Source organism: Trachurus japonicus, chromosome 13 (assembly GCF_045865225.1).
Source record: "Trachurus japonicus isolate A0001 chromosome 13, Traja_1.0".
Classification (NCBI taxonomy): domain Eukaryota; kingdom Metazoa; phylum Chordata; class Actinopteri; order Carangiformes; family Carangidae; genus Trachurus; species Trachurus japonicus.
In genome coordinates, this window is record NC_140919.1 from 40960763 (window position 1) to 41227977 (window position 267215).

General features: G+C 43.6%; 7 protein-coding genes, 1 long non-coding RNA gene and 1 pseudogene across 9 annotated transcripts; 3 read left to right on the top strand and 6 right to left on the bottom strand.

The window, feature by feature from the left end:
• Positions 1-1604: 1604 nt before the first annotated feature.
• On the bottom strand, positions 1605-37835 carry LOC146976654 (interleukin-1 receptor accessory protein-like). 2 transcript variants are annotated; one of them, XM_085796568.1, is made up of 13 exons: positions 37475-37835; positions 35764-35834; positions 32980-33184; positions 30568-30651; positions 28849-29074; positions 13378-13528; positions 12596-12667; positions 10761-10890; positions 9354-9502; positions 8029-8172; positions 7057-7200; positions 4815-5357; positions 1605-4135 (listed from the first exon to the last, which is right to left on the bottom strand). In XM_085796568.1, coding segments are annotated over exons 1-12 (1815 nt in total). In that variant the 5' UTR covers positions 37477-37835; the 3' UTR covers positions 1605-4135; positions 4815-4920. The 2 variants fall into 2 exon arrangements, with proteins under 2 accessions (XP_085652694.1, XP_085652693.1); XM_085796567.1 differs by having other exon boundaries at positions 1605-4138.
• An 11495-nt stretch (positions 37836-49330) lies between these two features.
• On the top strand, positions 49331-53288 carry wdr74 (WD repeat domain 74). Its single transcript, XM_085796570.1, has 3 exons — positions 49331-49791; positions 50825-51016; positions 52596-53288. The coding sequence occupies exons 1-3, from the start codon at positions 49366-49368 to the stop codon at positions 53157-53159; spliced, it is 1182 nt and encodes a 393-aa protein (XP_085652696.1). The 5' UTR covers positions 49331-49365; the 3' UTR covers positions 53160-53288.
• Positions 53289-55708: 2420 nt separating this feature from the next.
• On the bottom strand, positions 55709-57596 carry LOC146976656 (uncharacterized). Its single transcript, XR_015037386.1, has 2 exons — positions 57060-57596; positions 55709-56384 (listed from the first exon to the last, which is right to left on the bottom strand). It is a non-coding gene; the product is annotated as an uncharacterized LOC146976656 (long non-coding RNA).
• Positions 57597-60947: 3351 nt separating this feature from the next.
• On the bottom strand, positions 60948-78544 carry LOC146976657 (arf-GAP with coiled-coil, ANK repeat and PH domain-containing protein 2). The gene is made up of 19 exons (XM_085796579.1): positions 78134-78544; positions 77969-78026; positions 75550-75669; positions 74473-74526; positions 73530-73588; positions 71554-71737; positions 71436-71480; positions 69961-70056; positions 69265-69339; positions 68267-68370; positions 68114-68165; positions 67213-67313; positions 66998-67109; positions 65842-66035; positions 64874-64943; positions 64400-64494; positions 64055-64131; positions 62676-62830; positions 60948-61061 (listed from the first exon to the last, which is right to left on the bottom strand). The coding sequence occupies exons 1-19, from the start codon at positions 78187-78189 to the stop codon at positions 60948-60950; spliced, it is 1821 nt and encodes a 606-aa protein (XP_085652705.1). The 5' UTR covers positions 78190-78544.
• A 9454-nt stretch (positions 78545-87998) lies between these two features.
• ilkap (integrin-linked kinase-associated serine/threonine phosphatase) lies at positions 87999-101329 on the bottom strand. The gene is made up of 10 exons (XM_085796576.1): positions 101068-101329; positions 98331-98525; positions 98026-98146; positions 95637-95743; positions 94750-94843; positions 92973-93060; positions 91373-91506; positions 90531-90650; positions 90350-90431; positions 87999-88269 (listed from the first exon to the last, which is right to left on the bottom strand). Exons 1-10 carry the CDS (start codon positions 101108-101110, stop codon positions 88135-88137), a joined length of 1119 nt encoding a protein of 372 aa, XP_085652702.1. The 5' UTR covers positions 101111-101329; the 3' UTR covers positions 87999-88134.
• Positions 101330-102583: 1254 nt separating this feature from the next.
• ltbp4 (latent transforming growth factor beta binding protein 4) lies at positions 102584-207064 on the top strand. The gene is made up of 40 exons (XM_085796719.1): positions 102584-102813; positions 108626-108696; positions 113161-114166; positions 119240-119469; positions 129004-129288; positions 145602-145868; positions 151735-151811; positions 153619-153822; positions 155464-155566; positions 160272-160331; positions 161313-161435; positions 167554-167730; positions 168675-168812; positions 169248-169634; positions 171834-171974; positions 172196-172327; positions 172418-172543; positions 172655-172768; positions 173753-173872; positions 175313-175426; positions 177909-178028; positions 178179-178298; positions 179040-179159; positions 179281-179406; positions 179569-179694; positions 183317-183439; positions 185331-185465; positions 186269-186394; positions 188096-188236; positions 189643-189939; positions 191463-191534; positions 193147-193275; positions 193981-194121; positions 195953-196105; positions 196846-196977; positions 197116-197299; positions 202828-203114; positions 204766-204918; positions 205019-205395; positions 205486-207064. The coding sequence occupies exons 1-39, from the start codon at positions 102584-102586 to the stop codon at positions 205159-205161; spliced, it is 6933 nt and encodes a 2310-aa protein (XP_085652845.1). The 3' UTR covers positions 205162-205395; positions 205486-207064.
• Positions 207065-212516: 5452 nt separating this feature from the next.
• LOC146976660 (uncharacterized) lies at positions 212517-213369 on the bottom strand (annotated as a pseudogene).
• An 11324-nt stretch (positions 213370-224693) lies between these two features.
• On the top strand, positions 224694-235858 carry esrrd (estrogen-related receptor delta). Its single transcript, XM_085796582.1, has 8 exons — positions 224694-225003; positions 227087-227426; positions 228674-228827; positions 229217-229333; positions 230027-230134; positions 230246-230407; positions 231200-231478; positions 235607-235858. Exons 1-8 carry the CDS (start codon positions 224948-224950, stop codon positions 235843-235845), a joined length of 1455 nt encoding a protein of 484 aa, XP_085652708.1. The 5' UTR covers positions 224694-224947; the 3' UTR covers positions 235846-235858.
• A 3208-nt stretch (positions 235859-239066) lies between these two features.
• On the bottom strand, positions 239067-256375 carry shkbp1 (SH3KBP1 binding protein 1). The gene is made up of 17 exons (XM_085796580.1): positions 256176-256375; positions 253944-253997; positions 253682-253727; positions 253305-253437; positions 252866-252946; positions 251765-251935; positions 251572-251662; positions 250089-250279; positions 248699-248814; positions 247770-247857; positions 247063-247179; positions 245953-246123; positions 245198-245353; positions 243117-243213; positions 242235-242419; positions 242001-242103; positions 239067-240269 (listed from the first exon to the last, which is right to left on the bottom strand). Exons 1-17 carry the CDS (start codon positions 256232-256234, stop codon positions 239450-239452), a joined length of 2679 nt encoding a protein of 892 aa, XP_085652706.1. The 5' UTR covers positions 256235-256375; the 3' UTR covers positions 239067-239449.
• Positions 256376-267215: the final 10840 nt, after the last annotated feature.

The window sequence follows — 267215 nt, forward strand, 5'->3', positions numbered from 1 at the left end:
TCCTCGCTTGTAACAGTGTTTCCGTGTTTAAATTAGTAAATATGATCGGCTTGAATGAGAAACAGCAGTGATCGTCAGTTTTTAAGCAGCTCCAACACTTTTGAAACAACATTTTTTGGTGCCGAAACCCGGGATTTCAAGACGAAAGACTGTGAACGTTGTCAAGTTGGAGCTACCGTTGAACCTGTCGTTAATAATTATTTTTTACTTTACTTTGAAAACCTCATCCCAGATACTGTTACATGTCTCTATAGATATTTCCTCCCCAACATCCAGACAGAAGTTCAGTCCTGATCACACCTGCAGCCATTCACCACAACAGGGCTGTGCTGTGAGGTCCTTTCACTATGGCCTGGCCAGCTTTTCCATGGTCATAGGTATAGGCATAGGTTATGCCAACCTTGTCCTCATGTAGGCTGATGTCTGCAGAAGTGGGTTGTTGGACAGCTAAAGGGTTTTTACATTTTTCATTTGTATGAGCAGATTGTGTTTTTGTCTTAAATATACAGACATCCTCACTGCAAAAATTCAAAAATCTTACCAAGAATATTTGTCTTATTTCTAGGCAAAATAATCTCTTTCTACTTAAAATAAGACTCATCACATTAAAAAGTAGCTTGTTTTTAGACACTTTTTACTTATTTCAAGCAGATTTTCACTCAAAATAATCTGATAGTGAAGGAAGTTTTTCTTTCTTATTACAAGCACAAAAAACTTGCTTTCACTGGCAGATTTTTCTACTTATTTCAAGTGAAAATTAGTTTGAAACAAGTTAAAATGGTCTGAAAACAAGTACATTTTTAGGTGATGAGTCTTATTTTAAGTGGAAAGAGTTTAGTTTTGACTAGAAATGAGACATTTTGACAAGAAACAAGACAAATATTCTTGGAGAGATCTTGAGTTTTTGCAGTGCTCTTAACTATATTTCAGGTTTTTAACCATGTTGGTGTAGAAAGCTCATGATTCTGCTTGTACTTGTAAAGTATAAAGTCTACAGTTCAATTTGATGTTAAATGTTTAGACACTGGACCTTTGTTGCGTGACAGAGTAGGTTAAATGGAACTAAGCTTGTTTAACTTCATGAGTTCTGTTAGTTTGAACGCAAATCAAAAAGCAAAATAGAAAATAATATTTACACTTCTCAGTTTGGCTGTGAAGGACTCATTGTTTGCTTTTATTGCACTGTATTCACATTATGTGGAATTTAAACAAAATGTATGTGACTTTGATGCCCATTCTGCACAGTAAAGTGAGGGAGGGGCTTCTACTTCTTGTGTGAGTTCACCTGAGTTGCAGTGCAATACAGGTTGTGTGGTTAAGCAGTGTATAGTTGCAGTGCCTCCAGTAGAGGGTGATATTGTGCTGTGTTTGTAGTGTAGTGTAGTGTGCCATAAGCTTGATTTGTAGTGGCCTTTTCCAGACCCCTGGCAGTGCAGAATCCCCCTTGATTGTTATTCGCCCCTCAGTTCTTTTTTATGATCTGTACTTTATGACTTTTGTATGTTGTAACCACCATTCTCTGGGTGATTATTGGATGGCTCTGACCTGTACTGGTGACTTTAAGCTCACCATTTTGGTTGAACCAACATTTATTACACATACAATTAGAAAAACTCATTTATTGACCAAAACAACAAAAGATGACATGTGTAAGTAAACTGCTACAACACATTGGAGCATGACAAAGTGCAGAATGCATTCTCCCAATACTGTTTTTAAGTTTTTAGCTGTGTACATAGTGCGAATTACAGGGGGGTTTGGGGGGGTTTGACCCCCCTAATTATGACTTCAACCCCCCTAAAAGAGGTACAAATAACAGATAGGGGGGGTTGAAACATGTATCTTTCTTATTAGTAATCATAAATACTACAATATACAGTATTTCCATAGTCATGCCAGGAAGATGCTTGTAGTAAAATTTCAGACACCCCTAGTGGACTAAACCATTTCATTGTCTTTGCTAGGGTGTGTGTGCATGGGTCTGAATTTCGGCAGATTAGATCTAGAATATTTTGTTGGTGACTACAAAAGTTGTCTGTGTGGTACATTATGTGCCGCATGAACTGTAAAATTGTGTAAAATTTGGTTTATCATCATCTACAGACTGTAGACATTTCATTGAACAAGCAAGATACTGTAAGACTTCTGTTAACTCAAGCACGCGTCTGCGCTGTACTGCGCGCTGTGTAAAATGTTGACCCCCCCAATTGTCATTGTATAATTCGCACTCTGGCTGTGTACACACCAAAAGCGACTGGTATTTATGGCGCAACAGAGTTACATACAAAGTCAATAGCATAACAGACATCTTGTTTCATGCTGCCACAGACCTGTAGCTAGATAAGAGTGGGCGCGACTTGTCTCTCCAGGAGGTGACGACTCGCTTGTTGCACAATTGTGAAATACTCAATTTAAGTGTCAAGCCTGTTCCGCAAAAAGCCGATCAGTGTTGAAGAAAAGCATTGTCAAATTGGGCACTACAAAACTTTTAAGATGAATACTATGTTGCATAACTTAAAATTCTATATCCATATAATATATGATTTATAATATCATATTATAACATTCAAAGTTGAAGGGACAACGAGGAGATTCTCCAGCGGCAGAACGAAAAATTCTGCGACAATAAAAAAGTCTCATATTAATGTGGATGAATCTACGTTACCACTTGTTAATGGTCCATTTTAGATAAATCTATGGTTTTGTCTCTATGGTTATTTTGTTATTATTAGTGGTGGTGGAAATGCTGGGCGAGCCGACCAGCGTTTCTTTACTTTCGGTTTCGTGGCGAGTCATGAGAATAACGCCGCCGAATCTCCGTCTATGGTGGGAACTACGACGGTATGTGATCGTCTTCCAACCTCTGACTTTAATTCTTGATGAATGAAAACATGAGTCTGTCTTGCACCGGTCAAAGAATTTCACGGTGCGCGGAGGCTCATAAATGTAGTGTGAAAACGCTTCGCTTTTCCAAAACTCCTCATTGTCCCTTTAATCTGTATTGGTTTGTGAATTTTCTATGTTATTGTAAATGTAATGCAGTGAAAGCCGTGCCCAAAAAAACAAATCAAAACAAAAAATAACAAAGAATCATATTTATGAGTAGTGATCAGGCAAGAGTTATTCTGTAATATATACTTCCTCTGATAAAACTTAGGTTTGAAAGTTGCAGTGCATGGAACCCTCCTACCCTCCTACCCCACTATGCAGAGGACACTCACATTCATGTCTGTGTTGGCTTAATTTCCAGCAGGTGTCCAAAATAATATTTTGGGCAAAAAAAAAAACTAGATAATAATGATAATTTGACAATATTCATGAATGAGTGGGTTAAAGTGCATTAAGATGCAGTTCCTGTAATGTCCTCTAATTATAAATACTTTTTTTTTTCATAAGGATGGCACGTAGGGTTTAGAGTCTTGCCCATACTTAGACATGCAGACTGAGGAGTCGGGAATCAAACCACAACCTCTGTTTAGTGAACAAAAGTGAAATAACACAAAACTCTGTCATCAGGACAGAAAATACATGTTAAATGAATAGTAGATGATTAATGAAAACGATAATGAGGTGAAAACTTACACAATGTTTGTCCCTTTGTCTCGATCGGTTTAGTGTTGTCCTCCAACTCATTCTATCATCAACATATGTAGTGGGGAATATGAACCCAATCTGCTGCTGGACTAGATCGGTCTAATCACATTCCAGACATTGACCACTAAGACAATGGATTATAATGATGATCCATTTAATAATGACCTTTCCTCCATCATCATCCTCAGACTAAACTTGGTACCTTATTTAAAAACCTTCACTGCTTGTAAGGTAGATGGAGATGAATTTGTACGGTGGAATATTTCAGTCATCATATTGTTTTGGTAATAATGAAGATTTCTCCTAAACCTTTCCTCAGCACCACCATGAGTTAAACTTTTTGCTTTTTATGGGAAGATAAAATATCAACAACTATCGGGGGGACGGCATGGTCATTTCCAACAGCCAAATACCTAAAAAGCAAATGACGTCCTCATCAGTTTTAAGTGCACTTATGTTACCAGTAAGTGAAGTAAATTAGAAAACATTAGGAAGCTTACTGGATAAAATATACTGCAGTAGATTGCCTTAAACATTATAGCTGCTTAAAGGACAATTCCGGGCAAATTCAACTCAGGGGTGTATTTTCCTATCATTTTAGGTCTAAAAGAATGAATCTGAAGATTTTCAGTTTAATCGCTCCTGTTTTGCGGTAGTTGTGTCTGTCCCCGCATCGCCACGGCAGCAATGAATGGGAGCGGATGTAAGTTCTGCTGTTTAGGCTGTTTCCATCCCTCAAAGCCACAGACAGCGTCAGATGGAGACTCAAACATGCACCGAGAAGTTTATTTACTTCAAGCAAGCCGACATGTTTGTAAAACTAGATCTAATTCAAAGTCTCCAGGAGTCTCGCGCGAGACCCAGTTGCCGTGCGTGGTGTGTTCAGGTGCAGTGGGAAAAGCTCCCGTTTGTGTCATAAACACAGGAATATCAACTCTTTACTTGCTCCAAGTAAAAATAACTTCTTGGTGCATGTTTGAGTCTCCATCTGACGCTGTCTGTGGTAAAAAATTGCGGCTTTGAGGGATGTAAACAGCCTAAGCAGCGGAACTTGCATCCGCTCCCATTCATTGCTGCCGTGGCGATGCGGGGACAGACGCAACTACCGCAAAACAGGAGCAATTAAACTGAAAATCTTCAGATTCATTCTTTTAGACCTAAAATGTTAGGAACATACACCCCCGAGTTGAATTTGCCCGGAATTGTCCTTTAACATCAACATGCTATTGTTACTGTTGGGATGACTTCAGCCTGCTGGGAAGAGGCAGCTCTCTGTAGATAACAACACTTTGGGCCACGTGCATCTGCTGATCTCCGTCACCACGGCTACGCTGCACTGTTGAAGACTTTCTGTGGGTCTTTGACGGTGGTGGTGATGAGTCCTGTCTGGGAGTTGGTGCTGTTGTGGCTGTGCAGCCTCATGAGAGCCACCTCCTTACTGTCCACTTCTCCGACCCTCCTCACAGGCAGCTCCACCCGCAGCCTCTTCCAGAAGCGCGACGTCAGCTCTGTGGACTTGTCGCCCTGCCACCGGACCAGCGCCAGGGCCACGCGGGTTCTCTTCAGCTCCCTGACCCAGCCCTGCCTCTGGACCGGCTTGTACTGGACCAGGATCACCCGCAGGTGGCCGTCCAGCGCCATGCCGTCGATGCCGGCCTTCAGCTCCAGCAGAGCCTGGGAGCCCTTTGAGGCGTAGCCCGGGCTAACGACCACCAGGAGGCGCCGGCTACGAGCCACGAAACTCAGAGTCTCATCGGTGATGGCTGCAGGGAGAGAGGACGGTTAATGGATGGACGGATGGAAACATCCACCCAGGCATGTGTGTTGTAGCATCAGATTGTGTACTGCTGAATCAGTCAGTATGTTTACATGCAGAGCTTAATCCAGCTAGGCTCAAAATTCAATTTTGGCTCAAGTCGGACTTCTGTCCTTGTCTCAATTTACATGCAACTGAGAAAATCGAACAACTGACGGGGTCCATTGCCCCCTCATGCGCCGTCACCTGTTGTTTCAGCGGGTTAATAGCTACGCCCCCCTGTCCTGTTGACTTTTCTGTCACCTCGTAAAAAACTGAATATAAACAACTTATAAGCTTAATAATAAATTCTCAACTGCAGTTCCCGACCAGATGCGCCAGTCTGGGCTGGATGCGCGCTGAGAATAGGATACGGGCTTCCTTTCTCTCTCTCTCTCTCTCTCTTTTTAAAAATAAAACACTCTTGCTGGTCACGCTGTGTGAAATGCATTGAATCGGCGCTGATGTTGGTTATTTTCTTTACTTTGCCGGGTTCGGGCGGCTTCTCTGCTCCACTTGGTGCCGTCTCTACGGTTGTGGAGCAGCGCACATGCATTGTCCAGTTATACTCCGACTAAGGTGTTTACATGACGGAGAAAATCTAATTCCAATCACATTATCTGGGTGTCTTAATCGGAGTTCTCAACTCCGATTTCAGTCGGACTAAGGTGTTTACATGCACTTCAGTTGTCCAGTTATAGTCGGATTAAGGCAATAATTTGGTTTTATCAAGTGTCATGTAAACGTACTGACTGTTCAAGGAGCGTGTAACAAATCACTATACTGCAGTCCCTCCAGGAATTCGCAATGTCGCAATCGCAACACTTAACGCAAATTCAACCAATCCCCGTGAATTTGTGCGATCTTGCAATTTTGTACAATCACCGCAAATTGGACCAATTGTCGGTGCTTTCCGCGAGTTACACAGCAGAGAGTAGCGAGTCTGGACGGAGCGGTGGTTGAAAGTGAGTCCATGGAGGAACGGCGAGGCTGGGCTGACGGCAAGAAACTTGATACAACGTGCACAAAGTGATAAGTAAAGGAACACAAGCTGAGTTGAACGTGTTGAGTGTGTGAGTTGTCCTGGTTGACCACCCGAGGCTGTGTCCCCCCCCCGCAGCACTCGCCGAGGGAGAATCCAGTGAGTGCGTCACTGCAGGGCCGGAGCGGAGCAGCCGGCGGACAGGTGCCCCTTCCCCCATCCTAAACCACCCTCCCCTTTTTATTCAAAGACTGGACTGTTTTAACGACATTTTAAAACAGTTGTTTTACCACGATTTTTAAACAGACATTTTAATTAAAAGTGAAACAACTTTAAACTCTATGTAATTTTCCTGTGCCTTTCTTAACAAGTGGAAAATTGCCGGTATAACAGGACCTCACATTATTTTGTGACATTTAAAAATTTTCAATTTTCCTTTGATTTTTAATTATTCAGAACAAAACTGCAACTTTTTTTTTGCAACTTTCGCCGTCTCCCGCAATTTAATCGCAACAAACGCACTTTAAACATCACAACATGCACCGCAATTTTTTCAAAATGTGGCCGCAAAATCAGCAACAATCACAAAAAAAGCCTGCGAAATCCTGGAGGGACTGATACTGGGTGTGTGCTGCACTGTCACTATGAATTGTACGGCCATAAGCAGTGTGTGCTGTGTACTCACTCCCTCCCGGCAGACTGTCTCTGTCAAAGATACACACTGAGTATCCCAGCTCGTTCTCCAGGACTCTGCGCAGCGTCATCAGAACAAACTGCTCCTCCTCGCTGCTCCTCTCATACGAGATGTACACGTCGTACTCTTTATCATCTAAACACAACACAGACCATCAACAGAGTGAATAAATCTGCCAACAGGGCTCAATAAATTACACTTTCTAAATCTAAATCTAAATCTGAATGCTGTGACTGCAGCCAGGCAGGATGTCTAAAACTGTTCAGTTTTTCCACAGGATGCTCCCCCTCTACAAAAATCTGATAAATAAATCAAATCCAATAAAACGTGCACCTGCTGCTTATAGTCTACTTGCCAGCCCATAGGGCCCCATTGTGAACCCGGAAATGTTGAGTACCCCAAAGTTTTATGTTAGAAATAGATAGTATGGGTCCCCAGTAACTAAATTCAAAATGGCTGTCTAAACCGGAAGTGACCAGATTTTAACCGCCAGTGGGCCGATTTTGATGGATTTCATCTGGTCACTTCCGGTTTAGACAGCCATTTTGAATTTTGAAAATGTCAGAAATGGATTCAGCATCATCAATAACCCCTAAAACCACTCCAATATTGCCCAGATCAGCCAAGTCAATTTTGTTGAAATATTGCCCATATAGGCAATTATGCTAATTTATGCTAATTATGTCAATTATGCTAATAAGTTAGCATCCGGCAGTTTCTGAATACTGGGGACCCATACTATATATTTCTAACATAAAACTTTGGGGTACTCAACATTTCCGGGTACTCATTGTTGGCAAGTAGACTATTAACCTGACTCTGACAGCAGGAAAAACCAATACAAATACACACAAAATGTAAATAAATATAAAGTGCAATGAAAAAACCTTGTATTATAAAAAAAAATATATATATATATATAGAATTTATTTATATTGTTTTTTTCCCATCCCTGCTGCTCACCTGTGTGTCTCTCGTCGGTGCCGAACCAGGAGCGGTAGAGCAGCAGCAGCTCCAGCCAGAAGACGTGATAAACCACGAAGACGATCAGCATGAGGACCAGAGCTGCACCCAGACCACAGCCCAGCGCCACCGACGGCAGCGACACTGGCACAGTCACACACACGTCAGCTTCAACAGATGTTTCATGATGAGGGGGAGCATATGTAGCTACACATTTCAGAACACGCCCTTCAACAGGTAGCAGCAGAGTCTGCTAGCTCTGAGTTTTTGCTTAAAGGGATAGTTCACAAAGTGGCTTGCTCCAGACCTGCTCTGTTTTCAATGAAAGAAGCTCTTCGTCTTAATAAACCCGTCTCCCCACAGAAGTATCCATCAGTAGTTGACAAAATACAACAGAAATACAGCAAATGTTAAAGGGATAGTTCACACAAAATTCAAATTTCACTCATCATCTACTCACCCTCATGTCGACTAAGAGCTGTGTCCTCCGTTCCTTCTCTGAGTTACGGGGGGGTTCGTGCAGCAGTATTTGTCCATAATGGTTGTCAATGGATACCACTTTTCTTCGTCCAAAAAGACACACCAAAAAACATCCAAATACCTCCATAGTGCTCGTCTGTAATGTCCCTCTTGTATTGAAAAATTAAATAAGTCTATATTTTAAGCTTGTTTGTAGCGGAAGCTCCCAGTGTCTCAGTTCACTGCTCTGCCTGTGTCAGTGCAAATCTCACGTGATTTGCACTGACCGGCAGAACAATTTCTCAAGACGGACATTACAGACGAGCAGTATGGAGGTATTTGGATGTTTTTTGGTGTGTACGCGGACCCCCCCTCTAACTCAGAGAAGGCACGGAGGACTCTGAAACTTCTCCCAGCTCTTAGTCAACATGAGTGTGAGTAGACCAAGAAAACAGCAGTGGTGGACGACTCCTCTCTCTTTGATTGCAGGACGGAGAGATATAGAAGATCCTTCATACCTTCAGCCATCAGGATTTTTAATGCAAATGGTATATGAGCTGCCAGACAAATGAATTTCCCTTTGGGGATTCATGAAGTCATTGTATCTTATCTTATCTTATCTTATCTTATCTTATCTTATCTTATCTCATCTACCATCAGCAGAAGGAGCAGTGGTCTCACTGGAAGTGAATCTGTCACGACGAACATGAGGATTTACCAAACTGTTTGATTATCATGTGGCACTGCAGCAGAGAGGGTGGAGACATATCTATTTACTACAGCTTCATCAGAGTCTGACGTGTGTGTGTGTGTGTGTGTGTGTGTGTGTGTGTGTGTGTGTGTGTGTGTGTGTGTGTGTGTCTCACCCTCCTCCTCCAGCCAAACTCTGTGTGTGTCGTTGCCTCGCTCGTTCCTCACAGAGCAGTTGTACTCTCTGTCCAGGTCCTCAGACTGGAAGTCCTGGATCACCAGCACGCTCTCCTCTGTCCGGTCTCCGAGATCGTCATCGATGGCTCTGCAAACACACACATCTCGTATATTTCAAAATAAAACACACAGGGTCAGAGTCACTCAGGACCTTCAGGAAGATTTATGCCCCAACTGACTTGACAGTCACATGCATGTACTTATATATACAGTATGATATTTTACCAATAGAAAGTAATTGTGACCCGTTCTATCAAAATGAGTCGGATAACGTGGAAAACCCATAGAACATTTTTTTTTTTTGCCTAATTTCAAAGAAATGACGTTCAAAAACAATCTCCCAAAGTTTCACAGTCCAGATAATTGAGAAAAGGCACGAAAATGATGATTAAAGTTGACTTGCAACTTAAACCCTCTGAAAATGAGCGTTGCATCGGTGCAAAACATGAAATATCTCCTGAACCGTTCATGATAGAGACGAGCTGTAACCTGCATCTGAATCGCAGGATTCTCCGCTTTCCGACGGTCATTGAATGGTGCCTTTATGACGGAAGGGACGGATACAGAAACAGATGCTAAACCGAACGTAGCAACGATGCTAAACCGAACGTAGCAACGACACAACGCTTGCACATGTTTTACAAAATGTCAACAAAACATGACAACTTCTGAACCGTTTATGATAGAGACGAGCTGTAAAAAGCATCTTAATTGTGAGATTCTCTGCTTTCCGAGGGTCATTGAATGGTGCATCTATCACAACAAGGGATCGTATAGGGAGCGTGTAATCACGTGGTACAGGAACAGATGCCAGAGTCACTGGCAAAAACTTTAACTGCAATTTTCTCAGGTTTTAGAACAGAATAGGAGAGTGAAAGATCGTAATTCAAATGGCCACATCTCGAAAACCATCAAGTGTATGACTTTGACTAGGGTATCATTTTAAAGCTTATTTTCTAATCTTTCCATTGATACCAAAATCTCAACTATGAAATTTGGGTCAATGTGACTCATTTTGATGGATCAGGTCACAATTGGTAGTGTTGGTAGTATGGTAGTGTAACTACAGTTTACTGATACTGCTTATGTACTTTTACAGAAGATATTTAATGCAGGACATTTATTGAGTCATGTCACAGCTAAAGGTAATCAAACCTGTCGAATTCTTTCAGTACTAGTGTTTAGAAGCGATGTATTAGTAAAGTCACATCAGAGTTCGTTCATCCATTGTTCCATCAGCTCAAAGAGAAGACAAACAGCAGTGAAGTGTAGTAACTACTCCTCCGTCTGCTCGTCCATCACAAGGTTTAAAATCTCAAAGTGCAGATACATTTTTTTCCTTCTACCTGTTGCTCGTGTTGAAGCGCTGGTTGGCGAGCTCATCCAGCGTCTTCCCATCAACCGTCCACCAGATCTTCCAGGGGGAGTCCCCCAGGTGGGGGAACACGGCTCTGCACATCAGGCGCACCTCTGTGTCTGAGGGGGGAGGGAGAAATAAACCCAGTTGGACCTGTGCACCATGTCCCTCAGTGTGATTCATTCAAACTACAGCGTTCTGGAAATTAAAAAAACAACAAAAACAAGCTATCTAGATGTTTTATGAATACTTCTTCAGCAGGAACCTTTGAGCTCGGAGATCAAATGCTGCGTTCATAACAACTCGGAGGTCGGAATTCCCAACTCGGAAATCTCCGACTTCCGACATCATTGTGTTCACGCTGCAGGAACTCGGAAGAAAAAAAAACATGGATACCTGAAGGAAGTTTGGCATGTTGTGGCTCATAGCTGAATACGAAAAATCAATGCAGCAGTAAATGATGTTTATTTTGGAGGAGAGGAGACGCTGCAGATGAGTGCACATATAATATCACAGCTTAAAGCAGAAGTAAGTGATATATTTGTGTTAATATAAGTCTTAAATAGTTATATCTTCCGACAGCAATCACTTCTATAGAGTGTTTGGTCTGAAACACGGGTCTGTCAGTCACTCTGCTCTGCTCTGAGCCCAGGAGAAAACATTTATCGTATCCTACAGTTTTTATCCAATGAGGAGAGAGAACGGCATGCAGGGCTGTGTGTGCAGCCAAGGGACGCCGTGAATGTGGCGACGTAGGGACGAGGACTGTTATGGTGCGTTCAAGGAAACTCGTATTTTTCCGACCGTGAAGTGGTACCAGTTCGATCTGGTACGACTTCACCGGTCAGAAGTTACGAGTGGCCGTTATAGTGACTTTCACCGGTAAAACAGGTCGGAAAAACACGAGTGGGTTGCCTGAAACGCTACAAAGTCGTAAGTTGTGACTTGAAGCTGTAATTTACGATTTCAAAAGCCTGCCTGGAACGCAGCATTAGCGAAAACGACCGGACCACTTACTTCTGCTTTAATATAAAGGTATTTCATATAGGCTTTACATGTTGGCATGTTGCGCCACCTAGCGCTCTCTCCCAGTCACGGCGGCGTCAGTGGCATTTCAGCCTCCGGTCTGGTCCACTGAGCTGCCGCTACGACTGGGAGGGAAAACCAGATCGCTGTGTTTTGAATTTGACTGCAGTAACCGTGTTTGGCCACATTCTTACATATGTTAGCCTCGTAAACCAGCCTCTCGCGGAAATGCATTTCATTTCATTCTGAGGGAGAGTCTGGCCTCATCCCCGTTAGCATTTGGACTGAAACCCTCAGAAGGCCGAGCCAATCAGCGTCGCCCGCTGTGATTGACACAGCACGTTGGCCAATCAGGGACCGACTGGTGCAAAGCCCCGTCACTACACCAACTTGCTGATTGGCTGAATGGGGTTGTCTGTCAACGCTACTACCAAAGATATTAAACCGTCTTTGCTACTACTCCCGCCCAGCTCCCGCCCACCACAAACGCTTAGAGGGGGGATGAGGCCAGACTCTCTGAGAAATGAAATGAAATGAAATGCATTTCCGCGAGAGGCTGGTTTACGAGGCTAACATATGGCACCTTTAAATGATATTGTTCGTGCTGAATAAATAAAAAAGGAACAGAAAAAAAAGTGGTGCACATGGCTGGATTGTACAGGACGTGGAGGGTTATTATTCTCCCATCCATTCAGTGATCAGTATCGAAATTGGCAGACTTATGATTCCTGTGATCAGTCAAAAAAGGCTGACTGGAGCATCGCTACTGGTAACGGAGCAGTTCTGTTGTTGACCTACCCAGTTTGACAGGGATGACCCGGTCTGCAGTCGGGTGGAGGATGGTGGGCTCTTTGGGCAGCGAGGACGAACCTGATGGAGAACAAAACAGCACAGTCACCAGTGTTGGGCAGTAGCGACGTTACAAGTAGCAGCGTTAGTAACTTCACTACATTTCTCAGTAGCGTGGTCGTAGCGTCGCTGTTTTCTACATCAAATAGCTTTTCAGTAGTTAAGCTATTTTATTGATCAGTAGCGCGGTAGCGTCCACAGAAGCTACATTTCCCCAGACATCTCTAGACCTTAAATGCACCGCTTCCATGTGACGTCATGTACGTATCTGCTGATGCCCGTCTGCTGCAGCGGGGTCGCCTGAAATTCAAATGAGGTGGCCTGAAATGTCTAGTAGCCTAATTAATGAATTAAAAAAAAATCTGACCAAGAAAGGTTAGGAACCACTGTTTTAAGAGACACTTGGGTTTTTTTGGGGAATGTACTTGCATAGATCTTTCAGCACTCACAATGGGCCGATATAAATGAAAAACTTTATCTAACTTGTTGTGCTTTTTTGATGAGCAACGGCAACTAGAATATTCAAAAACTGTCGGAATAGTCAATAAACATTTACTTTCTTTGAAAATTAAGTCTAAAAAAATATTTTATTTATCCAATAGGCCCTATTAAACTTTAAAACCACTTTCGGTATTCGGTATTATTCGGTTATTCGGCCAAGCGTTTTGATTTTATTCGGTATTCGGCTTTGGCGGTGGACGGTGTCGTGAGCAGCAGTGCGGCTGTCTTACTGACTGCGGTGACGTTGACGCCCCTGGTGAAGTTGAGTTGTCGGCCTCTCCTCCGGTAGCTGACTGCACACACATATAAACCCTGGTACACCTTCGTCATGATGTAGAACTGAAGACTGGTTCCTCTCTGCTGCCGGTCCGAGTTCCACTTCTGAGACAGGTGAGACAGGAGAGACAGGAGAGACAGGTGAGACAGGAGAGACAGGAGAGACAGGTAGAGACAGGAGAGACAGGTGAGACAGGAGAGACAGGAGAGACAGGTAGAGACAGGAGAGACAGGAGAGACAGGAGAGACAGGAGAGACAGGTGAGACAGGTGAGACAGGAGAGACAGGGGAGACAGGAGAGACAGGAGAGACAGGTGAGACAGGTGAGACAGGTGAGACAGGAGAGACAGGGGAGACAGGAGAGACAGGTGAGACAGGAGAGACAGGAGAGACAGGAGAGACAGGTCAGACAGGAGAGACAGGTGAGACAGGGGAGGACGGGGAGACAGGTGAGACAGGAGAGACAGGTCAGACAGGAGAGACAGGTGAGACAGGAGAGACAGGAGAGACAGGAGAGACAGGTCAGACAGGAGAGACAGGTGAGACAGGAGAGACAGGAGAGACAGGAGAGACAGGAGAGACAGGAGAGACAGGAGAGACAGGAGAGACAGGAGAGACAGGAGAGACAGGTGAGACAGGAGAGACAGGAGAGACAGGAGAGACAGGTCAGACAGGAGAGACAGGAGAGACAGGAGAGACAGGAGAGACAGGAGAGACAGGAGAGACAGGTGAGACAGGAGAGACAGGAGAGACAGGTCAGACAGGAGAGACAGGAGAGACAGGAGAGACAGGAGAGACAGGAGAGACAGGTCAGACAGGAGAGACAGGAGAGACAGGAGAGACAGGAGAGACAGGAGAGACAGGTCAGACAGGAGAGACAGGTCAGACAGGAGAGACAGGAGAGACAGGAGAGACAGGAGAGACAGGAGAGACAGGAGAGACAGGTGAGACAGGAGAGACAGGAGAGACAGGTCAGACAGGAGAGACAGGAGAGACAGGAGAGACAGGAGAGACAGGAGAGACAGGAGAGACAGGTGAGACAGGAGAGACAGGAGAGACAGGTCAGACAGGAGAGACAGGAGAGACAGGAGAGACAGGAGAGACAGGAGAGACAGGAGAGACAGGTGAGACAGGAGAGACAGGAGAGACAGGTCAGACAGGAGAGACAGGAGAGACAGGAGAGACAGGTGAGACAGGAGAGACAGGAGAGACAGGTGAGACAGGAGAGACAGGAGAGACAGGGGAGACAGGTCAGACAGGGGAGACAGGTCAGACAGGAGAGACAGGGGAGACAGGAGAGACAGGAGAGACAGGAGAGACAGGTGGGACAGGAGAGACAGGTCAGACAGGAGAGACAGGAGAGACAGGAGAGACAGGAGAGACAGGAGAGACAGGAGAGACAGGTGAGACAGGAGAGACAGGAGAGACAGGTCAGACAGGAGAGACAGGAGAGACAGGAGAGACAGGTGAGACAGGAGAGACAGGAGAGACAGGTCAGACAGGAGAGACAGGAGAGACAGGAGAGACAGGAGAGACAGGAGAGACAGGAGAGACAGGTGAGACAGGAGAGACAGGAGAGACAGGGGAGACAGGTCAGACAGGAGAGACAGGTGAGACAGGGGAGGACGGGGAGACAGGTGAGACAGGAGAGACAGGTCAGACAGGAGAGACAGGTGAGACAGGAGAGACAGGAGAGACAGGAGAGACAGGTCAGACAGGAGAGACAGGTGAGACAGGAGAGACAGGAGAGACAGGAGAGACAGGAGAGACAGGAGAGACAGGAGAGACAGGAGAGACAGGAGAGACAGGAGAGACAGGTGAGACAGGAGAGACAGGAGAGACAGGAGAGACAGGAGAGACAGGTCAGACAGGAGAGACAGGAGAGACAGGAGAGACAGGAGAGACAGGAGAGACAGGTGAGACAGGAGAGACAGGAGAGACAGGTCAGACAGGAGAGACAGGAGAGACAGGAGAGACAGGAGAGACAGGAGAGACAGGTCAGACAGGAGAGACAGGAGAGACAGGAGAGACAGGAGAGACAGGAGAGACAGGTCAGACAGGAGAGACAGGTCAGACAGGAGAGACAGGAGAGACAGGAGAGACAGGAGAGACAGGAGAGACAGGAGAGACAGGTGAGACAGGAGAGACAGGAGAGACAGGTCAGACAGGAGAGACAGGAGAGACAGGAGAGACAGGAGAGACAGGAGAGACAGGAGAGACAGGTGAGACAGGAGAGACAGGAGAGACAGGTCAGACAGGAGAGACAGGAGAGACAGGAGAGACAGGAGAGACAGGAGAGACAGGAGAGACAGGTGAGACAGGAGAGACAGGAGAGACAGGTCAGACAGGAGAGACAGGAGAGACAGGAGAGACAGGTGAGACAGGAGAGACAGGAGAGACAGGTGAGACAGGAGAGACAGGAGAGACAGGGGAGACAGGTCAGACAGGGGAGACAGGTCAGACAGGAGAGACAGGGGAGACAGGAGAGACAGGAGAGACAGGAGAGACAGGTGGGACAGGAGAGACAGGTCAGACAGGAGAGACAGGAGAGACAGGAGAGACAGGAGAGACAGGAGAGACAGGTCAGACAGGAGAGACAGGAGAGACAGGAGAGACAGGAGAGACAGGAGAGACAGGAGAGACAGGTGAGACAGGAGAGACAGGAGAGACAGGTCAGACAGGAGAGACAGGAGAGACAGGAGAGACAGGTGAGACAGGAGAGACAGGAGAGACAGGTCAGACAGGAGAGACAGGAGAGACAGGAGAGACAGGAGAGACAGGAGAGACAGGAGAGACAGGTGAGACAGGAGAGACAGGAGAGACAGGGGAGACAGGTCAGACAGGGGAGACAGGTCAGACAGGAGAGACAGGGGAGACAGGAGAGACAGGAGAGACAGGAGAGACAGGTGGGACAGGAGAGACAGGAGAGACAGGTCAGACAGGGGAGACAGGAGAGACAGGAGAGACAGGAGAGACAGGTCAGACAGGGGAGGACGGGGAGACAGGTGAGACAGGTGAGACAGGTGAGACAGGAGAGACAGGGGAGACAGGAGAGACAGGTGAGACAGGAGAGACAGGAGAGACAGGAGAGACAGGTCAGACAGGAGAGACAGGTGAGACAGGGGAGACAGGTGAGACAGGTGAGACAGGAGAGACAGGGGAGACAGGAGAGACAGGAGAGACAGGTGAGACAGGTGAGACAGGTGAGACAGGAGAGACAGGGGAGACAGGAGAGACAGGTGAGACAGGAGAGACAGGAGAGACAGGAGAGACAGGTCAGACAGGAGAGACAGGTGAGACAGGGGAGGACGGGGAGACAGGTGAGACAGGAGAGACAGGTCAGACAGGAGAGACAGGTGAGACAGGAGAGACAGGAGAGACAGGAGAGACAGGTCAGACAGGAGAGACAGGTGAGACAGGAGAGACAGGGGAGACAGGAGAGACAGGAGAGACAGGTGAGACAGGTGAGACAGGTGAGACAGGAGAGACAGGGGAGACAGGAGAGACAGGTGAGACAGGAGAGACAGGAGAGACAGGAGAGACAGGTCAGACAGGAGAGACAGGTGAGACAGGGGAGGACGGGGAGACAGGTGAGACAGGAGAGACAGGTCAGACAGGAGAGACAGGTGAGACAGGAGAGACAGGAGAGACAGGAGAGACAGGTCAGACAGGAGAGACAGGTGAGACAGGAGAGACAGGAGAGACAGGAGAGACAGGAGAGACAGGAGAGACAGGAGAGACAGGAGAGACAGGAGAGACAGGAGAGACAGGTGAGACAGGAGAGACAGGTGAGACAGGAGAGACAGGAGAGACAGGTCAGACAGGAGAGACAGGAGAGACAGGAGAGACAGGAGAGACAGGAGAGACAGGTGAGACAGGAGAGACAGGAGAGACAGGAGAGACAGGAGAGACAGGAGAGACAGGAGAGACAGGGGAGACAGGGGAGACAGGAGAGACAGGAGAGACAGGTCAGACAGGAGAGACAGGAGAGACAGGAGAGACAGGAGAGACAGGGGAGACAGGAGAGACAGGAGAGACAGGAGAGACAGGAGAGACAGGTCAGACAGGAGAGACAGGAGAGACAGGAGAGACAGGAGAGACAGGTCAGACAGGGGAGACAGGAGAGACAGGTCAGACAGGAGAGACAGGAGAGACAGGAGAGACAGGAGAGACAGGAGAGACAGGAGAGACAGGAGAGACAGGAGAGACAGGAGAGACAGGAGAGACAGGTCAGACAGGAGAGACAGGAGAGACAGGAGAGACAGGAGAGACAGGAGAGACAGGTGAGACAGGAGAGACAGGAGAGACAGGAGAGACAGGAGAGACAGGAGAGACAGGAGAGACAGGTCAGACAGGAGAGACAGGAGAGACAGGAGAGACAGGAGAGACAGGAGAGACAGGAGAGACAGGAGAGACAGGAGAGACAGGTCAGACAGGAGAGACAGGAGAGACAGGAGAGACAGGAGAGACAGGAGAGACAGGTGAGACAGGAGAGACAGGAGAGACAGGAGAGACAGGGGAGACAGGAGAGACAGGAGAGACAGGTCAGACAGGAGAGACAGGAGAGACAGGAGAGACAGGAGAGACAGGAGAGACAGGAGAGACAGGAGAGACAGGAGAGACAGGAGAGACAGGAGAGACAGGAGAGACAGGAGAGACAGGTCAGACAGGAGAGACAGGAGAGACAGGAGAGACAGGAGAGACAGGAGAGACAGGTGAGACAGGAGAGACAGGAGAGACAGGAGAGACAGGGGAGACAGGAGAGACAGGAGAGACAGGTCAGACAGGAGAGACAGGAGAGACAGGAGAGACAGGAGAGACAGGAGAGACAGGAGAGACAGGAGAGACAGGAGAGACAGGAGAGACAGGAGAGACAGGTCAGACAGGAGAGACAGGAGAGACAGGAGAGACAGGAGAGACAGGAGAGACAGGAGAGACAGGAGAGACAGGTCAGACAGGAGAGACAGGAGAGACAGGAGAGACAGGAGAGACAGGAGAGACAGGAGAGACAGGAGAGACAGGAGAGACAGGAGAGACAGGAGAGACAGGAGAGACAGGAGAGACAGGGGAGACAGGGGAGACAGGAGAGACAGGAGAGACAGGTCAGACAGGAGAGACAGGAGAGACAGGAGAGACAGGAGAGACAGGAGAGACAGGGGAGACAGGGGAGACAGGAGAGACAGGAGAGACAGGAGAGACAGGGGAGACAGGAGAGACAGGAGAGACAGGTGAGACAGGAGAGACAGGAGAGACAGGAGAGACAGGAGAGACAGGGGAGACAGGGGAGACAGGTCAGACAGGAGAGACAGGTGAGACAGGAGAGACAGGAGAGACAGGAGAGACAGGGGAGACAGGAGAGACAGGAGAGACAGGAGAGACAGGGGAGACAGGGGAGACAGGAGAGACAGGAGAGACAGGTCAGACAGGAGAGACAGGAGAGACAGGAGAGACAGGAGAGACAGGAGAGACAGGTGAGACAGGAGAGACAGGAGAGACAGGAGAGACAGGAGAGACAGGAGAGACAGGAGAGACAGGGGAGACAGGGGAGACAGGAGAGACAGGAGAGACAGGTCAGACAGGAGAGACAGGAGAGACAGGAGAGACAGGAGAGACAGGAGAGACAGGAGAGACAGGAGAGACAGGTCAGACAGGAGAGACAGGAGAGACAGGAGAGACAGGTCAGACAGGAGAGACAGGAGAGACAGGAGAGACAGGAGAGACAGGAGAGACAGGAGAGACAGGAGAGACAGGTGAGACAGGAGAGACAGGAGAGACAGGTCAGACAGGAGAGACAGGAGAGACAGGAGAGACAGGAGAGACAGGAGAGACAGGTGAGACAGGAGAGACAGGAGAGACAGGGGAGACAGGTCAGACAGGAGAGACAGGGGAGACAGGAGAGACAGGAGAGACAGGAGAGACAGGTGGGACAGGAGAGACAGGAGAGACAGGTCAGACAGGGGAGACAGGAGAGACAGGAGAGACAGGAGAGACAGGTCAGACAGGGGAGACAGGAGAGACAGGAGAGACAGGAGAGACAGGGGAGACAGGAGAGACAGGAGAGACAGGGGAGACAGGAGAGACAGGGGAGACAGGAGAGACAGGTCAGACAGGGGAGACAGGTCAGACAGGGGAGACAGGAGAGACAGGAGAGACAGGAGAGACAGGAGAGACAGGAGAGACAGGAGAGACAGGAGAGACAGGTCAGACAGGGGAGACAGGGGAGACAGGAGAGACAGGTCAGACAGGGGAGACAGGTCAGACAGGAGAGACAGGAGAGACAGGGGAGACAGGAGAGACAGGAGAGACAGGAGAGACAGGAGAGACAGGAGAGACAGGAGAGACAGGAGAGACAGGGGAGACAGGAGAGACAGGAGAGACAGGTCAGACAGGGGAGACAGGGGAGACAGGAGAGACAGGAGAGACAGGAGAGACAGGAGAGACAGGAGAGACAGGTCAGACAGGGGAGACAGGAGAGACAGGAGAGACAGGAGAGACAGGAGAGACAGGAGAGACAGGGGAGACAGGGGAGACAGGAGAGACAGGAGAGACAGGAGAGACAGGAGAGACAGGTCAGACAGGGGAGACAGGGGAGACAGGAGAGACAGGTCAGACAGGGGAGACAGGGGAGACAGGAGAGACAGGAGAGACAGGAGAGACAGGAGAGACAGGTGAGACAGGAGAGACAGGTCAGACAGGGGAGACAGGTCAGACAGGAGAGACAGGGGAGACAGGAGAGACAGGAGAGACAGGAGAGACAGGTGGGACAGGAGAGACAGGAGAGACAGGTCAGACAGGGGAGACAGGAGAGACAGGAGAGACAGGAGAGACAGGTCAGACAGGGGAGACAGGGGAGACAGGAGAGACAGGAGAGACAGGAGAGACAGGGGAGACAGGAGAGACAGGAGAGACAGGAGAGACAGGAGAGACAGGAGAGACAGGGGAGACAGGAGAGACAGGTCAGACAGGGGAGACAGGAGAGACAGGGGAGACAGGAGAGACAGGTCAGACAGGAGAGACAGGAGAGACAGGGGAGACAGGAGAGACAGGTCAGACAGGGGAGACAGGTCAGACAGGGGAGACAGGAGAGACAGGAGAGACAGGAGAGACAGGAGAGACAGGAGAGACAGGAGAGACAGGAGAGACAGGTCAGACAGGGGAGACAGGTCAGACAGGGGAGACAGGGGAGACAGGAGAGACAGGTCAGACAGGGGAGACAGGTCAGACAGGGGAGACAGGAGAGACAGGAGAGACAGGAGAGACAGGAGAGACAGGAGAGACAGGAGAGACAGGTCAGACAGGAGAGACAGGAGAGACAGGGGAGACAGGAGAGACAGGTCAGACAGGGGAGACAGGTCAGACAGGGGAGACAGGAGAGACAGGAGAGACAGGAGAGACAGGAGAGACAGGAGAGACAGGAGAGACAGGAGAGACAGGTCAGACAGGGGAGACAGGTCAGACAGGGGAGACAGGGGAGACAGGAGAGACAGGTCAGACAGGGGAGACAGGTCAGACAGGGGAGACAGGAGAGACAGGAGAGACAGGAGAGACAGGAGAGACAGGAGAGACAGGGGAGACAGGAGAGACAGGAGAGACAGGAGAGACAGGGGAGACAGGAGAGACAGGAGAGACAGGTCAGACAGGGGAGACAGGGGAGACAGGAGAGACAGGAGAGACAGGAGAGACAGGAGAGACAGGAGAGACAGGAGAGACAGGAGAGACAGGAGAGACAGGAGAGACAGGGGAGACAGGGGAGACAGGAGAGACAGGAGAGACAGGAGAGACAGGAGAGACAGGTCAGACAGGGGAGACAGGGGAGACAGGAGAGACAGGAGAGACAGGAGAGACAGGGGAGACAGGGGAGACAGGAGAGACAGGAGAGACAGGAGAGACAGGAGAGACAGGAGAGACAGGGGAGACAGGGGAGACAGGAGAGACAGGAGAGACAGGAGAGACAGGAGAGACAGGTCAGACAGGAGAGACAGGAGAGACAGGTCAGACAGGGGAGACAGGGGAGACAGGAGAGACAGGTCAGACAGGGGAGACAGGGGAGACAGGAGAGACAGGAGAGACAGGAGAGACAGGAGAGACAGGGGAGACAGGGGAGACAGGAGAGACAGGAGAGACAGGAGAGACAGGAGAGACAGGTCAGACAGGGGAGACAGGGGAGACAGGAGAGACAGGTCAGACAGGGGAGACAGGGGAGACAGGAGAGACAGGAGAGACAGGGGAGACAGGAGAGACAGGGGAGACAGGAGAGACAGGGGAGACAGGAGAGACAGGAGAGACAGGAGAGACAGGAGAGACAGGGGAGACAGGAGAGACAGGAGAGACAGGAGAGACAGGAGAGACAGGAGAGACAGGGGAGACAGGAGAGACAGGAGAGACAGGTCAGACAGGGGAGACAGGGGAGACAGGAGAGACAGGAGAGACAGGAGAGACAGGAGAGACAGGGGAGACAGGGGAGACAGGAGAGACAGGTCAGACAGGGGAGACAGGAGAGACAGGAGAGACAGGGGAGACAGGAGAGACAGGAGAGACAGGAGAGACAGGAGAGACAGGAGAGACAGGGGAGACAGGAGAGACAGGAGAGACAGGTCAGACAGGGGAGACAGGGGAGACAGGAGAGACAGGAGAGACAGGAGAGACAGGTGAGACAGGAGAGACAGGAGAGACAGGAGAGACAGGAGAGACAGGAGAGACAGGAGAGACAGGAGAGACAGGGGAGACAGGGGAGACAGGAGAGACAGGTCAGACAGGGGAGACAGGAGAGACAGGAGAGACAGGGGAGACAGGGGAGACAGGGGAGACAGGAGAGACAGGAGAGACAGGAGAGACAGGTCAGACAGGGGAGACAGGGGAGACAGGAGAGACAGGTCAGACAGGGGAGACAGGAGAGACAGGAGAGACAGGAGAGACAGGAGAGACAGGAGAGACAGGAGAGACAGGAGAGACAGGGGAGACAGGAGAGACAGGAGAGACAGGAGAGACAGGAGAGACAGGGGAGACAGGAGAGACAGGAGAGACAGGGGAGACAGGAGAGACAGGAGAGACAGGAGAGACAGGGGAGACAGGAGAGACAGGAGAGACAGGAGAGACAGGAGAGACAGGAGAGACAGGAGAGACAGGGGAGACAGGGGAGACAGGAGAGACAGGAGAGACAGGGGAGACAGGGGAGACAGGAGAGACAGGAGAGACAGGAGAGACAGGAGAGACAGGAGAGACAGGGGAGACAGGGGAGACAGGAGAGACAGGAGAGACAGGAGAGACAGGGGAGACAGGAGAGACAGGAGAGACAGGAGAGACAGGAGAGACAGGAGAGACAGGAGAGACAGGGGAGACAGGGGAGACAGGAGAGACAGGAGAGACAGGGGAGACAGGAGAGACAGGGGAGACAGGAGAGACAGGAGAGACAGGTGGGACAGGAGAGACAGGAGAGACAGGAGAGACAGGTCAGACAGGGGAGACAGGAGAGACAGGAGAGACAGGTCAGACAGGGGAGACAGGAGAGACAGGAGAGACAGGAGAGACAGGAGAGACAGGTCAGACAGGGGAGACAGGGGAGACAGGAGAGACAGGTCAGACAGGGGAGACAGGAGAGACAGGAGAGACAGGAGAGACAGGTCAGACAGGGGAGACAGGGGAGACAGGAGAGACAGGAGAGACAGGAGAGACAGGAGAGACAGGAGAGACAGGTCAGACAGGAGAGACAGGGGAGACAGGAGAGACAGGAGAGACAGGAGAGACAGGAGAGACAGGAGAGACAGGAGAGACAGGAGAGACAGGGGAGACAGGAGAGACAGGGGAGACAGGAGAGACAGGAGAGACAGGGGAGACAGGAGAGACAGGAGAGACAGGAGAGACAGGGGAGACAGGAGAGACAGGAGAGACAGGAGAGACAGGGGAGACAGGAGAGACAGGAGAGACAGGAGAGACAGGAGAGACAGGAGAGACAGGAGAGACAGGGGAGACAGGGGAGACAGGAGAGACAGGAGAGACAGGGGAGACAGGGGAGACAGGAGAGACAGGAGAGACAGGAGAGACAGGAGAGACAGGAGAGACAGGGGAGACAGGGGAGACAGGAGAGACAGGAGAGACAGGAGAGACAGGGGAGACAGGAGAGACAGGAGAGACAGGAGAGACAGGAGAGACAGGAGAGACAGGAGAGACAGGGGAGACAGGGGAGACAGGAGAGACAGGAGAGACAGGGGAGACAGGAGAGACAGGGGAGACAGGAGAGACAGGAGAGACAGGTGGGACAGGAGAGACAGGAGAGACAGGAGAGACAGGTCAGACAGGGGAGACAGGAGAGACAGGAGAGACAGGTCAGACAGGGGAGACAGGAGAGACAGGAGAGACAGGAGAGACAGGAGAGACAGGTCAGACAGGGGAGACAGGGGAGACAGGAGAGACAGGTCAGACAGGGGAGACAGGAGAGACAGGAGAGACAGGAGAGACAGGTCAGACAGGGGAGACAGGGGAGACAGGAGAGACAGGAGAGACAGGAGAGACAGGAGAGACAGGAGAGACAGGTCAGACAGGGGAGACAGGAGAGACAGGAGAGACAGGAGAGACAGGTCAGACAGGGGAGACAGGGGAGACAGGAGAGACAGGAGAGACAGGAGAGACAGGAGAGACAGGAGAGACAGGAGAGACAGGGGAGACAGGAGAGACAGGAGAGACAGGGGAGACAGGTCAGACAGGGGAGACAGGGGAGACAGGAGAGACAGGTCAGACAGGGGAGACAGGGGAGACAGGAGAGACAGGAGAGACAGGAGAGACAGGAGAGACAGGAGAGACAGGGGAGACAGGAGAGACAGGAGAGACAGGTCAGACAGGGGAGACAGGGGAGACAGGGGAGACAGGAGAGAGACAGGGGAGACAGGAGAGACAGGAGAGACAGGAGAGACAGGTCAGACAGGGGAGACAGGGGAGACAGGGGAGACAGGAGAGAGACAGGGGAGACAGGAGAGACAGGAGAGACAGGAGAGACAGGTCAGACAGGGGAGACAGGGGAGACAGGGGAGACAGGAGAGAGACAGGGGAGACAGGAGAGACAGGAGAGACAGGAGAGACAGGTCAGACAGGGGAGACAGGGGAGACAGGGGAGACAGGAGAGAGACAGGAGAGACAGGAGAGACAGGAGAGACAGGAGAGACAGGTCAGACAGGGGAGACAGGGGAGACAGGAGAGACAGGAGAGACAGGAGAGACAGGAGAGACAGGGGAGACAGGAGAGACAGGGGAGACAGGAGAGAGACAGGAGAGACAGGAGAGACAGGAGAGACAGGAGAGACAGGAGAGACAGGGGAGACAGGAGAGACAGGAGAGACAGGAGAGACAGGGGAGACAGGAGAGACAGGAGAGACAGGAGAGACAGGAGAGACAGGAGAGACAGGTCAGACAGGAGAGACAGGAGAGACAGGGGAGACAGGGGAGACAGGAGAGACAGGAGAGACAGGAGAGACAGGAGAGACAGGGGAGACAGGGGAGACAGGAGAGACAGGAGAGACAGGTCAGACAGGAGAGACAGGAGAGACAGGGGAGACAGGAGAGACAGGTCAGACAGGGGAGACAGGAGAGACAGGAGAGACAGGTCAGACAGGGGAGACAGGGGAGACAGGGGAGACAGGAGAGAGACAGGGGAGACAGGAGAGACAGGAGAGACAGGAGAGACAGGTCAGACAGGGGAGACAGGGGAGACAGGGGAGACAGGAGAGAGACAGGAGAGACAGGAGAGACAGGAGAGACAGGAGAGACAGGGGAGACAGGAGAGACAGGAGAGACAGGAGAGACAGGGGAGACAGGAGAGACAGGGGAGACAGGAGAGAGACAGGAGAGACAGGAGAGACAGGAGAGACAGGAGAGACAGGGGAGACAGGAGAGACAGGGGAGACAGGAGAGACAGGGGAGACAGGAGAGACAGGTCAGACAGGAGAGACAGGAGAGACAGGAGAGACAGGAGAGACAGGAGAGACAGGAGAGACAGGTCAGACAGGTCAGACAGGAGAGACAGGAGAGACAGGAGAGACAGGAGAGACAGGTCAGACAGGTCAGACAGGAGAGACAGGAGAGACAGGGGAGACAGGAGAGACAGGAGAGACAGGAGAGACAGGTCAGACAGGAGAGACAGGAGAGACAGGAGAGACAGGAGAGACAGGAGAGACAGGAGAGACAGGTCAGACAGGTCAGACAGGAGAGACAGGAGAGACAGGAGAGACAGGAGAGACAGGTCAGACAGGAGAGACAGGAGAGACAGGGGAGACAGGAGAGACAGGAGAGACAGGTCAGACAGGTCAGACAGGAGAGACAGGAGAGACAGGGGAGACAGGAGAGACAGGAGAGACAGGAGAGACAGGTGAGACAGGTCAGACAGGAGAGACAGGAGAGACAGGTCAGACAGGAGAGACAGGTCAGACAGGGGAGACAGGGGAGACAGGGGAGACAGGAGAGAGACAGGAGAGACAGGAGAGACAGGAGAGACAGGAGAGACAGGGGAGACAGGAGAGACAGGGGAGACAGGAGAGACAGGAGAGACAGGGGAGACAGGAGAGACAGGGGAGACAGGAGAGAGACAGGAGAGACAGGAGAGACAGGAGAGACAGGAGAGACAGGGGAGACAGGAGAGACAGGGGAGACAGGAGAGACAGGGGAGACAGGAGAGACAGGAGAGACAGGTCAGACAGGTCAGACAGGAGAGACAGGAGAGACAGGGGAGACAGGAGAGACAGGTCAGACAGGAGAGACAGGAGAGACAGGAGAGACAGGAGAGACAGGAGAGACAGGAGAGACAGGTCAGACAGGTCAGACAGGAGAGACAGGAGAGACAGGAGAGACAGGAGAGACAGGAGAGACAGGAGAGACAGGAGAGACAGGAGAGACAGGAGAGACAGGTCAGACAGGAGAGACAGGAGAGACAGGAGAGACAGGAGAGACAGGGGAGACAGGAGAGACAGGAGAGACAGGAGAGACAGGTGAGACAGGTCAGACAGGAGAGACAGGTGAGACAGGTCAGACAGGAGAGACAGGAGAGACAGGTCAGACAGGAGAGACAGGAGAGACAGGAGAGACAGGTCAGACAGGTCAGACAGGAGAGACAGGAGAGACAGGGGAGACAGGAGAGACAGGAGAGACAGGAGAGACAGGTGAGACAGGTCAGACAGGAGAGACAGGTGAGACAGGTCAGACAGGAGAGACAGGAGAGACAGGTCAGACAGGAGAGACAGGAGAGACAGGAGAGACAGGTCAGACAGGTCAGACAGGAGAGACAGGAGAGACAGGTCAGACAGGTCAGACAGGAGAGACAGGAGAGACAGGGGAGACAGGAGAGACAGGGGAGACAGGAGAGACAGGTCAGACAGGAGAGACAGGAGAGACAGGGGAGACAGGAGAGACAGGTCAGACAGGAGAGACAGGAGAGACAGGGGAGACAGGAGAGACAGGTCAGACAGGAGAGACAGGGGAGACAGGAGAGACAGGAGAGACAGGGGAGACAGGAGAGACAGGTCAGACAGGAGAGACAGGAGAGACAGGTCAGACAGGAGAGACAGGGGAGACAGGAGAGACAGGGGAGACAGGAGAGACAGGAGAGACAGGGGAGACAGGGGAGACAGGAGAGACAGGAGAGACAGGTCAGACAGGAGAGACAGGAGAGACAGGAGAGACAGGAGAGACAGGAGAGACAGGAGAGACAGGGGAGACAGGGGAGACAGGAGAGACAGGAGAGACAGGTCAGACAGGAGAGACAGGAGAGACAGGAGAGACAGGAGAGACAGGAGAGACAGGAGAGACAGGTCAGACAGGAGAGACAGGAGAGACAGGAGAGACAGGAGAGACAGGAGAGACAGGAGAGACAGGAGAGACAGGGGAGACAGGGGAGACAGGAGAGACAGGAGAGACAGGAGAGACAGGGGAGACAGGGGAGACAGGAGAGACAGGAGAGACAGGTCAGACAGGAGAGACAGGAGAGACAGGAGAGACAGGAGAGACAGGAGAGACAGGTCAGACAGGAGAGACAGGAGAGACAGGAGAGACAGGAGAGACAGGAGAGACAGGAGAGACAGGAGAGACAGGTCAGACAGGAGAGACAGGAGAGACAGGGGAGACAGGAGAGACAGGAGAGACAGGTCAGACAGGTCAGACAGGAGAGACAGGAGAGACAGGAGAGACAGGAGAGACAGGAGAGACAGGAGAGACAGGAGAGACAGGTCAGACAGGAGAGACAGGAGAGACAGGAGAGACAGGAGAGACAGGAGAGACAGGAGAGACAGGAGAGACAGGTCAGACAGGAGAGACAGGAGAGACAGGAGAGACAGGAGAGACAGGAGAGACAGGAGAGACAGGAGAGACAGGAGAGACAGGAGAGACAGGTCAGACAGGAGAGACAGGAGAGACAGGGGAGACAGGAGAGACAGGAGAGACAGGTCAGACAGGTCAGACAGGAGAGACAGGAGAGACAGGGGAGACAGGAGAGACAGGAGAGACAGGAGAGACAGGTGAGACAGGTCAGACAGGAGAGACAGGAGAGACAGGAGAGACAGGAGAGACAGGAGGGACAGGAGAGACAGGTGAGACAGGTCAGACAGGAGAGACAGGGGAGACAGGAGAGACAGGAGAGACAGGAGAGACAGGAGAGACAGGAGAGACAGGAGAGACAGGAGAGACAGGAGAGACAGGTGAGACAGGTCAGACAGGAGAGACAGGAGAGACAGGAGAGACAGGTCAGACAGGAGAGACAGGAGAGACAGGAGAGACAGGAGAGACAGGAGAGACAGGAGAGACAGGTCAGACAGGAGAGACAGGAGAGACAGGAGAGACAGGAGAGACAGGTCAGACAGGAGAGACAGGAGAGACAGGGGAGACAGGAGAGACAGGTCAGACAGGAGAGACAGGAGAGACAGGAGAGACAGGAGAGACAGGAGAGACAGGTCAGACAGGAGAGACAGGAGAGACAGGAGAGACAGGTCAGACAGGAGAGACAGGGGAGACAGGAGAGACAGGTCAGACAGGAGAGACAGGAGAGACAGGAGAGACAGGAGAGACAGGAGAGACAGGTCAGACAGGAGAGACAGGAGAGACAGGAGAGACAGGAGAGACAGGAGAGACAGGTCAGACAGGAGAGACAGGTCAGACAGGAGAGACAGGAGAGACAGGTCAGACAGGAGAGACAGGAGAGACAGGTCAGACAGGAGAGACAGGAGAGACAGGGGAGACAGGTCAGACAGGAGAGACAGGTCAGACAGGAGAGACAGGAGAGACAGGGGAGACAGGTCAGACAGGAGAGACAGGAGAGACAGGAGGGACAGGAGAGACAGGAGAGACAGGAGAGACAGGTGAGACAGGGGAGGACGGGTGAGACAGGAGAGACAGTCAGACAGACAAACAGACAGACAGATGGATGGACAGACACACACATACACACAGTATTACCGTGCGGTTTGTTCTCACATGGAACCATGTGACACTTGGCGGACTGTCGGCCATCTTTGTTGCATCTCGTATGTTGGGACATTCCAGGGTCTTCCCCTCCTGCAGTGGGATGGTCGTAGAAGTGGTCACCACGGCAACTGGAGCCTGCCACGTGGGCTCCCAGGCCACTTCGTCAAGCTTCATCACAGTCAGGTGCACGGTGGTCTGGATGCAGGACGACTTGTTGCTGTGAGACAGAGGGAGGAGACGTCTGATCAGACCAAACACAACTCAACCTCTGTCCTCTTCTGATTGGAAGATTCAAAAAGGCTCCATCTTCTTTCTTTTTTTTTGATTTTCCAAAGAATATTTTACTGTCAAATTTCCAGTTTCTGATGACTTGACAACAGCATGCTGCTCAACATGTTAAATATGAAATAATCACAGTCAGTTACCAGTTGCATTAGGAATGCTTGAGCAAAACTATAATTGAAGGTTATAACATTCAGTTTGTGTGAAGTCTTTTTAGAGGAGAGTGAATTGGACTCTATGATCATTAAATGTAATGCATTTTGTCCACCTCATTCATATCAGTGATATTTTAGATTTCCACATGAAAAAGGTTCAGGGTTTCCCCCAGTCTATTATAAGCCTGGCGGGCCGCCAGGTCTTACTTGCTCTCTGAGGAAAAAAATAAAAATCTCTGGAGACACCAGGCAGTTGTTTTTAGTAGTGCAGACAGTTGATAATATTTATCTAAATAGTATTTTTATTATCTATTTATTTTTGTGGTTAGTTGAACAGCATTCCAAGAGTGCAATCTGTAAGACCTGGTGTTACAGAAATGTATTATAATAACACATGATAATGATAATATTATTTTCACATTTCCAGTCAACTTTTAACATTGATCTTCGTTTCGTTTCGTTTCGTTTATTTTGGTCAATACATGTCATGAAAAGAGAAGTAACAAACCAGAGAGAAAAAAAAATAAAAATAACATCGATCAGAGTAAACAATAAGTAAATAGAAAAAGAAAATTTGGACCGAAAAGGCATAGGCTGAAGCATAGCTTATTACGCCTACCCTGTTACAACTCAGTTAATTTAAAAAAATTTAAATGTACAAAGCCTTATGGAATCACTTCTAAATTCTACTGCTCCATTAATGAATCTGTTACCTACAGGGCCCTGCCGTCAGTCAATGGTCAGGGTCAGGCCCCTGCTGGTGGGCCACCCTACCACTGGGCTTAACAAGCTTTCTGGGGGAAACACTGAAGTTCATGACTGTACATTATGCAACAGAAACATTTCTCACTCTGCATTTGCTCTGTACATGCAGGGACAACAATAGAAAATGCTCCAGAGATGACCAGCATCACTCCGACATGTCCTGGAGGATCAAATGATACAACATGGAGAAGAGAAATTGCTGGAAGACCAAGAAAAATCAGAGGTTCTGAGACACTCTAACTACATTTAAGTCTAGACTTAAGACCTTCCTTTATGACAGAGCTTTTAGTTAGTAATTTTATAGCTACGCTGCTATAGGTTTAGACTCTGTTCTCCTGAGGTGAACAGCAGCCGATCTTTAAGACGCTCTCAGAGCCACGTCAGCTGATCCAGAGTCAGGGGATTGAAACCGAGAGAGCAGCAGGTTTTATTCTGGAGGATAATGCATCACAGTCGCGCATAGGGAGCAGTGAATGAGTGAGTGATTTGAAGAAGAGCAGTTTCTCACCGTAGCATACAGATGTACTGTCCAGTGTCCTCGGCCGCAGCCGGCTGCAGCCACAGCCTCTCTCTGTCCTTACTGAGCCGCCAGCTGTAGGGGAGAGTCATCAGCATTCATTAGAGCCTGAACAATCAGATACAATTCAGTTACAACGACATTAGAACAAAATCCAATGCCCTCAGTGACGCAAATCACGGCTGCTCACCTCCAAAACACAAAGAATCCTCTCTGGAAGGGACATTGTATCCTTCAGGTACTCTCAAAGTGTCACACACACACTTTGTTTTCTCTTTTTTATGCACTTTCAGGTGTGCTTAGGTGACCAAAGTGTTTATTTTAATTCATAAGGGAAGCAAGTTATTGCAAATTCTGGACACTTTTTATTTATTTATTTTATGCAGTTTGATTTGTAGGATTTGTGCTCATGTTTAGATATAATCAAGATGTTTACACTTTATTTAAAAAATGGAGTAAAGTACCTCAGTGTCTGTTCAGTTAAAGCTCTTTTTTATTGTTTTTATGCACCTGTGTCAAATGTGACCTATTTTTAAAGGAGTCATCACCCGGAAATGATGATTAAACCTCACTTGTTTTCCGTTTAAAACCACAAACCACTGAAAATGTCTGGCCCTGATATATTTCTTAGTTTGAAAAATAGGCCCAACTGAATTTGTAATTGAATAGCCCTGATATAAGAGTTCAGACACAGCATCCTGATGCATTCATATACAATATACCCTCACCTCTCACCTGACTGGCTTCACTCAGTATGATGATTGTGCCACAAAGAAAAATAAGGCAATAAGGCAAATAATGAGGCAGGCTGCAACCACCACAGACTCGATGTGCTGCTGTAGACACAGGAAAATGAAAACAGCAACAACAGAACAGTTGGATGCACCACAGACTACAGTAGCTTCTCGGCTTCTTGACGACTCGGACAAGTCAGGTTCAATTGACCCTTCGCGTAAGCCCCGCCCCCTTGGTTACTGTTGCTACGGCGGGCAAGCTTTCACTCCCAGCCATGCTCCTGGCAGTATTTGGTATCGATTTCAAAGGAAATATCAGAAAATTTCTGGATAAAATGTTCTGAGATAATAGAGAGAAGAAGTCACAAAGATCGTTCTCAGTTTTCAGTGATGTGACTCGCGCAGGAGGATAAAACATCTGTTCAACGACACGACTGGACAATGTGCAGAGCAGCAGTAAGGGCTGCTCATTTTACCGTCTATCAACCCACCAAGACTTAGCTCATCTCACTGGTCATGAAATGTTGTCAAACTGCAAGTTTTTGGGCGATTGTGAACCACATACAGCTTTGGCTGCTGTTTTTTTTCTCCCACCGCTGTATCAGTCAGTGAAAGCAGTCCCTGCCTGGAGGATCCCTCGCCTAAAAGCCCAGGTAAAAGCCCTAAAAGCCCAGGTAAAAGCCCTAAAAGCCCAGGTAAAAGCCCTAAAAGCCCAGGTAAAAGCCCTAACAGCCCAGGTAAAAGCCCTAAAAGCCCAGGTAAAAGCCCTAACAGCCCAGGTAAAAGCCCTAGCAGCCCAGGTAAAAGCCCTAAAAGCCCAGGTCAAAGCCCTAACAGCCCAGGTAAAAGCCCTAAAAGCCCAGGTAAAAGCCCTAAAAGCCCAGGTAAAAGCCCTAAAAGCCCAGGTAAAAGCCCTAAAAGCCCTAAAAGCCCAGGTCAAAGCCCTAAAAGTACAGCTGTCATTTCGGAGGTGAACATATGGTAATCCCCATATTTACACTTGCTCAAGTCGAAAAAAAAGTCTGCTCGTATCTGAACATCTCTATATTGCTGCTGCCGCCGTAGCAGTAGCAGCGGCAACAACAACATCCTTCTCTACAAACAAATGTTTTTCGTCCTAGTCTCAAAATGTGTCCACAAAAGCAAACGTAATGACTCACTGCGGAAAGCTTGCCAGGCCTATAGTTACGGTTGCTAACGTAGGATTGGACAATAGCCGTTTGTGGGAGGAGTTGGCGAAGGGTCAGTTAGGTTCTTTGATTGGTTTTTCAAGCTCATTTAACATCATCCAACCACTGGTTCTTAAAAACAAGTTCAAGTGTACAGCAGCAGACCGTAAATACAACTCTGAGTCTCACCACATCCAGAGACACTGGTGTGTATCTGGAACAGACAGGAAGAGGAGGACAGGGAGCTGGTGGACATCCTCTACTTTCCTCTACTTTAATAACTTTTTAAACTGTTTTTTTTTTTTTTTTAACCTTCAAATAAGTTTGTTTCTTGAGTGTGTTAAAATGTTTGACCATTTTGCAAAGGTTCCACAGTTGCATCCTCCCCCATCATCACTGCCCTTACAGCCCTGTGATCAAGCTGCTGAGGGGACACAGCAAGTACCCACCCCTCACACAAAAGCTCCCAAGGCAGCAGGTCAGACTCTGTGCAGCTGTACCTGTACGTGATTGGCTGCAGCAGGTTGTGACCCTCGGGGAGGTGGAACCAGGAGAGGTTGTGTCCGGCGCTCTGAGCGGAGGTGTAGTTGTGGACAGAGGGATGAGAGAAAAGAGGACAGGAGAGCCAACCAGCCTGCCCCTCCAGGACTGAGACCGCTGAGACCGCCCCTCCACTGGACTCCCCCTGGTCATCACACACGGGCTCTAAGAGAGAAGACAGAGAGAGATAAGGAAAGGCAGAGTTGAGATGTCAGGATTTTTCGTGAAACAAATGATGCCATCACACTTCCATCCCATTAAAAGGAAGTAAGCAGAGAGAAGCTGTTCCAACTTCCATTCCCACACTGAGACTCACCAAACACGTCACAGATGACACTCACTGCAAAAACTCAAAATCTTTCCAAGAATATTTGTCATATTTCTTGTCAAAATGTCTCATTTCTAGTGAAAACTAAACTCTTTCCACTTAAAATAAGACTCATCACCTAAAAATGTACTTGTTTTTAGATCATTTAACTTGTTTCAAACTAATTTTCACTTGAAATAAGTAGAAAAATCTGCCAGCGAAAGCACATTTTTTGTGCTTGTAATAAGAATGAAAAACTTGCTCCACTATCAGATTTTTCTACTTATTTCAAGTAAAACATATGCTTAAAAGAGTGTCAAAAACAAGCTACTTTTTATGTGATTTTAGGTATAATGAGATTTGTTTTGACTAGAAATTAGACATTTTGACAAGAAATAAGACAAATATTCTTGGTAAGATTTTGAGTTTTTGCAGTGTTGTTTGTACTCCTGTAATTTGTTAAGTGTACCGCAGTACAAAAAGAGACACATTGGACAGCAGTGAGACAGATGTGAATCGAGAAGCTCTGAAACATCAGACTGAGCATTTCTCATGATGGTCTTTGCTGCATTAATCTAAGAAGATAAACATCAGACCTCCTGTTTTAAACGGCCTCTAAAATGTTGTAGGATTAATATCAGGAACAACGGCAACGAGACATAAAATACTGACAGGTTATTATGACAGTAACGAATAAATTAAAGTTAAGTTTGTTGGATTTCTGGAGCTAGAAACAACCTGACCCATCCAGTTTTTATTCTAGACATTTGTGTAACTTTGCAACTTTTCCCAGATACGACTTCCTGCCATCTGCACAACAGTGATATGATTTACCACAACGTCTCCAGTGATACTAGTATGGCTTCTAATATTTGTGGTTACATTGCACAATAAGTGTCCAGCAGAACAGGTTTAAGGAAACATTTCTAACTGTCCACCATATTAAAAAAAGGAAGCTGTGAGTCAAAAAAATGTTTTGCAAACTGCTCTGACTAATGATTTCAGCATTGACTCAAGTCCTCGTGCTTCACTCAATCAATCAGTCACTCACCGACACTCCTGCAGGTCCTCTGTCATTAATAGGTGAGTTAATTAAATGAGGGGGTCCATTAAAATAGTGATGACTAATGACTTCTTCACAGACAGCCTCTTCTATTGTTTCAGATGAGGTGACAGAACCTAAAAGGTTGATATATTTATTCAGGTGAGTCATGCTGCGTTCAAGACAACTCGGAAGTCGGAAAAAAACGAGCTCCCAATTGTAAAAAATGAATTAAACGGCGTCGAACTCGGAAATTACAGGTCGGAAACTCGGGTCACAACAACATCAAAACATGGCGGCCCTCGTCTTAAACGGTTAGAATTTAGACATTTTAAGTTATTTGTTGAGGTTTGAATGCATATTTTTGTGTATTATTGCAGTAGCCGATATAAAATACGTTTATATTAAGCTGTGATTGTTGTTTTGTGTGAAATTGTGTTCCTCGTATGTGACGGAAATAACATTTAACTGTTATCAAGGCTGTAACATTATAGTGTATGTGCACTCATCTGCAGCGTCTCCTCTCCTCCAAATAAACATCATTTACTGCTGCATTGATTTTTCGTATTCAGCGATGAGCAACAATACGCCAAACTTCCTTCAGGTATCCATGTTTTTTCTCTTCCGAGTTCCTGCAGCGTGAACGCAATGATGTCGGAAGTCGGAAATTTCCGAGTTGGGAATTCCAACCTCTGAGTTGTTATGAACGCACCATTACTCCTCTACAATAACCCTTAAACATTCTTTAGGCAGCAAGAGAAACATATTATTAGAAATCTAAAAAAAAAGTTTAAATGCCGATCTTTACACGCACATCTTTATGTATGTTATTGTCAAAAGTCCCAGCCCCTTTCCTTAGACTTAGGCAGAACTAGACATGAAGGCATCTGATTGGTTTTTTTTTCCTTTTTCTGAATACATTATGTATTGAATGACTACTCTCAGGGGGGTCATTCCTATGTTGCCACATCTCTGTGTTGTTTTTTCCACTGAAGATTAGGCCCTGTGTTCCCACCAAATTCCTAAATATGTTTACATGTTGTAACAATAAAAGACTTCTGACTTCATATTTCATTTACTTCGCATACCACACATATTACTCGGTGACCATAACAATATGTAGACCGTACTGGAAACTTAGGAGGTATAAGTTACATCGTGGATATTAGGGGTAGGAGAAAAAATCGATTCACATAAATATCGCGATATCTTCTTTGACGATTTTTAAATCGATTTTCTTTTTCAAAAGTTGATTTTTGTTTGGAATTATTATTATTAGGCTATTATTATTTTTTTTATATATTGTGCAATGTGCATTTGTTTGCCTTTTTACATACAGAGAGTACAGGTTTTGAAAAGGGTTTAAGTTCACTTTATAATGGAGCTTTCACCCACCTGTCTGGCTGAATATTGGTGTGATCCCGACTGCCACGATTGAGAGGAGGAGAGTGGAGGTGAAGACCGCCCTGCAAACAGATGGAGAGACTGTTTAGGTAAATAACATTGTAAAACATTTAAAACAAGTGAATTTTCATATTTTCCATAATTAAAACAGAAGTCAGCGATCCGGTTGTTTTGGCTAACTTCCTGTCAGCAGATGGAGTTAGCAGCCCCCGCCCTCGTCCCTACGTCACCACATTCAGGCGCATCCCTTGGCTGCACACACAGAGAGGACTGCCCCTTTATGCCGTTCTCTCTCCTCATTGGATAAAACTTGTAGGATACAAGGAAAGTTTTCTCCTGGGCTCAGAGCAGAGCAGAGTGACTGACAGACCCGTGTTTCAGACCAAACACTCTATAGAAGTGATTGCTGTCGGAGTGGACAATGACACCGGGGACAAACATAAAACCTTAATTCTTTCATTAAAAAAATATATTTTGATTAAAAAACAGCACATGCTTAAAGGGATAGTAGCATTTTTTTTTAAGTGGGGTTGTATGATCTACAAATAGCCCCTAAATACTTTAATTGCAGTAGAAGACTCTCTGCACTCCTCCCGTTAGCAACGCCAGCCCATAATAGCCCTGCCCAGAGATTTACAACATGCAGTGTTGTGAATGGACCCAAAGAAACGGCCTATTTTCACGGCCTAAAAGAGGTTTTACCTGAAAAAAAATACACAGCTCCATTATTCGCTATAATATAATTTTTTCCAGCCCTTCAAAGTGCAGGAAAAACACAGTTTGCCCAGGGTTAGCGCCCGCCGATCAGCAGTTGGTTTGGTCCAAATAAAAACTGTGTTTTTCCTGCACTTTGAAGGGCTGGAAAAAATTATATTATAGCAAACAATGGAACTGTGTATTTTTTTCAGGTAAAACCTCTTTTAGGCAGCGAGAATAGGCCGTTTCTTTGGGTCCGTTCACAACACTGTATGTTATAAATCTCCTATTTGTAGATCATACAACCCCACTTTAAAAAAATGCTACTATCCCTTTAAAGATAGTTTATCCAGGACAATAAAATAATTTAATTAACTATCTCTAGATTGAATTTTAATGAACCGCACTGGGGACATAGCATAATTCCGTAACATCCTTTTAACAAAAGTAAATTAAATTTTAAAAAAAAGAAAATGAATTTGGGAGTCTGTAGCCTACCCTAATAGAGGACAATTGACAATACACAAAAAAGCAAATTAAATGAGTATTTGTCCAACTTTAGTGAAAATACAAATAAATTTATATTGGGGACACAAATGGCACCCACAGCCTTATGTTCCCACATTTCTAACTTTTGTTGTCACTGAATATTAGGCCCTATGTTCCCACAGCCCTTTGGTCCCACCATTGGTTGGGTTTAGGCAATGAAGAAAGGAGTTGGTTAAGTTTAGTAAGAAGACCAGGTAGAGGCTAGACAGGCCAGATAGACAGAGTCCAGATAGGTAGAGAGAGTCCAGAGGGAACATAGGGCCTCATTTTGAGAAAAATCTTAGAACTGTGGGAACATAGGGCTGTGGGAACATAAGCATGGACCCCTCAACAGACAGAAAATAGACACAATAAACAATAATATAATGATAATGGTGATAATGCCTGTCTTCCTATCCTCAGTAGTGCAGCAACAACAACAACCAGACTTCGCAGAGCAGGCTGATGGTGGACTTACATTACATTCCCAGCAGCGACCTCGGCGTCTGTCCGGGGGGGGTCAACCGACCGGGAAGGGGCGGGACGGATCCAGGACTAGACCCCGGTAAGCACGGCGAACAGAGCCGAGCAGTGAGGCTCGATCTCGGCTGCCAATCAGCCAATCAGCGGCCTGTCCTGCCGCTGGTCCCAGATGTTCCGGGGGAACTTCCAGCTGCGGAGTCACAGCGACTTTAACTCATGATCCGGCTGGTGAAGAGGCTGAGAGTCTGTTGAAGTGTCAGATCAGCTGTTGACAGATAAAGGTCGAGTTTAGTTTACACAGTTAGAAAAGTTCGAGCAGCGGTGTGTGTGTGTGTGTGTGTGTGTGTGTGTGTGTGTGTGCGTATGGGAAGTAAAAGTTGAGCCCACGCTGTTCCGATCGACGCTCCTCCTCCTCCTCCTCCTCCTCCTCCTCCTCCCTCCTTCTTCTTTGGTGTGTTTTGGCAACTTTTGCAACCAACTTAAAGGAGCATTACCACCACCAACTGCACTGGAGTGTGGAATGTGGATCAGTTACAGACTATAATTTATAAATAATAAAATAAAATAAAAATAAATAAAAATAAACCCTTTCCATCAACTCTGTGTTACTGGGCTACTCAGGTTTCCTAGATTGAACCACTTTCCACTGCTGCCTTCAGTAGCCTGGGTTACTAATTAGAGTTATGGTTGGTGATCATGTTCAGAAACACTTTTTTGTTATACTGGGTGAAACTGTCCTCCTATCCTGAGAGTAATCAATACATTATGTAGGCTATTCAGAAAAAGGAACGAAAATAATCAGAGCTCTGTGGCAGCGGCAGACTGATAGCCTAAAGCATAGATATTTAGATGTCATGTCATAGATATTCACTACAACTTGATGTAACGCTATGGTTCATTGAAACAATCTGATAACACAACTCAAGTGTCATGTGCTTAAATTCTGAACTGACTTGAATATTTCAATATTGATTTGCATAAGAAGAAAATAAAGAAATGCATTTGTGTAGCTGCTGTAGAATTAGTTTGAGCTTTAAGGGGTTAACACTACTGAACACACTACGGTGTGTAGCTCTCTCCTTCACACTGACTGTCAACGCTTCTCCTCCTCTTCATTGCAGTTATTGCAACATGGCTCAGGAAAAAAAACAAAACAGTGAGTCATTTGAAAGACTTCAAAACCCTGTCACACCTAAGCAGAAAACTGCAATTAGGCCGATGCCATTACTAACTGATCCAATAGAGCACATAGTGATGAAGCTGAGTTTTTACTCAGTTTTGATACAGAAAATCACTCATAATCTTACGTCTTGATGCACAACTTGTCAAATATAACAGTAAAAACAGTTAAAATGGTATTTATTTAATTTTCATGTTTTGGTATGATTTTGTAGGTGTTATGATGGTTTGTTTATAGGCTACTAGTAGGCCTATTGCAATGAAGTCGTGGACCACAACATCCAACCTTGTTACCAAACCTATAGCAGAGTAGAGAAGATGAACTGTGAGAATAAGACACAGAAGAACGCCTCAAGCTGTTTGCTGATGGGTAGACCTAAGTCCTCTCCGCTATTTCTTCAGCCTTGATTGAGTTTGTCACTCAAACCAATGCAATGCTGTTACTCACCAGAATCTACATACATTTAAAGACATAACAAAGCATGTTGATTAGTCATCATGCCTCTGGGTAGATTGAGCTTTTTGGTAGGTACTTTCCAGTGATTGGTGGTGTTAAGTTCTGTGTTTTATGCGTTCTTGTTTTCATTGTGTTTCACTAGGGCCTAGGCTATATGTTTTGTTAGGCTGTGTTTTTAGTGTGGATGCAAATGGCTGTAATCATTTATGTCCATTGTAGGCTACTGCTGCTGTCTTGGCCACTTTTGGACAATACATCTTTCTCTCAATTAGTTTTTTTTCCCTGGTTAAATAAAGTTTTAAAAAGTTTTTTTTCTTTTTCTTACAATGAACTGGGGGGAGGGGGAGAGTCGTGTTGTGTCTAACCCTAACCCTCCAGAGCAGAAGGGGGCGGTGATGCTGCTAATGCTGGATGGAGGCCGACCGCCTAACAACAACAAGAAGAAGCTGCAGCAGCTGCAGCCAATCACACAGCTGGAGGCGCGGCGCGCGGCAGCGTTGTTTTGCTGCACTGCGTCCATACTATAATATAATACATCCATGGTCCATACAGTCTATTTATATGACTGCGTCGTTCATTTCCAGCGAGTCTCTCTAACAACAACAGGATGATGAGCACCACACCGGGTCGAGAGCGACGTGTGGCGGCTGAAGAAGCTCTGAAGCTGCTGCAGGGCGACGCCGACTGCGTCGAGTCCTCATCAGAGGACGAAGACCTGCTGTGTCCCGACAACACACTAGACAAAGACTACCGTCTGCCATCGTCGGAAAGGTAATGTTGTATTTATTTATCCTAACTAACTACCACTGTAAAGTCAGCCATTGTTTGATTTTCTTTGCGCCCGAACTAGAGAAACTTAACTACGGTAGGCACGGTCCTACCACCCCCATGATTAACTCTTTGACCTTACGTAAAATAAATTCCTTCAAACATGTGCTCCTCATTTCTTTTGCATATTGTTCCTGGGGTCTCACTCTACTTCTGGAATCATTTTGGTGGCATTTTACTGTAGCAATGTAGAGAAAAATCTGATTTAAACCACAACTCATGATTAACTCCATTTACAGTATGCTGAACTTTGACCTTACGTAAAGTAATTTCCTTCATACATGTGCTCCTCATTTCTTTTGCATATTGTTCCTTGGGTCTTACTCTACTTCTGGTATCATTTTGGTGAGTTTTTACTGTAGCAATGTGGAGAAAAACTATATAAAAAATCCACCCATAATGACTGAACTCCATTTACAGTATGCTGAATTTTGACCTTATGTAAAATAAATTCCTTCATACATGTGCTCCTCATTTCTTTTGCATATTGTTCCTGTGGTCTTACTCTACTTCTGGTTTCATTTTGGTGAGATTTTACTGTAGCAATGTAGAGAAAAATCTTTTTTTAAATGGTCAGCAAGCATACTGAAAATGGAATTAATGATGAGGGTGGTTTTAATCTGATTTTTCTCTACATTGCTACAGTAAAATGCCACCAAAATGATACCAGAAGTAGAGTAGGACCCCAGAAACAATGTGCAAAAGAAATGAGGATCACATGTATGAAGGAATTTATTTTACATAAGGTCAAAATTCAGCATACTGTAAATGGAGTTGAGTCATTATGGTTGGGATTTTTTAAATGATTTTTCTCCACATTGCTACAGTAAAATGCCACCAAAATGATTCCAGAAGTAGAGTAAGACCCCAGAAACAATATGCAAAAGAAATGAGGAGTTAATCATGAGGGTGGTTTTAATCTGATTTTTCTCTACATTACGGCAGTGAAATATAACCTATAATAATATAAAATATAACATCATCATCTTGGATGTGATTTTTCTCCACATTCCTCCAGTGAAAGTATGTATCTTTTAGGAGCTTCACTTTGCTCAAGGACCGTGCCTACCGTAGTTACTCTAGTTCAGGCGCAACCAAAATCAAACAACGGCTGACTTTACCACTCGCAAACAGCAGCTCACTTTAACGCGGTAACTAACTAACTAACCTTTTCACTTACTTTTTCGTTCGTTTTTCTTGTCTTCTTTTTATTTCTCTCTCTTGGTCTTCTTCTTCTCGCACATAAAAAACAACCGGTGCATCAGCAATAATAGTCCCCGGTAATTCTTTTTATTTGCAGCGTTTTTTTGTTTGCACTGGCGTTTCTTTTTATTTGCATGTTTGTTTTTGGTTTTGCATCATTCCTGTGTTTTCAGCGCATTTGCCCTTGTCAGCCACCGTAAATTTGACATATTTAATTTTAAATAACACAATGGTAACTTTTCCTGGTAATTAGTTACCTTTATAATGGCGCGTTTCCACTAGCACGGCTCGGCTCGGCTCGGCTCGGCTCGGTGCGCTATTTGCGTGTTTCCACTAGCACGCAGTACCTGCAACCAGGTACTTTTGGTATCACCTCAGCCCTGGTTCCAAGCGAGCCGAAGCGTTACTAGAACGTGACGTCAGCCGACTGCCTTCCACTGATTGGCCGATGAGTGTCGTCACTGGAAGCGACGATTGACAACAGAAATGTTCCTGCTGAAGCCTGTTATTACGTGACTTTATTAAGTTTTAATATTTTTTCATGTGAGAAAGTAACTGTTTAGATCCCCATGTGCGGTTAGTTTATCCAAACGACGGCTGTTTAGAAGTTTGCCCCGATGTTTTTGGGAGAAGTGAAGCTCCAGGTCCGAGCAGCGACCGCGACATCACAGAGGCAGCAGCCCGGCTCCTGACGTGCTCCGCCGGCCAGCCTACCACCGTCACCCCGAGGAGAAAACGACCGCTAATTAACTTCCCCGATGGCTTTTTAGAGGTTTACCACCGGCTGGTTAAACTCTTTTTAGGGGATAAATGTTGGTCTCATTGATGAAATCTAACAATTGTGGCTGTAGCAGAAGTTTGTTTGTGGTTAGACAGAAGAGCAGCACTGCCTTGGGGTCTGTACGCACAGAAAACACCACATTTACATCAATAAATAAATGTTTTACAATGAACCTGGGGCCTCATTTATCAAAGAGCGTGTAAAAGTCCTCTTAAATTTTCAGTACGACGGAAAGGCAAAATGTGCGTACGACCAAAAAATATACACTCTTTTCAGATCTATCAAACTCCGCGTACACACGGCTGCACGGTATTTCCCTTGATAGATCACACCGGACCTGAGAAAAGCGTGGATGAGAACACGCCTCATACCCAGCCCCCTAAACAGCCCCACGCAACCATATGTGGTCAATGCAAATCAGTTACGTGCATATTAAGTGGCCATGTGCTCTCTGGAAACGTGTGGAATGACGTCAGTGGAAGACGGTGAAGACAACAGACGGACGGAGAGCGGAGGAAGAAGCGGAATTTCTCTGAAAGCGAGATACACGGTAACACGGCAATATCAGTCAGAAACATCATCTTGCATTGAAAGGCTACAATAAAAACAAAAAACTCCCAAATCTAAATGAAACAGAACAGAAAGAAGAAGAATCATATTTATTCTGCCCCTTATTTTAGATTATGTCATAATAATTTAAAGCAGGGTTTCCACTGCCAGTCAGTACTACTTTGCACCCCTTTCCACTAACCCCCAACTTCCGTTCACTGGAAGACTTTGATTTTCATTTGTGCATAGCTATAGCCTATATTTAAAAAAAAAACAAAAAAACATTGAAGTCCACCAGTCTGTGACTTTTCCTAAAATGATGTTGGGCAGCACCCAATTTTGTTAAATACAATAAATATTATTCACACAAAAAATATGGATCATGTTTTCTCATTTGCTTTGATTTGCGCCGACATTATTGGGCTTGCTGCTTGCTTGTGTGTGTCCAGTCTGGCTACGTAACACACGCACGTCGCAGAAATTATTTTCCAGACTGGACAGACGGGTTGTGGAAGAGGTGTAGCCTACATGCAGGGGGAAATATCAATATGATATCAAAAGAAAACGAAATTCGTTTTATAAAGCCAGTATTTAGGAGCAAACTAGTGTAAATGCACAGGGGAAAAATCTGAGTCGCTGTGCTTTTCATGTAAAGTGCCGACGTCAACACGTGTGCGGTGGTGGTGGTGGTGGTGGGGGGCGGTCATCATCACCACCACTTACTTCAAACAGTGTCCGCGCTCCTCTCTCCCTCGCATACTGCAGTTCTCTGACTCTGCAGCGGCGTCGCCAATTCCTCTTGTTCTTCAAAAAGCGTGTAAATGCCGGTACGCCATGGTCGGACTGGTCGTAAATTTTTGCTCTTACTCCCGACAAGTTTTGGTTTGATAGATCCCAAATTAGGCGGAGAAAAGTGCGTACGCACAAAATGGGGGAAAGAGCGTGTAAAAAAGCGTGTATCCACAATGATAAATGAGGCCCCTGGCCGATCTCAGAGCTGGCCAGACTCTCCGGTAAGGCATATTGAACGGTTAAATGCCGTAGGTATTTCAGATTCAGCTTGCATCAGCTCTTACTGCTTTACAGGCAGCTGTGACCCCCCCCCCCCCTGCAACTGAAAGTGCAGCAGCTCACACACACAGAAGAGGGGGGGGGCAGACTCCAGCTGCTTCCTTGGCTTTCCATACCTTTTTGCCCCTCCTTTTCTTCATGTGTTCAATGTTGACGTGTTCAATACTTATTTTCCCCGCTGTACATATCTCATCGTATGTGTGTGTGTGTGTGTGTTGACTTCCCCAGCACAGTTATGTGTTTTATTTTTTACCATGTTTCTTTCACAGTGATGATGATGATGATGATGATGATGAGCCAGGACCTGCAGCATCAACACCTAAAAGAAAAAAAGCTGATAGACAGCCAGATCCAGTAGTTTTCCAAAACACAAACCGAAACCGTGCCGAGAACCGTGGCCACAAACCGAGGTACGTATCGTACCGTGGGTGGGCTCCCTGTACCGTTGCACCGTACCGTGCTCACTGGAACTTTCAGAAGTTTAGAAATGCGCCTGTGACCAATACCTCCAGTGTGTTTTGCAATATTAAGGTTGCGTAGGTCTTTAGACAGCTCTTTTCTTTTACCCATCATGCAATGCTTCTTGTCTGACACCTTGGTGGTGAGAAACCTTTTTAAAGGCATCAATCAGGACTAAACCAGCAGATATTACTCTGCACTGACAGGGGACAGGATTACTTTCTAAATACTGACAGACTCCAGCTGCTTCCTTGGCTTTCCATACCTTTTTGCCCCTCCTTTTCTTCATGTGTTCCATACTTCTTCCCTGTGTCATTTCACTTTATTACACATAACTTAATTTATGGACATTAAAGGAGAATTCCGGTCATTTTTGACCCCTAAGTCGTTGTCCTGATGGTCACCCGGTGTTGGGGGGAGCAAAAAACGCGACTAAAATTGATGCAGGCAAACCAGAGTTACACCATGGCTAGACGGCGCCAGGGATGGCAACAACGCTAAAGTATGAGGGCAATTCTTTCAACCACAACAAACACTCAAAAAACAATCAAATATCTATATGTATTTATTTTCTTTTTACCATGTTTCTTTCACAGTGATGATGATGATGATGATGATGATGATGAGCCAGGACCTGCAGCATCAACACCTAAAAAGAAACAAACTGATAGACAGCCAGATGCAGTAGTTTTCCAACCCCCCCAGTTGCCACGTCAACCATGCCCAGCGGCACCTCCCCTTACCCCTACCCAGAAGAAAATACGCTCCACTCAGGGAACGTCTTCCCCAGCGAGGAAAAAGCCTAGAAATGGGTTGATAACACCTACAGAGAGAGAGGGGGCGGACAGATGGCACGACAAAGAGAAGGAAGACATCCAACCCGACCCCCCCAGATTCAAACCCCTCAGGACCCCTGGACCCACATTTGATACCACCAGACCATGGTCTCCCACTGACCTCTTCCAGCTTTTCTTCTCCGCTTCCGTTGTCAAGAGAATAATAGAGAACACCAATGCCAACGCTGCCAGAAGAAAGCTGGCTGGGATGGCTTTCAAGTGGGATGCGCTCACAGATCGGGAGTTTAACACATTTTTAGCCATTATCATTTTCACCGGCCTCGTGTCAGTCCACCACAGGTCCGATTACTGGAGGACGAGCTGGCCGTACAACTTCCATTTCCCCAGGGAGAAGATGTCACGGACCCGCTTTGAGTCGATTTTGTGGTCCCTTCATATGAGCGATCCGAAAGAAGATGAAGAAAACGAGAAGAAAAGGAACACTCCTGAGTTCGACAGACTTTTCAAGATAAAGCCCCTCTACACGGAGATGGTGAACACCTGCAAGGCCTTGTTCCAGCCGCACCAGAATCTGTCCATCGATGAGCGGATGGTCGCCAGCAGAGCTCGCATCAGTTTCAGACAGTATATCAAGAACAAGCCCAAAAAGTGGGGATACAAACTCTTTGTGCTGGCTGATTCGTCCACAGGCTACACGTGGAATTTTTCCGTGTACTCGGGCAAAAAGTATTTCGCCACAGCGGACTCGGAGAGCCTGAGCTACTCGGCTGTGATGGACCTTCTGACGGTTCCTCTCATCGGCAGCGGCTACAAGTTGTTCACAGACAACTGGTACACGAGCCCCACTCTCTTCAACGATTTGGTCCAAAAGAACATCGGCTGCTGCGGGACCATGAGGAGAAATCACTCCGGCCTCCCACAGACCGAGATCAACGCGCTGCCCAGAAGGCCCGAGAGGGGGGACCTCCGTTGGATCAGAAGCGGCGACCTCCTCTTCGTGAAGTGGATGGACACCAAAGAGGTTCCGATGTGCTCGTCGCTGCACCGGGCCTACAGCGGACAGACGGTGGACAGGAGGGTAAAGGAGGGCGGCGTGTGGATCAACAAGCCCATTCCCGTTCCCGACTGCATCCTGGACTACAATAAGAACATGGGGGGGGTGGATTTGTCCAACGCACTGATTGAAAATTACACCGTCCGACACAAGACGACCAAGTGGTACAAGACTTTCTTTTACCACTTTTTGGACATCGCCGTGGTCAACAGTTACCTCTTACACAAGGAGCTGTTCAAGATCAGGCAGGACCCCGGCCAGACGAGGCCCCTCACCCACAAGACCTTCAGAGAGCAGCTGGCCAAGGAGCTGCTGGAGCTTGCTGAAGACGGCTCGGACGCCACACCGGCCGCGCCCCCGTCCACCTGCATGCCCGCATTCTTTCAAGGCGAGGACTCGAGGACCAGGAAGCACTGCAGGAGGTGCATCGAAACGGGAAAGCCCAGGGTGAAGACAGCAGCGTTCTGCAGCAAGTGTAACGTTCCTCTCTGCCTCTCCGCTAAAAAGAACTGCTTCCAGCTGTGGCATGACGGACTGTAGCTGGGTTTCCATCCAAGTCGTATTGAATTTAAAAGCGGATTTTGTGAAAATGCGCAAAAAGCAAAGCGAATTTATGCTCGTTTCCATTCATTAGTGTTTTGCGATTAGGAGGAGTGGTGCGCCGTGAGATTACGTCATAAGAGAGCGTGAATGTATTCAACAGTTGACACTCAGCTGACACTCAACATCATGGACAATTTACCTACTTTCCGGACTATAGACGCACCTGTATAATCCGCACCAGCTACATTTTAAAAGAAAATACATATATAGGCCGCACTTGAATATAAGCTGCAGGTTTTCATGTTGTAACATGAGATATTTACACAGAAAGACCGTAGGGAACTGTGACAGTCCGCTCGCTTTTCCGCTGTTTTGGTTATGCTCCTCTCCTCCATGTGCATCTGTTTACATACGAAGCCGGCGAAAAATCAATAAGTTACATAACGATGTTACGGCGTGTGTTTGTGTCGTCTTAACCGTCATAAACAAAAGATTACAGGTTACGGAGCGCGTTTGTGTCGCGGGGTGCAGAGACGAGAGCTGGGACACCGGGGCGTCGCTGGGTGAAGTCCAGCAGCTTCACCCACAAACTCTGGCTCAATTCGCATAATCTGTTTCCATCACAAAAACTCGCATTTCCTTTATTCGATACGCTGACAAATCCCACCCCCTCCAAGCGTATAAACTTTTATGCGCATTTACTGCCTTTATTCGAATTTCTGGCGTTTCCATTCAAGTATTTATGCGCATTTTCACAAAATGCGCATAAGAAAAGGTGGATGGAAACCCAACTAGAGACTTCCCGATGTGTGAATGAATACACAACAGTGTAAATAGTTGCTTTAGTTTTTTGTGCCTTTGTTTTGGTTCGTTGTAATAGAAATATACTCCGTTAACACTAGTAGAAACTTTTTTATTGTATTGTTCCAGTATGATATAAGTAAATCTTTTCATTTGGATTTAACTTCCAGTTGCGTTGTGTGGTCATTTTTGGAATGAGAAAGATAAAGCGGTCTGGTTGAATTTTCAAAAAGAATGCCAAAAACCGTTAGTACAAATGATTTGTACTATGATTTGATAGAGGTTTAGAGCTTATGTTGCATAAAGGTTACTAGTCATCCTGAGTATGTTTCTTTTTTTTCCTTTTTTTTTAAGGAAAACCTAAAATGTATTTCATTTGTGCTTTGTGCCATCTTCATTTATTCTTCATCAATAACACATACACTGATATTTTATTTACACATCTTAACAAATCTCACCAGAGTACCCTTTTCTATGACACCAAAACTGTTCAAATAGACCTTGTGGTTGCAGAGATATTCTCATTTCATTATGGGTGTGCAATTTTCGAGCTGAGGACTGTAAAATAGGTTGAGATGTTCCTACACCTGACCAGACCTTCTGCAGAGCCAGAGGTAGTTGGCTGCTACTGCCTGAGATAGTTAGTAACCACAGTACTTTAGGTATATTGTAACAGCACTTGACAGGTCGCTAGTCTATCGCAGGACTGACATACAGACTGACAACCATTCACACCTATGGACAATTTAGAGTCGCCAGTTAACCCAACCTGCAAGTCCTTGGTCTGTGGGAGGAAGCCAGAGTGCCCAGAGAGAATCCAGGGGAGAACATGCAAACTCCAAAATTGTTAAGCATTCAGATGAAAAATGTGACTGAATCAGTTCAGCATGTGCTTTTGGAGTGTAGATGAGAAGGAAAGGAGGATAGTGTACTGAAGGCAGCAGTGGAAAGAGCAAAAATAGGATAGGAAAGTAATAACACAGGGTTGATAGAAAAGATTTCATTTTCTTATATATATGTGTGTGTGTGTGTGTGTATAATATGTATAATATATATATGTGTGTGTGTGTGTGTGTGTGTGTGTGTGTATGTATATACACTATATAAACAAAAATATCAAGTCTTTTCAGACCTTGAATAATAATAATAATAATAATAATAATACAAAGAAAACATGTTCGTATTTTTTTTCTAAACAACACAGCAAGAATATTTTAACTCAGGAAGAGTTTATAAATCAGTTTTTGTCAGGTCCAGCAGTGGTTTTTATAATGTTCCTCTAAAACCAGATGTGGTTCAGGTGATGAGCTCATCAGTGTCTCATTAAGGAGAATGAGTTGTGTTTGTGTTGGTATTTAAAAAAGAAAAGAAAAGAATGACTGTCATACATGTATGTGTATATATATATATAGTACAGACCAAAAGTTTGGACACACTCAATGCATTTCCTTTATTTTCATGACTATTTACATTGTAGATTCTCACTGAAATTCCACTAATGAACCCTGACAAGGCACACTGACACCTGTGAAGTGAAAACCATCTTCAGGTCAGGTTCACCTCTTGAAGCTCATCAAGAGAATGCCAAGAGTGTGCAAAGCAGTAATCAGAGCAAAGGGGGGCTACTCTGAAGAAACTAGAACTGGTGGGGGCAGAGATAGAGGAGGAGGAGGAAGAAGGAGAGGAGGAAGAAAAGAAGAAAGAGAAGACAAAGAAGAAAAGACGTGTTTTCAGTTATTTCACACTTTGTTGTTAATTCCACATGTGTTCATTCATAGTTTTGGTGCCTTCAGTGAGAATAAAGGAAACACATTGAATGAGAAGGTGTGTCCAAACGTTTGGCCTGTACTGTGTGTGTATAGGCTATATATTATATGCAGTCAATGATATATACACAAACAACATATTTTGTTTATAAACCACATAACTTCCCATCTCCAATCTCTCATCCATCCTCCAGCTCGGCAGGGGGCGGTACTGCTCCTGTAGTGTGTTGCCAACTGCAAAAAAAAAAAAAAAAAAAACCACAGCAGAAGATGTGACGTCTGTTATGCGCGACACCGTGTCCACAGGAACCACGCGTGTCAGGGTTTGAAGTGGAACCACGCTGTGTCCAGGCTGTAAGGAGAGAGTACAGTAGAAGACAGTAGCAGCAGCAGCAGCGATGGGGGAGCGCAGCCGGCTGTGCTCCGTGTGGCTGGGCTCGGAGACCGGCATCCTGAAGGGGGTCAGCGTGGCCCGGAAACAGGCCTTCAACTTCTGCAACACGAGCCACCTGAGCCGCGACCAGGAGGTCCGGGCCCTGTGCTGGGCCGACCCGGCGGAGAGCGAGCTGCTGCTGGGCTCCGTGGACGGCACCGTGAAGACCTTCAGCACCGAGAAGGGGGTCTTCACCGAGGCGCGGCGCTGCGGGGGCCCGGAGGAGGGCTGCTTCACCGGCCTGGCCCCGCTACGAGGCTCCGCGCTGCTCACCTGCACCCAGACCGGGGCGGTGCGGGTCTGGAGGGAGGACAGCAGCGGAGAGGAGCCCGGAGCAGAGCTGCTGAACGCCGGGAAGGACGTCTGCAGGATGCGGCAGAGCCCCGTACAGGCAAGGGGGTAGTTAGATCGGACTAGAAGCAGGCGTAGAGTTGAACGGGCAACTGTCTCTGACTCTGGCTGCAGTTACAGTGCAGTAGATAGGTGATCCAGTTATCTTCACTAAAAAAACCGATTCATAACAATGTGAAAAATAAATCAGCATGTAGCCTAGCTATTATTTCAAAGGTTATAGCTACAACTTTTTCATCAAAAGGATTAATTTTTCAAAAATAACGCATCCACAGAATGTCTAGAGGGGTGCAGAATAAAAGTATTAATTTTACTGAATTTAAAAAAATATATATATAAATAATTGTTTAATAAATTTTGGCGGGTCCGAAATATGTAAATATTTACATCTGGTTACGTTGGCAACGTTGGCATGGAATGATCTCTATGGCAACAGCATTAGAACTTTAGCTACTGCTGTAACTGGCGACCAGTACAACGGAAGGTTGGAGCGAGAGCTACTGGCCAGGAGGAATTAAACTTGTAGCTATCACCTTTAACTATTTGCATAACGTCACTGTAATGTTACTTTTACAAAAAAAAAGTACATGATTAAAATGATCCGTGATTTTAAAGGGATAGTAGCATTTTTTTTAAAGTGGGGTTGTATGATCTACAAATTGCCCCTAAGTACTTTGAAGGGCTGGAAAAAATTATATTATAGCGAACAATGGAACTGTGTATTTTTTTTCAGGTAAAACTTCTTTTAGGCCGTGAAAATAGGCCGTTTCTTTGGGTCTGTTCACAACAATGTATGTTGTAAATCTCTGGGCAGGGCTATTATGGGCTGGCGTTGCTAACGGGAGGAGTGCAGAGAGTCTTCTACTGCAATTAAAGTACTTAGGGGCTATTTGTAGATCATACAACCCCACTTTAAAAAAAATGCTACTATCCCTTTAAGTATGCTGCATCATAACTGCATAGACGTTCATAAAAAATCAAACCGTTTTGAAATCGGACACAAACTGAGCAAGTTATGGTCATTATAGCAGCGGCGGGTGATTATCTAGTCTTATGTATATCTATGCGTACAGGAGCAGAGGGTGGCCACCGGGGGGAAGGAGAACGGGCTGAAGATCTGGGACCTGGAGAGACCCGAGCAGCCCGTGTTCACCGCCAAGAACCTGCGGGACGACTGGCTGGACCTGCGGCGGCCGCACTGGGTCCGGGACATGGCCTTCATCCCGGACTCAGACAAGGTGGTCACCTGTACGGGCTACCACCAGGTGAGTCAAAAATGAGTCTAGAAAGCTGTTTTATTCATTTATTTTTATTGTTGTCAAATCAAACTTTATTTACGTGGCACTTTTCACACTCAAAGTGACTCACAGAGGCTAAAAACAACAGTACACCCCCCCACATACATACACACATACACAGAAAGTTTTTTGTGTTAACTGAGGTCTTTTTAAAACATGAATATGTTGGGCATTGAACTCCATGAATGAGTCTGAGGGACACTTTTTGTTTGTGATGAGATTAGGGACCATATTTTTCCAGATCAGGGAAATAAGTTACACTACTCACAAAAAGTTAGGGATGTTTGGCTTTTGTATTAAATTTCAGAATGCACCTAAAATGCACTATTACTAGGGCTGTCAGAGTTAACGCGTTAATCGCGATGAGATTAATTAAAAAAATTAACGCGATTAAATTTTTTAATCGCGGTTAATCGCGGCCCATTTTGTCCTCTGTCTGCTGGACTGGAGGACTGGAGTGTGGGACCTCCAGTCCAGTAGGTGGCGGTAAGCCACCTTCAAGTTGGTTGCTACACAAATATACACAGTCTAACATATATCCACAGCTCCATCCATTCATTTTTTGACGCTTCGTTGTAAACAAATGCACATGGCCATGTATTGATTTTTTTGACGGCATCGGTTGTAAACAAATGCACATGGCCAGGCAGAGACGTAGCAAAGTAAAGGGCAATTTCCACTGGATGCAATTTGTTTCAATTCTGTGTGAGTTTCATGCATCATGTGTTATGATTAGGTACTAGGCCTACTAGGTCTGGTCTAAAAGTTGTTTGTCTAGAGATTATAACACTTTGGAGTGTTGAAAGTCCAAAGCGCCATATATAATATTTTTAATAGAGATTAATCGCGAGTTAACTATGGAAAAAATGCGATTAATCGCGATTAGAAAAATTAATCGTTTGACAGCCCTAACTATAACCTTTACAGGTGAACTGGTCCAACTATCTGGTGTGGAGACTCACAATGATTAGTGAGTCTCCACACCAGATAGTTGGACCAGTACCAGCCTGGTCAGATGCTACATGAACTGATGAAGCCTCTTGGATGAGAGGTGAAACGTCTTCCTAGACCAGGGGTGTCAAACATGCGGCCCGTGGGCCAGAACCGGCCCTGCAGAGGGTCCAATCTGGCCCTCAGGATGAATTTGTCAAGTGTGAAAATTTGAAATTGCACATATTTTTATCAAGAAATTTCAAGTGGTTCATAATATGTTTTGTAAAAGGATAGTTCAGTAACTGTAAACATCTTATTAATGTACTAAAACAGAGGAAAATTTCAATTTTTAAAATATATTTAAAGGTTATTATGCTATTATTTTACTGGTCCGGCCCACTTGAGATTAAATTGTGCTGTTTGTGGCCCCTGAACTAAATTGAGTTTGACATCCCTGTCCTAGACAAATAACTAAGTCCAGTTGCTTTCGATTTAACCTCCTTTGAAATACTATGACCTGGACAAATGAAAGTCTTATTGTACAGTGTAGAGTTGTGTGGACACCCTGAGTCCCTCACCACTCTGTCTGTTGTGTGTCCGTGTCTCCCCTCAGGTCCACGTGTTCGACCCGTCCTCCCCCCAGCGGCGCCCCGTCCTGGAGGCGGAGTACGGCGAGTACCCGCTCACCGCTCTGTCGCTGCCGGCCGCCGGCGACGCGGTGGTGGTGGGGAACACCCACGGCCAGATGGCCACGCTGGACCTGAGGAAGGGGCTGCTGGTGCGGGGCTGTCTGAAGGGGCTGGCCGGGGGGGTGCGCTGGCTGCAGTGTCACCCCACCCAGCCGCTGGTGGCGTCCTGCGGCCTCGACCGCTTCCTCCGCATCCACAGCCTGGACGACCGCACGCTGCTGCACAAGGTCTACCTCAAGTCCAGACTCAACTGCCTGCTGCTGGCCAGCCGCGACCTGGAGGCCGCGGGGGCCGGCGGGGAGGGGGCCGGGCGGCAGGGGGTGAAGGAGGAGGAGGACGACGAGGTGTGGGACGCAATGGAGCGAGTCGGGGAAGAGAAGCCCAAGAGGAAAACAACGACAGAGGAGGAGGAAGAGGAGGAGGAGGAGGAGGAAGAGGAAGAGCCACAGAAGAAAAGCAAAAAGAAGAGAAAGAAAGGACGAGACTGAGGAGAGATGAGAGGAGGTAGTGGTGGGACATTTGACAGATCTACATGGTTGTGTTGGTTTGATCTGACTGACACTACTGCTGATCTGTAGTTATTAGTAATATTTTGTCTGTCAGCTTTATTAAAGGGATAGTTCACCCAAAATTCAAATTTCCCACTCACTATCTACTCTCCCTCATGTCGACTAAAGGGCTGGGAGAAGTTTCAGAGTCCTCCGTGGCTTCTCTGAGTTACAGCGGGGCTCCGTGCAGCAGTGCATGTCCATATGACGGTTGTGAACGGAGCTCACTTTTCTTGGTCCAAAAAGACACATCAAAAAACATCCAAATACCTCCATGCTGCTCGTATGTAATGTCCGTCTTGTATTGAAGCCACGACATGAGAAATTGTTCCGAAAAAAATTAAATAAGTCTATATTTCAAGCTTGTTTGTCAGTAATCGCACTGACGCCGGCGCAAATCGCGCAACATTTGGACGGACCAGGAAGAGGAGCTTCCGCTACAAACAAGCTTGAAACATAGACTCATTTAATTTTTTTCAGAGCAATTTCTCATGTTGGGGCTTCAATACAAGAGGGACATTACATACGAGCAGTATGGAGGTATTTGGATGTTTTTTGTGTGTCTTTTTGGACGAATAGAAAGTGGTGTCCGTTCTCAACCGTCATATGGACATGCAGTGCTGCACGGAGCCCCGCTGTAACTCAGAGAAGGAACGGACGACTCTGAAACTTCTCCCAGCCCTTAGTCCACATGAGGGGGAGTAGATATAATGAGTGAAATTGGAATTTTAGGTGAACTATCCCTTTAAAACAGAGACGTGCCTCCTGTTATATGAGTGATGATCATTTAAACAGTTTTAAACATCAGTCATAAAATGTTTGAACACAACATTTTCTCATCCAACCAGATAATCAGAGACTGAGGCTGAACTCAGATCTGCTGGAAACTAAAGTTAATGTTGTCCACAGGTTCTGTTCAGTTAGTCACCACAAAGTCGACTGGACTTTTAGGTGTTATGACTTCAGTCTGATAAACTTGTACTTTTGTATATTTTCTACATGTGAAAATACAACTATTGAACTCTGTGAAGTTTGTCAGTCATTTAGCATGAAGTTTACACCAGATGGTTGTGATCACCACCGCTCCGTTACCACAGGTCAAACTAGTCATCACGGTTGACAGCTGTCTACTCTTCAGGAATAAACAACTGGATGGTTTTCACAACAATCTGGTGTGAAGTAAAGAGATCTGTCACTCGTGCTGTTTTCCAATTAATGATTCAGCTTCATTTGAATTAATTTAGCAGTTTTCCAGTGTGAGCCAGTGTTCATTCATTAAGCAGAGTATTTTATGACTTTGCTTTAATATAATGAAATGAACAGGTTGTGTGTCCAGACAAAGAGGTAGTGTGATATATTAATGGGGACATATTATGGAAATATCACGTGAGAACTGAAAAAAAAAAATCGAGGTTTAAATCCACGTGGTTTTACGAGCTGTTCCTTCAGTTATCTTTTAATTATTAATTATCAAATTTGCACAATACTACCCCTACCTGTTAGAGGGGGCGGGGCAGGATGAGCAGTGGCTCATTTGCATTTAAAGGGACAGACACTGAAACCAGCTGGTCTGACCAGCTGTTTAGAGAGGCTGAAAAGAGCTGTGATGTTTGATCCTTGGGGGATTTTGACTGAAGCATGTCACAGACATGTCTTTAAAGGGATAGTTCACTCAAAATTGAAATTTCACTCATTATCTACTCCCCCTCATGTGGACTAAGGGCTCGGAGAAGTTTCAGAGTCCTCCGTGGCTTCTCTGAGTTACAGGGGGTCTCGGCGTAGCAGTGCATGTCCATATAACGGTTGCAAATGGATACCAACTGTCTTTGTGACAAAAAGACACACCAAAAAACATCCAAATACCTCCATGCTGCTCGTATGTAATGTCCGCCTTGTATTGAAGCCCCGAAATGCAAAATTGTTCCGGAAAAAATTAAGTAAGTCTATATTTCGCGAGATTTGCTCTGACGCCGGTGCAAATCGCGCGGGATTTGGACGGACCAGGAAGAGAAGCTTCTGCTGCAAACAAGCTTGAAATATAGATTTATTTAATTTTTTTCGGAACAATTTCGCATTTCGGGGCTACAATACAAGACGGACATTACATACGAGCAGCAAGGAGGTATCTGGATGTTTTTTGGTGTGTCTTTTTGTTACGAAGACAGTTGGTATCCATTTGCAACCGTTATATGGACATGCACTGCTACGCCGAGACCCCCTGTAACTCAGAGAAGCCACGGAGGACTCTGAAACTTCTCCCAGCCCTTAGTCCACATGAGGGGGAGGAGATAATGAGTCAAATTTGAATTTTGGGTGAACTATTCTTTTAAGACACCTGGGGGGAACTATTGTAATTTGTGGGAAAAGGATCATAATATGTCTCCTTTAATAAAGTATCAAAGCCTCAGTCCACGGAGAAATACACAGCTGTATTCAGAAACTGGGCCTTCAAACCAGTAGTCAGGATTCAACACACACACACAGACTCATCAGCATGTACTGAGACATTTTATTAAGCAGTAGCATCACATTAGTAACAGTGTGGAATGAAATGTTTTCCTGAAGAGACCGCGGTGTGATGTAACAGCAGTGTAACTCTACAGTCTCTACAGTCGGCTGGTCCACTTCAGTCCTAACTCAGACAACGTTTAGATTCAGTCTCGGACGTCTGGGAGCGTTAAAACAAAACCCTGGAGCGACATCAACACTTCAGACGTGTAACAGCAGCTACATTTAAAATCCCTTTGTGAACCACAGGTTAGAGAACACACATCAAACCAAACTAAGACCTTCTGCTGCATCAGTGGGAGGATGTGGTGAAGCTTTGAAGGCACTTCACTCATCACAGGTGATGGTCCATATTTGTTTTTTTTCTCCCACCGACATCCATTTAGTCTATTTACACTATAATCTCCTGTAAAACTAATTTAAACATTGACCTGATGATGGTGTCACAGTTGTTAGAGGTCATGAGGGGAAACATGTCATTAGAGTCCAGCCAGAGATCGCACTAAGAACCACATGTGAACCTGATAAAGGAGCAGTCAGTGGGATTTATCAGTCTGCTTCCATGGGGCGGACCTCGAAGAGTCGCTGGAAACTGAGCTGGGAAAAAAGACGCTGCCACTAAAACGACACAGAAGGTTCGAATATCTTCTAATACGACTCAACGTTAAAGGCATAGTTCAACATTTTGGCAAATTGGCCTATTGCCATAATCGCTATAGTCGTAGCAGTAGGTTCATTACCTTTAATTGTCGGTGCAAGCTATTTTTAGAACGGCGGAGCAGAGCCGTCAGCTGCTCAGAGCTACGCTACGGAGGCTCATTATGGGATTTCTTGGTTTCCCTCATCATCAAACTCATCAAATACACAATCCAACAACTCCACAACGCTCTGGTGGACAAGTTGTGAGCTGCACATTCACCACGCTATGAGATAATAACACAACGTTACCACACAGAGTTGTTTTAGAGGGAAATTCATGCAAAACCAGCTGATGCACGTTGCCTTCAGGGACAGTTTTTCATCAAGCAGTCTCTGTATTTCCCTCTAAAACAACTCTGTGTGGTAACGTTGTGTTATTATCTCATAGCGTGGTGAATGTGCAGCTCACAACTTGTCCACCAGAGCGTTGTGGAGTTGTTGGATTGTGTATTTGATGAGTTTGATGAGGGAAACCAAGAAATCCCATAATGAGCCTCCGTAGCGTAGCTCTGAGCAGCTCGCAGCTCTGCTCCGCCGTTCTAAAAATAGCTTGCACCGACAATTAAAGGTAACGAACCTACTGCTATGACTATAGGGATTATGGCAATGGGCCAATTTGCCAAAATGTTGAACTGTCCCTTTAAGCTTCTGGACAAAAATAAGCATTTTAAAGGTCCACACAGGTAGATGTCCATGAGTAGTGTGACTGTAAAGCAGGTCTACGCTCTATGTTAACACTGTGACAGTATCAAAGCCTCAGTCCACAGAGAAATGCACACAGCCTGGATTCAGAAGCTGAGCCTTCAAACCAGCCGTCAGGACTTCCTGTGACTTTGTGATGTCACAGTAACAAAACGGTCGCTGCTCTCAAGCCCCGCCCACTTGGACACCACCTTCCAACCTTGCAGGATTCGGTTTCTTTCAGTGTTTTTACCTGAAATCTACTTGATTTTTATTGGACAAACAGTCGGCCAATCAGCGGAGAGGCTCAGAGCCTCCTCTCTTCTTATAAAACACTGGAGAAGAGCTTAAAGGGATAGTTCACCCAAAATTAAAATTTCACTCATTATCTACTCCCCCTCATGTGGACTAAGGGCTGGGAGAAGTTTCAGAGTTATCCGTGGCTTCTCTGAGTTACAGGGGGTCTCGGCGTAGCAGTGCATGTCCATATGACGGTTGCAAATGGATACCAACTGTCTTCGTAACAAAAAGACACACCAAAAAACATCCAAATACCTCCATGCTGCTCGTATGTAATGTCCCTCTTGTATTGAAGCCCCGACATGAGAAACTGTCCCGAAAAAAATTAAATAAATATACAGTATGTTTTAAGCTTGTTTGTCAGTAATCGCACTGACGCCGGCGCAAATCTCATGAGATTTTAAAGATTTTTAGATTAAATAAGTCTTTTTTTCAAGCTTGTTTGTAGCAGAAGCTTCTTGAAGCTCCTCTTCCCAGTTCGTCCAAATTTGACGAACCAGGAAGAGGAGCTTCAAGAAGCTTCCGCTACAAAACAAGCTTGAAATATAGACTTATTTAATTTTTTTCGGGACAATTTCTCATTTCGGGGCTTCAATACAAGAGGGACATTACATACGAGCAGCATGGAGGTATTTGGATGTTTTTTGGTGTGTCTTTTTGTTACGAAGACAGTTGGTATCCATTTGCAACCGTCATATGGACATGCACTGCTACGCCGAGACCCCCTGTAACTCAGAGAAGCCACGGAGGACTCTGAAACTTCTCCCAGCCCTCAATAGTCCACATGAGGGGGAGGAGGAGATAATGAGATAGTGAAATTTCAATTTTGGGTGAACTATCCCTTTAAACTGAAACTGTGGTTAATTTCCTGAAGTTTTAAGGAATAAAACAATTCACTTTGTAAATAATGTGCACATGAATATTACATGAATATTAGCTGCAGTCGTAGCTCCTCCCCCTCCTCTCCCTGAACACTGGTAACACCCCCCCCCCCTCCCCACAGTAACTGTACATGAAGTAAACTATGTGTACTTACAGTGTCTGTATAAAGAGTATACTACATTATATTATATCTTATTATGGGTTGAGCACAGTGAGAGACTCCAGCTGTCAGTCAGAAGGAGAAGGACTGCACAGTGGGTCTGAGGTCCCACGGCCCGGTGTCATTCTGGCATCTTTTCAACACTGTTCTGGCTGTTCTCCGCCCCTCCTCCTCCTCCTCCCCCCCCTCCTCCTCCTCCTCCTCCTCCTCCTCTTCTCCCCCTCCTCCCCTCGTCGTCCTCGGCCTCCTCTCCCCCTCGGCCGAACTGCCTCCTGCTGAGTTTCTCCGGGTCGTGTGAGGCCATGTCGCTGAAGTCGCGGAAGATGTCTTGAAACGTCTCGTCGTCTCCTGAGGGATTATATTACACAGGGTTTGTGATCAGCGTGCGGCTGTTTGCAGGCGACAGGTCAGCAGCCGTAGATGAGAGCAGCAAGTGAGGCCACGCCCCCATTCAGGTGAAAACAAACGGCTGGTTTTGACTGGCGGTAAATACAAATCCCGCCGTAGTCCGTCTTGATTTCGCCTATCTAACATTAAAGGATAATTTCCGTTTTTCACAACCTGGACCTTATTTCTAGCATTGAATAAGATCATTTTACTCACCCAGACAACTTTGGTGTCATTTGGAGTTGTTTTGACGAAATTAGCCCCAGTGGAGCGGCGCGTATATCCGTATAATGCGAGAGCACGGGGCAGCAGAATGCAGCCTCTAAATAACACATTATCCGCCGCAAAACTTGTTCATTTCGCCAATATTTAGTTATGATACACTAGTGCTATTCCCCTCCGAGCCCGTGGTGGCATGTTAACAACATCCGGGGTCTGTAGGTTGACCTACTGACCTCTGATCTGGATGATGTCATCTCCGACCGCTGCCCGGCGCGGCTAACTTGCTACCGCTAATGCTACGGTTCGTTTCTGCGTGTTTCTGACTTGTCAGAACAAAATGAGCAGCTGGATGAAGTTCAGCTTCCACAGGCTTCCTCTCCTCAACCTGGACTCACTAAAGCTCCGGCTAGTTGAGATAAAAATGGACCCGAATGCCGAAGCAGAATGATTATTATCAGAATGAGCCGGGCGGCGGTCGGAGATGACATCATCCAGGTCAGAGGTCAGTAGGTCAACCTACAGACCCCGGATGTTGTTAACATGCCACCACAGACTCAGAGGGGAATAACACTAGTGTATCATAACAAAATATTGGCGAAATGAACGAGTTTTGCGGCGGATAATGTGTTATTTAGAGGCTGCATTGCGTGCCATGTGTTCTCGCATTATACGGATATACGCGCCGCTCCACTGGGGCTAATTTCGTCAAAACAACAACAAATGACACCAAAGTTGTCTGGGTGAGTAAAATGATCTTATTCAATGCTAGAAATAAGGTTGTAAAAAACGGAAATTATCCTTTAAGGGGAGTAGGGGAAATCTTATGTTAGGTTTTTTTTAAGTTGCACACAGCAACTCTATGGCATTGTGGTTTGTTGTATTAGCGCCTATGGAACACTCTTCTTTGTTTTCACCGGCGAGGGGGCGTGGCCTTTTACGTGATGTAGGGTTACTGTCTTCTATATAGAAGTTCTGTATGTGGTGTGAGTCCACTTACCCACTGCTCCGAAGACTCCCTCTGAATCTCTCATCTCTTCATTCATCCTGGCCATCCGCAGTCTGAAACAACCACCAACAAGTTCACCCGTCAGTTCACCATTGTCACTACATTTAGGCTGGATTGCACCAACAAGGTTGAATTTTAAAGCCAGATTAAATTATGGTTTAAATTTAAATTATGTTGCACTAAACTTTAAACCTAGTTCAAAATTAAGACAGATTAAATTTAAACCTCAGTTTAATTTTTACTCTAAACTAAGTTACAATTTAATTCTGTTGCACCAGAACTTTAAATTCCAGTTTAAACTGCGATCTAGGGTTAATTTAAACTGACAGTTGAGAAGGTTTAATTTTTTCAATGGCTGCATTTTTGAGGTGGAGTGAGCAAACTGAGTTTTACTAAACTGAGATTAATTTTAAATGGTGCAACAGAGCTCTGTTTAATTTCAAATCTGGATTAATTGATTTTAAACTGTGTTTTACTAAATCTCTGATTAGAGTTAATCTTAGATTAACCTGACTAACCTGACCTTGTTGGTGCAATCCAGCCTCAGCCAGTGCAGATCTAAACGGCAGCCACTTTCTACCAATGGGACAGAAACTCTACTTTGTCCAGGTGTGTCATTAACAAGCTGTGATGTCAGTGGGCAACTCACAGTGTGACGATGTCAGCGTGGGCTGTTTCCACGGCGATGGCCAGCGGGTCCTGTCCTCTCTCGTCCACGGCGTACTGATTGGCTCCTCTCTTCAGCAACAGGCACACCTGTCTGCAGCGTCCAGAGGAAATCAGCTGTTCAGTCCGGTCCAAGCAGGACTCTGTGTGTGTGTGGTTGTGTAGTTGTGTGTGTGTGTGCGTGTGTGTGTGTGTGTGTGTGTGTGTGTGTGAGTGATTACCCGGTGTGTCCGGCGGTGGCAGCAGCGTGCAGCGCTCCCTGGCCCCTCAGGTCTCGGTAGTTGACGTTGGCCCCGTTCAGCAGCAGGAACTCACAGGCCGACAGCGAGCCCTGCAGCAGGAGGACAGGACGGTGAGGACGACGGTGGACTGGCTGCAGCATCTAGGACAGGACTGGTTACAGCCAGCCTCACATACGTGCCACTTTATAGAATTCACGCTGACATTACTGCACTTTATGGCCCAATCCCACTTCCCCCCTTGGCCCTACCACTTCCCCCTACCCCTCCGTTTTGCGCGTTCACGTGTAGGGGTAGGGGTGTCCCAATCCCCGTTAGGACAGAGGGGTAGGGGGAAGTGGTAGGGCTACATACCCCTCCAAACGGAGATTTTTCAGAGGCACACTCCAAACGGAGGGGTATGAAAAGTTTCCCAGAATGCATCTTGCGGCAGTCGGCAGCTGTAAAACGAAAAGCTGTTTAATTTCTTGCTGTAGCGCTATTGTTACGTCACTTTATTAAGGTTTAATATTTTTTCATGCGAGAAAGTAACTGTTTAGGTCCCAAATGTGCGGTTAGTTTACCCAAATGACGGCTGGTTAGAAGTTTGCTCCGACGATTTTTCGGAGAAGTGAAGCTCCAGGAGGAGCAGCTCCTCACAGAGACAGCCACCTGGTCTGCAGCGCTGCTCCGCCGGCCAAATTACGTCCTCGTCCCGGGAGAGAAAACCATCGCTAATTAACTTACCCGCAGGTTTTTAGAGGTTTACCACCGGCTGGTTAAATTATTTCTAGGAAATAAATGTTGGTCTCATTGATGAAATCTAACAATTGTGGCACAGTAGCATTGTTTGTTTGAATGAAAAGTGAAGCTTCATGTGTGTTCTTGGATAGAAGAGCAGCGCTGCCTCTGGGATCTGTAACCTACGTACAATAATCACCACATTTACAAAAATAAATAAATGTTTTACAATGAATCAGTCTGCATTAAGTTTTATTTTATTTTATTAAGTTATATGGTACACGGCTATTTGATTTCTGGCAAAAGCTCGCCGCATCAGTTTACGTAAAAGCCAGTGAGACTACGTGATGACGTATGTGACTGTTGAAGGGGTGTCCCAATTCGTAGGGGTTGACTTTCTACCCCTACCCCTTGTAGCTCCGTTTCAAGGGGCGAGGGGCAAGGGGTAGGGGAAGGGGTAGGGGTAAAAAAGAGAAATGGGATTGGGCCTATGTCTACGTATGAATGTGTATTTGATGTGAATTACTGTTTAACTCTTTATGTATTTTTTTTTCCTTTTCTTTTTAATTCTAACTCTTATTCTTCTGTCTGTCTATTACCTGCCAAGGGACTGCGGATGTAAATTAGCGGCTTGCCAACTCCGACACATTTACATTGGTATTTACATACTGATGTCCATTAATTGTGTATTTGATGAGTTTGATGAGGGAAACCAAGAACTTCCTTTAGCCTCCGTAGCGTAGCTCTGAGCAGCCTGCGGCTCTGCTCCGCCGTTCTAAAAATAGCTTGCACCGACAATTAAAGGTAACAAACCTACTGCTATGACTATAGGGATTATGGCAATGGACCAATTTGCCAAAATGTTGAACTATCCCTTTAAGTGTTGCCATTTAGACCATTAGAGGCCGATGTCAGACTGGTGGGATGTCAGAATGGCGGTTGCCCCCCCCCCCCCAATTCTCAGCCTGTGTGTTGTGCCTCCTCACCCCGACAGCAGCTCCGATCAGCGCCGTGCGTCCCTCCTCCTTGGCCACGCTGCTGTTGACCCCCGCCCCCGCGGCCAGCGCTGCCGCCATGGAAACCAGGTCTCCGGCCACCGCTGCCTGATAGAGACGCAGCCCCGCCTCCTCCTTACGATGTCCTGAAACACAACGAAACGCTTCACACATCTGAGGCCACGACAGCGTCTTTGTGTTCTTCACCCGGTCAGAAAAACAGATATAAACCTTCAGTCCCACAGAAGTTATATTCTACACATCCTGCTTTTGATTTGTCAGACCAACAGAACAACAAGTTTACACAGAGGAGCAACAACTAGTGAAGGTTTGACTCGGAAAATGAAAATGATCCGTTTTCAAAGTAATTAATAATCATTCTTTTCTAATAATCAATCAACAATCATAGTTTCAGCTCCAGATAAACAGATCCAGGATCCAGGAGGGTGTGTTAACATGGCGGACCAGGGCTTAAAGGGATAGTAGCATTTTTTTTAAAGTGGGGTTGTATGATCTCCAAATAGCCCCTAAGTACTTTAATTGCAGTAGAAGACTCTCTGCACTCCTCCCGTTAGCAACGCCAGCCCATAATAGCCCTGCCCAGAGATTTACAACATACAGTGTTGTGAACAGACCCAAAGAAACGGCCTATTTTCACGGCCTAAAAGAGGTTTTACCTGAAAAAAAATACACAGTTCCATTGTTCGCTATAATATAATTTTTTCCAGCCCTTCAAAGTGCAGGAAAAACACAGTTTTTATTTGGACCGAACCAACTCACGTATCCCTCCGCCCAGGGTTAGCGCCCGCTGATCAGCAGTTGGTTAGGTCCAAATAAAAACTGTGTTTTTCCTGCACTTTGAAGGGCTGGAAAAAATTATATTATAGCGAACAATGGAACTGTGTATTTTTTTTCAGGTAAAACCTCTTTTAGGCCGTGAAAATAGGCCGTTTCTTTGGGTCTGTTCACAACACTGTATGTTGTAAATCTCTGGGCAGGGCTATTATGGGCTGGCGTTGCTAACGGGAGGAGTGCAGAGAGTCTTCTACTGCAATTAAAGTACTTAGGGGCTATTTGTAGATCATACAACCCCACTTTACTATCCCTTTAATGATATTAATGCATTAAATTAGCCCGTGTTTTTTTCCTGTGTGTGTGGAGCGTTAGAACATGGACTCTCTCTGTCATCAGTGTTGGCTCTGCTCTGAAGGTGACTCAGAGAAAAACTCTGGGGTAAAGATCTCAGCGTCCTGCTGCAGAAACCAGGTTCACTGAGACGTTTAAGTTTGGACACGAGAAGCTGAACGACTTTCCTCCTCCTCCTCCTCCTCCTCTTCACACCGGAGGCTCCAGGTGTGTGTTTGACTTACGAGCTTCATCTGAGCCGCTGCTCTGCACGAATCTCTTCTCCACGTATTTCTCTTTGATCCACATCTCCTTCTCCGCTCTGAGGAGGAGACACAGCTACATCAGTTAAACAGCACACGTCTGTGTCATCAGGACTCATCTTCAATATCAATGTCTAAATGTTTTACTGAGCCCAGAGTCTTCATTTCATGACTCCATCAGACCCCGACCATTCATATAAATCAGTTATAAAACAGACTATTTTATTCATTAGGTCTTATCTGATGAGAGATTAACTTAATTAATGCCTCAGGAAAGCCACAGATAGAGGTGGTGTGATGGAGAAGAGATTGGTGATGAGGTTTTACCGTGGGCTGCCGGCCGTGGGTTTAACTCGTCCCTCCTGCGAACACCGAGCCTCGTAAATCTGGTTCACTACATCATTCCCCAAAACACAAAGAAGCTAAAAAAGAAGAAGAAGAATAAACTGAAGTTGGTGCCACAAATTCTTTTTCCTGAGCCTGAATCAGCTCTAAGGTCACTGGCTCCTCCACTTTTCAAGTCTCAGTCATTTCCTAAAACAACAAGTTTTTTTTATTTCATTTTATACCTATTAACTGATTAATCCACATTTAATTCTCCAGTACAGACGTTGGAAGAGAAGTGTCTGTTACACACTTGTGTTTATTTGTTTGTTTTACTTCTTTAAGTGTGTAATTTGAGAAGCTTATATCTTAAAACATCCCATAGTGTGTGTGTGTGTGTGTGTGTGTGTGTGTGTGTGTGTGTGTGTGTGTGTGTGTGTGTGTGTGTGTGTGTGTGTGTGTGTGTGTGTGTGTTACCTTCAGCTGTTCGGCCTCCCATGAGTCCAGAGTGAGAGATCTCACCTTTGACAGGTGAACACCCAGGCTCCTACAAACGTAACGACATCATAAAACACAAATATTGAAGCATATCAACAAATACAGATAAATATTGAACACACACACACACACACGCACACTCTCTTTAAAGGGATAGTTCAACATTTTGGCAAGTTGGCCCATTGCCATAATCCCTATAGTCATAGCAGTAGGTTCGTTACCTTTAATTGTCGGTGCAAGCTGTTTTTAGAACGGCGGAGCAGAGCCGTGAGCTGCTCAGAGCTACGCTACGGAGGCTCATTATGGGATTTCTTGGTTTCCCTCATCAAACCCATCAAATACACAATCCAACAACTCCACAACGCTCTGGTGGACAAGTTGTGAGCTGCACATTCACCACGCTATGAGATAATAACACAACGTTACCACACAGAGTTGTTTTAGAGGGAAATTCATGTAAAACCTCTGATGCACGTTCCTGTCGAGGGCAGTTTTTCATCAACAGTCTCTGTATTTCCCTCTAAAACAACTCCGTCTCGTAACGTTGTGTTATTATCTCATAGCGTGGTGAATGTGCAGCTCACAACTTGTCCACCAGAGCGTTGTGGAGTTGTTGGATTGTGTATTTGATGAGTTTGATGAGGGAAACCAAGAAATCCCATAATGAGCCTCTGTAGCGTAGCTCTGAGCAGCTCACGGCTCTGCTCCGCCGTTCTAAAAATAGCTTGCACCGACAATTAAAGGTAACGAACCTACTGCTATGACTATAGGGATTATGGCAATGGGCCAATTTGCCAAAATGTTGAACTATCCCTTTAAGAGATGATGATGACCAGATCAAGAGCTGTGTGAGCTCAGAGATGCTCCAGGTGACGTTAGGCCCCGCCCCCTGTGACGTTAGGCCCCGCCCCCCTGTGGCGTTAGGCCCCGCCCGCTGCCGTGGTTACCTGTGTATGCCGGAGCACTCGATGCACATGGTGACCCCCAGGTTGATGGAGGCCCAGCGCGGCTCCTCCTCCCCACAGTCACAGCACTGCTGGTTCCCCGGGCCGGTCAGGGCCACGCCCAGGGCCGCCTGCTTCTGGGCGGGGGGGCCCGGCGGGGTCTCCCCCACACACAGCGGGGAGGGGGGCTCTTTAGGCTGCACACAGGAGAAGGAGCACAGATTCAGAAGCTGCAGAGTGTGCGTTTATCTTGGAGGTAATATTCGTGCCATGATTACATCGTAACCGTGGTGATTAGGGCTGGGACAATACGCTTCTCTCCCGATTTGATTCTTCTTTTTTTTGTTTTTTTAATTTAACCTTTATTTAACCAGGGAGAATCAATTAAAGCTGTACAGAAATGGCCGTTTGTCCTGTTTGTCGCGCCGAGTTGTCACGAGCTGCAACACGAGTTTACCCGAGTAAGGAAAACTAATTTGATTGGTCGTTATCGAGCGGGCGGGATATTCAAAGCTTGGGGCGAGACCGAGCTCCGTGTGTGTGTGTTGTCTCAGACGTTTGAATGACGGATGACAGATCCAATATCAGTGGCTGGTGAATCGTGTACAGGCTGACGTATAATCCGTGCGCCTGCATTATCCAGTGCGGGAAAAAAAATACACACTTTCGTCCCGGATTTACGCAAAAATAGAATTTTGCACAAAGTTTGGCCTACATCGTCTGATAGATGAGTTATTACATTCATTTTATGACCCAGAGTGGGCTTAAATTCAATTTTCTTTTCTGTACACCTTTAAGAACAAGTTCTTATTTACAATGATGGCCTGACAAGAGGCATAAGCTTCTACGATTTTTTGGATGGCGATTCAATTTAAATTGCGATTCTACGATATTGCAGATTCTCTCGATTTTTAGTCTTTAGCATTTTTAACATTGATCTGCACACAAATACTGTAGGAGCCTATAAATTAACATACTCCATTATAAAGTGAACTTAAACCCTTTTCAAAACCTGGACTCTCTGTATGTAAAAAAGGCGAACAAATGCACATTAAAAAAGAAAAATCGATTTAAAAATCGTCAAAAAAGATATTGCAATATTTATGTGAATCGATTTTTTCTCCCAGCCCTAATAACCGTGGTGATTGGTGGAACGTGCCTGTGTGAGCGGCGTTCCCGATCGCTCCCGGTAGGCCAGGTCGATGCTGCCCTGCACGGCGCTGAGCCAGGCCTGCTTCAGCTGCTCCGAGTCGGCCTGCAGGGCGCAGCACCTGGCACAGACATCCAACCACAGGTTAGTCAGCGCTCACAGATGCTGTTACTGTTACTGTTACTGTTACTGTAATGTACTGTGTTTAAATGTGAGAGCCTCACTTCTGGACGGAGAGCAGCTCGAAGCAGAAGCGGCGGTCGATGTGCTCCAGGGCTTTGACAGCGCACAGTCTGAGGTCCTCGAACAAAACCATGGAGTCCTCCTGCAACACAGCAGGCAAGGCAAGGCAATGTTATATTGTTTTTACAAACAGTTTGTCTCAAAGGGCTTTACATGGCATCACAACAACATCCTCTGTCCTTAGACCCTCACATCGACTGAGGAAAAACTCCACAGAAAACCCTTTTAACAGGGAAAACCAGGAGAAAGCTCAGGGTGAGCAACAGAGGAGGGATCCCTCACCCAGGGAGCAGGGACAGCAGCTCTTCACTTGCTACTGCTGCTATAGTGACAACACACCGGCTGCTGATGCTTTGAGTGCCATTGAGGGCGCTACTTTTTTCAGTAATGACTCAGAGTAATCAAAAAAGTTACTGTTTCCCCCTCTTATAACAACGTTACAGTTACTGACAATAAAATGCGCCGTTTCTTGACTCAAGAAGTCCCGTCACAAAATAATGCACTCGTTAAAGTCTACGTTATACATATACTTTTTTTTCAGTCCATCAACTAGTTGGAAAAAGCTGTTTATCTGGAACTAACCAACTCACTCAGTATTCCTCCGCACAGGCAGGCCCGGTCACAGAGCCTGTCTGTGCGGAGGGATACTGAGTGAGTTGGTTAGTTCCAGATAAACGGGGGGTTAGGGGGGTGAGTCCAAGTAATTCGACATATTTTATAAAAAAGTAAAGCAATAGTTCCTTTTCCTGGTAATTAGTTACTTTTATAATGTATTTTTTCCTTTTACAGAACTCATTTATCTCATCTCTTCAGTTAGGAAACATTCATGAACTTTGTTATTATTCATCTGTACAAAATTTCGTAAAAGATGGAAACACTCACCTTGTGCGACTTCCTGTAAATGAGCTGGTTGTCTCTGATGGAAAACCAGCACCTGAAAGCATTCATCATCAAATCATCATATTACACAGTTTGGATGATATTATAGATTGTAAAGGACACACACACACACAGCTACATCAGTACAACATTTACCTCTTCCAGGTCTTGGATTTTCTCCTGGACCGCTTAAACAGGTAACCCTGGATGATGTCATTGCTCCCGGGACACGGGCTGACCATGGGCTCACCTGAAGCATCCTGAACACACACACACACAAAGGGTTACAACATCAGTCATTAGAAGGTATCTAGTGGTTTCTATTGTCAAGTTAAACTTTCCGTGACTTTACAAAGCTCTGGTGTTGCATCATCGTGCTGTGTCATTTCCTGTTGGTACAGATGTTCTTTTTGTCTGTGCATGACGTCAGGAAGGAAATGTGAGGGGGTCACTAAGTAAGATCTATCCTCTGACAACCATGAACGTCTGAACCTCATCTTTTACCAGTTTAGTCCAGACTATATTGAGTTTTAATCGATTTGCAAACAGAAAAAATTACAGTTGCTGCGCCGCAATGGTCGGGGCCGGGCAAATGTTTTTTATAGACAAAATTGGGCAATTTGAAAGTGAAAGTTGCAAAGCCGTAGCACATATGGTTGATCTGTTATGAATGGCCGAGAGCCAAGAATCACATCAGTTCTACACTGTCATGAATGAAAGCTGTTTGAATGCTCGCTGGAAGTCTTGTGAACATTTTTTTGTGTGGATCGTTTATGGAGGACGGTCTGAAGATGCTCTCTAGCGAGTTTGGTGTCAATTGAGCAAAAATTGTGGGAGGAGATTTATAAGTTTTACAGTTTTTGAAAATAACAGAGTGATGGACTTCATAATTTGTGATGAGTTTAAGTGGACAAAAGTTTCAGCAGTATTGGGGCGACATTTTGGTGAAGTTTCAAAACTGTAGCATGTAACGTTGCTTTGGAAGAAATTTTCAATGTTTTTAAATTTAAACGCAGATGATACTACTACCCGGCCCCTAACTATTTGAATCATCTGCTTTAGCTTCTCCTCATGTGAGCTCTTCTACAGAAGGACACGTCTGCAGCGCTCGGGGCCCTGACAGGTGGTGACGGGAACAAACAGCTGATCCTTACTCTCTGCTGCACCAGCAGGTGTTTGTTCTCCAGGTCTTTTCTCTTGGCTGCGCAGTCTGTGGACAGCTGGGACAGCTGAGGAGACACAGAGCAGCTCGTTAGACACGGAGCAGCTCGTTAGACACGGAGCAGCTCGTTAGACACGGAGCAGCTCGTTAGCCACGGAGCAGCTCGTTAGACACGGAGCAGCTCGTTAGCCACGGAGCAGCTCCTTAGACACGGAGCAGCTCCTTAGACACGGAGCAGCTCCTTAGACACAGAGCAGCTCCTTAGCCACAGAGCAGCTCGTTAGCCACAGAGCAGCTCGTTAGCCACGGAGCAGCCCGTTAGACACGGAGCAGCTCGTTAGCCACGGAGCAGCCCGTTAGCCACGGAGCAGCTCGTTAGCCACGGAGCAGCCCGTTAGCCACGGAGCAGCTCGTTAGCCACAGAGCAGCTCGTTAGCCACAGAGCAGCTCGTTAGCTCGTTAGCCACAGAGCAGCTCGTTAGCCACAGAGCAGCTCGTTAGCCACAGAGCAGCTCGTTAGCCACAGAGCAGCCCGTTAGCCACAGAGCAGCTCGTTAGCCACAGAGCAGCTCGTTAGCCACAGAGCAGCTAGCAGCTCGTTAGCCACAGAGCAGCTCGTTAGCCACAGAGCAGCCCGTTAGCCGTGACGTGGTGAGTGGGGGCAGAGTGGGGTCAGAGGTCAGTGTACCTGTGCTGCCATGGTCTTCATGGTGGGCTCCAGGTCTCTGAGCAGGTCGAAGCCTTGGTGGAAGAAGGTGAACTGAGCGTGAACGAAGGAGAAAACCTGACGGACACACACACACACACACACACACTTATCATGTGGGCTGGGCATATGATGTATGCATGACACAACAATAACATTTCATTCAATTATTCATTCATTTCAAACACACTAGTCACTAGTTGCTTTGGTCAAGTTTACACTCACATTACACTGGAAGCTGCACATCTAATCTGTTTTTTTATTACTCTCAGCTACGTCAATTGTTAAAGCATCTACAAAGAACTTTCATTTTGTGTCGACTTTGGTGACCCCCTGTGGACAAAAGTGGTAATGTTTTGCCAGAATGAAGACTGCATTTCCCATGAGCTCTAGCGTGTATTGTCATAAAGCCGTTCTAGTGCATTTTCCCGGGTAACAGGTCGGAAAAACACGAGTTCCGGGTTGCCTGGAACGCTACGAAGTCGTAAGTCGTGACTTGAAGCCGTGACTTACGGGTTCCTGGAACATGGTATTTACACTATTTAGAAACAGCTGATCTTCCCACCGATGGCCTCATTTGCTGTTGTAGGTCAAACAGCGACATCAGCAGAAACAAGAGACTTTTGCATATCCAAATAAAAGTTCTTTGTAGTTGCTCTTAAGTTTTGGTGGTATCTATTTTTCAGGTGTTATCAGGTCTCGTTTGTTTTCAGCTAACTAAACATCACACAAGGTCAGGAAATGTGTGTTTGGTGGATTATTTCTTTGTTGCAGAGAGAGATTTGGCAGATTTTCCCTGGGTACAACCCACATACTCAGCTCTGCTGCTCGTCCCACAAATGCATGTTCCTTACAATGTGGCACCATTTAAACCAACACTAAGTGACTTTTCAACCTTCATAAAATATTTTCATAACTTTTGTGATGATACATCGACTTAAAACAAGTTGAATGACACCTCTGTCATGGCCTGAGGGGGTCTGTATCATTATGGTCTGTATCTCTTTCACTGGCACTAAGCAGCTTTGAGGAGCATGGTAGGAACCCTGCTCTCACTTTACTTTCACTTTCACTTTTGCGAGTCACAACAAGGAGGGAACAGGCAAAACGGCACTTTGGCAATGGATTATGTTTGTGTTTTCACTTTGAAATGATCCACTGGAAACAGAAACTTAGTTTTGATGTCTTCTGTTAATTTTAATGCAGGATATTTACACGGCTTCACGCTAGTGTTCATGGGAAATGGAGTCTTCCTTCAGGCAAAACACTACCGCTTTGGTCCACAGGCGCCGCCAAACTCAACCAAAACTGAAAGTTCTTTAGTACTGCTTTAAAGGGAAATAAACAGGCTTTCCAACAGTATGTGATTCATTGCAAAGAAGTATTGTTACAACAAAAGAAAAAATCCACCAAACATGTCGATTCAGTTTGTATAAAAATGAAATCGTTCAACTCACTGAGTTTAAGATGTCCACCTTCTGTTGAGTCTTGAAGGTGTTGAGCTGAAAAGGGAAACGTGTGTCAGTGTCTGATCTGAACTCAAACGCCGCTGAGCGGTAGATCTCTGTGTGGTACCTGCAGACAGTAGTCCAGGGCAAAGTGCTGGTAGCATTTGCGTGTGGCGAGCAGCAGGTGACTCGCCCTCTCGGCGTCGCCGGCTTTGTGGCGAGACACCTGAGCGTTTTTTACAGCCGCCGTGTCCAGGTCCTCTCCGATTCGAACAAACTCCTTCCTGGTCTCTGCCAGCTGGGGGAGGAACCTCACACACACACACACACACACACACACACACACACAAAAAAAACACACATATCGTTAAAGCATCTTAAAGCTACAGTTGGTAAGCTGACGGAAGTGAAAGTAAAGTCTGCAACTTTGTTGGAAATTTCAAGTCGATACACTGTCAAGTCCCTCTATGAACCTCTTCCAAGCGCCACCACCACCACACACACACACAGTTGGATTTGGTCCTAAATTTAATGTCCTACTGTCAGAATATAGTGACAGTTCCAGAAATATGACTGAATAATTGTTACCAACTGAAGCTTTAAAAGAATAGTTCACCCAAAATTGAAATTTCACTCATTATCTCCTCCCCCTCATGTGGACTAAGGGCTGGGAGAAGTTTCAGAGTCCTCCGTGGCTTCTCTGAGTTACAGGGGGTCTCGGCGTAGCAGTGCATGTCCATATAACGGTTGCAAATGGATACCAACTGTCTTCGTAACAAAAAGACACACCAAAAAACATCCAAATACCTCCATGCTGCTCGTATGTAATGTCTGTCTTGTGTTGAAGCCCCGAAATGTTTGTAGCAGAAGCTCCTCTTCCTGGTCCGTCCAAATCCAGGAAGAGGAGCTTCGAGAAGCTTCCGCTACAAACAAGCTTGAAATATAGACTTATTTAATTTTTTTTGGGACAATATCGCATTTCAGGATTTTCGAAGACAGTTGGTATCCATTTGCAACCGTCATATGGACATGCACTGCTACGCCGAGACCCCCTGTAACTCAGAGAAGCCACGGAGGACTCTGAAACTTCTTCCAGCCCTTAGTCCACATGAGGGGGAGGAGATAATGAGTGAAATTTCAATTTTGAGTGAACTATCCCTTTAAGGCTCCTAAGTTACATCTGGTTCAGGAGAAACACACAGGCTGTGTTCAACGCTGCCGCACAGTTGTAGAGTGTCCAGGATCTACGCACCCAACCTATGGATGTTACTGGAGAGTCCTGAGACAGCTGGTTGAAAGGATCCTGGTCTATATATATAATGTAAACAGTCAGGTTTGAGCAAATAAAAGTCGGTCTCAGTTAGAAGCTGGGTCTATCTCTATATTCTGTAAGTTCTTGTGAATGTACAAAACCTCTCAAAGCCCATGGTCGCCTGTTTGAGCAGTTTCTAAGCTGCTTACTTTGTGCCAAGAGTTCTCATGTTCTCATGTTCTCGACCCGAACTCGGTGCGTCCGGTCCTGTCGATCGGCCCGGCCCATTGAGAACTTATACAGCCTTTATACAGTCCATGGCTCGTACACACATTCATTTACAAGCACGATGTGCTCCGGATCCATCTGTCTCCTCCTGTCTCCAATGATTTATTATATTTTCCATCTTTGCTGAACATAACATTTGCACAAAATCCAATAAAAGCCTGTCCTATATAGACGTCTGTCTCTAGTATGAGCCGAGTCAGTTTGGCAGTTGAAGCAAATAAAAGCCTGGGCTTCTATTGGAGAATTTAAGGTCAGTTAGTTTTTGATTTTATATTTCTTTCACTGAACTGAATGTGAGTCTTTACAGTAACATTAAATCCTTTTCATTAAAAGGCGACACAGATCCATGTTGGAGGATGCTCTGCTCTTAACATCACATTTACATTTGTTTATTATTTCTGTGGGATGTTGCACACGTGTTTACACTGGCGACACAGACCAGTCTGTTGTTAAGCAGTCGCTGACGTTGGCCATGTCAACAGAGTCTGACTCTTAGCTCGGGAGTTTCCACCTGCTTTCTGTAACAGCAGCGTTGTGAAGAGGATGCAGGGGAAAAGACTTACTGTGAACAGAGGTTGGTCAGCTGCTGGCTGATGGCTCTCTGAGTCTGATCAAATAACATCTGAGGACAAGAGACAGAGTTTAAACCATCACAGTTACCACTGTGACTGCTACTACTGTTAATGCTACTACCACTAACTACTCCAACCAGCTCTGCTGCTGTGAGGGAATCTGAAATATAAACAATAAACTCACAAAACATGAATTAAATCAGAAGCTTAGGAAACACTAGCAAGGACACAACTAAAAATAAATATATGTATAGAGACTATATTGTCTCAACTAACTGTTACTAATATATTATAAGGTCTAAAAAATAAAATGCAAGAGGTCATGACTGATGATTTATATTTATAACTGCACAAAATATTCAACAGTTTGGCTTATTTTTCCAAATTAAAGGGATAGTAGCATTTTTTAAAGTGTGGTTGTATGATCTCCAAATAGCCCCTAAGTACTTTAATTGCAGTAGAAGACTCTCTGCACTCCTCCCGTTAGCAACGCCAGCCCATAATAGCCCTGCCCAGAGATTTACAACATACAGTGTTGTGAATGGACCCAAAGAAACGGCCTATTTTCACGGCCTAAAAGAGGTTTTACCTGAAAAAAAATACACAGTTCCATTGTTCGCTATAATATAATTTTTTCCAGCCCTTCAAAGTTCAGGAAAAACACAGTTTTTATTTGGACCTAACCCACTCACGTATCCCTCCGCCCAGGGTTAGCACCCGCCGATCAGCAGTTGGTTAGGTCCAAATAAAAACTGTGTTTTTCCTGAACTTTGAGGTAGTAGCGAAATGCTACTATCCCTTTAAAAACAGCAGGAGGTTATGTTTTTATTTTTTAAGCCAGTGCAGAGGGCACAACATGAAGAAGTTGGTGTGTGTGTGTGTGTGTGTGTGTGTGTGTGTGTGTGTGTGTGTGTGTGTGTGTGTGTGTACTCACAGTGTGGAAGTTAACCATCTCCTGCAGTCCCTGGCTAAACTGGTTCAGACACGTCTGAGGGGAAGGAAGCAGGAAGTCAGTGAGAACTATGAAAACAAAAAGCTCCAACACCAACTACAGCCAGTGAGTGCAGGGCCTCGACAATCTGGGTACGAGGTCCTTCTGAACCTAAACCTGGACTCTGCTCGGGGGGGGGGGGGGACCATCACAGCAACAAAACAGGAGATGTGCTAATATGGTCATTCTGATTGTTACAGCTTGGTTAAAGGAATAGTTCACCCAAAATTGAAATTTCACTCATTATCTCCTCCCCCTCATGTGGACTAGGGGCTGGGAGAAGTTTCAGAGTCCTCCGTGGCTTCTCTGAGTTACAGGGGGTCTCGGCGTAGCAGTGCATGTCCATATGACGGTTGCAAATGGATACCAACTGTCTTCGTAACAAAAAGACACACCAAAAAACATCCAAATACCTCCATGCTGCTCGTATGTAATGTCCGTCTTGTATTGAAGCCCCGAAATGCAAAATTGTCCCGAAAAAAATGAAATAAGTCTATATTTCAAGCTTGTTTTGTAGCGGAAGCTTCTCGAAGCTCCTCTTCCCGGTTCGTCCAAATGGTATCCATTTGCAACCGTCATATGGACATGCACTGCTACGCCGAGACCCCCTGTAACTCAGAGAAGCCACGGAGGACTCTGAAACTTCTCCCAGCCCTTAGTCCACATGAGGGGGAGGAGATAATGAGTGAAATTTCAATTTTGGGTGAACTATCCCTTTAAGTGCAGAGGAAAAAATAATGTATTATTGATAAGGAATCGGATCACCAATTGAGAGATGTCATAACCACGAGGTCAACATTTATTTACTTTTTTTTTTTTTTTGGCTTTTTCATGCCTTTATTTGATAGGATAGTTGAGAGTGTGACAGGAAATGGGAGGCAGAGATGGGGGGAATGACACGCAGGATAGGGCCGTCCGACGCGGGACTCGAACTGGGGCCGCCTGCAGCGAGGACTACAGCCTCAACACATGGGGCGGGTGCTCTACCAACTGAGCTAAACCCAACATTTATTTACTTACAGTGATGACACTGTCCTTCTTCTGGTACATGGAGAGCTCAGCCAGGCCGCTCAGGAACAGCTGATTGGCCGAACTGTACGCTTGTCCCGCCTCCACCATCTTATTACACAACTTCATCACCTGGTTGGTGAAAGAAGACAGATTTAGCTAAAAACTAATACAATACCAATACCAATAGTAATACTAATGCTGCGTTCAACACAACCCGGAACTGGGATTTTTCTGACCTACTTGAAAAAGTGCAATTGAACGCCACCTCATGACGGAGCTCTAAAACGCATTTTTAACAACTATACAGTATTTACTTTTTGTTACAGATTATTACCTACTGATGTTGTGCAACACAGTAAATTCATGTTAATATTTCCTTTCGTTTTTAAATGATCCAATTCTTTTTTTTTATTGTTGTTTTTGTGCCCTTTGTAATGTTTTAAAGCCTCAGCTACATGAAGCACTTTCAATGCAAACAAAGTTTATCCTGGTCCGCCATGTTTTTGGTTATTCTGGCTGGCGTGGCGCGTCTCGAACGCTTTGAAGTCGGAAATCTGAGCTTTCAACTAGGAGATTCAAAGTTCTGTCTTGTGTTGAACTGTTCTGTACCACCATTACCAGGAACAGAGGAAGTTGCAGTGATAATGGCAGCAATAGAAACAGCCGTGTGTGTAAAATTTAAATCATTATTAACAATAGAAATGTTAGCTGTTACAGTTCCAGTTGTATCAAAATGAGTGGCAGCATTATTACAGGTATCACAATCAGTAATATTACTGGCAGTGTTGGTGGTAGCAGCAGTAGTAATCCTAGTGTTGTAAATATTATATAGGCTAGTAGTATGAGTAGTAGTACATCACCAGCAGTGATTTACTTTTAAAAACTAATTAGTTATAGTTACTTATAACTTTCCCCAAAAAGTAACCGAGTTACTACATAATAAAAGTAACTATTTATTTTTTTCTGACATGCAGAACTGAAAGATTTAAGAGGTCATTTTGTTCCTGCTGCAATCGTGTTATATAACACTTCTTAAAATGTTTTTTTTTTGTGTTCATCTTTCTTTCTTTTTTGTGGCATTGTTGTGTGAGCTACTGGACTAATTTGAATTTCCCTGCTAGGGATGAATAAAGTATTCTCTACTCTATTCTATTCTCTAACTAATCTCCAGAAAAGTAACTATTGCGGGGGGTTTTTTTTAAAATAAAAAGGCACAAAATAGATGAAATTGCTTGGACTCGCCCACCTAACCCCCAGACCATCACCCTAACCTCTCATTTATCTGGAACTAACCAACTCGGAGGACGCGGAGGAATACTGAGTGAGTTGGTTAGTTCCAGAGAAACAGGAGGTTATGGGGCGAGTTCAAGTAAATTGACATATTTGAGCATTTTATTTAAAAAAGTAACGCAACAGATACTTTTTGTGGTAATTAGTTACATTTATAACCAGTTACTTTTTGGGGGAACGTAACTAGTAACGTGCCCAACACTGTGTGTGGACAGACTGTGTGCTGCTGTCTATGTTTCTTTGTTTATCTGTCTATTAATTGTTGGACTTGGAGTCTGTAAAATAAAGCTATATTTGACAGTATAAAGCTTTTTGGGGAACGTAACTAGTAGGCTAACTATAACTTCTTACTAGTAACGTGCCCAACACTGTACAACACTGTAGGCAGTCTGATAATACACACGGTAACTAGCCCCTCTGTTTAAGAATCTTCAGATAATGTCAGTCTACGATATTAATATACTTCAATCATGTGTATTTATTTATAAATATATCCATCTTTCCCACTTGCTGCCCAAATCTTTTCATGAATTCTTTACAGTTAACTCTCAGCTCCATTCTTATAACACAAGACACACTGATAAACTTCATCCCCCTTTTTGCCGCACTACTCATACTCAGTTTTCTTTTGCTTACAGAGGCTCCATACTTTGGAATTCCCATCTTCATGTTGTTAAATTATCTTCATCCCTCAATACTTTCAAGTTAAGACTGAAAGCTTAAACCTGTTAAATCAAAGTTCCTAATAGTTTCTTTTCCAGTATATTTGTCATTGGATCATTATCTCTTTACATGCTCATACACTCAGTTAAACACAATTATTTTACATTTATACATACCCATGTTTTTATTTCTGACTTCTTTGAGTGTGTGCTATAAAATGGCACTTGTATTGCTTCCTTTTTTGTTGTTATTTGTTGTTGCTTTCTCATATTGCTGTTGTTGATTTATCCTCTGAATGTGTATATTTCTTGGGGAGGTGCTTCTTATAAGCCCATGTAGGGTTTTTTAACCTCTCCTGCACTTACTATTCTTCTTTCATTTCTGTTTTTTGTAATTGTCGTTTTTTATGGTGCAAATAAATAAATACAAATACAAATACAAATACAAACTAGTGGTAATAGTAACGTTAAGTTACCTTGTTCAGGTGCGACTCCAGCAGGGAAACCTCGGACTCAGACTGATCCAGGTTCAGTCTGAACAAAACAATTAAAAACACCATGAGTAACTGTAACTGTAACTGTAACGGTGTCATCCTGCTGCACATGCGCAGAGCGGAGAGTGTGTGTGTGTGTGTGTTTACCTGAACTCAGGTGAGTCTTTGACGCAGTCCTCGAAGTCCAGCAGCGGGTCCATCATGTCGGCGGCTGCTGCGGTCCCGGTGTCCGTGTTGAGAGCTCAGAGCAGCGGGCTCATGGTGGCCGTCAGCCCGCTGCTTAGCACCGCGGCAGCAGCAGAGGAGCAGGAGGAGCAGGAGGAGGAGGAGGAGGAGGAGGAGGAGCTGCTCTCCCTCCCTGATGATTCATCTCTATCCTCCTCTCTAAACTGGTCTCGTGCACCGACGGACCGGGACAACGACCGGGCGCCGTGCACGCGCTCCCGTGCGCCGTGCAGGTCGGTGCAGCTCGGATGAACGTCTCTGTTCGCCGCGGTGAGGGAGTTTCAGGCTGACAGCTGCTGTCCGAGCATCCTGTTGCTAACCGACCGCTAAGTTCCGCCACACATCCGGCTGCACTGGAACAGAGCCAGCAGCTCCGGGGCCGACAGCGCCGCCGGGCGGGGCGGGGCGGTAGGGGAGACCGGGGCGGTACCACAACAACCTGCAGCATCACCACTCCAACCACTAGAGCTCTGTAACAGAGAGTAACTAAGGACAGCATTGGTCCAATGGCAGCGCCTCCTGGTGGAGGAATATGGGTTTTGCAAAAGCGCCCAAGAACTGACATCTCTGCTTTGTTGGTGAAGGAGCAAGTGTGGTGTTTTCAATAATTTAAGGACATTTATAGATCACCCACGTTAATAGCATCATTGAGGATCCTTTACAGATAAATATTAACACATAGGATAGTAAAAACAACAACAACAACAAAAAAACTGTTGTCTACATTAAAGCAGAAGTAAGTGATCTGGTCGTTTTGGCTAATGCTGCGTTCCAGGCAGGCTTTTGAAACCGTAAATTACAGCTTCAAGTCACGACTTACGACTTTGTAGCGTTCCAGGCAACCCACTCGTGTTTCTCCGACCTGTTTTACCTGTGAAAGTCACTATAACGGCCACTCGTAACTTCTGACCCATGAACTCGTACCAGATCGAACTGGTACGACTTCACAGGTCGGAAAAACACGAGTTACGAGTTGCCTTGAACACACCATAACTTCTTGTCAGCAGATGGAGTTAGCAGCCCCCGCCCTCGTCATAGATCTATTGGTCGTCGTCCCTACGTCACCACATTCAGGCGCATCCCTTGGCTGCACACACAGAGAGGACTGCCCCTTTATGCCGTTCTCTCTCCTCATTGGATAAAGGTTGTAGGATACAAGGAAAGTTTTCTCCTGGGCTCAGAGCAGAGCAGAGTGACTGACAGACCCGTGTTTCAGACCAAACACTCTATAGAAGTGATTGCTGTCGGAAGATACAACTATTTAAGACTTATATTAACACAAACATATCGCTTACTTCTGCTTTAATGTTTCAATCTACATTTTGTAATAAACAAATTATAAATATAATTTAATATGACCAAGACACCTAAAAACAAAAACACGGCCGTTTTCATCAATGGGCTCTATGCACAGCTCCACTTACTTCCTGAACTTAAGGATGTTCCTTTATTTCCTGTCTTACATTATTGGACAAACTGATTAATCCAGGTGTGTTTGAGTAGTCACAATGGCCAGACACAAGTGGAGCTGTGCATAGAGCCCATTTACAAGCAAGTGGGCAACACACATACATTGGAGTGAATGAGTTTTCTGGGCGCTTTTGCAATACCCATATCCTGCCACTAGAGGCGCAAAACCCTTAAACCCTTAAACCCTTAAACCCTTAAACCCTTAAACCCTTAAACCCTTATTACCACGGGAGTCAATGGTGGTGTCCTTACTCTCTTTTCCAGTGCTCTAAGTACCACAACCTGCAGCATCATCATCATCACCATCTTTCATCTGCAGTTTGCTGGTGATCAGAGTCAGTGTGTGATGACAGCTGCAGAAGCACTGGACTCTTTAGGCTGACGTGCAGTTGTTGTGATGAACTAAAGTTATAGTTGGTAATCCTGTTCAGAGACACGTTTTGTTATAGCCTAGCTAGATGAAGTGGTCCTTCTATCCTGAGAGTCATTATGTATTCAGAGGAAAGGAACGAAAATAATCAAACCTCTGTGGCAGCTGCAGGACTGACAAAACTCTGACCAGTCCATGCCTTTTGCTCCAAAAAGGAAAAACCAATCTGATATTTTCATGTATAATCCAGTGAAACAGTTGCTACAGTCACATTATGATATATCACAGTGAACTGATTACATCTTTTTTTTTTAACCAACTGGCTTATACAGTCACTTGTGATGTCACAGTGGACTCACTACTACATCATCTACTTTTTTCATTCATCGCTATTATTACTAGTTTTGCCCTCTGCCATGTGGCCTGTACTGTCCAGACCTGACTGCACTAAATTTGTGATTTTAACAAGACAGTTATTGCCACACTTATGAAACCCTGGTTGCTGAAAAGCCTAGACTTTGAGCTTTCATTTGATGTCAATTTTGAGCAACAAAAAAAAAGTAGTTTTCGGAGAAAGGAGGCCGAGAAATCTGGATTCAGTCTGGGATCACATGCCACTGAACATGGCTGGAAAAAGTACAAATTTGGCCTCTTGCTGTTAACTCCAGTATCATCTGACCATAATGGTTTTGGCCTGTTTGGAATCCGTAGAATCTGAGCTTTATTCAGATGCGTTAAAATTTAAAATCTGATGTTCCTCTCCTGAGAAAATGCCCTTATTCAGGGTTCTTACGGATCCTTAAAAAGTCTTAAAAGGCATTGAATTCATTAATCTAAAAACAAGGCCTTAATTGGCATTAAAATGTCTTAAATCAATTTTTCAAAAGTCTTAAAAATGTTAACACATGGTAAGTGGGATTTTATGGTTGTAATTAGTCTCAAATCTCAAAATAATTGGTAACATTTCGACATAGAGAAGTTAGTGGCGGCCGTCAACGCTAAATCTCTCACCGCCACCAGCTCCCAAGTCAGTGTTTTTTTTTATCTTTTCTGACTTTTTATGCATTTATTTTGAAAGACAGCTGCGGAAAACTCGTGCGAGTTTGTAGTTTTCACCAAAGTCCGTACTTTTAATGGAAACACACAGAACTCAAATTTCTTTTAATGCGCATCATTTCCCAGTTATTTTAATCACTTTGAATGGAAACATACGAACGAGCAAACGTGTCCGTTTTAGTTTATCATCTCCTCTCCACAACTATACAGCTGTTAAATGATGTCACTCACTCACTCATAGCCCCCCCCCCTCCCCCATTATTCATGTAGCAGTCACTTTACCTTGGACCACATAGGAAAGTGGGTAAAACTGTCCCTAACCCTATGTATGTGGTGATGTTTTTTCTTTTTTTTTTTGCATTTGTGTTTATTGTGAAGTCGGTCTTAAATTTCATTTCAAGTGGCTTTAAAAATGTCTTAAAAAGTCTTAAATTTAACTTGGCTTGAGCTGTAGGAACCCTGTTATTACACAGACTAATTTTTGCGATCAATTCACTCATTTGGTTAAAAAGCAACACATGTGGTGAAATTTCCCAAACGAATAAACGCTCTACTTCATTATTACTCTCACTTTTATGAGTAATTCAGACAAGGAGACACTTGTTGCAATACTTGCTGAAAAAGTAAGAACTAAAGGTTTGATTTGATGTAGTTTGCCTAATTTTCAGAGAACAGAGGAAACTGCCTGCAAGCCAGGTGCCAGGTTGCTGAAACTCGGTTGAAAATAGCAGAAACTCTACGAGCTGCTGTTAGCTACCACAATGTCTGATCTGAACATTTTTGGCCTCTTTGGAATCATTAAAACTGAGCCTGATTTGGATGTATTAAGGGTGTAAATCTGAGGTTCCTAAATGTTGTCATTTCTTTTCATGATGTCACAGAAGCTACACACACACAGATGGGCATAAATACATTAAAATTGATTTTGTAAGACAGTGAGACCCCCACCCTGAAATGTTGTCTCTGAAACAATAGGAGGTTTTCTCCAGACTGAAAGTCACCAATATTCTGCCTTTTGATTATCTGTAAATGAATCAACCATCTGGGGTGTGTAACACCTTCTGTCTACCTGACTTTCCCTTGAAATGTTGTAGGTCTGATGGTCTCAGTGTGAGAAGTGAAAAGGTCTAAATGGCTCATTGTCATGGTAAAAGACCCATTGATGGTCAAAAGGTCCCCTGACGGGAATAGCATTCTCTTGTAAATTTTGATCAAGTGTGTTGCATTATCTGTTTTTTAAGTATTGTTACTATTGGCTATACAGTAGTTTGTTCATTTTGTACATCACAATGAACTGTAATGTTAACCCTTCATTTCTAATATTGCCTTGTTGAGACTTCTGTTCTAAATAGTGAAAAATCTGTTATGGGATATTTATTTGGTCTTTAGTTATATGGTAAGTTTCATTTGGTATCGTTCATACCCTTAACCTCTGAGTTGGACAGAGAAGATTGAGTATCATGTTCTCTAACCTCTGAATACTTCAACCCAGGCATCAGGGCTATTCTTCTAAGGTCACTGAGTGGTTTTAATAATATATACCGTCCCTGAACTGAGACTGATTCCAGATTTCTTAACAATAGAATTAATTCTTAAAGCATTTACATTTTAATTGGTTGATTAACGTTTAATTCCATCAATACTTAAGAGTAAAGTTATTTTTAAATGGAGTCAGATTAAATGAGTATTTAGGCTACTTTACTTTATTTTGAAATCCTCATTTTAACACCAGAAAGACAAGATGTATTGGGGAGATCTCTAGATATTTCCTCCCCTAGACCAAGTATTTTGTGAGCAGGTCAGGGTTAGGTGAGGGTTCACCTAAGAAGTAACTTGATTTTATACAATTTGATGTTGTTTCACTTCAATTAAATCTAAAAAAGATAAATCTTTCTGTACGTTTTCTGCAACCACCTTGTCTCCCCCCATCACATGCAATGATGCAAATACAAATGCTTATTGCTGTGGGTGGGTGTGGCTGTTGGTGCAAACACATGGTAATGACTGTGGGTCATCAACAGCCCTTAGCCAATGGCTGTTGATGACTCACCCACAGTCATTACCATGTGTTTACCTGCTGATGAGGATATAAGGTGAGCAGAAGCTCACAATCACTACTCTGTTTTCTTCAGACAGACTTCCAGATCTTCTGCTGTTGGTAAGTTTCTTTTTGCTTGTTTTTCCTTAAATTTCCACCGGGGACCTGTTGCATTTTTCTTGCCTTCTTCTCTCCTGTTTTTCTCTTTGTCCAGATCTCTTTTTCTCATTCTCATCTTTTTACTCATTCATTTGTCATAGTTTTCTCTGCTTTATTTCCACTTTGTGCCATTAAAGTTCCACTCTCTTCCACTCTTTTCCAGGAAAAAGAAGTTTCTCCTTTTCTTCAGTGATAGCATCACGTTGAGACCTTCTGCAGTTGTTTCTCCTGACCTGATTCTGCTGCTTCCAGACAACCAAAAGGCAATTTTCATTGCCAAATAAGTATTCCTTCTTTTGCCATTCCTCAAAGTTAAAGTTCCTTAGAATTCCACTGGGCATAGTGGACTTTCTTTCCCGAGCTACTAAAAATCTGGATACATTTGGCTGTTTGGATAACCTTAAAAAGAAAAGTAAATATGGCAGACACACTGGCAGCCACTAAAACACTAGCAAAAGACAAATCCTTGTTTAAAAGACACGAGCATTTCAATGACAAATTTAACAATTGGAACTTAAGCATTCACAGACCGATCTTGCTTATTGGTGACTCTAATCTTTCACGGTTACCAAAATGGAATGACAACAGAGTGCAGGTCGACTCGTTTCCAGGAGGAAAGTTGTGCCATCTCCTTCACATACTGGAGAAAACTAACAAAGCAGACCAAGTCCAGAAAGTCATACTCTCATTTGGAATCAATGACAAAAACAGTCGCAATAGAGAGCGAGTCAAACAGCAGTTGGACACCATCTTCAAAGTAGCCAGAGAAAAATTTCCACAAGCTTTGATCGTTATGCCACTGATCAACTTCTCCAAATATTTACCAACCACAGACAAAAACACACTCTCTGATATAAACACAACACTAAGAAACTACCCACACCTTCCAAAATTACCAGAAGCAAATTTTCAGACCGTACGTGACAATGTACACTGGACTCCAAGAACGGCAGAAAAAATGCTACTTTTCTGGAGAATTACTTTTTTTGATGAAACAACGAGAGAGTGCAGCTAGATACCCAGTAGCTAAATGATGCTCAATTATGAAGTCAAGAGGAATAGATCACATCATTGTATCATATGCAATCACTAGTGATGTAAATGCTAATTGCTGTGGGTCATCAAGTGAGTGGGATTGATGGTATGGGAGGTTTTCATGAGACTGAATTAAAAGCCAAAGAGAATAGATGAGTTTCTAGCTGAGTTTTAAAGATGTCTATGGACTGAAAGGGCTCTGTCACCTCTTGTTTTGAGTTTTGTGGATCTTAGTGGATCTGAGGTGACCAGTGAAGTGTGGCCAATACAGGTTATTAGTAGTAGAGTAGAGAGAACTACAGTGGTCGACTCGGGAGGAAATGAAAGCGTGAACCAAAGTTTCTAAATCTTTTGGCTGGAACACTGTGGAGAGCATTTTGTGATTTTTGATTTTTCTATCAATTAAATAGCTGTTCTGTTTGCACTTTTCATGTATACAACAATGTTGAAATAATTTTGAAATAAACTTGTTTAAACTGATTTAAACTTTGTTGATGTCTTTGTGGTTAATGGTGTCTTTGTCTTTTTCATTGTGCTTATATGGGGACATTCATTTTCATACTATTATTTTATTACTACCACTGTATTTCCATTACCTTTACTAGTTTTGCCCTCTGTCATGTGGCCTGTGCTGTCCAGAACGACAGCTGTTGCCACACCTATGAAACCCTAGTTCCTGAAAAGCTGAGACTTTGAGCTTTCATTTGATGTCAATCTGAGCAATGTTAAGTAGTTTTCAGAGAAAGGATGCCGACAAATCTGAATTCAGTCTGGGAAATAGCACAAAGCTGACCTCTTGCTGTATTAGGGTGTATTATCTGACCATAATGGTTTTGGCCTGTTTGGAATCCTTAGAATCTGAGCTTTATTCTTGATTCCAGTTGCAGCCAATCACTCATTTGGTTAAAAAGCAACGCATTTGATGACATTTCCCAAATGAGTAAAAGCTCTAATTCATTGTTACTCTCACTTTTATGAGTAATTCAGACAAGGAGACACTTGTTGCAATACTTGCTGAAAAAGTAGGACTGTAACATTCTGTGTCATAAACTGTAAACTGTTTTCTTGTCTGTAGCAACATCTCTGTCCCGTCTGTCCGTCCTGAGTGAGGGATCCCTCCTCTGTTGCTCACCCTGAGGTTTCTCCTGGTTTTCCCTGTTAAAGGGTTTTCCATGGAGTTTTTCCTCAGTGGATGTGAGGGTCTAAGGACAGAGGATGTTGTTATGATGCCATGTGAAGCCCTTTGAGACAAACAGTTTGTAAAAACAGGCTATACAAATAAAATTGCCTTGCCTTGCCTTGCCTAAGGTTTGATTCGATGTAATTCGCCTAATTTTCAGAGAACAGAGGAAACTGCCTGCAGGCCAGGTGCCAGGTTGCTGAAACTCGGTTGAAAATAGCAGAAACTCGGTGGGTGTGGCTGTTGGTGCAAATGTTAATGACAGTCATTAGCATTTGTTTACCTGCTTACTTGGTTATGAGCATATAAAGTGAGCAGAAGCTTCAGTAGCTACTCTGTTTTCCTTATTTCCTTTTTTTCATGATCTCATGGACGTTCAGCCTGGAGAGGAACTTCTCTTCAGTTATGGAATGAAGAAAATCCACTGTGACAGAATCAAAACTAAAAGAAAAACACTGTCTTATAGCTGAGAACTATGTTATCATGTTATCTTTACAGGGAAACTTCCATTGTCATGGATATTGCAGACAACTCAGAGGTTGGAGACTTGTTAGATGGTGAGGAGAATGATCTTACTGTCATCCCACATGATTTTGACCGTGTGACTGTAGAACAGCAACCTGATGATTCACCACCTGATTCAACAGTGTGTTGAGAATGGTCTCATGACTTTACTATGTAGCACTGAAATTGGTTTCAAAATGTTTAGTGCATTACAAATAAAATGTCTTGTGTTTTTATTATTAGAAATGAGCGAGGATGAGCAAGGAGCTGTGGTTAGTTTGGATGTCACCATGGACTGACCACATCATTTATGTTTAGTTTTATGTTTATATTCAGGTATTACTTATGATGTCATAGTGGACTCATTACATCCCTGGCCATATTCACTAGTGATGTCACCATGGACCGACTACATCATTTATTTACAGTCACTTATGATGTAACAGTGGACTGACTATATTGCTGCGTTCAAGACAACTCAGAAGTCGGAAAAAAACGAGCTCCGAGTTGTAAAAAAATGAATTGAACGGCGTCGAACTCGGACATTACAGGTCAGAAACTCGAGTATCATATCAGAGCTCCGACTTTCTGACTTGACGTCACGACAACATCAAAACATGGCAGCCCTCGTCTTAAACGGTTAGAATTTAGACATTTTAAGTTGTTTGTTGAGGTTTGAGTGTATATTTTTGTGTAGGCTATTATTGCAGTAGCCGATATGAAATACGTTTATATTAAGCTGTGATTGTTGTACGGTGTGAAATTGCTCGTTTCCTCGTATGTGACGGAAATAATGTTTAACTGTTATCAAGGCTGTAACATTATATGTGCACTCATCTGCAGCGTCTCCTCTCCTCCAACATAAACATCATTTACTGCTGCATTGATTTTTCATATTCAGCTATGAGCCACAATACGCCAAACTTCCTTCAGGTATCCATGTTTTTTCTCTTCCGAGTTCCTGCAGCGTGAACACAATGATGTCGGAAGTCGGAAATTTCCGAGTTGGGAATTCCGACCTCCGAGTTGTTATGAACGCAGCATATATGATCTACTTTTTTTTCCCCGAGGGGCTAACTGAAATCACTTGTGATGTCACAATAGACTGACTAGTACGTCTTTTTTTTTTTTTTTTTTTAACCAAAGGGCTGACTACAGTCACTTGTGATGTCACAATGACATTTACTTATGATGTCAGAGTGGACTGACTACATTATTTTTTTTATGAATTGGCTGACTACAGTCATTTGTGACATCACAGAAGAATGAGATTATTCACTTCGGTCACAGTGGACAGACAGACTACATCATTCGTTTTTATCAAAGGGCTGACAACAGTCACAGTGGATTTATAATTCAATGATGATGTCACAGTGGACTGACATGGGCCGTCATCATGTCATTTAGAGCAGCATGAAGGCTGACAGTTTTTTTGTAACAAATGCTGCGTTCATAACAACTCGGAGGTCGGAATTCCCAACTCGGAGACTTTTGACATCATTGCGTTCACGCTGCAGGAACTCGGAAGAGTTATAGCCTTGATAACAGTTAAACCTTATTTCCGTCACATACAATGGCCGCAATTTCACACCGTACAACAATCACAGCTTAATATAAACGTATTTCATACAGGCTACTGCAATAATACACAAAAATATGCATTCAAACCTCAACAAACAACTTTAAATGTCTAAATTCTAACCGTTTAAGACGAGGGCCGCCATGTTTTGATGTTGTTGTGACGTCAAGTCAGAAAGTCGGAGCTCTGATATGATACCCGAGTTTCCGACCTGTAATTTCCGAGTTCAACGCCGTTCAATTCATTTTTCCGAGTTGTCTTGAACGCAGCAAAAGTCTATACTGTCATGGCAGTGTTCCTGGTGTTATTTGAAGCTGAACTACACTAAAGAGCTGTGTGATGCTTAGAAGGAAGACAAACAGAGACTCGGGTCATTAAACCATTTACACAGGGAACTGTAAATAAAAAGCTTTTTATTGGAACATAGACAAAACAAAGAGGAGACGTTCAGCTGCATCTTGGAGTAAAACCAAAGCTGTGTGCATATGTTATGATGATGATGATGATGATGGTGACAGTGATGTGCACGTTTTCAGGAGCCAATAGAAACCAGGATCACAGTGACGTTGTCGGCACAGCCTCGTCTCACCGCCTCACTGGCCAGTTGCTGGCAGGCCGCTTCAAACCGCTCCTCCTCCTCCGCCAGCCGCTGCTCCACACTCCCCTCCTGCATGGGGGGGGAGGGGGGGGGGTTGTACATATAAGTACACAATGACAATAATAACACAAACATACAATCACAACTCCACCTTCAGTCATTTATCTAATCTAATCTAATGTTTCTTTTACTTCTATGTAAGGCATAATCATTCTCTACATTCATGGAACTTCAATTCCCTTAAAGGGATAGTTCACCCAAAATTGAAATTTCACTCATTATCTAAATGGTAAATGGACTTGCACTTATATAGCGCTTTTCTAGTCTCTTGGACCACTCAAAGCGCTTTACACTGTTGGTCACATTCACCCTTTCACACACATTCATACAGCGCAGAAATCAAACCATTCACACACATTCGTACACCCAATGGACACATCGGGGGGCAAGTGTGGGTTCAGTGTCTTGCCCAAGGAATCGAACCACCGACCTTCCGGTTAGTGGACAACCCGCTCTACCTCCTGAGCCACAGCCGCTACTCCCCCTCATGTGGACTAAGGGCTGGGAGAAGTTTCAGAGTCCTCCGTGGCTTCTCTGAGTTACAGGGGGTCTCGGCGTAGCAGTGCATGTCCATATAACGGTTGCAAATGGATACCAACTGTCTTTGTAACAAAAAGACACACCAAAAAACATCCAGATACCTCCATGCTGCTCGTATGTAATGTCCGTCTTGTATTGAAGCCCGAATTATCCCGAAAAAATTTTTAAAAGTCTATTTTTCAAGCTTGTTTGTAGCCAAAGCTCCTCTTCCCGGTTCGTAAAATTTGACGAACCAGGAAGAGGAGCTTCGAGAAGCTTCCGCTACAAAACAAGCTTGAAATATAGACTTATTTAATTTTTTTCGGGACAATTTCGAATTCCGGGGCTTCAATACAAGAGGGACATTACATACGAGCACTATGGAGGTATTTGGATGTTTTTTGGTGTGTCTTTTTGTTACGAAGACAGTTGGTATCCATTTGCAACCTTCATATGGACATGCACTGCTACGCCGAGACCCCCTGTAACTAACAAACACTAATGAGTGTGTATGGTAGGCCTGCACCATATCAGCAAAATGTGCGATCACACTGTGCAATATCGCGATGACGATTCGACTTACGATAAATAAGCAAATATTCAGGTGTGACTCGACCCAATGTAATCTCAATGTGAGCTTTCCCTGATACTGTCGCGTGTCACTGCGCAGCAGCGCTTTGAAAGAAAACACCCAACATCCAGCTTAGAGCTACATCACCACCTACCAGACGGCATCTAGATTGACACATCATGATCCAATCATCTTGAAGGTGGCGTTCAAGATGATTGGATGGTGGTTTTACAGGTTAATTACCTGGTTGTTTCAAGCAATTTAGTAAAAAAATGCTCCAGAATAAGACCTTCAACCCTACCTTTACATTAAAGGGATAGTTCAACATTTTGGCAAATTGGCTTATTGCCATAATTGCTATAGTCATAGCAGTAGGTTTGTTACCTTTAATTGTCGGTGCAAGCTATTTTTAGAACGGCGGAGCAGAGCCGTGAGCTGCTCAGAGCTACGCTACGGAGGCTAATGGGATTTCTTGGTTTCCCTCATCAAACTCATCAAATACACAATCCAACAACTCCAAAACGCTTTCGTGGACAAGTTGTGAGCTGCACATTCACCACGCTATGAGATTATATGGATTTTGTATTTGATGAGTTTGATGAGGGAAACCAAGAAATCCCATGAGCCTCCGTAACGTAGCTCTGAGCAGCTCACGGCTCTGCTCCACCGTTCTAAAAATAGCTTGGACCAACAATTAAAGGTAACGAACCTACTGCTATGACCATAGGGATTACGGCAATGGACCAATTCGCCAAAATGTTGAACTATCCCTTTAACTGACCACATTTTTTTGACTTAATCTAATATATGTTTTCTTCTAATGCTACACTCAGGTATGGTGACAAAACAATCAGTCCGTTGATAGGGATAAGACAGCTCCCGTCATCTAAAAGTGGACCTGACAGCACAATGCTACAGTAACACAGCTGAATCAAGATTCAAGCGGGCGGCTGTGATAAAGCCAAATCTAAGGTGGTAGAAAGCGAGAGAGAGACACACCTGCAGGATGTTTAGGACGAATTTAACAGCTTCGTCTGCAGAAAACACTTTGAACAGACCGTCACAGGCCAGAATGATGAACCTGTGCAGAGAAAGAAAGAGAGAGCACACGTCAGCTGGAAGTCACCACGCGGTTTCACTGGGTCTCATCGAGCCACGCCGCCCGTGGTCCTGTTCTTGCCTGTCATTGGCTGTGAGCTGACACCTCCTCAGGTCCGGGGTGGAGATCACTCCACAGCGCTTGTACTGACCGTCTCCAAAAGACCGGGACACCTCCAGGACACCCAGAACCCTGCCGTCCCTGCAGCACACAGATGATCCAGGATAAGTCAAGTTTTAAGAGATAAGATAAGAGATACTTTATTATTCAAAATGGTGCAAATAGTCCAAAAGGAATTGATAATATGTACACTGAACAGGAATAATATTTACTAGGGATGTCACGATTATACATTTTCTTGGTACGATTATTGTCAGAGAAATAATCACGGTGTTTAGGTTATCACGATTATTATGCACAAATTAATTTCACAACACTATGAATGTGTAAAATCAATAGTCAAAATATAATTACATTACTCATTGTTTACACAAAATATTTCAAGTATCTATTAATGTATGACCAATTATTAATCCCCAGGGGAAACATTTGAAATATTCAGGTCATAAATTCTTATCTATACCAAATGTTTGCGTTTATTTTAATCCTTTTTTGTTTTGCTCTTTTTTTTGAACTACAAATGACACGCTAACATTTAAATTCCTACTAATTCAATGTTACGTTAGATAAATGGACCAGTATCTGAGCATTTACCTTTATTTTTGCGCCACATCTGCAAATAAGGTTCCAACATCAAATTTTTGTGAAAGTAACGGTATTTAGGAATCTTTACGAACAATTAATTGTGGCGTTTAATACCACGATTAATTGTGAAAACAAGTAATCGTGACATCCCTAATATTTACAGCTGCTACATCTGGGTTGCTGCAGTGTTGTGTGGGTGTGTGTGGTGGTGTACCAACCTGACCGTCCCTCCTGCTCTCTGGACCCTCATCCTCTCCTCGTACATGGTGGGGTTGTGTTCTTTGCTCAGAGCGAGAGTCACCGACCTCCTCTGTCCGTCTGCCGCCGCCGCCTCCATCCGGCACAGCACCGCCTGGAGAGGAGCACAGAGACACGTGACCACCGCAGCCTGATGTGGTTCAGACCGTCACCACATCCTCTGTCTCCACTGCCATCTGATGGTCAGGGCCGGCCCTAGCATTTTGGTGGCCCCCTTAACAAGATTTTTGTTTGTGGACCAAATCACTGGTTAAAACTGAATACAGACGTGTTTATCCCTCTGAGGTTTGAGGCCATTTTCTCGACTTTTACATATTTTCTTAAATTGATCTTTTTAAGATACTTGCAGATGTAACAATACTCAAGTGTTTTATGTCTAAATATTAGAACCTCCGCTGTAAGCACACTGAGGCCAGTTTGTCCTAGAACACTGTAGAAAGAAATAATTTAGGACAAATGCTGGAAATCTGAGGTCTGCTTTTTAAAAAATGTCAAATCCCTTGTGAAAACACTCCTTCAGTCATGAGAATGAACTGTTTTGGTGCTTGAAATAGGATATGAATACAGTAATAGATAAGTGTAGAAAACAAGTCTAAAATGACATTTTGTCAGATTGCTTTTTGAGCACAAATGTTGTCATTCTGCCGTTCTATTTTCACCAAATGTCTGAAATGTGAGATAAAAGAAGCTGAATATTGACTTCACATTACATATAAAGCTCATAGCTGCACGTGCAGACCTCAGGATGTTTAAATGACTTGATGAACCCCGGTACCTTTCTGATCATGTGGCCCCCCCCCCCACCTAACGGCTGTGGCCCTAAACAACCACATAGAGGGTTTATGCCAGCGACCGGCCCTGCTTATGGTACAACACCTCAGCCAATGGAGGAGGCTCATGATGGATGCACTGAATTACTACTATTATTACTACTACTTAGGGCTGGGACGATACGCTTTTCTCCTGATTCGATTCTTCTACGATTTTTTGGATGGCGATTCGATTTAAATTGCGATTCTACGATATTGCAGATTCTCTCGATTTTTAGTCTTTAGCATTTTTAACATTTATCTGCACACAAATACTGTAGGAGCCTATAAATTAACATAATCCATTATTAAGTGAACTTAAACCCTTTTCAAAACCTGTACTCTCTGTATGTAAAAAAGGCTAACAAATGCACATTGCACAATATTTAAAAAAAAAAAATTAAAAAAAAAAAAAAAATCGATTCTTGAAAAAAAAAATCTATTTAAAAATCGTTTCTACTACTACTACTACTACTACTACTAATGAGCTGCTGGTCATATGATCTCCTGTCTGTCTATCTCAGAGGTTCCCAACCTTTTCTGGCTCGTGACCCCATTTGAATTCCAGGCGACCCCACATGGGCTCCCGACCCCAAGGTTGAAAAACACTGGTCTATCTTGTCAATACTGCAGACTGAAAGGCCGTCTCATATAAAATATTTGTGCCAAATCCTCTACAAAGACCACTGAGGAAGCTCCAAATCCAACGCATCATTCAACCCCATCAGTCAGACAAAGTAGCCCAGCTCACCCTGCTGTCTCCCAGATTGGCCACGTACACCGTGTCGTCCACCACCAGCAGACAGGTTGCCGTGGAGCCGTCCTTCCACGCCGGTTTCCTGTTCACAACAGATGAAGCTGACTTCACTGCACACACACACACACACACAACAGGTCCAATAGAGCCCACTGCCTTAATCCTGTCGTCCTTCTGGGTCAAATTGACCCAATCTGTTGCCTTCCTCCATCCTTCCTTCTTTCCACAATCCTTTTTCCTTCCCTTCTTTCCTTCCCTTTGTCCTCATTTTTTCTTCCTTCCTCCTTTGATCCAATTGACCTGATCTGTTTCCTCCTTCCATCTTTCTTTCCATCCTCTTCCCCTTCCCTTCTTTCCCTTCGTCCTTACTTCTTCCTTCCTTTTTGACCCAGTCTGTTCCCTCCCTCCTTCTATCTTTCCTTCCTTTCCCCCTTCCTCTTTCCTCCCATCTTTCCCTTCGTCCTCCCTTCCTCTTTCCTCCCATCTTTCCCTTTGTCCTTCTTTCTTTCCTTCCCTTCCTTCGTCCTTCCTTCCTTCTTTCTTTTCTTACTTCCTTCCCTCTTTCTTTTCTTACTTCTTTCCCTTCGTCCTTCTTTCCTTCTTCCTTCCCTTCCTCTTTTCTTCCATCTTTCCCTTTGTCCTTCCTTCCTTCTTTCCCTTCATCCTTCCTTCCTTCTTTCTTTGCTTCCTTCCTACCCTCTCTCTTTCCTTCCTTCCTTCTTTCCCATCGTCCTTTCTTCCTTCTTTCTTTTCTTCCTTCCTTCCTTCCTTGACCCAGGAGGACAACAGGAGGGTTAAAGGTGTTCAAAAATGGCCGTTTGTCCTGTTTGTCCCGCCAAGGAAAACTAACTCTACTGGGCGTTATCGAGTGGGCGGGATATTCAATGTTTGGTACACAACAGTGTTTTGAAAAATCTGATTGGATGTTGTCCAGCTTGGTGTGTGTGTGTGTGTGTGTGTTCAAGTGTGTTTAGCTAACGTAGCTAACTGTTAGCTAGTAGGCTAGCTACGTTAAAGCTTGCTAACTTAGCTAGCGGGGGCTAAGTGATGGACCACAGGGATCTGTCAAAGCTTCCTGGTTTTTCTCAGACGTTTGATCCTGATATCAGTGGCTGATGAATCGTGAGCAACGTGACGCATAATTTGCGCGCCTGCATTATCCAATGTGAAAAAAAACAATCCCACTTTCATCCCGGGTTTACTGGAAAATAGAATGATACACAAAGTTTGGGCTACATCGTCTGATAGATGAGTGATTACACTAAGACTCATAGTGGGATCAAATTCTATTTTCTTTTCTGAACACCTTTCAGATTATAACATCTGTTTCCAGGAACATGCTGCTGAATGTAAAGAGGAATGTGCAATAATGTTGCTGTAGCAAGGGGTCAGATGGCCATCATGGTATTATTATTATCATTGTCTTTTTATTTTTATATGTATAGGTGATTTCAGGACATTGTGGGGGGACGCGCAAGGAGCTGGGGGATATGATGATGTGTTTGTTTTGTGTATGTGTTCATGGCGCCTTGAGTCTCTGGTCTGTCCACGATCAATTTCTCCCAAGGGAGACAATAAAGACAAACTAACTAACTAACTAACTAACTAACTAACAAGGCAGTGTATATGGAGGCATTCTCAACATAACGATAGTCAGACATGATGATATAAAACTCATACTTCTCCCAAAGAAAGAGACTTACAGATACAAGTCCATATCAGTGTGGCTCTCTCAGCCTGGTATTCCAACTATACAGTTTTGATTTCTTACTGGCTGGAGGCTTTCTTCAGGAAGTCCTCGTCCGTCTGTTTGAACGTGTCTAGGAGACATTTCCTAATCAGTTTGTCCACATTCTCAGAATCTCCTTAAAGAAACCAGACATTTTACACATTACTGATTTAAGATACAACATATAAGTTCCAAAAGAGTGTGAAGGAGAAGAAGAAGAAGCATTCACCAGATTACATATTCTAGGACATTTGTGAGCCACAAAAATGTTTTACACATAATAATAAAAAACAATTTCACAAAGCACCAATGACAATGCACTTCAGGAACCCAATAATTACTCATTGTGAGAAACATTCACTCACACGTATTAAAGCCCTATCTATAGTTCAGCACAGACATTAACTAAGAGCATACTGGTGACATAGTTTGGAGTTAAGGTTCATGTATAAGATAGTTGAATATTGGTATGACTATTGAGTAGTCCCAATTTATATACAGTAGGTAGTCCATTATGGAAAATGTTGGTTGGTTAGAAGGAGTGACTTCAGTGCTCTCTATCGAACAAATGTATAGGCAATCAATTCCACATTCTGGAGCCTCTGTAGAATACACCAACCTGAGACTGAGAAGTACGGGAATGAGGGGGTATAATAAGGGGGAATAAAAGTGTGAAATAAGTATAAAATTGATAGTTGTATGCAAATATGTTTTTTTAAAAAGGTGGGAGGATGTTTTCTTTTTGAGAGCTATACACAAATAAACCAATCTGGAGATGGAGTTTCCCTCTGTCTTCAAGACAACAGCGTCAAACAGGAAACCGATCCCCCTCCTCCCAACCCAAAGAAGAACCGGCTGAATAAAAGTAATATCTGCAAACAACCTCAACCACCGACCGTCTCTGTAAAGCTGTGAACCTGTGAACTCACCGCTGGGGAATTTCTTGGCCAGATTGTGATGGAGGTGCTCGGCGGCGTAGCGAGAGGCTCGGGCTCCACCGTGACCGTCGAACACGGCGAAGTACGAAACACGAGACCTGCAGGAGGGAGGCAGAGGGACGAATCAGACATCAACTCAGGCAGCTGGTCGGTCCCACTAACACAGCCTTGTTCATATTATATTGTTTTGACCAGTGCATTTCCACACAACCAATCACAGTGTGTGTCTTTGGAGCTCCTGGCAGCACTGCAGCTCCAACATTAAAGGGATAGTAGCATTTTTTTTTAAAAAGTGGGGTTGTATAATCTAAAAATAGCCCCTAAGTACTTTAATTGCAGTAGAAGACTCTCTGCACTCCTCCCGTTAGCAACGCCAGCCCATAATAGCCCTGCCCAGAGATTTACAACATAAAGTGTTGTGAACAGACCCAAAGAAACGGCCTATTTTCACGGCCTAAAAGAGGTTTTACCTGAAAAAAAAAAAACACAGTTCCATTGTTCGCTATAATATCATTTTTTCCAGCCCCTCAAAGTGCAGGAAAAACACAGTTTTTATTTGGAGCTAACCAACTGCTGATCGGCGGGCGCTAACCCTGGGCGGAGGGATACGTGACAATTTCGCATTTCGGGGCTTCAATACAAGACGGACATTTCATACGAGCAGCATGGAGGTATCTGGATGTTTTTTGGTGTGTCTTTTTGTTACGAAGACAGTTGGTATCCATTTGCAACCGTCATATGGACATGCACTGCTACGCCGAGACCCCCTGTAACTCAGAGAAGCCACGGAGGACTCTGAAACTTCTCCCAGCCCTTAGTCCACATGAGGGGGAGGAGATAATGAGTGAAATTTCGATTTTGGGTGAACTATCCCTTTAAACTTTAGGCCCGAATTTATTTTTCCCTCCATTGAAGGGAAACAACATCAAGTGTGAGAGAGAGAGAGACCCACTGTGATGTTTGTATTAAAATAAGCCAGCCTATATTAGAAGATATTCAGAATGGTATGATCTTTTTTTCAGAACCACATTTTGCGACGATTCAACGACAAGGTTGATAGTTGGACCAGACCAGGGCCGGCCCCTGGCATAAACACTCTATGTGGTTGTTTAGGGCCACAGCCGTTAGGTGGGGGGCCACATGATCAGAAAGGTACCGGGGTTCATCAAGTCATTTAAACATCCTGAGGTCTGCACGTGCAGCTATGAGCTTTATATGTAATGTGAAGTCAATATTCAGCTTCTTTTATCTCACATTTGAGACATTTGGTGAAAATAGAACGGCAGAATGACAACATTTGTGCTCAAAAAGCAATCTGACAAAATGTCATTTTAGACTTGTTTTCTACACTTCTCTATTACTGTATTCATATCCTATTTCAAGCACCAAAACAGTTCAGTCTCATGACTGTGTTTTCACAAGGGACTGGAAATTTTTCAAAAAGCAGACCTCAAATTTCCAGCATTTGGCCTAAATTATTTCTTTATACAGTCAGGGTATCCGCGGGGTCTTGAAAAGTATTAAAAGGTGATAAATCAATTTGGGGAAAATTAAGACCCTTAAAAAGTATTAAAAAGTCTTTCCATGACTTTATAAAGTCTTACATTTTGACGGTATTTTTTCTGAATTAGCTGTCCAAGAGTTTGAGTCCTAAAAAACATTGTAAAAGTGTGTGAATTTATTCATTTTTAAAAAAACAAAGATGAACCGGTACATGAAAAAGAAAAGAAAATTGTTGTTTTTGTTTTTTGAGAGTGGAGCAATGTTTTTTTTTTTTTTTGATAAACTTTGCCTTTGATTTATTATCTCAGCCTATTGTGAATTCTGTAGCATCATAGTGGTCTAATGTCTTTATCACAAACTAAAACTGTTAAGTTAAAAGTGTCACTGATGTAAAAGTTACAGCTTGAAGTGGCGGTGAGGTGTTGAAAAATATTGAGAAGGTCTTGAAAAAGTCTTAAAAAGGTATTAAAATTAACTTCAAGATTCCTGTATAAACCCTGACAGTGTTCTAGGACAAACTGGCCTCAGTGTGCTTACAGCGGAGGTTCTAATATTTAGACAGAAAACACTTGAGTATTGTTACATCTGCAAGTATCTTAAAAAGATACATTTAAGAAAATATGTAAAAGTCGAGAAAATGGCCTCAAACCTCAGAGGGATAAACACGTCTGTATTCAGTTTTAACCAGTGATTTGGGCCACAAACAAAAATCTTGTTTAGGGGGCCACCAAAATGCTAGGATGCCTGGATCAGACCTCCCCGAATCGAACCATCGGGTCGCCCCCTAATTTCAGGAAAACGTATTGATCCCATGATGACACAGGGAACTGGGTTGGACTAGATGATGCGCTGCAGTGTGAAGGTGTGCAGGTCTTACACTTGTCCCGGTAGAGCCGACGACAGACAGCTGCTCATGTCCGCTAGCAGAACGTGAGCGTCCTGCATCTCCTCCCGCTCACCGCGCCTCGCCGCCACGAAGCCTTTCAACACAGGCAGGCCTGAAGCAACACAACAACACAACACAACAACACACACACACACACACACACAAAGTAAGTTCTGCTGTAACTCTTTACACCAACACTCATCATCTCTACTTGTCATATTTCGCTCCACTCGGGGTCTGAGGCTGTAATTAGAGGAAGAGAAGCAAACAAACATTGTGCTGGAACAGCTGAAAACCTTCTTTACAAACTTTCTTGATCTCCCTCCGCTCCTCCTCCTCCTGCTCCTCCTCCTCCTCCTCCTCCTCCTCCTCCTCTCTTTTCTCAGGGCAAGACTCGACATCTTCTCGTTTTCGCTTTACACTTTTCTCCTCCTTCTCTTCTTCTTTGGCGCTCTGTGGCTGAGCTGTGACCGGCGGAGATAAGACCGGACCTGAGGGAAACCAAACCGACACAAAGTTCAGGCGTAGTTCTTGTTTTTAAGTAGTTTTAAGTGCATTGTTTTGTTTTGTTTTGTTCAATTTGTGTACAAGACAACTATTCTATTCTATTCTATGTACAAAATGGGCTAATTTCTCCTCTTAAAGGGACAGTTCAACATTTTGGCAAACTGGCCCATTGCCATAATCCCTATAGTCATAGCAGTTAGGTTCGTTACCTTTAATTGTCGGTGCAAGCTATATTTAGAACGGCGGAGCAGAGCTGTGAGCTGCTCAGAGCTACGCTACGGAGGCTCATTATGGGATTTCTTGGTTTCCCTCATCAAACTCATCAAATACACAATCCAACAACTCCACAACGCTCTGGTGGACAAGTTGTGACCTGCACATTCACCACGCTATGAGATAATAACACAACGTTACCACACAGAGTTGTTTTAGATGGAAATTCATGCAAAACAGCTGTTATGCGTTTCTGTCGGGGGCAGTTTTCCGGCAAGCAGTCTCTGAATTTTCCTTGAAAACAACTCCCGTTATTATCTCATAGCGTGGTGACCGACAATTAAAGGTAATTAGCGTATATACTGCTATGACTATAGGGATTATGCCAATGGGCCAATTTGCCAAAATGTTGAACTATCCCTTTAAAGCTCTTGGTGTAGTAACATGTAGGTGAAGCTAGTCTACAATGACATGGATCTAGACACCCAGTCCCCGACCCAACCTGCCATCATCATCATCATCATCATCATCATCATCATCATCATCACCTCCTCTGTGATGGCAGATGATGGGCGTGAAGGTCACTACACACTCAGCAGTAGGGATGTCACAATTACTTGTTTTCACAATTAATCGCGGTATTAAACGCCACAATTAATTGATCGTAAAGATTTCTAAATACCGTCACTTTCTGAAAAAGATTATGTTGAAACTTTATCGGTAGTTGTGCGCCAAAGTAAAGGTAAATGCACAGATACTGGTCCATTTATCTAAAGTAACGCTGAATTGGTAGGAATTTAAATGTTTGCGTGTCATTTGTATTGTAAAAAAATGATTAAAATAAACTTTTGGTATAGATGAAAATTAATGACTTAAATATTTCAAACACTTCCCCTGCTGGATTAATAACTGGTCCTATATTCAGAGATTAGATGTAATTATATTTTGACTGTATTTGATTTTACACATTCATGGTGTTTTGAAATGTATTGATGCATAATAATCGTGATAACCGTAATACCGTGATAAATTCTCTGACAATAATCGTACCAAGAAAATCTGTAATCGTGACATCCCTACTCAGCAGTGAGTTTCCCTGCCAGTCAGGCCCCAGCAGAGGCCCCCCAGCTCCTCTGGTCTGGCCATGATGATATTGGAAATGTAAAATCCTACACATAATGCAGCAGACTAGCAGGCTGCAGGCCCCGCTTCCTCAGGACAGGGGGCTCGTGTCGTGTGGGTGTCTGACTTACTGCAGTGAAATACTGATGCTGCTGCTGAAATGTCATGAAGCTATTGAGAGTGAGGAGTCACGTGCCGATTTGGTCTAATCTGGGCGGGGTTTGAGCTTTTTACAGTCCGGTCGGCCATGATGGAAGGAGACGCTATCGGTTGCCAGGGGCAACGTCATCAGAACAGCACAGAGACGGACTAAATTCTAGCTCTTTTTTGCGCCAACAGATCAACAAATTACAAGAAAGAATAAGGAGAAAGTAAATCACTGGAGCAGTTTTTAACACAGCAGTGATTTCCAGGCATTGTAAAACAGTAAATTACGGAGTAGACGATTTTGTTTTGCCCATAGACTAGTAAGGCTTTTGCCACCGGAATCCTTCCATCATGGCGGAGAAGGGGGGCGGGGCTCTGAGCTGTGACGACAACTCCTCACGATTACACCTGACAGCTACAGCATCAAAATAAAAACAAAAACTTTTGACTTCAAACTTAGACTTTAGACTTAGAGTTTTGATTATTTTTCACAGCCCCATTCCTCAAAAAACAAAAACAAAAAACCCTATTAAATCACAACTTTAACAGCAGTCACATGTTTTAATGTTGCATGGAGAAACAGACAGAGCAGATGTCACAGACACAGGTTCATCATCAGACCTAGACCACTAAACCTTCAGTGGTGATAACTCTCATAATTACACGGCTAAAGGGTTTTCCATGGAGTTTTTCCTCAGTGGATGTGAGGGTCTAAGGACAGAGGATGTTATTACGATGCCATGTAAAGCCCTTTGAGACAAACTGTTTGTAAAAACGGGATATACAAATAAAATTGCCTTGCCTTGCCTATTACATATTCACTGAGAGAAGTCATGCAACCGCTGCTGTCCTTTTTATATCCAATTAAATAATAAATAACTGAATCATTAAGCTTAACGTTATATCCCCATGCATATCTTCATAGTGTTAATGGGAGTCTGTGTGTTAGCCCATTCAAACACCTCTGTCTTCCTTAGCATCGCAGCAGGTGATTCACCAGCTGTTTGATTCTGCTGCTGCTCTGTCATCATTACAACAACTCACCGCAGGTGTGTGTGGGCTCCGGCAGGTCGTCAAACAGATCCATCCCGTCCGTTCAGGTTGGAGTTCAGTTAGTTAGTTGGTTAGTTAGTTAGTTAGTTAGTGAGTTAGCCCAGAAGCTAACAAGCTAACAACAACAACCAGCAGCACGAGCCGCAGCAGCCTGTCGGTCTGTCTGCGCTCGTGCACTTCAATGTCGGTGTGTGAGCTCAGAGACTCAGACCAGACCAGACCAGACCAGACCAGACCAGACCAGACCAGACCAGCTCCTTTACCCGGGTCAGGGCCCGGGAACCGTCTTAACCCGGGTCAGACTGTCCCAGTAGTATCTGTGTGAACACGTTAGGTCACGCTCACAGTAGCTTCACAGTGGAGGTTTTAGACGCTGTCAACGGCCACTTCCGGTAACCCCCTTCAAAACAAAAGCCTCTGCAGCCAGAGGTCTCTCTCTCTTTCAATTTCAATTCAATTTCACAAGCTTTATTGGCATGACTGTCATTACAATATTACCAAAGCGTTACAAAAATGGTAAAATAACACATACAACATAAATAAATAAACAGATAATATAGCCTAATAATAAAGATGATACTAATGAACAAACAGAGTAGATGAGTAGACATCATTAAGCAGGAGCAGCTCTTCTCTCTTTTTGTGACAGGCACAAACATATTTTGCTGCTTCTAAAGCAGTGGCTCTTTGTTCTCCTAACAAATGACAGAATTTCTCTCTCTCTCTCGTTATATATTATCTTTAAACATTTTTTCATTATTGAAAAAAGAAGAAATAGCCCTACAAATAAGGCTATAACGAACAGCATACAGAAAGAACGATGAGCCAGGGGTAAATAAAAAGGTTGGGCTTTATGCACAGCTCCACTACTTCCTGAAATATTTATTTATTTCCTGTCTTACATTATTGGACAAACTGTGTGTCTGACCATCGTTGTGAGGTCAGACACACCTGGATTAATCAGTTTGTAATAACAGGAAATAAAGGAAATAAAGTTCAGGAAGTAGGCCTAGCCTATAGGAGCTGTGCATGAAGCCCATTATTGTTTTAAATAGCCCTTTGATTTGTTGAATTTGCCTAGTAGGCCTAAATATATATATTTTAAAAAAGCTCCATTTCTTTTCTGAAAACAACAAAACAAGGGGTTTTCTTATCTACTTTTATGAATAAAGAATTTTACCAAAAATCAAAATCAAAAAGTAACATTTTCCTTCTCTCTTTAGAATAATAAATGTAAACCAAAGACCACAGCTTTACTCCTATTGGCTGCGGAGCTGCTCTGCTCCTATTGGCCGACGGCGGTATAAATCCAGAGGCCGGGCGACCTGGGGGGTCAGATTGGCTGGGAAGTTTCCAACAGGCGAAAGTCCGTCACCTCAGGTCTCTCCGGGGCGCACCATGCATTTTACGGTGTTTTAACTGCACCACACACACACACATACACACAAACAACTTGCAGACTTTCTTTCTTTTTTCTTTCTTTCTTTTTTTGAAGCTGGGCTCAGACATGCGGCTGTGTGTGCTGTGCCTGTGGACGGGCTGGATGTTAACGCTTCATCCTCTCCGGGGGGACAGCCCGGGCGAGCCGCCCCAGCACCGGGAGGCTGAGGAGAAGAGGCAGGGCACCGGCACCGGCAGACCGACCCCCCCGAGGCTGGAGCACAGCCAGCCGGCGGCAGCGAGGGGTCCCGGCGGGGGGCATGAGGCCGGGGGCCGCAGGAGAGCCGTGCTGACCGGGTGAGCAGGATCATTATTTGTCTCCACAGCTGTTGCAGTGTTTTGAGGTGACACCGGGTTCATACCTCAGTCACTCCTCCTCTGGCTCAAGACAAACAAACACTGTTAACATGTTGGTTCATCTAAAGAAGTGGGAACAACTCAAAAGCTCAACCATGTTTTAATAAAATGCTCCAGCTCCTCTCAACACACTGCTCTTAGCCTAGCCTACTGCTGATCATACATCAGTTTGCTCTCAAACCCAAACTCTGTGCTCCTATAACAGTAGACGCAGCACATCCATTCTGAAATTATATATTAGCCTATGTTAAAATCATTAATTATAGTGCAAACAAATAATCAACAAATAATCATACACTGAAACTGAATGAATGAATGGATGATTAAATGTCAGGTTGTAAAGAGCAAGTGGTCTTTATAAATCATTTAGGTAGGCTACTATTCTATGATGGCTTGTTTTGTTTGACCAAGAGTCTGCACACACACACACTGAAAATGAAATGGGGGGTGTTCCACATGAAAGCTTAATTTGTAATCCAAACACATTACCATGGTTACTGGATTTATCAAAGGGAGAAAAAAAAAGTATTTCAGGAGCAAATTGAACTGAAGGAGTTCACTGTTGTGTGAATCTGGAGCTGTGTGACTGGCTGAAGTGCACCCTGGGACTTTATATCAGAGAAGCAGATGTTGCTTGACAGCTGTTTGTCTGTTCTGATGGATGGATGATGGATGGATGTATGATGGATGGATGATGGATGGATGGTCTCACTGTAGAGCTGAGGCCGATGGGTAGCCTGTGTTATCAGTTAGTAGCCCAACACAAATACAGAGCATTAGCTTTTGAAGAAGGACACATTTATATTTACCTTCTTTCCTTGTCCTTTCCTTGATTTAAAAATTGTAGAGAGTAATAGAGAGTAACTTCAACTCCCAGTGTTAAATTTACTCAGATTAGCTATATTAACAGTTTATGACTGAATCTAGAGTGTGTAAGTTTAAAATCCTCCAAAAATCTCTCAATGCAATGAGGCACATTTTATAGATGAGAAAATAAGTCAATCAATCAGCTCATCATTTTCCAGAACGCATGATTGTTGTGTTGTGTCGTCAAAAAATAAATAAATGAATAAATAAAAAGGGATCGGTTTAATTTTAAAAAAGAGAGCAGCATCTCTCTCTTCACAGCTGTACAGATGTTTCAGATAAAACTGAGTTCAGCTGAAGATGATTTGGCGTGTGGGACATTTCACCTGATGTAGGCGATGAAGACCGAGTGTGTGTGACCATAAAACATCCGAACAATCATCTCCTCCAGGTGTGTTGGGCTGCAGACGCTCCAGGAATGTGTGAAATTCTGTGTGTGTATGTGTGTGTGTATGTGTGTGTCTGTGTGTGTGTGTTGACTTTGTATCCATCACTTGACCGTCAGTCAGACTTGCACTTGAGGCCAGTTCTACAGCACCCCCCCCCCAAACAAACACACACACAGTTTATAAGGCCAGTCAGTTCACAGGCTTTAGGATTAGATCTGGGTATGGTGTGTGTGTGTGTGTGTGTGTGTGTGTGTGTGTGTGTTTTAAAGAGGTTACAAACAGGCATGTTTGTATAAGTGTGTGAAAAGGGCAAGGAGTTCCTCTTGACTTCAGAACGTCTGTCAGACTGTTAACACACACACACACACACACACACACCGACACACAAAAGAAAAAACAACCCCCGATGCTGACTTACTGAGTGTGATGGTCTTTTAACCCTCTATACGTATTTGAACCCTCTGAGTCGAATGTGTGAGTAAAAAGGCTGTTTCTATTTTAAATGTCTATTCTGTTGCAGACAGTTAGGATTATAGGTTAAAGCAGAAGTAAGCGATCCGGTGGTTTTGGCTAATGCTGCGTTCCAGGCAGGCTTTTGAAACCGTAAGTTACAGCTTCAAGTCACAACTTACGACTTTGTAGCGTTCCAGGCAACCCACTCGTGTTTTTCCGACCTGTTTTACCTGTGAAAGTCACTATAACGGCCACTCGTAACTTCTGACCCGTGAACTCGTACCAGATCGAACTGGTACGAGTTCACAGGTCGGAAAAACACAAGTTACGGGTTGCCCTGAACGCACCATAACGTCTTGTCAGCCGACGGAGTTAGCAGCCCCCGCCCTCGTCATGGATCTATTGGTCCTCGTCCCTACGTCACCACATTCAGGCGCATCCCTTGGCTGCACACACAGAGAGGACTGCCCCTTTATGCCATTCTCTCTCCTCATTGGATAAAGGTTGTAGGATACAAGGAAAGTTTTCTCCTGGGCTCAGAGCAGAGCAGAGTGACTGACAGACCCGTGTTTCAGACCAAACACTCTATAGAAGTGATTGCTGTCGGAAGATACAACTATTTAAGACTTAGATTAACACAAATATATCACTTACTTCTGCTTTAATGAAAAAGTTAAAGGTACATTGTGTAGGAATTCCTCCCATCTAGCGTTGTGGTTGTATATCGCAAGCAGCTCAATCGTATTTTTCATGCTGCATTCACGTGAAATTGGGCAGACGGCAGACGGACATAAACAAGCCTCTATGTAAACAAGTGGTCCGTCAGCACGAGGCAAAACAATACACGTGACAATATGTTGTCATGGCGATGTGGTATTGTTTTACCGTCTTTCTTTGGACTTCTGTGACTAAAATGACATCTGGTTTGTTAGCGACTACACAATGTCCCTTTAAAAATAAGCATCAAACATTTCATTTATCTGCGTTTTTCTTATCATGGATGCCTTACGATACAGTATAGATACATAAAACATGAAATAATCAAGTACAAGATATAAAATGCAGAACAGTTGTGAATGTAATAACATAAAAATCTGAACCAGCTGACGTTTATGGAGGAGTTTGGTGAGGAAGGTCACAGAGGACAGAGATGTTCCACCTCCCAATCTGTTATTAATGGCTCAAGAATGATCTATAAATCATTTTAGTTGGGCCTACTGTTAAAAAACCATTGATATTTATGAGAAAGTGTCGCTGTGTGGTCGTCGACTAAACAGGAAGGTTGCATTGGACTTGCTTGTGTTCTAAAAGCTGTGAGAAGATGAAGTGTTTTCCACTGCTCAGATGTTCACTAGTGAGATCGAGCTCCTCACTTTGATCAAACAGTGGAAGCTCTTCACCGTCTTCTTCACAGAGTGGCGGGGGTCAAGTCCCCCCCCCCTCAGTGTGGAGACAGAGTGGGACAGAAAACAGCAGATGAAAAGAGGAAAGAGGGAGCTAACAGACGGCTCAGTGTCCTCTCAGGGAGATAAAGGGAGAATATTTGCAGCGGTTGAGGGTGTAGGAGCTGTGGTGGGCGAACACAGCTTGTATGCTTGTATTTCTTCCTAACATTGACAAGAGGGTGAACTTAGTAAAACCTGATATGAAGTGACTGTGCTCCATAGAGATGTCACGATTATAGATTTTCTTGGTACGATTATTGTCAGAGAAATAATCACGGTATTACGATTATCACGATATTTATGCATTACCGGTAATTAATTTCACAACACTATGTATGTGTAAAATCAAATATGGTCTAACTAATTACAATGCTAATTAATTATTAAGTATCTATTAATAAAGGACCAATTATGTTCCTCAGGGGAATTAATTGTCATCTATACCAAATGTTAAGGTTTATTTTAATCGTTTTTTTTCTTTGTTGTTGTTGTTTTATTACAAATGACATGCAAACTTTTAAATTCGTACCGATTAAATGCTACGTTAGGTAAATGGACCAGTATCTGTGCATTTACCTTTACTTTGGTGCACATCTGTCGAGATGGTACAGACATAATCTTTTCTGGAAAGTGGCGGTATTTAGGAATCTTTGCGATCAATTAATTGTGTCGTTTCATACCGCGATTCATTGTGAAAGCAAGTAATCGTGACATCCCTAGTACTCCATTTAAAGAAGTACACACCACATGTTTCTGCTTTATATCTTCCACCGCCTTCACTCTCTCAGTCCGTCCCCATGAAAATCAGCCTGCAAACTATAGAAACGTGATGCAGATGTTTGCTGATGCTGATGTTTGACATCACTTTGAGTTCAAGATGTGAATCTTCTGGCCATAAACCTGGGTCCTCTGCCCAAGTCTGACCCATCTGGAAGCTGCAGTAGTTTCTGTGTGTGCCAGAACTGGTCCAGATGTGGAAGCAGCATCAAACACTAGATCCAGGCGGTGGACCTGGGTGTACTGTGTACTGGACCAGGGTAAAATGTAAATTTTTGGGGTCAAGGAATCCAATAAAATAGGTTCCAAGACTAAAAAAAACAATGATGTTCTCCTTACCATGACAATTTGAGCTATTTTTTAGTTTATTTCGGATACAAAGTGTGATTACACTTGTGTCTTAGGATAGATTTATTTGTACGACTACGACCCTAAGGTACTTCCATGCCAAAGAGGACCTTTGCATCATGACTTGAAGTCAAAAGTGGCTTAACCTCCCTACTATAATAAAACTATACAGTAACAAGTGCGGGGGGGTGACGTCGGACACAGTCTGTGAGATCTGCCCAGACTGTCTGTGTGTGTACAGGTTCAGTGCTGAGTGTGTGTTTGTAGATGAGTGTGTCTAAACAGAGCTTCACCACTAACTCACACACCAGCACCCTGTGTGTGTGTGTGTGGGAGAGAGCGTTATAGGGGGGCCTCCTCCTGCGGCCACAATACAGCCAGTACACTGTGAGTAATGATTAAATCCTCTGCTGAGAGGCCGTGTCCACACTGAGCCGGCAACATTTAAAGGACATGTCTTTCTCTCCACCATCCTGTTTCCATAGCCGCTTATCAAACACGAATCCAGCCCCCAGTCTGTTTAATGAGTCCTTTCAAATTTGTTGTGTTAATGTTGTTATTTTATTAAAAACCAAAGCGCATGAAAAAGCGATTGAAATCTGAGCGCTGAAACCGCTGAGGGTGGGTTACCTCAGCGTTAAACCTGGATTAATCCTCGGCTTTGTTACGTGTTTACAGTGTGTACTCCTGTCTTCACCCGCATGATGTTCACTGCTGAGGCAAAGTAACCAGGAAGAAGCCCCCACTGTGTGTACTCTCTTCCTTCTTAAATAAAGTCCAGTGATTAGCTCCCACACACACACACACACACACACAAACTTCCTGTTACACATGGCTGTGAAGTTGCGTTGGCCTGTCACTTTGATGAGGGTGAGGGTGAGGGTGAGGGTTGGGGGTTGGGGGTGGGGCGACCCTGTGTTGGTCTGTTAATTGACTCCTTTTCCCAGAAGGCCAATGGGCTATTTTTTTTTTTTTTTAACAATATTTTTTAAATTGAAATTTCAAATGCATTTCAAATTCAACATTGAATGTACAAACATTTTCACCCATATCCCCTCGAACAGACAAAAAAAAAAAAAAGCGAATGAATAGTGACATCAGACTAATGGAGTAAAATAAATAAATACATAAATAAATAAGAATAAAATGAGACAAAAATAAATAAATAAAATACAATTAAATTAAATTAAATTAAATTAAAGGCAGGATCATTTCATAACCTGTTATTCAGACAGTGTTATCTGTTTCATTGGTCAGGAATGACATAAATGATTCCCAAATACAAGCAAACTCCTCCTGTTTACCTTTAACAATGTATGTCAATCTCTCCAGTCCAAGACAAGTTATCAACTCCTTCTTCCATATTGCCAGTGATGGTGGTTGCCAATGGGCTATTTAATGCTCCGATGTCAGAGCTATATTACCGTTGACTGAGTTATAAAATGAAAAATGTCCCTCTCTCTGTCTGTGCAGCCCTCATGTCTGTGGAGGTCAGTGCTGCGTCGGATGGACTCTGTCGCCCCGAACCAAGAGATGCACCAAGCGTGAGTACAGGCTGCTGTCGCCATTTCTTCTCCCTTTGAATCAAACCACACTCTCAGTGTTAGGAATGGCTGATCGGTTGATGTTAAAGAATAAACCTAATGATATTCAGCTTTCTTATTCTCCGTAAAACCCCATGTGCAGAGCAAACACAAAACTACTACAGTACGATGTCACAAAATATTACAAAAACGATGAAAGCCAGAAATGATGAAGATCAAATTCCCACTAAATTCATCAATGAGTTGGATATAGTAACACACCTTTGTACCTTTTGAACTGTGTTTGAATTTCAGCACATCTGTGTTTTGATAATTTATTGTCATGTCATGGTAAATGTTAAAGGAGAAGACCGCTGTAGCTCCTCACTAAAAGTCATCTGGACCACAGGAACATCTGGTTCCTGCAGCCAGAACCACAGAGCCTCAATCTACCTTATAATGTCTGTGTCCTGATAGGATTTTACTTTTTAAATCTGAATCTAAAAAGATGCACAAAAGACAGGACCAGCAATGTGCTTCAGTACTAATTAGTTGTAATGTACTATGCATATATGCTTCCTATCAACCTCAAAAGTGTAAAGTGTAGAGAGTGTTTTTGAAGCTTAGGCTAATGCTGTCACCACCTCACAATGCCTCCCAGCTAATTTAAAGGTATATTGTGTAAGAATTACTCCCATCTAGCGGTGTGGTTGTAGATCGCAAGCAACTCAGTCGTATTTTTCATGCTGCATTCTCGTGAAATTGGGCAGATGGCAGACGGACGACGGACGACAGCTGCTGCAGGTAATGGCTTAAACAAGCCTCTATGTAAACAAGTGGTCAAATCTCAAAATAATTGGTAACATTCTGACACAGAGAAGTTAGTGGCGGCCGTCACCTCTAAATCTCTCACCGCCACCAGCTCCCGAGTCAGTTTTTATTTATTTTTTTCGGACTTTTTATGCATTTATTTTGAAAGGACAGCTACGGAAAACTCGTGCAAGTTTGTAGTTTTCACCAAAGTCCGTAATTTTAATGGAAACAGACAGAACTCAAATTTCTTTTAATGCGCATTTCCCAGTTATTTGAATCACTTTGGATGGAAACATACGAACGAGCAAACGTGTCCGTTTTAGTTTATCATCTCCTCTCCACAACTACACAGCTGTTAAATGATGTCACTCCCCCCCAATTATTCATGTAGCAGTCACTTTACCTTGGACCACATAGGAAAGTGGGTAAAACTGTCCCTAACCCTATGTATGTGGTGATGTTTTTTTTTTTTTTGCATTTGTGTTTAATGTGAAGTCTGTCTTAAATTTAATTTCAAGTGGCTTTAAAAACGTCTTAAAAAGTCTTAAATTTAACTTGGCTTAAGCTGTAGGAACCCTGACTTACACAATGTACCTTTAAAGATGGGTAAAGAAGTGGGAATGTGTTTGTGGAGCCAAGACTTTGGTGTTTGTGGCAACCATATGATCACCTACCTGTCACTCAAAGTGGCCACCCCCCCCCATCCTACATGACTTTGAGCCTTGATCAAATGTAAACATCATCATGAAGGAGGACCAAAACTGTAAACACGTTTATTTCTGATGTAAAGTTGGACATTTTGAAAAGGATCAGCTGTGATGGTTTTAAAGTGGTGCAGGAAAGAACCCTTTGGTTGGTTATCCTGCTGAAAGGTGACATGTCATCCACTGAGTTTTGCATCTTGCATCAGTGCCATGTAGACCTCTAGTTCTGTCAGCAGTTTGTCTCTACTAGGGGTGTCCCCGACTAAGATTTTCATAGTCGAATCTGATTCGTCACATTTTTGCCGAGTATCTCATTTGCGTCTTTTTCAGAGAGCTAAAACACCCAAATAAACACATTTAATTCTTCAGTTGACATAAGACAACAATAACAGGACACTTTCCCACAGTTTTGAAGGTTTTTTTTTACTGTACATTATTAGCCAATAAGTTGCTAAAGAGCCAATAGAAATCACAGTAGATGTTGCTCCAATTGTCCTGTAGCAGCTCGTAGTGCATGAACCAACATTGAAAGGACACAGCTGCTGAAGAAACAGTTTAGTTAGTAACAGTGAGTGCGTCCAATAATGGTTTATGGTCCACCACACACCACAGTGGGACCTGTGTTGATGTTAAGATTCTCAAATTAAAGCTGAGGTTCTGGCACTTCATTGGGATGTGTTTTTTTATTTCAGTGTCAATGTGCTGCAGGTATGTAAACCTCCAAATGTGGACTACACAGCTTAGCCTTTTCATATATAACGGCAGACTGATTCTGAGTCACCACTCAAGTGCTTTATGACTTAGATCAAAGTTGTGAATTCACCAGGATCCATGTGTGAAGCTGGATTCATGAGAGGTTCAGTGTCGCCTTGGGATTTACAGTGATTCAGGACTGTATGGTTACCACATCTACAGTGGTTATTATTCAATCCACATGCTTTTGAATGATGCACTGGCCACAAGTGGGAGTAGCCTAAGTCCTTTATTTTTTATGTTGGAGATGATAATGTACATTTTTAGGGAAGAACTCCCTTCACATTGTACCAGGAACATCCCATACAGGCTGAGCGAGCTGTTGCTGCGGTGATGAAGGTGCTGCTGGTTGTTTTAACATGACAACTGAATATATTGCACTTGATACCAGCAAACATGATTTGGATAAATGTCTGTGGTTTGTTTTATATGAGAGTGGAAAAAAACACACAACATTACCTCCACTACACACACTGGCCGTTCGTCTGTTAGATCAGTTGTATGTAAATGTCTTTGAGGCTGCACACACACACACACAGACAAGGCCAATGGTTTCTTTCAGGACGGGATTATGCGGCTGTGAATGTCCTGCAGAAACTCGTGAATGAATGGAAACAGATTTACCCTTTCTGTGTGTAGGCTTAACACACACACACACACAGACACACACACACATGCACACACGCCTTGCAAGTCCCAGGGGCTCAGAGCCGGCAGAGTAAAGCCGTTCTGTTTGGTCACATTGTCCTGAAAGAACGGAAACTCACAAACACACATAAAACACACAAACAACAGACAGAGAGACGTGGTGGATGGACAGATAGATGCAGAGACAGAGAGACTGACATGTCTTGTCCAAATATTACAAGTCTGAAAGTTGTGTACACACAGAAAAAGCAGGTCAGTTTGTTTTTCCATTGGCTCACGTCTTTTTCCTCTTTAATGTTCATGAAGAATTTCAATTTCAAAGTGAGAGCATCTGTGTAAGAGAGCTGTGTCTGACTGACATATCTGTTATTCAACTATGATATGAATCCCAGGGTGCATTTAGACCATAATTATCCATCCATAAAAAGTTGGATTTTATTTATTTATTTAAAAGGATCCCCAATAGCTGATGCCAATGGCACAAGCTATAGTCTTCCTGGGGTCCGAAGTACCATACATCGAAAAGAGATGTAAAAAACATATCACATACCACATTTTCAATATCATATCAGTCAAATAGACATCTTAATACATCGTGTTTGCAGTAATACTTACAACAGCACATTGGTGCTGTGAAATCTTACATTTTACGCCTTACATTTGATTGCATTTAAACAAGTTGGTAGTCGTCTTAATATCAGTCATTTAACAAGAACAAAACAGACGGGACGAAACAGGGATAAGATATTAAACTTGCCAGACTGGATTATTGCTCAGCTGTTAAACAGTGCATTCTTAGATGGTGTTTAAATGAGGACTTGCTGTTAGATTGTCGTATATGGAGGGGGCAGTTATTCCACAGCTTGATGGCACGAAAGATAACTGTCCTTACTGTCCGGTACTTTCCAACAAGGCTTTCAGTTTCACAATTTCAAAATCAGTGGTAAACAGTACCACAACTATCCTTATGATTGACTGATTGATTGATTGATTGATTGTCTTACTAGACAATATAAATACATACATTCAAAGATGGCTTACAAGTCTACTCATAGATATATGCCCATAGACTTATGCAACAAAAACTTCTGCGTTAACAGACGGTTTCTCAAAATAACCAAAACAATAATAGTCTTATGTAGGATGTAATGTTTTCTGTCTCAGAGTCTATGCTTTTTCAATAAACCTGGCTAGGACATAGATCTCCTTGAAAAACCAGCTCAACATATCACACTCTGACATCCAGATAAGTCGGGGTTCTTCACCTGAACCTTTGCAAAAGTGGATGAGTTTCCTTGGTTCATTAATACAGAGGGCATTGAAACAAAAAGTGAAATTCATCGTCCACAATATCAAGGTCACACAAAGCCCTTGCTGCTCTTCAGGGAAGCCCCTTATACCTGCCTGCAGAGGCAAGGTGCACACAGCTTTGTGATGAAATGTTATTGCTACTTTTTTGTCTTCTGTCTCTCCTCATTTGCTTTCCTTGTCTCCTCTCCTTGTCTCCTCTCCTTGTCTCCTCTCCTTGTCTCCTCTCCTTGTCTCCTCTCCTTGTGTCCTCCCACAGCCAGATGTTTTCCCCGTTGCCGTAACGGAGGGCTGTGCCGGCAGTCCAACCGCTGCGTTTGCCGGCAAGGATTCCACGGCACTCGCTGCGAGTTTTCCACCGTAACGTTTCCTCTGCCGGGGGAACAGCCTGACCTGACCTCAGTCCACCCCACCATCGTCATCGTCCCCCACCGGCCTCTCGTCCAGTTCAGCCCCACCCACCACCCTCCAGGACCAACCGCTGCCCCCAGGAGAAGCACCAAACCTGCTCAACGCCACCACGGCACTGAAGCACGTCTGGGCCCCGCTGCCTTTCTGTCTCCAATCGTCTCCACCAGAATCGCCACCATAAGTGAAAGAGTGAAGGTGAAGACCACAGCTGAGGGACTGTTGTTAACTGAACCTGGATCTAAACCGGGACCCTGGACCCTGGACCCAAACTGGACCAAAGACGCTGCAGCCAAAGAGGACGGAGCACAGACGATGGAAAAAAGCCCAAACCTCAAGTCTGATCCGGGGTCTGAAGACGAGGAGGCCTTACTCTCAGAATCCAAGACCCAACCCGACCGAGCCACTGAGATTCAGAACAGAGTAGGCCTACATCCAGAGTCTGAGCCTGTAGCCCAGAACCTAGAGGCCGGGACCGGGTCTGAGACTGTAGAAAGCTCAGTGACAGAAGATGAGAAGGTCCTCCATGAGAACTCAACAGAACCATCTGCATCCCCCACAGGCCCAAACCCAGGGTCCAAGGGGAAAGGAGGAGCAGCTCTGGAGTCACAGTCTGGGGTTAAAGTTGGAGACAGACCGAAAGTAAAACCTAGTCCAAGGTCTAAGTCAGAGGAAAGTGAAGGCGGGGTCCTGAAAATCTCACACGTGGAGTTTTATTCATCTGAGAACCAGAGAGCGGCCAGGTCTAAGGTCCCAGACCACACCCCCGACCCGGGTCCGAGGGGGGGCGGAGCCGAGACGAAGACGAAGGAGGTGAAGAGAGCGAAGGCCGGAGGAGCAAAGAAGCAGCTGCTGAGGTGAGAGAACTGCTGAGTGCTGGTTGTTACTGTTCAGCTGCCCCAGACCTCAGGTCAGCAAACACCACAGGTTTACTCCGTCTCTACGAGGGATGTCACGATTAGCCTACTTGTTTTCACAATTAATCGTGGTATTAAAACGCCACAATTATTTAATCGTAAAGATTCCTAAATACCGTCACTTTCACAAAAATTTGATGTTGGAACCTTATTTGCAGATATGCGCAAAAATAAAGGTAAATGCTCAGATACAGGTCCATTTAACTAACGTAACATTGAATTGGTAGGAATTTAAATGTTAGCGTGTCATTTAGAATAAAAACATAAAGCAAAACAAAACAAAAAACGATTAAAATAAACGCAAACATTTGGTATAGATGACAATTTATGACCTGAATATTTCAAATGTTTCCCCTGGGGGTTAAGAATTGGTCATATATTAATAGATACTTGAAATATTTTGTGTAAACAGTGAGTAATGTAATTATATTTTGACTATATTTGATTTTACACATTCATAGTGTTGTGAAATTAATTAGTGCATAATAATCGTGATAATCGTAGTACCGTGATTATTTCTCTGACAATAATCGTACCAAGAAAATGTATAATCGTGACATCCCTAGTCTGTACCAATGAAGCTGCATCTTTACACTCCTCTCTCCTTCAACTTCAACTTGAAACTTTATTGTCCCAAAAGGGAAACACAGAACATACAGTATAGAGCACATCCACACAAACTCTACACAACATTGAACAACATTGGATGGCAGTACCCCAGAGGGCAAACTGGGAGCTGTTCCATACAATCGAGGTAAAAAATAAATAAAAAAATAAGAGTGTATCATAATTGTTTAGTATTTGAATTAAGTTGGATAATGGTTTGTGTTATGAAAGAGTTTTTCAGTCTATTTGATTCGGCTTTTGGCAATCTAAGTCTAAGGCAGTTCGAGACGGCCAAACCAAGAGATGATGGCAAAGGTCAGGACCAATTCGACCACAAAATGATAAAAAATTGTCATCAATTTACTGCACTTCTGCTTTTATCCTTCCTCCTTCTCCTCCTCCTCCTCCTCCTCTCCCACCCTTTGTTTTTGCTGCAGAGTTGATGCAGTTCTCTGTCCAGACAGCAGGTGGAGCTCTTCACCTGGTATTTCTCACTAAACACTGGACCACGTGTGTTTCTGCCAATTCATACAACAGTGTTTATGATAACCTTTTTTATTAAACACATCACCCCTGAATCCTGTCAGCGGTGGGACAGGAAGTGTTTGACGGTCTCGTAGGTAGTTAACTCAGTACAACAACAGTATTGTTAATTTTTTCTGCCAATTTTAGAATAAAAGCAAATTAAAACAAATGTAAGCAATACAATTAAAGGAAAGTAAAAGCTGATTATTAATAAAAGAAACTGGTTCTGTAGCCTCAGGTCTTCAAGTACCATTTCCTGAGGATCTGAGGCTTCACTGAGAGCTTAAAGGGATAGTTCACCCAAAATTCAGGGGGGTCCACGCAGCAGTATTTGTCCATATAATGGTTGTCAATGGATACCAACTTTCTTCGTCCAAAAAGACACACCGAAAAACATCCAAATACCTCCATACTGCTCATCTGCAATGTCCCTCTTGTATTGAAGCCCCGACATGAGAAATTGTTCTGCCGGTCAGTGCAAAGACACAGGAAGAGCAGTGAACTGAGACACCAGGAGCTTCCGCTACAAACAAGCTTAAAATATATACTTATTTAGTTTTTTTCAGAACAATTTCTCATGTCGGGGCTTCAATACAAGAGGGACATTGCAGACGAGCAGCATGGAGGTATTTGGATGTTTTTTGGTGTGTCTTTTTGGACGAAGAAAGTTGGTATCCATTGACAACCATTATATGGACAAGTACTGCTACGCCGAGACCCCCTGTAACTCAGAGAAGCCACGGAGGACTCTGAAACTTCTCCCAGCCCTTAGTCCACATGAGGGGGAGGAGATAATGAGTGAAATTTCAATTTTGGGTGAACTATCCCTTTAACCATAAGGAGCTTTGACTGTGGTCAGTTCAACCTTCATCAGGAAGCATCACGGTTCAGTCTCCCTGTGTTGGTTAAAAGGCGAGCAGCTGAAGGCCGGGGTCAGAGGAGGTGAAAGCAGCTCTGACCTGCAGCCTGACAGAGGTCAACACATCGAGACGCAGTGTGAGAAACCCTCAGTGTTGACGATCAACACACACCCCTGAGTCACAGGCCAGAGGTCAAGGAGGTCATGGAAGTCATGGAGGTCAAGGGTCAAAGCCAGGGTCAGGACCAGACAGACTAGGCTGAACATCCAATCACAGGCCGACGATGCTTTAACACCACCTGCTGACACCTCCAACCATCTGTAGTGCTGCACCACCAATCACCAGGGCCGTTGTACAGGGGAGAAAGGTGATGATAACTCTAGGGGCCCAGCGCCCAGTAGGGCCCATAAAAACCCCAGTAGTCTAATCTTTGTATGACTGATTTATTCTGCGTAAGACCCTGACTAATACTCATAATAATGCTGCATTAGCATCAAAACAAAGTAGGCTAAATAAGTAATTAGTAATAAGAAATGATAATACATACGTAGTCAGCAGAGACCAGGAATGCCGCTAACTTTCTCTTTTTTTCGACCGCGGAAAAATACGCTCAGTCGGCTCGGCTCGTGGTAGTAATTAGATCGATACATCACAACTAATCAAGCTAAGTTGATGACACTCACACATTTTACAGTTGATTAGTTGTGCTAAGTCATGACATAAGTATTGTTTGTGGAGATCTTAGTGAAATGAGTGAAAATACACCATGAAAAATGCAGTGACCATATTTGATCATACGCCCGTTTATGGTAAACACTGAAGTGTCTGTTTTTGGACATTATGCCCTATTCAGGTAACAAACCATATAAGTGCATTTCCCTCACAAATAAGGCAATAAAACTTAGGAAATTGTGTTTTAATGTTGCCTAATGTTTTTATATAACTTAACAGTGATTTAGAGAGAATTTTAGACATTTTGAAGCTATAAATAGTGAATATGAGTGATTTTTCTCAGTTTATGACTTATAAACAGTTGTGTAAAATTCTTTAGATTAATTAATGTTGTCTAAGGTTTTTATATAACCATTCAGTAATTCAGAGAGAATTTTAACTAATTTCAAGACATTTTGAAGCTACAAATAGTGAATATGAGTGACTTTATAATCGTATAAAATACGATATACATATTATTTATACAAATGCTTATATACATATATATTATTATTATTACAATAATTCCAATTTAAAAGCCATACATGTTCTAAAACTTAATAATTTTTGCACTTTATGTGTTTTTCTTATATTTTCTATACATACACTTCTTGGAATTTTTCTTTACCACAAACGGACAAGGAACCAAAAATGGTCACTTCGTTGACCTTCAATTTCTACATGAAAATGAAAAATTTTGAAAAATGTCAAAATTGTAATTAAGTTTTGTTATATCCTAGAATAACAATCTAAGGTTGGAATTTTGAATTTCAAAGTATTTCAATGAGTGCCCTATAAAGGGTTAACATGTCTTCCAAGTTGTGACTCTAGTTGTCTTTCTAAGTCAAATTAAGTTAAGATGGTTGATGGACACATCTTCAGTCGTGTTGCCAGGGATACAAAGACACTAAAATGAACAGAAGGACAATGGAGCCACTGACAGAGAACGAGTTGTTTAAAAGGTGCAATCTGGATTAAAAATTATCCAGATTTTGAAATCCATTGTTTTGCCATCAGGTTCACGTAATCCATTTGTTTATTTGAATTTAATTTAAAACTGCTGGGATCAGAACAATCCAGATATTTTGGATCAAAGTTTTCCCCGATCCTACTGAAACGTTTTGAACAACACAAACTGAAGGTGTTGATCCAGATTAAAACCAAGATTATTTTACAGTAGGTGGTCTAATCCGATCTCAGAATCCATTTTTAGTTTTGAACAACCCATTTTCAAGATTTGATTCAACCCATTATCCAAAATCCGATCAGATGACCTTCGAACAACTGGGCCCAGTGGTTGAAGAAACGATCTTAATGGAGAAAACTGATGCACATCTTGACTATTATAAGAAGAAGAAGAAGAATGGAAGAAAAATGGGGGGACACGCTCTGCTGTAAATGTGATGGAAAGATGTGAGGAGATTTGCCAAACTATGATTATTGAACACTCAACATTTTCCTCTTCTCCTGTGTTTTGAGAAGATATATCAGTGGTTTTAAGAGCCATAAAGCAGCTCAGTGCTTCAGACCCCGGCCTGTAGTTAGAGCCGCAGCTGCAGCTCATCTCATCTCATCTCATCTCAGCCTCGGCCTTTTTTTAAAAGCCGAGCTGTAAATTCGTCGTGTCATTTCTCCTTCCTGTTTTATCTGCAGAGTGTTGTCCTGGCCTGACAGTGTGCTACAGCTCGACCGAACCAACAAACTGTGTTTCCAGCTAATTCAGTTTGAAACAACACAACACACTGTTAAAGGAGGCTTCACTGTTTCCTAAAGATCCCTCACATCACGTCACAATGTGTGTTTTTTTTTTTTAATGTTTATTTTGCAGGGACGATACATACAACATTGCCACAAAGAATGAAAAATGCGATGCATACAAGACGTCTAGCTTCAGCTAATTTGCAGTCTTTGTCCCTGGTCAGGCTAAAGAAGGATAAAAGATACTAAATACCGTTACAATAAATGCAATAATACAAATACAGTGAATAATACAGTGAATAGTTATCATGAATAAATAAACACAGCTACAAAATTTAGATTAAGGGTTAGATTTAGACAAATTAAATACATTAAACATTAGTAAAATGCTGTATTGACAGTGACTTGAGAGAAGTTAATGTTCACATTTCTGCTGCTGCTTAAGCCGATGTTTAGCTTTAGCACTAAACATCTTTAATTCTGTTTGGGATTTGATTTCTGGTGGTAAAGAATTCCATAGGTGTTAGTGTATCTACCCAGCACTGAAAGGGAGGATTGACCGAATGTTGTCCTGCATCTTCGTTCACATCACGTATCTCTGTGTGTGCCACAGTCTGCGAGAGGCCCAGGCCCTGCTGATGAGGAAGACTCTGTCGCGGGGAGGAAGAGGGGACAAGATGGCCGCCCTGCTGATGAAGCACATTGAGAAGGAGAGGAGGAAACTTCGCGCCGTGATCTCTTCTTCTTCCTCTTCCTCTTCCAACTCATCCTCCTCCTCCTCCAGTGTGAGGAGTTTCCACACTCAGAGGGGCCAGTACACCGTCCACGTCACTGCTCCTACAGGTTAGTAGCTCCAACTTCACATGTCTACTAGACCAGTGGTTCTCAACTGGTGGGTTGGGACTCAAAAGTGGGTCTAGACCCGTTCTGGATGGGTCGCGGACAGCTGGTCCAAAAAGTAAATAATATTTAATGTACATCTGATGTTGGACATGTCTTTTATTTTGAAAAATAACTTATATTGAAAGGCACGAGACACGTGAACACATGCAGTTGTAATGCTCCTCCTCACTTTCTTATTAATGTGGCCTGAATGCAGTGAATCTTGTTTTGTTTTGTGGGTCTTTATTTTGTGCAATTTGATATTTATTCACTTTAGTGAACATGCTCTGAATGCAGAGATGCATTAGAAGTCAAATATATCGTTTTGTTGGTCTCCATTTTGATATGTTTTTATTCACTTCCGTACATGCAGTTGTCATGGTAACTCCTCAGTTTCATTCATGTGCTCTGAAATGCACTTTGCTCAATAAAGAGCTAAATGAGTTTTTAAAGGCTTTAAAAAAAAATTCTTGGTTTGAATTCTATAAAAGTGGGTCGTGACTTAATGACCATGGGAACATGTGGAGCCCAGAGTGAGACTAGTGGAGAACCCCTGGTCTAGACAATATCAGGGTGCTTTCAGACAGACACGGTTCTGGTTCTGGTTCTGGTTCTGGTTCTGGAGTCTCAGATCCTCGGTGCTTTCACGTTCACATCAGTTTAAGTGGAACCAAAGTGGGCGTATGTTTCTCTGCATCACTCAGGAGGAAGTAAACACAACAGTGGCAATATTTTTGTGTTTTTGCTGTCTCTGTAATCATGCTTCAGTTTTTTTTTTAAAGTTTATAAATGATTAGGTGTGGCGTCGTAGTGAACCCAGCCTTGGTCCATCTCTTCCAAGAGTTCAAAGAGAAGAATTACTTTTTCATACAACTTCTTTTCTTGTCCAAGTCGCCACCAAACATTTTGTTTCTTGAGCAGACCACAGCAAAAGTCGCTGCCCTCTCCTCCTCGTCCTCCTCCTTCCTGCTCATCTTCACAACCTAGAATACGACACGCCCACTGGTGATGTCGCGGTTCGCAGGAAAGAACCAACTATTTCTTGGTTTCCTTGAGAAACAACTTTTCAGGTTCCAAACATGTTATTTTTTTCAGCCTGAACGAGGCCGACTGGTTCTGAACTGGGTTTGGGAACCAGAACCAGCATGGAGCCCTGCCAGTGTGAAACCCCTATCAGTGGCTTTATTATTGATTATAGTTATAAGCTATTAATATGAGCACCACTGATTTAGTCTGCAATGAATTCACTTTAAAGGGGTAGTAGCATTTTTTTAAAGTGGGGTTGTATGATCTACAAATATCCCCTAAGTACTTTAATTGCAGTAGAAGACTCTCTGCACTCCTCCCGTTAGCAACGCCAGCCCATAATAGCCCTGCCCAGAGATTTACAACATACAGTGTTGTGAATGGACCCAAAGAAACGACCTATTTTCACGGCCTAAAAGAGGTTAGATCATACAACCCCACTTTTAAAAAATGCTACTATCCCACTGTGTGACATTTTGCAGTATGAGAATAAAATGGCTAGTAAAACACATAAAGTTGAAATGGTGATATAGTAGGTTGACTGATGGATGTTTATCATCATGAGTAATTCGATTTTTGTTTGAATTTTTCTTTCTTTAATCTTAATTTGAATTCCTCCATGACCAGATGTGTATTTTCAGCCTCCAGGTCGTAATGTGTTTATCTGGCAGCGGACGGCTGAAGATATGAGAGCAAACATTATAATCAAGCCGTGTTGTTTAGACATGTTAACACAAGCTGACAGACGGTGTATTTAACACACATACCACAACACACGGGTCATTATTGTGTGTAGTAACACCGTGTGCAGGCGGCACGGTGGTGCTGAGAGATAAACTGAACACACAGGTCACGTAGGTCAGACATACAGTACATTGTTAGAATCTGGGTTTTTTTTCCATCTTGGTTTAAAAACAAACCCACTCTGATTTAATGGAACAGGAATGCCTTGTTTTAGTGTGTGTGCATGCATGTGTGTGTGTGTGTGTGTGTGTATGATAAGGCGGGTGTTAATACAGTCTCCATAGTTCAGCCCTGATCACTGTGATTACACCAATAAACAGTTCCTGTTATTGTGCTGCTATGCAGAGAAGTGCCTGGAGAACTTCAGTGTCAAACTGATGGAAGAATGAATGGATGAAGTTTCAGACGGAGCGATTCATAAATCATTCATGAGATGACCCGGCCGAAGCTGTGAAATGTGTAGTTTAGGTTCAGCTCTCACAGAAAGCTGGAGCTGGAGCCTCATTTTGGGAAAAGTGAGTAGAACTGAGCTGCTTAGTTTAGGTCTGACTGACATCCCAGTGAATCACACTGACCAGTGGCGTGCACAGACTTTTTGAAGGGCAGGGGCGAAAAGGAAAAAAAAGGGCACATAATAGCGCGTCCTCACCACTGAAGAGGGCACTTTAGCACACGTTTTGGCTTCCCTGAGGGCACTTTAACACGTGTTTTAGCTCCCAAGAGGCCACTTTAGCACATGTTTTGGCTCCTAGATGTGGCTCCTAGAGGGCACTTTCAGAAAATGACAAGAGTGAGACTGTAGCAACATGGTGCGTTTGGCGCGAAAAAAATTTGGCCTTTTTTAACGTTGATTTGGCCTGTTTTATAATATGAATACCTTAAGACTAAAAAACGTCGATGTGGCCTGTTTTAACACGTGTTTTGGCTCCCAAGAGGGCACTTAAGCACGCGTTTTGGCTCCCAAGAGGGCACTTTAGCACGCATTTCAGCTCCTAGAGGGCACTTTAGCACACGTTGTGGCTCCTAGAGGGCACTTTAGCACACTTTAGCAAAAAATTTGGCCTTTTTTAACGTTGATTTGGCCTGTTTTATAATATGAATACCTTAAGACTAAAAAACGTTGATGTGGCCTGTTTTAACACGTGTTTTGGCTCCCAAGAGGGCACTTTAACATGTGTTTTGGCTTCCAAGGGCACTTTAACATGTGTTTTGGCTCCTAGAGGGCACTTTAGCACACATTTTGGCTCCTAGAGGGCACTTAAGCATGCGTTTTGGCTCCCAAGAGGGCACTTTAGCACGCGTTTCAGCTCCTAGAGGGCACTTTAGCACATGTTTTGGCTCCCAAGAGGGCACTTTAGCACACGTTTTAGCTCCTAGAGGGCACTTTAGCACACGTTTTGGCCCCCATGAGGACACTTTAGCACGTGTTTTGGCTTCCAAGAGGGCACTTTAACGCGCGTTTTGGCTCCCAGGGGGCACTTTAGCATGCGTTTTTCAACAATTGGGCCACGAACTGCCCCCGACCCTGTGCACGCCACTGACACTGACGTTTTAAACATGTCTGATGAACCCAGAGGAGAGAAACTGATCTGAATGTAAGCAGTAAGCCTGGATGATGCCATGCCAGTCAAAGGAATGGACTCACTTAAAGATTATTAATTATGATGTATTAATTTCAATAACTTTTATTATAATTAAGTGCAACTCAGTGAGTGAGTTTTCCCTCGGGGATGAAGGGAGTATTTACATCCACCGTACAGAGCTGTAAAAGTGTCACTGCTGTTTTGACTGGGAGCTGTGGTCATAAATCCGTCTGACCGCTGCTGAGTGCACGAACACCTGGAGCTTCTGGAAGCTTCTGTTGTTCAGGATTTCATCTGAGCCCAGTGGAGGTGATGCTGAAGGATCCAGTGGTAAAACAATGTGAAAGCTGGCAGTGAAGCCGTGTGGTGGAGGGGTGGATATGAAATAGTGGTGTGCATCTTCACCGGCCTCACGATTCGATTCGATTACGATTCACCAGCCTACGATTCGGTTCAAGCTGATCATACGATACATTCCTCAACTTGCTATGCTGCCACACAGGACATGTCTGTATGAGTCAGCAGTGTAAAACTCAAGGATGTGCGACATTGAAACATCCTGAATGAGTGACAGGCAAACAGCCAACCATTTAACAGCTTGTAGTTTGGTTATTTCCAGGTGTGGTAGAGGAGATGTTAACTAAAAAGGACACGTTAGCTCGCCGGTGAACTCCACGGACGTCCGCCAGACACGTCCCACTCCGTACTGTACGCCCGACTCTCTCTCCAGCTGTCCTTTCAAAATAAATGCGTAAAAATCCCGGAAAAAAACGTTTTCGTGGCGGCGAGAAATTTAGCGGTGGTGGTCGCCACCAAATTCTCTATGCACAAATTATTTGTTTGCATTTAAAAATCGATTATGTGACATAACTGCATCGATTCTGAATCGTCCAATTAAGAATCTCGATGCATCTTTGAATCGATTATTTCCGGCACCCCTAATATACAACTAGGTAACATACATGACACTGTGAGAAACATATAATAGGTCCTGGGATAGGCTGGGCCGTGATGGATCCACCTGCTGGATCGTTCATAGACCCTTTGCAATGGGCCGGCCAGGCTGTGCCACGGTGACACACTGGCAGAGAGAGCTCACTTCACCTGACTGCTGTGTTGTGCTGTCTCCCTTGTTTAACCTGAACACAGAAACTCAGGACTCACTCACTCCGTTTACACCTGGCATTAACATGCGTCTCGTATTCAGATTGTATCTGGATACAATTTGACTGGATAGCATTAATATGTCTCCAGTAGGGATGTCACGATTATAAATTTTCTTTGTACGATTATTGTCAGAGAAATAATCACGGTGTTACGATTATCACGATTATTATGCATTAATTAATTTCACAACACTATGAATGTGTAAAATCAAATATAGTCAAAATATAACTACATTACTCATTGTTTACACAAAATATTTCAAGTATCTATTAATATATGACCAATTATTAATCCCCAGGGGAAGTGTTTGAAATATTCAGGTCATAAATTGTCATCTATACCAAATGTTTACGTTTATTTTAATCGTTTTTTGTTTTGTTTTGCTTTTTTTTTTTTATTAAAAATGACATGCTAACATTTAAATTCCTACCAATTCAATGTTACGTTAGATAAATGGACCAGTATCTGAGCATTTACCTTTATTTTGGCTGCACATCTGCCGATATGGTTCCAACATCATCTTTTTTGGGAAGTGACGGTATTTAGGAATCTTTACGATTAAATAATTGTGGCGTTTAATACCGCGATTAATTGTGAAAACAAGTAATTGTGACATCCCTAGTCTCCAGTGTCCACATTGAGATCTGACTGAGATCTGATCACATATCAGTGGCTCAGGTGGTAGAGCGGGTCGTCCAATGATCAGAGGGTTGGCGGTTCGAATCCCGCTCTGTCCCGGTTGCTGCCGTAGTGTCCTTGGGCAAGACACCTTACCCACCTTGCTCCTGATGGGTCGTGGTTAGCACCTTGCATGGCAGCTTCCGCCATCAGTGTGTGAATGTGTGTGTGAATGGGTGAATGTGATGTATGATATACTGTAAAGCGCTTTGGGTATCGTTTCCGATGGAAAAGCGCTATATAAAATACAGACCATTTACCATTTACCATTTACCATATTTGCGTGGGTAAATAAAAAATAAAAAATAAAAAAAATAGCAGAAGAAGGAGAGAAGCTGATAGCCCTCCATGAAGTTTTGTACGCACTTTTTTTGGAGCTTTTCGAAGTGGTGGAAGAAGCCGTCTTCAATATCTTGTACACTGACCGCTGCTATCCATCTGGCTTGTTTGTTCTGGAAACCATAGCGCGCTGCGATGTATTTCCTCCCGCGTAGTTGTATGCAGATACAGGACACATTATGTGTTCAATCTGGTCACAACACGTCCCTGCCCACCTTCGGAGGTGGTTTGGCCGATCGGATCACAATCCGTCCTCTATGTGTCTCGGGTGCGTTTACACCCGTACCTTCATGTGGTCAAGCTCTATCTGATTGCAATCTGATCACTGAAAACACATGTTAAAGCAGAAGTAAGCGGAATGTTATATAAGTCTTAAATAGTTGTATCTTCCGACAGCAATCACTTCTATAGAGTGTTTGGTCTGAAACACGGGTCTGTCAGTCACTCTGCTCTGCTCTGAGCCCAGGAGAAAACTTTCCTTGTATCCTACAACCTTTATCCAATGAGGAGAGAGAACGGCATAAAGGGGCGGTCCTCTCTGTGTGTGCAGCCAAGGGATGCGTGTGAATATGGTGACGTAGGGACGAGGGCGGGGACTGCTAACTCCATCTGCTGACAGGAAGTTAGCCAAAACCACCGGATCGCTGACTTCTGCTTTAATGGTGTAAACAGACAACCAGAGTACCCATGAGCCTCGGCTGCTGCTGCTACTGCTGCTATAATGAGGTGTGAATCAGAGCAGAATTTGAAATCATAATTAATATAATGTGCTCAGAGTGTTTCTACTGTGTTCCACTGCTCATGTTTATTGTTGTTCTACTTCACTGGCTCACTATACTGGTATGTGTGTGTGTGTGTGTGTGTGCGTCCGTGTGTCCGGACATGAGCTCATAGACAAACAGCAGCAGAAACAACCGGCCTCTGTGCACCGCTGAGGCCCCTGAGGAGGGTCTGGGGTCCCACAGGGAAACCAAACGGTCCCACTGTTAGAGTTCAGTTTCTCTCGTTCAGCCCCAGTTTGTGTCTCCGGCGTGTTATTATCGTTATCACTGAGCTCAACATTACTCACCTGAACAATAAATATAACTGGCATCCTCAGATAAACCCAAACGGCTGTTTAACTTGATGCATTGCTGTTTTGCATTCGCTCGGCTTTTCTGTTCATCTGGATCAAAAATATTCCACTTTAAGAAAAAAAAAACAGGCACTCAATCTCTGAGGCGGAGGAGTGGGAGAGCTGAAGGAGGAAGATTTAACACACTTCAACCAAGACTGCTGCAAAAACAGAGATGAAACACACACTTTTAGAAAAAAAAGAGACTTCCCAAAGACTTCTTGTCTTTGAAGTTCAACCTTTAACAAACATCCTCCTGTTTTTTCTGTTTTTTTTTAGGTTTCTCCACAGTCAGTGATCCCGTGAGATCAGTCTGTATATCCATGACAGAGCTGATCATAGATGATTCAGCATTCTTCAGTTTACTAAAATATAAACAAACAAACATGGGCTAAAAATGCGGCACTAATTGTTGAGCAAAGCCTAACTTTAATGACAACATGAAGCTTCCTCTTTCTCGTAAAGTTCATATTTCTACATAATTAAAAACACTTATGTGACATTTTCCAAATGTAGCTGAAAAAGAAAATCAGTTCATTCCACTAGAACTGGCCTTCATCATGTTTTCCTCTGCAGAAATGGACCCAATGATCTTAAATTGAAGTCAGGACTTTGTGCTAGAATCAGACGAGGATAACAGTTTGATTGAAGGTTTGGACTGTTTGTGATTTTCCATTGCGTTTATTCTTTATAATTAATCAGTTGGTCTATAATAATCACTACACAAGCCAGAGTGGCATCTTATAACAACTTATTATCATTCAGTTTTTTGCATCAACAGCCCAAATCCCCAAGATTGTGAGAGAGTGTAACTCAAATACAGACACAGATTGTCACATTGGAGAAACTCCAGTGATCGTAACGATGACTAGATCCTCAGAACAGCAGATTGATGATAATTCCAAGAATAATGTACAAAGGTTACTGTTCTTCAACTCTCACATTTTAGTATTTAATGTGTTGTTCTGACTGTGCTGAAGCGTGCGTCTTATCTTCCATCTGCAGCTCCATATTTTCCCTCTGACCCTCTGTTCACAGCAGAATCCCACAGAGAACGGTCCCTGTCGTCCAGTTTGAATAAATTATACTAGACTCAGAAAGTGATCATAGGCTTATTGAGCCGTACTGTTGCAAGCTCTGGCTGATTATTATATGAATTTATGAATTTATATTTATTACAAGACACATTTCATATTTAGACACCAAACTAAATCATCAGAGCACAGACAAAACCAAACAGAAAACAGAAACCACATGGAATTCACATAAATAATTCACTTTTTCTTTTTGACCAGGCACTTTTTATGAAAGTAGCTATAATAAAGACTTCTTTTCTGAAGAACCGTTCCAACTTTACCTCATCATCATCATCAGCCCAAAACAACTCAGGTTTCACATTTAGCATTTTCTGAAACAAAAACTGCCTGTTCTGGCTTCGTCATATAACGGACAATGAAAAGTGCAGTTCATCCTCGATTACATTTAGATTACATAATGTGCATAGTCTTTCATCCTCAGGTACTGAGTTAAACCGACCTACTTCTATTGCCAGAGGGAGAATCCAGCCCTCAACTGGGCACATAAAGATCTCTTGGATCTATCCAATGGCAAAGTCACATCGGGTTCTGAACAATATACATTTTTCAATTGGCAACAGGTTCTGAGTTTTGGTTTAAACCAGATATCATTAGCCCATTTTTCTTTATACTCAAGAAATAACTTATGCTTCACAAAATTAACATTACAACGCAAACCATAAGTGAAAATATGCTGTTGATCACTGATCAGCCTCGCTAAAAATAGCTTTCATGTCACGATGCCAAGGATAGTTATGTGTTTTATCCCAGTTAAAGACTTTTTTTGGCTATTCTATCCTCGAAGATAAGCGATTCCAAAGCCTAAGCATTTCCCCTTTCTGTTAAATCAAACAGGTTTCCCAGCCCATGTCACCTTGGAGAGCCAGAGCAGGAGTTTTATTTATGCACACCTAGAAAACAACGAATAGCTCCACTTTGAATTGAATAGCTTTATATGTGGTGGTGGTGTTGACACATCATACTTATCCATGAAGGAGAAATAGCCCTGTTGTCTGCTCAGCTCTCGGCTCTCTGCGACTCACTCTAACTTGAACATATTTTCGTATAGAGTCGGACCCTCTGAAACCAAAAACCAGGGTTGCATCATCGGCCTGACATCCTCTAATGTCCTGAAGTGTGTTCTGAGACTGTGAGCTGCACACGGAGAGATCGTCTCTGCTGCTCGCACCAGAAAAACAGGAGTGAAGGAGTGAGAGAGAGACTCATACACACTCTCATACGCTCCCTCTCTCTCTCTCTCTCTCTCTCTCCGTGTGGACTGATGGACCAGGTCCCTGCTAAACATTTAGTTTGGAGCCGAGCCCAGTCCTGCACACTGCTTTCAATTATCTCTCCCTCTCTCTCTCTTTCTCTCTCTCTTTCCCCCTCTCTCTGTTGTTCTCTCGCTCACACTCCGGACTGTTTAGTGCAGAGAGAAGGAAGCGTCTGGTCGTTTTCTTCCTTCCTTCCTTCCTTCCTTTCCTCCTTTTTTCCCCCTTCGACACTCATTTTCACTCCACCTCGGAGTAAAAGAGAGAGAGAGAGAGATACAGGAGGAGGGTGGTGGGTGGGGGGGGCAGGGGGGGTGGGGGGGGGGTGACGTAGAGGCGGAGTGGAGTGGAGTGGAGTGAGAGAGGGGAGAGGTTTGGGGAGTTTTTTTGGACAATGCAACACGCTCAGAAACTCTTCTGGAGCACAACACTCGACATGCTGCTGCGGCCTCAACTCTGCTGCGTTCTGTCCGTCCTCTCCCTCGTCTCTCTGCCAGCTGACGGACAGACGGCCGTGGGGGGAGGAGGAGGTGGAGGAGGAGGAGGTGGAGGAGGAGGTGGAGGTGGTGGGGGTCTGGAGAGGATCCAGGTGATGTTCACGCCGACCATCTGCAAGGTGCGCTGCAGCCAGGACCGATGTGTCAACTACTGCGAGAGGGGCAACATGACCACGCTGTACAGCAGCAACGGGGAGGGAGGAGGAGGAGGAGGAGGAGGAGGAGGAGGAGGAGGAGGAGGAGGAGGACGTAGAGACGGAGCTCACGGACCGGGCTTCAGAGTCTGTAAGTGCATCTTTTTTTTCTCTCTCTCTCTCTGCCGTGTCCCACAGGTGTCCGCCTGTACATCTCTGTATCCACAAACACTGTCTGATCCTGGGTCAGAGCACTGAACGTGAACAGGTTTATATTCCCGAGCAGCTTCACGTGTTAGTCCTGCTCTCGTGCTGCTCAACAGGCAAAACATAGAGTATTGAAAATCAGATTAAAGGAGACATATTATGTCCTCTTTCCACAAATTAAAATAGTTCCCAGGTGTGTTAAAGACATGTCTGTGTCATGCTTTGGTCAAAATCCCCCAAGGATCAAACATCACAGCTCTTTTCATCCTCTCACAACAGCCCTGTTCAGAACAGCTGGTTTCAGTGTCTGTCCCTTTAAATGCAAATGAACCACTGCTTGCCCCACCCCTTCTACTGGTACCAGGTAGGGGTGAGGTTATGCAAATTCGAAACCTAGTTACATCGCTGGAAGACAACTGATGGAACAGCTCGTAAAACCATGTGGATTTCAACCTAGGGAGCCTGCACATTAGAGATTTTTTTTTGTCAATTCTAACATTTTGGGGGTCGGAGGGAAAGACAAACACCCAAATATATGTTAAAGAGCCTTCAAAAAGTGATATTTCCATAATATGTCCCCTTTAAAGGTATTGTTTTATTGCAGACAAACATTCCACGTTAAATGCACTGAGCATGATTCGTAGAAACATGCACACGCACAGTTTTGGGCACGTTACTTTAAAAAAAAGTAATTAGTTATAGTTACTAGCTACTTTCTCCAAAAAGTGACTGAGTTAGTAACTGAATGGGCTTTATGCACAGCTCCACTACTTCCTGAAATAAGCCAGCTCCTTTATTTCCTGTCTAACATTATTGGACCAATTGATTAATCCAAGTGTGTCTGACCTCACAACAATGGTCAGGCACACCTGGATTAATCAGTTGGTCCAATAATGTAAGACAGGAAATAAAGGAGCTGGCTTATTTCAGGAAGTAGTGGAGCTGTGCATATTAGCCTACTACATTATAAAAGTAATTAATTACTAGTAAAAGTAATTATTGCGTTACTTTTTAATAAAATGCTCAAATATGTCAAATTACTTGGTACTTGCCCCCCCTAACCATCCCTAACCTCCCGTTTATCTGGAACTAACCAACTCACTCAGTATTCCTCCGCTAGGTAAGCTAGCAGCTAGCAGCTAGCAGCTAGCTTACCTGTGATAAACGGCTTTTTTCTGACTGGTTGATGGACTGAAAAATATGTGTAAGGAGGGATTATCAGTCTACGTCACTCTAGCCCCAACGACGTTCTACTGCGCATGTATGTCAGCTGCAGAAAAAGAGCAACAAGAGCCGCGATCATCATGTCTTGTTGTGCTGTTGGTTGCACTGTGTATAAAACACATATGTAAATCAGTAGATGATGAACTGTTGTTGTACGCTGACAACATCGCTAGCTAACACCGCTTTGAGTAGCTACACCAGATCCGTGGGGTAAACTTCGAGGTAACCATGACAACCGGTTCTTTCTGCAGTCAGGTTGCGCACGCATATTTTGTGACGGGACTTCTTGAGTCAAGTAACGGCAAATTTTATTGACGGTAACGGTGTTACAACGGGGTAAACAGTAGCCTAACTTTTTTGATTACTGTTACTGAAAAAAGTAGTGCCGTTAGTTAGTAAGGTGGTTTGTTATAACGCTGTTATTCCCATCACTGCACATACACAAGCAACAGAAATCTCCTTTCATTTTAGATTATATTGATAGTTAAACTGAGTGCAGCAGGGAACCTCGTACACAAAACAGCACAACAGGGGGCGGTGCGTGGCGCAGTGGTTAAAGCACTTTGTCCACTACACAGTTACTGTACTGATATGTCCACCACACATATAGTGTATGACAATCAACATCTTGCTGCTATGGGCACCTTGCACTTTGCCTACTATTTCTTTTTTGGTGTTCTGTGTTCCTCTATTCCGAATGAGGAGATGTACGTCTGTGTTTTCAATGTTGTCCCTCTGTTGTCCATGTGGCTACTTGTGCGGCGGTGTGTGTGTTGCCTCTGTGCCGTCCAAGAGTTCACCTGTGTCGTTCTATGTCTTGGGTTTCTACTGTAATCTGTATTTTTCTGCAAACTGTATTTTATTGTGATTGTATTGTGAGTTTTATGTTGGGACTACAGATGGAAATTAGCCCTAGTGGCTAAATCTGGTACAACCATCTCTTCTTTGTTCTTGATTAATGGTATTGCACACTGTCCCGTAATAATAAACTAAACTAAACTAAGTGGCCGCCCCATGTAGAGGCTACAGTCCTCAATGCAGACGTCCCGCGTCGGGCAGACCTTCCCTGCATGTCACTCCCCCTCTCTCTGCTTCCCCCTTTCCTGTCTATCTATACTGTGCTATCAAATAAAATAAAAAAAGGCGAAAAAGCCAAAAATATATAGCACAACAGGCCAGATGTTCCCTCAGGCTCGAACACACCTGGATTTGAAACAAAATCGTTTAATCACAATTGGACGTGTGCGGTCAGAGGATGATTGATGATAAACCGAATCGTCAGGATGGAAGACGAAGTTCCACGCCGCAGGTGTCGTGTAACACTTCACACTCAGTTTCCAACAAATGGCAAAAGCCGTCTGCGCCTCCCTCCCACCTGTTCACAGAGCACAGGGAGAATCTGAGGAGGAGAAAAAACTACCAAAGCCGAGCTCACCCGCCGCAGTGAATATCTGATCTCAACATATGAGGTTACATGTGTGAAGCGGCTCCAGCTGCGTCACGTGACCCGCAGCCCTTTGATGGTTGGCACAGTGCGGAGTTTTGAAACGCAGCCAGCCAGGGGAATAGCTGTGCAGTCTGAACTGATTCCAGGTCAGTGTTTGTTAAATCATTCCCGCTGGCAGTGGGTCTGAGCTGTCACAGGTTTCTGAACCGCACTTTTAGACTTCACACAGAACACAAACGCTCATGTGGAGTCGTTTTGGTTGCAAAACTGAAAAGCTCTTTCATTTCCTGCTGACAGTTTGTCAAATCATCCCTCTCATTTCTTTTTTTCCCAGCAGCCTTTGTTTGGTTTCAGGTATTTCTATGCAAATTAACCTGGGTCAGGTCGTGATCCATCCCTGCCAGCACTTTATTTGCTCTGCTGGAGAATAGCTGGGAACCATCAGAAAAGTCAAATGATCAATGCAAAAAGAAAGACAAAAAAAAAACAAACCTTTGGATATTGTCTGTGTTCTACTTTTTTTTTTTTTTTCCAGTTCTTGCGCCACACAGTGATTACATCAGTAAATCAGTTTGTCACATTCATGTTGCTCAAACACAGAAACACTCTGAACCTCACCGCTGCTATTTGCACCAAAAAAAAACACATTCTTTACTCTCAGTCAAACTCTGTCACAATTGGAAGTTTCCCAAAGAATCGTTAGCTTAATCTCTGCCATAAAAACTAAACTACAATGACCATGAATCAACTCAGAGATGAGAGAGAAAAGTGTCTGCAGAGCTTCACTGAGCTACACTCCTGCTGCTCCGCTTGGCCTGCGACAGTGGCTGAACATGGTGAGTCAGTGCAGACGGGAGCTGCTCACACTTTGACTACATGTAACAACAAGCACAAGGAACAGATTGTGGCAGTGCACGATGACTCACTGAGTCAATGGCAACACTACTGATTACTTTATATTACACTCCCCCAAGCATCATGGGAATTGTAGTGTTTTATCTGGTTTTTATGCCTTTATTTTGACAGGACAGGTGGAGAGAGATATGAAATGGGGATAGAGGAGGAGGGAGGGGGCAATTTCTTTCCTGCCCAGGGCTTCTGGCTTCTCCACCCAGTGGCCCTATTCGACGCCCCATGGAAAGTGCAGGTCTAAACCTCAGAATGCCATTTTTCAGAAAAAAAAGGATAACAAATAATGGAAAGAGCAACAAAAACATGAACACCAACTTGTGCCAAAAAGATGCAGTTAGTTTACTACATAATATACTACACCTCACCCCAAAAAAGTAATTATGAATGAAAAAAGCCATAAGAAGAATGAGTCGTCCTCTTGAGCTCTCATCTTATTTAATGGTCCATGGACCAGGCTCATTGTATTTACATGACAGTGGATGGAAGTGATCATTAATGCAGATTTTCTGGATATTTGGGAAATAAATTGAATGGAAAGTTTAGTAGAGAGAGAGAGAGAGAGGAACAAGAGGGGGCCAGAGGGGGGAGGAATACCAATGACATATGGCTTTCATTTATCATTAACTTAACCTACACACACACACACACACAAACACACTCTATACACTCATACCCATTCACTCACACACACATTGCAGAGGAGGAGGGAGGAGTTGATGACATCATGGGGTCAAAAGGTCAATCCCCTTGCCCAAACAGCTGGTCCTCCATCGCTTCTTTTTTCTTCTCACTGACTTAACTTTATCAGCACAATTTTTACAACACAACCCAACCTACTTTAACCTGCTTCATCTGTGTGTGTGTGTGTGTGTGTGTGTTTCAACTACTCCAGATGTTTGTATCTGGACCTGTTGCAGTCAGGATGGATGAACATGGACACGGCCTGTCCTCTGCTTGACTGGAAATTCCTATAATTTCTGTTGTGTTTCCACCATGAAATGAGTCAGTGACGACCACAGTTTAACGGGACATCTGAACCTCTTCCTCTCACCATCTCTCGCTCTCTTTTTCTTTCTCCCGCTCTGCGCTCCTCATTCTTTCCATCATGACCTCCGCCTCACCCGTTGCTTTCTATCCGTTACATTGTCATTTTTCATCCTCCCTCACTTTTCCAACAGAACATTGCAGCATTGTGTGATGAGTGATCGTTGTGCATATGGATGCAAAACCAGGTCCTGGGCTCGGTCCAGTGACCAGTCTGGTCTGGTTCAGTCTTGGGGCTGAAACAATCAGTCAATTTATCCAAAATTGCTCAATCGACAGAACAAACTCCCAAATATTGTAAGATCCAACAAGAGCAATTAATGCATGGTCAGAAGCAGTGGTGGAGGCTTTTATGCTTTACAGACCAAGTCTGTGACAGTTGGACAGTATCAGAAGCAGGCTGTGAAAACACTTCGCTTTCCAAAACTCCTCGTAGTCCCTTTAAACATACAAATGGAACAACATCTAATTAAATATGCACTAATTTGCATACATTTCCTGAACAGAAATCTGAACATTGATTGAAACCACTTTCAAATGTCTTGTTTTATTTTACTGATATATTAAACAGATATCCAAAAACCCCACTCCATAAATGAGAAAATACTATCACCAGCATTAAAAAAACATCTTTTTTTGCCATGTTTTTAGGAATACTAATACAAATTTGCACATAACATTTTTTTTTCTATGTATTTATTATTGAAAACAGACCACACCTGTGACCTGTATGCTTGGGCAAAGGGCACTGTGCAATTTAACTAGCACTTTTGAAAACGAGAAATGTGCAATTACAAACAGCATATGCAATAGGGGCGGTTGAAATTCACTAAGCACTTGAAACCGTGCAACAATATCAAGCACTGAATGCTTCAACTAGCACTAGTAGCACTTTAGCACCTTACACTTTAACATTTTACAAACTCAACAACATGGAAGATGTCTGGCCTGTATTCAATAATTTTATTACCTTTGTTGTGTTTTTTTATCTTCTTCTTTATTAAGATTTATCTTATTGTTACTTTTTCTCTATTCACACCAACCTGCCAATGGGACTGGAGACGGAAATTAGCCTCGGCTATAAACGCATGCATATTTACATAAATGTTTATCAACATGTATCTCCCATTTTAAAAAAAAAGAAAGAAAAAAAATCTGAAATATCAACACATCTCTGTGTGAAAACCTTCCGAATATAGAAGAGAGAGCAGTTATGTCATTTATGTGTAATGTAGAGAGCAGCTGACCAATGATAGAGCCCTGTATCTGTTTATACTGATGTCATTGTTTGGGATCTGAGGGGAAAGACATTGAGTCAGAGGTCTGCAGAGGTTTCAGGGGCAGGTATCAGCGCCTGTGTTGCTTGTGTGGTACAAACATGCATATGTTTACACAGGCTGCATGTCTGGTGTGTTGACGGTGCAACCTCCAGCTTTCTCTCTACATAAAAGTTTGCAGTTTACGTGAGTGTTTGATTTCTATTAGTCTGATTTATTACAAATAATGTCACTGAAACACCGGTGTTTCCACAGGCAGCTGCTAAAATAGAGTTAGAAAAAAGTATATTTTCTTATGTCTGTATGTAGTTACTACAATAGTGGAGGGTATCATTTCTCATTCATACTGTTGCTATGATGTCACGACAACCACATTTGATTTGATTGCTGTTGTCTGCACTTCCAGGAGAGACTGAAATTGTTAACAGAGGAGACGTTTTGAACAGTGCATGCTGATGAGAACCAGAGGTAGTGGCCACAGCAGGGGATGGGATGTGGACATGTCTCCCAGTACCTTCCAGATACAAGTGCAAAAATGTTATCTTTAATGAGTCAAAGGCATCTGGAGCTGGAGGAGAGATGAGTGGCCCAACACACGAAGATAAAAAATCTTTGATTGAACAGTTTTGATCGTGTTGTGTGTGTGTGGTGTAGCTCCGATATTCCAAATACAGCACACCACACACATAAATGATGACACACTAGAATCTCGTCCCCCACGCCAGAAATCAAACGTGATCTGACCAAGGGGGCAGTTGTCGGTCTGAGAAGTGAAGCTCACTTCCGCGTTCAAAAAACTGCAATCCCCTCTTCTTCCTCTGGGGGCTGGTGTCAGAAAGCAGCATTCTCCATAGACCCCCATGTTAAAATCGCCGATTTTACATCCTCAGTAAACATGTTAAAAGCCTGGTGTCAGCACGTTTTTTTGTCTCAATCGATAGTTTCTACCCCCGCACACACTCTGAGGGGGGTGAATTTTTTTTTAACTCTACAGTTTTACTGTTATTAGGTTAAAATTCTGACCAATTAGGGCGCGGAAACGTTGAGTGACAGGTCCGAGCAGCTCCGTGGACAGCTGCTTCGAGGCCAGTGGGCGGGTTCTCGGCCGGCCAATCCAACATGGCGCTGTTCAGGCCGCCATATTTGAGTCACAAAAACGACTCCCCAAAACCAATGGGTGATGTCACGGGTCCATTCTTTTTACAGTCTATGGATCTGACGTACTTTGTTGATGGTAGCCATGGAGACGTTAGCCACACCGGTTTGTTATGCTACATGTGCTGCTGTCAGCTCGCTTCTTTATTGGCGTCGGTGAGTCGGTGACTCAGGATTGTTGACTTCCGCCACACGCAAGAGTAACAAGTAACAAGTAAATTTGAACATGTTAAGAAAATCTTAAAAGCCTAAGATAATCAGGCAATTTTTGTCTTTGGTCGGAAGGGGGAAAAACAGGGGCAAAATCAGCCAGATTATCTTTATGTGTGTGGCAGGCTTTAGTAAACTAAAACGGGAGTGTGCCTATGTTCCCATAGCCCTATGTTCCCTCAGCCCTATGTTCCCTCAGCCCTATGTTCCCTCAGCCCTATGTTCCCTCAGCCCTATGTTCCCTCAGCCCTATGTTCCCTCAGCCCTATGTTCCCACAGCCCTATGTTCCCTCAGCCCTATATTTCCTCATTTCTAAGATTTTTTCTGTTCTTTCCAAAATTAGGCCCTATGTTCCCACATTTCCTTTATGATCAATTTGCATCAGATTTTATCCCCATTTCTCCCAATTTGGTAGTCAATTACACCCAACCTATTATCCAGTAGCAGTTGACTACAGATGTAATGTCGCTTTTAGCTAAATCTGGGAACACAGGGCTGACCCCTTCCAACACTGCTACTCCAACATAGGGTTGAATGATGAACCCTTATACCGAAATTAAACCCACCTCCAACATAAACCTGAGGGAACATAAACCTGAGGGAACATAGGACTGTGGGAACATAGGACTGTGGGAATATAGGGCTGTGGGAACATAGGGCTGAGGGAACATAGGGCTGTGGGAACATAGGACTGTGGGAATATAGGGCTGAGGGAACATAGGGCTGTGGGAACATAGGGCTGAGGGAACATAGGGCTGTGGGAACATAGGACTGAGGGAACATAGGACTGTGGGAACATAGGGCTGTGGGAATATAGGGCTGTGGGAACATAGGGCTGAGGGAACATAGGGCTGTGGGAACATAAGGCTGAGGGAACAAAGGGCCTAATTTTCAAAATTTTCAGTGAAAAAAAATTTCTTAGAAATGAGGGAACATAGGGCTGACCCCACTAAAACTGTAGCCGTAGCTGGATGTGTTGGTATTGACTCAGTTGGCTGGTGGAGAGTCATATCTAAGTTTTGCCATTGCTACAAAGCCAATGGCATCAAATCCAGCTGATGTTTTGTTTTTATCACTGTCATATCTTTTTTCTACTTAAAGCAGAAGTAAGCGGAATATTTGTATATTTATATCACAAACAACTCAATCGTATTTTTCATGCTGCATTCATGTGAAATTGGGCAGACGGCAGACGGACGACAGCCGCTGCACGTAACGGAATAAACAAGCCTCTATGTAAACAAGTGGTCCGTCAGCACGAGGCAAAGCAACACACAAGGCAATATGTTGTCATGGCGATGTGGTATTGTTTACCTGACCCACGTTTTACCGTCTTTCTCTGGACTTCTGTGACTAAAATGACATCTGGTTTGTTAGCGACGGCCGTCTGCCCGACTGCAGGTGAATGCAGCATCAGTGTAGCGCTCCATTCCTCCTCACTGCGTTACCGCGGTGACTGAGTTTCCGTGGTTTCCTACCGTCACGCTGCCACTGAACGGCAAATTCAGAGCTTACCGGAGCACTTCAGTTTGTTGATGGGGGGATTAAAAACAGACTTTTGAACGAAATAATCGATTTTCGTGAATAGATAACAGGAGAAGTTACGCAATGTCCCTTTAATCAGCTGTCAGAGCTGAATTAGTTGTTATCACTTTTTATCGACTCATTCCTGAGAGTTTGGTGTTTTGGTTCTGTTAATCCTCTGTCACATCATCTGTGTTTATATCATTTCATCTCTTTAATCTCTCCTTGTTTATGCCTACATGTACTCTCCTTTTTTTAACTAGCTCTCTGCTTTCTCTCTTTTTGACCCAGTTACCTCCTGAAACCTCCTCCTCTTCCAATCTGATGCAGTCCATCTGTGGGCGGCATCCAGGAGGATAATAATTAGGTCACTATGTTTACACTGACACACACACGCACATGTGCAACATCTGTTTGTGTGTGTGTGTGTTTTACCAGAGTTACTTGTAGAAGAGACAAACTTTCACATACAAAGTTTGCACACAAACAGTGTCGGGCACATTAGTAATAAGTACAGTAATTAGTTATAGTCACTAGTTACTTTCCCCTAAAAGTAACTTATTACCAGGAAAGAAACTATTGCATTACTTTTTTTATAAAATGCTCAAATACTTGGACTCGACCCCCCAACTCCCCTAACCATTACCCTAATCTCTCCTTTATTTGGAACTAACCAACTCACTCACTTGATGGACTGAAAAAAAAGTGCATATAACTCACACTTAAACCGATGTATTATTTTGTGACGGGACTTCTTGAGTCAAGTAACGGTACATTTTATTGTCAGTAACTGTAACGGTGTTATAAACTTTTTTGATTACTCGTTACTGAGAAAAGTAGTAGTACTGTTATTTCGGTAACACTTTACTTGAATAGGTATTCATAAGATTGACATAACAGCTGTCATAAACATCAATGAATACTTATGACAGCTGTCGTTAAGTGTCATTCGGTAAGTTATGTCACTTTTGATGCAAAGTTGACATTGTTTGAGATGTTTTTGTTCTGACAACTTGACATAAAGACAATTTAAACTGTCATAGCAGACCTAATGGACAAACTTTAAAAATTATGTCAAGTTGTCAGAACAAAAACATCTCAAACAATGTCAACTTTGCATCAAAAGTGACATAACTTACCGAATGACACTTAACGACAGCTGTCATAAGTATTCATTGATGTTTATGACAGCTGTTATGTCATGGTTATGACGGTTTTATGTCAATCTTATGAATACCTATTCAAGTAAAGTGTTACCGTTATTTCATAACACGGTTATTCCCATCGCTGCACACAGATATAGGTATTCAGATCATTTAGTTGGAGAAGGGTATGTAGAGATACAGTACCTGGGCCAGCCATGTCTCACTAGTGCAACTACACTGATAACTGCTGCATGTGGAACCTGTGGAGCAGCAGCAGCCTCAGTGCAGAGCAGGCTGAACAACACTCAATACATGATGCATCCCGTCGGGCCAGTGTGGTCATGTGTTCTCCAGACAGACGAACAGTCATGGCCCAAGAATCAAAATGCAATCCCAAGTACAACCCCCCCCCACCGGACTAGGGTCCAGACCACTGACAGCTAAGCTTCGGTGCATGATCTGCTGGATCAGCAGCTCCATGGGTCCTTGTTCCCTGCTGTCAGGAGGTGAAGATCAGCCAGAGGAACACATGCCTGTCTGCCCAGTCTCCTCTGCTGTGTGTGTGTGTGTGTGGGGGCGATGACTCGAGCAGGAAAGGCTAATGCTGCATTCGATTGCACTTGGAACTCGGAAAGATCCGACCTCCGAATCGGAAAAATGCAACAGAATGGCCCTTGAAGTCGGGAACTCGGTGGGATCGAAGCAGCCCGAGTCGGTCAGAATTACGTCACAGCAATACGGCGTCGCACACCGCGAGAGGTATTTATTTATTTAGGCTATTTATTTTCCAACCTAGACAATTAAGCAAGGGAGAGGTTATGAAAAAGGGAATATCGCCTAGTTCCAAGAGTTGACTTCTGCACGGCTCGCTACGACACATGCAGGATTCCCCTCGCTGCTGCGTTCAAGACTGTGTGTTGCAGAAGTGGCGTTTCTCTTTCTCTCTCTCCCCCATGCAGCTAATGTTCTTCCCCAGCAGTAGCTACTTTTTGATGCTCGAAAGACATCAGCTTACTGTGGCCGGCCATGTTTTCCGAGGTTGCGCAATGAAACGCATTTACCTCGGAAGTCGGAATTTCCGACCCGGATCTTTCCGAGTTCCGAGCGCAATCGAACGCAGCATAAGAAGCTGCCGGAGGAGGTTGAGGTGACTCTGCTGGACCGTGCTGCTCTGCCCCTCCACATCACTGTTCTCCATCAGCACTGCCGTGAAGCTGTAGCGATTCCAAAGTATCTCGGTGGAGATATAAATCTCTTTATTTCTCATTCAAATCTCTCGTTTTTTGTTCTTCTCTGTTTGTATGGATGACATCTGCTGTCACTGGTAAACACAGAGGAAGCCAGGCAGAATGATGGTTGTCACTTATAAGTACAGTACTGACGGCATCAACAGTCTTGCATGGTGAGCTGCACAGAGGCCATGGAGGTTGCGTCCATCACTCATTGTTTATCTGCTGATTCCAGGTCAGTCTAAAGCTCCCTGTCGGTGCTCCTTGGCTCTTGGAAACGTTTTCTTTTTTCTAAGAAATCTTGCAGCAGCACCTGCTCGTGGCTTTATGGTCAACTTATGTTCTGTCTTTTCACTTCAGGCCCCAGCGAGCGGTGCATTCAGGGGTTTAGAAACACGTCTGTAACCCACATGCTTCTTGTCTGACACCTTGGTGATGACAAACCTTTTCATAAGCATCACTCAGGACTAAAGCAGCTGATATTAATGAGACAGGAGGACAGATTCCTGCTGCTTTCTTCTCTTTTATTCCTTTCTGCTCCTCCTCCTTTTCTTCAATACTTATTCCCTGTGTCATTTCACTTTATTCATTTATGGACATACGTACATGTTTTGATTTCTTTCTATGTGTGGATTACTTGGGAACAGTGAAGTCAAAAAGACCATCACCTTGTGAGGAGGAGCTTCTCTCTGTCTTTCTCTGTGTAGACTCTGATTTAACCGCTGTGTACTGGTGTGAAAAGTGTAGAAACCCTCATTATTACTGCACAAAATCACTGATCCACAGAAGCAGAACACACTTTAGCTGAGAGGACTGTGTGAGTGTCCCTGCTGTCTGTCTCCAATGTTCAGTGACACCTTCATGTCAACACCTTTATAAACACTTCATTCCTCTCTCATGGTGATTTCATTAACTGGCTTTAATATGACTGCAGGGTAACTGGTGTTTTGTTGCACTGGAAAATGATCAAATGTTATCCTTTTGTCTGAATGTCCAAACCAATTTATACTCTTCACTTAAATTATTAATCATTATTGTATCCTTAGATTTAATAATAATATATTTAAAACCCCAGGAACACAATTTCCACCTGTGTCCTGTTGTGGAAATTCTTTTGCGGTTTGCTGTTGGTGAATTGAATTCCTTTATTGTCATTCATACCAAGGTATAAATGAAATTTAAATGCAAACCTCCATGTGGTTAAAAACATCAATAAAGATTAAAAAAAAGACATACACACAATCAACAACAATGGGACAATAAAATTCAATATTGCACAGTTTCTAAAGTGCAGCAGTCAATTTTTAAAGTGCAGTCATGGCCTTTCATGAAATAATGAAATAGAGACTTCTGCCGGCCAACAAGTTTTTATTTCCTTGCAAGGAAAAGTCAGTCCTCACCCGAGCGGTGGTGGTAAAGGAAAGACCCAGAGCACCAAGTAACATCTACATTTTCCTTAGGTAGGCTACCACCTCTCAGGGGTCTTTAAAGGGCCTTTTGGTCTAGTAGGGGCCCTGGATTTCACACCTTACAGGAACTGATATCCCCCTAGTTCTATTGTTTTCCTATTTGAGGTGTCCTGAAGGAGCTGACCACCCGGTGGGTTCCCATAGGAAAACAACAGTGGGCTGGTTAACTCAAACATAGAGAGGGTGAAACTTATATTACAACTCACAAATGGTTAATACTAGGGCTGTCAGAGTTAACGCGTTAATCGCGATGAGATTAATTTTAAAAATTAACGCGATTAAATTTTTTAATCGCGGTTAATTGCGGCCCATTTTGTCCTCTGTCTGCTGGACTGGAGGACTGGAGTGTGGGACCTCCAGTCCAGTAGGTGGCGGTAAGGCACCTTCAAGTTGGTTGCTACACAAATATACACAGTCTAACATACATCCACAGCTCCATCCATTCATTTTTTGACGGCTTCTGTTGTCAACAAATGCACATGGCCAGGCAGAGGCGTAGCAAAGTAACGGGCAATTTCCACTGGATGCAATTCGTTTCAATTCTGTGTGAGTTTCATGCATCATGTGTTATGATTAGGTACTAGGCCTGCTAGGTCTGGTCTAAAAGTTGTTTGTCTAGAGATTATAACACTTTGGAGTGTTGAAAGTCCAAAGCGCCATATATAATATTTTTAATAGAGATTAATCGCGAGTTAACTATGGAAAAAATGCGATTAATCGCGATTAGAAAAATTAATCGTTTGACAGCCCTAGTTAATACACAAGAAGGCCTGATATCTTGGAGGAAAAGGCAGGGTGTGGGGACATCTCAAGTGGTTGAAACACAACAGGATTGAAATTGCCATTCCAGTCCCCACTGCTACACCGGTTGCAAACAGCCTGTGTGTTAGTGGCTGAGTGAAGCAGGAATATAACACTATGCCGACACTAGGCCTACTATTGTTTATTATTTATTACTGGTTATATCCCCACATTTTATTTTCTTATTCTGTTAGATTGATTCTTTTCACTCCCATGACTGAATCCCAGCTAAAAACCAGTATTTTAGCACAGCCCTTCTTTGAAAGCTGCAGGTTTCCTTCCTGCCGCTGAGACCTCGGCGTGTTATCGACTCATTAGCTGAAATCTAGTTAACAATGCACCAACATCCTGTTGAACGGGCTCAGACAGGAAGTAGGAAGTGGCTGGCGGGCTGTGTTGGCGTCTGGTCCACTTTCACCTCTCGTCCCGTCAGAGCAGCGGCTTTGTTTCACAGCCACACATCACCTGACCTCACACAGGACCCAGTGTTGTTGCACAGCTTCCACCGGGTTTCCACAGCGACTGTAAACATGATGGATGTGTGTTGGTGTTGGCGACCGTGTGTGTGTGTGTGTGTGTGTGTGTGTGAGAGATGGAGCCTGTTTGGTCTGAGTGTGAACTGATGCATGACGTGCACTCTTACTTTTATTTGATCGCTCTGAGCACAACACAAATTCATGTTAAATGTGAAAAGGTCAAACTGTTATTTTAATGTCACTTTCAGATGGAACACATGTGAAGAAGAAAATAAAAACTCTTAAGTCAGTGTTGAGGATTTATAGCGTTTAATCACGATCTGAATCCAGCATCCAGAACACATGAATGCTTTCCAGAACCGTAGAGTTCTTCACTCGTCAGTGACTGAATCACTGGTTGAGTTTCTGCTGGACATGGAACAAACTCTCTTGTTTTGTTCACATTCTCCTAACTAAAGGAGACAGTTTCATACGATCTACAGGAAGATGTTGATGATAAATTGTCTATAGGTTCTATATCCCTCGTCTTGTGTCAGCTTTTTACTGCCATCTATGGTGTTTCGGGTCAGTTTTGACCCGTATTTTAAATCAGCTGTAAAATACACTAAATACATTTGTTTTTCATCCAATTTATTTTTCTTCTCTTGATTACATTGTTAGGCTTCCTTATCCATGAAAATATTAGTTTTAGTATTTTTTGGTGTGGGCCCCTGGGTCTTTTTTGTCAGTATGACCCTTGGCTTCAATTGAACCTTCCTCTTGTCAGCTTTCTGCTCCATCTATGGTGTTAGAGTCAGTTTTGACCTGAGTCTTAAATCAGCTGTAAAACACACTAAAACAATTATTTATCATCCCATTTGTTTCTCATCTCTTGGTTATGTTGTTAGGCTTCCTTATCCATGAAAATATTGGTTTTAGTATTTTTTGGTGTGGGCCCCTGGGTCTTTTTTGTCAGTATGACCCTTGACTTCAATTGACCCTTCCTCTTGTCAGCTTTCTGCTGCCATCTATGGTGTTAGGGTCGGTTTTGACCCGAGTCTCAAATCAGCTGTAAAACACACTAAAAACAATTATTTATCATCCCATTTGTTTCTCATCTCTTGGTTACGTTGTTAGGCTCCTTATCCACGAAAAGGTTTGTGTTGCACTTATGATTTCAGTTTTAACTGTAATTATTGTTCTTATCGTTATAACCGGGTCAAAATTGACCCGGACACCACAAATGTAACAATTTTCACCAGAGCATTTTAGAACTTTGTGAATTTGTTTTTGTTTTATTTTGTTTAAATAGAGGTTCCTGACAAAGTCAAAAAGTCTTGATTCTATAAACAAATTTATGTGATACTTCTATGCATTTAAAACTTGAAAACGGGTCACAGGTGACCCGAACACCAGAGGAAGGATATGAACACCAACACTATGTAGTTTTTCTAAGTACGAGCTGAAGCCCAGTCTCCCTGCCCAGCGCTGGGCTGCACGGCCGACCAGCACAGAGCCCCAGAGCTCCGGGGCGGGGACACACAAAACCCTCTTTGCTTGGCAACGGCACCGGCACATTTAACAGCACAGGTATCGGCAACGGCAACGTCAATGGCACCAACTTGTCAAAAAAAAATCCACGTAGGCTACTGTGCTTCTCCAGGGATAAAGGGTACAGTTCTATTTACGACACAGGTAGCAGACAGTTGCACTTTTCAACCAGAGTACTAAATCTTACATCTTACATCACATCCTGTGACTTTGTGATGTCCATAGTGCTTTAAGTAACCATGGTGACATGTTTTGTACAAGCCTGCAACTACCGAATCAGCAGTTTGAACTCTCTGCCAGCAGCTGAGGATTGTGGGTATTTAGTTGTGTCATACTAGAGGGTAGCCAGATGATAGACAGACACAGACCTATATGATGATTATGTTATGTTCAACAACACTGGAGCAAATATGTGAATAGAGAATGAGGAGCAACCACCACACATGGTTTATTCAGCCATCAGTAATGATTTACTGAATGATGATAGTAATGTAAACAATTAGAAATGGCAGGTAAAGGGCAGCAGTTGATTTGAGATCCTCTGTGTATCTGGGCCTCTGACATTGTTTTGGCCGTACCCCCTCGGGCCGGGCCGTACCCCCTCGGGCCGGGCCGTACCCCCTCAGGCCGGGCAAGTGGCACATGATGTTTTCCTTGTGTTTTATCTTTGCTGTTCTTATGTAACAGTCTTTTCTATTTTCTTATTGGTATTTATTATTATTCCACTGTTTCCCTCACTAATAACAAGCCTGGTTATTGTTTTATTTAAATGATCCTGTAGTAACGATGCTGTGTGTGCTCCGTGTCTTGCAGTCCTCTGCCCGCTGCTCTGTAAGAACGGGGGCGTCTGTCTGCAGAAGGACCGCTGCCTCTGTCCGCCCACCTTCACTGGGAAGTTTTGCCAGATCCCCGTCGCCCCCACCTCCGCCGCGGCCGCCGCCCTCGCCGCGGCCTCTCCATCTTCCACCAACGAGATCGTCAAACCCCCGCTCTTCCCCGACATGGCGACCAATCAGGAGCTGACCCAGTCGGAGTTCCTGCTGCCGCTGGGCCACAGCCAGGACGCCACGAGGGCCGGAGGTGAGACTCTGATCAGATAAACATTTCCAGTTTGGTCCTGGTGATGATCTGCTGCTGTTTAGTTTCATTCAGAATTGACCTCTGGCTAAGCCACGCCCCCAAATGCGATGAGCCAATCACAGTGTGCATAGCTAGCCCATACACTCGGACATTCTCTGCTTCCTCGTCCATTGAAATGCATTGCAGTTAGTCAGTTTTCATTCGTTTTTATATGTTTTTTCTTGACATTTTAAGTTTAAAATGGTCAAACGGTGTTCATGGGGTACATGCAACTCCCACACTAGGTATCCTGAGAGGCCACGGGGGGGATTTTTTTTTTTACCTTTTCCCAGCCACATCTCAACCCAGAGAAGTGTCTGCTCTGGATAAAGTTATGCAGTAAGTTAGACCACAACACCAACTAAACGTGGATAAACTTAACAAGGATGTCTACATCTGTTCTAAGTTAAGTCAACAACGTATTTGAGGAAACATATTGTCAGAGATGTTTAGATGTTAGCCAGCATCACAACTAAGCATAAAGCCTGCTAGCTTAATGCTAACGTATAATGTAAAACTCCATAGACAGGCTAACAGAAATGAGCCCGTCGCTATCGCTGTTTCGCGGCAACCGACAGCCTTAGCAGTAAAGTTAAGTGAAGTTTTGGTGACTTCCAGATGATATTTAATCTTTCTGTCTCCAAAAATCATCACTTGCCTCCTGTGAAATGTCTCTACTGTGACAGCTGTTGCCATAGCAACTGTCACCGAATGTTGACTGTTTGTCCGAGTGAGTGGAGGGGGCGGGGCTTAGCCAGAGGTCAATTGCAGCCACTGGAGGTCTTCATGCCTTATCTGCAGCACCAACAAAGTTCAACCATGTCTTCTGTTCCAACATCTGCCACAACACACCACATCCAAGACTATAACAGGAGTTTCATGTTCACTGAGGCAACGAGGACTCCCAGGATTCAGTCATTGAAGTTATTTTGACGATATAAACAAGTAGAGACAGAACAAACATAAACCATAGAACCATAGAAAACAAAAACCTCCACAGTGCTGTAAACAGAACCTGTGTTTATAAAGCAGACCCTCTCTGAGACGCTTTACCTTCAAAGTGTGAGAAGATGATGTCAGATTTGAGTAACTTTGTCTTGAAAGACTGATCCTCGGATTTTTGGAGTATGGAATAAATTTATGATTTGAACAAATTGAAACTCATTCATCTGTTACTGTATAACAATACTCATCCGAGGGAGGAGAAATGTAATCTGTGGTCATCTCCACAGCATTCACCTGGATCAGCAGCTCTTAATTCTTTTTTTAATTCTATAATCTCATTGTACAGATTATCCGAGGGCACTGCACAGGGTGAAGTCGAGGCTTAACTCTCTTACAGAGAGAGTCCAGCAGTAGCAGTATAACGGGAGACACAGAATTGACTTGACTTGAATTGAATTGAAATTAAATTAAATCTTTATTGTCCTCAAGGGGCATTGGGTTTACAGCAGCCACTCTCACAATCAATCAAACACATAAAAACACTAAAGAACAGTAAAAATAGTATGAATACAAAAATACAATTAACACATAAATGTCATCAACAATTTAACATAAAATACAACTACAGCTAATTAAGATGTTTAACAGCTGATGGAATGAATGATCTCAGAAATCTTGCCTTCCCGGAGAAGGCCAAAACTAAAACTGTTTCTATAGAGGATGTTGAGGGTTGGCCTTAGCCCTCCAAATAGATAGATAGATAGATAGATAGATAGATAGATAGATAGATAGATAGATAGATAGATAGATAGATAGATAGATAGATAGATAGATAGATAGATAGAAAACTTTATTGATCCCCAAGGGGAAACTACTTTGCCACCAGTAAAAACACATACATCCACTTAACAAACAATACAAACATACCATTGCACAAAAACAGCTGTATCGACATGATTAGGACAGAGTACTCAAAAACAATGAAAGATAAATAAGTAAGTATAAGTATACACCTTCAGAAGGTAAAAAAAAACAGCAAACAACCACTAAATACAACTAAATACACCTGATGCTTAGATCATTTAGAGCTACAGCACATTGATTATCTAACTAACTTCCAACCTGTTTTTATTAACAAGGCTAAGATTTCCAAACCAACAGGTCATAGAGAATGTAAATAGACTCAACAAATGATGAGTAAAACATTGATATTGAGCCCTCAGTATGAAAAGTCCTCAGCTTCCTTAAATAGAACAATCTTTAGTTGAACTTTTTTGTTGTCCAGAATAGTTCCCAGGTACTTATACTGACTGTCTCCATGGTGACCCCGTTATGATAGATGGTTACATGGTACAGTAGGTGGATTCCTATGAAAGTCAAACCGCATGTCTTTGGTTTTAGCAACATTAAATTGTAGGAATGACACCTCGCACCATTTAAAGGGATAGTCCACCCAAAATTGAAATTTCACTCATTATCTAGGAACTCCCCCTCATGTGGACTAAGGGCTGGGAGAAGTTTCAGAGTCCTCCGTGGCTTCTCTGAGTTACGGGGGGCTCCGTGCAGCACTGCATGTCCATATAATGGTTGTGAATGGTGCTCACTTTTCCTCGTCCAAAAAGACACACTAAAAAACATCCAAATACCTCCATAGTGCTCGTATGTAATGTCCGTCTTGTATTGAAGCCCCGAAATGTGAAATTGTCCCGAAAAAAATTAAATAAGTCTGTTTTTCAAGCTTGTTTTGTAGCGGAAGCTTCTCGAAGCTCCTCTTCCCGGTTCGTCAAATTTGGACGTTGGACCAAGAAGAGGAGCTTCCGCTACAAACAAGCTTGAAATATAGACTTTTATAGAATTTTTTTCGGGACAATTTCGCATTTCGGGGCTTCAATACAGCCCTTAGTCCACATGAGGGGGAGGAGATAATGAGGGAAATTTGAATTTTGGGTGAACTATCCCTTGAATGAAATTGTCCAAGACAGGACCATGATGCCCTACTTCATGGTGCTGCAAGAAAGAAGCACAATCAAATCAAATCAAATCAAATCAACTTTATTTGTCCCACAAGTAGCGCTCTAGTTATGAACATTAGCAAAGAGAACCGTTCTAATCCTGGTTGTTACTGTAGAGACGGCGTCTGCCTCCTGAACCCAGACTGGAGCTGGTTCCACAGGAGAAGAACCTGAGAACTCGAGGCTCTGATCCTGGAAACGGCAGGAACCACAAGCAGAGCTGCGTTTAGAGAGCAGAGTGGAGGGCTGAGTTTCCCTCGCTCACTTGCCCTCAGCCCTTGCCATTACGTCACATCCTGATTAAAATGCCTAATTAAACTACATCAACTCAGGCACAGCGACTATGTGAATATGAAACGTCAGATTAAGGCTCTTTAGACACGGTTTTTTTTTGTGACTAATAAGTTTGCCTATTATATATCTCTACTAGCCGACCACTTGTAAATAGTTTGTTCTGACATGTCACTGCTGAACTAGTTTATTGAATTGAATATTTACTGACCCCTTTCATTTATTTTCTTCTTTGGTGGTAAACACACAACTGGTGCTTGAGGTTCATTATCGCCACCGCATGGACGTATTTTTCGTGCACCACTGCAATGCATTGTGGGTGATATACAGCTCTGGAGTGACCATCGATGTTGACTTGATCACTCAGCCCTCAAGGGTCGATCTCACCAAGTTCACTTCAGCTGTTTGGAGAAATGGAACAGCCCTTATGATGGCGGCAGGGATTCCCCTGAGGGCAAGTGAGCGAGGGCAAGTGAGCGAGGGCAAGTGAGCGAGGGCGACTCAACCTGCTTTTGGAACGCAGCCCTGGAGTCTGGCCTTTGTATAGGTGAGAAAGAGGATTTAGATTCTACTTTACACAGAGGAGATGTGTGTGATCTCTGTCCTTGCTGTCGCTGCAGCGCTGGGAATCAGCTGGAGGCTTTTCACTGTGTTTTTGAAACATCCCAGAGTAATCCAGTCTAGAGGTAACAAACACATGGACTATAGTTTTTCAGCTTCTTCTTGAGACAGGATGTTTATGATTCCCTAATATTGAGCAGGTGGAAGAAGGCTGTCCTAGAGACTTGTTTTATTTGTCAGGTCCAGGTCACGTCCTGGTGCAGTACATCATCAGAAAAATGTGTTGTCTGGGGCCAAGTGTGTTCTTAATACTTACAGTTTCATTTGTATAAAGCTCACTAAACAGCTCAATAGAGAGATGACTACTCACTACTTATGGCGTCAGGGTTTTCAGTAACTGGATGCAATGCAAACAGGTACAATAGAACAAAAAGATTTTATTAAACTTACAGAAGAAACCACAGAGACACCCAGGGAATAACACAGGAACACGTCATGGACTCACAACATCTAGCAGATGGACCAACAAAAGAGAATGGGAAAACACTATGCAGGATTTTTTACCTTAGCTATGCTACATTTTTACCTTCATTAAACAGCTTCAGAGTAATTGTGATGGTGAAATAAATGACCTGTAACTTGTTCCAGGGAGAATGGAGGCTCTCTGCCTTCCACCTAGCGTCTCTTGGCTGAAAACCAACCATGTAAGATCTGCTGCACCGCAACACAACCGCGCCCCGTAACCTGTAATCTAAACAAATATACACATTTATGATATATAAAGTTATCCACTGCTCTACTGATTGATTTCTCACCGGCCTCCTTAAAAACAAGCGCACATGACCGGGAGGAGGGTTAGCAACACAGAGGAAAAGAGACCAGACTTGCATAGTTCCCCTTTAAATACACAAGGAAACGAGACACAGGTGCAATCAAACACAATCAAATTCAATCAAGTTTTATTTGTATAGCACTTTACAATAGCCAGACGGTACCCAAAATGCTTTACATCAAAGAAGTAAAATAATACATAAAAACAATACATAAAAACACAAGAGAGTGCCACAGTGCTGCAGGAAGACACAAGAAAGTGCTACTAGTGCTGCAGGGTGTTAAAGGCCCTCTAAAAGTGCATACAGTAGAATAAAAACAGGCAAAATAAGTACATTTAAGAGCAGGACTTCCCTAGTCAGAGTTAAATGCTAAACGCTAATCTAAAAAACACAAGTGAGACGCATGAGGTAATCACAGGAGGGAGAGCACAGGAAGACAGGACACTGAACTTCAAAATAAAACATGAACCAAACAGAGGAAGGAGAGACAGAACCGTGACATATGGGCCAAGAAAGCCCGAACTCCCGTCATATTGTGCTGTGGTCGGGATGCGCTCTGACATCTCAGCAATTCATGTTCGAGTTCGTGGCAATAATGCGAGCTGACGTAGCCAAAACTCGGGAGGATATGGCGAAGCTAAGCGCGGCGAAAGCTGCAGAGGAGACGGATGAAGATGAATTAAAGAAAAAGGCATCAAATGGCTCTCACACCATCACAACACATAATCAGTACACTGGACTTTACTCTCTGTTGATTGGACCATTCTATGACTCTGTGACTCTGTGACATGTCAGGCTACAAGATGAGACTGTTGTTCACTCAGGACGGACAAATATGGACACTTGTGCAAACACACACGTAATCTGTATGTACTGTCTAGAGCTAAACTTCAGCTCTGTGTACTACCTACTGCTGTAACATGTTATGTCAAAATGTCATAAGTAAAAGAATGTTATATCAAAATGTAAAAAGCAAAAGAAAAGAAAAGATTATGATAAAGATTTTATTCTGTGGGTAACGGGGGCGGGACTAGATCAGCTTTTGCTTCTCCCGCTTTCCCTTTCGGCCATGTGTGTTGTATTATTTGATGAAGTGTGATGATGATGATGATTTAATGGACATGCCCGAAATAAACAAATTGATTGATTGTTGGTTGATTGTCATCATATACTCTGTGTGTGCAGCTCCTGGTCCGTCCATGGTGAAGGTCCGAGTGCAGCACCCCCCCGAGGCCAGCATCAAGATCCACCAGGTGGTGAAGGTGAGAACGTCGACGTGCTCCGATGCCGTGCTGTGATTGGACAGCCGCAGTCCCACCGGTTTTCAAACAGCCAGTGTCATGTCACGTTGTGTTGAAATCGCTGGCCACTAGGGGTGTGACGAGATATCGTGCCACGAGATCTCGCGAGATTAAACTCTACGATATTTCTCGTCACGTTAAAAATCTGTCTCGCGAGATTTTTTTAATTTTGTAATTTTTTTTTGTTAAAACAGGGTTTCTACTACTGTTACCATTAGGCTACTTTGCACCCCTTTCCACTACACAGTTATAACTCTACTCGACTCGGTTTAGGTGCTTTTCGGTCACAGCTGGGGGGTCGCTGCCACTACTTGAGACAATCCTAGAGGAAACACTGCACATAATATTGTTTGCACTTGAAAAAAAGAAAGGAATATTTAATTTTATTTATTTTATTTTAACTTTTATAAATTTTAGTTTTAGTTTCAATTTGTGGAAGAAGAAGTTAAAAGCTCATGCTTACATCATGCATGTAAAGAGTTAGAATAAAACATTTCAAAATGCAACTCGGTGTAACTCGGTTAAATAAAAGTCTGTTGGTCCAGTCATATTTTGTCATTATAGTTTTCTTAAAATCTCGTCTCGTCTCGTTCTCGTGAGATGAGTGTATCGTCACACCCCTACTGGTCACGTTGCGTCGGTCGCTCTGCGTCTTTGTCTTTGTCCAAACGAGCGAGTCAAAGGTTTGTAGAGGTGCAGCTGCAGCCGAGGCAGTGACACACACTCACAGGTCTTCAGTCTGGATTTGGCCGAGGCCGCTGCAGCAGTAACTGCCTCCACATACACCAGCCGAGTGCACCGCAGTCAGACACAGCTGAGCTTTTACCGGGGACACAACATGTTAAGTACATTAGAGAGGCCGAGCCGTAGGCCGCAGCTGACATCACCACATAGCTCTAAAAGCTGTAGCATGTTAAGCCACGAGATAAATGCAACGAATGTCAGAGAGGTACAGTTCCTCCTCCTTGCTCCAGAACAAACCGGCACAAACAGACAAAGGCAGGAGCGTCTGCAGATGATTAAGCAACATATCACTCCAGGCCGTGGTATATGCTCATTCTACCACGGCTAAGGGGCGTTGTTCCCCCTTAGAGTGGTATAATGAGCATATACCACGGACTGGAGTGATATATTGCTTTTATAAAACGGTTACCAATAAAGACAATATGAAAGAGGGATACGCAATCAATTTCATGTAGTTTTATTCAACCAGAAATACATATTATCCAATAAAATAGCCTCACTGCGAAAAAAAAATAGTCCCACCTCTCCAGACGATAGCTCCAAGTAGCTCTGCATCTGGTCTTTTCCTCTGTCACTGCTCAATCCCCTCTACCATTGTTAACCCTCTGGAGGTCAAAGTTCACCTTCAACATGTCAATTCAAATACTTTAGTCCATTTTTTTAACATCGTAAAAACACCGACTGTCTTTTGCTACGGACTGCAACAGTCCGTTGTCATGGATACATGACAACAACTTCCATTCATACCAGTCATACGTGCCTGAGACGGAGTGATAGCCTACGCTGTGATAAGGGCCGGCTTTAGAATAGTAGCCGTGGTATATGCTCATTATACCACGGTTAACAACCAATCAGATCGCCGGATTTCACCTTTCCGTTTTATAATGTAGAATAACACATGATGTCACTAACATGGCCTCTGTGCTCCAGCGTCAGGACTCATCAGTTATCAGTTATCATGACTCAGTGATTTTGGACGTAACGTGTCACAGACGGACTGTGTTCTGTGTCTGTCTCCTCACAGGTGTCTGGATACAGTCCCACCCTGCGGACCATCTCCTCCCCTTCCTCCCCCTCCTCCTCCTCCTCTTCCTCCTCCTCCTCGGGGTCAGCGGGTGCCCCGGCTCCAGCGGGGAGGCCGGTTCAGGCTCAGACGGTGAGGGGGGACGGTACATACACCCAGTACTCTGGGTTCAAGTACTGCTTCAGAGAGGTCAAAGATGGACAGGTGAGACACAGACATGCAGGGAAATCTGTATAAATACATTTGAGCAGTTACGTCCATGTTTTCTGTCTGTATTAGGGATGTCACGGTTACTTCAATGTTAATTGAATCGGTAGAAATTTAAATGTTAGCGTGTCATTTGTAAAAAAAAAATAAAAAAAAATAAAATACAAACTTAAACATTTGGTATAGATGACAAATAATCACTGAAACAATTCAAACATTTCCCTTGGGGGATTAATAATTGGTATTGGTAACAGAGGTACGCAGGTATAGCCACAGTCTCGAGGTAACAGTAAGGAGAAGTGACGGCGTGTGGCGGTTAGCAGTACTGAAGTTAAACTCACCCACCCATAAAAGACGTGCTAAGCCACTTGCCAAGTGGTCATTGACCTCTTGGTGAAATGTTTTTTTTTATTTATTTTTTTTTTTATTTATTTAGCACAAACAATATCATATAAAAAACAACATGAACAATCATAATTACTGGGATGTGCAAAGGGGAGGTTTGAAACCCAGAAGGGCTTATATGAAAACCTCACCCAACATATTCAAAGATCACCATTGGTGAAATGGTTTGCATCGTCGCCCGGGTTTGAAACCCGCTCAGGGCAGGCCAGACAACATCAGTCACATTTGTGTATATAATTAGTAGACCTAATGTAATTTAATTGATTTTTACACATGCAGAGTGTTGGGAAATGAATTCTTGCATAATAGATAATCGTAATATCGTGATTATTTCTCTGACAATAATCGTACCAAGAAAATCCATAATGGTGACATCCCTATGAGCACCTGACACAACACACTTCACATAAACTCCTGGTAACTCCATGACTGTGCTGCTGGGTGACAGCACTGTGGGCCTCACTCATATTAAAGATGTTATCTATCAGCTGCTCTGTCCTCCACTGTGGTAAATTCGACAGGTTAGAGTCTAACCTGTCTAACCGTTAGACAGTCGGCCATGTAAACAGTCCAGTCAGCTGATGAGCAGTGAATCAGTTAACTGAACCAACAGAGTGAGATCAGAGCACACAGGTGCTGCTTCATCAGACAACACACCTCGGATCAAACCCAACATGCTGAACACATCTAACAACTAAAACAGTTGAACAGTACAATACAAATGACCACACACTGGTTTGATGTAAGATAATTCCCATACTTCATCTGCATGATGAGGTCAGTGCAGCAGCTGGAAACACCACACACACACTGCTGCTCCATCAGCCAGGACTTTAACTCTGAGCTGCAGGGAGTCACCTGATGCTGATTATTAGATTTGTTCCGACTCTCTTGTCCTCATCTCCTGCTGATACACCTTCCATTGATTAGAATTGATGAATTAACAATATTCATGTCACAAAATAATGATCTAGATTCTTTCTACAGCTGCCGACTCCCGGCCCCAAATAACTATTTCAGTTCTTCAGTTTTTCAGCGTGTCTCCCTCCTAGGTGTGTGGGAGAAAGCTCATCCTCTATTTGTCCTGTGTGTTGGCAGAAAGGACCGTCAGTGGAATCTGTTCTAAATGCAGCTGTGTTATAAACCCCCCATTACTCCTGTATGTTGAGTGTATTAACAAGAAACATCTGTGTGTATGCATGTGTGTGTGTGTGTGTGTGTGTGTGTGTGTAGTGCAGCTCTCCTCTGCCTGGACTGAGGAGCAGGGAGACGTGCTGCAGAGGAATCGGGAAAGGCTGGGGGATCTCCGACTGTGTCCTCTGTCCTGATAGTATAGGTACAGTATATATACACACACACACACACTACAAAAGGTATAGTACTGTACAGTATTATGTAGCGCCTTTGCAGAGTAGGAGGCATTTATTAATAACAACAACAATAACAATAATAAGAAGAATACAAATTAAAACAGTTTTATTTAAAGAGCACTTTCCATCAAAGTGCTGTACAATTTAAAAACATGCACAGTAATGATAACACACATCTCTGTTCAGTGACTCAGCGTTTTATTCTCTTTGGTCTCATGATGCTGCCTCTTCATTCAGCACTGATTCAACATTCTTCAATTCATTGTTGGTATCATCTCTGATTAAAGACACATAGACTCTGTTTACAGCAGTAACATGAGTCATCTGGATACAGTTTGGCCAGATAGCATTTACACCTGGCATCAATATACGTCTCCAGTGTCCACATTGAGATCCGATTGAGATCCAATCACATATTTGCGCGGGTAAAAGAAAATAAATAGTTGAAGAAGAAGAGAAGATGGTAGCCATCCATGAAGTTGGGCTGTTGTACGCACTCTTTTTGGCTTCTCAAAGCGGTGGAAGAAGCCGTCATCCACGAGTATCCACAACGTTCTCCATAGCTTCTGGTGCTGACTGCTGCTGTCCACCAGGCTAGTTTAATAATAATAATAATAATAATAATAATTTTATTTATAGAGAACTTTCCATCAAAGTGCTGTACAGTTACAGAACATTTAAAAACATGTGAAAACAGACACAACAATAAAACAACAATTCAAACAAGAATGAAAGAAAAGGCAAAAACACCCACTCATACGTGACAGTATACAAGTGGGTCTTAAGCTTGGCTTTAAACACCTCAACTGAACATGACTGCCTGATGTCCAAGGGAAGGCTGTTCCACAAAGTAGGTGAGCGGAAGGAAAAAGCCCGCTCACCTGCTGTTTTTTTATTCACCTTTGGGACACTCAGATAATCGCTCGCCTGGGAGCGCAAAGGTCGTACAGGTACATACGTGTTAACAAGGTCTGACATATAGATCGGAGCAAGACCACCACACCTCCTCTGGGTTGTCACAATACAAAAATTTTCAACTCGATACCGACACTCAGGAAAATATTCGATACTCGATACCATATTCGATACCACAGGGATTAAAAAAAAAAGAGAGAGAGAAATCCCTCTCGGGCAAAAGAGGACGTTTGGTCTCCCTGCCTGATAACGTTAATGGCTAATAAAGATGGCCAACATTAATGCGTAGGCTACTGTAGCGACAATATTGTTATGCACTAGTCTACAACTGCTGCCTGCTGTGTGCGTGTGTGAAGGGGAAAGTGAGCGGCGGTGGTGGGGGGGGTTCTTATCACATGACATGCGGTGCGCTTGCTGCCTCCCAAAAATTTGAGATCTTTCCTCTGTGTGCCGCCCGCTACAGCGTCGCTTTGGTTGTGAGCACACATGAGGCACATACACGTTACATCTCTATGGCCCTATGCGTGCACACGCTTCAACCAAGGCGGCGCCATAGGCAGGGAAAATCCTGGATATAGGTGCAGGTTTGCCGAGTGACTAATCAAGTTTTCAAATGTTGCTGTTAATCCTCGCGAGCTACTGGGAAAGGCGCCGCGAGCTACGGGTAGCTTGCGAGCGACGTGTTGGAGAAGCCTGGACTAGACTAAAACTAAATTTAAAACAGGCCGCCAAAAACAACACTATCTTACACTTGTACTTTCATGTGGTCAACCACTGTCCGATTGCAACCCGATCACTGAAAACAGATGTAGACGGGATCATACAGTAACAGTAGTCATGTCAGTCGTATCATAGGCAGAGTCACAGTGGACAGAGAACCTCCCATCACTGGACTTTGTGTTACTGAGCCAGAGCCTGACAGCGACCAGCGGTTGGTCATGACTCATTAGTTTCTGTGTGTGTATTGAAGTGATTAAAACAGAGCAGACACATGGCGGTGGTGAGATCCCATCAGCTTTGAGCGGCTGGACTGTAGCAGATGCTGCTTGTGTCACATCCATCAGCCGCTCACACCGAACTCTTTAGTTTGTTCAAAGAGTTACAGGTTTGTTTTCCTGGACAGAGTCGAAAAAAGTCCAAAAATACCTCTGATACTGATGTCCTGCCAGAGAAAGAGCTCTCTCCCTCTCTCCCTGTGAAAGGCTGATACTTTATGACTGAAATATTTTGGTAATATTCCACCAGAAGCTGCTTATATAACTATCTGACATTATCGCACACACACACACACAGTAATGATGCTTCCACCATGTTTGTGTAGAGAACTGACTAACAGTAAAGGAATGTAGCTCTTGGGAGCGTGGCCCTTTAATACACACACACACACACACACACACAAATGCACACACACACACACGCGCACACTCACACACTGAACATCTGCACGTGTGCGCACAGACACACGGGGAGTTGTGTTAGCACACTTGCTGGCGTCCAGCTTCACATCAGTCTCTCAAATCAGAGAGAATGATGCAATCCTGCCTTTAAAGCCACACACACACACACACACACACACACACACACACACACACACACACACACACACACACACACACACAGCTGGATTATGTCTTCATGAACAGAGGGAGAACCAGGTTTTATTGAGCCGTTGTTGTTGTTTTTTGTCCTTTTTAAAGGTGAATCATAAAGTTTTAAAGATTCTTCTGATCAATAAATCTAAACTGGTCCAAAACCAGTCTGAATGTCTGGCACTGTTGGTGTGTGTGTGTGTGTGTGTGTGTGTGTGTGTGTGTGTGTGTGTGCTCCGTCGGGCTCCTCTGAGCCACAGAGCTGCACCGTTTCTAAAAAGCTGTGACATGTTCCTTCATCATTACCAAGGCAAGACAAGGCAATTTTATTTGTATAGCCGGTTTTTACAAACAGTTTGTCTCAAAGGGCTTCACATCCCATCATAACAACGTCCTCTGTCCTTAGACCCTCACATCCACTGAGCAAAAACTCCATAGAAAACCCCGGTAACACTTTACTTGAATAGGTATTCATCAGATTGACATAACACTGTCATAAACATCAATGAATACTTCTGACAGCTGTGGTTAAATGTCATTCGGTAAGTTATGACACTTTTAATGCAAAGTTGACATTGTTTGAGATGTTTTTGTTCTGACAACTTGACATAAAGACAATTTAAACTGTCATAGCAGACTTAATGGACAAACTTTAAAAATTATGTCAAGTTCTCAAAACAAGGAACATCTCAAATAATAATGTCAACTTTGCATCATAATTTGCAACATAATTTTTAAAGTTTGGCAATTAGGTCTGCTATGACATGTGTGGCTCCTACCAACCACTGTCCCACCTTACACTAGTAAGTTGTGTATCCTGTTTTGGGATGTCAGGCGCCCACTGAATGTGCCCTTTTTTTTTTATTCTGGGCGAGAGTCAAATGCAGTAGGTGATGGGAGTGGTCCACAGTTCTCTGTTCCAACGCAGTGTTTTATTTTATTTAGCCTCTGCAAATCCCTGAACTGAAGTTTTACTGGCAAATTTATGAATGTTAATGTTAATCACCATGAACCACAATGAAGTTAAAGGGATAGTAGCATTTTTTTTAAAGTGGGGTTGTATGATCTACAAATAGCCCCTAAGTACTTTACTTTACTTTACTTTACTCCTCCCGTTAGCAACGCCAGCTCACGTATCCCTCCGCCCAGGGTTAGCGCCCGTCCATCAGCAGTTGGTTAGGTCCAAATAAAAACTGTGTTTTTCCTGCACTTTGAGGGGCTGGAAAAAATTATATTATAGCGAACAATGGAACTGTGTATTTTTTTCAGGTAAAACCTCTTTTAAGCCGTGAAAATAGGCCGTTTCTTTGGGTCTGTTCACAACACTGTATGTTGTAAATCTCTGGGCAGGGCTATTATGGGCTGGCGTTGCTAACGGGAGGAGTGCAGAGAGTCTTCTACTGCAATTAAAGTACTTAGGGGCTATTTGTAGATCATACAACCCCACTTTAAAAAAAATACTACTATCCCTTTAATGTCTCCATACACTGCTGTGTTGTTCCAACTAAGTACTGAGAACAGTGGTTCTCAACCAGGTGTACCTATGGGTACATGGAAACATCTATTAAATGTATTTTCAAGATGATAAGTAAATATTCCCGGTCATTTCTTAAACCCGTTACTAAGATTGTACGTCGTGCTACAGCTACTTCCTCCTGGGAGACAGAAACCTGTGGCACCGCTCTGTGAAGACACGTGCTGCCAGGAACGACCACACACTGAAAACACTGACAAACTGCTCGAATGTCCAGTTACTGTTGCTGCTACAGAACCAAATGTGAGTTCATCTCTGCCACTAAAAATAATTCACACCAAACGCACTGTTTCCTCCTGTTCGTCATAACGTTAGATGTTAATGAGGTCAGAGGTCAAAGGTCGTCAAGAGACACACAACCTTTCACTGCAGTGGTTCTTATGGGATGAGATGTGAAGATAGAGAATAAGAAGGTTCTTTATTATTATTGTTGGTAAATTATTTTTGAATGTTTGCATATTTTTGGGGAAGTGTTTATGAGCCCAAAAAGGGTTTTTAACCTGTCCTGCACTTACTATTCTTGTTTCATTTCTGTTTTTGTAATTGTCCTCATTTCTTATGGTGCAATTAAATAAACTAAACTAAACTAAATGATGTAAAGTTAATAATCTCTTCTCTCTGTGTCTCCTGCAGCCGAGAACAACAGTAGCTGTCCTGTTGGTTTTGAGCGAGCCAATGGAACGCAGTGTGTTGGTGAGTGTATCACGCGCACGCATGCACACAAACACTCAAACACACAAACACAAAACTCTGATGTTGTTGAGAAATGATTTCTGTGTTAACCTTCTCTTTAGGTCAGATTGTTTTTGTCATCGCCATCATTATGTGTTGTTTTACTGACTGAATAGTATTTAATATGTATGAATATGTACAGTATATATTTAATGTGGTGACCAGCACAGAACTGGGAATCTCCAAAAACCTGAAATCTATTTGATCACACAGCTGCAGCACACGTCTGTAGCTAATGTTGTGTGTGTGTGTGTCACATTGTTCACACATACATCTGTGAGCAGATTTGTTTGCCCACGTCGATGTGTCTGTGTGTATGTTGTGACTGAATGAATGGGTTTTTATTTTATGACGTGCCTTTTAAAGTGAGGGGTTGCATGACACACGATAATATGAGTTGTTTCAGTGTTTATACTCTGACCTGATCATGTGTTGTTTTTTTATTGCACGACCTCCTTGTTGTGCCAAAATACAAAAGGACACACAACAAAGTCTATTTCTTCTTCACTTAGATCACAGCTCACTGTTGAAACTGAGTATTTCCTCAGATCTAATCTGGACACACATATCATTTCTCGTTGGGCAAATGAAATCATTCTCAGAAACTGCGCTGACTTTGCTTTATTCCAAATATTAATAAGCTATTTTAAGCCTGTGAATATTCTCATTTGTCCAGGTCATAGTTATCTCTTGTTAGTTCATGTTCGCATGCAAACATGAACTAACAACTTGTCTTCCAAGACAAATAACCAAGTCCAGTTGCGTTTGATTTAAATTTCCTTGGGATAATAAGCTATTTTACATGTAAACTAAATGCTGGATCAAACCAATCTCACCTCTTTCCTCTCTCACACACACGTTTTAGAATAAAGTGTGATTTTTCTTACACAGTTGGCTGTTGTTTGTGTGTTTGTGTGTATGTGTGTGTAACTGTGTGTGTAGATGTGAATGAGTGCCTCCAGCCGGGGCTGTGTGAGAACGGCATCTGTGTGAACACCAGGGGGAGCTATAGCTGTGTGTGTAGGGCGGGGTTCATCCTCGACGCCTCACATGGAATCTGCATCTGTAAGTAACACACACACACGTACACGCAGCCGCCGGCTTGGGAATGAAATGGGGAATAATGCAGACTCCAGACCAGGACTTCCTCAATCCATCTGAGCTGCAGTGTCTCAAATGTGCAGTAAAAAACAAAACAAAAACACCAACTTTATGTTTTTGCATCAATCTGCTGCAGTGCAGTAATATCAGTGACATTTTCACCCCAGTATAACAACAACTGGTACGTTTCCAGAACATTTCCCCTTTGCTCCGCCTCCTTATACGAGCCACACCAGTTCCCCCTCAAAGGCTCCCCTGTGGTGGCAGGCGGACCAGACCTTCATTGTCATGGTTACAATAATAAACACACAGACTGTAGTAACGGTAGCATACCTACCTCTGTCACCATGGTTACTATAATAACAGCCACAATGTTGGGACTGTAATGTTCAGGAAAAGACGGTGATTTAGCTTGTTTCCTAAACTGCATGCTGTAGTGCAGATCCACATCAGAGTGCAGAGTGTCTATACCAGTGGTTCCCAACCTGGGGGGCGCCAAAGATCCAGGGGGGGTCACGAAGCCCTCTTGATTTGAAGGGGTTTAATCATTTTAATGTAATTAAAATGTTAAATAAATGAGTAGGCTAAGCATTTAATTCATATATGTGACAAAATCAACTAAATTCAAGGGCCACTAAACATTTATTCGTGTATTTAAATAGATAAACAAATAAATTATAGGCCTATATCAATAGATGATTGAATATCAACAGTTTTAAAACATTAAATACATAATATACAGCAGAGCAATATCAGTCACAACAAATACTACTGATAATATGATTTTTGGTTACAGAAGTTAATACATTTATAATTGATCAAAAAGCTAAGCTAGCAGCAAAAAAAAAGAATAAAACTGCTGATCTTCCTATAAAGTTATGCAGGGAAGGTCATCATCTGTAGCGAGTATGAGCTGAGTGATTGAATTAATAAAAAATCCAAACACAATATTTCAGTTTAGCATTGGCTGATACATCAACTTGTTTAATTAATTTGGTGGGGGTCACCAAAGTTTTCAATGGTAACAATATGGGTCCCTTAAGAAAAAGGTTGAGAACCACTGGAGTCTATATTCATGGTTCACGCTGATGTAAAATGTTGATAAATATTGATACAGCGCTTCAAACAATCGATAGAATCATTTCATAAAATATTTCAGTACTGTATTTTATTGTATAAATGTTTTCTTACTCCTGATATGAACTTTGTCTCTTCGTACTGCGTCACTGCCTTTGTCCCTTTGCTCCTGTTATAACTACCAGGACCACTAGATGGCACCTAGCAACAAAATGTAACTGTGGGTCATAATAAGCTGCTGTACAAAAACGACCTATGGTCTGTCACTGTGGCTGCTTCACAAAAAAACAAAAACAAAAAACCTGTGCTAATAGAATACTTTTAATGTGAAGGAGCAGCAGCAGGAAGTTTGTGGTTGCATTCAGTGCTAAATGTGAGAACAGTGATGTGACCACTGTAAACAGATACAAAATAACTTAAAGCTGAACCCAACACAGCGATAACCGTCCATATTTCGCCAACACAACATGCGTAAAATAGTTGGCCGGGCCGTTGTAAGGTGATGATAATTCTAGAGGCCCAGCGACCGGTATAGTCTACTTGCCAACAATGAGTACCCGGAAATGTTGAGTACCCCAAAGTTTTATGTTAGAAATAGATAGTATGGGTCCCCAGTATTCAGAAACTGCTGGATGCTAACTTATATATATTGGGCAATTAGCACAATTGACACAATTAGCATATAAATTAGCATAATTGCCTATATGGGCAATATTTCAACAAAATTGACTCTGGGCAATATTGGAGTGGTTTTAGGGGTTATTGATGATGCTGAATCCATTTCTGACATTTTCAAAATTCAAAATGGCTGTCTAAACCGGAAGTGACCAGATTTTAACCGCCAGTGGGCCGATTTTGATTTTTAATATTGCCCAGATCAGCCAAGTCAATTTTGTTGAAATATTGCCCATATAGGCAATTATGCTAATTTATGCTAATTATGTCTGTTATGCTAATTGCCCAATATATATAAGTTAGCATCCGGCAGTTTCTGAATACTGGGGACCCATACTATATATTTCTAACATAAAACTTTGGGGTACTCAACATTTCCGGGTTCACAATGGGGCCCTATGGGCTGGCAAGTAGACTATAGGCCCACAAAAACCCCAGTAGTCTAATCTTTATGACTGAATTGTTCTGCATAAGACCTTGACTAATACTCATAGTAATGCTGCAAAACTAAATAAAAGGCTGAATAAAAAATGATAATACGTACGTAGTCTAAGAAAAAAAGTGGAAAAGTCAGGGGGCAGGGGCCCACTTTAGTATTCTTTCAGGGGGCCCAGAATTCCTAGCAACGGCCCTGATAGTTGGACTGCCCCTTTAATACTTATCAAAGTAAAGGTCAGTAGAAGACGTCTGTGCATCTCAAACATCAGTGGGCGTCTTTGTTAGTCTGGAAGTCAGCAGACGCTCCAGCGACGGACGGACGGTCAGTGGGCTCTTTGTTCTGTCAGAGTCAGTAGCTACAACTCAGTGGACGTTGGTGCTCAGATGGTTTTTCTGAAGCCTGACTGGTGATCTGCTTATTCTGACTGGCATTCACTGAGGAGGTGTGGGTCTGCTGCAGGATGCTGGTCTGCCTGGTAACCAATGACAACGCTCTAATTAATCAAAGCTCAAGTCTGACTCATGTCTCGTCTGTGCCACTTCCAAACTGTCTGGAGCTGCTGTGGAGTGGAGGGGTTGTGTCATGTGTGTGCGTGTGTGTTGGGTCTCTGGCTGTCAGGTATGTGTTTGTGTAAGTTTGCTGTTCTCCTAGACTATACATTTATATACCACCTGCTTGAATTATGCTTGGTTGGGCTTTTTTTTTCTTTTCTTTTTTTTCCAGGGAGTGAAGTGCAACAGTTTTGTGCTGCACAGAAGTGTAAAGAAAAACAAACATTGTGTATAAATGTCAGTTGACAGCCTTACACACAGGGTAATGTGCCTTCTGTTTCCAGACTGGGGGCCATGCAGTCAACAGCCAAAGACATGCTCCTTGGTCCAACCGCCAGTAAAACTGTCACAAATTTACATTATGGTTTTAAACAAACAAGATGTAAGGTACCAGTTAATAAGCTCTGATGACTTCTTCCATTCGCTCATTGCTCGGCCAATGACGTGAGTTTACAGGTCAAAGCTTCAGCCGGCATGGGATATTTCCACGGATTGACTTTGCTCCTGAAGTGAAGCTAACGAAACATGCTGTTAGATGGATTCATATAAGTGTTCCTCCCCCATGCAGCACAGGGTTTCCAATGTAAAAGCTTTTATGAGGCTCACATGTAAGTGTGTGTAAAATGTCATGGTAGGCCTACTGTACTGTAACGCAGTGGTTCCCAACCATTTTTGGCTTGTCGCCCCATTTTGACATCACAAATTTATTTCTGGCGACCCCTGCAACTGCAGTCACGTGATCGCAGCCGTCAATCAAGATGCACCACCTCAGATATTTGTATATGCTGCATTTAAACTCGATAGAATACAGTTGATTAAAGGGATAGTAGCATTTTTTTTAAAAAGTAGGGTTGTATGATCTACAAATAGCCCCTAAGTACTTTAATTGCAGTAGAAGACTCTCTGCACTCCTCCCGTTAGCAACGCCAGCCCATAATAGCCCTGCCCAGAGATTTACAATATACAGTGTTGTGAACAGACCCAAAGAAATGGCCTATTTTCACGGCCTAAAAGAGGTTTTACCTGAAAAAAATACACAGTTCCATTGTTAGGTCCAAATAAAAACTGTGTTTTTCCTGCACTTTGAAGGGCTGGAAAAAATTATATTATAGTGAACAATGGAACTGTGTATTTTTTTTCAGGTAAAACCTCTTTTAGGCCGTGAAAATAGGCCGTTTCTTTGGGTCTGTTCACAACACTGTATGTTGTAAATCTCTGGGCAGGGCTATTATGGGCTGGCGTTGCTAACGGGAGGAGTGCAGAGAGTCTTCTACTGCAATTAAAGTACTTAGGGGCTATTTGTAGATCATACAACCCCACTTTTAAAAAAAATGCTACTATCCCTTTAAGATTGTGTGTGGTATTTTAAATCATAATTTTAAAAAGAATAATAATTAGTTTAAAAAAGTATAAGTAATTTTTTTTTTTATCAATTAGACATTTCAGGCGACCCCACTGAAACAGTGCTGTAATGATCATAATGGAAACAGAGCAAATCAAAGTGGTATATAAATGTAATTTCTAGGGGACAGCTGCTCCACTCCTCCTGATGGGACCTGACGCTGTGTTGGCTGTCTGGCTGCGTTTGTCCTCAGTCGTGATGTTTGACAATCTCTCCGTGTCTGTCTTTGTTCTGTCGACGACATACTGTACCTTATTAACAGACTTCCTTACCTTCATGTCTGGCTGATGTGATGCAGATGTGTCGGTGCACTATGACCTCACAGCTGGCCAGGTGTGTGTGGTTACAGGTGATCTTTAAGATGCCGCTCTGTGTTATTTTAGCCTCTGGCACATTGTCAGTGTTGACCACAGATTGTCTGTGTGAGTCAAAATACCCAGCAACACACTGCAGTGTTTGTTGAATCAATAGAAATGAGGGAAAGATGCTGGAATGTTAAGCAATAAAACAGATTTCCTCAGTGTTGTTTAGTTTTTTTAATAAAATCTTTCTAGAAACTGTTGTGTAACTGACCCGGGTGTTGAACTGTTGTGCTCTCGTCCCAGTGCTACCATGGACAGATTAGAACACAGTCTCGAGGCCCCGCCCCTGCTGCTCAATCTGTTTCTTCAGATGTGTGTATCTGCATGTTTCTTTGTGGATGCTTTGTGCCTCCTTGTGGTCAGTGTGTGTCTTCTGTAGGTGTGTTGTCTCTTTGAGGTTGTGTTGTCTTGAATGTCTCTGTAGTGGGTTTGTAGCTCCTGTGGTCATGTTGTGTACAAAGCTTCTTTGTATCACTTTGTGGTTGATTTGAGACGTTTGGTTGTTTTTTTCCCTCTGTGGTAATTTTGAGTCTCTTTGTGATTGTTTTTTGTCTCTTTGTGGTTGTTTTTTGTCTCTTTGTGGTTGTTTGTTTGTCTTGTTACAATTGTTTTTTGTCTCTTTGTGGTTGTTTCTTTTCTCTTTGTGGTTGTTTTTGTCTCTTTGTAGTTGTTTTTTGTCTCTTTGTAGTTGTTTTTTGTCTCTTTGTGGTTGTTTTTTGTCTCTTTGTGGTTGTTTTTGTCTCTTTGTAGTGGTTTTTTGTCTCTTTGTGGTTGTTTTTTGTCTCTTTGTGGTTGTTTTTGCCCCGTGTAGTGGTTTTCTGTCTCTTTGTAGTTGTTTTTTGTCTCTTTGTGATTGTTTTTTGTCTCTTTGTGATTGTTTTTTGTCTCTTTGTAGTTGTTTTTTGTCTCTTTGTGGTTGTCTTTTTGTCTCTTTGTAGTTGTTTTTTGTCTTGTTGCGATTGTTTTTGTCTCTTTGTGGTTGTTTTTGTCTCTTTGTGGTTGTTTTTTTTGTCTCATTGCAATTGTCTTTGTCCCTTTCATTGTCTTTTTGTCTCTTTGTGATTGTTTTTTGTCTCTTTGTAGTTGTTTTTTGTCTCTTTGTAGTTGTTTTTTGTCTCTTTGTGGTTTCCTCACATCTGTTTTTGTCTAGAGTTAGTTCCAGAGGGTCTGTGCTGTCAGGGAACACACAGTCAGAGAGAAAATCACATTGAAATCTGAATGAACACCAGTCAGATAGTTACACTCTGTCCACTACTGTCCTCTGATAGAAATACAACATGCCGTAAACATCAGCTTCACTTGTGTTTTGATGAGGTGTAGCTACTTCTGTTCCTGTTAACTACAAATGTCTGAGCTTGCTTGATCTGTGTGGAGTCTCCGTCCAGGCTGCTCTGTCTGAATGTCTCGGTCCATCTCAGCCTGAATGGACCTGAGAACAGCATGCGTCGATCCTGCATGTCGCTCTCTGCCGACGCCTTTAGCTCCAAGTCTGTCCGGCCCCCCAGATGAGCTCCGCCGGGGGGTTTCCTCCCAGTAACACGTCCCCTGTCTTCCTCCGTGTGTGTGTCCTCCTCAGCCCAGAGTGTGATATCGGACAAGAAGGGTCAGTGTCACCGGGTCCTGGGCTCCGGTCAGGGTCCGTCCTCCTGCTCGCTGCCCATCCTCAGGAACATCACCAAGCAGATCTGCTGCTGCAGTCGAGTCGGCAAAGCCTGGGGTCCTGACTGCCAGAGGTGTCCTTACTTCGGTTCAGGTTGGTGAAGCGGACAGCTAACCCACTAACCTACTGTACTGTACCGGCCAGCTGATGGTGTAATGCTGGCAAGAGACTGTGCACACACAAAAAGCACAAAGCAGGGCCATGGACCTCTCCAGACCAGTCCTGGAGCAGCGAACAGACTAACTAGTTTTTAATGAACAACTCAAAACTGACACCCTCACGGGGTCAAACTGGAACAATGGTTTAAAAGTCACTTTACAGTACACCTCCTGCTGAAAATCAGATGAGTGAGTTCCTAATTATCCACCACTTCGCCATGACACTCCATTCCACCGTTACTGTATTGTTGATAGCATAGACTGGTTGATAGACATCGGCCGTGATGACTTTATTTATAATCATCACGTAATTTTAATGAGAACAACACGGACGAGGTTTTAGCTTTATGTCACATTTTCACGTCACTATATCACCGTTGCGACTACTCTGATGTTTATGAAGTCTATAAAACGAATTGTTGAACAAACATTTTAGATTAGCTGGGCTAACCGGGAGCGCGCCTATGTTCCCTCAGCCCTATGTTCCCTCAGCCCTATGTTCCCTCAGCCCTATGTTCCCTCAGCCCTAGGTTCCCTCTGGACTCTCTCTATCTGGCCTGTCTAGCCTCTACCTGGTCTTTTTTTACTAAACTTAACCAACTCCTTTCTTCATTGCCTAAACCCAACCAATGGTGGGACCAAAGGGCTGAGGGAACATAGGGCCTCATTTTCAGTGACAACAAAAGTTAGAAATGTGGGAACATAGGAATGACCCGGGTATTTCAGTACACTGCATTTTGACATACTAGTGTGACACGCTTACATACTCCAAATAGTTAGTGTAAGTATGGAAGTATTCAGATTTGTATTTTGTACAACAGTATTTGTTTCAGGTGATTACTGATACCCTCTCACTTCTCCATCTGTTTCCTCCTGCAGTGGCCTTTAAGGAGATTTGTCCGGCCGGTCCTGGTTATCACTACTCGGCTTCAGCCCTGCAGTTCAACCAGAGGGTCACCCAGCAGCTGGGGGGCGCAGGAGCCCCGCTGGTGCCCCAGGACAACCAGGAGAACCAGGGTAGTTAGAGCAGATCAGCCCGGAGCGTATACTGTGTGTTTGTTTTAAGAAAATGTTTAAAAAAGAAAAGATAAGCATCTACTACAAAGAAGAAGGAGAAAGAGAAAAAGAAGGGAACAAAAAGAAAAGATAGATAGATGAGTGGTGTCTACTGTTATTTTGTTTGTTTTCTTGTCATTACTATGTTTCATCATTCTTAATATTTTGAAACAGAGAATAATATTGGTGTTGAAGTAAGCCAATGTAATTGTAACAACAGAGAGGGGCAGGTACTATAAGTTTTCTTCACCCTGCTCCTTTTCATTCATGGTGAAAATGTGTACATTATATAAATATGTGCAACCATGTGAGAATGTACACCATGAATGAAATAAATCGAAATGAAATGAAAATTACACGTCCAAACCTTCATCCCCCTCCCTCCTCCACCCTCAGGTCTTGACTCTGGATCCAGAAGCAGCGGAGTCTCCAGGTCTCAGCACAAACCCTCGTCCTCCTCCGACGCGACGGCCGGCGGAGCGAGCGCTGGATCAGCAGGTTCAGGCGCTGGATCAGCTGGTGCCAGCGGTGTCCAGACCAGGCCCGGTCCGCCTCGGCCCCAACCCCAACCGCGGCCGCCGTCTCAGCCCCAGCCACCGTCTCAGCCCCAGACCCATCCAGCCGCCAGCTCTCCCGCCAGGCCGGTTCACCCCGGGGCCACCGGCACCACCGGCACCCAGGACAAACCACAGACCCCCGGCAGACCTGCCACCCCGGCTGAGTCTGCCCCGTCACTCACAACACAACCAAGACCACAGTCTCCAGTGTCCACCGGGAGTCAAGGTAACAGAGGCTCTGAGAGCAGCTCATTTCAACAGTGGAACTGATCAGATATCAATCATCTGGAGCTGGTTTCCCAAAGCCTTCGTAACACTACGTCGCTCTCAACATTTTTGTTTTTATTTTATTTATAGTGCAATGCAGGTGATAAACAATACAAGTGTAAAAGTGTGTAAGACAGGGGTGAAAAACAAACATATATAGCAACACAGGACAAGACAATACAGTACGCAGTGATAACTATTATAACCAATCAAATGAAATAACAAAAAAAACAATAAATGAAAATAAAAAGTAAAATAAAATAACACAATTGAAATAACAAAGACAATGTTTTTGTTTAGGATCCGAGAGCAGCTCTTTTCAACAGTGGAACTGATCAGATATCAATCATCTGATTGGATATCAATCATCTGGGACTGGTTTCCCAAAGCCTTCGTAACACTACGTCGCTCTCAACCTGGACTTTTTCTAAAAGAGATATTTCAACATTTTGGGAAATTCGCCTATCGCCATAATCCCTATAGTCCTAGGAGTAGGTTCATTAACTTTAATTGCCAGTGCAAGCTGTTTTTAGACAGGGTTCCTACAGGTTCCTTCAGGTTAAATTCAAGTCTTTTTAAGACCTTTTTAAGACCATTTATATAAAAATGTAATACCTATTTCACTGCCCTACCGGCAAAGAAAAGTGAAATCCTCAAATTTCAGAGCGTTTACTGTAAACTAACTGTATCATCCCACTATTTTTCTGCTCTTTGTGCTCTGCTAGGGATGTAACAATATCAAAATCTCACAATATTACAACACCTCAATAACAAGCACATTATATTTATTGCAGTATCATAAGGCATCATAATATCAAAATCTCACTGTATGATAATACCATATAAACTCCACAGTACAAGATTTATTCCACTATCCATAAGTCAACAAGAAGAACATTGATCCAAAATAATCGTGGTTGACAAATGAAACTTTTGACGAAAAATGCAATATGGAGAAGTTAAATACAGCACAACTTTTAAGACCCAGAAATCAAAATTCAAGACTTTTTCAAGTCTTTTTAAGGTATTATTTCCAAATTCATAAATTCAATGCTTTTAAGTCTTTTTAAGACCCCGCGGGAACCCTGTTAGATCAGCAGGGCAGAGACGTGAGCTGCTCATAGTGTTTCCACGTTTCCCTCATCAAACTAAATACACAATCCAACAACTCCAAAACGCTCTGGTGGACAAGTTATGACCTGCACATTCACCACGCTATGAGATAATATTGTATCAATATGTAACATTACGTCACATGAAGCAAATATTCAGAACTACTGTAACTTTTGAAGTCACTCTGCCGAGCAGCCGTGTCTGAAATGTAGTTTCGGCTACACATTTCCCTTGAAAACAACTCTGTCTCATAACTTTCCGTCATTATCTCATAGCGTGGTGAATGTGCAGGTCACAACTTGTCCACTAGAGCGTTTTGGAGTTGTTGGATTGTGTATTTGATGAGTTTGATGAGGGAAAGCCAGAAATACAGCGCACCGTGCAGAGCTCACACTCTGCCCCGCCGATCTAAAAACAGCTTGCACCGACAATTAAAGGTAACGAACCTACTCGAACCTACATTTGGTTAGTTATTCTAATAAGATTAGTGATAGTCATCTATAATATGGCCAACAATTAGGGTCTAATTAGGTTGGCTATATATGTGCCATCACGGTGGCAACTTGTGAGGCCAAACAATACAAAACTGCCTGCTGGACACCATGTCTGAAAATGCGATTTAAAAAAAAGTTTCACCTCCCCAGAGCAACAAATCATGGAGCTCCTCTATCTGCTGGAAGCCACACTTGTCAGGCCAAAAGTTTGGAAACCACTCATCATCTCCAGTTGAACAACTGTAGAAGAGTTGTGGTTGATATGTAAGCATCCGATTGATGTTTTATTTTCAAAGAACGCACACGCTGTTATCATGCACCTCTCCGCCTGAAGTGCAGCGCACCTTACGTCATTCACAGCAAAGTCATTCTCGAGGAAGCTCCTGAACAGTTTGGGAACCAGGTGTAGAAAGGTCAACACCTTTGGTCAGAAATACCTTTCTAGTCTTCTTCTTAGTGCGCTAAGAAAGAACGTTATTGGGGAAACCGGCCACAGATCAGTCATCTGACTTCATTCGTCATTATTTTAATTGTGTGTTCTCTGCTCTCAGCGGGCGGCCGTCCCTCCACCGTGTCCAGACCACAGCCACCGGCCAGAGGGGACGCGCTCCCCGTCCCGGCCCAGCCACACAGCCCCGAGCGTGGGTCCAGACCGGCTGTGGAGCCCACCAGCAGACCCACCAGGGTCCAGAGTGAGTAGCAGCAGACCCAGACACAGCTGGAGCAGAGAGGACAGATGTTCCATCCAGTCCGCTTCTCATTTCTAAACCTGTTTCAACACCAAAACCACGTCTGCATCTGTGTTTAACACTCACACACACCTGCTGTCCATTCATACCAAGGATTTACACCTGAGCTGAGAAATGACTGATGTGTTTTGCACGTGTGTGTGTGTGTGTGTGTGTGTACACAGCAGTGCGAGGTGTGTGTGAGACCAGACCAGGTGTGTGTGGGCGTGGCCGCTGTGTGGATGAGCCAGGAGGAAAACACAGCTGTGTGTGTGATCAGGGATACCAGCTCAACTCTCAGCGCACACACTGCCAAGGTGAGATACACACACACACACACACATTTTCATAAACACAGAGAGAAAATAAAAAAGTACTAACTGGTGTCTGTCAATGCCTGTGTGTAGATGTGAATGAGTGTGTGCAGTCTCCAGGTGTGTGTCCAGTGGGGGAGTGTGTGAACGCCATGGGAAGCTACAGATGTGTGTGTCCGTCCGGATACAGGGGCAACAGCCAGCAGACCGGTTGTCAAGGTGACGTGGGCTTGTTGTTAGTTTGTCATGTGTTGAGACTGTGTGTGTGCTGCTTCACACAATAACAGCAGCAGCTCTCTCTCTCTCTCTCTCTCTCTCTCTCTCTCTCAGACATTGATGAGTGTCAGCTGACCTCCTGCAGAAACGGCCGCTGCGTTAACGTGCCCGGCAGCTACCGGTGTGTCTGTCACCTTGGTTACAGGCTCACCGGCAACACCTGCACAGGTAAGGATGCACCGACTGCACAAAACCAGGTCCAGACTGAGACTGGATCATCTGATGAACAGACTCAAGGCAGCACAGAGTCGAGTGTATATCATAAATATATTTACTGTCACAATAATCGATAAACTACAATATCCATTAGGTGTGTGATACAAGTGAATGTTGACATAATTACTACTTTACTACTTAAGCTGAGTATTTTGCCATTTAATGTTAATTGATACTTGTAACTCACAACTTTTTAGAGACAAGTATTTTTTTTTTGCAGCTGAAATATTCAAATTTCCTCTTTAGAAATATAATTAACTTTTAAAAGTTTACTGGTATTATTATATATATATCATATTATATAATATTGTATCGTATCGCATCGCATCACATCGCATCGTATCGTATATTGCATCGTATTGTATCGTATTGCATCGTATCGTGTCATATCGTATTGTATCGCACCATATTATATTAATTGTTGATGGGGTACCTGCCCCATGTTTTTAAATACTGTACTTATACTTGTGTTTTCTTTAACCTGCTTGTTTCTATTTCAGTATTGATTCAGAATTCAGATTCAGAATTGAGTACATTTACATTTTATCTTTAAAATGTTTATCAATCTACATTGTCCCTCTTTATCAAATAAAAAGAATTGAATTGATGCATTACTGTGTTCAACTCTTTACTGTTGCTGGTAAAGTGTTGGGCAGATTCAGTATTCCCCACAGATCCTCCAAAGTTTTATCTTAACTTAGAATACAGCATTGTACCTTATTTGTTGATGATTTTTAGTTTTATTAATGTGAATCTTCAAATTTATTAAAGTGGCCAAAAAAATGATGAGCAGTAAATACTTGGTGATTCTTCCACTCCTGTACTACACTAGAGTGCAGTTTCTTACTGTGTATAACAGTGTGTGTTGTGTTGAACAGTTTTACACGGTGATCGTGGTGGCAGTGGCTAAAACATCTGTGTGTGTGTGTGTTTCAGACGTGGATGAGTGTGAGGACCCTCTGCTGTGTCCTGGTCAGGAGTGTGTGAACAGCCAGGGCTCGTACCGCTGCACCTCCTGTCAGCCGGGCTTTGGACTGCTCAACAGGCTCTGTACAGGTAACACACATGCACACACACATTTTCATCATCTATTAAAGCAGAAGTAAGTGATATATTTGTGTTAATCTAAGTCTTAAATAGTTCTATCTTCCGACAGCAATCACTTCTATAGAGTGTTTGGTCTGAAACACGGGTCTGTCAGTCACTCTGCTCTGCTCTGAGCCGAGGAGAAAACTTTTCTTGTATCCTACAAGTTTTATCCGATGAGGAGAGAGAACGGCATGAAGGGCTGTGTGTGCAGCCAAGGGATGCGCCTGAATGTGGTGACGTAGGGACGAGGACTGTTATGGTGCGTTCAAGGCAACCCGTAACTCGTGTTTTTCCGACCTGTGAAGTCATACCAGTTCGATCTGGTACGAGTTCACGGGTCAGAAGTTACGAGTGGCCGTTATAGTGACTTTCACAGGTAAAACAGGTCGGAGAAACACGAGTGGGTTGCCTGGAACGCTACAAAGTCGTAAGCCGTGACTTGAAGCTGGAATTTACGGTTTCAAAAGCCTGCCTGGAACGCAGCATTAGCCAAAACGACCGGATCGCTTACTTCTGCTTTAATGTACCTATCATCTACTCAATTAATCCATCAGTCATTGAATTTGATAAAACATCAGAAATCAGGGATTAAAGGAGAATTCCAGTCATTTTTTACCCCTAAATCGTTGTCCTGATGGTCACCTAGGGTTGGTTGGAGCAAAAAACACAACTAAAATTGATGCAGGCAAACCGGAGTTACACCATGGCTAGACGGCGCTAGGGTTAGCGACAACGCTAAAGTATGGGGGCAATTTTTTCAACCACAACAAACACTCAAAAAACAATCAAATATCTCTGGTACATGACTGGAATCCTTAGAGACACCACTGAACTCATATAGTGTAGAGTAGAAACAGTATAAACTTTGTGTTTTTGCATGTAGCCACTCACCTCAGATAGCCGAACTCTGAAACATCCTGGAAAGACATTACTAAGCGATCGCAGAGCGCCTGCTCTCCCCGCCGCAGAAACACACACTTTTTCCTTGTTGTGATGATTTCTTTACTAAAATAAACGGTCAGAGATATTTTGGACATTACCACTGCTCTGCTCCACCGTTTATTTTAGTAAAGAAATCATCACAACGAGGAAAAAGTGTTTGTTTCTGTTGCGGGGAGAGCAGGCGCTCTGCGATGAGATAGTAATGTCTTTCCAGGACGTTTCAGAGTTCGGCTACATGCAAAAACACAAAGTTTATACTGTTTATACTCAGTATAACCGTACAGTTTATGAGTTCAGTGGTGTGTCATAAGGATTCCAGTCATGTACCATAGATATTTGATTTAAATTCCTTGCTGCTGCTGCTGCTGCTGCTGCTCATGTGTCTTATAATTATCACCGTGATAAATGTAAAGTCCTGTCTACATCCACCAGCCCTAGTCAACAGACTGTTGTGACTCTCTGCAGACATTGACGAGTGTCGCCAGGCTCCCTGCGCCAACGGTCGCTGTGAAAACACACCCGGAAGCTACCGCTGTGCCTGTCACTATGGTTACAAGCTCCAGAACAACAACTGTACAGGTAAAGCTGATCATAAGCTCAGTCTGAGACCGTGACGACCTTTTCCTTTTTACTGAACAAACTGACCTGAGCCGGTCACAGCGCCGATGACCTCACTGTCAGACTCAGTGTTTCTTATTGACAGCACCGACTGACTGTGTGACTGCGTCTCCACCTGTTGCTTGTGCAGTTCTTCCTCAGTGCCGGGTTCCCACATGTCCTGGAAAACCTGGAAAGTGGTTGACTAATTTTCCGGTCATGGAAAACACATGAGAAAAAAGTCAATTGTCCTGGACAAGCTTGAGCTGCCCTGGAAAATGATTTATCATGTGGTGATCAGCTACCAGAGCTGGATTTGACAGACGCTGCTTAGGATTTATTTTCCAAAGAAGTTCCTAGTGAGAAAACTAGAAGCTTGTTGATTGTTACTGGTATTGGACCATGAGCATGAGACAGATAGAGGAGCAGCAGAGAGTTGTAGTGGGTGTGGTTTAAAAACAAAAACAACATTTTGCTTTGTTCTGTGATAAATTTGTCACAATTTCTGAGCATGTAAGAGATTATTTCATAGAGAAGTCAGAGCCATAGACCGCACCTCTTTAAATCAGACTTCTGGGGGAGAGAGAGGAATAAACATAGAAACAATCATGTACAAAATAAGGGACAACTGTCAGAAAGAACACTTCTCCAAAGCATGAAAGGGAGGGAGTGTATTAGTTTATGGCATTTTAGAACACGGCTCTCTTGAATACTCGATTCTGATTGGTCAATCACCAATATTCTGCGGTGTTTATTTCTCGATAGACCACCGCTGAGCGGACCGTTGCTAGGGACTCCATAGCAACGGCCGACTCTGCATGTCCGGTCACGGCCGCTGTTTTGCTGAGCCTCCTCCCGTTCGTGCATTTGAAGCCTTTGATAATCAATCAGTGGATCGATGGATTACCATACACGTTACGATGTATTGTGTGTAGTCGTACCTGTCATAAACAAGAGATTATGGGGTGCGTTTGTGTCGCGGAGCTACAGAGAGGAGAGGAGCTGTGACACGGTCAGAGGTTCTGATGCAAGTTTACTTTTCAGCCACGATGTGGAAATAACTTAGGAGCCTCCACTCTCCCTGTAACAGGTTACAAGTCGTTTATCAACATCACTATTAGTCCCAAGCTGTTTAATGACGGTAAAAATGAAACATAAAGTAAATATCCTGCTACTTTCTCTTTTCTGTGCTGCGCTGGTCAGAGCGGCGTCCCGAGCAACGGTCTAATTTTACATGAATAAAATCTCTTTTTATCATTATTTTGTGTTACATTATTGAATGATTTAGTTGTAGGCCGTGTTCTAAGCGGGATAATGTAGAGTTCGGAGGTTGTTATGGAGAAATAAACCCCTTCATGTTGTATGAAACCCCTCCGCTTCGCGTCGGGGTTCCATACAACCTGTCGGGGTTTATTTCTCCATAACAACCTCCGAACTATACATTATCCCTTACATAACATATATGTTGTACTGTAGCAGCTTTAAATGTCCTGGAAAATGATTGAAGAAAAGATTGAATGAACCCTGTCAGTGGTTGAACACGTCGGCAAAAATCACTGACAGACAGCAAACAGCTGCCAGAGTGTGTTTTAAAGGAAAAGTTTGATATTCAGGAGGAGACTTTCACCTGACTAATGTGGTGAAAAGATGTAATTATATCGCTATAAAAATATATATTTCATTGTCTTAAGATGAATCGCTCTATAGAAACAAACTGAGTTGGAGACGTCCATGTCCTTCGGCTGGACCACGTCACATACTTTGAGCCTGTTAAAGCTGTACAGAAAAGAAAATTGAATTTAAGCCACTCTGGGTCATAAAATTAGTATAATAACTCATCTATCAGACGATGTAGGCCAAACTTTGTGCAAAATTCTATTTTTGAGTAAATCAGGGATGAAAGTGTGGTAGTTTTTTTTCTCATTGGATAATGCAGGCGCACGGATTATACGTCAGCCTGTACACGATTCACCAGCCACTGATATTGGATCCGTCATCCGTCATTCAAACGTCTGAGACACACACACACACACGGAGCTCGGTCTCGCCCCAAGCTTTGAATATCCCGCCCGCTGGATAACGACCAATCAGATTAGTTTTCCTTACTCGGGTAAACTCGTGTTGCAGCTCGGGACAACTCGGCGCGACAAACAGGACAAACGGCCATTTCTGTAACCCTCATGTATCAGACAGAAAATAGAACTGAACTCCCCCTGTTCTCAGATCAGTCCTGGATGAAGCTCTGAGGATTTAGTCACTTTTAGAGCCGCATGTTGGAAAGTCAGATCTTGATTGTGAGCAGGTTGTTGAAAGTAAGATGAAGATGTTGTTGAGAGGAGCTGACCCTGGATCTGACCAAAAGGAAAACCTCCAGCCCAACAAACAGTCATGACGAACATGTGTGTGTGTGTGTGTGTGTGTGTGTGTGTGTGTGTGTGTGTGTATTCTGACTGTGTGTGTCCAGATATAGACGAGTGTGCGGAGCCATCCCAGTGTCCCGGACAGATGTGTGTGAACTCGGTGGGATCGTATCGCTGTGTGTCCTGTCGGCCGGGATACACACTGAGCAACAGAAACTGTACAGGTAAGAAGCCATACTCAAACACACACACACACACACACACACACACACACACACACACACACACACACACACACACACACACACACACACACACACACACACACACACACTGCCCTCCCCTCATCCCTCTCTCTCTCTCTCTGCATGTAGACGTGGATGAGTGTGAGAGCGGTGAGCCCTGTCCCGGTCAGCAGTGTGTGAACTCTGAGGGATCCTACAGCTGTGTGGACTGTCAGCGGGGATACCAGAGTGTCAACGGAGTGTGTACAGGTACACAACCACACACACACACACACACACACACACACACACACACACACACACACACACACACACAAACACGGTAACAGTAGAGGCTCAGGCTCATAGACTTATCATGAAAAGGATAGTTCAACATTTTGGCAAATTGGCCCATTGCCATAATCCCTATAGTCATAGCAGTAGGTTTGTTAACTTTATTTGTCGGTGCAAGCTATTTTTAGAACGGCGGAGCAGAGCCGTGAGCTGCTCAGAGCTACGCTACGGAGGCTCATTATGGGATTTCTTGGTTTCCCTCATCAAACTCATCAAATACACAATCCAACAACTCCACAACGCTCTGGTGGACAAGTTGTGAGCTGCACATTCACCACGCTATGAGATAATAACACAACGTTACCACACAGAGTTGTTTTAGAGGGAAATACAGAGACTGTTTGATGAAAAACTGCCCCAGATGCATCAGCGGTTTTGCATGAATTTACCTCGAAAACAACTCCGGAAACCAAGAAATCCCATAATGAGCCTCCGTAGCGTAGCTCTGAGCAGCTCACGGCTCTGCTCCGCCGTTCTAAAAATAGCTTGCACCGACAATTAAAGGTAACGAACCTACTGCTATGACTATAGGGATTATGGCAATGGCAAAATGTTGTACTATCCTTTTAACTGTACAAGCAGATTTTTTCTCCAGGTTTTCTGGACATAAAACTGTGTGTGTGTGTGTGTGTGTGTGTGTGTGTGTGTGTGTGTCAGATGTGGATGAGTGCGAGCAGGTCTCTCAGTGTCCACGCCAGCAGTGTGTGAACACCGTGGGGTCGTATCGCTGTGTGTCCTGTCAACCTGGATACAGCATGATAGATGGTTCCTGCCAAGGTAAAACACACACACACACACACACACACACACCTGTGTCAGTGACCAGTTGAAATCAAACAGTCACCGTCTCTGCTTTGAGAGTGATGTGTGTGAGACCTGACGACTGTCCGTCCTGCAGACGTGGACGAGTGTGCGAGCGCCGGGGCGTGTGAGGCCGAGCGAGTGTGTGTGAACACCGTCGGCTCATTCAGGTGCGACTGTCCCTCTGGGTATCGAACCTCCGGCCTGGGGAGACAGTGCAGAGGTGACGTTCTCACACACACACACACACACACACACACACACACACACACACACACACAACTGTGTCATTGGTATTTTGTAAGATTAATGCTAAAAAGTCCATTTCAACGTGTGTGTGTGTGTGTGTGTGTGTGTGTGTGTGTGTGTGTGTGTGTGTCCTCAGACATTAACGAGTGTTTGGAAAGTGATTTCTGTTTCTCTGGAGGAGAGTGTGTGAACACACCTGGATCCTACACGTGTGTGTGTTCTCAGGGATACACACTGAGCGCCAACAGGACGTCCTGCCTCGGTGAGTCCCTCTGCTCTCCTGCAGTAGTAATGTCTGTAATCAATCAAAGTTTATTCATACAGCACTTGATGACATATAAAAGGAAGAGCAAAGTTACAAAGCTACATCCCATCTAAAGTGACCTCCATGCTCTGACTATGGCTGATTTATGTGAAGTTTGGCATTTTAAGAAAATAACTAAAACTAACTTGAAGGGTTAGGGTTACTTGGGCACTTGTGTGCTTGCAGTGAGCTCACTCATGCGAGGCATCATCAGTCATCTCTAAGTACGTCTTTGCCGTTCAATCTTTTTGCTCTACTTACAAAGCTAAAAGCAGAAAGGTATTGAGCAAACACACACTGTAAATATTTAACCTCACATGTCACAAATAGCGACAATAAAAGATTCTTATTTCCTCATGGCATTTGAAAAATGTTCTCTAATTACACTAAAACTGCAAAACCAAACACACATGTCTATTACTACACACCCAAACACACCCACAAAACCAATTATAGACATCATTTTTGTTTTACATGGATAAGAAATGAAGATAACAGCAAGAGTAAACCAAACATTAAAAACATTTTCAGAAACATATAAAATCATTTTCTGACATGCAACTAGCAGACTCTTTTTCTGTCCTGGTTTCTCTGTTATGTTATGTTATGTGTGTGTTTGTGCTGTTATGTGTTTGTGCTATGAGCATGTGGTATGCGAGCCACCAAATGGAATTGCCCTTTAAGGGATTAATAAAGTAGTCTTGATGTTGCAGCATCAGTAGACGACGTTAAAAGCCATTCAAAATAAATGGGTCTTGAATTTGGACTAATAGAGTGCCAGTATCAGTTTGTCTGAAAGGCCTTTACCCAGCATCATAACAACATCCTCTGCCCTTAGAAATATCAGATATCAGATATTAGACCCTCACATCCACTGAGGAAAACCTCCAGAGAAAACCCTTAACAGGGAAAATATTGCACGTAGCACGTTAATAAAGTTCCAGGTCATTGATAGCAGGTCCAACCTTTCATGTGGAATGTGTGTGGGATCATGTTCATTCTCCCATAAATCCGTCCCACTCATGGAAAAGATCTGCACCTGCTCTCACTCCTGAGCTCAGAGAGTTCCTTTCAAACACTAAAGTGTGTGAGTCTGGCTGAGTGTGAGGCCGACACACACACTCGAGATGTAGCAGTACGCAAAACACACAATACAGTACATACCTCCACTCTGAACTCACAGTTGTATTGGGTATAGTTTCAGTACAGTGGAAAATAAAACATGAGAAACATGGGGTTCCATTGAATTCATACAGCTACACGCTTACCTGCAGTAAGTCTATTTATCTTATCTTAAAGGGATAGTAGCATTTTTTTAAAGTGGGGTTGTATGATCTCCAAATAGCCCCTAAGTACTTTAATTGCAGTAGAAGACTCTCTGCACTCCTCCCGTTAGCAACGCCAGCCCATAATAGCCCTGCCCAGAGATTTACAGCATACATTGTTGTGAATGGACCCAAAGAAACGGCCTATTTTCGCGGCCTAAAAGAGGTTTTATGTAAAAAAAAATACACAGTTCCATTGTTCACTATAATATAATTTTTTCCAGCCCCTCAAAGTGCAGGAAAAACACAGTTTTTATTTGGAGCTAACCAACTCACGTATCCCTCCGCCCAGGGTTAGCGCCCGCCGATCAGCAGTTGGTTAGGTCCAAATAAAAACTGTGTTTTTCCTGCACTTTGAGGGGCTGGAAAAAATTATATTATAGCGAACAATGGAACTGTGTATTTTTTTTCAGGTAAAACCTCTTTTAGGCTGTGAAAATAGGCCGTTTCTTTGGGTCTGTTCACAACACTGTATGTTGTAAATCTCTGGACAGGGCTATTATGGGCTGGCGTTGCTAACGGGAGGAGTGCAGAGAGTCTTCTACTGCAATTAAAGTACTTAGGGGCTATTTGTAGATCATACAACCCCACTTTTAAAAAATGCTACTATCCCTTTAACATTAGCTTAATGAGTGCAACTATGACGTGATGCACTCACTACAGTACATTTCCTCTGTGGCATGGTGCACTGCAGATGTACAAAGCATGCAGACAGATGAATCTGCTTCTGGCAGGAAATGAACTGGATAAACAGCCATAAAAATAAAGGTCTAATTGATACTATCCCAGACAGCTTGAAGGTTTGTGAACCCTCCAAACATGATGAAAAAATTCAAGTTTGGACTAATCTGTCCAGAGATTGGACGTCCAGGACGCCTCTGGTTTGTCTCTCTGGCAAAGTTTAACCAGGCAACTTTATTCTTCTTGAGAGCAGAGGCTTCCTTCTACCAACTGAACAACACGTCTGTTCATTTTTTTGCTTGATCGTTGATGTGATGTGTGGATTCGGCCTTTTCCTTATTTATGCTTCCTCTGGTGCTTCTTGGTGACAGTTTTGATGGCCGTCCACTTCTGGGCAGAGTTGCAGTGATGCTGAGTGTCAAGACCTTTCCTAAGGATGTCTCATTTGGTTGGTCAGCTTATTGATCACCTCAGCACCCACATGTGTTTGACCTGAGTCTATCACCTACTTGACTTCAGCAATGCAGCTGCGGTTCACTTGCTTTTGCACACACTCTGAATCCATATGTTTCACGTCGTCTGCTGGATACACACACATTTCCCTCAAAACAAGACACATGGAACTGATAAACATTAACCTGATCTTTCATGTAGAAAAACGGGGGATGATAAAATAAGAATATCTTGCTTACCTTTAATTGTCGGTGCAAGCTGTTTTTAGAACGGTGGAGCAGAGCCGTGAGCTGCTCAGAGCTACGCTACGGAGGCTCATTATGGGATTTCTTGGTTTCCCTCATCAAACTCATCAAATACACAATCCAACAACTCCACAACGCTCTGGTGGACAAGTTGTGAGCTGCACATTCACCACGCTATGAGATAATAACACAACGTTACCACACAGAGTTGTTTTAGAGGGAAATACAGAGACTGATGATGAAAAACTGTCCCCGATGCATCAGCGGTTTTGCATGAATTTACCTCGAAAACAACTCCGGAAACCAAGAAATCCCATAATGAGCCTCCGTAGCGTAGCTCTGAGCAGCTCACGGCTCTGCTCCGCCGTTCTAAAAATAGCTTGCACCGACAATTAAAGGCAACGAACCTACTGCTATGACTATAGGGATTATGGCAATGGCAAAATGTTGTACAAACAGATTTTTTCTCCAGGTTTTTCTCAGTCTGGACAAAGGAAAAAAAAAAAAAGAAAGATCTGGTGTTTCTCTATAATAAACCTGATACCTTACCTAAGTCATTTAGGTATTTATTAATGTTTCTGTGATCTCCGGACAAGAACTAAAGAAGTGGAGCAGCCAGAGTGTGACTCACTCAGTGTAGTTCTGTTCCAGCTTGAATCCATAAACACACAAAGTCCAGGTCCGAGTGCACACCGGTCCGGTCCGGCAGCGCAGGAACACTGGGCTCAGTGTTCACCTGGACCGGCTGCCAACTGGTTCTGTAACGCTGATGTCATCTCTGCTCTGTCCCCGTGGCGACGTGTGTGTGTGTAGACTGTGTGTGTGTGTGTGTTTTACATGTAGTGACTGACTGCCTCCCTCTCTCTCTCTCTGCAGATGTTGATGAGTGTGTGAAGCCAGGTGTGTGTGTGGACGGCCGCTGTGTGAACACTGGAGGCTCCTTCCAGTGCCAGTGTCAGACCGGCTTCACCGCCAACCCAGAGAAGACCACCTGCCTCGGTACGCACACACACACACACACACACACACACACACACACACCTACACACACACACACACACACACACACACACACACACACACACACACACACATGCAGTTACAGTATATTATACAAAGGTAAAAGACACTTGAAGACATTTGGAACATCACTTGTCCTGGATGACTGGGAGTGATCAGACTGTTCAGGCTATGACTGTGTATGACTGTTAAATACTAGAGGAGTAGTATGGCGTTCAGCAACATCCCATAATTACCATTTGATAAATGCAATGCAGTACAGCGCTTTTCTATCTCACACACAGTCAGTTAAGGATGACACAGCACAGCAGGGGTTGTGTTGGGTTCAGACTGGAAGCGGAGAGTGGAGCAAGAGGATCGAACCATTGACCTTCTGATCCACATTAAAGGGATAGTTCAATATTTTGGCATTGCCATAACCCCTATAGTCATAGCAGTAGGTTCATTACCTTTAATTATCGGTGCATGTTGTTCTGAGATCAGCGGGGCAGAGACGTGAGCTGCTCAGTGAACACAGTGGAGGTGAACGGTACAGGTGCCCTGTCCCTCATCAAACTCTTCAAATACACAATGCAACAACTCCACAACGCTCTGGTGGACAAGTTGTGAGCTGCACATTCACCACGCTATGAGATAACAGTGTTTCCCCCAGAAAATTTGTTAGTTAAGGTGGTGTCTGACCTGTCGACGGGGGGGGGGGGGTGGTAGCGCGGAGATCTGTTGACGGGGGGGGGATCGATCGACGGGGGAGGACGCGCCGTGCCGTATTAAAGTTTCGCTTTCAACACGCGCTGCTGTTCTGCGTGCGCGCTTCTCTGTGGTGTGTATGTGTGTGAGAGGATGCGGCCACTCGTCCGACGGGGGGGGGGGCGCGGCGAATATCGCTACAATTTGTTTTTGTTTTTTTAAGATGTTAGTTTAGGCGGTAGCTCTTTCCTGTTAAGGCGGCCGCCTTAACAGGAAAGCGCTGCGGGAAACCCTGGATAATAACGTATCATTATGTAACATTACGACACATGAAACAAATATTCTGAACTACTTGTGCTTTTGAAATCACTCCGCCAAGCAGCTGTGTCTGGAATGTAGTTCTGGCTGCTTTTCCCTCTAAAACAACTCTGTGTGGTAACGTTCTGTTATTATCTCATAGCGTGGTGAATGTGCAGGTCACAACTTGTCCACCAGAGCGTTGTGGAGTTGTTGGATTGTGTATTTGATGAGTTTGATGAGGGACAGAGGACCTGTACCATTCACCTCCATTGTGTTCACTGAGCAGCTCACGTCTCTGCCCCGCTGATCTCAGAACAACATGCACCAATCATTAAAGGTGATGAACCTACCGCTACTGTATGACTATAGGGATTATGACAATGGGCCAATTTGCCAAAATGTTGAACTATCCCTTTAAAGCACTACTAATAACTGTCCAATAATCACATATTGACAACTGTGGTTAAAGGGATAGTTCACCCAAAATTGAAATTTCCCTCATTATCTCCTCCCCCTCATGTGGACTAAGGGCTGTGAGAAGTTTCAGAGTCCTCCGTGGCTTCTCTGAGTTACGGGGGGTCTCGGCGTAGCAGTGCATGTCCATATAACGGTTGCAAATGGATACCAACTGTCTTTGTAACAAAAAGACACACCAAAAAACATCCAAATACCTCCATGCTGCTCGTATGTAATGTCCCTCTTGTATTGAAGCCCCGAAAAGCCGTTAGTCGACATGAGGGTGAGTAGATAATGAGTGAAATTTAAATTTTGGGTGAACTATCCCTTTAAAGTTCTATATTCTATAATGTTTTCGTTCAGCAGATTTTCAGATGATCACAATGAGTCATCTCTCTCTCTCTCTCTCTCTCTCTCTCTCTCTCAGATGTGGATGAGTGTGTGATGTCCGGCGGGTCGGTCTGTGGGTCGCAGCGCTGTGAGAACACGATTGGCTCGTACCACTGCCTCACTTCCTGTGAGCCGGGCTACCAGGTCACACAGACTGGTACACAGTGTGTAGGTGAGTGTGTCTGGACTTCACACACACACACACACACACACACACACTGTACCCGTTGCACTCAGCGCTGGCGGGGGACTAGCTACAGTTTCTCCGTGAAACTGAACATTTTCTGCAGATGTTTCACAATAAAAGCCCTGCAGGCACGTGGAAGGATTCTGCTGCAACAATGGTGAATGTGAAACAGACAGAGGAAGAGTTACACAAACAAGTTACACAAGTTCTTCATCTTGTCCCTCCAATAAAAGGCAAGAGAGAGAGAACAAAACATGTACAGATTTACATCTTAGATGCGAGGGATAGAAGTGGTCTCCTGCTCCAGTACATGAGTCATAACATCTGACTGTCGGACCCGGCTTGGAGAATACGAACAGGTCAAAGTAAACATGGCAAACGTTTCAAAATAAATGCATGTGTTTTTTGTCACATTATCAAATAATCTCTTGGACTAAAAGCTCTGCTTCAAAGTGAGAGTCCTTTAGAGAAATACACAGGAAGTGAAGTGGAGAATAAAGTAAGTTTACAAAATGATAATAATCTGATACTGGAAAAATATACTTGAGTGCAGTGTTCTTGTACTTTATCACTTGTTGACAGATTTCATGTTTACTTAGCATTTAATAGGACAGTGGAGTGACTAATAGAGCTCTCCAGGGAACTATTCATGTGTTTACAATATGAAATATTCTGAGTATCTTGTTGTTTCCAGCTGGGGAGTCAGAGATCACACATCACGGTGAGTAATGAGAGTTATTAGAGAGAAATACACACAGCTGAGGTTGAGGCCGTCTCTCTTCTTTCAGATATCAATGAATGCACCAATAAGACGGTGTGTGGGGACCACGCCTTCTGCCAGAACCTGATAGGAACCTACCTGTGTGTGTGTGACATGGGCTTCACCACCACTGCCGATGGAAAAGCCTGTGTCGGTAGGTGTTTCCCTCCTCTTCCTCCTCCTGTGTAGATACAAAGCTGCAGGTGTGTGTTGTTGTAACACATCTGCTCCCACTCTCTGGTGAAACAGCGCCCCCTTGTGTCAATAGGACAGTAAGATCATAAATGCATCGACGCAAATACAAGTAAATAAATGCTGTTAGACAGGGCCGGCCCTAGGATTTTGGTGGCCCCCTAAACAAGGTTTTTGTAAGTGCAAACACCAAATCACTGGTTAAAACTGAATACAGACGTGTTTATGCCCTCTGAGGTTTGAGGCCATTTTCTCGACTTTTACATATTTTCTTAAATGTATCTTTTGAAGATACTTGCAGATGTAACAATACTCAAGTGTTTTATGTCTAAATATTAGAACCTCCGCTGTAAGCACACTGAGGCCAGTTTGTCCTAGAACACTGTAGAAAGAAATAATTTAGGACAAATGCTGGAAATTTGAGGTCTGCTTTTTGAAAAATGTCCAATCCCTTGTGAAAACACTCCTTCAGTCATGAGAATGAACTGTTTTGGTGCTTGAAATATGATGCATGAATACAGTAATAGATAAGTGTAGAAAACAAGTCTAAAATGACATTTTGTAAGATTGTTTTTTGAGCACAAATGTTGTCATTCTGCCGTTCTATTTTCACCAAATGTCTCAAATGTGAGATAAAAGAAGCTGAATATTGACTTCACATTACATATAAAGCTCATAGCTGCACGTGCAGACCTCAGGATGTTTAAATGACTTGATGAACCCCGGTACCTTTCTGATCATGTGGCCCCCCACCTAACGGCTGTGGCCCTAAACAACCACATAGAGGGTTTATGCCAGCGGCCGACCCTGCTGTTAGACGGTTAGTCGTGTGAGTTGTATTGTGTAGCAGTGCAGTGTGATTCTCTCATGTTGTTGCAGACACATTAATTGTAATCTGCTACTTTTATTATACTGTAGGTCTCATTGCCATGCTCCTTCTGGCAGGGGGACTGCCAATGGAAATTGGCCTTTTGACTTTAATAATTGGGTGCATTCACATTTACATTTGATCTTTTTTTAAAGGGACGACGAGGAGTTTTGTTAAAGCAAAGTGTTTTCACACTACATTTATGAGCCTCCGCACCATGAAATTCTTTGACCGGCGCAAGACAGACTCATGTTTTCATTCATCAAGAATTAAAGTCAGAGGTTGGAAGACGATCACATACCGTCGTAGTTCCCACCATAAACAGCGATTCGGCGGCGTTATTCTCATGACTCGCCACGAAACCGAAAGTACAAACAAAATACAAAATAACGATAGAGACAAAACCATAGATTTATCTAAAATGGGCCCATTAACAAGTGTGGGTAGCGGAGATTCATCCACATTAATATGAGACTTTTTTATTGTCGCAGAATTTTTCGTTCTGCCGATGGAGAAACTCCTCGTTGTCCCTTTAAATGTTCATTAATGTACACTGTCCCTCTCGAACAAATAAAGGAAAAAAAAAAAAGCTAATAAAATGCACCAACACAACTGTGTGTAACAAATTCCATTATCAATAATATCAATTTTGTCTCGAGTGACTTACTGAACAGAAGCTCTCTGTTCTTCTGTGATCTCTCTCTCTCTCTCTCCCTCCCTCTCTTTCTCTCTCCCCCCCTCTCTCTCTCTCTCTCTCCCTCTCTCTCTCTCCCTCTCTCCCTCTCTCTCTCTCAGATGAGGACGAGTGTGTGTCTCTGGAGGACGCGTGTGGTTCTGCTCGCTGTGAGAACATGGAGGGCTCCTTCATGTGTATGTGTGATGGACTGGATGAGTTTGATGTTGCAACCAAGAAGTGTGTCAGCCCTGCACCACCAGGTACACACACACAGACACACACACACACACACACACACACACACACACACACACACACACACACACACACACACACACACACACATGCAACATCAGTGAGGTCTGAAGGTTGAAGGCCTTAAATCTAATGGTTTGGAATATTTAGAGTAGTATTGTCTGATGATATATTGTCTGATGGATGATAATCACCCACCTGCACTCTCAGGTCAGCTGATCAGCTGTTCCTGACCTGACCGTGCCAAAAACTAAGCTGAAGCTCGGGGGGGGGTTGTGCGTTTGCTGTTGCAGCTCTAAAACTATGGAACGATCTCCCTCAAAACATTAGACTGACCTCTTCTCTGCCGGTTTTTAAATCTCTTCTTAAAACCCACCTCTTCTCCTTGGCCTTTGTTCCCTAGTAAGACGTTGGCTTGATTTGATTTGATTTGATTTGATTTGATTTTTATCTTATTTTATTGTTTCTTTTATTGCACGGCTGTTATTTTACCCATGTTATATGCCTTTTAGATGATTTTATCTGTTTTTATATGTAATTTCATGTCTTATGTAAGATGTTGTGTCTCTTATTTATTACCCTGTGCAGCACTTTGGTCCACTGTGGATGTTTTAAAGTGCTCAACAAATGAAGTTGGATTGGATTGGATAATCCTATGAAAAAGATAAAACACTGACAAAACAGAAACTCTTTGTGAAGCACAGACACTTCTTCTTCTCTCTTGTCAGTTCCTCAGATGACGACATCGTCGGTGCTTTAGACCAGGGGTTCTCCACTAGTCTCACTCTGGGACCCACATTCTCCCATGGTCATTAAGTCGCGACCCACTTTCATAGAATTCAAAAACTCATTTTGCTCTTTATTGAGCAAAGTGCATTTCAGAGCACATGAATGAAACTGAGGAGTTACCATGACAACTGCATGTACGGAAGTGAATAAAAAAAGATCAAACTGCAAAAAAAAGGAGACCAACAAAACGATATATTTGACTTCTAATGCATCTCTGCATTCAGAGCATGTTCACAAAAGTGAATAAATATCAAATTGCACAAAATAAAGACCCACAAAACAAAACAAGATTCACTGCATCAGGCCACATTAATAAGAAACTGATATCTTTGCATTCAGAGCAAATAATAAGAAAGTGAGGAGGAGCATTACAACTGCATGTGTTCACGTGTCTCGTGCCTTTCAAAATAAGTTATTTTTCAAAATAAAAGACATGTCCAACATCAGATGTGCATTAAATATTATTTACTTTTTTGACCAGCTGTCCGCGACCCATCCAGAACGGGTCTAGACCCACTTTTGGGTCCCGACCCACCAGTTGAGAACCACTGCTTTAGAGAACTGCATCGTCCAAACTAACCTTATCATATTTAACCCGTTTGTGTTTCTCCTTCTTCAGCAGCAGCAGCAGGCCCCAACTACTCTTCCTCCTCTTCCTCCTCCTCCTCTTCTTCTTCCTCCTCTTCCTCCTCCTCCTCTTCCTCCTCCGGCCATGTCACCCTAGTGGAGTTCGACCCCCTGCTGCCCCCCCTCCCCGCGGCCCGGCCCGGCGAGCTGAGGGAGTGCTACTACAACCTGGCGGAGCAGGGCACGTGCAGCCTGCTGGCCACCAACACCAGCCAGCAGGAGTGCTGCTGCACGGTGGGGGAGGCCTGGGGGCTGGGCTGCCAGTACCACGCCTGTCCCCTCCCAGACACAGGTGAGACGGCGTGGACACGGGGACACGGGGACACGGGGACACGGTCAACATTCACACACTGCACTGGTGACTCATTGTGTGACGGCCTGAGGTCTTCCACTGTTGTAGACAGGTGAAGCAGGGGGAGTTACACTTTATATAAGGTCATATATACGGTAATAGGGATGTACCTGAACCTGAACCCGAACACGTTACAGTACACAAATAGAATAGTTTTTCTGTCCTAAGTTTCTCCTCATTATTCAGGAGCTTTTTTCCAAAGATAAAGACAGGTTTGGATGTGTGTTTTGAGCATGATTTTGAACCAACTACAAGAGATTAAAACAAAACAGAACAAAAAAACATGTTGGTAGTTGGTTTTGATCCAATCACATCCATGCACCAGACACTGCCACAGTTTGGTTTTGGTGAAGGAAGACCTCAGACTCAGTCCCTTACGTTATCACAGAGGAGCAGCAGCACATAACCAGGTGACTGTGGTTCACACTCCAACACACTAGGTGGCGCTAATGCACCTTAACGGGAAAAGAAGCGGCTTTAAAACGGTGGATACATTTTTTTGAGTGTCACAACCCTGCGAAACGACTGGTTTCACTACCAGAATGTGATTCATTCAGTCTGATTACGTTTGGAAAGTCTAGAAGAGCCACACGGTTAGATTATTTTATTCCTGTTCTAGTTAGCCGAGAACTAAAGCGGATGTTAGCTGGCTAGCTTGGTGGAAGTCTCTAGTGCGCCCACTTCCGGTTTCTTCTCGAATACAAATAACAAATCTGAAGTTCTTTTTTAAAACCCCAAATCCGAACTCGAATACAAATAGTACACTGGCTGTACACCCCTAATATACAAGATGTCTGTCTCTGTATTGCCAGGCTTAGGGAGTAACAGATGACATGTAACAGCATTATGTGATTAGGATACAAAAAAGGTAACTGTAATCCATTGCAGTACTGAAAAAAATATGTGATCAGATTACTGGTATATTTGATAAAAACAAGGATTACTTGGCAGGATTATATTTCATCAAATCAACCATATAGTAGAGCAGACATATGCACAGTGGACACACATAGCAACACTTTATGACAAAACACCACAACAAACCTGCGTAGCCTCGATCTGTGTGTGCCCAGTACACACCGTTCCTTCTCCACTGTGGTTTATCTCCCACTGTCGGATCAGACCGTCGTCTACTGCTCCGTCTCTGGAGCCCAGAGCAGCTGGAGACCCGAGGAGCACGGCCAGCAAACGTGATAACAGCCCCGTGTTGTGTATAAAGAGTTTTATTTGTGACAAATCTTGAACACCATGTATCATTTCCTTCTATGCTACTTTGTGTTGGTCTGTCACATAAAATCCCAATAATATTCATTCAAGTTTGTGGTTGTAACGTGACAAAATGTGGAAGGGTTATGAATACTTTTACAAGGCGCTGTATGTGAGGAATATGTCACTGAGCTCTGTCTGTCTGTCTGTTGCTCTGAGCTGGAATCAACCTGGAACATGTTTGTGTTTGTGTGCAGCTGAGTTCCTGTCCCTGTGTCCCAGTGGGAGAGGATATGTGACCACTGGACCAGGAGCCTTCAGCTACAGCGGTATACACACACACACTTTCTTTTTGTTGTCTTTAAAGACCTTGCCTAGCTGATGTATTTATGTGCGATCTAATTTATATTGTAAAATGAGGTGACAAGTCAAGACTGAAATAAACTAAACTAAACTAAAAAAACAACAAAGAGACTAATAAGCTGATGGTGAAGCCTCATCGCCAAAGCATGACATTGAATATACCATCAGAGATGATAAATCCATGAACTTGAGTGTTTTGGTACGTTTTTAAAGGGATAGTAGCATTTTTTTAAAGTGGGGTTGTATGATCTACAAATAGCCCCTAAGTACTTTAATTGCAGTAGAAGACTCTCTGCACTCCTCCCGTTAGCAACGCCAGCCCATAATAGCCCTGCCCAGAGATTTACAACATACAGTGTTGTGAACAGACCCAAAGAAACGGCCTATTTTCGTGGCCTAAAAGAGGTTTTACCTGAAAAAAAATACACAGTTCCATTGTTCACTATAATATAATTTTTTCCAGCCCTTCAAAGTGCAGGAAAAACACAGTTTTTATTTGGACCGAACCAACTCACGTATCCCTCCGCCCAGGGTTAGCGCCCGCCGATCAGCAGTTGGTTAGGTCCAAATAAAAACTGTGTTTTTCCTGCACTTTGAAGGGCTGGAAAAAATTATATTATAGTGAACAATGGAACTGTGTATTTTTTTTCAGGTAAAACCTCTTTTAGGCCACGAAAATAGGCCGTTTCTTTGGGTCTGTTCACAACACTGTATGTTGTAAATCTCTGGGCAGGGCTATTATGGGCTGGCGTTGCTAACGGGAGGAGTGTAGAGAGTCTTCTACTGCAATTAAAGTACTTAGGGGCTATTTGTAGATCATACAACCACACTTTAAAAAAAATGCTACTATCCCTTTAAGTGATTTGTATGACTCCGCCCCTATGACATTATTGGTTAGGTTAGGTTAGTTTATTGGTCTCCACCAGGGAGAAATTTGTCGCAGAGACAGGGAACATGTTGCATACATAAAAAACACATACAGTATACATATTGCATAAACATTAATTTGGATTTAGGATTGTTAAAGGTCAAAATCACACAGGCTTTGGACATAGCCTACATATTGAGTTTAACTCACACGTCTACAAGGGTAAAATCAAGTGATGGCATTTCATATCCAAAAGGTCAAAGGTCAACTTCAGTGTGACATCATTATGTCCTGCGAAGATCCTGTTATTCAGGAGCTTGAGTGTGTGTGATCACATTGATGGAGACACACAACCAGATGTGTGTGATTCTAGTTTACACCACACGTCTGACAGAAATGCTGCCATCAGCATAAACAGATATTTGTTTGGCACAGTCTATGGCTCGACATGGTATTTTCTTGTTGTGAGTTAGACATAACATAAGCTCGACACAGTTGTTATGACAGTGTGGTTTAAACCTGTTAACTTCACCTATTCAATAACCATAGACTAAAACTGACTAGTTACAGGTTTACACTGGGTTACATGCATTAAAATTAGAGCTGCAACAATTAATCGATGGATCGCACAATAATCGATTATTAAAGTGTTGTGGATCAGGAGCGGTTGTGAACATCCAGCTGTGTGTTTGCTCTGCCTCTGCTCCCAGATGTGGACGAGTGTAAGCGTTTCCACCTGGAGGTGTGTAAGAGCGGAGTGTGTGTCAACAACATCCCTGGATACAGCTGCTACTGCAGCAGTGGATACGTGTACAACAGCACGCTGCTGGAGTGTGTTGGTAGGAGCCCCACACACACACACACACACACACACACACACACACACAGGAACAAAAATATGCTTTATTATTCAATCAATCAATCAATCAATTTGTTTATTTCAGGCATGTCAATTTAAATCATCATCATCACACTTCATCAAATAATACAACACACATGGCCGAAAGGGAAAGCGGGAGAAGCAAAAGCTGATCTAGTCCCGTCCCCATTACCCACAGAATAAAAATCTTTTCATAATCAGATCATATAATCTTTTCTTTTGTTTTTTTCTTTTTTACATTTTGATATAACATTCTTTTACCTATGACATTTTGACACAACATGTTACAGCAGTAGGTAGTACACAGAGCTGAAGTTTAACAGTACAGACAGATTACGTGTGTGTCTGCACATGTGTCCATATTTATCCGTCCTGAGTGAACAACATCTTGTAGCCTGGCATGTCACAAAGTCACAAAGTCACAAAGTCACAAAGTCACAAAGTCACAGAATGGTCCAATCGACAGAGAGCAAAGTCCAGTGTACTTACTATTTGTTGGGATGGTGTGAGAGCCCTTTTTTGCCATTTTCTTTTATTCATCCGTCTCAAATTCAAATGTAAACCGTTTGTTTGGAGCTGTATGCTAACCTGTGGTGAACGTGTGTGTGTGTGTGTGTGTGTGTGTGTGTGTGTGTGTGTGTGTGTGTGTGTGTGTGTGTGTCAGATCATGATGAGTGTGAGGAGGAGAGCTGTGTAGGAGGAGTGTGTGTGAACACGGTGGGGTCGTATTACTGCAGCTGTCAGCCTCCTCTGGTGCTCGATGACACTCAGAGAAACTGTGTCAACTCCTCCCACCTGACTGTAGGTAAGACACCTGCCTTCCTCCTCTTCCTCCTCCTCCATCCCTCTGCTCCTCATTTACTTCCTGTTTTTTCTCCTTTACCCTCTTTCCTTACAACCTTTACAACTTTTCCATTTACTGTCTCCTCCTCCTCATCTTTATCCTCTTTCTTCCTCTCCTTCACCACCACTCCTCTCTTCCTCTGAGCTGGTGACAGTCACAGCTGGAGGAATATTGTTTTCAGTTTTCTGTCTGTCCCGTTCTCGTGGACACGAAATCTCCGAAACAGCTGGACTGAGCTTTAAAGCTTCAGTTGGTAACAATTATTCAGTCATATTTGCTGGAACTGTCACTATATTCTGATGGTCAGACATAAAGGGGCCGTGTCCACCGGCAGGGTTCTTACGGATCCTTAAAAAGTCTTAAAAGGCATTGAATTCATCAATCTATAAACAAGACTTTAATTGGCATTAAAATGTCTTAAATCAATTTTTCAAAGTCTTAAAAATGTTAACACATGGTAAGTGGTAGGGGTGGGAGAAAAAATCGATTCACATAAATATCGCGATATCTTTTTTGACGATTTTTAAATTGATTTTTTTTTTCAAAAATCGATTTAAAAAAAAAAAAAATATTGTGCAATGTGCATTTGTTCGCCTTTTTTACATACAGAGAGTACAGGTTTTGAAAAGGGTTTAAGTTCACTTTATAATGGATTATGTTAATTTCTAGGCTCCTACAGTATTTGTGTGCAGATAAATGTTAAAAATGCTAAAGACTAAAAATCGAGAGAATCGGCAATATCGTAGAATCACAATTTAAATTGAATCGCAATCCAAAAAATCGTAGAAGAATCGAATCGGGAGAAAAGCATATCGTCCCAGCCCTAGCAAGTGGTATTTTATGATTGTAATTAGTCTCAAATCTCAAAATAATTGGTAACATTCTGACATAGAGAAGTTAGTGGCGGTTGTCAACGCTAAATCTCCCGAGTCAGTGTTTTTTTTTTTCAGACTTTTTATGCATTTATTTTGAAAGGACAGCTGGAAAGAGACACAATCCAATGTTCATGTAGCAGTCACTTTACCTTGGATCACATAGGAAAGTGGGTAAAATTGTCCCTAACCCTGTGTAATTGATGTGGTGTTTTTTTTTCTTTTTTCTGCATTTGTGTTTATTGTGAAGTCGGTCTTAAATTTCATTTCAAGTGGCTTTAAAAAAGTCTTAAAAAGTCTTAAATTTAACTTGGCTTAAGCTGTAGGAACCCTGACCGGACACGTTTTCAGCGCTCTGGGCTTCTACTTCCCATTCAGATCCTATGGAGTTCGGTGCTCACACCGCTCAGCGCCCTCAGCGGAAAAAACGCTCTGGGCGCTTCCTTTTTTTGTCGCGGCGCTCAGAGTTGAAATAAATCTGTTCAACTTTTGGAACAGCGCACCGCTCGTCAAGCGGCTCGGACGTGGGGGGCTCATTTTGTAATCTGGTTACAGCTGAGATAGATAGAGAGAGCGCGTCTGGTGGACACGGCCCCTAAATGAGTAATTTAGGACAAAATGCCATAGGTTCATAAAGGTGTATTGTCTTGAAATTTCCAACCAAATTGCGGAGTTTACTTTCACTTTCATCAACTTACCAACTGGAGCTTTAAATCTGACACAAATGTCCACCTGGACTTTCAAGGATGATCTGATTAGATTTCGGAGGTCAAAGGTGAAAGGTCAAGGTCACGATGAGTGTTGTTGGCCCTGGGAAGAACACAACGCCTTTTTTTTTTACATTTGGAGGTGAGGCCTGATCCAGTGCTGGTACGTGGTCCAGTTGAGATAACAGAGCTCGATGTGTGTCCGTCCTGCAGATGAGAACCTGTCCGTGTGCTGGCAGCACGTCTCAGCAGACCTGATGTGTCAGAGTCCTCTGCTGGGGGCTCAGGTCACCTTCACCGACTGCTGCTGCCTGTACGGGGAGGGCTGGGGGATGGAGTGTGCCCTCTGCCCCTCCACCGACTCCGGTAACACGTCTCACATCATTTCATTTGGTTGATTTTATTCATCTTTCTGTTTAGCTTTTGTTTTTTCACAAACATATTGAGCTGGTTTGTTTTTCTAAAAATCCTGTGTAGACAGTTTTACTCACTTCAGCTCCTCTATTTTAGCTTTTTTTGTCTGGTTTTACTCACTTACTTAAAACACATGTTTTCTGTTAGTAATCTGTTATCTGACATCTTTGCCTTCTGTTGGCCACCATGATGCTGAAGACTGGAGAATATAATCAATCAATCAATCAAATTTTATTTATATAGCACCTTTCAGAGCAAATAGATGCCGTTCAAAGTGCTTTACATTTTGACTGAACAAATATATATATAGGAGGTAAAACAAGAAAAGCAAGGAGACTAATGCACAAAGATTAAAAACAAGAGAAAATAACAACTTTAAACAACAATACAATTTTATAAAACAAAATAGAATAAAATGCAGGATAAAAATAGGAGAAAGATAACAATAAGAGTATAAAACTGTAAAATAGAATAAAAACACTGTGAGACTATAGCATAGAAGCCAGATTAAAAAGATGGGTTTTTAGCCTACGTTAGAAGATACCAAGCATCTCAGAATCCCACTTAAAATTAAAACCTCAGATTTTAAAGGGGCAGGAAACTTAACAAAGAGTTAATGAGGAGTGTGTGAGTTGTAGATTGATGTAAAGCTCAACCAGGAGGAGTTGATATGAACGATGCTCTCTCTGCAGACGACTACGCCTTCCTGTGCAGCTCCTTCCTCCCTCCCCTGTTTCCCAGTTATCCAGATTCAGACGGACCAGAAACAGGAGGGAGACCAGGACCAGGAGGAGGAGCAGGAGGAGGAGCAGGAGGAGGAGGAGGTACAGGGTTTACTCTTTCTCCAGATATTTTCTTTCATCTCTATTTTTTTTTAAGGTTATATTATCTGTCATTTAACACCCCCTCTCTTCCTGCTCTCCTCTCCTCTCCTCTCCTCTCCTCTCCTCTCCTCTCCTCAGCTCCTCCACGTTTCCCTCCCTACGGTGTGGACTCCTTCTCTCCCCCGGTGGTTCCCGGCAGAGACTTCAGTCAGCCTGATTATGACGACTACTCTCCAGCGGGGGGCAGCAGGTCGGGCTTCAGAGGACGGACGCCGGCCTCCTTCAGTCTGCCTGACGGAGTCTATCGCAGGCCTGAGTACGGGTGAGCTTTCAACCTCGGGCCGACATATTCTGTTTCCTTCAACACACAAAACCAAACTCACAGAACGTTAAGCCGCCCAACGACTCTCTAAACAGAGAGCTGTGATTGGTCAACACAAACGGTGTTCAAGACTCAAAAAGTTCCTATGGCTCGTTTCTAGACCCACCTACGGAGCAAAGAGATTCGTTGCCGCGAGGGTGCAGCTAGATTTCTAGGCTAGCAGTGATTCTCAAACTGTGGTACGTGGGCTCCCTCCAGGTGGTACGCAAAAGACTCCCTGAATTAAACATAAATAAAATAAAATAAATTTCAGATGCACCAAAAATTGGGCTACCACATATTTTCGGCCAAAAATGCATTTGCAGGATGTTGTGATGATACCATAGAATAGAGACTGTATAAATACAAGCAAAAACCTGCCAAAAATGCCTACATCATTATCAGCAAGGGAGTCCAGGCACCGCTCCGACCACACGAGTATCTGTTTACCTGTTAGCTCCGTAGCTCCGTTAGCTCCGTTAGCTCCGCTAGCTCCGTAGCTCCGTTAGCTCTGTAGCTCCGCTAGCTCCGTAGCTGCATAGACATATAAAGAGTAGACGCCGCATCGAACGCTGGGCCTATCGGCGCTGACGAGCGGTGGGGCCGCCATCTTGGACCGGTCTACCGCTCCACTCAGTGTATCTGTTTGGTAGGTGCAATTGATAGTTTCACTAGTGTCAGTGCATTTAATCAATAACTTACTGAACATGATCCCGCCTATTACACGGCGTACGAATGAAATAATTCATTTGAAACATAATTTTGATCAAAATACTACTTTTATCGATTTATAAATGTTATAATTTAGCACATCTGCATGTCTGGTCTCCTCTCCGCTGTGTTGCTGAGCCTCCTCCCATTTGTTTTCAACAAAGCCTTTTATAATCAATAATTGGATTGATGGATTATCACATATATGTTACAATGTGTGTAGTCTTATCTGTCATAAACAATATTATAGGTTTATATGGGGCGTGTTTGTGTCGCGGACTACAGGCTCTGATCTGATCAGCAGGTTTAGTTTTCAGCCAGGATGTGGAAGGAGCCTCTACTCTCTCTGTAACAGGTTACAAGTCATTTATCTAACATCACTATTAGTCCGAAGCTTTTTACTGAAGGTCAAAATGAAACATAAGGTAAATATCCTGCATACCGTATTTCCTCTAATAGAGGCCGAGGCCTTTATTTACTTTAGCTGCCCAGGGGAACCGGCCTGTATTGGAGACCGGCTTATATTTGAGAGAGGCTATTATTTCTTCCTCTGTTTCAAAGTTTTCCCTCCAGCTCCACGCTAACCTTCTTCCTGCCACCTCCTGTCAGGCGAGCTCGCTTCTTGTCAGATGAGAGCAGCTCAGTCTTTTGTTTTTTCCAGTAGCGGATTCTCCGCGGGTCAATGTCGAAGCGTTTTGCAGCTTCCTCTCCTGAGGTTTGCTCCGCATATTGCAAAACTTTCTCTTTGAACTTAATTTCAAATTTTCTTCTGGGCGCCATGTCGCTACCCGATCTGCGACGCTACCCGATCTGTGACAGCCACGTACGGCAACTCCACTTGGACAAACTTAGTTGAATTGACTTAGGATCACTGCCCTATGTGCGTCGCCAGAGACGGTTTATCTTTTTATTTATTTTTTTAAATACTTTATTAGTAATGTAAATTGAGGGTTGGTTGTGGTGGTCTGGATCTTGATGCTCAGAAAACAGGAACACAGGCGGACTTTTAATGTTTACTGTCCTCTTTTCTCGCCGGCCTCATCACCATGACAACCACAAACAATCACAACTACCACAACACTCACTGAATAAACGAGTCTGCCGCGGCTGTCTTATGACGGACCTCCGCGGTTTTTATTTTATTTTATTTTATTTTATTTTTTAATCATTTTTACAGTACCGTATTTTAATTTCACAGAACTTTAAAGCAGATAACAGCGGCACGGCCGTTTCGGCTAATGCTGTGTTCAAGGCAGGCTTTTGAAACCGTAAGTTACAGCTTCAAGTCACAACTACGACTTGGTAGCGTTCCAGGTAACCCGTAGCTCGTGTTTTTACCGTCCTGTTGTCTGTGAAAGTTCCCTATAACGGCCACTCGTAACTTCCGACCCGTGAACTCGTACCAGATCGAACTGGTATGACTTCACAGGAAGGAAAAACACAAAGTACGAGTTTCCTTGAACGCACCATGAGTTAGCAGCCCCCGCCCTTGTCAGGCATCAATTGGTCCTCGTGCTACGTCACCACATTCACGCGCATCCCTTGGCTGCACACACAGCCCTTCATGCCGTTCTCTCCCCTCATTGGATAACACTTGTATCCCACAAGGAAAATTTTCTCCTCGGGTTACAGCAGAGCAGAGTGACGGAGAGACTCGTGTTTAGGCTGAAATACTTCATGTAAGTGATTGCTGACGGAAAATAGGACTATTTAGGACTTATATTAACAAAAACATTCCACTGATATCTGCTTTAAGCATGTACGCAAATCGGGCAGTGCCCAAATGAAGTTTGTCCAAGTGGAGTTGCCGTAGGCAGCTGTCCAAGATGGCGGCCGGTCTGCGCATGCGCAGACCAGTTTTGTCACAGATCGGGTAGCGTCGCAAATCGGGTAGTGACACGCCATGCTGCTAAAGCTCTCTTCGGTCGAGTTGTCAGTGACTGTTTCCTTGAAGCGTGGGTTCATGTGGCACTTCAGATCTAGCTACTGCCATCTGCTGGCACTTGTGGGTTACTGCATCCGTGTTTGGCCGCCTGAGACCAGTGCATCCACAGTGACTGAAATTCAGGTTTTTTCTGTTTGTTTGTTTTTTTCCCATTGACCCGGCCTGTATTTGGGGCCGGCCTTTATTTGTTCGTGTAAACCACGCCCCCGGCCATTATAACAGACCCGGCTATTAAATAGATACCGGCTACTATTAGAGGAAATACGGTAGTCTACTCTGTTCTGTGCTGCGCTGATCAGAGCGGCGTCCCTAGCAACGGTGTGTTACACTTGACGACCATTCATTATACAGAAATAACCACGTATATATGCCTATGGAAATAACAGCCCGTAGAGAGCAGCAACTGATCAGAGAGCAGCATTCCTGTAATGAATAAATATATAGAGATAAAAGCTATATGTTAGAGAAAATAAAAATATATATAAACCAGAGAATCAATTCATATCAGGTCAGAGAGAGAGAGGGAGGAGAGAGAATAAATAAATAAATATTCGATTCACAAAATACAACCAATAGTAATGTTCAATCTTATTAGTGAAAAGTAATCCCCAGAGCAGCTGTTTTAGATGGTTTTCTGCTGATTAGAACAGAAATAATATGCTGCTCAGTGCTCTGCATCCTGTCACTTCTGCTGCTCCACTGAGTAGAATGACCGGTTCAAGATGGCGGCCGCATTTCTCGGGGCGCAGCGTTCGATGCGGCGTCTACTCTTTATATGTCTATGCGTAGCTGCGTTAGCTTCGTTAGCTCGGCTACAGTCCAACTGGAGCGGCCCGTTTATAAAATGAAATGAGCAGCGCTTCAAATAACCTGCGTACTTGTGTACTGCGTACGTGTGTCGTAGTTTATAGTAGTTTAAATTAGGTAACTTGTATAAGATGAAAGAGCAGGTTCTTGGATGAAATATGAGTCATTTCAGAATACGATCTTTAAGACAGCTTTCTAATGTTAGGAAACCCCCCCCCCCACACACACACACTTGGTGGTACTTGGAGAGGCAAGTATTTTCTGGGGTGGTAGGCCTACTTGGTGTAAAAAGTTTAAGAACCACTGTGATAAACCTGTGTAATATCCTCTGACCAGATGTTTACAAGGTTTTCTCTGTCCAGCTGTAACTATTTAATTTGAGTCAGTATTCAATGGAGATGTCCCCCGCTCTCTATAAGTACAGACAGAACGTACCTGGTTTACATCCCAGTGGGTGTGAATGGCCGTGTCCGTGTTTTCAGGTGTGATGTTATGGACGTTCCTCATTTCAACACTCATCTGGACTTTAAACTTTCTTTAACAGCCTCAACTCAGTGTGATGAAGGAGAAGTGCAGCAGAGAACTGTAGATGTCCGGGACATCTTTCGTATATAGATACAAAAGCTAAATCTGGAGGCAGCGTTTAGCTCCGTTGGTAGAGCAGCTGCCCCATGTTGAGGCTACAGTCCTCACTGCAGGCGGCCCCGGTTCGAATCCCACATCTAATATTGATTAAAGGCAATAAAAAAGCCACAAAAATATACTTAAAAAAACCAAAAAAACCAAAAGCTAAACCTGACACAAATCCTCTGTCAGAGCTAGAACACCAACCAAAGAGCAAATATGAAGACAAACAAGGGGATTGGTTCATCGCTCATAATAAATGTTTTCACACGTTAGATATTAAAGTTTAAAGTTTGTCATCCTCATCATCTAAAACAAACAGGTGCATCTCAGTAAAGTAGAACATGATGGAGGTCAGGAGTCTTCTCCATAGTGGAGCTACTGAACCAGACTCAGAGCGTTTAAAGACTCGGGAAACATTTGCAGGTGTTTGGAGTTCATCAGCTGATCAGAGTGAGACACCATTAGGTTACAATATTAGTTTTTGATTGTTTGATTGATTGATTGAATTTTGGGTTTTCATTAGCCTAAATATAAGCCATGATCATTGCAATGAAAAGAAAGACATGAAATATTTCGGTCTGTGTGTAATGACTCTATATAATATATGAGTTCCACTATTTGAATCGATTGACATAAATGAACTTTTCCATAATATTTAAAGCAGAAGTAAGTGATATTTTTGTGTTAATCTAAGTCTTAAATAGTTGTATCTTCCGACAGCAATCACTTCTATAGAGTGTTTGGTCTGAAACACGGGTCTGTCAGTCACTCTGCTCTGCTCTGAGCCCAGGAGAAAACTTTTCTCGTATCCTACAATTTTTATCCAATGAGGAGAGAGAACGGCATAAAGGGGCGGTCCTCTCTGTGTGTGCAGCCAAGGGATGCGCGTGAATGTGGTGACGTAGGGACGAGGACTGTTATGGTGCGTTCAAGGCAACCTGTAACTCGTGTTTTTCCGACCTGTGAAGTCGTACCAGTTCGATCTGGTACGAGTTCACAGGTCAGAAGTTACGAGTGGCCGTTATAGTGACTTTCACAGGTAAAACAGGTCGGAGAAACACGAGTGGGTTGCCTGGAACGCTACAAAGTCGTAAGTTGTGACTTGAAGCTGTAATTTACGGTTTCAAAAGCCTGCCTGGAACGCAGCATTAGCCAAAACCACCGGGTCGCTTCCTTCTGCTTTAAGTAACATAAGTTTAAGTTTTTTCAAAATAATGGCCTCAGGCACACACACACCAATTTTGGTGCTTACCAAAATTCCTTGATTGATTCCTTTGATTCCTTACTGCACAATAAATCAGTTGCTTGTTGGTCATATTAACAGCAGTGTGTGTGTGTGTGTGTGTGTGTGTGTGTGTGTGTGTGTGTGTGTGTGTGTGTGTGTGTGTGTGTGTCGTAGCACTGGTTACTACTCTGAAGGGGACTACGGTTCCCCCGACGCCTCACAACCCAGAACTCCCTCCTTCCGCCTGCCACCAGACCCCCGGGCTGAGACGGCGTTCGGGGCGCGGCCCCCTCCTCCGTCCAGGCCCGACGGCCCCCCCCTCAGCCTGGCCCCCCTGCCGGGAACCCCCTACGAGGAGCAGGAGGAGGAGGACGAGGAGCAGTGGAGACCGGGTCCACCGTTCCCTCCTTTCACTGAGAGGGGCAGAGGAGGGGGAGCAGGACCCAGGAGGGTGTACGAGAGTGAGTCCACTGGTCGACACCTTTCTACCCAAGCATGACTCAAACAATTCTTCCCATCCAAATCCTTATTCTGTTTAAATTAGTCACAGATAGTAAGTAAAACCAATCCATAATCTTTAATCACTGACTGCGTTTACATGCACTTCAGTACCCCGATTTCAATCAGGTTTTTTAAGTACCCCGATTATTGATCAAATTCGGGGTATGGTGTTTACATGAAGTTAGAGAAACCCGGTTATTCAGTATCCCTGTATACATGATAAATACAGTATCCCGGTTTCTGATTACTGCGTCTTACGTGCGTATGTGTGTTTCATTCATGTTTATTATTTACAACAGGAAGCGCAACTAGCTACTAGGAAATATAGGTCCGAAAATTTACTAATTAAAAATGCTGCCATGTTATATAACTTAATAAAAGAAAGGTAAATTCAATGCAGACTGATCGGTTCATTGTAAAACATGCATTTATTGATGTAAAAGTGGTGATTTCTGTACACACGTTAGGCGACAGAGCCTCCAGGCAGCGCTGCTCCTCCAATACACACATGAAGCTTCACTTTTCATTCAAACAAACTAAAACCTACGGGTAAGTTAATTAACGACCGTCTTCGCTCCCGAGGTGACGGAGTAGTCTGGCCCGGCGAGCACGTCAGGAGACGGGGTTGTTGTCTCTGTGATGTCCCGGTCACAGCTCACACACGGGGAGCTTCACTCCTCCGGAAAACGTTGTAGCAAACTTGTAAACAGCCGTCATTTGTATAAACCGACCGCACATTGGGGATCTAAACTGTTACTTTCTCGCATGAAAAAAACTAACAAAAAAACTTAATAGTCTCCTCGTTGCTCTAGAAAAACTGTCTTGTTGTCGCTGCCATTTTGTTACGTAACGTATCTATGGTAACGGTTACGTCAGCTGGCTGAGCAGCTTTCAGATATCGGGGTACTGTGTTTACATGCTCCAGTATCCTGATTTCTTTCGGAGTTCTCCGGGCAGCAAAATCGGGTTTCTCAAAATCTAGATATGAGCTTATCCCAATTTCTGGAATCGGGAAATGGTGTTTACATGCGCAAACACAAATTCGGGGTACTTAAAAAACCCGATTGAAATCGGGGTACTGAAGTGCATGTAAACGCAGTCAATAAGTGTTCTGGGTTTAGCTCAGTAATCCTCCTCCCTCTGTTGGTCCTGTCTATTGTTCTTCTACACTCTCACCATTATGTTGATCTTGACTCAGGCCTGGACTACACTTAAGCAATATAGTATCACGACAGGCCGTGGTATATGCTCATTATACCACGGCTAAGGGGCGTTGTTCGGCCCGACACGAAGCGGAGGTACGACAACCCCCTTAGAGGGGGCTCTAGTTTCGTAGACCAGGAACAGTCTAGACTTTTTTTGGGGGGCAGGCAATGTATTTTGACCAAAAAAAAAGTCTCAAATGGTTTATTTCACTACCACCAATCCGTATAATAAGCAGCATGTAGAGTCGGGCTCTGTCCATCCTATCGGGGTTTATGTCTCTATAACAACTCTTCCATTCATATCAAGTCTTTAATCTGCGTCAGCTGCTGAAAACAAGGCTCAGGTCATTCCATGTGAACGACTCTAAATCTAAAAGCCTAAAGTCACCGTCTTCTCGTCCCCCAGGGCGTTACGAGTCTTATGCCGGCCTGAGCGCAGCAGAGGATTGTGGGATACTGAACGGCTGTGAGAACGGCCGGTGTATCCGCGTCGCCGAGGGCTACACCTGTGACTGTTACCAAGGATACGAACTGGACATGTCCTCCATGACCTGTATAGGTACGTACAGATGACTTGACTTGTTTTTATCCCAAAGCCGGTTTCACGTGTCCAAGTGGTCGCTAACGGAGACCGCCCGTGTGTGTGTGTGTGTTTGCAGATGTGAACGAGTGTGAGGACGGCGACAGCGTGGAGTTCCCGTGTGTGAACGCTCGCTGCGTGAACACGGAGGGCTCGTTCCGCTGCGTCTGCAGGAGAGGATACATCATGTCCCGCAGACCCAACCACTGCGTGGCCGCATAGACCGGATCGGACCAGACCGGACCTTAGACCTGTATCAGCTGGTCTAGACAATCCAAGACTCAATAGCACAGCAGCAGACGGGGCTAGACTAGATTAGACTAAACTAAACTGGCGTGGGCGTTAATGTAGGACCTGATGTGACAAACTAGACTTGACCAGGATGAGACGTACCGGACCAAAATTCACTAGACTGCACTAGACTGGACTGGGCCAGACCAGACCAGACCAGGTTAGGTTAGACTGGACTGGGCCAGACCAGACCAGACTAGGTTAGGTTAGACTGGACTGGGCCAGACCAGACCAGACCAGACTAGGTTATGTTAGACTGGACTGGGCTTTCACTCTCCCACTCTCTCTGAGGGTTGGGTTCTGTATCCAGGTTTATGTTGGGGGTGTTTTGTCCTGTAGTTTAGGGACCTTGAAATCTCAAAAAAGATTTTTCACAGATATTTTGGGGACTAGAAAAAAAAAAAAAACCTGGATTTTCAGAGCAGCAAGGAAAATAAGTTGTTGTCAGGAATCTTTTCGACTGGGACCAGCATCAGTTCATGGTGTAATTAAGTGACTGTGTTCATCTGCATTCCTAACTTTTAGTTGGACCAACTGACCGACTGACTGAGTTTCCTCATTGGCTATTGTGCTTGCAAGATAATTAAGCACAAACACACACAAAGAGCCTTCAGTGTTGACGACTTTGAGCATTTGATGCGATGTATGCTTGTTAGCTAAAACCTCGCAGCTAAAACATAATTTTGAGACTTGCAGCAACTCAACCAGACCAGACTAAACCAGGTTTAACAGGGGATGAAATAACTTTAACCACACAGGTTTCTACTCACTGGTCTGATTCATCTGACACTACAGTAGCTGTATACATTGAAACATGTTCTTTTTCATGGCTGACCAAAAGTTCTGCTTACTTCAGATCCTTCCACTGTCTGGCGCTTAGTATTTAGTATATTACAGCTATGAGGTCATTTGATTATGAATGTAAATTCTGGTCCCAGTCTGTGGTTTCCAAATGCAAACCAGTCCAGTCCAGTTTGGCCCAGTTTGTCAGTGCATCAGGAGTACTGGGGCCAAATCTTCGTATGTGTTTGACCTCATGAAGACTCACAACCACAGCAACATCTGGATGTTTATTGTTCATCATATGAGAGGATCTGGTAGGTTTGTTGTTAGGAGATGTGTGAAGATGTTCAGTAGAAGAAGAGACAGTCGTGTGTGTGTGTTGATTGTTTTTGATTTCGTAAAAAACTAACCAGGAAAAACATTGACTAACACAGATGAGTCCAGAAACAAACCTGACAGACGACCAAAGGACATTAACATCACTACAACTATTATTTTCACCCATTCATCTTCTGATTGGGTTTTTTTTCCTCCCATTAATCAATAGAGTCTCACCCTGTTTGTGTGTGTGTGTGTGGGTGGGTGGTTGTGTGTGGGTGGTTGTGTGTGTGTGTGTTTTCTGCTCTGTCACCTCTTCCATGAAGAATCAGGTAAACGCCATAGAATTAACATGTGAACCACCATCAGGTCTGGAAACGCCGAGCTAAACTGACTGTTTGGTGTTTGTGAGCAAAAAAAAATTGATTATCAAAGTGGTTGCCAATAATTTTCCTCAGTCATCATATATCAACCAATCGCTGCAGCTCAGCTCAGGTGTAGAAACGATCATAGTGTCTTCTACAGCATCAAATGTGTAAAAGACCACAGTAGACATTTATATAGTGTAACTGTAATCACAAACATGTCTGCAGCATCTGTATAATAACTCACAGAAAGCTTCTGCTAATGTGAAGATGTTAAGAGATTGCCACAAGTGCATCTTTAATGAGCTCATACACATTAAAGGCATAGTTCACCCAAAATTCAAATTTCTCATTATCTACTCACCCTCATGTGGACTAATAAGGGCTGGGAGAATTTTCAGAGTCCTCCGTGGCTTCTCTGAGTTACAGGGGGTCTCGGCGTAGCAGTGCATGTCCATATAATGGTTGTGAATGGATACCACTTTTCTTCGTCCAAAAAGACACACCAAAAAACATCCAAATACCTCCATGCTGCTCGTCTGTAATGTCCCTCTTGTACTGAAGCCCCGAAATGAGAAATTGTTCCGCTGGTGATTTGCACTGACACAGGAAGAGCAGTGAACTGAGTCACTGGGAGTTTCCGCTACAAAACAAGCTTAAAATATAGACTTATTTAATTTTTTTCGGAACAATTTCTCATGTCGGGGCTTCAATACAAGAGGGACATTACAGACGAGCAGCATGGAGGTATTTGGATGTTTTTTGGTGTGTCTTTTTGGACAAAGAAAAGTGGTATCCATTCACAACCATTATATGGTTATATGGTCTGCTGCGCGGACCCCCCCCCCGTAACTCAGAAAAGGCACAGAGGACTCTGAAAATTCTCACAGCTCTTAGTCAACATGAGGGTGAGTAGATAATGAGTGAAATTTGAATTTTGGGTTAACCATCCCTTTAATGATTTCCAGCTAATGAAGATGTTCGGGAACAGTAGAATTAAAACTGGTTTGCTCACTGGGTCGTAGACATTGAAACACAGAGGTGACACGTTCAGAAAGTCTCCAGCTGGTCCTGTGTTCCAAGATCTTCACTTTGTTTCTTAAAAATCAAAATACTTCACTCAGCAGAAAGTGTTTTCCCCCTCCATGATCTGCTTCGTGTGGCTAAACACAGAAACTCAGGACTCTCCTGGACGGTGTCACCAGCCACAGGTTCACGATCATGTCTTTCTGTCTGCGTCCCACAGTCCTCATGTTTCTCCTTGTGAATGTACCAGAAGCTGCATCCAGTCGTTGTGTAAATAAGTAACAAGACACAATAATCCTTATGGTTACCAAGTGAATGAAGCTGTTCCAGCCTGTAAGAGAGCGTGTTTACTGTGTTTTTTTTTTTTGTAATAACTTCCTCTTGTACTTAACACGCTGAATCCGTTGTGATGACCTTCTTCCTCCTCAGCACCTAATGTTTGATGTATAACATGCACTGTATCTGCCAGAGACCAGCCTTATCTGCTCACACAGGAGATTTTGTAAATTGTTTAAATTGTCGTCTCTGGTATTGTTTTTATTGTTTTCTGTTTCTGTTCTGTTTGTTTTTATGGTTTATGATTCACTTTTTTATCATTGTTGTTTGTATGACAAGAAATGAAAATATATTTGCACACACTTTTAGTGAAACCCGAGTGAGTGTTGTCTTTGGTCTATGGCAGTGATTCTCAAACTGTGGTGGTACGGGAGCTCCATCTAGTGGTACGCCAAAGAATCACTTAATTAAATATAAATGAAATAAAATTAATTTAAAATGTGAAATACTATCCAAAATATCAGAATGGATGAAAATATCTTATCAACCGATGACAAGAAAATGCAGGGATGCAAACGGGTCAGGACCAAAAAAGAGAGGAATTTCCCGGGGGGGGGGGGGGCGCTCACCATTAAAAAATAAGTAGCTACATTACAATATCACGGAAAAGTCCATTTCCAGTAGTTCAACCACAACCAAGTATTGAGTGCATATAGATGGACATAGTTTTCAGAATGCCAACATTTCTGTATTAAAAATGCTTTAAAAAAAAAATCCTTTGCAATATTTCCATTTTGGAGATACTGATTTTTAGGTCTTCACTGAATGTTAGTCATAATTATTACTATTAAAATAAACTGAATAAATAAAGACATGGGATGTTTCATTCAGTGTGTAATGGACCTATATATTGTTCACTTTTTGAATTGAACACATTCTACATCGCGGAGGCGACGTCTTTCCACTTAGGGCTTCCTTCACCTCTGAAACGGGGCAGAGCTCCGTGGAAACACCTGCCTGACACAGCAACGTAGAGAACCGTGCATGTCCGCGGCGCACAGCTCCACGTGCACGGGGGGAAAAAACGGCGTCACCGTCGCACCGACTGCACGCGGCTACGCGCCGCTTTAAGGAGCACGCATCTCGCCCGTCTACATTGGAGGTCGGCTGTTATCAGTATAATCAGAGACAACCATGAATGAGTTCGCCTCAGTTTCACGTTATTGTCACTGTTTTAAATGACTTATTACTCCTTGTAGCCTAATCAAGTTACTGTCATCAAAACGCTCTTGGAGTTCCAGGGGGGGTCCGGCTGGCAGCGGATTTTAATATACTGTAATGGTGGTGGATCATGCTCACTTTTGAACTGTCCAAAACACACACTCCAAATACCTCCATACTGCTCGTCCGTACTGACCCGAGTGTCCTGAAGCTGCGACATGAAAAAGTTGTTCAGAAAAAAATAATTTGGTCTCTGTTTTTAGCCTTGTTGTAGCAGTAGCGGTACCATGATGTTTGCGATTAGGTCGGACCATATGAGTTTCGCTTTTACCGCGCACTAGGGTTGCCAACCGTCCCGGATTGAGCGGGATGTCAAAGGAATAGCACACGAGTCCTGTGTGCACAGTACATTCACTTGACATGATGCTACACAGCGCCACATTCACGTCTGCAGCAGCAGTTCTCTGGTGCAGGTTCGCGAATCACCAGTGAGTGAGTGAGTAACAGCTTCCCCAGCGGGTTCCAGGGTGCCATTCCGAAGGGCCGCCACTCCGAACGTTTACTTTAATTTGTCGGAATGCCGACCCTTAATTATTTATGGGAAAAGGGTGCCATTACGAACCTGAAAGAAAGGGTGCCATTCCGAACCCGAAAAAATCTTGAATGGTTTAAGGCACGGAATAAACAAATGTTGTTACGGTGGTAGCGTAGTGGTCAGAGCATCTGATTTTGACGCGGTGGATCAGGGTTCGACTCCCGGGGGAGATACATATTAACTGAGATTTTATTGGCCCCTACCTAACCTTTTTACTAAACTTAACCAACTCCTTTCTACATTGCCTAAACCTAACCAAAGCACAGAGCAAGGACATTTATTTTCAGCAGGAGTGCCGCGGCTGCATCAGACCATGGATGTAATGCATCAGACTCGCACCTGGGTGAAACTTTGGAGGCGGAGGGGGAGGGGGAGGGGCCGGTCGGGCGCTGTCCCCGCGGCGCGTCGTGTCAAGCCGGGCAGGAAGTCAAACCACGAGAGAATCCGGTCAATTTTCAAAATAAAACACATTCGGAACGGCGGCCCCTCGGGAAGTTCGAAATGACGGACCTTCGGGAATTTTCGGACTGGCAGACCGTCGGAATGGCGGTCCTTCGGAATGGCGGTCGCCCCCCTCCCCAGCGGCAGTTCTCTGTGTGTGCAGTAGGTTCGCAAGTCATGAGTGAGTGAGTGAGTGGCAGCGCAAACCTGAATCACGTCCTCAGCAGCAGTTGTCTGTGTGTGCAGTAGGTTCGCAGGTAAAGAGTGAGTGGCAGCGCAAATGTGAATCACCGTGTCAGTACGTTCGCGAAAGACACAGAGTGACCTGGAGCCCTCAGCCCCCAGTACAGTGAACGACGCGCACAGAGAGTGAACTGGAGCCCTCAGCCCCGACTGTCAGTGAACGCATCACTGAACATGCACCGTTCCCTCACAACGAGAGTCTCCGCCACCAGATTCGCAGGTGATTCAGTGATTCACAGACCACACAGCAGTTCCACTGAGCTCAACTACTGAACTGAGAAAGGAACCAATCAGGTCAGGAAGTGATTTTAGTCAGTACGTTCACTTAAATAATTCGTTCTTTCGAACGAATCACTCGCGAACGACACAACCCTATTGAGTTGGGCGCTCACAGCGCTCAGCGCCCTCGGCGGTAAAACGCCCTCGGCGCTTGCTTCTTTTTGTCGCGGCGCTCAGAGCGCTTCGAGTTGAAATCTGTTCAACTTTTAGAACAGCGCTACGCTCGTCAATGTCACTTTTCCCCGCACTGACCAATCAGAATCAAGAAGGGGCGGGACATACGTTACCACAGCAACACAACAAGACGTGGCTCGGTTCATATCATGACCATCACTTGTATTGAAGGTAGGCCGACCTCAGGGTCCATGTCAAAAGCTGCTGCTAATGCTGTTGTGTATTTCTGACACTCGTTGTAGTGTTTACATTAAACAAGGCCGGAACACTGAAGTGTCAGAGGACTCGTTTTGTAACCTAGCAACAGCAGCGTTCTGACGAGGGAGAGAGAGAGCGCTAAGCGCTGGGAAAGCAGCGCTGAGAGACTGTCAGCACTAAAAACGCGTCTGGTGGACACAGCCCCTTACTCAAATAAATAAATGTTTTACAATGAGCCGATCAGTTAATCAGTGGTCAGGCAGCAGCTGGTTTGCTGACCTGATGCCCGGTCAACTTCCTGGTGTCGCGGTAAATTGAGCACTGTACAATGAGCGCGGTATATCGCATTTATTGTTTATTAGCGGCCAAGTGTGACCTATCCATGCGCTCGTGTCTGTGTGTGTGTGTGTGTGTGTGTGAGAGACGGCAGGTGGAGGGGCTGACTGGCAGAGATGAGAGATGGTGAAACGCTGCTTTTTTTCTGTGAGAGACTGTGGCGGGCCCAAACAAAACTGTGGCGGCTAATTAATGGGAAACACTGGTATAGTAACGTTTTGCCGTTTCCAGTTCAGCCACAGTGTCACTGACACATCATCAGCTGCTGCTGTGGAGAGTTGATGCGTTCTCCCGCACCAGCTTGGCTGATGGCTGCAGTAACCCTGACGGCCGCAACAGTATCGCTGAGTCTTATTCCTTGAATATTCTTCAAGTGTAATTTAATTAAAGGGACAATGAGGAGTTTTGAAAAGCTAAGTGTTTTCACACTACATTTCCCATGAGCCTCTGCGCGCACGGTGAAATTCTTGGACCGGCGCAAGACGGACGAATGGATCCATTAACAAGTGTGGGTAACATGGATTCATCCACATTAATATGAGCACCCATTTATCAGGGCCTTACCTGATGGATATGTTTCCTGCAACTGCTGCGGTTCAGGTGTCAGAGAAATTAAGTGCCCATTTTGGCAGCAAATTCTGTTGCACACTTTTTGCCTTGAAAAATCAGCTGCCGAAAAGTGATCAATGCTCAAAAAAGAAAAAACCTCAGTGGTGAGACTGCGAAATGAGTAAATAGTAGTAGCTGATACTGTACTATTTTGTTTATGAATAAACAGTTGTTAAACCATTGTTGTACTCTTCCTCATTATTAGTATCAAGTATCTACCAATCACAGCAATGAAAGATGGGTAGGTCATTCATATCAAACACACCACAACAAATATCTGGTTGGGTGGAAATCAGTTAGAATGGGTGAATGCACAGCCTGATCTGTAGAGAGAAATGAAAGAAAAAAGTGAGAGTCAAAAAGGTTTATTTGCTGGTTGAGCACATCTGTAGCCAATGACAGATGTTTCATTGACATCGCCATCACTGGAAGGGCACCACAGATTCAGACACATTTTTAAATGCACAACATACGCTCACAATTTTGTCAAGGTAGGTCGCATCATTTTCTCTCTCCATGTCAATGAAATGTGTTATTATATGGGGACAGTGCTTTGCAAGACTGTGTACTTTTGACAGAGAACTCCTATATCCTGAGAGAGGCTGGACATCTGGTGTTCTCCAAGTCAACAGGATCTAACAGTTTCTTTCCTTGAGTAAATGCTGGGATCTTTAATTCAGCTTGGCAACTCTGGATAGACTCTTTAACAAGGAAACCTCTGTCTACTAAAACTACGTCCCCCTGGGAGCAAATTAGATTAATTTTGCACAGATTGCTCTGTGACGAATTTATCGCTTGTCCGGCCTCCCCATCCAGTGGAAATGAAACAAATGGAACCTTGAGGAGAAATTGCAATTAAATATTTCATTGTGTGGTGCGACTTGTATGAGGAGTAACACTGAGCAGTGGCTAGCAAGCTACTGGGTTTCTCTAGAAGTATTTCAAAAACAATATATAATGCAAACTGTCTTTTCAAAGCTACTTCAAAATGCATATGTGGCAGGACGAAGGAAGAGAAGAGATTTCCCCAAGGATTCCCTGATTCCCAACACTAGACTTGGCACCAGACTACAATGCATCACAGTAATGCAGTGTTTGAATAGCTTTGAAACAGTGTCAAAATAAAAAGCTAAAAAGTCAATGGACAAGTTGCTTCATTAAAGTCAACATGTACTGCTGAAAACATGTTAAACTAGACTTAAGTTTGAGAAAGGGAGCCACAGTTTGAAAAATCAGTATTGAATATGTTGATAAACCAGTGAGAGTGTTAATCATTTAAGAACAGTAACATTTACATTGTTTTAAGTACAATAGTCTGAGTACAGTTATTAGGCCCAACAAACAAATACTTCACCTGGGAGGGATGGCTTCAGCTTTGTCTGCTCTACTTTTTGTAGCTTTGTTCTCTCTTTGTCTTCTGTTGAAAACCCTCCAATCTCATTTTTCTTCTCCTCTTCTCTGCGGATGGAAGGTAGTTGAAGATCGATGGAATAAAGTCCTGGAGCAGCAGATTATCACTCTTTCTCCCAACAAAGTAAAAACAAACATTTCAGTAGCCAACCGGTTTCTTCTTAGCTACGTTAGCACTTGCTAGCTTAGGAAACATGACTTTGTTGGCCCCACAAATTCCATGCCATAATTCAACTAGCTATTTAGTATTAAACTGATCAGAAACCGCAATTATAGCCTATTAAATAAGCAACATACTAACGTTAGCAAGCGCTGTATCCGGTAGCTAACTTGCCTGAGATGAAGTGGTCGCTCACAAGCAGAATCCAACGGCTGGGGGGTCCCATCTTTCAGTCTGGTCCTGCTTGCTCCTGGCTCTTTTTTGGGCGGATGACATGACGAAAAAATATATTTTAATTAGATTCGGGCGGGTGGCAGTTGAACCAATTAGGAAAAATATGTACATAGTTAAATATTGTCCATATTAGGTATACAACAACGGGCGGATGGCGGGCGGGTGTGGTTTTGAAAAAACGTTGGTTCGGGTGGATGACGACTTTTGTGATGCGGTTGCGGATGAAATACTTGCCTATCCGCGCATCTCTACTCTATAGTAATAAAGAATGTATTGCAACTCACCTGACGTCAGTAATTACTCCAGTCAGCTAGTATTAGCTAGCCTCTAATAACAGTCCAACTCCTAATCTAATCTACTGATAAATCTAACTTACAATAATAAACACATTTGTTGTTTAGGTTTATTATGAAGTTAGGTGTTTTCTTCACTGAGGCATGAGGTGAGGTTTTTTTTCTTTCTTTTTTTTTCGGAACATCATACATGTGAAACTGAACCTTGATGGCAAGCCAGTTAGTCTCAAAGAAAATACCAAAAAGTCAACATAAGAATGAGTTTAACATCCACATAACTGTCCATCATCACTTTTGTTTTGTTTTTGTTGTGCTTATTTGGTATTATACTTCAAAAAGCAATTCCCCTTCTTAGAAACGCAAAGCCTACATCATCATGTTTTGCTCTTGCCGCCGGATGTGCGAGACCTTGGTGCGTGTGTTTGATCCACCATCTCTGGAAGATGGATGGCACCGTAGTGTCTCAGAGCTGCATTTGGCTGCAGTTTCCACTTCTGATGTGGGGGAGTGTCGTCATCTTCGCTGTCACTTGTGATTCCTGCTTGGGCCGAAGTAATCAACTCTTCACCAAGAGGCAGTTTGAAGTCACAGAACTTCAGTGGTTTCTTCCCCAGACACTGGCAGTCACTCGTATAGCCACTGAAGCCATGAGGTGGTGATGGCCAGGTCAAACAAGTGGAAGGTGTACTGGACTGTTCTGCTTGATCCGACTGATCATCTTCCTCTGCTTCTGCCTCAAACACTGCATCTTGATCTTCTTCATCAGACAACTCAATATATGAGTTTCATTGTCATCAACATTTCGCAGTAAAATTCTTTCAGCTTCTGAGAATGACTCCCTTTCTTGTCATTTGAAAAAAACAGAAGAAAATGAAGGAAATAACTATAAATGTCCACTACGGAGGACATTTTTTAAACACTTAAATATTATGTTAAGTTAAAATAATTCAGACAATGTTTTAATGTGGTCTTAAGAGACTTATATAAAATATGCCAACAACATTTCAAGCCAAAATTTGCTCAATAAAAAGTATTGTGCACTTAACTCGTCCCATAAAATGCGCGTGCACTGAATCAGGAAGAGAAAGGTAGCTATACCAAAGCCCCACCCCTTCACATTTGGTATCACTGAAAAGCCCTAAAAGAATAAAGAAAAATAAGAGGAAGAGAAAGTGTTAATATTGATTAAAAAACATCATTCAGGTCACCTTCATGCTACTTTAAAACCATGTGACACAGAGGCACATGCATGCAAACAATAAAATGAGGTATAAGAATGTTAATGAATAATAGACAATGACAACATAGACAACCACTTCGTTAAGCACTAAGTGATGCAAAGCAGAAGCGCAGACATAAAAAGCATGCACAGCATATAGGCTACAGTACACAGAACAGTCTGAACCACAGTAAGACACGCAGCAGGTACATGGATGCAGGTAAATGCAGACAGCAGAGTAAGTTGTGCCTCTTGTGAAGGGGGACGAGGTCGGTCCAGATGTACAATCGCACATTTACATCAAAAGGAGACAGAAAACAATCAACAGAGATGACTGCAAAACAACCTCATCACACATACAGTGGCATGCAAAAGTTGGTCATCATTTCTGTTAATGTGAACAGTTCAGCAAGTGGAAGATGAAATGATCTCCTAAAGACATAAAGTTGAACATGAAACACTCTTTTGCAATATCAGTGTATTATTTTAGTTTTCTACAGTTTTCACTGCAAAAAATCATCAAAATCTTTCCAAGAATATTTGTCCCATTTCTAGTCAAAACAATCAAATTCTACTTAAAATAAGACGCATAACATTAAACCATAGCTTGTTTTTTAGACAATTTTTACTTCTTTCAAGCAGATTTTCACTTGAAATAAGTAGAAAAATCTGATAGTGAAGCAAGTTTTTCTTTCTCATTACAAGCACAAAAACCTGCTTTCACTGGCAGATTTTTCTACTTATTTCAATTGAAAATTAGTTTGAACCAAGTGAAAATGATCTGAAAACAAGTTAATTTTTAGGTGATGAGTCTTATTTTAAGTGGAAAGAGATTAGTTTAGACTGGAAAAGAGTGAAAAAGGGAAACAAAACAGCAGCAGCAAAAGAATGGAAAACCCAGGAGACTTGAGAAATTTTGAGCAGAGTTGCCCAAAGTTTTGCATCCAGTACATTCCTGTGATACTTGTGTACTTGTGTTGTGTTGAACTGTTTGTTTACCCTGGTGGCCTCTCCATCAGCATCATGTAACACCAGCAGAGTGTTTGTTATTGCCGAGTCACCTCGGGTGATGCTCGCGTGCTGACCCACCTCTCGTTTTAATCCTCCACCTGGCTCCATAACCTTAATGCCTCCACTGTTTATGTAGCTGCAGGTCTGTAAGCCACTTTAAATGATAGGACAATCCGTCCACACAGGCTGCCTGCACAAACACACGCACACTTTCACCCTCAGGCAGCGTTAATGGGATTACACACACACAGGTTCACCCAGTACTGAGGCCGAAACTGAGCCAGCGGAATATCAGCTTTTACTTTCACAGAACGGCTAGCTCCATTTAAAGACCTGAATCACCACGGTTGTCATCACGCACACACAACACTGCACCTGTTTGTCCAGTGTGTTGAGTGGTGAACACACACTGATCAGTCAAAGTCTGACCTACAAAGACAACATCTTCAATAAACTTAAAAGAAAGTAAGAAATTCAAACCTGTGCAGCTGTTTACCTGACAAATATCCAATCAGCCAATCACCTGTCAGCATTACTGATGTATCTATTTTATGTGTTTTGCACTTGAGAGCACTTGGCAAAATGGCTCCCTAGGGGGCAGCACGGTAGTGTGGTAGCACCCTCACCTCTAGGGGTGGGAGAAAAAAATTGATTCACATAAGTATCGCGGTATTTTTTTGACAATTTTTTTTTTTTGTAATTTTTTGGGAATTTTTTATTTTTATTTTTATTGTGCAATGTGCATTTGTTCACCTTTTTTACCTTTCCAGGTTTTGAAAAGGTGTTAAAAATGCTAAAGACTAAAAATCGAGAAAATCGGCAATATCGTAGAATCGCAATTGTAAATCGAATCGGCATCCAAAAAATCGTAGAAGAATCGAATCGGGAGAAAAGCGTATCGTCCCAGGCCTACTCACCTCCAACCAATAATGTTGGGTGTTTGATTCCCGGCCGGGGGCCTTTCTGGGTGGAGTTTGCGTGTTCTCCCCATGTCTGTGCAGGTTCTCCCCGGGTTCTGGCCCTGTGACAGACTGTCAGCCTTTCCAGGGTGGCTCCTTGCATGAATAAGCGGTGTATAGGTTTAAAATTAGTGCCGTACTTTCCGGACTATAAGCCGCTACTTTTTTCCCCGCCCCGGTGTCCAAGCTCTCGTCTCTGCGCTCCGTAACTAGTAATCTTTTGTTTATGATGGTTAAAGCAGAAGTAAGCGATCCGGTGGTTTTGTCTAACTTCCTGTCAGCAGATGGAGTTAGCAGTCCCCGCCCTCGTCCCTACGTCACCACATTCAGGCGCATCCCTTGGCTGCACACACAGAGAGGACTGCCCCTTTATGCCGTTCTCTCTCCTCATTGGATAAAGGTTGTAGGATACAAGGAAAGTTTTCTCCTGGGCTCAGAGCAGAGCAGAGTGACTGACAGACCCGTGTTTCAGACCAAACACTCTATAGAAGTGATTGCTGTCGGAAGATACAACTATTTAAGACTTATATTAACACAAACATTCACCTTACTTCTGCTTTAAGACTACATAAACACACGCGCCATAACATCGTATATGTTATGTAACGTTATCCACCGCTCCATTTATTGATTTTTCGCCGGCTTTGTTGTAAACAAATGCACATGGGAGAGATGAGCATAACCAAAACAGCAGAAAAGCGAGCGGACTTGCAAGTTCCCTACTGTCTTTCTGTTTAAATATCTCATGTTACAACATGAAAACCTGCAGCTTATATTCAAGTGCGGCCTATATATGTATTTTCTTTTAAAGTTTAGCTGGTGCGTCTTATACTCAGGTGGCTCTATAGTCCGGAAAGTACGGTACTAAAATTTGAGATACCTCAACCTGAGGTAGAACAAAACAAAACCATGTTTTTTCATATCTTTAGTAGCCTATGTCTAGTTTTTGAAATGGATGGTTGTATAAAAATATTTTACTGCAAGATTAGTTTTTTTTGGTTAATGTTTAGATGCTCCCCAAAACTGAATATAGTGAAAATGTAGGCTTCTCGAAAAGGGACAGTGTTTGCCTTATCACGTGTATCTCTGGGAATAATGGTCAGAATGTCACCAAATTTGGACCAGATGTTCACAGACAGTTATTGAATCCAATAAAGTAAAGATTTAATGAATACCTTTGCCCATCTTTGAGATTTATACGCTTAAACACACATAAATTATAGATAGATAATTTCATCAAGCCCCTCAACATGCAGTTGCCTTTGAGGGACAATCATCATTTGATTCACATGACCTTTAGGTAATGCATGTTGGCAGAGTCAAGTGTCGTCCTGGTGTCCCACACCCAGCCTTAATTTATCACAGAGATTTTATACAAAATCCAGAACTGAGTTTTACAAAAATAAATAAATAAATAAAATACATGTAAATCTGAGAGCCTTAAAATAAAAATGAGGAAGGAGAAAAAAAAACATCAACACTATCAACAGTAAATGAGTGACACTTAATTCACAGGACAGAACTACAGTGACTCAGAGGGTAAAGGGAGGGAGGAAGACGCCCATGAGGGGGTCTAGCAACACAAACCATAATAATTTTGGCCATTTTAAATGTAATAAAGCAAATAATGTAATAACTTGCTAATAACATTTTTTTTGCCAATAATGCAATAAATTATTACATTATTGGCTGGTTATTAAGTTAATTTTGACATTGTAATAACTGGAGCCGATAATGTAATAATATATTTATCACAATATTGTTTTTTAAATTTATTTTCGGGGTAGAAGATGTCACAGTTGTGAAACATTTGGAGTCCTGCGTTGTGTAGCTGTGTCTCATCTACACTGAGAAGTAAACTCCTACCATGCTCCATGATAAATGTCATTTGCTTGGCCATTTCTCATTTGCAAATGGAGGAAGTAGGGGAGAGTGGGGTAAGTTGAGCCACTTTTTGAATTCAGGATCACTACATCAAGACAATTATAGTTTTGTTGCTAACTAACACATCTGCATATATTTCAGGATGTTTTGCATCCCTACAAATTAACAGAATGAGTGTAAATATAACTGTTTTTAAAATATAGTATGTTCAAAAAAAGTGGTCTTGTGACTCAACTTAAGGGGTAAGTTGACCATAGGAGTGGGGTAAATTGATCAACCCCCCCCCTTCTTTCCTTCCATCCATCTCCTACCTCCCCCGTTACTTAATATTTCATCTGTCCAGGTTACAGGTGAACACAAACTGCAGGGACTTCCTGCTGAGCCACCAACTCACTGAGATTTGGGGAGTTTTGCGATTACGTGGCATCTTGGGAAGAATCCCAGATATTTTTCTTTGAAAGTAAAGTTTGGCCTCACTATAAACAACTTTTCCTGTTTATAGGAACATACTTACTGTAATCACAAACATACAGAATCTTGATTTAATCATTTGGACATATACAGCCAAAATACATTCATTAAGTGTATAGGATAGGTGGCTCAACTTACCCCACAGCTACCTTAGCTTGGGTTTGTTGCTCTCACAGCTAAAATGGTGCAGTTTCATGCTAGGTTTACTACCTCATGTTGTAGCTCATAGATACCACAACCCATGTATAAAACAAGTTTGCAATCATCTCTTTTGGTCTATACACAATTCTCATGAAACTTATGATCGACAAAATTCACTCTCGAGAGTGAAAAATGATTTTTTGGTCATAAATGTTAAACCACTTTACTCACATGGTTCTAATCTTCACAGACTCCATGAAATGATGCCTGCCTCCCAAATATTTGGTCACATGCTAACTTTTTCCTATAGTTTCCTAGAAACAAGGGGTGGGTCAACTTACCCACTGGCTCATCTTACCCCACTCTCCCCTAAGCATAGTAGGCTGTCAACAACCTTGTTGTAACATTGAGGCTGTAACATACATCTTCTACCCTGAAAATAAAAAAATAAGTAAAGTGATACATAATATTACATTATTGGCAGCAGTTATTACATTTTCAAAGGGACTTTCAATACTAGGCCTATGGCTCAAACATTTTATTACATTATTGGCAAGTTATTATGTAATTGGCTTCATTACATTTAAAATGGCCAAAATTATTACATTATCGTCCACTATTACGTGTTGGGTTGCTACAGGCGCGGTGTAATTTTTGGTTTTAATTTTAACATCAGGGCCACATGTTGAGTTCAGTAACTTCAGAGCCTGACCAGGTCCATCCCCTGTCCAGTCTGTGCTACTCGCGCTGTGTTTTGTTTTGCTTTAAGTGTCCTACAATAATAATAACAAAAGGCAGGCAAGTTGGGTGCTTCATATCACGTAGGCTATGCAGCCATATTTGTGTATGGGTATCCTAGCTATCTTTGTGCTATAGGGATATTCTGAACACTAATCTTAAATCCAGTTGAGTCATTACACAGCCTTTATTTACAATAACTTTAAAAATCATGTTTCATAGCAACTTTGAGGACATTTCCAGACTTTATCTTCAAAAAATCCGTTTAAATCCGTGTGTTTGACACTCGGACTCAAATTGCTCTATAGACCCTAAACTTCAACTTGGAAGTGAAAACCAAACTTTAACACCAATTTGAAATGACTGAGCCTTAAACGACCCCACTATCCTGCATATCTGCAGTGAATGTGTTGGGTTCATTTGCTTGTGTTTTGTTTTTTGTTAATCTGAAGTGTTTGAGCTCTCTGGGCCGGAGACGACTGTAAACAGAGTGAATGAGTTTTGTGCAGCTGGAGGATGACGAGCTGCTGAGGTCATGCAGGAGCTCGGTGGTGTGAGGTGCGGGCCGGGGGGGTGGGGGTGGGGGGGGGGTTACTCGGTGCAGCAGCATTGACCCAGATCTGAAGCAGGTGAGTGGGTCAGATGTGTGAGCAGAGGGATTTCACTCTGGATCCAGACTTACTCCTTTATCTCAGGATATTTTTACTCTGATTATCTCACAGCGCTAGAGCATCCTGTCACAACTCTGATGACGGACTGAACAGAACGTCTGAGCAGCAGCAGCCGCCTCCACTACAACTCAACACTACTGTAGGTGTGTTAGGTGATTTAGATGGTGTTTGTTGGAGTCTCAGTGAGGACAGGTGAATGGATGAATATTTCATGTTCCCCAGATCCCATCCAGGCCCAACAGCAGGACAGATGTTTTCACATAGAGTGTCAGAATAAAAAAAATGGGTTAGGGTTAAAACACAGTAAGGCCAATGAGTACTCACACGTCTGCAGCTGTTATAATAATAATAATAATAATAATAATAATAATAATATACGGGCAGACCTTTCCTGCATGTCATTCCCCCTCTCTCTGCCTCCCCCTTTCCTGTCTATCTCACTATGTACTGTCAAATAAAGGCAAAAAAGCCCCCAAAATATACTATAATAAATAAATAAATAATAATAATAATAATATTAATAACATTTTATTTGAATAGGGACAGGGCATATTGATGAACATTGGTATATTAAAAAAATACTGCAGTAAATATGCTGGATTATAGCCAGACGGCTCATTTACATCCGTCGTCCCTAATAAATATATAGCCCATTATATATATAATATTATATAATATAATTATATATAATAAATAAACTGTTTTCATATCAGAAACAATGATGAAATGTGTGAGGTAGACAGATCAGTGAAGTGAGAGAGACAGACAGCTGACAGACAGACAGACAGACAGACAGACAGACAGACCCAGTTATGCAGCTCTTATGAAACAGCAGATGTAGGTGAGACTGATCTGAGAGCTGCCTGTACGTCTGAGGTGAGATTAGAACACTGTGTGTGTGTGTGTGTGTGTGTGTGTTTGCTTCATCTTGCGGTGTCAGAAAGTGCAGCTTCAGCACCCCACCCCCTTACAGTTACACACACAGGCAGCAGGTGTGTGTGTTAATCCTCAGCTCTCTCTCTGTGTGTGAGTGTGTGTGTGTGTGTGTGTCCTTAGCAATAGTCACATTTCTCTTCTGCTGTTGTTTCATCTGCTCACACTCAGCATGACTCTGTGAAGACGTCGTACAGACACACAACACACAACAGCAGGTCAAAGACTGTCAGCTTCCTGCACAGTCATTTTACCTGACAGTTGTTATTACATTAGTAGTAACTTCAACTTCAACTTCAACAACTTAATTTGTCCCATTTATGGTCCAATTCATTTGCAGGAGTGGGGAGTATAAAACAACATACAAACACAAAACACTGATGGCAGTAATACAGATAAAAAAATAAAAACACTGATGTAAACAGTGGACATTGTTGACAGTCAAAAAGCAATAAATAATTGATAAAATGTATCATGCTGTGTTGTTGCTAAACCAAGATGGCTAAAGTGCTCTAAAGTTAAAGTGCACTGTGCAATAAGCTACATCCTCCTCTTAGAGTTGAGGGGGGAGACAGAAGTTGGGATAAAAGATTGTTTATATCTGTTGGTTTTGATTGGTGGAAGTCTGGAAAGGGAACCAGAAGGAAGAAGCTCAATTGGAGCTGTCAGACAGGATGGGTTTTGCTTTATTGTACAACCTTTTGTTGTCCTTATCCTGCAGGGTTTCCTGGTCCATGCCAGTTATTTTTCTGCAGACATTGACCACTATAGACAATTAGTTTTTGTTTTTGATGTTAAGAGATTGAAACCAACAGATAAAAGAAAAAGTGAGCACAGACTCAACAAACTAAGGAACGATGAAACATGTTCAACCTGGAATTTCCTAAGACAGAAGAGGCGCTGCTGGTTCTTCTTATGCACTGAATCAGTGTTACACTCAAGGTCAGTTTTTTGTCAAGAATAGTACTTCATCCACTAGTTACACTGATCGTACTGTTTTCAGGTTGTTCATTTGTCCGAATACAATACACAACATGAGGCAATTCAGATTTAACACTAAATGTTCATTTGAGTTCAGTGATGAACTAATTACAGTAGATTTCGTGGTCAAAGGTCAATGTCAGTGTGACCTCATGGAAAGACCTCAAGACCTGACGCAGCAATCCTGACAAGACTTCACGCAGATGGTTCATATTTTATGACCCTGGTTTTAAACATGGAAGTAACATGAAACTAGTGTGACCACCATGAGCAGGTGAATTTACCTCTTTGTGTTTTATGTTCTCATACACAATCACTCAATTACACATGCTGCTGGAGGTTGTTTTATTTGACCTAAACATAAAACTACAGCAGTTAAACACACAGTGATTCACAGCAATGCAAGAATGGAATTCAATACCAAACTTTATTAAACAACAAAATAATATATATGCTTTAAAAAAAAAAAAAAGCACTAAATGAACACTATTTAAAAAGAATCTTTATCAATTAAGATAAATATCTTAATTGATTAAGATTATTTTTAAATAATGTAATATAACTCTTATATATCAAGGAAAATTCCCTGATTATATGGGTTATATTCTCTGTTCTATATATTTGACATTTGAATCTTTATTTATACGATCACGATAGACTCAGTCGGAGCTGTCTTGTCAACTGCAATGTAGTTATTGTTTTTTCAGTTGTTGTAAGTTATCTAAAGCATGCAAGCAGTGTTTCATGCCAGTGTGTGTGTTGTCCAGAGTAAATGTGTACTCTTTCATTGTCACTATGTAATCTGTTTGGACCCCAGGGAGAATACTGTAGCTGATGGGGATCTTAATAAACACACAAACAAACGTTAACACATGAGAATAAGTTAATCATGATGATTTAAGTGTCTGGTGAGGAGTTCAGGCTCAACCGCCGTGTTGGGTCTTTGGTTTTACTACTAACGCCCTCTTCTATACAGTCTATGTTCCAGATACAAACACTGACACACCTGCTGTGATTGCTGCTGCTCAGCTGTGATTGGCCGCTCACACGCTGGAGGAGGGGAGTCAAATAAAAACATAGTTTATTTTGATTTTAACCCACTTGTTTCAGGTTCTACAGGAACTGTTGTTTAACCCAGCTCTGCTTCTCTGTTTGCTGTAAACACACACACACACACACACGGACTAAACACATTAGTTGTGTGTGTTTTTTCTGCATACAGCTCGTGCTTCCTCTGCTCTGTGGCTGGTGTGTACTTCAAGGTCCAGAGGAGAAAGGAGTTGTCCCGGCTGCCGTGGCCTACATCTGTCACTGTCCAAATCAATAGGGATGATAAAAGAAGAAGGAGTCAATCCTCTGTGTAGAGCAGTGATGCTGCATGCTGATTGGCTCATCCTGCAGGCCACGCCCCTCCCCTCCTCTGTGATGACATGATGAACAGATAAATAACAGCACAGGCGCCTCTGAGCTCAGATATCTGTTCAGATCCAAACACCCACCACCACCACCATCTTCTCATCTTCTCTCTGCATGAGGTCACGGGGACTTTTCACTCTGTTTATCATTTTTCCATTGGACCTTAAAGTACCCCTGTTTGACTGACCGAAAGACAGTGAATGCATCACTGAGGATTGTTCAGGACTCTTGGGGTTTCCAGGTGGGACCCGTCAGATTCTGGAGGAGCTGTGCTGCAGATTTGTTTGTTCCGTCTTTAAAGGTGTTGAAGCTGATCTGGGATCAGGTTCAGGATGGAGATGAAGGCCTTCAATCTGACCGATGACTATCCCCTCCTCAGCACACAGCGGTGAGAAACTCACTCCGTTCACTTCTGTCTTTATTTTGATTTTCAGTGCACATGTGGGAGACATGAAACAGAACACACATGAAGACAGAGGTGTGAACAACCAACCCAAACAGATTATTACATCACTTTGTTAATCATTAGGAGAAAAAACAAGAAAGTTTAGTCACTGACAGTAACTGAAGTTGATAAATTCTAAGTGAAAGTCTCGGTGGCTCTGACCTCCTGTTAAATAAACGTGTCAGTTCATCCATGTCCGGCTGCTGATCCAAGTCCAGGTTGAGTTTCTTCACACATGACTGAAAAAATTCAATTCAATCAATCTTTATTATTCCCAAAGGTCAATTCTCTGTGCAGCAAGTGGTCAACACAAGTCGAGCACAGATACAGACCACGCAGCAACATGAAAAAAGTAGCCTAACGCACTTGGGAAATAATTCCAGGCCTCATCATGGTCAAGTTTTCACATTAACGTCTGTAAATGACCTCATGTGAAAAAGTGAACCTGCAGAAACCACATCAGCTGTAAAAAATGAAGCATTGGTAAATAACACAGGGAAAACACCTGACACAGGACAGTCACTTCTCAAGGTCCAACAGCTTCTATTCAATTCAAAGAAGTTTATTTTTCCGTTAGGAACTTTGTCTGCGGAGAGCTACAGCAACGTATTAAACAAAATGAATACATATAGATAAATACAAATGTTAAAATACAAATACCAATGTTAAAAAGAGAGAAAAAAAACACACAACTCAACCTTTCAACACTGAGATCAAGAGACTTGTAACAGTGTGAACAACCTGTGTTTTAACCAAACCCAAGAGGTGAGGCAGACTGGACCGAACCTCCATCATACAAACAGTATGAAGATGAATTCACATGAATATAGGCTACATGTGAACATAAGCATGATGAAGCTGATTGTGTTCCCATAGTGACAGCAACAACAAAAACACAAACCACATCCCGTGTAAACAAACACTGTGCTAACACCATGTTAAAAACCACGTTCAGCTCGATAAAGACTTGATCCTTAGAATCAGCAGATAGTTAATCCTGTAGCGAGAACATGGAGTGATGATGAATCACAGCAGTGACTGTTCCTCCTGGTGATAATCTGCTTCCTGTCAGGGACAAGGTGCAGCCTGGTCACATGTTTCTTTCTTCTTCTTTTAAGTATATTTTTTTGGCTTTTGGCCTTTATTAGACAGGACAGTTGAGAGTGTGACAGGAAATGGGAGGCACAGAGGTCCACAGCCTCAACACACAGGGCCGTTGCTAGGAATTCTGGGCCCCTGGGTAAAGTGGCCCCTGCCCCCTGACTTGTCCACTTTTTTTCATAGACTACGTATGTATTATCATTTCTTATTTAGCCTACTATGTTTTGATGCTAATGCAGCATTACTATGAGTATCAGTCAGGGTCTTATGCAGAATAAATCAGTCACAAAGATTAGACTACTGGGGTTTTTGTGGGCCCCACTGGGCGCTGGGCCCCTAGAGTTATCATCACCTTTCTCCCCTATACAACGGCCCTGTCTCTACCAACTGAGCCAAACACTGCCCCACATGTTTCTTTTTTAATCAAAGGCCTTTAAGTCATTTCCTCCATCACCTCTGCAGCGGGTTTAATTCTCCTCTTGGTTACTAAGTAAGCAAGTTTGCACACATTGTTGAGTATTATGTGAGTGTGTGTATGTGTCTGGCCATGAGTGTGGTTATTAGAGGAGGATGATTGTTATCTGTGTGTTGTATGTGTTTGAATGTGTGATGAGAGTGAGAGAGAGTGTATGTGCTGTTAGTCCCTATTGTGCACTTTATGATTTGGCGCTCCTGTTTCCCTGCTTTTATTAGTGCATTCTGTCAATTTTTTAAATATTATGGTTATTATGTCCTATTTCAATTAATCTTAATATTGTACCTGTTTAGCAATTTACCTGCCCAGGGACTACAGGCGGAAATTAGCAATTGTTGCTATAACCTGGCTCAAAGCATCTCTTCTTGTTTTACAAGATTAATGTTTTTTTGTGCATTGTCCCTGTTTTAAATAAATAAATTCATTCATTCTCCTTTTCTTCCTCCTCAGCCTCTTGGACTCCTCTCCCTCCTCCTCCTCCTCCTCTTCCTCTCCTGCTGATGAGGCCCAGTCTCCAGCCTCCTTCTTCCACTCCTCTCCTCTCAGTCCGTCCTTCCCGCTGGACGCCTCGCTGGCCCTCAGCCCTTCACACCAGAGCTTCCTGCTGCCCAGCCCGGCCTCCTCTTCCTCTTCCTCCTCCTCCTCCTCCTACGGCCTCCTCTGTGGAGCGCCCGAGCCCGACTCCCCGTCGGGGTCTAGTTCCAGCGGCGGAAGCGTCGGCGGCAGCGTCGTGGTGACGGAGGCCTCGCTGCGGTTTGCTGCGTCGCACCGGGACTCGTTTTCAGCACAGGTGAAGAATCACGTCCGTCCACGACATCACGTCCGTTTGCTTCATGAGCAAACTGTCACATCCCATCAAACCATCATTTAACTACAGGCATACACTTAGTCCACTGGTGCCCAGTCTACAGGGTTGGGCCACTAAAGGTCACCACTTATAGGAGGAGAAACCAGGTTCTGATAAACAAACATTTAAAGAATAAACAACAACAACAAAAACTTTAATACTGATTTAACTCATTGATCCTCAAACATCTATGAAAAGAGAGAAAAACACCCCCAGTGACAGTGACCACAGCACCTCAAAGTCTGAACTAACAGGAAGTAGAAGAAACCAAATGTTTTCTTAGTCAGACTGATAGTCTTCAGTCATTGGACAAGTTTAACTGAGGAACCTCATGGAGACTGTGTGTTGGATTTCATCAACTCATTTCAGTGTCAGATCTTAATGTGTCAGCTGATGATGGACATGCAGGGTCATGCAAAAGTTTGGGCACCCCTGGTCACCCCCCCTCCTCCACCACCACAGTGTGTAGATAGTAAATATCTTGTCTGACACCTTGGTCAAAGTTCTCTGAGAGCTCAAGTCTCCTGGGTTTCCCTTTTTCACTCTACACTGCAAAAACTCAAAATCTTTCCAAGAATATTTGTCTCATTTCTTGTCAAAATGTCTCATTTCTAGTCTAAACTAATCTCTTTCTATTTAAAATAAGACTCATCACCTAAAGATTAACTTGTTTTCAGATAATTTTCACTTGTTTCAAACTAATTTTCAATTGAAATAAGTAGAACAATCTGCCAGTGAAAGCAGTTTTTTGTGCTTGTAATGAGAAAGAAAAACTTGCTCCACTATCAGATTTTTCTACTTATTTCAAGTGAAAATCTGCTTGAAAGAAGTAAAAAGTGTCTAAAAACAAGCTATGGTTTAATGTTATGCGTCTTATTTTAAGTAGAATTAGATTGTTTTGACTAGAAATAGGACAAATATTCTTGGAAAGATTTTGAGTTTTTGCAGTGAAAACTGTAGAAAACTAAAATAATACACTGATATTGATTAAAATATCGCAAAAGAGTGTTTCATGTTTAACTTGATGTCTTTTGGAGATCGTTTCATCTTCCACTTATTCACATTAACAGAGATTATGACAAGGGATGCCCAAACTTTTGCATGATGCCACTGTAAAGCAGAGTGAGGAGTGAGCCATACTATCATGCATCAGGTTCAGCTCTCAACAGCCTTGTGTTTTCTCTGTGTAGGTGGACTCCATCCTGAGGGGGGACTACCTGACACCCATGGGTGCTGTGGGGCCCAAAAGGCTGTGCCTGGTGTGTGGAGACTTTGCGTCTGGTTTCCACTACGGCGTGGCGTCCTGCGAGGCCTGCAAGGCTTTCTTCAAGAGGACCATACAAGGTGGGAACGAGTCGACTGTGGTCTTTAATAAGTGGGTTAACGAGCAGAGCCGATCAACACATTGATCGGTGTGTGAAACGCTCAGCTTAATAACATCAGCTGCTACTTTCTGACTCAGTTGGGAACCAGCTCTCCACTGCTCATCAATATCCTGTTAACAGGATGATGCAGTTTAAGCCCCAATGAACACTTGTAGGGAGGTGGAGGGGAGGGGGGGGTCTGGACTGGACAGACTATTTTATAGATTTCTGTGAGAATAGACAGGATGACAACACACAGTCAAACTGAGAAGACACAATTCAATTTATAATTCTTATACTTATTGTGCTAAAGTGTGTGGTAAATGTTGTTCTTAATTTATCTAAATGAAATTGTTTGTGGTCACCTAGGCAACATTGAGTACAGCTGTCCGGTGATGAACGAGTGTGAGATCACCAAGCGGAGGAGGAAAGCCTGCCAGGCCTGTCGCTTCCAGAAGTGTCTCCAGGCCGGGATGATGAGAGAGGGTACGTCACATCGCTCATAGACACCAGTAGGCTAATGTCCACAAGGACACTGAGAGCTAAAAAGAGACTTAAAAATCAGCAGAACGAGGCCTGACATGATTAAAAGAGACGTAAAATTCAAATCAACCAACCAAAGAAGCTAACTCTTTAAAGATCCCATATTATACTCTTTTTACTCAATTTCACTCAGCTGTCAGACGTCCAACTAAACTGTATTTGAAATGTATCGCCCCAAACTGATCCGTGGTCCTGAATGTCGGCTGTCTAAAAGTCGCTCAAATGAGCTCTACTGAGAACACGCTGTTTCTGTGCCTGCACCTTTAAGTAACATGGTTACGGTACACGGCAAAGATTATTACCACTTTATGACTTAAAATTGGTCGGTATTTCATCAATTTAGCTCAGGAGTTTCTTGCTGTGCACTGCAGCCATAGAAATAGACGTGGTAGGCGTTTTATCGCGCTGAGGGGCCGGCCTCACTCCCGTCGTGACATCACCACAGGAGCTGAGTCTGAACAGCCTGTATGAGCACCGTTTTACCAGTCGGTGGGCTGCAGAGTCCATGCAGGACCCGTTTGCTTTCCTCATTCTAGGAGTTGGTCGGCTCAGGGAGGATCAGTTCATGTATGTAGAGACCAGAAAAAAACTGTTTTTCATAATATGGGACCTTTAAAGTGCCTCCCTGTGGTTCAGGTGTTCGTATGGACCGGGTCAGAGGAGGACGGCAGAAGTACAAGAGACGAGTGGAGACGGGACTGAGTTTATACGCCAAAGGGCCGTACAGTCACCCCGTCAGCAGCCGTGAGTCCACGTCACGCTTCATCAGCTGTTTTTGTTTTTTTTGTTTCATTCCAACCGGGTGTGAGCGGGAGTCTGGAGAGTTGGACTAATTATGGTCTGTCTGTCTTTCAGGAAACAAGGTGATTTCCCACCTGCTGCTGACGGACCCCGCCCCCCTGGCGGCCAATCAGGACGAGTCCAGCAGCGACGGCAGCCTGCGGACCCTGCTGACCCTCTGTGACCTGCTGAACCGGGAGCTGCTGGTTCTGATCGGATGGGCCAAACTGATCCCAGGTACCGACCCACTGTCCCAGACAGATAGCTTTAGCTGCAGAACAACCACAAAGCAACACACACATACAGTAGGCTACTGCATTTAGCAGAAAGATACACAGTGGTGGACAGTAACGGAGTAAATTTACTTGAGTACTGTACTTGAGTACATATCCAGAGGATTTGTACTTTACTTGAGTATTAGATTTCTTTGGTACTTGTTACTCTTACTTGAATACATTTCCAAGACAAATATTTGTACTTTTACTGGAGTTAATTAGTAAGAAGGCTGAAAAGTACTGGTTACTTTCAGGTCTTTCTCTAAAATCCTATTGGACACAAGCTGTGTTTGTCTGTGAAGGAAACCCTAACCCCTAAAAGCAGCACATCAGTGCAGCTGAGCAGCAAAGAGTTCATTCTCACTAACAAGAGTTAAAAGCTCCTTACATTCATTTAGAAAAAAATATAGTAATTAATTGATGTGAAAAATAAGACATTTACTCTTACTTTGACTTAAAGTAAATTTAAAAGCATGTACTTTTTTACTCTTACTGGAGTAACATGTCGACTGAGCTACTTTTACTTGTAACGGAGTAAATTTTGACCAGTAGTATTTGTAGGCTACTCTTACTCAAGTACTGGGGTGGAGTACTCTGTCCATCTCTGCAGCTACAAGGTTGACTTACACCTTTCTTTGTAGATAGATAGATAGATAGATAGATAGATAGATTATACTTTATTTCATCCCCGAAGGGAAATTCGTTCATGACAGCAGCATTTAACAAAGGAAATGCTTTGTCCCGCCCCTGCCAGGATTCTCTGGGCTCTCATTGGTCGACCAGATGTCGCTGCTGCAGAGCGGCTGGATGGAGGCGCTGCTGGTCGGCGTGGCGTGGCGCTCCCAGGCCGGGGCCGCGGCCGGGGAGGAGCTCGTGTTTGCGGGGAACCTGCGGCTGGACGGGGGTCAGTGTCGAGCCGCGGGATTGGCCGACCTGTACGAGGCGCTGCGCCACCTGACGGCTAAATACCAGGCGATGAACCTGAGCCCCGAGGAGGTGGTGACGCTGAAGGCCATGGCGCTCGCCAACTCTGGTACATGCACACATACACACACATACACATACACACACATACACATGTTATATTAAAGCCCCGACAAAGAACTTTTAACTGGATTATGCAAAAGTCTCTGGTTCCTGCTGATGTCTCTACAACAGCAAATGAGGCCATCATTGGGAAGATAAGCTGTTTCTTAAAGCAGAAGTAAGCGATCCGGTCGTTTTGGCTAATGCTGCGTTCCAGGCAACCCACTCGTGTTTTTCCGACCTGTTTTACCTGTGAAAGTCACTATAACGGCCACTCGTAACTTCTGACCCGTGAACTCGTACCAGATTGAACTGGTACCACTTCACAGGTCGGAAAAACACGAGTTACGAGTTTCCTTGAACGCACCATAACAGTCCTCGTCCCTACGTCACCACATTCAGGCGCATCCCTTGGCTGCACACACAGAGAGGACTGCCCCTTTATGCCGTTCTCTCTCCTCATTGGATAAAGGTTGTAGGATACGAGAAAAGTTTTCTCCTCGGCTCAGAGCAGAGCAGAGTGACTGACAGACCCGTGTTTCAGACCAAACACTCTATGTAAGTGATTGCTGTCGGAAGATACAACTATTTAAGACTTATATTAACACAAATATATCACTTACTTCTGCTTTAATAGACATAGACAGACATAGACCGACATAGACATAGACAGAGACGGCACGGGCGAGCCAGATAAGTGTCTTTATGACAATACACGCTAGAGTTCATGGGAAATGCAGTCTTCATTCTGGCAAAACACTACCGCTTTTGTCCACAGGGGTCGCCAAAATCAACACAAAATGAAAGTTCTTTGGTGATGCTTTAAAGGGGAACTATGTACAAGTACGGTCACTTTTCCTCTGTTTTGCTAACCCTCTTCCCAGCCATGTGCATTTGTTTTTCAATGAAGCCGGCGAGAAATCAATCAGTAGAGCGGTATATAACATGTACCGTCACAAGAGATTATGGGTTACGGGGTGTGTTTGTGTTGCGCACATGGTGGTGTGGAAGACAGAGAGCCTCCATTCTCCTTGGAACTAGTCACAGGTTATTTATTTAACCATCAAAATTACTCCAAAGCTGTTTAATTAAGGTAAAAATCCTGCATAATTCCTCTTTAATGAAAGGAGGTGAAACTACACACAGCAGATACTTGACCCTGTGTGGTTCATATCGCAGGCACTGAATGAACTACAACGTGTCACTACAACAGCTGATGAGAGAAAAGAGTCTTTGGCCCCCTGAGGCCCCCCGTGTAGATCTGCCCCTGACAAACTAGTCCAGTAATTTTAGGCCAAAAAAGGGGTCAACGTTAAACAAATTGCAACAGAAGCAAACTCAACTGATTTTGTATCCTCAGCATGTCCTGAGTGAGGGAAAAAAAGCCCCGAAGAATCCCATTAGGGGAAAGTTTCGAAAAACACCCAAACATATCCCATTTATACGCATATAAAAAAATTTTTTCACGTGTATAGGGTAAAATTTTTAACCTTTAGATATCTCCATGAAAATTACTGAGTTGATTACTTACATTAAGACAAACAAAAAATGTATTACAAGTTTTTTGAAATTCTTTGTTAACATGAGCAAGTTTGCATAAATTTGCATACATTTGCATAAATTCCACCGTTTTGACGGCACATGTATATATGAAGTTGCTGTGGTGGTACCAGCTTGAAAATTGGAATGAGTTGACTCCATCGGTCAACCGACAAGTTGACCACTTTAAATTTCAAGATGACTGCAATTTTTCAAGACAGCCACATCCTTAGTAGAGCAGGTATGACATGAGCCAACAGTGCATAATCCAATTACACCTGATCTAAACATTGAGTAGAGCAGGTGAAAATGTCTTGTTCAATCTTGTTAACATATATGTTAACAAGATTGAACAAGACATTTTTAACTGCAATATGATATTACAGTTAAAAAACGTAAGGAATGGAACCAAAGGCTACCCATGAGCATTAATAGAGACGGAGCATGCCATACCTGCTCTATGTGGCTGTCTTGAAAAATTGCAGTCATCTTGAAATTTAAAGTGGTCAACTTGTCGGTTGACCGATGGAGTCAACTCATTCCAATTTTCATGCCGGTACCACCACAGCAACTTCATATATACATGTGCCATCAAAACGGTGGAATTTATGCAAATTTATGCAAATTTTCTCATGTTAACAAAGAATTTTAAAAAACTTGTAATACATTTTTTGTTTGTCTTAATGTAAGTAATCAACTCAGTAATTTTCATGGAGATATCTAAAGGTTAAAAATTTTACCCTATTCACGTGAAAAATTGTTTTTATATGCGTATAAATGGGATATTTTTGGTGTTTTTCTAAACTTTCCCCTAATGGGATTCTTCGGGGCTTTTTTTTCCTCACTCAGGACATGCTGAGGATACAAAATCAGTTGAGTTTGCTTCTGTTGCAATTTGTTTAACCTTTTCTCATAAAATGACTGGACTAAACTGGCACTGTTAAAACAGAAACAGCAGCATGGACACTGATATTGATTTACAATTACAATGGAGGAGAAGTTGGGCTCATTTTGGGAGGGGAAGGCATGATGGGGGCGAGTCGTATTGATCCCAGAGGAGGAGTGGTTATTGATATTGATCAGTGGCTGGGGGCTGAAGGTTCACTGTATTGATTAGTTCCAGAAATGTACTTTTTGTTTTGTTTTGTTTTGTTTTGTTTTGGAGAGAGGAGTCTTTGTGCTCTCTCTGGTGTTTTTCTTTTTGAGAGCAGTTATCAACAGTTTAATTAGAGACACATCCGCTCTCTGTCTGTGGCTCTCAGCTCTCAGCTCTTTGGTCTGTACTGCAGCTGGTAGGAGATCAGATGTTCACCGTGTGGCTTCAGTGGGGAACGATAAAACAGTGCCAACAATGCTATGCTAACCGTGGGTAGACGGCAGCTAATCAGTAACATCTGACTGTATTACATTTAAATACCCGTGATGAAGCAGTTGATGATGGGACACTGACGAGTACCTCCAGCTGAAGTCTGGTCAGTCTCCCACTGTCTGAGCCTCAGATCAATAAACTGTATTGATAGACGCAGTTTTGGATCTATAAACTGTTAAGTGTCAGCTAGAGGACACAGACACAGGATGTGTGTGTGTGTGTGTGTTTTAATGTAATTCAGTCTGATGTGTGTCTTAGTTTCTCTGCTCGGCCCATTAATGGCCTAAACATCAATAGTTTACACAATAGAAGATGATGCTCGTGTGAGTGTGACACAGACACCCACAGGCTGACTTTGACCTTTGTTTTTCTCTCCTACTTGACCTTCCCCTGACCTCTCTGTCTCTTCAGACCAGCAAATCTGATGTTTCTAGTTGTTGTAGAAATGATGGAGAGGTGAAAGGTGTTTATTTCAAATTAAAATGTCATCAAGCATAGCTATTTTTCAGAATAAGGGTATTGCATTTTTCCTAAGTGTTTAAAAACCCCGAAACCAGTGATTCTTCAACCTGTTTGTCTCTTGAATTGTCACATAAAAACATTTTGTTACACTCTTTTTTCACAAACAGTTGGACTTTAATAATTTAAAGTATTTTTTACATTATTAAAGGTATAATATGTAGGAATTAGCGCACCACTACTCTAGATGGGCGGTTGCATATCGGAGCGTATTCTGGATGCTGCATTCACGTGAAATCGGGCAGACGTCAGACAGACAACAGACGCTGCATGTAACAGGATAAACAAGCCTTTATGTAAACAAGTGGTCCGCCAGCACGAGGCAAAACAATACAGGCGTGACAATATGTTGTCATGGTGATGTGGTATTGTTTACTGTTGCTATGATACTGTATTTAAGGACCTGCAGTAATAAGTGATTTTGATTTGATTGATTGATTTTTGATTGAAATGTTTATTTCGAATATGAAAATAAAGTAATAAAAAAGAGAATAAGACAAAAACATTTAAACATGAAAAAAAAATAGAATACATATTCGAAAAGGAGTGAGAAGAAGTAAAACTTATAAACTCCCACCCCCTCTCCTTATATATGTCTAGCTAAGATCCTTGTCTAAACATATCTTATGTTACAAAATCATGAATATAATTTATTTATATAGTGATTCCTAACATCCTGTGTGTTGTGTGTGTTGTGTTGTGTGACAGATGCAGAGCCGGTGGACTGTGCGGACTCGGTGCAGAGGTTTCAGGACGGGCTCCACGAGGCGCTGCAGGAGTACGAGTCGTCCCGCCGGGAGCAGCACCGGGCGGGCCGGCTGCTCATGACCCTCCCCCTGCTGCGGCAGACGGCCGACCGAGCCGTGCAGGCCCTCCTCCGCCTGCACCGCCAGCGCCGCGTCCCGCTCCACAAACTGCTGCTGGAGATGCTGGACGCCAAAGCCTGAAGGTCTCTGTCTGTCTGTCTGTCTGTCTGTCTGTCTGTCGTGTCAACCAACCGTGAGACCAGAACCCAGGACCCAGGCCCGTGGACCGAGGGCCGGGGGCCGGGCCGGGGTCAGACTGATGCAGCCGCAGCTTAGAACCAGACCTGCAGCTCCACCTCCTGTTACAGGTAGATGAAGAAGAACCATGTAGTAAGTTAGTTAGCTGGACTCGCTGACTTACATCACAACACAGTTTGTTTAGGCAAGGCAAGGGCAAGGCAATTTTATTTGTATAGCCCGTTTTTATAAACAGTTTCTCTCAAAGGGCTTCACATGGCATCGTAACAACATCCTCTGTCCTTAGACCCTCACATCCACTGAGGAAAAACTACAGGAAAACCCTTTTAACAGGGAAAAATCAGAGAAACCTCAGGGTGAGCAACAGAGGAGGGATCCCTCACCCAGGACGGACAGACGGGACATAGATGTTGTTACAGACAAGAAAACAGTTTACAGTTTATGACACAGAATGTGCAAACTTTCAGTGAGTAGAGACTCACAGGGACCAGACTGGACTGTGTACAGCTGATCAGGGATCAGTGATGTACAGTAAATGTGACCAGGACAGACTCGCCAGCACCCAGAGATGGAAAACTCTTCACATCTGTTTACAACTGGAACCAACGCGCCACATCCTCCACCACCATCATCATCATCATCATCATCATCATCATCATGGACACTCTTATTTCAAATTCACATTTGTGATCTATTTTTATAAAAGAAAAAACAGATATTTTTGTGTGGATTGTGTTGACGTTTTCTATGAATTTGATTATCAGCTGCTGATTAGTTTTTACTCAGCGAGCTGAAGATGTGAAGAAGTTTTGCTGTTGACTAGTTTTTGCAGTTTAATAAATGCTTTTGGAGTAAAAACATGGCGTCTTGTCATTTCCAAATGATTCCCAGCACATCTAAATGAGTCACTTCTTTTATTGTTTTATTACAAAGTCAGTTAGAAAAACATGTTTGGTTAGGAACACGGTTACAAACAGTCCCACGACTCTCACAGCGTTCTATGGAAACGTCTACATCTCCATCTATAGTAGTTCTTCTCTGACTTAGTAGCACGTTTGTGTCTTTGCATGTTTTCTTAAGACACAGTGTGTTGAGCTCTCAGGGCCACCGTACTTCCCTCAGTTCTACATGCCACAGGCCGTATCATTTCTTTTACATCTGCAGATAATAGTGATTCAATCAAGTCATCGACCTCAAGTGTGTTTTAATGCTTTTAAGGCTCCGTGGCTCTGAACGTTCATGTCGCAGACTGAACAACAATCCAGATGTGTAGCCATGCTGAGGGTTTCATTCATGTTCAACACGTGTGCTTAAGGTAAAACCCACAGAGACCGAGGAAACAGTCCAGCACTCGCAGGTGTAGACGGGAAATCAGCAGGACAGGAGTGAAGACCAGTGATAACACTACACAGAGTGGACATACAGTACAGGAGGAGCGGCTGATTGGACAGGAAGTGCTTCAAAATAAAACAGAAAGAAGCTGGATGCTTCATTTAAGGCTCCATGTTTCCTCTCATAACATATTTGGAAGCTTCCTGGAGATAAATAAGATAATAGGAGTTTCATTATTATGAAAGTATGATGGAAAACCATTACAGACCATAGGACCTACAATTAGATGCTACTATATCATATTTCTCAGCCCTTCCCAGCTGTATCAAGCTATATTGTTATCACTGTTTAATACATAATTTACTCATTATTTATTTCAGTAATATAATCTATATCCATACTGTAGTGAAGTGAAAAATTCAAAACTACAATCAGGATGAGGAGTAAATGCAGCACACTATCAAAGTACTATCTAGCTGATCCAAGTGTACAGGTCAACTTTAACTTAGTCATGTAAAAAATAAAGTTTAAATAATGAAGTATTGAAGATGAGGGTTACATGGTGTGGTTGTTCTTTCTGTGATGAATACATGAGTTGTTATGGAAACAGAGCTGCAGAACAAAGCGTCAGACAGAGGAGAATGGAAAACACAGTGAGACGTTCAGGTCTGGTGGAGATGGACCATCTGATGACCTGTTTCTACTTCTCATCACTGCATGCAATTAATTAAATTACAATTTGCTGAACAAGGTTTTAAACATACAAATTTAAAATATAAAGCTTCTATAAAAACCTTTTTTTTGTTTTCGTTAAAATCACAGTGAGAAGAGGAGCAGATAGAAAAGGCTCTGGTTAGATAGAAAGAGTCTGTTTGTCGGTTTATCAAAATGCTACAGATGCAAAGTAAACACAGTTCAGTGTCAGTGTGAGAAGCCGAGGACACGGCAGCTCAGTGTGTTTGGTCTCCAGCAGCTCCTGAGAGGAAACATCTGGCTCTTTTAAAGCTGATAAATGCTCCCACAGTGTCTCGACTCCCACAGCGGCAGACCGGGAGACCGAGCTGGTGATCCTTCCTCCTGATTGGACACAAATCTGCCATGGAAACCCAAAGTGAGTTATGAAACAGTGGATCTTCAGTTTTAGGCGGAGAGAGACAGTTTCCCACCTAATACTGGTGGACAGAAACTTTTTTTTTTTTCCTATCCCAGCTTTTATTCTGTCTCCAAGTCTGTCAAAGCTTACACATGTGTTTTGATGTTTCTATGAATATTTCATAATTTCCAATATTTCTTCACATAGAACTGTGTGTAATTCAACAACAACACTGATCTGTGTTGTTTTGTTTCCACTTGTGTCTTTGTACCTGAAATGAATGATCCACTGTTTTATAAATGACTGTGAATGTTGATGGTGAATTAGCCACAGTTGCTTTAAAGAGATAGTTCAACATTTTGGCAAATTGGTCCATTGCCATAATCCCTATAGTCATAGCAGTAGGTTTATTACCTTTAATTGTTTTTCAGCAAGCAGTCTCTGTATTTCCCTCTAAAACAACTCTGTGTGGTAACGTTGTGTTATTATCTCATAGCGTGGTGAATGTGCAGGTCACAACTTGTCCACCAGAGCGTTGTGGAGTTGTTGGATTGTGTATTTGATGAGTTTGATGAGGGAAACCAAGAAATCCCATTAGCTTCCGTAGCGTAGCTCTGAGCAGCTCACGGCTCTGCTCCACCGTTCTAAAAATAGCTTGCACTGACAAATAAAGGTAACAAACCTACTCCTAAAAACTATAGGGATTTTGGCAATGGTCCAATTTACCAAAATGTTGAACTATCCCTTTAAACCATACAGATCTGGGATGGGGGTTAAGCAAACGGTTACTAGGTTCAGAACTACCAATAAGCCCTTTGAGTTAATTGGTTGATTAATAATGTAAGAAGTCTTGATCAGTGCAGCTTCAGTAGACCGGTTCAGACCGGTTCAGACCAGTTCAGACCGGTCCAGACCGGTTCAGACCGGTTCAGACCAGTGGTTCTGCTCCGTTTCTGACATTGTTTCGTTAGTCTTGATCCTGGAAACAGCCATCCCACATGTGGTAGCCATGGCAGCAGATCTCACTCAGACCTCGGCCTCGGCTCTGACCGACTCCATCTGAGTTATTTCAGTTTCTCAGTCGTCCTCTGATTCGCTCCCAGCTGCAGTCGTATCGGCCAATCAGAAGCTGGTCTCGTTCATGTGCGGCTTGGGGCTGGTGGGTGGGGCAGTGGCGGCGGCGGCGGCGGCAGCGGCGGCGGCGGCGGGGCTGTCTGGACTCGTGGCTCTCTCGGGCGATGCTGGGACATCGGCGGGCGCCATAGCAACGGCGGCGTGGTGGTGAGGTGAAACGGGGGTCTGAGCCCGGGTGGGGCTGACCGCCGAGGGGGCGGGGCTTGTCGGGGAAGAGGGCGTGGCTCTGCGTTGTGACGACGACGAGGATAACGGAGATGAAGAGGAGAGCGATGACGATGAGGGCGTCCCGGGGGAATGGCGAGCGCTGGGCGACACGGAGAAGGTGGTGGGGGTCCGGTGGCTGAACCGGGCCTCTAACTCGCTGCACACGGCCAAGCTCCGCCGGGCGCCGTCCGACCCCGCCAGCACCCCGAACCCGGACCCCCCGGCCGCCTCCGAGCCCTTCGCCAGCTCCTGGCAGCGCTCCACGAAGCTGCCCCGCCGGACCGAGCCGCTCTCCCTCTCCCGGTCCCGGTCCCGGTCCGGGTGGCGCTGGGGGCGGGGGCTGCAGGCCGAGCCGTGGCCGTGGCCGTAGGCGGGAATGGCCAGACTCGGCGGTCCGGCCCCGAGTCCTCCGGCCGGGAAGCTGGGCTCTCGGGGGGCGGCGGCGGGCTTGGCGAGCGGGATCGGGGGCGGAGCGTGAGCGTGTCGGGGGAGGCTGCCGCACAGCGAGGCCGACGAGCTGCACGCTCCGGCCAGGCCTCGCCCCCCCGCCGCCGAGTGGAGCCGCTCCGACCGGCAGCCGTCGCTCAGCTGGGAGTGAAGACTGGAGGACAGGAAGTCGACAACAGCAGCGTCAGCACCAAACATCAACTCAGCGTCAGAAACAAAGTGGTGTGGTGATGATGATGATGATGAGGAGGAGGAGGAGGAGGGACATGACGCCTGTTTGTGTCCTGATCACAGACTCAGTTTCATCATTTGGAGGGTTAACTTAAAGGTTATAGCTACAACTTTTTCATCAAAAGGATACATTTTTCCAAAATAATGCATCCACAGAATGTCTGAGGGGGGCAGAATAAAAGTATTAATTTTACTGAATTTCTTTTTAATAGTATATAAATAATTGTTTAATACATTTTGGCGGGTTAGGTCCAAATAAAAACTGTGTTTTTCCTGCACTTTGAAGGGCTGGAAAAAATTATATTATAGCGAACAATGGAACTGTGTATTTTTTTTCAGGTAAAACCTCTTTTAGGCCGTGAAAATAGGCCGTTTCTTTGGGTCTGTTCACAACACTGTATGTTGTAAATCTCTGGGCAGGGCTATTATGGGCTGGCGTTGCTAACGGGAGGAGTGCAGAGAGTCTTCTACTGCAATTAAAGTACTTAGGGGCTATTTGTAGATCATACAACCCCACTAGCAAAAAATGCTACTATCCCTTTAACAATATTACAAGCAACTAAGCACACATCATCACCATCATCATCATCATCATCAACATCATCTTTATCATCATCAACAATCATTATTAATCATTTCCAGCGACTGACTCAAACTATGAGTCAGGCCAAAGGCAGAACCAACAGAGTTGTTGGGTTAGAAACCTAACCCAAACCTACCTGGTCCTATGTGAAAAAGTAATCCTCCCCCTTGTTAAATCCTGAATTAACTGTGATTAACCATCTAAAACCACCTGGAAAAAAAATAATAATCAAGAACTGTTTCAGTTGTTTTTTTTAGATCACAGCATAATGAGCTGCTGTTTGAGATCTCTCAGCCTCCTTCACTTTGTCAGACAGGTTCTACTTAAGTGGTTTCTTGATTCAACGGGGTTATCAGGGTGTGGACAGTACACTGAACTCAGCTTTCCAAAAAATGTGGTTTATCACTATGATTTAACAAGGGGGGTAATTACTTTTTTCACATAGGACCAGGTAGGTTTGAATGTTTCCCCTTAATAGATGAAATCATCATTTCAAAACTGCATTTTATATTCACTTGGGTTATCTTTGTCTAATATTAAAGGGACAACGAGGAGTTTTGGCAAAGCGAAGTGTTTCCACACTACATTTATGAGCCTCTGCACCGTGAAATTCTTTGACCGGCGCAAGACAGACTCATGTTTTCATTCATCAAGAATTAAAGTCAGAGGTTGGAAGACGATCACATACCGTCGTAGTTCCCACCATAAACGGAGATTCGGCGGCGTTATTCTCATGACTCGCCACGAAACCGAAAGTAAAGAAACGCTGGTCGGCTCGCCCAGCATTTCCACCACCACTAATAATAACAAAATAACCATAGAGACAAAACCATAGATTTATCTAAAATGGACCATTAACAAGTGGTAACGTAGATTCATCCACATTAACGTGAGACTTTTTTATTGTCGCGGAATTTTTCGTTCTGCCGACGTAGAAACTCCTCGTTGTCCCTTTAACATTTGTTTTAAACGTTGAAGTGTGACAAATCTGCAAAAAAGTAAGAAATCATGAAGGGGGCAAATACTTTTTCATGGCACTGTATATGTATGTGTGTGTGTGTGTGTGTGTACCTGCAGGTAGAGGCTCTGGGTGTACTGTCAGGTGTTCTGGTCAGAGCCAGGTCACACTGGTCCAACAGCTCCAGCAGCTCCTCCTCCGTTGGTCCACCCAGCGCTGCGAGACAACCAATCAGAGGCCACGTCAAACACACACACAACTCAGCAGAGACACAGACACATACAGGTGTTTGGGTTACAGTTAGACCCTGTGATCTGTGTGGTGGTGACAGGTTAGAGCAGCCTGACCTCTGATGTCCACCTTGCCGGCGATCTCCATGGCGGTGGTCAGGTCCCACATCTGGATGCTGCCGTTGCCGTGGCCGCTGAACAGGTAGCGGCGGGGCCGGGAGCCGATGCGGCTCGAGCCCTCGCACTCGTGGACCATGAAGGAGGTGATGGAGGTGGCGTCCACCGAGCGCACCTCACACACCCTGGCACACACACACACACACAGTTAGAGCAGAGTGTAGTGTTGTCACGACACCAACATTTTGGTACCGGTTCGATACTTTTCGGTACTTTTCCAAATACAAAGAGAACACAAAAAATGTCATTATTGACTTTATTTTAATAGAAAATCTTAGAACTATAACGCATGCATCAGTAAATAATCAGTAAATCAGTAAACAGTCACTGCTGCTGCAGGATTAAAATTCCATCAATATTAATCTGAACTCTTCCTAAATTAAAACATTAGTGGTCTGTTTAAAAATGAATATCAACTTGTTTTCTTTGCATTATTTGAGGTCTGAAAACACTGCATCTTTTTTGTTATTTTGACCAGCTGTAATTTTGGGGAGAAATCAGTGGTTTATAGAATGAAACACAAACGTTCATTTTACTGAAACACACACACCTATTGTTTCCCATACGTAGACCAAATTGATTCTGCCCCCCCCATCAATGCAATATCGTTCGACTTCACGTGGCGACGTCACCGCTGCCGGCGGCGCAAAATGAAAGTACCGGTCCCATCTAAGCACAGTATAGTACCTTTTTAAATGCGTCAGCTCCCCGGTACCAATCTAGTACCGGTATACCGAACAACCCTAGCAGAGTGTAATATCCACTCATTCGCAGCTCTTTCAAAGGCTCCAGCATCTTTTTCTCTCTCACGGTGCCACTCACCTCTTCCCATTGGACGACAGTCTGACGTACAGCTTGTCGGTGTCCGGTACCACTCTCTGAATGAAGACCTGCTGGTCGTCTCTCTCGCCGTACGGCCCTGAAACCACACACACACACACACACTGTCATCGTCTGTCCCCTGAGTCCCAACACACTCATTTCAGTGGGACCTCTGCTGGACAAAAGCTGCATTACAGGGACGGTTATTTCTGAGGGAATATTCATTAAAGTGCTTTACTCCAGTTTGTTCTGTTTTGTTTATTTTGCACATATTAAAAAGCAGGTAATACAATTACCATAAAAAAAACATTGGACAAAGCAGACATGACAAGAGGACTTCCCTGATAGGGCATGAAAAATGGACAAATGGAAAATAGATCTGGACTCAGGTGTGGAATAAATGTAATTCACTTTTGTAATGCAACACCCTGTTTCTTAACATTTTTTATAATTTGTCACATAATTTAGAAAAAAAGCTGTGTTTTTAGGATATGTCCTGATGTGTCCTACCCGGTATTACCACAATGCTTAATGCAACCCTAACCCTGCATTTAAAGATAGAAACACAGCTACAAATCTATTTCAATTACATTTTTTCAGAAGAAAGTATAAGTAAGTTTTTAGAAGTACACTTAGGATAAAATATCATTCCCTTGTGGTTGCACCATTGGACATTTTCAGGGCCAGTCAGTCTTACTTTTGTTTAAAAAATTTCAAATGACATAAAACCAACATTTTAACAACTCTGATGCATGCTTTTAAAACAATGATTAAAAAATATTTCTGAATTGCTCATCTTTGCAACCGCTATTTGTCACTGACCCACACACATCAAGCTATTACAAACTAAAAAACAGATTATTAAACTATTAATAGATTAAGATATGTTTCACAGATTGTTTAAATGACACTTGAGAGAGTTTAATAAAGTGTTCTCATATCTTGGAACCTCTGTAGGAGATCTTGAATTGAGATGAAACAGTTTGCGATTGTGGGGGCTGGAGCTGGGATGCTTTATGGGTTGAGTGATTATGAAATTGATCGCTTTGCAGAAGAGAAATTGTGAAAAAAGGAGGGAAGTGTTTTGTTAAAAGAACCATTTACAAATTGAGCAGTTTGGAGGTTATTCATCTGATATATTATGAAACAAAGCTAATGAGTGACTTCTTGGAGGAGAAAAGGCAACGATTCTCACTGCTCGTTCTTGCAACATTAGAACTGGTTGCAGTTTGGTCCAAGCAAAGCTGATAAAGGTAAGACACCAGTAAGATACTTCTGGTTTTATTCAGTGACTGTGTTATCGATTAACTCGATAACAAAAAATAGCTCGAGGCAAAAACTCTGCCTCGAAGCTTCGTTATATTCCTATGACGCGCAGGGATATTGTTCCACACGGACCGTTGTTAAGGAAACACACCACTAGTGCGCGATGGCGGAGAGTCGGGATGTCCGTAAACGGCAGAGATAATCTAAAGTTTGGGATCATTACATACTCAAAAAGGAAGAGAACAAGGTGCAGTGTGTCTACTGCAGCGGCGCCAGCACCTGGACCACGGCTAAATAAATAAATAAATAAATAAAGAAGCCCGTGGTCCGACCTGACCCGATTTTTAATCAGAATTTTAATAGAAAACATAATTTGTTTTTTATGCCAAGTCTTGACTTATAATTGTATTATTTACATTTATTTTTTTTATATATACATTTTATATTGTTAACCTGTTTGGCTTGATATTTTATATTCTTTGGTCTCAGGTAATTTTCAGAAGGAGCAAATGTGCAATCCTTATTTGCAATGTTGTATGTTTAAATTTACAGTAAGTTAACTGTGTTGTTACCTACTTATTGCACTAGCAATAAATGGGCTTTTTGGAGCCAATAAAAAAAGCCAAATGCTTGATCATTCGAAGCCATATCATTTTTGTTGTTTTGGTTGTTTAAAAACGCAAAAAAAAATTATCCGATTAATCGATCGATAAAGTGCTAGATTAATCCATTACAAAAATAATCGATAGCTGCAGCCCTAGAATAGAAACAATGAAAGCATCAGCTGGTAGTGTGAGAGTGTGGGGGTGTGTTACCTATCTCCGTGCCGGCGCTGCAGCCCCCGTGTCCGTCCACATCGTCCAGGCTGAGGATCTTGAAGGAGGTGAGCGGCGTGGAGCCCGGCTGGGTGGAGATCATCCCTCTGAACCGCGTCACCGTCCACGTCCGCACGTGGTTGTTGTCCGCGCAGACTGAGAAGACCAAGAGACGCAGTTGGCAGGTCAGGTGTGGAGGAGAAAAGACGTCCGACAATGACAACAATCTCTGAACGCTGCTGTTATGCTGCATTCACATGGAATCCGGCAGACGGACTACAGCCACGGAACCGAACGTGAACGGCAAGACGGCAAAAGTTAAAATATTTTAACTCTGGACGGCATTCTTTGCCGGCCAGCCCCAAGTTTTGCCATCGTTCTCTGGTCCACTAAAATGACATCCGGCGTGCCGTCTGCCGGACTCCATGTGAATGTGAATTTTATTTTATTTTTTTTAATTATATTTTTTAAAATCTTTTTAACGCTCCTGACACTCCTGCACTTTATTTGAGTTTTTAATAGTTCTCATCAGTACTTTTTTATCTACCATATTTATAGGTATCTGTGTGAATGGGAGAGTTGTGTGTATGTGAGAACTGTGCGAGGAATGTCAAATGTACTGGTTTTTTATCTATTTTGTGTACTTATGTAATGCAGTTACTTGCGGCACATGACTGTCCATGACAAATTTCCCTGCAGGGACAATAAAGTTGTATTGATATTGATATTGAATTCAGCGTCACTCAGACTCAGACCTGAGATGAGGTGTTTCTCCGACAGCATGATCTTGGTGACGGGGCTGCGGTGGACAGAGAAGGTCTGGAAGAGCTGCGGCCCCGAGCCCACCGTCTCTGGATGCTGGACGATGACTCGGACCGTCCCGGAGCTGGTCCCATACGCAATCTCAATCCAGTTCCCGCTGTCGCCTGGTGGATGGAACAGACACGAGATGGTCACCAAATGAATCCAATAATACCACCGTCTCTCATTAGATTCATTGTTTCATACTATTTGATACCAGCACCAGAACAGACTGATAACTTGTTGTGACACTTTGTTTCCTTTATCCAGGGTTCCTACAGCTTAAGCCAAGTTAAATTTAAGACTTTTTAAGACATTTTTAAAGCCACTTGAAATGAAATTTAAGACAGACTTCACAATAAACACAAATGCAAAAAAAAAAGAAAAAATGTCACCACATAGATAGGGTTAGGGACAATTTTATCCACTTTCCTATGTGGTCCAAGGTAAAGCGACTGCTACATGAATAATTGGGGGGGAGTGACATCATTTAACAGCTGTGTAGTTGTGGAGAGGAGATGATGAACTAAAAAGGACACGTTTGCTCGTTCGTATGTTTCCATCCAAAGTGATTAAAATAACTGGGAAATGCGCATTAAAAGAAATTTGAGTTCTGTCTGTTTCCATTAAAAGTTCGGACTTTGGTGAAAACTACAAACTCGCACGAGTTTTCCGCAGCTGTCTTTCATAATAAAAAAACAAAACTGACTCGGGAGCTGGTGGCGGTGAGAGATTTAGCGTTGACGGCCGCCACTAACTTCTCTATGTCAGAATGTTACCAATTATTTTGAGATTTGAGACTAATTACAACCATAAAATCCCACTTACCATGTGTTAACATTTTTAAGACTTTTGAAAAATTGATTTAAGACATTTTAATACCAATTAAGGCCTTGTTTTTAGATTAATGAATTCAATGCCTTTTAAGACTTTTTAAGGATCCGTAAGAACCCTGTTTATCAACAAACAGCAGCTCCAGTGACTTGGATGTTGTGGTGCTGTGGCTCCAGCTGTGAACATCAGTGTGATCAGAGCGTCAGTGAAGCTGCTGAGCGGCTGCGTACTGGTTTTGGGGGTGAGGTAGACGCTGAGGGCGGTGATGGCGTCCTCGGTGGGGTCTCTGTACAGCTCCGTCACCAGCAGGTCGTTGTCCTTCATCCTCAGAGGAAACTTCTGGACGTCTGACAAACAAAGAGACAAACAGGGACGTCAGCAGGGATTCTCACTTCAAACTAATCTTTAATCATATCATTTACAGATAACAATCGATCATACAGGGATCCACTTGATTTTAAATCCAACTTCTTTTTTTTTTTGGCTGTAGCTTAAGTTAGGATTTTATGTAGGATAGGCAAATGTAAGCATTATGCTTCAGTCTAAACCTTTTCAGTCATTATCATCATATAAAGTAGCATTTTGTGTTATCTAGAATGCATTTATTTATGATCAGCTTGTGTGTCTATGTCCTGTGTGATGACAGTTACTACTACTAAACTAATCCATCCAGAGTCCAGACATTTCACATTACGCACGTTTATCAAATAATAATTATATAAAAATTGATGATCTGGGCCCATGAACATCTGAACTGAATTTAGTGCCGATCCATCCAGTCAAGTCAAAGGTCAGGGTCACCAAAGTCGCTGAGGTTCATCCTCTGAATACCACCAATGTCTCAGCAAAACTTCAGCTTGTTACCATATTGTAGTTTGGACTAAGGTGGTGAACTGACCCTCTGACAGAAGCATCTGTAGTTCCTGTAGTTTCTTACCTATGTAGTAGATGGATCCGTTGTTGCAGCCCAGGATGAGGAAGGAGCCGGCCGTGTCGTAGCTGCTGATGGGAACCACGTCCTGGTTCTGCACAGAGACAACAGAGGACACGACACTGACACTGAGTGTTTAACAGCTCAAGAAAATCCTCAAGAACACATCTGCAGTGGATCGTTCAGTGTCAGTGAGAGAATCCAGACCTGAACAGATCAGATTCAACACAGGGCTGGGCCATCAATCGATTAATTATGTGTTTTTTTTCTCTTGCCGATCTTATAAACACAGACGCTGCTACAGCTGTGCAGCCACATCCACTGAGCTCTGGCTCAGCTGACTGTGCTCAGATGGAGGTTAGATCTTCACATGCTGAACTGTTTTAATACAAAGTGCAGCCAAACACCAGGCTGAAGGGAGAGGAGCAGCAGAGGCTCCTTTATTTATTATGTTTTATTGTGTTTTTTATCTTTAGTATTTTATCTCTTTATTATGTTTTTGTTGTGTTTATTTTACTGTGCAGCACTTTGGAAACCTTTGTGTTTATCTTAAATTGTGCTTTATAAATACAGTGGATTGGATTGAACTCTTACAAAGTTTGCAAACCGGCTGCGTGACGCATTGTGTCACTGTCAGTTTGAAAGCAGAAGCTCACTGAACAGTTACATACTTATTGTTTACAACAGCAGCCTGCCAGCTCTTCTTTTGGCCTGTTGTTTCTGATCACAGAATAACAGAATAGAACAGAATAAAGTTCAAACTTGTTTGAACAATGTCTCTCTGCCATCTGCAGACTGATTTGAAGTAGGGGAGAAAAAATCAATTTAAATCGTGAATCAGCTTTGTTGTGAAAAATCTTGTTGGTTTTTTTGGCCTCATCGCCCAGCCCTAATTTAATAAAAGTCATTTCGACACAGAGTGAGTCTCCGCCCACCTGCCAGTGTTTGGTGACAGCGTTCCACACTCCGACCTTCCCTGAGTGGCTGGTGGCGATGAGCTGGTTACCCACGAAGAAGAGAGCCTCCACCGGCACGTTGAGACTGAAGACACCTGCAGGACAGACGTACACCTTGTTGTTCAAACACTGCAAGTTACAACACTGAACAATAACAATGACTGCGTTTACATGCACTTCAGTACCTCGATTTCGAAGTGCCCCGTTTTTGTGTTTGCGCATGTAAACACCATTTCCCGATTCCAGAAATCGGGATAAGCTCATATCCCGATTTTGCTGCCTGGAGAACTCCGAAAGAAACCAGGATACTGGAGCATGTAAACACAGTACCCCGATATCTGAAAGCCACTCAGCCAGCTGACGTAATCGTTACCATAGATACGTTACTAACACAATGGCTGCGACAAAGAGCGCATTTCTGGAGCGACGAGAAGTTTTAATATTTTTTCATGCGAGAAAGTAACAGTTTAGATATCCAATGTGCGGTCGGTTTATCCAAATGGCGGCTGTTCACAAGTTTGCTACGACGTTTTCCGGAGGAGTGAAGCTCCACCTGTGTGAGCTGTGACCGGGACATCACAGAGGCAGCAACCCCGTCTCCTGACGTGCTCGCCGGCCAGACTACTCCGTCACCTCGGGGGAGAAAACCATCGTTAATTAACTCACCCGTTTTTAGATGTTTACTGCCGGCTGGTTATATTATTTTTAGGAGATAAATGCTGGTCTCATTGGCGAAATCTAACAATTGTGGCTGTAGCAGAAGTTTGTTTGAATAAAAAGTGAAGCTTCATGTGTGTATTGGAGGAGCAGTGCTGCCTGGAGGCTCTGTAGCCTAACGTGTGTACAGAAATCACCACTTTTACGTCAATAAATGCATGTTTTACAATGAACCGATCAGTCTGCATTAAATTTTCTTTTCTTTTATTAAGTTATATAACATGGCAGCATCTTTAATTTGTAAATTTTCTGACCTACATATTTCCTAGTAGTTGCGCTTCCTGTTGTAAACAATAAACATAAAACACGCATACGTACATAAGACGCAGTAATCAGAAACCGGGTTACTGTATCTATCATGTATACAGGGATACTGAATAACCGGATTTCTCTAAGTTCATGTAAACACCATACCCCGAATTTGATCAAAAAACGGGGTACTTAAAAAATCCGATTAAAACCGGGGTACTGAAGTGCATGTAAACGCAGTCACTGATGTCACCGTGCCATCAACCAAATGCTCAGTACTCATTACTATGTGAAAACAGAGCGCTCATGGGTCAGACCACACAAAAAAAAGTGTTTTGGAGAGAGAGAGAGAGAATATGAAGAGGTCACAGTGAAGTTGACCGTTGGAGGTTAAAGGTCATACCAATCTCATTCCCGTTGCCGTCTGGACAGATGGACCAAAGGATGATCTCGGTCACAGAGGCCACGGCCACCATCTTGTCATTGTCTCCCAGCGAGCCGCCCATCACCTTGGCGTTGAGCGCCACCCTGTCAATCACCCAGTCCAGACGAGGGGAGGTGAAGACCTGCTGCCACCCGGTCGACTCCTTCACCCTGACGAAGACACAACACAGACGGAGTTAAAAGGGGAAGTCAAGGTTCTAACAGGTGTGTAGCGCTGCATAATGTAATAATGTAATACATTTTCATGTAATAACATTGCATTTTGAAATAAAATTCTTGAACACAATATGGAATAAACTTTGCTGCATTTTGTAATAAGTTGTTACGTAATGCACAGAATTATTACAAAATGTGGGTGTTCCATTTTTCTAATGAAACAAAATGTAATAATTTGGTGCATTATGTAACAACTTATTACAAAATACGGCAAAGTTTATTACACATTGCGTTCAAGAATTTTATTACAAAATGTGGCAGATTATTACAAAATGCAGTGTTATTACATCATGAGATGAAAATGTATTACATTATTACATATTTTTGGCGTTCTCAGTCCAGACGTATCGATCCACTGAAGTCTGAATGAACGTGTTTTAATTCACAACAGCACAATGTTTCCAAACTGAACTTTTACCTAACACCATCCCATCATATCCTGAAGAAACACAGTTCAAACTCCAGGTGTGTTTGGTGCCAGAAGCTCTTTGTCTCCAAACAGTGAAGAGGTCATTGTGGAAATGTAATGTGAAAGGAACCAGTCAGAAAAGCTGCGACCACCACGAACTAATGACAATGAGAAGAATCTGGAGATGAGGTCACAGCAGCTCTGATGCTGTCAACATGTTATTATTGTCCTCCACCTGCTGTGTGCATCTCTCTACACAGTTTGCAGGAGGCATGAATGTTTGTTTTTTTTCATTATTGATTTTTCTTATCTAGACATAACAGATCATCCATTATTCATCCCATGATGGGGACATTTACAGGGTTGTATAGAGCACAGATATATATAGATAAATATAGCAAGAAGGAAAGAAAGCAGTATCTGTAAGAAAATGTATGAGAAGATAAAAAATAAAGAAATAAATAATGAGAAAATATATACTATTATGAATATTGTTATTTATATGACTAATATTACTATTATAATTCATTAATTTCTCTGTTAGTGCTATAGCCACTATTTATATTATATATTATACCTGAATTACACACAGACCTTGTTCACACTTTGTACATACACCGATGTTATGTCCACTATGTTGTTTGTTTTTTATTGTATTTCACAATAAAAAGTAAAAAAAAATATATATATGACGGATAAAACTAGATTATGATGGGATGTGTAAGACCCTACCAGTCAAAATGACAGACAGTGAAACAGTCTGGTGCGACCTCTGCTGTAAACACAGACTCACAACAGGAACAAAGACATCATGTACCTGTAGCAGACCACAAACTGTGCGTAGGCCACAGCGATCCAGTTGTGATGACCAAGGATGATCCGAACCATGCCCGAGTCTGATGACTGACCTACACACACACAAACAAAATAATTTTCAATGTGTTTATACAATCATTAGACTTTGTTTTAAATCCTAGTCCGTGTGTGTTAGTGTGTGTGTGTGTGTTTACCTGCAGACGGCCTCTCTTCCATGATGGCCCTGCCCAGTATCCCAGAGTTCCCCAGGTTGGGGGGCATGGTGTTGCTGCGTCTGACCGGCGCTCTCTCTGCAGGCATGACTCTCCCCCCCATGAGCTGTGACCCGGCCACGCTGTGACGGTTCCGCCGCTTCGCCGGGTAGACTGGGAACACACACACACACACACACACACGGAAACAATTCATGACTGAGAGACAGTGTGGTGTGCAGTGATGGGAATAACGACCTCTAAAATAACAGAGTTACTAACGTTGCTATTTTTTTCAGTAATGAGTAATCAAAAAAGTTACTATTTCCCCCCTTACAACGCCATTATGAAAATAAAATGTGCTGTTAAAGGGTTACTTCAACATTTTGGCAAATTGGCCAATTGCCATAATCCCTATAGTCATAGCAGTAGGTTCGTTACCTTTAATTGTAGGTGCAAGCTGTTTTTAGAAGCGGAGCAGAGCCGTGAGTTACTCAGAGCTACGCTACGGAGGCTAATGGGATTTCTTGGTTTCCCTCATCAAACTCATCAAATACACAATCCAACAACTCCAAAATGCTCTGGTGGACAAGTTGTGAGCTGCACATTCACCACGCTATGAGATAATAACACAACGTTACCAGACAGAGTTGTTTTAGAGGGAAATAGAGAGACTGCTTGCTGAAAAACTGTCCCTGAAGGCAACGTGCATCAGCGGTTTTGCATGAATTTACCTCGAAAACAATGCCGTCTCGAGTTGTTGGATTGTGTATTTGATGAGTTTGATGAGGGAAACCAAGAAATCCCATGAGCCTCCGTAGTGTAGCTTTGAGCAGCTCGCCGCTCTGCTCCGCCGTTCTAAAAATTGCTTGCACCGACAAATAAAGGTAACGAACCTACTGCTGTGACTCAAAAAGTCCCATCAGAAAATAAATACTATAATAAGTGTAGGACATTAAATACACATTTTGAGTGAGTTTGTTAAGATACGCAATAGTTACTTTTCTTATAATTAATTAATTTGATCATGTAGTAACTCAGTAACTAACTAATTACTTTTTCAAAGTAACATGCCCAACACTGTGTGGGGGCAGGGTGGTGTACCTGGTGGGGGCAGGTAGCCGTTGAACAGCACGTTTCCACAGGAGGAGCGGTCCAGCTCGTCACACAGCTGCAGCTTACGCACTGTTAACAGACACAGGAAAACCCACTTCATGTCAGAACACAACACACACACACACACACACACCCTGGCCTAGAGTGATAGTGAGATAGCTACATATGTTAGTTTCTGTCCTTCACAGTCTTATATGTATTTATTACTGTTGTTCTAGCCCTTATTGCACTTTATATTTTATATTTATTTTTATATTCTATATCTATCTGTGCCTTTTTAATGTATGATCAGTGCTGTGCTGCAACCTCAATTTCCCTGAGGGTAACCTCCCAAGGGATTAATAAAGTACTATCTATCTATCTATCTATCTATCTATCTATCTATCTATCTATCTATCTATCTATCTATCTATCTCTGCGGTCTCACCCAGCGGCGTGATGCCGTAGAACTCGGCCTCGTGCATGAGCATGTGCACGTTGATGGAGCGAGGGTGCAGCTCTTTGGTCCGCAGGAAGTTGAGGATAGTAGCAAACAGAGAGGGGTCTCTGTCGATGAAGATCTGTGGTAGGATAGGAGGGACAAACACACACACACACACACACACACACACACACACACACACACACACACACACACACACACACACACACACACACACACACACACACACACACACACACACACACACACACACACACACACACACACACACACACACAGTTATTACAACACACACAACATCCATTACCCTCCAGCAGTGTAATCATGATGCCACTACAGGAGAACAGCACCACTGTACTCACAGCCCCGGTCTCATCCTTCAGAGTCGAAATCCGGCCGCTCAACAAACTGCAGACAAAAACAAAACGCAAACATCCAGCCGTCAGCAACACACACAGAAGACGTTTAAACTGTCATCTTACTGAATGTTACATCCATCAATCCCAATCTACTGTTTATTTCAGTGATCTGCTGTAGCAGAGAACACAGAGCCACGGCCATGTGACCCTCCTTGTCTGAGCCAATCAATCAGCAGCGTTTGTTGATGCAGAGCTGCTGACTAACCTGGAGAAAAACGAGTCAGGAACCCAGGTCAGGGTCTGTCGGGAGGTGCTGAACCTGAAACACACAAACATTTACTTGTAAAAACTCTACTAATTTTCTTTCAATGGCAAAATTACAACTAAGTTAACATATAAATTAGGGGTGTAACGGTATATGTATTCGTCCCGTGCCGTCACGGTACGGGGGTCACGGTTCGGTGCACACAGTCACACGACGAATACGTCTGAATGAATATTAAAAAAAAAAAAAAAAGTCGAGTCCTCACTCGAATCCAGGTGGCGGTAATGAGCCTCGAAGCTGCCTGCAGCCGTCATAGCAGACGAAGAAGAGAAGTGATGAGAGAGTGAAGTTAGAGGAGGAGAGCTGTCTGCTTCATTCATGTCACTGTGGCTTCTCAATGAAACAAACGGCGGCGGCTCGCGACCATAATACATCCATGCTCGCGACTGGTCCACCGGACAAAGTCCGTCGGCGATGTTTCACGGATGCGCGCTGCGTCGCTAGAAACGCATCAAACACGTAGCGCATGTTCAACCCGATATGTCAATCACTGGTGCAAGGAAAAAGACAAGTTGTGTGCAACAACTTATCCTGCTGCTTTTAAGCCTCTTGACATGAACACAGACAGGTGAGGAGAAAAGGAGACCGCACACTATATATAATCAGACACATTTTGTCTGATGAAGGGCTGACACCCGAAACGTGTGAGTGACATTAAACTGTCACGGGAGCTTTTAACTAGTGAGCGGTCTCCTGTTTCCTTACCTGTGTCTTTCTTGGTGGTCCAGCACCTAGTCTTCAGTTTTTTGGGGGATGTGCGTGTAGCTGCCTGATATGTTTTATGAACACAGGCAGGACCAGAAACATCACCAAAGTAACTGCTAGTCTAATTTAACTGTGTAAACCAACATTGATGTCAGTTTATTGTTTTGTTTTTTTAATAATATTTTTTTAATAATAATAATAATTTAATAATTCGAATAATAGTTGCCAGTTGTCAAGTGCACGTTTTTTTCCCTCTAGAATTAATGAATGGCATTATAACACTCCTAATGCACTTGTTTTATTTTGTATTCTTTTTTCTTTTAACTTTTATAACACAAGACAGATTTTAGTTTTACATTCAATTAGTGTCTGTTGTACCGAAACCGTACCGAACCGTGACCCCTGAACCGAGGTACGTACCGAACCGTGACTTTTGTGTACCGTTACACCCTTTATATAAATACGTTTTAATGTGAGTTTTAAAGAGGTCACACTTCTATCTTAAAGGATTTCCCTTTAGGTTGCCATCCTCAGAACTCAGCCCTACTTCCTGGTGGGCCAAATATAAAGCATCCTTTTTTTCCCCTTATTCGAACTGTTACTGTTATGTTTCTTCCTGAGTATGTTTACTGCCGTGTACTTTATCATTTCAGTGAGTACTAGTTAATAAAAAGCTGTCTCTGTCCCTGTCCCTGATGATCCCTGGACCACAGCTGCTTTCCCTAAACGCAACCGAGATGCTAAATGTTGTGCTGGTTGGGATGTTATCACGTCGAGTTCCATTGTCGGACACAGCCACCGACCAAACACCTTTCTGCTTGTAGGCTAAGTTACTCTTAAAACACAGTGAATGTATTTCATTCGTCCCGGTTGTGTTGACTGACTGTCCCTAAATGAAAATACGACCACCTCAGCGTTACAGCACCCTGTCTGTAGTCGATTTCCCCTAGTTCCATCGTCGGACACAAGCCAGCCCGTTACCTTAAACGCAACCCCAACTTTACTTTACCGAGTTAAATAACTTGCCTATCTATCTGCCTTATTAACTGAATAAAAACATAATGTCTATTTGTATGCCTGTGTAGCCAGTTAGACAGTCTGTGAAGCGTAACTTAGCGCTGGAAAACATGGTGATGAAATAACGTTAGTGACTGTAAGTTACACGACCGTTGAGTTCAGTTAAAGCCGTAAAGCTAACTTACAGTTGTTGTTAGCTGTTTACTATGGAGACAACGGGATGTCCGACGCTGTAGGCTACAGTAAAGCAAAGATATTCAATAAAAGGATTATTGAATTCATTAAATGGATTGTTTATAAACCGTCTTTGAGTAAAGTAAAGTCCCTTTGGAAACCACGGGTGACCTGATGGGACCTGTCCGATAACGGACGTCGCTCCGTTAGCCGAGCGGCTAGCCGGGGTTAGCCGACACTCCCCGGGCAGACAGACACCGTCCTGCTGCTGCTCACCTCTTCCCTCCCACGTTCAGGTGGATGATGTCCCCGCTCCTCATGGCGTTAGACATCATCGGAGGAATCTGCAGCTTGAAAACTGTAACAATGTTTTCAAATTTTAATCCATTTTTAGGATGAATTTAGTTTCCGTCCTTGTTTTACCCACCAGCCAACTTCCTGTCGGGCAGCGAGACCGAGGGAAAACCCGCGATGGACCTTCAGTCTATGGATGGACCGCGGAGAAGAAACACCCGGAAACCACGGAGCGGAGCCACAGCTGGAACTGGAACTGGACTACCCGTTCTTCTCGGCTACTTTCAAGCTGTATATGTGACTAATAAAGTACCTTTACCTTCTTCTCCTTCTTTTCGTTTTACGGCGGTTGGCATCCAGCTTTTGGTGCATCACCGCCACCTTCTGTCCTGGAGTGTGAGCCAGACTAGACTTACATTCTACCCCATATCATACATAGAAAATAAATAGGATAAATCTATGCAAAAAAACAACAAAAAACACCCTCATCCTGCACTCCCTACAGCTGTCATCAATACCCTACCTTCTATTCCTGCCTATCCATCAAATTCTATAAAACACCCCTGTTTCCTTTAAATAACATAACAAAACTCTAACCTGTGCCCTCTCACTCAGTAATCCTTTTAGCGTGATTTCCTGCACCCCTAAGAATAGGTACTTTATTGTCATTCAAAATACACAGTGTGCATAGAACGAAATTTCGTTCCACTGACTCTTGGCACAAACAGAAAAATATATGTGTATATATATAAATAAATTAGAAAACAAGACAAGTGACTCCCTGATCACAAGTGACAAGTGACTCCCTGATCCTGCTCTTCATCACCTCCGTCTGCCTCTCATACCTTCTACACCTCAGAACCACATGCTCCACTGACTCCTCCTCCTGACACCCTTCACATAAACCTGTCTGATGCCTCCCCATTACTTTCAATGTTTTATTCAACGCACTATGCCCCAGCCTTAACCTTGACAATGGACTACCCGTTCTTCAGCTCAACTTACTAAAATGCAGCATGGAAGCTGTCCAGACTAGACTGGATCAATACTTTAAACTGGATCAACCATACTTATTTCAGATTCTTTCCCCCCACATTCCTCACAGTTCGACTCTACCACTCCTCTGTGAATGACACCTTGTTTCCCATGTTGATTTGAGGATCGGCAGAAGCTTCATGAAACTTCTAGCATGTCAGCACTAGATGGAGCTCTTGAGGGGGATATAAACGATATGAACAGGTCACAGTACAGACCAAAAGTTTGGACACACTCAATGCATTTCCTTTATTTTCAGGACTATTTACATTGTAGATTCTCACAGAAATTCCACTAATGAACCCCGACAGGGCATACCTGTGAAGTGAAAACCATTTTCAGGTCAGGTTCACCTCTTGAAGCTCATCAAGAGAATGCCAAGAGTGTGCAAAGCAGTAATCAGAGCAAAGGGGGGCTACTTTGAAGAAATTAGAATTGGTGGGGGCAGAGATAGAGGAGGAGGAGGAGGAGGAAGGAGAGGAAGAAGAAAAGAAGAAAGAGAAGACAAAGACACTTTTTTGTTAATTCCACATGTGTTCATTCATAGTTTTGGTGCCTTCAGTGAGAATAAAGGAAACACATTGAATGAGAAGGTGTGTCCAAACTTTTGGCCTGTACTATATATATATATATATATATAGATGACCTGTTTTACATATTCTGTGTTATAAACTGTTTTCTTGTCTATATACAACATCTATTGCACGTCTACCCTCCTGTTAAATGGGTTTTCCTCAGTGGATGTGAGGGTCTAAGGGCAGAGGATGTTGTTGTGATGCTATGTAAGCCTGTTGAGACATATACTATTTGTAAAAATGGGCTATAGCCTACAAATAAAACTGTAAATTTATAAAATGATCTTGCCTTGCCATATTCATATATATATATTCAAGTAGCCAGGGCACATGATCAATTGGGGGCATAGTGACAGGAACCTCAACTGTCACAGACTCTTATTGGTCCGTATGAATTTATCACAATTTCAATCAAATGTTTTTAAAGTAGCACACAGGAATTCTGACTACCAGAGCCTAGCAGGTGTTTACATTTCAAAGTGCAATTCATTTTAATAATGAGACACAGTGAAGACCAGTGCTCTACATCAGCACGTTAATTTTTAACCAAGGCCGTTGACGAGATGTGATCCTGTGATGGAGGAAAGCTGAATGTAGTTTGCATACAAAATCAATTTATGAAATTTGTTGCCTATATGAATACCAGGAAATAGAAGTTCTCTACAGATAGCCTCTGGTAAAGGCTTTGGTAAAAGAAACAAAAGGCAGCTGGGGCAGAGGGCCCCCTGCCTGGTGCCGGTTCTGAGTTCAAATGGGGGAGAGATAATACTGAGCACAGAGGCTTTGGGTGAGTGTATATACTGTACACACACTGACCCACACTGCCTTTTGCTGAGAGTGGAGAACAGATATTGCCACTCCTTTTCGGCATCAATAATGTCAACACATCTTCTCTGAAGAGGTTTAATGAAATGTTGTTGATTGAGATAAATGTAATGGAAACTAAACCAGGGTTCCTACAGCTTAAGCCAACTTAAATTTAAGACTTTTTAAGACGTTTTTAATGCCACTTGAAATGAAATTTAAGACCGACTTCACAATAAACACAAATGCAAAAAAAACGTCACCACATCTATTACATAGGGTTAGGGACAATTTCACCCCCTTTCCTATGTGATCCAAGGTAAAGTGACTGCTGCATGAATGATTGGGGGGAAAGAAAAAAAAACAGATTTGGGAGCTGGTGGCGGTGAGAAATTTAGCGTTGACGGCCGCCACTAACTTCTCTGTGTCAGAATGTTACCAATTATTTTGAGATTTGAGACCAACTACAATCATAAAATCCCACTTACCAAATGTTAACATTTTTAAGACCTTTGAAAAATAGATTTAAGACATTTTAATGCCAATTAAGGCCTTGTTTTTAGATGAATGAATTCAATGCCTTTTAAGACTTTTTAAGGATCCGTAAGAACCCTGTAAACCCAAATCTAGTCTCAGTTACATTCTGGGGAGGGGTTAGGGTCAAGGGGTCAGGAGCCATGCTCAAAGTGTTGTGAAAACTGTTCATTTCATCCTGCGTTACCTTGAGCAGATCAGGTCATCTCTGACATTCTTCCACAATGAACCACAGTGACTCCGTCTCACATGTGACAAGAGCCACTTATAGAGGTGACTGTGAGATTTCTTTTAGACACACATCCCTTTCCCAAAATGTCCCATTAGTTAAAGGCTGTGCCATCTGGAACAACCCCATCCCCAGTGACAGAGTAAAATCAAACTTTTACTTATTTGCTTATTTGCTCATATATACTAGGAACACCACATTGCTCACACCTCCACGTAGTTGCAGCCAAACTCAGAAAGGGGAACTAGGCAGATCTGGTTCAGCTGGTCGTGCAAAATATAATAAAATCAAACATTCAAATCACAAGTTTGATGATAGATGATGCCTCTAACCTGATACAGTTGGACTTCAGACAGGTGCAGCTGGACAGAGCAGTCACGGCTGAACAAGAGTGCAGTAACCAAACTATTAAATTACATTTTCCCATACTTACACACATACCAGCTGACTGTTGGACGTGTTCTTTGTTGTCACTAGACTGTAAGTCTGCAGTGTTTAATCACAGCGCAGCACCAGCAGAGGGGTCAGCTGGTCAGGGTGTGTGCCCTTCTGTGCCACAAACATTTCTTATGAAACAGGAAAAACACAATTTAGCATTAACTGAATAATGATGATAGCAACAAGTGATTAGATTGATGGTAAAATAAGATGATTATGAAGAAGTTTTCTGTCCCATCACCTCGTCATGCTGTGATGTGTTCTCATGATGTAGGCCATCATTTTCCCCACAGTGTGTGAACTTGATTGCTTCATGATATTTTGATGCGGCTGAATTTAAGAAGTTTAGAAGCAGAACTAAGCAGTTGAATTTCAAGTAAATCCTGCGTGGTTTATTCACATTCACTTTATAAACATTAAATTGTATGATCATAGCAAGGACAACAGCTAGACAAGTTACATAATGTTAAAAACATCCCTCCCCCAACCAGGCGAGTTGCAGGAGATATAGTCAGAATGGCTTCCTTCCTGTGTTACAACACACAAGTTGAACTTTTAGCTATAAAATGTCATAAAATTACTTCATTTTTTCCTTCTATTTAAATGTTGTTTCATTTTGTCTCAACCAAAAATTCTGTTCTATTATTATTATTATTATTATTATTATTATTATTATTATTATTATTATCATTGGTCAATATAATTTTGATGTTTTGAATCTTTTATTTTGTAGCCTTGTTTCCATAACCAGTATAACAGGCAGAAAGGTAACAAATACACAGAAAGGACAATAAGAATGTGGCTCTCCAACTTACAGTGGGCTGAATAAAAAATTTAAAAAAAGCAAAAATAAAACAGTCCCATGTCATTACATTGCATTTCTCCTCTTCTCTGCGACTGGTGGCGCTCTTTGCAATGCATCTTTAGGTATATAGGGGAGAGCGGGGTAAGTAGTGCCAATTTTTACTTAAATTGCCTTTAAAGCAAGGGGATTATAATAATGCCCCCAACTAATATATGTACATATAGTTTAGGATGTTGTGCATCACTGGGAACAATCACTTTGAATCTTAAATAAACTGATTCAGAAATATAGCTTTAGAAAAAAAAGTGGTTTTGTGGCACAACTTGCCCCCGGTGTGGGGTAAGTTGTGCCATTAGAGAGAATACACTGGGGTAAATTGTGCCATTGATAATTGAAGTAAATCAGATAATTTTAATCTCACAAATGATAATGCTATATAAAAGCAAGACATTCAATACAAAATTAAAGCCAGAAGCGGCGATGATCGGGCCCTCGCTTGTCCCCATGCAGTCGCGGAGGCCTGAGGCATGCTGGGGGCTGTGGCGCAAAGAAACACAATGTTTTGTTCATCCACCAGGCTACGAGCACAACCAGACTGGGCAGGTGTGTTCAGGGGCGGTCCCTCATCACACATGTTAAGTTTCAAGCAAATCCGTGCCCACTGCCATGTTTCTCCTATACACAGACAGCACTGCCACTGGCACAACTTAACCCAGACCCTTTGGCACAAGTTATCCCAAGCCCAGCATTTTGAGAAAAAAGGATTCCCCAGCTGTTTTGAGCTGGCATCATGCTAACTGTATAGACTCATGGTGTAGCTTAATAAAGCACTAAAACATGTGTGAACTGTTTTCAAAGTTATCTATAATTGTTCAAACACGGCAATCAAAAAACCTTGATCATAGAAATGTTACTTTGGAGGGCAAAAACTTGTTTTTTTAACATAAATGTGCTTTCCTCTCAAGCCATGTGTCTCCCTTCTTGATAGGATGAGTGAAATGGATGCCCCTTCAAAAATATGTGGTCACATGACCAACTTATTCTATGGTTTTCTAGATAACAGGGGTGGAACTACTTGCCCCATGGCACAAATTACCCCGCTCTCCCCTAGGGGTTTAGGCTGATTAACCCGTGGCGTGCAGCTGAGGAGCTGTTGAAAGTGTAAAAAACTTTCAAAAAAACATTATTTTTTATTTATTAAAATCTCTGCTACACCTCAAGAGTGCCTCGGGAGCTCTTTTTTGACTGCACCACCATCCTTCCACAGACAGTCATTTTTTTCTCAATTTATTTCAAAGATTTTCAAATGTTTGATTTTAGGACGTTGATAGCATTCGGACGCAATCAGGAGATGTTCCGAAGGCTAAACCTTCCCCAACCAACAGTTGACGTGGCCTCTGAAGCCGCTGCCTCAGCGTCCACCGTGTCTTTTAAGGTCCCTGAATTGGGACACAGCTACTGAGAAAGGAAGGAAAGCGTGTGATACTTTTTACCCCAACATAGGGTTCACAAACATAGGGTTTGTGTCATGATAACTTATTTATTTTGACTATTTAAACTTCCATAGTAGTTATCTTTGTTTGATATGTTAAGAGACTTTTGGTTAAGTAACCATGACAGCTCCTACGCAGGATCGCGCTGCTGTGTACGTTAATGCGCATGGTAATTTTGTAACATCTTTCATTGGGAGCACCCTTTCAGAAATGGCAACATGGTAGCGTATTGTTTAACATGTAAAGAGAAACCACATGTAGTGGTTACATACTGCACACAAGACAGGATCAGGATGAGGATCATTTAATGAAGAAAAGCGTTTCGCCTACGGCTTCATCAGGCTCATGAGCACAGGAAGGGAGTAACATAAAGAGATCATCATAACTTCTGCTGAACCTCTGCAATGATATAGTGTTTAAGCACATCATCTCAGAAGTATGGTTCTCTCAGGATTACATCACAATTGGAAAAACAAAAGATAACGCACGTTTTAATAGCTTTGTCTAGTGTGGTGTTTATGAGTCTTTGTATTTTATGTGTTTGAACAGAGTGTACAACTGCCACAGTGGTAGTTGCCTTTTAGATGTAGCCAGTTGGTGTTAGGGCAGGAGGACATGGACATGGGATTGGACGAGACCAGGTGATGAAGCTAAGTCCAGGGGGAGAAGAGGTAAGTGCTTCAAGATTTGGGTCACAGTTATGTATTTCCCAGTGTTTCATTATCAGTGTTGGGTTACAAAGTAATGTGTTACTGTAATCAGATTACATTTGTCTGTAATTACTGTTGGTAACGTCAGTAATCACATTACAGTTACGAATCAAAAACTGATCTTGTTACGTGTGCCACCCGTGTGTGTGTGTGTGTGTGTTTGTTTGTTTGTGCGTGTGTGTGCCCATGCGTGCGTGCCAGTTTGCATGTATTGTGTACATATGTGCCATGTGTAAGGCTGTTCCACTGTGGATTAATTGTTAGGTTAGGTCCTAGTTGGCTTTGCTAGTTGAAGAGTCATTTGTTATGCTTTCTTCCATGCACATTCTTGTAAACATTGCGACTGGCCATTGCAAAATCAACATTAAAATATATTTCTACGTTTCCTATGCAAAGGTGGAGATATTACCAGTTCTGGTGCTTCAGACGCTGAGCCCAGTACTAGCACAGAGCAACTGGCAGGTAAAGAACAGTTGTCTACCATTACATGTGTCAGTGGTTTAAGATTGAATAGGCTGCCTTTGACTATGAAACATTTGAACAAAAAACACAAACTTGACAATATCATTCTTTTATGAAATGGTATTGATAAAATTGGTTATTGTCAATAATATAATGATTATGCTGGTTGTTCTTACCGTCCCAGCAGATGCAGAGTATACTGGCAAGACAGTTACAAGTCCAGGGAGCAGTGCTAGGAAAAGGCCAACTAAGGAAACAGACAGACACTCAGACTCAGAGAGACCGTTTGATTATTTTGCTCGCCCTCACTCTGGAGATTTTGATTTATTTTTCCGTTACCACCCACAACAAAATCCCAAGAAAGCCATTCCCAAAGTATTTTACACTAAGGATGGGATACATAGACAATGGCTGACTTATTGTGAGGCATCTCATTCACTGTATTGTTCAGTGTGTCTTATGTTTGCCAAGTCTTCTAACCCTTTTGTGAAAGGAGGCATGCAGGCATGGAAGCATGTCCACCAAAGAATTGAGGAGCATGAAAAAAGCAAGTTGCACAGACAGAGTGCAGAGGTGTATTTCCTGAGGGCTAACAAGGCTGACATCCATAGTCTAGTGAATGAGAAGCAGATGTCAGTACACGAGAACAGGTGAGGAAGAAAAGGCAAGTCATGGAACGTGTGGTCAACATAGTCAAAGTGCTTGGTAAGCGTGGCCTCAGCTACAGAGGGGATAAACACGAAGCTGCTTACAGCCTGGAAAACATGGCCTTGGACCACAGACATTTTTTAGAGATGATATTGCCGCTGAGCAGATATGATGTTTGCCTTCAAGAGCATGTCAATAACTGCATTAAGCAGAGCAAGATGGCACATGAGACTGGAGGGAGTAAAGGAAGGGGGTCCCTTGTAACTCTACTCTCAAAGCAAACAGTTAACAAAGTCATTGATGTGGTCAGTCATCTAATCCAGCACACTATTGCTGATGAGTTAAGGGAGGCAAAAATGTTTTCAGTCCAACTGGATACAACCCAAGACCTTACATCCAAGGACCAGTGTGCTATAGTCGTGAGATACGTCACCGATGTTATCCATGAGAGGCTCCTAGCTGTCATTGATTGTGAGGCATCGACTGGTGCATACTTTGTGGAGCTAGTGAGAAAAACCCTCGATAAAGTAAACATTGACATCAAAAACTGTGTTGGTAACTCTACCGATGGAGCTGCTAACATGCAAGGTCAGTACAGGGGCTTTTCTGCACTGCTTACTGGAGAGTCTCCCAAACAAATCCACATATGGTGTTATGCACATGTGCTTAACCTTGTGTTACACATGTGAGGACAGGAGAAAAAGGCGGCTTGCTCCAATAGGAGAAACTCGGTGGTTGGCGAAAGATCAAGCCCTGAGCAAAGTTTTTGGCTCATTTGGGAAGCCCGAACATGCACTTTACACTGACCTGGTTCTCACAATGAAAAGGATTGAGGAAGATGACACGATTAAGCCTGCCGTAAGGGTCAAAGCCAGAGGATATGTGGAGGCACTTGTGAGATATGAAACCATACTCAGAGCACAAATATTCCTCAGGATATTTGAAGTGACATCCCCTGTCTCCAAATATCTTCAAACCAGTGGCATGGATATGCTAACTGCCCAGCGCTTAATAACAGGAACAGAAGACAGCCTGAGAAAGTGTTCCAGGGACTTTGATGGTGTCAAGGAAGCGGCAGATATTTTTGTGCAGTGGGTAAACAGCACTCTCCAGGAGCAGGATGACTGTGATGTTGAAGTCGAAACTGCCCTCCCAGAGAAACGCACGCGGAAAAAGAAAATCATGCCTGGTGAACTGGCACAAGATGAACCTGTTTTGGATGTTGAGAGGAACTACAACATCAAAGTGCACAATGTAATCCTCAACACCATCACAGACAGCATCCACTGTCGTTATGCAGCTAGTGCAGTGCTCTGCTCAGACTTTGCCTGCATGGACCCAAGAAACTTCCCTGAAATCAGGGATAAAGGGCTCCCAAAAACAGCTCTGGAGGAGGTCAGCAAATGCCTGGCCAAATTTGATGAGCGTGCCACAATTCCAACCTTGCAGGCAGAACTGACTAGCCTTGCTAATCAGTGGGAGACACTGAAAATGGCACCTTTATCTGGCTATGAAGTCAGGACAGTCACTGAACTGTCAGAAGAGGGTGTGCACACTGAGGATCCTGAGGAGGGTCTGGAGTTGGAGAACAGATGCTGCTCCTCTTGTAATAACTGTCCCATATGCTGCTATCACATCCTGTCTCGTTTCAACTTGCTCACGGATGCCTACCATGTCATTGGTCTAGCATACAAGTTCTTGCTGACCTTGTCTGTAACACCGGTGGCCTGTGAAAGGACCTTCTCTACACTGAAATATGTGAAGAACAGACTTCGGACCTCCATGAGCCAGGACCGCCTAGAGGCATTTCTGTTGATGTCAACAGAGAAGGAAATATTTATGGAACTGGACAATGAAGGCATAATTGACAAGGTGGCAGAATCCAGTGCTTTGATGCGCCGCATGCTGACCTTCTAAGGCAGCATTTACAAACTGTGGGGTCCAGACCTATAAGTGGGCCACAGCAGGGGGCTAGGTCATATATTTACAACACTTTATTTTGACTATTATAATTTGTATGTAGAAAGAAGTTGAAGTTGTGTGCAAATATGTTTCAGTCTCACTAGTATGTGTGATCTTCACCTATCTTGTCTACAGTATTATTTCATTTGAATATCAGTAGTTTGAAGACTAAAAACAGGAATATACTGTATTCACCATTTACCATAGTGTCAATAATATACCTTTTTTTTTAAATGGTAATGAGAGTCAATTTTATATTTTGCTTCAAAACATTTGGTGGGTCAATACCTCCACAGATGGGTCATGGCCTGAAAATGTCCGTGTGACATTAGGGTGAGTGTTGTAGTGACTATATTGGAGTGCATATTTGTTTTGAATCAGCCAAAAACATACTACTCTGTGTGGCCTGGCCTGAAAAAGTCTCCCAGTCCGGCCCTGCCCAAGGCAATACAATGGAGCTATCACAAGAGCACAGGAAGCAGCTGAAGTGGTGTACCATCTATTCCAGCTAATCACCGTAGATCACAAGTTGTATTTTGACAATTATTTCACAACGTACAATCTTCTGGAGCTTATGGCTGAGAAGAAAATTCATGCCGCTGGGACAGCAAGGGTCTCTCGCTTTGCCAAGCCTCCTTTACAGTCTGACAAAGAGAGGGGCAAAAAGCCTCAAGGAAGCTGTGATGAAGTTGTAAGGTGGCATTGGTCAAATGGTATGACAACAGACCAGTTGTCATGGCCTCCAGCTTTGTGGGCGTTGGCAAAATGGATGAAGTGCAGCGGTGGGACAAAAAGAAGGCCCCATTTTTGATGGTGTCCCAGGCCAGAGGTGGTCAAACTATACAATGAAGCATTGGGCGGCGTTGACCTGCTTGATCAACTTGTCAGTAGTCTGTACTGTACAGAAATTTGGTAAAAAAAGTAGACCCTGAGAATGATTACACCTGCTTTCGACATGGCTGTGGTCAACAGTTGGTTGGAGTACAGGCTGGACGCCCAGAGGGCCAATATCCAGACCAAAGACATTCAGGATCTCCTCCACTCCACATTAATGTGGCCCAGTGTCTGGTGAGAGTCCATAAAACAGTGGCAGCAAAACGTGGAAGACCAGAACCACAGCAAGTCCCCCGAAGACCAGTTCAGGATGTAAGGCCTCTACCTGAAGTGCAGCATGATCATGGTTGACCACTTAACGATGAAAAAAAAGAGGCTACCAGATGCAAGTTGCCATAATGTACAGGAAAAACACACGTCTTTTGTGACAAGCGCAACATCCACTTGTGCTTTGTGCCACACCGAAACTGCTTCAAGGCTGCTCATCGAAAAT

Coding starts and splice junctions, on each gene's coding strand:
- ilkap (XM_085796576.1), bottom strand. CDS start 101,110: ATGGATCTGTTTGACGACCTGCCGGAGCCCACACACACCTGCG. Junction 95,744..98,025: donor TCGGCTCTACCGGGACAAGT/GTAAGACCTGCA, acceptor TCCCTCCTGCAG/GTCTCGTGTTTCGTACTTCG. Junction 90,651..91,372: donor AGAGCAGGAGGGACGGTCAG/GTTGGTACACCA, acceptor TGTGTGCTGCAG/GGACGGCAGGGTTCTGGGTG.
- esrrd (XM_085796582.1), top strand. CDS start 224,948: ATGGAGATGAAGGCCTTCAATCTGACCGATGACTATCCCCTCCTCAGC. Junction 229,334..230,026: donor GGCCGGGATGATGAGAGAGG/GTACGTCACATC, acceptor CCTGTGGTTCAG/GTGTTCGTATGGACCGGGTC. Junction 230,408..231,199: donor ATGGGCCAAACTGATCCCAG/GTACCGACCCAC, acceptor CGCCCCTGCCAG/GATTCTCTGGGCTCTCATTG.
- LOC146976654 (XM_085796568.1), bottom strand. Junction 30,652..32,979: donor CTGCAGCCAATCACGTACAG/GTACAGCTGCAC, acceptor TCTCCCCTACAG/CTGGCGGCTCAGTAAGGACA. Junction 7,201..8,028: donor CACCGACGAGAGACACACAG/GTGAGCAGCAGG, acceptor TGTTGTGTTTAG/ATGATAAAGAGTACGACGTG.
- LOC146976657 (XM_085796579.1), bottom strand. CDS start 78,189: ATGATGGACCCGCTGCTGGACTTCGAGGACTGCGTCAAAGACTCACCT. Junction 73,589..74,472: donor AGATGGTTAACTTCCACACT/GTGAGTACACAC, acceptor TCTTGTCCTCAG/ATGTTATTTGATCAGACTCA. Junction 69,340..69,960: donor TGAAGACCATGGCAGCACAG/GTACACTGACCT, acceptor GTGTCTCCTCAG/CTGTCCCAGCTGTCCACAGA.
- ltbp4 (XM_085796719.1), top strand. CDS start 102,584: ATGCGGCTGTGTGTGCTGTGCCTGTGGACGGGCTGGATGTTAACGCTT. Junction 114,167..119,239: donor GCAAAGAAGCAGCTGCTGAG/GTGAGAGAACTG, acceptor TGTGTGCCACAG/TCTGCGAGAGGCCCAGGCCC. Junction 172,544..172,654: donor CCAGCAGACCGGTTGTCAAG/GTGACGTGGGCT, acceptor TCTCTCTCTCAG/ACATTGATGAGTGTCAGCTG.
- wdr74 (XM_085796570.1), top strand. CDS start 49,366: ATGGGGGAGCGCAGCCGGCTGTGCTCCGTGTGGCTGGGCTCGGAGACC. Junction 49,792..50,824: donor TGCGGCAGAGCCCCGTACAG/GCAAGGGGGTAG, acceptor CTATGCGTACAG/GAGCAGAGGGTGGCCACCGG. Junction 51,017..52,595: donor CCTGTACGGGCTACCACCAG/GTGAGTCAAAAA, acceptor GTCTCCCCTCAG/GTCCACGTGTTCGACCCGTC.
- shkbp1 (XM_085796580.1), bottom strand. CDS start 256,234: ATGATGTCTAACGCCATGAGGAGCGGGGACATCATCCACCTGAACGTG. Junction 253,998..256,175: donor CTGAACGTGGGAGGGAAGAG/GTGAGCAGCAGC, acceptor TGTGTGTTTCAG/GTTCAGCACCTCCCGACAGA. Junction 243,214..245,197: donor CAGCGCCGGCACGGAGATAG/GTAACACACCCC, acceptor GTGTGGTTTCAG/GGCCGTACGGCGAGAGAGAC.